At 46.8% G+C, this 239627-nt stretch overlaps 1 protein-coding gene and 1 long non-coding RNA gene across 6 annotated transcripts; one reads left to right on the forward strand and one right to left on the reverse strand.

The window, feature by feature from the left end:
* Nucleotides 1–49085: 49085 nt before the first annotated feature.
* Pax5 (paired box 5) lies at nt 49086–238572 on the forward strand. 4 transcript variants are annotated; one of them, XM_020158166.2, is made up of 10 exons: nt 49087–49412; nt 62384–62549; nt 67703–67900; nt 75914–75978; nt 79497–79625; nt 113560–113735; nt 156180–156309; nt 197404–197505; nt 226411–226497; nt 231865–238572. In XM_020158166.2, exons 1-10 carry the CDS (start codon nt 49367–49369, stop codon nt 231939–231941), a joined length of 1176 nt encoding a protein of 391 aa, XP_020013755.1. In that variant the 5' UTR covers nt 49087–49366; the 3' UTR covers nt 231942–238572. The 4 variants fall into 4 exon arrangements, with proteins under 4 accessions (XP_073907547.1, XP_020013755.1, XP_073907550.1 ...); XM_074051449.1 differs by lacking the exon at nt 49087–49412 and adding an exon at nt 56681–56808; XM_074051446.1 differs by lacking the exon at nt 231865–238572 and having other exon boundaries at nt 49086–49412; nt 226411–229521.
* On the reverse strand, nt 150124–161885 carry LOC141415403 (uncharacterized). Of its 2 annotated transcripts, XR_012440381.1 has the most exons (5): nt 161544–161885; nt 151968–152180; nt 151341–151414; nt 150425–150624; nt 150124–150194 (listed from the first exon to the last, which is right to left on the reverse strand). It is a non-coding gene; the product is annotated as an uncharacterized lncRNA (long non-coding RNA). The 2 variants fall into 2 exon arrangements; XR_012440380.1 differs by lacking the exon at nt 150124–150194 and having other exon boundaries at nt 150220–150624; nt 161544–161884.
* Nucleotides 238573–239627: the final 1055 nt, after the last annotated feature.

Here is a 239627-nt window from a genome sequence, read left to right on the forward strand (position 1 = left end):
TGCCACTACCTGACTCGTCTCCCTCTTTGTAGGAAATACCTCCACCCAGCCCGAAAAGATATCTATGAACACTAGCAAATATTTGTACCCAAACTTTCCTGGTTTTACTTTGGTAAAATCCACTTCCCAGCTTCTTCCCGGGGCCCTCCCCCGTTCCCAAATACCTGTGTGGTGCCCCTCCCTTCGTCCTGGTTTCATAGCTGTACAGCTAGCACAATCCTCCACAATTTGACGGACGGCCGCGGTCTGGTTCGGAAATTGGAGTTGTGCAGATGTCAGCAAGTCTAGCAACTTTCTCTGTCCCAAGTGGGTGGACTTATGTAAGTTAGCTAACAGGAATCGGCCGAGTTTCTCGGGCAGGATTAGTTTGCCTTCCAAGTCACTTCTCCATTCATCCTCCCTTTTTCTAGTGATGGAGTGGGCTCTCATCCAAGTGAAATCCTCCAAGGAGTACTCTGGTCGGGGGGGTAGCGAAGGGAGCTCGGGGACAGGCACATCTATAGCCGCGACCATGGAGGGACTCACCATTGCTGCTCTCCTAGCTTCTTGATCCGCCCTGTTGTTACCGACAGCTTCCAGAGTCTTGGCAGACTGATGGCCTGGGACATACATCACTGCCACTGCCTTCGGTTTTTCCACTGCTATTACTAGACGCTGGACTTCGGCCAGGTTTTTTAAGCCTTTCCCTTCTGCTGTGCGAAATCCCCTTTCGCGATAGATGGCTCCGTGGACGTGGATGGTACCGAAAGCATAGCGGCTATTGGTGTAGATATTGACTCATTTTCCTTTTGCCCTTTCCAGGGCCTCGGCCAAGGCAATTAATTCTGCCTTTTGGGCTGAGGTTCCCGGTGGGAGGGCGCTGCTCCATACCGTGTTTCCTTCTTGGTCGACCACTGCTGCCCCTGCCCTTCGGACTCCATTTTGGACAAAACTGCTTTCATCAGTGTACCAGTTTAATTTACAGCCGGACAGTGGGGTGTCCTTTAGGTCAACCCATACCTGGGTAACTTTGGAGAGGAACTCCTTGCAGTCATGGACAGGTGTCTGTAGTTCCGGGTTGGGCAACAGGGTGGCAGGGTTCAGAGTTACGGGATCTGTGAAGGTGATCCGAGGGGAATCCAGCAAGAGCCCCTGGTAGTGGGTGAGCCTGGCATTCGTCATCCATTTCCCAGGGGGTTGTTTAAGGACTCCCTCCACTGGGTGAGGGGCCGTGACCCGGAGGGCCTGTCCAAAGGTTAATTTGTCTGCTTCTCTCACTAACATGGCAACGGTCGCTATGATGCAGAGGCAGGGGGGCCATCCTGATGCTACTGCATCTAATTTCTTGGAAAGATATGCCACGGGTCTCTTCCAGGGACCTAACTGTTGGGCCAGGACTCCTTTGGCTACCCCCTTTTTTTCATCCACAAACAGAGTGAACGATTTTGTGGGGTCTGGTAGGGTCAAGGCAGGGGCCTGGAGAAGGGCGGCCTTTAGCTGGTCAAAGGCCCGCTGTTGTTCCTCTCCCCACCTCCAATCCGGAGCCTCTTTGGTAGCCTCATATAGGGGTCTGGCTATCTCCGCAAATCCCGGAATCCAGAGTCTACAGAACCCTGCGGAGCCCAGGAACTCTCTCACTCCCCTAGTGGATGTGGGGGGTGGAATAGTCAAAATAGTCTGTTTCATGGCATCAGTCAGCCATCTTGCCCCATCTGCGATCTGATAACCCAGATATGTCACTGACCTTTCACAGATGTGGGTCTTCTTGGCACTCGCCCGATATCCCAGCTCACCTAACTCTGTTAGCAGGTGTTCAGTAGCCTCGCTGCACTCCTCTCGGGTTTCTGCCGCTAACAGTAAGTCATCAACATACTGTAGTAGAGTGACTCGCGGGTGACTCTGGTGAAAGGGCTCCAGGTCCTGGCTCAGGGCCTCGTTAAACAGGGTGGGAGAATTTTTAAATCCTTGTGGCAGTCTGGTCCAAGTGAGCTGTCTGGTCCGGCCCCCATCCTCTTGCCATTTGAATGCAAATAGCGGCTGGCTGATTTCTGACAATGGAATGCTGAAGAAAGCATCTTTCAAATCAAGGGTTGTATACCATACTTGTGAGGGCGGTAGGTGACTGAGCAAGGTATAGGGATTCGGTACAGTGGGATGAATGTCCTCCACCCGCTCATTTACCTTTTGCAGGTCTTGCACAGGCCTATAGTCCCCGCTTCCCGGCTTTTGGACTGGGAGCAGAGGAGTATTCCAGGCGGACCGACAAGGCCGCAGTACTCCTTCCTTTATTAGCCTGCGGATATGAGGGGCTATGCCTCTTCGAGCCTCTTTGGGCATAGGATACTGTTTTACCCGAATGGGAAGAGCGGAAGCCTTCAATTGTATAACTATGGGAGGGAGGTGTTTGGCGAGGCCAATTCCCGCAGCCTCTGCCCAGGCTGTGGGAAATCTTTTTAGCCATTGGGCTATGTCCCCTCCTGGCTCCTGTCGGCTCTCAAACAGTTGATATTCATCAGCCAATGATAGGGACAGGACGTGTATTGGGCTCCCCTCCCGATCAGTCACAATTATTTCATCTGGTTCAAAATAGATACGGGCCCCTACTTTGGTGAGCAGGTCTCGTCCGAGCAAGGGAGCGGGGCTCTCAGGGACAACCAGGAAGGAGTGTGTGACCTGGTGTTTTTCTACGTCTACCTTTCTTTTGGTAGTCCATGAGCATAACTGTGTACCCGTGGCCCCCTGAACAACACTTGTTCGTTCCTTGTTCAAAGGTCCACATACCTTGTTTAAGACCGAATACTGGGCTCCGGTATCCACCATGAACCCCATCGGCTTCCCCTCCACACATACAGTTACCCAAGACTTGGGGAGGGGGTCTGAGCCCCGTCTCCCTCAGTCCTCTTCTCTGGCTAGAAGGACTCTGGCCTGCTCCACTGCTCGTTCCCTTTCCCTGTTACCTCCCGGTCTCCTGCCAAACCCTCTTCTTCCCTTTAACTTAGGGCACTCTCTCTTCCAATGCCCAGTCTCCTTACAGTAAAAACAGTGTTCCTTATCCGGGGTCCTGGCGTGGCCCCCTTCCCTGGGTTGGTCCCGGACACCCGCTAGGAAAATACGGGCCATTTCTCTTTGTTGCTTTCGGTTCTCCTTAGCCTGGAACTCCCTGTCCTCCTTTCTCAATTTCTCCTGGGCCTCCCTGTCTTCCTTTCTCCACCTTTCCTCCCTTTCTTCTGGAGTTTCCCTTGCAGTAAAGACCTTCTCTGCTATCTGTAACATTTCCCTAATGGTTATCTCCCCTAAGTTTTCCTGCTTATTGAGTTTTCTCCTAATGTCTGGAGCTGCCTGATTAATGAATGAGAATACCACAGCAGACCGGTGGATCTCCGCCTCGGGGTCAATAGGGGTGTACTGATGGTATGCCTCATAGAGGCGCTCTAAGAAACCGGCCGGGCTTTCATTTTCCCCTTGGACAACTGCCTTTACCTTTGCAAAGTTGGTGGGCCTCCTAGCGGCTGCTCGGAGACCTGCCATAAGAGTCTGGCGGTAGATTTGGAGATGCTCCCTACCTTCTGTGGTCCCAAAATCCCAATCAGGGCGGCGTAGGGGGAAGGCCTCGTCTATGGCTGGTTGGAGGGTTGTGGGTCTCCCGTTGTCCCCCAAGACGTTCTTTCTAGCTTTGTGGAGGATGCACTCCCGCTCCTCCGTCGTAAAAAGAGTATTGAGCAGCTGGTGACAGTCGTCCCATGTGGGGCTGTGTGCATGCATGACGGACTCCAGGAGATCTATGAGACACTTAGGGTCTTCTGAAAAGGGTGGGTTCTGCGTCCTCCAGTTATATAGATCACTGGAGGAGAAGGGCCAGTACTGAAACTGTTGCCCCCCTCCCGGTCCTCCTTGGCCTACCGTCCGGACTGGAAATGTGGGGACAGTTTCCTCCCCATGTGTTGATGAGGAGGGCCCATCTTTTTCCTCCCTTTCCTGTACCCCTCGGGGGTGGAGTCTTCGACCCACTCCTCCTCCGGCCATCAGTCCTGTTGAGGAGGATGAGGAAATTTCCTCCTCCGGAGCACTGGCCTGACCAGGGGGAGTCACGTATGGGGGCGGCCGATCCTCCTCTACCCCCGCGAGGGATGGGTAAAAGGGGGAACTCTCCGGTAAGACCGGGGGTGGTAAAGAGGGTGTCCTATTTTGAGGACTTGTCAGGGAGGGAAGGGAAGGTTTCTCTTCCTCTTTTATGACCAAGGCAGGCGTGACTGGGGTTTTAGCCCTGGGAGCCGAACTGGAGGGGTGAGTCAGAAAAGCTGTTAACCAAGGGGGGGGGTTCCCCACTAAATCTTCCCAAACCAAAATGTAGGGGGCCTGATCTGGGTGGCCTTGATTGCCTGGTCAGAAAACGACAGCCTTGACCTTAGTGATCAGGTTTAGGGAGAGGGAACCTTGAATGGGCCATCCTACTCTGAAGGTGGGACATTCTGCAGAACAAAGGGTGTCGAACTTACCTTACTTAATGACCAGACCCACATTTAATGCCCTTTTTTTGACTTCTGGAAAGTGAGAGAGAATCAAAGACTTTGGGGTTGCTTGTCCTTGTCCCATTGTGGGATGAGAAGCAACCACCAGGAGAGATAGAACAAAAAGGGTGAAAGCAACAATAACTCCACACACACAGAACACTCTCCACCACTCGCTTGGACCGGTCCTTCTCTCACGCTGGTGCGCACCCCATTCAATCTCCTCACCGTCCAATTTGGATATCAGGCCGAAAGGCGTCCACTTGATGGGTGGTCGGTCAACTAGTTCAATTAGTTCTTCACCTGGCGCCAGGATTCCTGAAATGCTCGAGCCCAAATGAGAGGAAAGCCTCTCCCAGAAGGACCTCGTGGTCCCCTTAACGAGATTCCCAGAATGATTCTCCCCGGGGATTGGCCAAATCCCGCCGTGGCCCAAACGGGAACAATCATCTACCAATTAGTTCCCTCCAAATGAGAATCTCAAACTCTCCCAATGCCTAGGACTTGGAATCACCTCTGCTTTCTCGTGGATGGTCTGCCTTCTCGAAAAAGGGTATCTCGGTGGGACCTCCAAATGTTAGGGTCCGAGAATCCTATTCCTCCGAGAGACAGAGAGTCACGTGTGAATGCAATCAACAAAGCAGAGTTTATTGAGCTGGCAAGCCAGGGTCAAGCTCCCACACAGACACACAGGTCCTATTGGGCAGACAAGACCCCGAGCCTCTTTAGGGAAGATCTTATATAGGCCCCTACCGGCCGTTACAGCAAAAGCCCTCACAGTACATAGCCAATGAGTTTGTAACACCACATACATTTCCAGCCTATCCATTTAAGAGTACATTACTTCTTAGCCTATAGATTCAAGGGCCAGTATTCACGCACACGGTTACATTTAGCAAGCAGGCAGGGCACATCTTGACGTACTTCTAGTCGTCTTTCGCAATCTGCTCACATTCCTCACATTCCTCACATTCCACCTGCCCCCATCCTGTTTATCTTATCCTGCACAGGGCATCCTGTGCTGGCTTTACTGGTTTCTGCTATGGGGATCTGCTGGGGCAAAGGGCACATCCTTTCACACTTCAAGCTATCTGGTTCCTACTTCTTAAAATCATGAGTAGCATCATGTACAAGTATTCTTGAAGACTCTCTTACAGAGACTATTCTAAAGAGGCCATTTATTTAAGGAAGGAAGCACCTGTTTTCCCCCAGGGTAGTGGTGGCCTTACATCAGCAAACAGCTGAGTTGGGATAAGGGGCCAGGACAAAACAGAAACCTGCTGCAGCTGACAGGCAAGATGGCAGGCAGGATATGGGTGAGTGACACATATTACTCATCCATATCCTTCCCAGTGCAAAGAAAGGAGTTACATCTTCTCTGTCCCACCCCATTCTGCCCCCTGGTTTGGTAGTTGGCCCTGGAAGTAATCATTTTGACCTAATAAGGTCAAAGGCAACTATTAAGTTGTCTTTCAATTACTACTCATTTACTGAGCGTCTCTGTAGCAGGCTCTTGCTATCCACCTCACTCAGCTTCGAAATAATATCCCTCTCTTCGAAGAGAGACATTGACCTCATTTCCTTAGTATGGAAATCAAGATTTGAAGAGGTCAAGTAATTTGTTGTAAGTAACACAGCTGGAGCCAGGCATCCGTGGCTCACGCCTGTAATCCTAATTAATCAGGAGACAAAGATTAGGAGGATCAACTAGAAGCCAGCCTGGGCAAATAGTTCTTGAGATGGGGTGGGGGAACCATCACAAAAAAGAGGCTGGTGGAGTGACTCACACAGCTGGAAAGCAGTGGATCTGGGATTCAAATCTAAATCTTGTCTGAATCCAAAACTTAAGCTCTTTTCTATGCCCGAAAATACATTATAAAACTAAACTGAGATTATAATCTCCTATATATCCACCCAGCACCTAGTCTAAAGCTAGGCACATAATGGGTTCACAGTGGATATGTGGAATTTGTGAATCCAGTATAGAATGGTTGGTAAATGAAGGCTGGTGTAGTGTGAACAGTTTTGTGGGACTACAGAGGAGAGCACAGCTGCTTACAGGAAATGGAGACGCCTTCACAGAGGAGGACAAATAACTGGTCAGTCAGAAAAAGACCAACAATCCAGCATCCAACACCAACTAGCAGGTCACAAATTGCAAAAGTGTTTTAGAAAAGCTGTTTGATAATATCTCTCAAAATTATAAGTGAGCTATGTTCTTATATGTATATTTGTATCACAAAAGATTATTTGATAGAAGATGGAAGATAAGCATTCATGAATAAGGAACAACATAGAAAAGGATGTATCTATACTTTAAAAAAAAACTATGCTGGTTTTACAAGAATGAGGTAAATCTTCACTATAAATCATGGAAAGACCTCCAAGACATATAGTTAAGTGAAATTAGGCAAGTTGCAGATGAGTAAGAGTATTATGTACTCATTTTTGAGATTTTTTAAAGGATTCATGTATGTTTCTGAATATAGGTATGTGTGTGTCTAAATGCATAGAGAAAATGTTGAAATGGATACCAATGAACAACAGTGTTTATTTACCTCTTAGGAGGAGAGCAGGGGTGATGAGAGTCACAGACATTCATTCTGCAATATTCCTACCCAAAGTATATAATCTGAATATAACCATGTGAAGACCGTCAGACAAACACAAATTGAAGGACAACCTACAAAATAATCTGATTTATCTCTTTGAAAGTGTCAATGTTATAAGCAAAAACTTAGGAGCCATGTCATGTTAAAGCAAACTGAAAAGACCTGACATAAAATAAATGCAATTCATGATCCAGGATTTTCTTTTGCCATAAAGATCCTGGAACAGTTAGCAAAATTCAAATCTAGATAAAATGACAATACTTTATCAATGTTATTTTCTTGGTTTTTTTGTATTTATATTATGGTTGTATGAGAAATGTCTTTGCTGTTTTGATTTGTTGTTGGTTTTGATAAACACTGAAATACCTGGAGTAAAGGGGCATCATATCTGAAACTGATTCTCAAGTGGTTCAGAAAAGAGATTGTGTGGCTTAATGGGAGGAGGGCGGTGGTGGGGGGAAGATGAAGGATAATAAGGTAAAAAGTTAATATTTGGGGAATCTGGGTAAAAGGTATGCAATAATTCTTAGTACTAATTTTGCATTTTTTTCTCTAAGTCTGAAATTATATAAAAATTAAAAGGATAAATACAAAGAATGAGTAAGAGTTTGTCAGATAGAGAAGGCAAGAAAATCTTCGGACAACAGACCAATCAAGCATAGAAAATTGACAAGAGCAAGAGTCTTAAGTGTTGAGAAATGGCTCACATAGCATGGTGTCGGGAGAAGAAGAGGGATGTTGAGCAAGCCCACCCAAGGTGGATGCATTTCCTGCTACCCTGATTTTGGAAATTAAGATTTTATGCCTTCTTTATACCTAGTCTCAAGCACTACACAAAATAACTTGAGTTTTTATGGTGACTTAGTTATTTTATTGGCAATTTGATCCAGTGACTCTATAGAGCAATAGAGTCTATAGAAGCCTTAGGATCATGACTGAAAGGGACACCTGGTCCAACTCCCTAATTTTGCAAAAAGGAGAACTAAGACTCAACATGTGGGAGGAATCTGCAAGGTCCCAACTAGAGTTAGCATTAATAACTTTCCAGTTCATAATTCATCATTCTTTCCACATGCATCAAAATCTGAAGGATAAGGCAGAAAGAAAAAGCTAGCTAATGAATGACTGAATGTTATCATTTGAAGTTTGGGTGTTTTTCATTTGCTCAAAATACAGACTTAATGTTTGAACAATTTAAAAAGTAAATATAGGTGATAATGTGGTCATAGAAATAGTTATCCATGAAAGCCAACACACTGCAAATGGTAAGTGATATTCAATTTAGGCTCCCAGGTCAGAAGCAGCAATCAAGGTGATTCTCAGGAATTCTCAATGACACTGGTACCCATCTGGATTTGCTGAAAAGTTTAACGTCCTCTTTTATTATTCATGATTTTGCACTTCTTCAAATTGCAAGGTGATTGAGAGAGCACACAATTTTCAAACAGACTATGAAATCATTCTTGAAAATTCAGACATTCATATGGATGGCTTTTAATTTTTCTTGGAGACTGCCTTTCCTTATAAAATCATAAGTGTAAAAAATACATATACCATAAATTAAACTATATATATGATAATATTCTCATTACAATAAAATTCTAAGAGTAAGGAACTAGTGTATTTTAAGGATTACATTCCTATTTGTTATTATTCCTGTCTGAAATTGAATTCCTTAAAATTAGGATCTAAATGACAATATAATGACCATTGACTAGTAAAACTATTGACATTCTAGATTTCGTAAAAATCATTAGGGTAGGAGATATAGCTCAGTGGTGGAATGTATTTGTCTAGCATGCCCAAGGGCCTAGGTTCAATCCCCATCATCCCTCCCCACAAAAAACAAGAATCATCAGATTTCATGCAAGGTATCTTGAAGCATTTCATCAGTGATGTTTTGAGAAGTTGCATGCTCCAAAAGGCATGCCTTATTTGTTTTCCATTAATTTTTTATTAGGATATGTTTATTGTATAGGGGGGACTCATTATGACAATTCCATATAGGCATATATTGTACATTGGTTAGATCACCCTAACCATGTCTCCCCCTCGACCCCCTTCCTGCCCCACTTAAAACTATTGCAAGAGGTTTCTTTGTTCTATTTCATATAAGTATATGAAGTCCCTCAACCATATCCCCTCACCTTAATCTCCACCTCCCATAAGTACCCCCCCCACACTGTACCTATTTTATAGTCCTGTCTTTCATTATTAATATCTAAGTCCATGTTCAAAGGGGATTCTCAATGTATTGCAGCTGTGAGTATACTTTACTTTGGTTCATTCAACCCCTTCCATTATACTCTTTTACTCCTTTATATCCCCCCACCCCCACCATTTTCCAACAGCTTTCAATACACATCCTTATTTCCTCTACCTTCACAGATGTCATGTTTTACAATATTGTTGATGCTCTATCGTTCTCTTTTCCTTTCCCTCCTTCCCCGAGTTCCATAGAGTAGTTCCACTATTACAAACATGTTCTACATCTGAGTTTGTATATGATCATGTTTGTTTTAGTATTTGTGTTTAGCTTTTGGATCTGTCTTCCATGTATAAGAGAAAACATGTGGCGTTTGTCTTTCTGAACCTAGCTTACTTCACTTAACATGATGTCCTCCAACTGCATTCATTTATCTTCAAACTACTTGTCATTACTCCTTATGGATGAGTAAAACTCCACTGTTCCACATTCTCTTAATCCATTCATCAATTATAGGGCATCTGGGATGTTTCCATAGCTTGGCTATTGTGAATAGTGCTACAATGAACATTGTTGTATAGGTGTCTCCATTGTATCCTGACTTACGTTCCTTTGGGTATATGTCCAAGCGTGGTATCACTGGATCACATGGCAGTTCTTACTTTAGCTTTTTGAGGAATCTCCACACGGCTTTCCATAATGGTTGTACTATTTGTATTCTCACCAACAGTGTATAAGGGTTCCTGCTTCACCAAGCACTCTTGCCAGTATTTGTTGTTGTTTTGCCCTTGAATATGGCCCTTCTCAACTGGGGTCAGTTGAAATCTTAGTGTAGTTTGATTTGCATCTCTTTTATAGCCAGAGAGGTTGAACACTTCTTCATGTATTTATTGGCCATTTGTATTTGCTTTGAGAATTCTCGATTTAGTTCATGTGCTAATTTCTTCATTGAGATGTTGATTCTTTGGGGGTTGAGGTTTTTTGAGTTCCCTGTAGATTCTGGATATTAGTTCCTTATCAGATGAATACCTGGCAAAGATTTTCTTCCATTCTCTGGGCAGTCTCTTGATTCTAGTGACTGTTTCTTTTGCTATGGCATGCCTTATTTTAAATGGGTCATTAAATTGCAATCCATGAAGAGACAGGTACTCAAACAGGAACAGACCTTGTTTAGGTCTCATTCTGTGAGACACAGCTTCATCAGCTGCCCATCCTAGCCCATGGAATCATGCTTACAATTTCCAGTCCAAACACATCTTTGTGACAATGCTAGCATAACTTATTTTTCTCAGGATTTTAGATTAACAACAACAAAAAATGAGAATAATTAAAATCACACTACCAAATGAGCTATGTGCAGCTTAATGCAGTCAATTTAAGCGTAAAAGATTATGTGGAATAAACTATAGATTTCATACTTTGTGTTTCAACCATTACTATGCATTGTTTCTTCTAACTTGGAGAAACCATTAGCAATACGGGACTTAAAGAGGATTGTCTCTATTCTGATAGTTTATATCCTCTTCCTCTGTCCCCATTCTGAATCCAGTATTCTTCTCTGACTGATACCAGCCTATAGTCCTGCCTTATCCTTGGGGAATATGTTCCATAGCCCCCAAATGATACTTAAAATTGCAGACGATACCCAACTGTGTGTGTGTGTGTGTGTGTGTGTGTGTGTACATATACATATATAGGTCTTTTCCTACATACATATATGCCTTTTCCTATATATCCCTACATAAAATTTTATTTGTAAATTCTACACAGTAAAAATTACCAACTGATAATAAAATAGAACAATTATTGTGATATTCTGTGATAACAATTATTTAAAACTTAAGAATTGAGGCTGAGGCTGGAGGATCAGGAGTTAGAGATGAGGCTGGACTACATAGTGAGTTCCAAGCCAGCCTGGGCTACATAGCAAGAACCCATCTCAAAAAAAAAAAAAAAAAAACCAACAACAACAACAAAACTTATGAATTGTTTGTTTCTGCAGTTTTCCATTTAATATTTTCAGACTGAGGTTGACTGCACCTAACTGAAACTGTGGAAAGAGAAATTGCAGATAAGGGGGGACTACTGTAATCCTTCCATCAGACTATTAATTCCCAAAGACTCTCTCTCCCTGTCTAAGGTACCTCAAACTTCACAATTCCTGTACAGTTTTCAACAACAGGATATGTATGGCTCTAGCAAACTTCATTTTTGCTTTTCTACTGGTCAGATCTAATAAAATCTTGGAACTACCAGCATTCTCTTCAGAATGTTCAACACTTTTTTCTCAAGAATGACTTCATTCTTTGTGTTGTGCTGTTACTCTCAGAACTTACTCTCTAACTTTCTCTCTTTTGGGCCCATGCTTAGCTTTTGTCTACCTTAGTTTTTTTTTTTTTTTTTTTGACACAGACAGGGAGTCTACCTAACTGAATGAATATTACCCAAGGAAAGCTCTAGGTTGCATGCACTATCAAAAACTTCAATTTCAGCTGTTCAAAGACCATTTGAACAAAGCTTTACCGGGTGGAACAGGGTATAATTTTGTAAAGTGGTCCAGAAAAGCAGTAGGCAGGCATCACTAAGAGATACACTGGGAAGTGAAAGGGTAAATGGCATGAATAGAGTCAAAAAAGATCTCCTGTGGTACCAGAGCAGGAATAAATACATAGATCAAGGGTAAAGAACTAATGGTCAAAATAATAGCTTCATGTATTTGGTGTGTGATAAGACACTATTTTAAGTCAGGAGAGATAAATGGAATATTTAATAAATGGTGCTGAAAGAACTATCAAAATAAAGTTAGAACCTACCTCATACCATTCAAAAATTAAATTACTGATAAATGAAATCATAAATGTATTAGAAAAATATCAAATGTGGGACTGCACACATGCTAAGCAAGTCCTCTCCACTGAGCTACATCCCTGTGCTACATCACTCAGCTTCTACACTAAGTGAGCACATACAATGCCCTGGGTTTGATACCCAGAACTGAAAAAAAAAAGGTTAAAAGACAAATCACATAGTGGGAGAAAAATATTTCCCCCACATATAATTAAAGATATCAGCCTTACTATGTAAAGAGCTACCACAAATCAATTAGAAAATTAAAAACCACCTACAAAAAAAGGCAAGAATTTGTACAGGTAGTTATAGACAGAGATCTAAAAATGACCAATTAACATGAGACAATCAATTTTCCTAATAGATAAATGGAAATTAAAATATAATACAATTTTTACAAAAGAAATTGATAAATGTTAAAAGATTAGTAATAACCTTCATTGTTTCATTCAGATAAATATTTATGGAGTATCAACTATGTATCATGCATGTAAAAATAATGAGAAGAGATTTATTCCCTCCATTTATGGAGGTCATGATATAGCTAGATATTAAGTAATCATACTTAAAACTAAAGCAAAGTTGGATCTTAGATAAATGCTCTGGAGAAGAGACTTTGTGGGAGACAATAGTAGGGATATTGACTTAGTCAGGAAGGTTAGGAAAGGATTCTACAAAGGAGATGAGATCTGAAGGGTTAGTAGGAACCAACTAAAAGAAGCACAGAGAGTAAAAATATTCCAAGCAGATGGAACAATAGGTGCAAAGGTACTGGCACAGGTCAATGAAAACTGAAAGAAGGTAAGTATGCCTAGAGAATAGAATGAGGATAGTTGGAGCATGGTTGCGGCTGGTGGTGTAGGGCCAGATTGCTGGCCTTCAAATGCCATTTTAAGATCTCTATCCAAGGAGCAATGGAAAAACAGTGTTAGACAAGAAAATGTGTTATAGGAAGAGGAAGTGGTGAAGTCTTCTGGAAAAGTAATTTGTCTATACTTTATCAAAATAAAATAATAACCTTCAACATAGCAGATCCACCATAGCAGTTCCATTCTAGGAATTTATCATGCATATGTACATACATATACATACATACACAAATAAATTCATGTGGCAGTTGTAGAAAAATCAGGAACAAATTAAATGTCCACCAATGAGGAACAATTAAACAATACATGGTACAACCATAATGGTAAACGTATATGTTTCTCAAATTAATTAGGATAATCTTTACTAGTTAATTTTGAAGCTGCCATTAAATGCATACATTTACATTGATGGATCTCTATTATTATGAATTGTCCTTCCTTATCTTTTAATACTGTTATCTGTTATTAATATAGTCACTCCAACCTTTTTACTATTTAAATCTTTTTTATTCTTTTACTTTCAACCTGTCTTTTTTACAAAGAACATTTCTTATAAATGGAATATAATTCTGTATTTCTTTTTAAAAAAACTTTTGAGAGGAAATTCACATACATTACATACTGATCATTTAAAGTGTATAATTCAGCAGCATTTAGTACATTCACAATGTTGTAAACGACTACCACTCTCTAGTTTCCAAACTTTTTCATGACCCTTAGACCATTCCATATTTCACTTAACATTATGATCTCCAGTTCACCATGTTGTTGAAAAATAACAAAATTTTGTTCTTTTTTATGGCTGACTAGTATTCCATTGTGTATTTATACACCATATTTTATTTATTCACTGGAAGGAGCCAATTTGACATGACTATCGCTGTCTTGGTTGTAGCTATCATCTTGTCCACCAGAGAACACATTCTGGTATACATTCTAACCCCTATAGGATAAACAAAGTCATTAACATAGTTGAGTATTTTGTACTGGCACTGACACCTGGATTGTCCTGCTTAACATGTTAATAGTTTTAGAAGAAAGCCCAGGTACATTCTGTTTGCCCCACCCACCTTTGTCTAACAGTATATAAACCCTTTCCTCCCGGACATAGGGCAAGATGGTAAAGTAGAAGCTTTTTCCGTTTGACTCCATGAATGAGTTGAGTTGGGGTAACAAAGGAGAGACTATATTCAGAAGAGAGAAAAAAGAGAAAGAGGATCAGGAACTTAGAAAGAGGAACAGGACAGCTGAAGAGCATGGAGAAACAGAAAGATGACAGAGTAAATTAGGAAACAGCAGCTCCATCCCCAAATCCCCAATATGGCCCCAGGCAGCGGGGGTGGGGGGGGGGACTGAAGTCTTCACCACAAGGTAAGATAGGCAGTCTTGGCAACATACTGGCAGACCTAGGTGCAAGATAAGTCCACACCTCCTGCAAGCCTTAAAACCAGTGGAATGGTGGGACAATGACTTTCCCTGCATGACATGATTGCATCAGAGAAGAAAGACATTTTTCACTCCTCATCTCTCAATAGCAGAGTGCCTGAGTCCCTCAGTTCTCCACCAGCAGTGCAGAATTCAGTGTTCTGTTTGCTCCCTTATCCCCCACTATCTGAAATATTCACGGGACACTGCTAAGCTTGGACACTGGATGCCCCTCGAGGGTATAAACTAGGGTCTAATGCAACAAGTGGTAACCTGCCTGGTCCACAGACTATGAAGCTCCTTGCAGCTTCCAGGACAAAAAGAAGGGAGTTTCTAAGGTGAAAGCAGCATAGAAGTGGAAAACTGACCCTTGGCTGGCTCTGACTTCAGCTCACATACAGCATCAACCTGGCAACTCACATGTAGCAACAACCTGTACACTAGAAACAAAAGAGAGTCCAGTTAGTTTTACTCAAGTGGTGCTAAGGATCAGGACTGATGTGTTGAGCACATGGGCAAATGTTTAGGTGCTCAATAACCAATGAATGGCTAAAGAAAATATGGCATGTGTACACATGGTTTTTAGCCATAGAGAAGAATGAAATTATATCATTTGCAGGAAAATGGTTGAAACTGAAGATCATCATGTAGCGTGGAATAAGCCAAGCTCAGAAAGACAAATATTGCATGCTTTCTCTTACATGCAGAATACAAACCTTAAAAAAATAACATAAAGAAGCCCATTTAAAAAGCTGTAAAAAGAGGGGAGAGGTAGAGAAAACAAAAAAGACTAATAGAGTATATTATATGCATATATAGAAAAAGCACAGTGAAATCCCTTTGTACAATTAATTTATACTAATAAAAATAAAAAAATAAAGCCCTTCCTCTCACCTTGGGTTGCAAGGATTCTCCTGTCTTGCTGCCACCTGTCTTTGGCTTCTGTCCATGACTCACTAATAATTTGCATTTTCTGCAATACTGAATTTGTCTACTTTTTTCTTCAGGCTCTTAGCACTTTCCACCTTTGGCAGCTGGTTCTCTGGACCAGATTTTTCTGTCGATGGATACCTCAGTTGATCTATTTGACTAAATATGAGTGTGCAGGTGTCTCTTTGACGTACTGAGTTCATTTCCTTTGGATATGTACTCAGTAGTGAGATTGCTGGATCATATGATCTTTCTGTTTCTTACTTACCTTGAAAGGTCTGAGACAGGATGGGCTACATAGCAAGACCTTATTTAAAAAAAAAAGTAAATATAAGATCTTGGCATTTAAAAAAAATTTTTTTTGGCAATACTAGTGTTTGAACTCAAGGCCTTGTGCTAGCTAGACAGGTACTCTACCACTTAAGCCATACCCCAAACCACAAATATAAGATCATATCATCTGCAAATAGGAATATTTTGACTTCTACCTTCCTTATTTCTATCCCTTTTTACTTCTTTCTCTTGCCTTATGGCTCTTGATTTCAAGCACTATATTGAATAAGAGTAGTGATTCTCCATTCAGTGCAATGTGAGCTATATAGGTATATTGTATAAAAGCTTTATTATTTTAAGGTATGTTCCTTCTATTCCTAGTTTTCTTTTTCTAGGCTTTTATTATGAAGGGATGTTGACTTTTGTCAGAGGCTCTTTTTTTTTTTTTTTTGGCAGTACTGGGGTTTGAACTCAGGGCCTTGCACCTGGTAAGCAGGTGCTGTACCACTTCAGCCATGCCCCCAGCCCCATCAGAGGCTTATTATGCATCTCTTAAGATGATCATGTATTTTTTTGTCCTTGATTTAATTTATGTGCTGTATTACATTTATCTATTTGTATATTCTGAACCTCCTTGCATTCCTGGAATGAAACTAACTTGATTATAAAAACCTTGAGGTACATTGTTTATTTGAGATCTTTCTGATTTTCTTTTTCTTTCTTTCTTTTTTTTTTTTTTTTTGGGAGGGGTTGCTACTGGAGTTTCAACTCCAGCCTTAGTTTTTGTTAGGCAAGTGCTCTACCATTTGAGCCATGCCTCCAGCCCTTTTTGGTTTCATTATGTTTTGGATAGAGTCTTGTATTTTTGCATGGGCTGGACTGGACTGCCATCTTCCTACTTATGCCTCCCAGGTGACTGAGATTATTAACAAACATCACCATTCTCAGCTTATTGTTTTAAGTGGATTCTTGCTAACTTTTTGCTAGGGCTGGCCTCAAACCGTGTACTACCTCCCAAGTAGCTGAGATTACAGGGATGAGCCACTGTACCTGGCTCAAATTTTTTAATGTAGGCATTTATAACTATAAACTTCCTTCTTAGAAGCACTTTCACTGTATCCCATAAGTTTTGTGATGTTGTGTTTTCATTTTCATTTGATTCTAGGAATTTTTTAATTTCCCCTGATTTCTTCAATAATCTACTGATTGTTCAAGTGTATTTTTTAATCTCCGTATGTTTGTATATTTTCTGTGGTTTCTCTTGCTGTTGATTTCCAGTTTTATTTCATGATACCTTATGGCCTTTTGTCTATATGATTCATCAATTAATGAGAGTGGCTTATTAGATAGGGTTCTCCAGAGAAACCACCAATAGGAGACATAGTCATATACAGATATAGAGAGCTATTTACCATAAGAAATTGCTTCACACAATTCTGGAGGCGGAGAAGTCCCAAGATCTACAAAGGGCAAACAGGAGACCTCAAAGTGTTAATGGTGCAGCTCTAGTCCAAAAGCCAGCAAGTCCAAGGCCCAAGAAGAACCAGTCTTTCATTTAGAGTCCTAAAGCAGGAAAAGATGCATATCCCATTCCAAGCAGCGAAATGGGAGTGTCAGTGTTTTTTGTTCTATTCATGCCTCCACTTGGTTGGATGAAGGCCATCCACATAACAGAGTGCAATCAGATTTACTTGGTCTACAAATTCAAATGTGAATTTCATCCAAAAACACCGTAGCAGACATACCCAAAATAATGCTTAATCAAATATCTGGACACCCCATAGCTTCGTTAAGTTGGCTTATAAAATTAACCATTACAGTGGGGGTACTGAAGAACTATTGTTGCACAACTTCTTTTTAACCTGTCAGTGTTTGCTTCAAACATTGTGGGTCTCTGTCATATAATACATACATAATTATTATATCTCCTTGATCAATGGACCCTTTTAATAATATATAAAGTCCTTACTTATCTCTGCAATGACTTTAATTTAAAAATCAATTTCTTTCTGATATTAGTATAGCCACCCCACCTCTTTTTTTCTTGGTTGTTATTTGCATGCAATATATACTTGCAACATTTTGCTTTTAACCTATTTGCATCTGTGAGTCAAAAATTAGTCTATTGTAAGCAGTATGTTTTTTCTTCATTATTCTAACATTTCTTTTAATTCATGAATTTAGTTTACTTATGTGTAAAGTGATTACTGATAATACAGGACTTTCTTCTGCTGTTTTGCTGCTTGTTTTCTATATTCTGATGTCTTTCTCATTTCTTCATTCCTCCAGCAGTGACTGCTTTTTTTTTTCCATCTAGTATACCATTTGATTCCATCTTCATTCCCTGTTCTGTATATTCTTTAGTTATTTGTGATTATCAGGAAGTTTATAATTAACATGCTAAATGTATACTAATCTGGTTTGAATTGGCATCAACTTAGCTTCCACGGTATTCCTTAATTCTGCTCCCATCCAACTCTGTTCTCCCACTCCCATTTAGGTTGTTATTGTTGTAAGTTTGATCTTTATTTATTGCTTGACCTTTAAATATTATTGTAATTACTATTTTATGCACTTACCTATTACATTATAAAGGAAACGAAAAGTTACAAACCAAGACTAAAATAATGCTAGCTTTAATATTTAATTATTTAGTTACCTTTACCAGAAATCTTTACTTCTTCATTTGGCTTTGAGTTACCATCTGGTCCTTTTAGACCAGCCTGAAGAATTTTCTTCAGTATTTCTTAAGAGGCAGTTCTACTAGGGACAAAGTTTCTGAGGTTTTGTTTTTCTAGGAATGTCTTAATTTCTCCATGTTTTTTGAAGGATATTTTTTCTGGGTATAGAATTCTTTTTTTTCTTTTTTTGGGTACTGAGACTTGAACTCAGGGCCTTCACCTTGAGCCACTCTACCAGCCCTTTTTTGTGATGGGTATTTTCAAGATAGGGTCTTGTGAGCTATTTGCCCAGGCTGGCTTTGAACTTCAATCCTTCTGATCTCTGCCTCCTGAGTAGCAAGGATTACAGGTGTGAGCCACCAGTACCCTGTTTCTTCTTTTTTTTTTTTTTTTTTTGGCAATACTGGGGTTTGAACTCAGGGCCTCACACTTACTAGGCAGGTACTATACTACTTGAGCCACTCCGCCAGTCCACTGGGTATGGAATTCTTGATGAATAGTTTTTTTGTTAATTTCAGCATATTAAACATATCATCTCACTTTAAGTATGTAATCCATTTTAGGCCATGATTTCTGATGAGTAAGTGGCTATTAATCAAAATGAAGACTCCTTGTATGCAACAAATTGCTTCTCTCTTGTTGCTTTCGAGATTCTCTTTGTCTTTTGACAATTTCATTATAATTTGCTTTAGTGTGAATCTCTTTGAATTTATCCTATTTAGCTTCTTGGATATGTATGTTCATGTCTTTCATCAAATCTAGGATGATTTTTGGCCATTTTTTCTGTAAATATTCTTTCTTCCCTCCTCTCTCATCCTCTGAGATTCCCATAATGTGTACATTCACATGCTTGATGGTGTTCCAAATGTCCCAGTGTCTTTACTAACTTTTCTCGATCTTTTTTTCTTTCTGTTCTTCAAACTAGGTAATTTCAATCAACATATCTTCAAGTTCACTGATTCTTTCTTCTACCTGTTAACATCTGCTGTTGGGCCCCTCTAAGGAATTTTTTACTTCAACTGTTGTATTTTTTCAATTCCAGATTTTTTATTGGTTTTTTTTTCATTATTTTTACCTTTTTATTGGTATCCCCTACTCGTTCCTGTGTTGGTCCCTCAGTTGCCCTTAATATGTCATGCTGCCTTCCTTTAGCATTTTGTGCATATTTAACATGGTTAATTTAAAGTCTTGGGATTTATTTATTTTTTTTTTGTCATTACTGGGAATTGAACTCATGGCCTTGTGCTTGCTTGCTGGCTTATCCCAATCCTTTTGCTTTTTGTTTGTTTTTCAGATAGGCTCTCACATTTTTGCCCAGGCCAGCCTCAGACTATCTGTACCTCACAAGTAGCTGGAACCACAATTGTGTACAAGCACATGTGGCTTGTTTTTGAGACAGGGTCTTGCTAACTTTTGCCTGGGCTGACCCCAAACTGTGATCCTACTATCTCCTAAGTAACTGGGATTACAGACATGTACCACAAGGTCTGGCCTAATTAAAATCTTTAATGTTATGTGTTGATTTATATCCCCCTAAAATTCAAGCGTTGAAGTCCTAATTCTCAGTACTTCAGAATGGGACTTTATTAGGAAATAGGGTTTGGGGAAATGTAATTAATTAAGATGAATTCCTTAGGATGTGTCATAATCTACTATGAGTAGCACACTTATAAAAAGAGGAAATTTCCCTGGGTGGGCCTCTTTGGGCTGCATCAAAAACTCCCTTGTCTTCTGACTTTTGGTTGAAGTTGGACAATGGAAAGCATGAACTAGATTTAGGAAGTTAGGAGGGGAGTGAGGTCAGTTTCTTAGTCCATTGATTCCTCTCTGCTGAGTTTCAATGAGTTGACTGTGTTTTTATTCACCACGGCTTTGTTTAGGTGGCCTCCATATGGCTGGCCACTCCTTCCCTTCTTTGCCCCCTTTAGATCTAGGGCTGGTAAATTATTCCTGCTAGCCTTAGCCCTATGCCCTATATACCTCTTGTCCCTTTATTAAACTTTCCAAGACTATTTAGAACACACCATCTCTTTCCTATTGGCAGTCTAATCCAAAGACCTAGCACATAATAAGTGAATATATCTCTCTGGCCTGAAGTCAGCCTGCAACAATCCAGTAAGACTCCAAGGCAAGGGAACTTTTAATAATCACCTTGCAGTTTTTTCTGGGTTTTAGACATAGAAGGGTTCTTGACTGAGTGTAGGGGTTGGGGGAATTTTGTGATAGCAAGGAAGAGAGCTTGCTGCTTTCTAATACACCTTTGAGAGCCTGAAGTTGTTCAAACCATAAGGTTCTGTATCCCAATCATAGTTGCTGAATTGAAGATTTGGGACTACAGCTTCTTCAAATAGGAAGAAAAATATCCTTCCAACCTCTGCTTCTGATTATGTGTGTCATTCGTTGCCAACATCCTGGTGTATTAGTCAGTTTTTTTTACTACTGTAATGAAATACCTGAGGCAGGTTGCTTATGAAGTTTATTTAGCTCACAGTTCTGGATGCTCATGGGCCTCCAGATGTTCTTGCTGGCAGTGTTCTTGCTGGCAGGGTCTTGAGGCAGCATATAGCATCATCTCTTGAGAGACAAAGAGCTTACATTTGTTTGTGTGCCTGTTGGGTCTCCTTCTTACAAAACTGCTAGGATTCAGTTAGAGGTGAGGGCCTCCATCTTAGTGACTTTATCTAATCCTAATCACTTTGAAAAGTCAACACCTCTAAACACCATAATTGGATTAAGTTTCCACTCTCTTAATCTATTAGCATATGGCTTTGGGGATTAAATTTCTAACACATGAACTCTGAAGGACACACCTAAACTATGGTACCCAGGCTATTCCCTGACATTGGCATGCTCTTAGATGCCTGAATTTTGGGGGCTTAAGGCTACCAAGGATTTGAGCCAGCTCAACTCTTGGTCTGCAACTTGCAACTATCTCCATTCCAAAAGGTCTATGTGAACCCTACTTCTCTTGGCCCAGGGAAATATATGTACTGTAACATTTTTGTGTTTGTTTTGTAGGGATACTGTAACAAATTACAGAAAAAAAAATTAGTTTAAAACTATAGGAATTTGTTTTCTCATAGCTGTGGAGGCTAACTGTCCAGGATCAAGATGGTGGCAGGTTCACACTCTAGGAAAGAATCCTTCCTTGCCTCCTCCTAGTTTCTGGGGGTTCTTAGTAATCATTGCATTCCTTGCCTTGCAGATGCATCTCTCTGGTCTCTGCCTCTGTTAGCTCATGGCTATCTTCTCCCTATATGTCTCTTTCCTTCTCTCTCTCTCTCTCTCTCTCTCTCTCCTCTTTGGTGGACTGGGGTTTGAACTCAAGGCTTCACGGTTGCAAAGCAGGCACTGGTCTCTAACTGCAATCCTCCCTATTTTAGCCTCCCAAGTAGCTAGGATTATAGGAATGAATCCCTAGCTCCTTCTCTTATAAGGCTATTATATTAGATTAAGGATCCATCACATTGTAAATGCAATGACCCTATTTCCAAATAAGATCACATTCTCAGATATTTGGATAGGATTTCATGATCTTTTTAAGGGACACAATTCAACCCATAACAATATATATTCATCATTTTCAAGAACATCTCTCCCTCCCTCATTCTTTGCAGTCCAGGAAGGGAAAAAAAATCCTACCTATAAAAAGACTTTAAAGCATTTTATCTAAGAAATCAATAGGTGAGTAGAAAATAAGGAGGCTTGAACCAGAAGTCAAAGGACAGGATTGCAGTGCAAGATATAGCATGATGTTTCTGTGTGAATTTGTAGGGCGATTTGTCTCTGTGCACTTCCATTGCCTTATGTATAAAATGAGGGTCCAGACTTAATAATTGCCAAAGAATGTACCACTGAGCATATCCAAGGCTAATAAACCTTTTGCAAGTTATCACATGGTTTAAACTGTTTCCTCATATTGCCTATGTTCAAGGTCTCTCTAGGTTCATTTCCAGCTACTCTCCTGTTTGTGAGATAGTTTGGTTTATTTGAAAACATCAGGAGGATTCACTAGCCTAAATTCGAAGTGTCGAGTGTAAAGAGTTCATTTAAAGCTCCATAATTAAAACTAAACTTGCCCAAAATTAATGAACCAATAAAGAAATGGGCAAGTGAACTAAACAGAACTTTCTCAAAAGAAGAAATTCAAATGGCAAAAAAACACATGAAAAAATGCTCACCATCTCTAACCATAAAGGAAATGAAAATAAAAACCTCATTAAGATTCCACCTTACCCCTGTTAGAATAGCCATCATTAGAAACACCACCAACAGGTGTTGGCGAGGATGTAGGGAAAAAGGAACCCTACATCCTCGTACACTGCTGGTGGGAATGCAAACTAGTACAACCACTCTGGAAAAAAATTTGGAGGCTTTTTAAAAATCTAAACATAGATCTGCCATATGACCCAGCCATACCACTCTTGGGGATATACCCAAAGGAATGCGACACAGGTTACTCCAAAGGCACTTGCACACCCATGTTTATTGCAACACTATTCACAATAGCCAAGTTACGGAAACAGCCAAAATGCCCCACTATCGATGAATGGATTAAGAAAATGTGGTATCTGTACACAATGGAATACTACTCAGCTATGAAGAAGAATGAAATCTTGTCATTTGCAGGTAAATGGATGGAACTGGAGAACATCATTCTGAACAAGGTTAGCCAGGCTCAGAAGACCAAAAATCATATGTTCTCCCTCATATGCAGATTTTAGATCAAGGGCAAACACAACAAGGGGATTGGATTTTGATCACATGATGAGGCGAGAGAACACAAGGGAGGTATGAGGATAGGCAAGAACCACCCCCCCCAAAAAAAAACCAAGATAGCATTTGATGTCCTCAATGCACAGGAACTAATGCAGAAACTTCAAAGCAACAGAAGCCAATAGGAGAAGGGGACCAGGAACTAGAGAAAAGGTTAGTTTGAGAAGAATTAATTTAGAATGGAACACATATGTACAGGAAAGCAATGTGAGTAAACTCCCTGTATAGATATCCTTATCTCAACTAGCAAAAACCCTTGTTCCTTCCTATTATTGCTTATACTCTCTCTTCAACAAAATTAGAGATAAGGGCAAAATAGTTTCTGCCTGGTAGTGAGTGGGGAGGGGGAGAGGGGAGATGGGGGATAGAGAGGGGGCCAGGGGAAGGGGGGAGAAATGACTCAAAGATTGTATGCACATATGAATAAAAGAATTTTTTTAAAAAGCTCCATAATTAGAACCAGATGTTTTTCCTAATGCTATTAAGTCTTCTTACCTATCCTTGATTCAAGGAATATTGCAGGTTTCTTCTCAGGAAGATTTAGAAGCATGTCACAGTGTCCAGGGGCAGAAGGAGCAGACTGGGAGGACTGAGCATCACTGATTTATAGCAGTGCTCCAGGGCAGGCACTCTGTCACATTCACCTCTGGGTGCACAAACACAGTGCATTTTCCCCTCCAACAAGACCTGGGCCAGAGCAAGTGTTGGAGGGAGGAAGAGGGTCAGGGAGACAGATCAGTAATGAGACACAGTTCATCAATTTTGAATTCCCATGCCACCATTCTCTTCTGACCCCTCATCTCAAGTCTAGGAATCAACTCTCCTTCTTAAAATTGTTGTAAAAGATACATAACATAAAAATTACCATTTTAAGTAAATGTATGCATTACATACATTTACATTGTTGTGCAACAATCCCTACCATCCATCTCCAGAACGTTTTCATCTTCCCTAAGTTAAAATTTGGTCCCTATTCAATCTAAATCCCCATTCTTCTGTCCTCCAACCCCTGGAAATCCCCATTTTATTTTCCACCTCTGAGTCTGTTAGTATCTCGTATAAATGGAATTGATATATGTGGTCTTTTGTGTCTGGTATATTTCATTTGGATAATGTCTTCAAGGTTTGTTCATATTGTGGCATATGTCAGAATAAGAAATTGACTCTTACTGAGACTGCAGAACTTTCAGATTCCCTTCCAGTGCTGAGGTCCTCTACCTCTGTAGGAAGAAATGTCTTCTCTGGATAATCAAGAGAAGGGACAGGACTGCTCCATCCTCCCAGTCCTCGCCACACTGTCTTTGCTACCAGGCCCTCGGGACTTCAGCTTTAGAGCTTCCTTGGCTCTCATTCATTTATTCATTTAATAGATACTTAGTTGAGCTCTTGCTCTGCCCCAGTCCTTATGAGACGTTTATAATCTGATAGAAAGAAACAGATCTAAGTGTGAAATAAAGTACTCACAGCTTCTAAGATAGAAGTATTGTGGAGTTCATGGGGACACAAGAGTGAGGAGTTCATATATAATCAAGAGAATGAGGAAAGTGCCAGAAGAGGTCACTCTTTCAATCTTGATGAAAAATAAGTGTTCTCTGTGGTAGAACCTGGATCAGGTAAGGAGCATACCAGGCAGGAGGCTCTGCCAGAGCAGCTGCATAGACATGTGATTCAGCCTTGCGGTGTTGTGACATTGCAAATGAGCTGATCTAATTGGAGCACAGTGCATTGTGGGGTGGAGGGAGAGATGAAAAGCATCATGAAGCAATAGGCTCTGATGCTGTAGAGGAAGCCATGGGTCAGGTCACAAAGACAATATTTGCTACATAGGGAACTTGGTTTTATCCTCAGGACAATCAAGATCCATGGAAGGGTAACATAGTCAAATGGATGTTTTAGACAATCATTCTGGCAGCTAGCATGAGGAGTGAGGTAAGAAGTGTTAGAAACACAGTTAAGAGTAGGATGAGGGCAGTAATATGCTTGAGCTGACAACTGATTTTCAAATTTTCAGGAAGTTTGCAAGCTGGTTGTTAAATGCAATCATTATTTAAAATTGAACTACATACACTTACATTAAATAAATTACATTTTCAGCTAATTGTGGTAGTGCACACCAGCCTTTGGATAGCCAAGTTGTAAAGCCTAATAGGCAATTAGATGGTAAGAGGTACTCACAAGAAGGAGCCCTGCAGATACATGGATTGAATAATTGGGAGCCTTTAGCTGAGAGATAATCATTGAAATCCTGGACAGAAATGAGGTGGTTGAGGGACATTGTGAGAAAGACTCAAGAACAGAACCCTGAGGATCAGATCCCAAGGTCTCAGACACAGACCAAGGAGCTAGCAGCAAAGGACTGAGGAGAAGGATCTTCCATAGTACTGAAAGAGAAGTGGGAGAAAACTGGAAGGGAGTAGTGACTTTGGAAAAAGAGTTTGGGAGACAGAATCCATTTAAACATCAGGTAACATCAAGAGGAAAAATCAAACAACTGAAGAGTACACTGGATGCATGGGCAGCAGGAGGCCCTGAGAGCCCATCTTCAGGAGCAGTCTGAGGGAAAGGATGAGAGCAAAACCCAGGGTGCTCTGATTTAAGGAGACAGTGAGAGATGAGGTGATGGAGAAATGTGGAAAGCCTTTTTTTGAGGGCCATAGTAGAGAGAGACTCAAGTCAATGGAGTTTAGAGGGGGTTTTGTGCTATTTTAAGACAGAAGAGACTTGTGTGTGTTTGTGGAAGTGGGAAAGATAGGAAGATTAGGAATTATCAATTAAGTGACCAGCAGAGGTAGACAAAAAGGGATTGGGACTGGCAGAGTTTCTCAAACTTTTAATGTACACCTGAATCACCAGGATTCTGTTAAAACTCAGATTCTGATTCAGTAGGTCTGGGGTGGGGGCCAATATCTTCCATTCTAATAAGCCCCCCGGGCAGTACTGGTGCTGCTGGCCTGTGAGCCACACTTTGGCAAGCAAGGCACTAGAGCTCTAAACTGCAATTGTCTGTTCATTTCTCTATCTCCATCGCTGGCCCATGAAGCAAGATCCTTCCTGACAATCCCTACTGTCTAACATAGTACCAAATGCATTGAGTGTATTAAGATGCTTACTAGGTATTATTATCTGTAACTATAAAAAAGTGGGATATAGAGTTCTGCTTGTTCTCTAATCAAAAAAAAAAAAAAAGTGAGGCGGGACCCTACAAGTACAGTAACACAAGAAGGGCTAAATAAATTATGGTACAAATATACCTTGGAGTATTTTAAGTAAGTAAAATGATCATTATGAATTCCATGCGATACTAGGGGGACATCCCTATGATAAAATCTTAGAAAGCATGTGAATTTTTGCTCGTGTTTTGATAACCACTGTATGAAATTGCACATTTAGACAAGAACCAGTATGGAACAGGAAGATTAAGCTAGTTTGGTTTATTGGAGCAATAGGATCATGGCTGAGTTTTTACACTTAGATTTCTGTTGATGTTATAAAAATTCAGACAAAAAATAGCACTGTTACACGTATGAAACAAAAGAAATTAAACATGGAAGGTCCAACTGCGGGGGAAAAAAAACAGGTAAATAACGCCTATGCATGGTGTCTTAGACTTGGGATTTTATGTATTGTTTCAAAATATATTCATTCACTTTTCTTCACATAGACACTCTTTCATTTTGATTTGACAGCTTCTCCCATCTTTCATCCCTTCTTTCTTTCCGTGTGCCTTCCATCTTCCCTCCATCTTTTAAGACATCTCTCCCATAAGGAATTCCCATTCCCAGTGATCTCTCATCAAAGGAAAACATGAATAGCTGGCATTTTGTAATGCTTTGACATTTGGCATTCCCAAGGCATTACCCCACCCCTGATGCAGAATAAGTTGTCAGAGCATGAAATTGGTATTTTTACATATTCTTAATGTACAGATGTCAGTCTGAAAACCATTCACTAGTATTATGATTACATTCTTTGTCTCATTTTCTATCTAAGCCAAGATTTGTTCTTGTGATTTCTTTTCTTTTGGGAGTTTCAAAGAGGGAAGACAAAACTTTAATGATCCAGTTTACTGATTCTGCCAAAATGTAAAAGTAAACTTTTAAGACTCTGACCATGTTTGGCAATGACCCTTCTGGCTCAGGAGCAAAGATATAACAAGAAGGACCAGATGCAAGCTGGAAATACAATCAGTGGCCCATTGGATGGTGTCAGATTCCTCAGCGTGTTCCAAATCAAATATGCTTGCAGTTTACAGGTTTGTTATTCTTTACTAATCACATAAGTGACTAGCCTAGGCTATGGGAAGAACAGCATGTCTAAAAACAAAAGACAGTGTAAAAATCCACAAGGTAAAACAGGAAGGGATTAGAGACTCTAGTCCATCCCCAATGTACTCGGCATTGCCTCTATAGGAGTCCCAGTGGATGGGCATCCATCCTGAACGCCTTCAGGGATGGACATCTGGCTGCCACAGGAAGAAACCTGTTCATATTCAGACAGTTGACAAATACAGCCCAGGATCCTTCTCCCTTCAAATAACAGCACCTACTCCTATGGGAGAACTGCTGCTTCATTCCGTGTAGTTCTTCATTCCAGGACAGGACAGCCAGTCACAGAAGTATTCAGCCTCCTTGGCCAGAGGGCAGCATGTCGCTCCTTGACCTGTTTGTTCTCATATCCATTATTAGCCTTTCCCTTGCCTGTCTCTGTGCTGCAGAGGCTGGGGGGCGGGGAGCTGACCCTCTCAGGCCTAAGTCCCAGGCTCTCTGTTGGCTGGATTTGGGTGGATGTGACTTATTAGAGGCATTAGCAGAATGCAAAGAATTGGGGTTTGAACTCAGGGCCTCACCTTTGCTAGGCAGGTACCCTAACACTTGAGCCACACTTCCAATCCTTTTGCTGTAGTTATTTTTAAGATAGGGTCATGTATTGTTGTGTGGGGCCAGCCTCAGACTGCAATCCTCCTCCTACCTATGCCTTCCACGTAGCAGGCATTACTAGTGATTACATCACCACACCCAGTTTATTGGCTGAGAAAGGGGTCTTGCTAACTTTTTTTTCATCTAAGTTAGCCTTGAACCACAATCCTTTGGATCTCCGTCTCCCAATTAGTTGAGATTCTTCCCAAACACAGCTGACTGTAGCTGTGTTTCTTCCATATGGCTTTAGGTTCCACTGGACAGATCCACTGTGTTTCCAACTTCCACTGGGCGATCCAGAAATAGCACCCCTCCCTTATTATTCCAACCTAGGGTCAGCAGGGTATTCTAGTGGTTGGTAATAACTGGGCGGCCGCACTATGCCAGTAGGGATCATAGCATTGGAAGCTCTCTGTCACTCATGTTTACAGGTAAATTTCCTCTTCAATATTTTCTCAGAGTGGTTTCTAGTTCCTGGGTCACATGATACAGTTCAGCATGTGACCCAGACTTGACAATCATAGTTCCTATTTCTGCCACAGTAATTGGCTCAGCTGAACTGAGCTGGACCTATCAGTCTTTCTCTGGAGCTATCTACACTCTTTCTTGTGGGGATCAGTGAGCTTGGGGTGAGATGGGAGTCTGCAGTCATGTTTACAATGTCCATCTGCACAGTGAGAGAGTGAAGCCAGCACAGAGAAAACTTGCAAGGGGACAGGGAGGTACCCAATGACATCCTTCAGGTTCTCAAAGTTCTTGAAGGTCTACGCTGAGCCAGCCATGTACAGGAACCAATATACTGTAGTCCTTTTGCCCATAAGCAACCTTGATTTGGGTTTCTGTCACTAGAAACCCAAGAATACACTTGACTAACACAGTCAGATTTAGCTAGTAGGAAAAGTTCCTTTGAGGAAGCCCAAAATCTGCTTCTCTGTAACCTCTCCCTCATTAGCCATTAGCCTGGTTCTCAACTCTGGGCCCCACAGCATTCTTGGTCCTCTCCCTACTCTCTGCAGCCTTGCCACCTCCAGCAGAGATCCAGGACACCCTCTCTGCCTTTCTCTCTAAAACATGATCATTTAATTGTTTGTTTATTTATTTATTATTTGTTTATGTATTTCTTTATTTTTTGCAGTACTGGGGTTTGAACTCAGAGTTTTGCATTTATCAGGTAGGTACTCTACTACTTGAGCTACACCTCAAGCGTGGCGTTTTGATTTTTAATCTTCATAACGCGCCCTACCCATTTTTCACTTGGAGAAACTGAGGTGTGGAGAAGTTACACAACTTGCTCCAGGTCCCACAGTCAGTGAGGGGTGGAGCTGATACCTCAACAAATCTGGGAGGACCATTCTTTACCTCTCTCACTTCTCTACTACTGCCTACGTTGTAAGGAACCAAAGAGAAAGAGCACTTCCTTCCTGCCACAGAAGCCCTGATGTGTCCTGGTTGTAGAGATACCAGAGGTTCAATGTAGGGTGACTGAGGTGTTCAAATAGATGTGGGTATCAGACTTCTTAACCACAGCAAAAATAGGAGGACCTAGACAAAAGCATGAGGCACTCTCTGAAAACCACACTAAAAACAAAAGGACTGGGGCATGACTCAACTGGTATACATTTGCCTAACGTGAATCTCTGGGTTTAAACCCCAATACCGCCTAAAAAGAATTCTCATCTTGTAAAATCAAAATCCATGGCCCACATGATTTTGACTTTGATTTCCATGGCACACCTTCCTCAGAGTTTTGGTTTTTTTTTTTTTTCTGTACTGGAGCTTGAACTCAGGGACTTCACCTTGAGCTACTCTACCAGCCCTATTTTTCTGAAGGGTTTTTTGAGATAAGGTCTCACAGAACTATTTGCCCGGGCTGGCTTCATACTAAAATCCTCCTGATCTCTGCCTCCTGAGTAGCTAGGATTATAGGCATGAGCCACCAGCACCCAGCAAGCATTTTGAATCCTTCCAATCAAATTCCAGAGGAGGAAAATGTTTACCTCACACCACACAACAAGATAGAGGCTCAGTCAAGAATTTACCCAGGGCTTTTCACTGCTGACGGGAAGCTATGTTCTTTGAGCTGATAGAGAGGGACTGAGTTCTAAACAGCACCAGCCACTTCAACCTATGTCAGTTTTAGATGTTTCAGATGCAGATGTGACATTTCCAGCCTCCATGAGCATGTATACATACATACACTTAAGTTTCCCTTTCAGGAATCTATGTCTAAACAAGGGGCATCCAAAGACACCTTCATCACCCAGAGGTGTTAGAATTGGAATACCCATTGATATTGGTGTTGATGTCCCACCCCAAGGGATCTTGTCACCCATCCTGGAATCTGACTGTAGGTCACTTGTGGCAATTTCCTAGGTCTATCTCCAGTGCGGGCAGCTCAGAGGAAACTTGTGAAAGATGGCGGCAAGGAAGGAAATGAGGGCTCATTGCAGATCAATTTGGGGTCTGAGCTGAAGCTCAGAAGTATGGTAGACTCAACTCAGTGACAGGTGGTCAGGGTCCAGGCCATCTTAAGTGGCAAGTCATGGGCCATAGAAGTGATAGAAACTGGCTAGAAAAGGCAGACTTCCACAAAGAGCAATGTAACCTGGTATTGTAAAGTTTCAAGACCTCAGGGTTACTCGAGACCCACTCTGCCTCCTATCTGCCTTTAACTTCTTCACTCACTCATTTAATTATCAATTAATTTTTTCATCTGTCATTCAGTCATTCATTTAACAAATGTTTACCCTCTGTTGCCCATATGGCAGTTCCTGTGCCAGGCAGTCCAAATACAAAAACAAGTAAGAAGTGGCCCTACACTAGATGAATTCACAGTCTAGTGGGGTTGGAGAAGAGCTGGAGATTCAGTCCTTCTGGGAAGAGTAAAGAGGGAAGAGCAATTTGGACAAAGGGAACAGTAAATCTACAATGATTCAAGGGAACCTGACACAGTTGGTTAAATACAACACTTGCTCAAAGACTCAGAAAACCTGAGTAGGGAGGTGTGTGAGTATAAAGCACTGTGGGGTAAGCCAAAACCCAAAAGCATTACCCTTCCCACCTTGGTTGCAAGGCAACTGTAACGCCATCCATGCCAAAGTGTATCGTACACAGACCTGCAGATTAGGAGATGGGGTTCCAAGCTGCACTCTGCCACTGATGCAGTAGGTGACCTTGGGCATGTCCCTTCTGCTCTTTGGACTTCAGTTTGACCCTCTGTAAAATGTCAGGGGGGGATTATGATGATATCTTAGGGGCTCCCTTCCAGCTCTATCATTCTGTGATTCTAAATCCCCTTATAACAAACTCTAGGAGAGGAGCTTTGCTCTTGCAAATGGAGTGTAAAGTTAATCCTGCCTGTGCTGAGGCTAACTAATGTGTGTGTGGGTTTATCCTACTTCATTAAACTCTGACTCCCCACAGAGCAATACATAAGGCAGCCCAGGCAGGTAATATTGAAGTGTTGCTGAACTGGGTCTTCTAAGGGAAAATGACTCCCCTACCCCTGACTCTTTCTCATGTTTATCAACGCAAAGCCTGTACTCTCCATTACTTACACTGTTACTGGGCTGTAGGTGCAGATTCAGTCCCAAGCAGAGAGATATCACAAGATGAGTCCTGACACCTGATTTATGGGTCCATCCTGTCCCCACTATGCTGCAGGCTATGACATCATGAAGCTCAAACCTCTTAGATCACTCCATAGAGGAAGCACAGCCTCGTGTGCTGCCATGAGGGTGACGCTGATGTTGACTGAATGCTCACTCATTAAGGGGTGGACAAAAGGAAAGGTGAGGGGAAGGCACCGAGGCAAGTGTCAGACTTCCCTTTTTGTAAAAATTCTTGCTAATTCCCAAGTTACTTTTTCTAAGACTGAAAGTGAGCACCATCCTAGGTTGTCTCTTGAAGACACAATGAACAGTAACTGTCTTGGACTCCCTTAGTTTTTCTTCTTTTATTGGGTGGTATAGAGCAGATACTGAAAAATGCATACAGCACACATATATAGTTGAATGAATAATTAAAAGCAAACACTGGTCAAGAAATAGAATAAATGTTGGGTAAAAGAAGCAAGACACAGAATACTTCTGGTATGATCCCATTCTTCAGAAGTTAGAAAGACTGATGAGCTCAATGTTTGGGCAAAGTGGTGAAGCTTTTGCTTGTTCCTGTGCAGTGTGTAAACTGGCAGGCCTTCTTCCTTTTCTGTCTTACTGAGTATGGGACCTACTGATGACCAAGAGTCACAGAGACAGAATGGTAGAGCTGAAAGCAACCTCATGTGACTTTCATCACTCATTCATTCATCCATTTCTCAGACATTTTGGGGCCTTTCTATATAGGCAGCCTACAGGCTGAGAATGTGGGGAGGAGGGAATGAAATGGAATTATGTTGTACTGATCCTGAAGAAACAAGAACAGGAGGAGTGAGTAGAGTCCTAAATGGGGGGAAGGAGGCTTTGGAAGTGCCTGGCTGTCTGCCAGAACACACCCTCAATCCTCTGAAAAAGAGCCAGCTGGAATGGGTGGGACCCATAGTAAGAAGCAGAACAGAAGAGACTCCTGGGCCTCAGGAAGAATGGGTAGGCTACTGCAGATGGACACCACCAGCCTTCATGACCAGGCTGTGTTCTAGAACATCATCTGGAGGGTAGTTTATGTGCAAGTGGATGAATCCCAAAGGGATTAAATTCCAGAATGTGAGAGAGGACAGTAACTCTGACTTTGACTGGTCCAAGGTCCTCTTTGTGTGTGAATGGAGAGATGAAGGTCCAGAGCAAAGTGATTTTTCCAAGATCATCTGGATATCTTGAGGGGAAGCTAAGACTAGAATCCAGGTTTCTTCCTCCCTAAACAGTTCTTTTCCTCCACCCAGAGGTGCATAATACTATTTTTCGGGGCGAAAGTTTAGAATCATGAGTTTTACAGCCATGAACAAAGAGAACGTGAGAGGTGGACAAAGATCTATCTTGGGGGTAGGGTGAGCATAAATAGGGTTTGAATTAAGGACAAGTGCTCTACTGCTTGAGCCATGCCCCAGTCCTTTTTGCTTTAGTTATTATTATTTTTTTTTTTAGATAGGGTCTTTAGTTTTTGTCTGGTCCAGTCTCAAACTGCGATCCTTCTATCTCTCTGGGATTATAGGTGTACACTAAGCCAAGCTGAGCTGGCAAAAATCTTAATGGTAATAGTGAACCCCGAACCTGATTGGTCTCAAATCACCTATTGAACTGGACCACAAATCTAGTAAGACTAGCTTTTCTACTAGAATCTAGTAGGACTGGCTTTTCATAGCTTGGTCATGTGTATTTTTTTTTGGTGGAACTGGGATTTGTACTCAGGGCTTCATGTTTTCGAAGCAGGTGCTATACCATTTGAGCCAACAGTTCATTTTGCTCTGGTTATTTTGGAGATGGGGGTCTCACAAATGACTTTTATAGATTGACCTCACACCATGATCCTTCCAATCTCAGCCTTCTAAGTAGCTCAGATTACAGGCATGAGCCACCAGTGCCCTGTGGTCATGTGTATTTTTAAAGCCTCCCACTTTCCACCCTCCACTTCCAGATGATGTGGATGGTCAGCAGACAGGACATTCACAGCCCCAGACAATCCTGTTCTGTTAACACAGGAAAAAACAGGCCTCATTTAAAGAAGGTAGAGTGGTTGGACAGGGTCACGGTCCAACCGTGAGGTCACATCTCATTCCACTACAAACTCTTCAGTTGTCCAGAACTACATATCTAAGAGCCTTGATATATTAATAGTGTCTTTCCCCAATATTGTTTTTGTGGCTAACATGGTTCTTTTTTTTTTTGAAGCAGCTTAAAAGATTCCCAGCCACGCTGCAAGGCACTCAGATTTGTGCAGTGTTTACAATGACATTGTTGTTCATTAAGCAAATTTACCCAGACTAACCCAAAATGAAAGAAATCATCTTGTTTACAATGAGATCCTGACAAAACTACGTGTATCTAAGACAGACAAACACACACAAACCTGGATTGCCGAGTGGGACATGATTTGCTGCTGCTTCCAATTTTTCTCATTAGAACTTGTTTTATTTGAACATGACTCAGTACCCCGTGTAAATGCGAGGTTGTTAATCTTATTACTATATGGAAAACAAATTAATTAGTATGCATGCTACTGGAGATGAGTTGTTAGGTTGGTGTTGGAAAGATTAGGAAAATATACTCATTACTCCAAATGATATCTGATATACACATCTGACTTCCACTCTAAGATTGGTTCCATTATGTGGGCAACAAATATAGCTAATAAAATATCAAGCTTTTGTGCTCAGCATGTAAATGTTGGTGTTGGCCAAAGTCTCATATGCTGACTTTCTTTGTTTTAAAACAAAGGTCAGTGTGATGAGTAAGTGCTTGTCACCATTTATCACCTGTGGTGGAAGCCTTCTCGGTTTCAGCTCCCAGCCAACACCCAACCCTGGCTGACAATGACCTCTTACCTCTGCTTGATCACTATGCTTGATAAGCCCCACTCCAAGCACTTCCTACCATCTTTTACCTACCATGGACATGCCTCATTTTTCGAAGGGCCTATCTGCTCTTTAAAGTAAACGTTACATCCCAATTGGAGAGTCAAATGTATATTGATCAGAATACCATGGTGTAGAAAGAAAGCAACAGGAACAGTGAAGAAACACTTTCTCTACCACTGTGGAACAATCACCAAGATAAATTTTTAAGTGTACACATGTGGACTGTATCTGCAAGTGTAATGGTAGCACTGATTGCCAAGGTTACACTGGGTAGTTGAGGGACAGGTATAGGAAGAGGATTTCCTTTAGGTTCTTTTGTCCCTTTTGAATTTGAGCCATATATTTGTACTGCTTAGTTTTTTTTTTTAATTTTTAAGGAAGACATAGAACAAATACTAAATTTAGAAGTAAAATCCAGTAAAGAGGGGGTTGACGGTCTGGCTTAAGTGGTAGAGTGCTTGCCTAGGTGAGGCCCTGAGTTCAAACCCCAGGGCCACAAAAAAAAAAAAAAAATCCAGTAAAGAGGAAATACTTGGCCAAAGTAAAACAAACAAATAAATACCAAATGTCATTGGGGTATTGGATTTTGGGAAGCCCTTTAATAAATAGACCTGTTCACTTTAACTTGATGTTGCCCATGGATGTTTCACCCGGGAGCTCCAAAAGAAACATCAGGTATCTGGTGTTTCTTAAATGGTTTTGATCCTGATATTCTTTTTAAAACATTCACTAGCCAGGTATGGTGGTTCATGCTTGTAATCTCTGCACTTGGGGCTGAGGCAGGAAGATTGAGAGTTTGAAGCCAGCTTGGGCTAGATAGTAAGACTCGTCTCAAAGCAAACAAACAAACAAATAATTCACTTAACATCTCATGAAACAAAAGTGACCCTTTCAAGGTCCTAGGCAACATTTCAAACCTAGGTAGGTACTGAATCAGCTGCCAGAAAAATGAATGAGCCTGAGCAAGTCCTTTCTCTTCTCTGGGCCTTATGGTCTCCATCTCCAAAGTAAGCCAATCATAAAAGATTATCTCTGATGTTCCTTTGAAAAGTCAGGGATTCTCCAGCAAGAATATATCAAAGAGTTCTTCCAAAGTAAGCCCATGCTTCGGGTATAAATTTGAGGCAAGGAGGTCTACTATGTTTGCAAAAAGAAGTTACAAGTGATTTGATGTGAACATATTTTCCCAGCTTCTCCAAAAATCCAGGAATGGCAGGGATCCAGAAGAGCTGAGGATATAGCTCAGTAGTAGAGCAGTGCTTAGCAAGTGCAAGGCCCTGGGTTCGATTCCTAGCAATAAAAATATTTTTTAAAAAATACCTAAGGAATATTCCAGCAGGTTGTAAGAAGCCAATGTAATCACCTTTGGCTCACAATGGCTACTGGTGATATTGCCAGAGTCTCAGCACTTCCATTTATTCACTGGGCAACCTTGGCAAAACCTGAGTTGAGACCCAGAGCTATAAAAATGGATGTAATAATTTTTACTGCTTCCACAAATTCTTAGTATATGCATTTAATTTATGAGAGAAACTGATGCTTATCAAGTTTTATTTCATTTGTTGATAGATTTTCCTGGGTTGTGACAAAGGTGTGGTATGAAGCAAGGGTGCTGATCCATCATTGGAGGCAAACTACATTTATATAAGCCGTTCACAAAGTGATTTGACCATACATATTAAGAATCATGCAGAAACTCAGGGCCTTTGACCCAGCAAATCTATATCTGGGGATTTTAAGGAAATGACAAAAATAGGAGACAGTGATAAGTATGAAGACATGCACTTTGGGGTTATCTGTAATAGTGCAAAAATTGGAGTCTTTCTAAATATGCAATACTAGGGAACGATATAGCACTAAGAGGGTATTAAGCAGCCATTATAATAACTTTTAAAACATTTATTTTTTAAATGATAATTATGAAGACCAGGTGGCCCTTTAATGACACACGTACTCTGAAAAACTAAATACAAAGCTGTAACTACACTAAGGACTCACCTCTGTAAATTTTGACTGCCTTTGAGAAAGGACAGAAGAGGAACACTGAGCAGTTCTTTTTTAGGATGGTAGGATTATGGATAATTTTCAGTCCTTTTAATTTCTCTATTGTTAAAACATTATAAACTAAATAAAAATCTAGAAAAATGCAACGAAGGCAATAGACAGGTACATTCTGTTGTATTCTTTGTAAATCCCTTCACTGAGGAAAGGGATTAAATGTGGCTTACCATAGCAAATCATAAAATAAGTCCCACATACTGCATTTCCTCTAGACCCTCCTACCCTTCTGAGAATAAATTAAAATATAAACACCAGAGTTGAGTCTTTAAAATCCAGGATTATCTCATTATTCCATTTCAAACATATAAAGAAAAAGAATGCACTCTTTTTTTCTTTTGGATCAACAGTTTCTCCAGCCAAGTTCCACATGTCTGTTCTTCCCTGTGGACAGGACTTGGGTCACCATTTCTATGCATGCCTTTCTCAACCTATTGGAGATGGTGGTAAAGAAGTTCCCATCAGACCCAAGGAGCCCCAGCAGCCCCTGCTTTGTGAAATGAACATGCTAATTTCTGTCAGCTGTACCTGGGCCTGATGTCAGGATCCCTTAAGATAATGTGAGGGAAGACACAGAAGTGCTTTTGAATTGTCTAAAACTGTGTCCAGTTGGATCTTTTCTCTTTATGGACTAGTGTAGCTAAGGGTGTAGCTCAGCGATAGAGTACTTGCCTAGCATAGGCAAGGCCCTGGGCTCCATCTGCCACAATTGAGGAGTGGGAAAGTCAGTGTGACATAATGGAGGACACACAGGGGGTAGAAATAGGGTGAAGGTGGAGTTGAGAGGGGTACTGAGTTTTAGGGAATGGTATAATGGTAATGGTTTAAAGATCTAATTGTGAAATCAAAACCGGCTTTCAAATTCCCTCTGCCATGTCCTAACTGTGTGATCTGGGCAACTCTTGGTGTCTCTTTCACAATTGAGGTTTCATCTGTGAAACAGGGACATTAATAAAACCTGACGCACACATTTGTTTTGAGAATAATGTGTGTGGAACATGTACCCAATGAGTGTTAGAAATGTTAGCTGAGAGAGAGAGAGAGAGAGAGAGAGAGAGAGAGAGAGAGAACGGTAGCTCATACCTTTAGTCCTGCTTCTGGGGAGGCTGGGGCCCTCAGATCATGACTTTGAGGCTGGTCTGGGTTACATAGTGATACCCCATCTAAATTAAAGAAAAGAGAGTCTTTACTCCCATTTCCTGTGTGAACAGGAATGGTTTCTTTCTTTTTTTCTCTGTCCCTCCTCCATACTTTATCCTGTTATACTAAAATAAATCCTTGTTAGAACTTCAAAAGTTAAAAAAAAGAAGGAAAGAGAAGAAAACTTAAAAATAAGAAAAAAAATTAAAAAGAAATATGTTACTCTCCTTAGTCCTGCCTTTCCTCTAATTTACTATGGAAACTCTGGCGTTCTACTTCCTTCCTTGGGTTTCTTATGTCTTCACCTGTAAAAGAAGTGAGAAGAGGGTGGAGTTAGTGGTCTTCCAGGGTTGTCTCAGCATAGACAGGCTAAAAGGCCATGGATTCACAGTGTAGAGTAATTTTTTTTTTTGGAGGGTGCTGGAGATTAAACCTAGGGTTTTGTATATGCTACACACATGCTCTACCAATGAGCTGCCCCCTCCCCACCCCAGTCCTTTTCAAAGGACCAGTGGTCCTTTGAAAGATGTTATTTTGTGGGGGGATCTGTAGCCCATGAGGACACAGATATGGGAATGGGGTTCCAGAAATTTTCTGTAGATTAGGTTCTTACTCCATAATCTTACCCCTGCTTTACTCCTTAATATGCTTCTTCCAGTTGATATTCCGAGACCACCCACCACTCATTTGTTTTGGGATTATTCATCCAAAGACCTAGGGGAGATATTAGAACTTTCCTCACACTGGCTGAGCAGCTATTTTCTCTGGAACATTCACTGTTCCACCTTGTTTGTTCTTTCCTGAGGAGAATGATTTCCAGAGGGCAGAACTAGACCCAGTGGACAGAAGGGTTATGGATGCTGGCACGTGATCGATGAGGGAAAGGACTTGCTGGCAGGCATCCCACAGTGTGACTGAGCTCACTGTCCCTGGAGTATTCAGGTTCTGAGGTCTAACCTTGAGCTTTACTGGTATGGGGTAGAGAAGCCAGCCTAGACGCAGTTCACTCAACTTAATAAGGACCACTGCCCCCAAGTCCCTGTGCTACTTACTAATGAACTGTTTATCAATTTATTATTACCTAATTAGCAGTCCATTAATTGATAAGCTACTGTTTGTACCATCTTGGAGGCTCTGGCTTACTCTAGTTTCTCTCTAAAGAAAATGCCTATTGGAAAATCCCAGCAGGTAGAGTTTGGTGGGAGAATCAGACAGAACACTCATCTTTCCAACCTTCCTTTCCACAGTGTGAAAATCTTCCCTCAGTTTATAGGATGCGTGTGTGTGGATATAGATGTATATACACAATAGTGGTCCCCTCATTAATGCACCATTGACTGCCATTATGTCTTTTCATTTTCCCTTCAGGATCTGAGGCCCTTCCCAGCTGTGTTTTAGCCTGGGAGGTCTATATCCAACATTTGTCTTTTCAGAATTGCAGCAGCAGTATAACGACAGCTGTTACCCTTACGGCCCTCAGATGTACTTGAGATGAATTTCTTTGCTTTCTCTCTTTCAGTGCTAGAAAAAAAGACACCTTAAAAAGAAACAAGTTTTCAGCACATGAGCTCTGTTGGCTTCTTCCTACACAAACCTTCACTCATAACTCCTGTCAAATGCTGGACCATGGTAATTTTGGCATTATTACTCCAAAAAAGGAGTAATAATATTTGCTCAACCAAAAAAAGATTTTCTTTAAACAGCATTGAGGAATTTAAACCCATCCTAAGAATACTTTGTGAAACAAGTAGCCAGCTGTTATATCATTTGGTCCTCACAGCAGCCCTGAGAGGTAGAGTGAATGGGCAGCAATTATTCTCCCCATTATACAGGCTATAGCAAACTAAACTGAAATGCAAAGAGCTGATGTCATATTTATAGCAAGAGCTAGAGAGGCCTAAAGAGGACTAAAGGGACCCATTCCAGGGAGAATTCTCTTCACAACATTTGTTAACTCATACCACAATCGCTTAAGCATCTTTTTTGTTTCTTTGAGGCAGAGTCTCACTATGTAGGTGGCCTCAAACTTGTGATCCTCCCTCCTTGGCCTCCTGAGTATTGGGATTAAAGTGTGCACCAACACACCCAGCTTGTAAGCATTTTATGTGCAAGTCCAATTTCTGGGATTGCAGAATTAGCTTGCACACTGTGAAGGCAAGAGGAGGAAAGGAACTATGACAGTGTGACAAAGGTACTAGCAGAAGTGTGGACTCCATTTAAGAGCCCAATATACTCTCTCATAGAGTGAACCCAGGCACTGCCTACTAAAGCAGGTGGCAGTGACTTCTGCTTGTCCAGAGGGCTCAGCCAGAAAGACAGTCTTGAGAAGCTCCAAAGGGAGTCCAGATGGTCTCATGGGTGCCACCTGGGACTGGTGGGTAAGTGGACCAGATCTTAAGATTGCTTTAATGCAGTTCTTACTATATCTCCTTGGGGACTCTCTTTCTTCAGCTGGTCCCAGTTTCATCACCAATTCCTAAATAGATCAATCATTTTCTTCCTCCAGGCCATTGCTTATACTGAACTCTTGGTCTGTAGTATCCTTTTCCTCATCTTTTCCAACTCGGTCTTCCATACACAGATCAAATGCTGCCTCCTTTAATAAATCTTCATCACTTTCCACTAGCAGGAAGGAAGGAGTTTTCTCCTTTTTCTTATTGTATTTCATTAAAAACCTGTTCAAGTTCTACCTTATAGTATGGAAGATTTCTGCAATCTGACTTTGAAAAACTTGAGGCCAGCAGGCTTTCATTTCTTCCAGACCTAAGCACTCAGCTCTCTTTGCTGAACAGAGTCACATTAAGACATGGGAAGAGTGGGCACACCCATCTCCAAAGTTAGATGCTTTTTTGTTCCTTTTGAAGGAAATTGGAAATGGTTTGCAAATCTGGCTCCTGTTACTTTGGGAATGTAGATGTTGCAATCCTGGCAAGTTTTAAGTTCTTGATGTCTAGACAGTTGCAGACCTGGTAAGGGAGGCAGGGTTCAGTGACTCACAATCGTTTAGACTTTGTCTTGGAAAAACCTTCTCTTCTTTTCTCTTCTCTTATTTTTTCCTTTTTCTCCTCCTCCTCTTCCTTCTTCCTTTCTCTCTGTCTTTCTTGCTCTACCCCCTCTCTCTCCCCTTTTTCTCCCTCTCGCCTTTCTATTCTTTCTTTCATTTTTGAGGTGGGATCTCACTACATAATCCAGGCTGGCCTCCAATTTGTGATCCTTTTGCCTCAGCCTCCCATGTGCTGGGATTACAGCCGTGCACCATTATGCCCATCATTACCCTGGGAATGTATCTAAGTCAACATCTCTCAGTGGATGATCAGGTATTTCTTGCATCTGCTTCACCTGGGGAAGTTATTAAACATTCAGGTTCCAAAGTTTTTTTTTTTTTTGTTTGTTTGTTTGTTTGTTTTGCAGTATTGGGGATTTGAACTCAGGGCCTACACCTTGAGCCACTCCTCCAGCTCTTTTTTGTGATGGATTTTTTCAAGGTAGGATCTCATGAACCACTAGCCTCCTGATCTCTGCCTCCTAAGTAGCTAGGATTACAGGTGTGAGCTACTGGTGCCTGGCTAAATTCCAAGCCTTGTCCTTTAGTACTAAATCAAGCTCTCTGGGACTGGGGCCCAGGATCTGCATGTAATTCCTCTCACACTTATATTTAGATTCTCCTAATCAGAATGACTTTACAGGCAGGAAAGCTGGCACTCCTGGGGGAGGAGCCTGCCCAGAGGGAGCTCTCAGAGGAGGAATGATGAGGACAGGTCACAAATACTTCATCTCCAACCCCCAAGATTAACAGGAAAGAGAGCTCAGGTCAGCCTGGCCTGAGCAGGGAGAAGCCACCAGGTGTGGCTCTGGGAATATCCCTTACAGCCCAGGATTTAGTAAAGTACATTGGGAAAATTCCAGGCTGAGGTTTGTTTGTTCCTAGGCTGAGGTTTTTGAAGAACTTCGGGAACTTCCCCAGGAAGAAGGTAAAAACGTAGAAGTTAAGCTTCTTTGTGTATCTCTTCTTGGTACTAGAGGCACTTCCTGATCTCCATTTTACTCCATTTTTGCTGGTAAAAAGAGCATATAGCTTCAAGGCGTGGCAGGGGACTGCCCACCTGATCCATTCTCTTTCCTTTGCCCTTCTCCCTAGACCACTGTGAATTCCTTCCCTCAGAAACACTTGCCATTCCTACCACTCCCTATGCCCTTGGTCAGCTTTTTCCATTGCATTTTGCCTGTATGTTGATACCAAGTAGCCTCGCCTGCAAAATGGTATATTAATTATGCTGTCTGTATACTTATTTATCTAGCAAAGTCCTACTCACCCTTCAACACTCATTGTGGCTCGCCACCCCCTCCCACCCAGGGAGGTCCATTTCACAGCCCCCTTCCCTAGCCTAGCTTGCAAACCTTATTCTGCCCTCCCAGAGCCTCCTCTTGTTTACACCATCCTTACACTCTTCTGATCTGAGTAGTGAGTGGTCTGTCTCCCCCTCTAGACAGGGTATGGGGGTTAAGCAACATTATACCCTGACTTCTGACACAGCACTGTGCACCTCTTCCCAGGATGGCTGTGCGGATGAAAGGATGCTATGTGGCCCTCTCTGAGGGCTGCTCAGCAAAGGTTCTAGCTCTCTATCCCGGCTTTCATGACAGTGGAGTACACCAGGATGGCCCATTAGGCCAAGGAGCAGGAAACCCAGTACCTTGGGCTTTTTGACTAGGTCTGGAGAAAGGAGAGAGCTATCCACTTGGGGTATATGGTCCTTTAGGACCGGGAAGCAAGCTGACACCCTTCCCTACCCATGCCATCTGATAATACGACATAGTTCTGGGTGGCCAGAAGAGCCTTAGGGCAGAGTTTTCCTCTGCATCTTGGAAGCTGCCCTGACTAGTGTGAGCCAGGCACCCAGCCTACACAGGGTCTCAGAGGAATGGAGGAACCAAATACTAGCTCCCTAAATGGGCTTTGGTGAAAAGAGCAAGGACAAAACCCAACCCTGTGCTTAATTAAAAAGCGTGTTTCATCCCTCCCCTAACAAATACAGATCGCCCACAAAGAACAGGGACCCCAGTGGCCAGGAAGACCCGCAGCACTTTGGGCTGTGCAGGGCAGCTCCGCTATGATCTGATACAATGACTATTGTCAAGGAGGGCTGTTTTTCCATGTTTTTGTATCCTTTTCTTCACATTTTCTTTTGCTACCTAATTTCATGCATCAGAGGTCAAAAGACAAAAGGTCAGGCCTGGTTTAGAGGCAGCAAACTCCTCACCATCGGGAATGGGAACGTGTGTCCAAGGGAGTGCTTTGAGGCACCGCCTGCAGACACCGACAGGTTTTCATCCCCGCCTAATTCTCTTTTGTTACTTCATGGGGTACATGAGTCTACATGCAAATTGCATGAGAAATGAGACACCAACTGGTGTACCAAACTAGGAAAAATTGTCCCCCTTCCAGTTTACCAAAATGTTTCCAATGAGTATCTTATAAGAATCTGTGCCTAACAAGAAGAAATCATTGGTGAGTTCTCAGTCTGCCAGTGGAGAAAACTTAACATACGTATATTGTAGATATAAAATCTGACTACCCATCCTTAATGTTTTTCTGCAGGAATTGATAAAGCTGTCTCCAGAAAATTACCAACACTGCTTCTAAAAATTGTTTTAATTGAAACTGTAACATCATTTTAATATGAATAATTTGGTATGATTAGTTTAATATGAATTTAGTATGAATATCTTATCTTCAAAGCTTTTAACCTCAAATCTTTTCAATGTCCCATTTTGGGCTCTTTTAGCAATAGTGGGTTGTGGGGTTTTCTTATGTGATAGATTCTACGTGTCTATAAAGACAACTACTGTTATGATTTCCCATTACACATATTTTTATGATTTAGAGGGGAAAGGACTTTCTTGTTCTAAGTTCATAAGCTTCTCATACCAACTTAATACTCCAAATGGCTTTCATCTGACTGAAAATACATTTGAAGACATCTTTAATTTTTCTCCTACAATTTTTAAGACTTGAATTCAATTTCAGAAGCTCTGGTCCTTGCCTCCAGTACAAAGTAAAGAAGTTAAACACTTTGGGACGTGTCTCTTGTGAGTGGTAGACCGGAGCTGGCTTCCCGGCTCATCTCAAAGGACTTTTGGACCTCTGCTTAGCTCCTCTTTTCCATCTTACTCGGGGCGTAGAGTTCTGGAAGATGCTACAGCAAATAGCTGGTGAAGTTGCCAAAAATGGGCGATCAATGGCAAATCTGAAAGATCTTTAGAGCAGTTTTATTTCAGTCATATCCTCAAATTCAGACTTTATGCATTGCAGTCTACTGACCACCCTATAAGACTGACTCCTCAAAAGAAAAAGAAAAATCAGTCCAGCACCTGCCATGAAACTGTGGTATTCACTTTTGATTCACAGGTTCACACTGCAGGCTCCAGGCGAAGCGTCCCAGTCCTGCTGTGATCCTCTGACACAGTTTGGAAGTTATTACAGAAAAAATGGAGAAGTAAGCAAGCGCATTAAAGGGCCTACTTAGAAGCGCCCTTCATTTCCGTTTAGCATTCTGATCTGCGTCAAAAACGAAAAGAAACGTTTAGGTGGGGCATTCACCCTCACTCCAAATCGCCTGCGAAGTGAGTGGGCTCCTTTAAAAATGTTCCAATACTTCATGAAATCAAATTATATTACATTAAAATGTTATTAGTTTAAAATACATTAAATGAATGTAAGTCTGTGTAGGCGCATGAATATTTAAAGCTCACATTACATGGTGAAATACAAGAAAAAAAAGACTGGGAAGAGCTAAGAGTTCATTGGATAAATACTGACAGAAAAGTGCTTTCTTTAGAAAAATATGATTTTATTACTTACAAATTCTGGTATTGTTAGAGTTAAAAGGAAATGTAAAAAGAAACAAACTGATTTACACTTGTTTTCAATCAGAATGCTTGCAAATCTTTTCAATGCCTCGTTTTGGATTCTTAGGTAATAGTGAATTGTTGGGACGTGCTGGCAAGTTCTAAATACAACTGAATGCCTGTTTTCCATATTCATATATTGCGATTGTAACTCCAGGAGAGTAAATTTTATCTCGGAATTCTCTGAGTTGCCTTCAAAGCGCGTCTCTGCGAATCTGTATATCGTATACACTTGACGTCTGCCATGTATACCTGTGCACTGGAAACCAGCAGTGGAACTGAATTGAATTACTGGATTCGAGTTTAAATGAACCCATCTAAACGACTCAGGTCTGCACTCTTTGAGGTTTCTCTCAATAATACTTTTAATTAAAGCAAGAAAAGCAGTAAAATAAAACAACAATAGCAGTAACCCACCAAGAGTACCAGGTTCCCCGAACACACAGCCCCATCGTGTATTCCAGCACTACCCTAGTATTTCCGGGCGACGAATCGCTGGGACACCATGTGCACCATGGGACAGCAGCCAGAGCTCGAAGCTCTCGAAGCAGAGAACCTCATTAGCAGCAGAAACGGGTGTTTTGACCCAAAACAGTCCTCAGCCCTTTCGGCCGCAGGCACCGCCTGAAACCCCCGCGACAGCAACTGACTGGCGGTGCGCACTTCTTGCGCCCAGCGCGCGGAGTTGAAGGTGGAGAGACAACCCCATCCATCCCGGCACCACCCCTAAGCAAGCCCCAAGTTTACATCGCAAGGGACCAGCTTGCCGCGACTCGGCGTCCACCCGCACTGATGACACGGTCCAGGCCTGGCAGACCAAGCAGGGCGGGGCTGGGCATTAGGGGCGGCCGCCCGCCGAGGTGCGGTACCACGTGCGCACTGCGGGGACCGGAATCCTGAGAGTCCAGCTCGGGCCACCAGCTCTGCTCCCGCAGAACCAGGCCCCCGGCTTTAGGGCGGGGCCTCTTCGTCGCCTGCTGTCTGAATGTCTGCTCCCACCCACACTCCGCGCGGGCTCCTGCGGGGAGCCCTAGGGCCGGAGTCGTACCCCCACCTCCCTCCAGGGCTCGCTCAGAAGGAGGCCCAGCGGCAATCTGTGCTAGAATCCGGGCTAGAGGTCTGGGGAGGGGGATCGCCGCGTCGGAACCGAGTCCAGTCTCCATCTCACAAGTCCTGCAGTCCCCCGGGTGTCTCCTGGCCAAGTGGAGAAGCCCGACGTTGGCCCCTAGCCTCGCGAGGTCGGCTTCCCCCTCCCTTGACTGCGGCGTCTTATCTGGAGGGAAGCTCGTAGGGTGCCTAGGCCAACCCCATCTGCGTCTCTTTTCTTTTCCTGTCACTCTCTGTTCTCGGTTTCTGCTTTCTCCTCTCACAGATGCCAGGGCGCGCAGGGGCCGGGAGGAAACCTCGGCACCAGCCCCTTTCCTGGGCCTCCAATCTGCCTTTGCCCATAGTCTCGTCTCGGCTGTTCCATATTTCTTTATCTATAGATTCTCCTTGTAGTTCCAGGCCGGCTTAGCCAGCATGTTTCTCTGCCTCTGAATTTGTCTGTCCTTTTTCCCTGGTGTAGCATTAAACAAACTGATGTGTGTTGAGATTGGTGTGTTGTCCCGGCAACGTGAACAGAAAGAATGCCTTATTCGGTCCTCGGAACATTTCCGGTCACTACAGTTTGGTTTCCCCCTTGAGGCTGTGCCAGAGCTGGTTCCCGCCTTGCAGGCCGCTGCTACCAAGGCGCTGGCTCGCTCTAGCTCGCTCTCTGGCTGTGTGTGCTTGTGCTCGGGTGAGAACGCTTGCATCTATGACTGCAAATCAGAGCGGGCCGAGCAGAGTTGGGTTTCCCTTGCTGCAGGCAAGGGAAATGGGAATTTTCAAGAATCTAGACGCCTATCTGAGCCTAGACCCCACGCGTCCTGGCTCCTTGCCTCGTATCTCTAGGGCCGCAGTATCAATTCCGTGTCCTCCGAAATGATTTGGTTTGTCACCTGCGCCTTGGCGGAGAGCCGCCCCTCGTCCCAGTGCTGCTGGAGTCGGAGAATTTAGAAGCACGCTGACAGGGGAAAGCACACACCAATCTACCGCTGACAAGGGTGGGCGTAGAGAACGCCATTAGGCCTGGGTACCGCGGTAACGGGACTCTGAATTCTGACCCAAGTACCAGCACCGAAGGACCCGCAGAGTTGGGGCCAGAAGCGGGCGTCCCCTCGGGAACGCACGTTTGTTTCGCCCAAGTCAGGGCGCGCCGCGGCCCGGGGGTCGGGTATTCAGCAGCATGGCAAACCCACCATTCATGATGCGCGCCCTAACCCTCGCTCTTCCTAGGTACCGAAAAGAACGAAGTAGCGGCCGGTGCCCCCTCCCATAATCCCAGAATCCTCACAAAGCCAAACATACACGTAAAACTCACCAAAGCAGCTCACAAACACAAAAACAAACTAAGGTCAACATATAACCCGAAATCATCATCCAAAAATCACAGCTCATTTTTTAAGAAATCAAAATCGAAGAAAACAAAAGAAACTGAAAAATCACCAATACAACACATACACACGCGAGACCCATAACAGGAAATCAAAACATATCAAGACACTGCGCAGAAGGAAAACCCTTCCAAAGGGTTACAAAAAGACAGTCTATAAGAACAAAGTGCCCCAAACACAATAAATAAAACCACACAAGACAGACAATAAAACCCTCCCCCAAAAACCGAGACTCACAGACCTAAACCCTCTAAAATCAATTGCACGAAAAAAAAAATACCCGAAACAAAAGACTCTCTCATAGATAATGAAAAGAAAACTCACACGCAAAAAACAAACAAACAAAAATCAAAACCCCTAAATAGAAAGAAAGAAAGAAAGAAAGAAAGAAAAAAAAAAAAAGCCAATAACTCCCGCCCCCAGCCCGGGGTGAAATGTCAATTCCGGGCTTTTGATCTCCAGGCGCGGACAGGCCGCTCCTCCCCGGCATTGCTCCCGCGCTGGCAAGGCGGGAGGGCGGGAAGCCCGAGCTGGGACCGGGCTGCGGAGAGAGAGGCCAACCGAGATGGCCAAAATCAAACCGTGGAGTAGGGACCCAGACCCACGGGCTGCAGAAAGGGGGCGGCGCAGGGGGACTGCGCAGACCTCTTGGTGGGGGGGCCGCTGGGGAATCCACAGCCACGTTTCCGATCGTGGTGAAATCTACTCAGTGGATACACGATGTCCGGTTCCCACTGCCCCCCACCCCCTTTGCTCGAACTCTAGGCTCTTCCCCCTATGTTGCGGCCCATCCTCGTGACCACCCCCTCCAAAAAACAAACACTCGCTGAAGGACGAGTCACCCTCCGAAACTGCCATTGTCCGGCGGGCCAAGAGTCCTCCTACGGAGCGCTCCCCCGCCCTGGAGATCCTTTCCCCAGCGACCACCCCGCAGCAGGGCCCCACAGGCTTCCACTGGCCAAGCCCAGCAGCTGGACTCGGACTGGGAGGAGAGAGAGGAGGGGACCCTTGATCCTGGGCAGAAGGGAGCGGGTTGGACATGCCACACCTCTGCCCGATCTCTCGCGATCTGATTTCCCCTCTGGAATCAAGTCCAGGGGTTCCGGGACGCCGCAACTTGCCCGGGCCTGAGGGCAGTGGGATTCCATGTATGGGCGGGGGTAAGGTGTCCAGAACTGCCCATCTCCAGCACCTACTGAGATGGTTCTGCTTTGCCCAGAAGCTCCAAAGCGGAGGCCCGGATTTTATCAACAGCTTTTCACAGCGTAACCTCTCTGCTCCGGGGCAGAAGGGGACTTGCTGTGGGGAGGAGTTCCTGGACCTGGAGGCTGAGTGGAACTTGGGGAGTTTATGGATCTGGAGCTGCCCTAGGGTCAGGGGCCCAGCAATAGTTTTGACGCTTCATATCCGGGCGGGGGTGGGATGGTTGGGAACCCTGGAGGCGGGCGCCGCCCTAGGGGTGAATCTGAGGATGTTGGAACTTCCCTGAACCTGGCAACAGCGCTAGCCTCTGCACACCCTCCAAAACCACCTGGTTGGCAGAATGGTTAATTTCTGTAAGACCAAAACCTGGCCTGCTCTCACCAACGCAGCGGGTTTTGCACGTGGAGGGGGGGGGTCACCAATCCTGAGCACAGCGCAGAGGGCCACAACCCCCTGACGCAGGTTTAGTAGAGGGTGCGACCGGAGGCCGTGGCTCGGGGTTAGTCTTCAGTCTGCCCCTTCCCCGTAGGCGCGCGGACTAGCGCCGGGCGCTGTTTGAAGCCTTCCTTCCCTCCCCCCAACCCCATATAAAAGTCCGGAGCGGCGCGGCGGCTGCACTGGGCTCTCCTGGCCTTTCGCACTGCTCCGGCCTGGCCCAACCCGGTCCGCACCGTCTGGCAAGCTGGGCAGGCCCGGCCGCGCAGCGTGGACACCCTTTCCCAGCTCCCGGCCGACAGTTCGGGGCGGCGCGCTGGGGGCGCGGCGTGTCTGGGGACATCTTGTGATGTTGGCGAGAACAGGACATGATCTCACATGGCGAGAAGCTCTTTAGTTCCTTAATCATTTCACGGTGCCTTCGGACGCTTTTTTTCCACCTAAAACGTTTAGTTTCAGCTCAGTGATCAGCTACCCCGGCTCGGCGGGGAAGCGGAAGGCTTGAATTATTCCGACCTGTGAGCGGCCCCTGGCACCAAATAAAAAAAAAAAAAGGCACAAAAAAGTGGAAACTTTTTTTCCCTGTCCATTCCATCAAGTCCTGAAATATCAAAATGGATTTAGAGAAAAATTACCCGACTCCTCGGACCGGCAGGACAGGTAGGTCCGCGATACCGGCTTTAGACGCGCTAACTCTGGGACCCAATCTTGTGCTGCTGCCCACGCAGGGCGACCATGGAGGAGGGGGTGTGCGGTGTTTTCTTGGGGATGACTGTGTGTCTATCTGCAGTTTGTTTGTATGTCTTTTCACATGTCTCTGCATCAGTTCAAGTGTCTTCAAGTTTGCCTGATTTTTTTTTTCTGTTTCTGAATGTGTTGATGTCTACCTGAAAGTATATAAGCTTGGGTCTGTTTACATAAGGAGCTCAGTGCGTGCATGAGTGACCATGAGTTTGTGTGTCCCTATATATGTATTTTCAAAATATCTGAGATTGCATCCAAGAGTTTGTGTGCCTGTGTGTGTATCTCTATACCCCTGAATGTATTAGTGTATTTATGAGTTGGTGTTTGTGTGTTTTTTTAGATATCCAAAATCTGTATTTGTGAGTGTTGTGATATAATTTTGATAAGTGTTTCAGTGTATACCTTCTGCTTTGAGGATATGTTCACCTGTCATATCCAAAGTAATTTTGGAACTGAGAGAGAAGTGACTGTGACCCCTCCCTTTTTGAAAGTCAACAGCTGTCAATATGTCCATCAATGTGTACATGCCAGTACATACAAAAGTGCCTGTCTCTGGGCGCTGACATTGTTGGGTCAGGGGCCTATCAGGGTCTACTGTGCTAAGCATTGCATTCAGGCCCAGGTCCATTTTGTTGTTGCAGATGGAAACAGGTGTGGAGGTTTGAATTCAGGGCAAGTAGACCCTCAGTATACAGCATGGACTGCTTTACTCTTTGGGTACTGTTGAAACGAGCATTTGTACACCTGAGTCTCCTGTGGCAGGCACAACTTTGGCAGGTGAGAGCGAGCCTGTGGGCTACTACTGATGACATTTCTAGGGCCCCCAGCCTGTCTTTGCTTTCACCTAGACTAGTCTCTGACATTGGGGTGCGTGTGTGTGTGTGTGTGTGTGTGTATGTACATGCATACACTGTGTGCTTAGGTTTTATCCTGTGCGTGCTGCTCCAATGGAGGAGAGCAAGTAGTGGATGTATGTGCCTAACCTGGGCATTTAGCTGGGATGACTGAATGCACACAGGCCTTGTTGGCACAGTGTCTCTCAGGGGCCCAGACATGGGGTAGCAGAGTGTGTTTATGTTTTGAGAGAAGGAGACAGGAGCAATAAGCCTCTGTCTGCCCTAAGGCCTAAGCTGCTATATGGGCCTCTTTAGGCCATCATTCCAATCTCCACACAAACAAGATCCCATCCCTGGCAAGAAGCTTCCTTCCTCCTAATTCTTGGACCATCTGTGATCCCTTACCTCTACTCCAGCCCAAATAAAGGGCAAAGAACCTAGACCTCAAATCCCAGGACAACTCCCTGGGCACAGATGTGTATCCATAGAATGTTACTTAAGAGAAGCGAGGGCAGGAACCAGAGAGCGTTGCCTGAGTGAGAGTACAGAAAAAGGAACCTGGAAACCCCCTCTTCTCCATCAATTCCCAGACAGCCTTCCTTTCCCCAGGTGATGGGCCCCTTAGTAGTTGGGACACCTAGAGCTGGCTGCCTCTTGGACTAGAGGTTGTGTATATGTTGGAAATAATTTGAAGGTGTGTGAGGGTCAGGAGAGGGTCTGTGTGGCCTAATGCTGCCTCTCCTGAGAAGCTGTCTACGAAGAGTGTAATTCATGGCGGTCGATGGGCTCTTTGATTAGTTCAATCGCCTGAATAATCATTTAATCAATAAAGCATTTCATTCTTCTGTGCTGCTGGACTGGGTGGGGTTTGTGTGGCGGGAAGTATGGGGGGTTGGAGCTTAAATTCTGAGAGCCACGCCCCTTCCTCACCAATGGGTTGGGGTAAGAGCTTCCTTCTCTGAAAGGGGATAACTCAGGTGATACTACACTTCTGCACAGGCCTGGGACACCACTTTGGGGTGGTGTTCAAAGGTGTGTCCAGACCCAATTTCTGCAAGTGCCTCTCCCCTTTCCCAACTTCTGGTCTTTTGTGGACCACTAAAATTCCCTTTCTTTCCTTCAGCACTGTATTACATTCCTTTCTCCATCCTCAGTTTCCCCATCTGTACAATGTTGAGAAAATAAATCCTTCTAGCTCTAAGCTCTAGTTTAAGCAAAGTCAACACTGAGCAGGCAGCTACTTAGGATCCTTCCTCCTGGGGCTCTTCCTTGTAGTATGGAAAGGGGAAGGAGAGATCCAGAGAAGGCAAGAACTTATGGAGCTCATAAAGCAGGAGTTATGACAGGAATAGGTCTGGAAGATGACCTCTCTACTCTTGGACCTCTTATTCCTGCTGGGAGAGGAGACAGATTCCGTCCTCCCTTCATGGACCCCACTGGAGAAAAACTACTGTTGGGTGAGCTATCTATGGTGAGAGCCCTTAATTTCTAGGCCAGGGAGACCTAAATAGAATAAATGCTTTCCTACTAGGCACTGGCATTAGGTCTCAGAGCTCTGGAATGAGCCCAGGAGAGAACCATAATAATGTTCCCCATTTCTGGAATTTCATCCCACAAAGCCTTGGAAAGTGGCATTTTAGAGATTGTCCTTTGCATTAGAGGCACAGACAGCTGAGGCCTTAGGAGAAAAGACTGCCTAGTCTTAAATATTTGGGAGATCATTTGTCCTAGTATTTCTGGTCTGCTAGGGCAAGCTGATAATAATAATAAACCCCAACACAGGTGATTTACACCACTCTTTTAAAAAACCTGTTTAATCCCCCCTCCTTCAACAACTCCTAAAGTGGACCTGGGTCTACTGGGGCAGACTTCTGATCCAAGTGCAGGAATCATAGAAACCTCTGTGCCTCCCTTGCTGTGTAATCACAGGTCAGTTGCTTTCCCTTTTTTATACTTTCTTTTTGTGGTGATACTGGGGTTGGAACTCAGGGCCTCATGCGTGCTAGACAGTGCTTTACTGCTTGAGTCAGTGTTGGGTATTTTTAAGGTAGGGTTCTCTTGAACTATTTCCCTGGGCTGACTTACTCCTGATCTCTGTCTCCTGAGTAGCTAGGATTACAGGTGTGAGTCACCAGTGCGCGCTCTTTGATATTTTTTAAATGAAGCTTAGAGAGAATCCAGTAATGTCAGAGGTATCTCTGGTCTTTCCCAAAGTGAGCAACCAGGCTGGACCCTGTAAGGCCTTGCTTTGTAGGAGGAAAGAGCAGGGAAATGGGCTGGATGTAGGCTGCAGGATTCTATCTCAAGCTTATCCAGCACTATAGCAGCCCCTGGCATTCGGATGCTAAGGTTACACTGTGCGCTGTAGGGAGTGGCGGGGAGCGGAGAAAGGGGAAACCAGGAGGAGGGTGTGACCCGGATTAGATGAGGTCTCTCCCTGAGACCCAGGTGGATGCTATCAAAAGATGCTCTGGCTGCTTAACAGAATTCCCAAAGCAGGCTTTCTTTCTATTGCAAAACTTTCAAAAGCAATTCTATGTACATAAATTAAATGGTTTCCCTTCCTGGTCTCTACCCTCAGCACCTAAGCCCTGCTGCTGGGAGAGAGAAGCCAAGAGACTGTTGCACACACAAGTCTAGAATGCATTCAGCACAGTGGCAAGACTAGCTGTCTGCTAGTCTTTCCCGAACCCAGACTGCAGCAGATGAGCGGGGGCTGAGACAAGGAAGCCTTCTAGGGAATACTGTGCAATTTCCATCTAGTCACATAACCTCTCTGGGCTGCCATTTGGAGGCCTGTAAGGCCAGTCTAGGTAGCCTTGATATTAGACCTGGCTGCTCCTTTTGGGATTCCGGGAGGCTGACCCGCTCCAGGGTGACGAGCAACCCTCACTTACAAAGAAATTTCCTCTGCTCCAAGCACCACTAGGTGTGGGTGGAAGCTACTTTCTGTGCACAGGTTAGGCTGACCTTGTGGGGCCACGCAGCAGAACACCTTGCAAACATCTACTGTGTGAACAGGTCTGTCTGCAGCTCCATCCCATTCTTGAAGTATCCCAGCCTTATAGGACAACCTCTCGGAGGATTCTTTGTTTGGGCAGCACCCTTCCATTCCTAGAGTAGTCTGGAAAGGTGCTTCTGAGAAAAGTTTCTGCCCACAGACTTTCTTCTACCCTGGACTTGTGTGTGTGTGAACTTGGATAAGTCAAATCCTGCCTCTGGGCCTCAGGTTCCTCTGCATCTCTAAAATGGGAAAAGTACAGCCTGAGAATTCTTTTAGACTTTAGATTTGGGTTTGTAGAGGCCTGAGCAGGGGTAGGGGTGCCATTGGCTGCTTCTCTTGGGGCATCCCTATACTTCCACCTCTCCAGAGGAAATACAAAGCCAGGCATTCAGTGTGGTCTGAGACTCTGAATTCTAGTGATAACTGATCTATTGGGCACTACCAGATGAAGTCAGTGGGACCCCATTTCCATCCCAGTCTCTTTTCCATTTCAACCTCCTTGCTCCAAGGCGGGAGTGGGGAGTGGGGTGTGGGGAAAAGATATGGATAGGCAGGGGTTCCACACAATGGAGAGACAACACCACCACTCCACCACCACAATCCACCCACTCCCCCCACCACCCCAGCACACTGCAGTCTTCTGGGTCCCTAGAGGCTGACCTTAGCCGTTTTCCACAGCTGTGCCCCGGCGGGGGTGGGGACGTGTGTCAGAAGCCGGAAACTTGCCTACCCGTCAGGGGCAGCTGGGGCTGGGACAACCACAGGGGGTGGGCCCAAGGACTGACTCAGTATGGAGTTGCAAGAAGTGGAGCAAGGATAGACACAGGGGTGAGGAGGGAAAACTTATGCAGAGAATTAAGCAAGAGGATGACCTGAGGTTCCTCTCTGTCCTCCTTAAAAACCCATGCCTGGAGCAGATATCTCAGAACCTCTGTTTTGGTGGATTTATGTTTAATATTAGAGGACCATTATTTATGAATTCCAAGTGGTGAGTATTGAGACCACTCCCAGAGCTACTGGGGCAGAGGAATGCTCAGTGCCTTTGCCAGGGCGGGGTCCCGGCACCCTACAGGGCTCACAGGACCATACCCTCCTAGGTGAAGAATGGCTAACACGCTTCCTTTTTAAAGGTTAAACTCCTTTGATCATGGTCCCAGAGCCTTACACTCATAAAGAACTGGGACTCTCTGTTCAGAGACCTCTTTGGTTCGGGAGAATTCTCTTAGAAATTCATCCATTTTTGTCACAAGGAACTTCTGGAGGGAGCGAAGGTCAGGCTTTTCGCGACAGCTGGAAACTGTAGCATTTGTAGCAGGGTGGTGCCACTTTGATAGATCCTTGTGAATTGAGGCAACTACGAAGCCGCCAGTGTCAGGGACTTTCGTTTAGCCCTGGATGTCCCTGGGCGCATTCATTTTTCCAAGAGGCCTTGTGCCAGATTTGGATTGCTCTTGTGGACAGAAGCCTTGAATTGCATGCATCACCAGGATGATGGTCTGAGGCTGGAAAGAGGGCCTATCTAGTGTTTGGCTACCTCATCTCAAGCCTGAGCCTCTTCATCCAGGAGCACCCTGGTTACTGACCTTAAAGGAGCATGAAATACTCTCCTCAATTCTCTGCCTTTGGTTAATGCAGAACTAGAAGGCCTGGGAATAGAGGAAGAAAAGGTGGGACGAAGAGGAGGCAACTATGACGTAGAAGGTGCTTGATAAGATTAGGAAATGTTTCTGCTGGAAGGAGCCTGCATTAAAGAAAGACCAACTGCCCATTTTGCAGATGAGGAAAATGAGGTAATAGCCGGCCGGTGTGCGTACACTGCAAGTCCATTATCTAGATTGAAAGAAGGATCTCTGTTACGCTTCATGTCTTTTCCCAACACCCGTGGACGTGCTTTTTTTTTTAAATTTTCCTTTCTGGAGACTATTCTCCTAACCTCACCCTTCGTCTCCGTTTAGGCTGCCCCTTATTCCTCAGGGCGTCCCAGAATCCCAATGCCGCAGCAGGAAGGTCGCCCCTAGCCGGACCAGCAACAGGGCTCTTCAGGCATTGCGTGGGCGCTCTTCCCCCACCCTCTCCTCCATCCGCGATCCACTAGGCCTAGGCTCCACGCGTTTGTCAATGAACGTGGCGCCGCCGCCTGGGCCCCGCCCCCCATTCTCTCCCATTGCCCAGGTATCGGCTAATCAGGCGGAGCCCGTGGGTTGCTTAGCCAATGGGGCGGTGGTTCGGGCCAGGGCCGGCTACCGCCGTTCTGATTGGCTTGATGAAGCGTGATTGGCAAGTTAACCCCCGCCCCGCCCCCGCCCGGAGGGAGGCTGAGCCCCGGGCGGCGCTGTCCACACGCAGCGGGTCCTGAAAGCGGCTCCGGGGCGGCGCGGTGGCGCACTGTGCGCGCGGAGCAGGCGGAGGGCTAGCGCCGGCGGCAGCAGCGGGTAGTCGAAGCCGGCAGTGGCCTCTTCCCAGCACCGACAGTCCCGGCGGCCTTGGTGGCGGTTACCCTTCGCTCTCTTCTCTGTCCCTCGCTCCGTGCCTGGGGCAGGCGCGGCGGCTGTCCCGGAAGAGGCAGCTGGAACACGGTCCAACCAGACCACCCCCCCCCCAAGAAAGGGCAGCGGGGTTCGAAGAGTTGGTAGGCGTGAAGCAGATAGCCAGGCGAGAAGGAGCCGGTCTCAGTTGTCCCCATTCCTGGTCCCAGCGATGGGGGACCAGCGGGGGCCGCAGGAACTTTGAAGGCAGCGGGTCCCGGGGTTTGAGGGTTGCAAGCTCTGTGCTCTCCGGATTCTCTCAGCCCCAGCATCAGTGACGGAAGCATCTTCGAACCCGCGGCGGCCCTTGTGCGGCCGGAGAGGAAGTTGTTTGCAACTTCGTCCGAGACGTCCGAGACGTCGGAGACTCGGAGAAGCAGAGAGAGAAAGGATCTGGCGGAGTCCGAGGGGTCGAGGAGGGACCCTAGAGGCAGCGAGGCCGCGGAATCAGCCTGGCAGTCCGCCGGCCTCGCTGCTCCCTGAGTGAAACTAAGGGCCGTGTGTTCTGGCGGCCTTCTCAGAGCTGCTCTTTCCGGGGGCCGGGGACTCCTAGGCGGTCCCGGAGGTGGGCCCCCACGCTATGTCCCCGAAGCCGCGTGCGCCTTGGCCGCAGCTCCTCCGGTGTGGGCCGGGAGCTGCCGCTTGAGCCAGCCAGGGAGCGAAGCCGGCCAGAGCCGGGCGCCGGCTCCCAGACGGACCGCGTTAGTGTTGTTTCCCGCCTCTCCACGCAGCTCTCGGCGATCTTCGGCAGGGAGACGCTGAGAGACCCCAAGGCTCCAACAGTGTTTTCTGAGCCCAGATCGCACGGTTCCCGGCCTGGTGGCGCGGCTCCCTAGCCGCCCTGGGCAGCCCTTTGGCGCCGGGAGGCGGCGGCGTGGGCCGGCCTGCAGTCTGGAGCGCCCCGATGGAAATACACTGTAAGCACGACCCGTTTGCATCCATGCATAGTAAGTAGGCGGCGAGCTCGCTTCTCTCACTCTCCGGCCGGGACCGGGTTGGGGGTACCGGACCGCGGGGCAGGTACTAAGGCCGGGAAGTCTCCGGACCTCTGTAGCTACAGTAGACAACTTTGCAAAGTGCAGGGCTTCCAGTCTGAGTACGTAGAACAACGTGCTTGGCAGCCCAGGCTGGAGCACCTAGTCGGTGAATCCCGCCTCCAGCAACGCGTAGTGTAGGCAGCGAGCTGCAGCCCTTCCTGGGCGCCAGCAGCGACATCTGGGAGCATTTTGAGAACACTGGCTCGGACTCTTAGAGGGCACGAGGCTGGGCCAGTTGGAGGGCACGAAGTTGTAGTAGAGGTCAATCTGAGTCTCAGGCAGCGCCCCACACCCCAATCCGATGGCGCCTTTTTCAGCCAAGGGACTTGAGCAAGACTGGAGCTCGGAGGGAAAGTGGGGCCTTGGTGAGTCCCTGTATATGTGATGGAAGAGGTTGAGAGCGAAGAGGGGACACCGGGTCCAAGGTTCTAAAGGCGTCCTGGAGTGAGGAGGGGGATTTGAAAAATCAACGAAGTCACGGTCCCTAAGCTTAGCTTTTGCTTAGGAGACCCTTAAAGACCTCATTGGGTCCTTCTCCGCAGGATGCCTGCCTCGTGATGGCTTCTCCCCTAGAAAGAAAGGAAGGAAGAGAAGAAAGAAAGAAAGGAAGGAAGAGAAGAAAGAAAGAAAAGAAAAGAAAAGAAAGAAAGAAAGAAAGAAAGAAAGAAAGAAAGAAAGAAAGAAAGAAAGAAAGAAAGAAAGAAAGAAAAGCTATATAATCACCATACAGGCGCCCCCGCCTTCTGAAAGCCTCTGCTTGTGTAGGAGACGGGAAGGGTCATTTCGGTGAGGGGCAAGGCCCGCTTGGCTGCTTGACCCGCCGGGATCCTGTCAGTTCGCCCATTAGCACAGACTCCTGTGAGATGAGCGCTCCTCTCATGGTGAGTTAACGCCGGATTAGATTCGGAGATTTCAAGGAAATTCCAAGTGAAACGAATAGCGTTTCCCTTCAGTTGACTTTAGAGCCGGCCAGGGGAAGGCGCCAGGCTTTGGCAGTCTCTCTAGGGTACCGGGCTTGGGTCTCTGTGGGCTGCAAGTCAGGGAGTTGCTCCGCGTCTAGAAGCCCTTACCAAGCTCCGTTCCCTTCAGGCAACCGGGATTCAGCTTCTCTGGCGTGGCTCCCCTATTTAACAAAGGCAGCAGAGACCCGGCTGGAGAGAAGGCTAGCTTAGTGATGAGAATGTCTGTGTCTGCTACGGAGGGCCCAGTGGTCTGGCAGTAGGGGAAGGATTGTCTAGGCAGCCGGGGCTGGCTGCAGGCAGGTCAGTTTCTCTTTGTGTCAATATCCCATTTGAAGGAGGTAATTTTCCAAAGCCGTGGGGAGATAAGTGGCTCACTCTGGTCCAAGCCCAAACGATTCCTCCCCGTTTTGGACCTGTGCTCAAATGGTTTCCAGTCCAGGGTGACCCCGGTGCCCTCTGAAGCCTTTTCCTGCACAGACTTGAGTCTGGCTCCGCAGAGGCTCCGATCTTAAAGAGTGAGCCTGACAACAAATGAGTTGGGGGCAATACTCTCAGTGGTGGGCAAGCCTTTGGCTCAGCCAAGAAGCAACTGGGGAGCAAGATGTGGAGGGCTGGCCCCTGTCCTTCTCTTGTGCTGGCAGAAATCCACAGATCCTCACTGCCCCCTTCTACCCAGAGCTCTGCTGCCCAGAGGTCATGCTCCAGCTCTTGGGAAGATAGCGTCAGAGTGGAGAAGGCAGCTCTTCTAGGTGCGGGTTAGCCAACCACTACTGACTGTGACTCCCGGCCCCTGCCTTCAATCTGCCCCATCCTGGGGAATTGTTCCCTCCTCCCAATTTCAATCTCCCTGGCAGCACAGTGGGGGGCTGGGCCCTAGCCAACCCAGCTTCCAGAGCTGGTGCAAACCTCTTTGGAAGAACCTTTAGTTCTGGTGCCCAAAGCTGTTTGCTTACACAATATGGGTGGGCTCTGGGCCCCAACTTGCTGACAATAGGGGTGGGGGAGCAAATAGATCCAGAGAAGTGACTGGGACAAAGTCCCACCCCTTTATCTTCTTTCCTGGCCCTGGTCAGTTTTTCTCTGACACTGGTTCCTCTTTCCCTTCCTTCCCCAACCCCACCCCACTTCTGAGCAGGACAGCTTTTGTGGGCAGGAGCAGGCACTGCCAGGAAATGGGATTCTGAGTTCAGAGTTCTGAGTTTACCCCCATTCCAGGCCCAGGATCCACACCATCCTCACAGATGTCTCTTTTCCCTAAGCATCTTTACTAGGTAGATATAAAGCACTTTCATAGCCGGTGTCCTACCTGAGCGTCACCTAAGCCTTTGGTTACACCCATTTTACAGAATATGATACCGAGGTCAGAGAGACAAAAGGACGGACAGCAGTTTATGTGGGCAAAGCTAGAGCAGGTCCTTCGGTTTCCCTAACAGAGGAATAATCATGAGACTTTGGAGGATTCATAGAAGGGGACAGGGTGGACTTAGATTCCAGAGAGAGGGCAGCGAACTGGCTGAGTATACTTGTGCAACACTCTTGCTCTGTTCATGTGTGTCAGCACATGTCTACCCACCGGGGAGTCCTTTGGGGATCTTTCATCCCTATGTCTGTGTGTCCCTCATTCTTCCTTTCTGGTGCATCTAGGGGGACTCTTAATGACTGGGGATATTGTACTTCAGTCTGCAGCTGAGTCAGAAGAGACGCTCTCCCTAAGACCCTGTGCCCAACCATGGTCTTTGGGCTATAGACAGGGTCTCCTGGTGGGTAGCATGTCCTTATAAGGGTCTGAGGAGCATCTGTGGAAACCAGCCTCAAAGGTCCCGGGGGCATCTACAATTCAACCCTTCTTCCCCCATCCGCTTCTAAACCCTTCTCAATCTGCCCTGTGGAGGCTGGCCTGTATTTCCCTTGACTCTGTGTGTCTGTGTCCTGATTTTCACCTGATTTGTTTGCATTTGTCTCTATGTCAATCTCTCTGTAAATTCTACTCTCCCTGAAAAGTATAGCTGAGTTCACATCTTGGCCTTGCATCCTTCCAGGGGATGAACCCTCACTTAGCTGGAGTCCATAGGAAGTAGAGGTGGGGACTTGGGTTCTATAAGGAGAAGCAGGGCTGGAGTTGGAGCCCTAGAATAAAAGAACCCCCTCTATGGAAGTCCTCTGTCTTCCAGATGCCCCTTCTATTTCTTGTCCTGTTCTGGCTTCTCCATTTCCTTTTTCTTCTCCTCTGCCTGCCTAATCTGCTGCTTCCTATCCAGGTTCTCCTTGCTGTCTGCCTCATTTAGTTCCTACTCTTCACACTCTTTGAACATACCTGTCTTTTCCTTTCCCCTTTCCCTATCTAATCTCTACTCTCTCAGACTTTGGCCTTCCCTTCTTTCCAATCCCATGATAAGTAAGTGGTTTTCCTCAGGCCACAATTGTAAATCTTCTCACCACCATCCTTAAAGAGTTCTGTTGGGTAAGACTGTGACTAAAGCAAGAGAGCCAAGTGGATTTCGGGATATGCTGTGACCTAGGGAGGGCGGACTCTAGGACACCCTTGGAATTTTGTTCCCCATGATGTTAAACAGTGCCCATCCCCTTGCAAAAACAAAACCTCTAAAAAAAACTCACAAATTTTCTGCAGGACTGCTCTTGGCATTGAAGTCCTCTGAAGGTTGCTACTGTGTTTTAGGCAGAAAGTGTTAATTATCAGAGGTACAGCAAACAGCCACCACAGATGGGCCCTGATACATGGACTCACAGGTCATATCAAAAGTGTGCTAGGTCTTTTTGCTTCCTTTTCCTGCCCTTTGTCCTTCTAGATGAGCTCATACCCTTTTAAATTTACTTTCTTTTTCTTAAATCCAGCCTGCTCTGGAAAGATCTGTTCAATTGTTTTTTATTAGATGCTCCCAGCCCCAGAACAAAGCCTTCCTAATGCTCTTGACCAGGGTAGCTGAAGTCTTTCGTTTTGGGTATACTATGCCATTGTGTTCCTAACTGCAAAATCCTGTCCAGGATGGTTTTCCTATTTGCCTATGTCTGGAATGTTTTAAAACAATCAAAACTAATAAAGCTCATTTTGAAAACCAGAGAAAAATTTAGCATAGAACTGGAACAAAGTAATGCATTTATCTACAAGATTGTTTTTCTTTGAAATAAGTCTGACCTTGGAGAATTTGAGAAATAGTCATGGGAAACTTTAGTGGTGTTGCTTGGATAGTTTTAAGGATATAGGCTCTTTTATAAGGGTTTTATCCCTCAATGTCAAATGTTCATGAATCTGAATAGTGAATGAATCCTGGGGGGAAATAGCTGACATGAGTGGCTATTTCATGTTTTAGGTTTGGAGGTGTATGTGTGTGTGACCTTGGAGGTGCCTTGGCCACCCTTCTAGAGTCCAGTGTCAGCCCAGTCAGTTTTAGGTGAGGAGGAGTTTCCTCCTCCTTGGCCTCTGAGCCACTGGCAGCATCAGTACATGCTTGGACTTGGCTTTTGGCTTGAGTCCTCAGCAGTGTCAGTTAGTGGCTGATTAACAGTTACAAGGTCAATAGTGTTGGTACAGTGGATCACTCTGTGTTTACTGGTTTGGCTCTTTAATTTACTGGGGGTCCCTGTTTCTCTCCAGAAGGGAGCATATGAGTGGAAGCAGTACTTTCCCCAACTCCTTTTTACTTAAAATTCATCCCAGAGCCCTGGTAAAATCTGGGACCCAGAAGCTTGCTTTGGCTTCCACATCTCTCCTCCTCAAAACCATCTCAAAGCTGCTTGTCAATTGCAAAACACTTTAAAAATTCCAGGGAAACGCCTTTATAACAAATCTTGATGCAGTGAAGTGGAATATGCACAGATCTTATGACCCATTTCTTTTGTGTGTTCAGAGAGGGTGCAGTGGTCGAGTCAGCACATCAGGCTCACCTTCTTAAAGGAAGGTGGGTTTAAAAACCATTTTTTAAAAAATTGAGACAGTGGTTGGGTTTTGTCTCAGTGTGCTGCAGATGCTGTTAATTTTTTTAAGTCTTTAGCTCTTGGATTAGATGGCTTATTTAAAAACATTTTCCCTCAAGATGTAGTATTTGAGTAGTCCTTTTCACTTTTAAAGATGTTTGTTAAAAGGAAGGGTTTCATGTTTTTATCTTTCCATTTTCAGTATTTTAAAACATAATTTTCTTCCCAGGATCTTCCTTAGATTCAGCATCGTGTAGTAAGTTGTGCCTGTTTAGTATAGATTGGGGTCTTTACACTTTCCATTGTTCAAAAAAATACCAGGAAACTGCTAGCATCTAAAGGAAACATAGTATGGCAATTCTTGCTATGGATAGCTTGAAGGGCTGGCTGCAGATGGATGGAAGCTAGGATTAATATTAAAAAACAATTTAGGGTTCTCATGTAGTCTGCACAATTGGACTCCAGGCATAAGGCATTCAGCCTGCTGGCCATTTGTGATCAGAGGGGCTCTGGGTGCTCACAAGGTGCTTCTACTATGTGACTGGTTCTAACCACCCTTCCCCTTGCCTTTTGTTTCTGATCTGTTTCAGGACATGGAGGAGTGAATCAGCTTGGGGGGGTTTTTGTGAATGGACGGCCACTCCCGGATGTAGTCCGCCAAAGGATAGTGGAACTTGCTCATCAAGGTGTCAGGCCCTGCGACATCTCCAGGCAGCTTCGGGTCAGCCATGGTTGTGTCAGCAAAATTCTTGGCAGGTAAAAGCAGGAGCTCCAGGCTTTCTTTGATCTCTCAAATAAAGACCTAAAAGATGGCCCAGCAGCCATCCAATGTGCCAGTGTCATAGTGAGGACTGTGGCAGCATTTTGCTTCATATGCAGGTACTTCAGAGTTTGTAAAGCCTTCAACCATCTAATTCAAAGTAGCCCTTGGAAACCCCTGTTTCAAGTAAACATGGAATAGTCAGGAGGGAAAACATGTTTTCTGAAAGTCTAGTGAATTACTCTCAAGAACCAAAGAGTAGGAAATTCTTGAGAATTTCCCCTAAACATTTTAAGTGCTCAGAGACTTGAGCAAGGCTGGGTGGGAAATCCATAAATTATAGTATCACATAACCAGAGTTTAATTTTTTTCCTTCCTTCCTTCCTTCCTCCTTTCCTCCCTTCTTCATTCCTTCCCTCTCTTCCTTCCTCAATCCTTCCTTCCCTCTCTCTTTGTCCCCTCCCTTCCTCTCTCTCTCACACTTTCTTTATAGTGTAAGAAATTGAACCCAGGGCTTTGTGTAAGTACTTGCTCTGCCACTGAGCTATATCCCCAGCCCTCAAGGTTTCATTTTAATGTTTTCAAAAAACACTTTCTACTTTTAAAAGTCAGCTATCATTTCCAGTTTTGGGTTATCATCAACCTTATCAAGTTGGGCTGCATGCATTATTTTCCTTCTATGTGTTTTGTTTCCTTGGTAGTGACAGGCATTCTAAGTATATATTAAATCAGAGAGGAGGAAAATAGCAACAACAAACACTAACTCTCAAATCTGACATTTGAAAGTTGCCACTTGACCCTGTGATTTGCTGCGAGCAAAATACTAACAATGACGATTTTCCCAGAGGGCTGTATGGTCTTTTAAGCGTTAGCATTTATTTTCTCAGTAGCCTCAGCATGATCCAGGGAAGCTTGTGTTAAGATGAGGAAACAAACCTACCTAGGCAAAGTGACGACCCAGGTATATCCAGCCAGTCAGCCCTTGGGTTGGGATGAAGCCTAAAGGACTCCTGGATCATCCAGGTCTCCCCACAACTCCAAAACATAGCCATGGGTACGGCACATGGTGTTGTACTAGCTTTGCTCTGGAAGCAGGAGCATTCTTGGATTTAGCTATTTAGGGCTTTCTCACTATTTTTCCCTGGGTCAGAAAACAATATTTTTGTAGTTTAGAAGAGATGCCTGAATAAAAAAAAATGAATATTTTGAAGTATGTCAGTGTTATCATGATTTTCTGTTTGCTCTTTTCCTTTCATCTGCTGGAATTCAAGATATTCTCTCAGATAGAGGGAGTTACGGAGCTGAATAACCTTGTAGGGTCTTGCTTGAGACCAAAGGGAGAAGTTCCAGGGCCAGGTGTCAGGCAGCTCCTTTAGGGGTCTCTGTCCCTGTGTTTACTCCTCATCTTCCTGCCCCACGAGAGTCACCTCAGGCCTGGAAGCTGTGGACTCCACTCCTGTTGTGCACTGAGCAAGCAAATTAACCCCGGCCAGCAGAGTTCAGGGAGGAAACCAGGAAATCAGCCTCGTGGTGTTGGGTTAGGCAGGAAGATGAGAATGGGAGTGGCAGTAAGGGAGATAGAGGAAAGAGAAAGAGAAAGAGAAAACAAAGGGAAAGAATGATTTTAAAAGAGAGCTAGACAGAGGTAGAGAAATGAAGGCAAGAGAGAAGTAGGGAGAAAAAGAGAGAACAGAATTATTTTAGACTATCTCAGCGTCAGACTTCTGTTGCTGAATGGGTCTCAGATATCTTCTTGGAAGCTTCTTTGTACTGAGGAGAGGGAAGAGAGGAAGAAGGCCCTTCCTTTGTTTTTGCTGAGACGTGTCTCTGCTGAGCCGACATTTTGCTTGCTCTTTGAAATCTTCAAGATACTGAGCCTTTCTCAGAGGGAACACCCAAATGATGAGTCCTCATGTTCTGGTGCCCTGGAGCCCTCCAAATATCCCAGGCAGACTGAGAGGGACAGGGATCCTCCTAAGCCCAGCCGGCAACCTCCCTCAGCTCAGAATAGATTTGTCACTAGGTAGAGTGGCACTCGGAAGTTAAGCGCCGCTCCGGTGCCTGGCCGTTTAAGTTGTCAACAATAAATTGGAATTTCATAGCTCATTATTTTCATAACTAAGAACCACAGTGGACAAAATGTCACTCTAATTAGAACTGCCTTTTAAGAAACAAGTTCAGCCCTAAAACAGTATGACTGGGAATTTCTGAACTGGGGCTGTTGATCCACAGATTTTTTTTTTTTTTTTTTTTTTGTCATTGAAGAATTTGATGGGCACTCACGAGGTGTCAGATTATAGAGAGCATGTGTTGTGTGGTGGCTGTGGTTTTCAGAGGCTGTGTGGCAAAGCAGGCAAAGTCTCCTCAGGAAGGTGGGCAGTCTGCCAGGAGGGTGAGCATTCAGTTTAGAGCATAAGGCTGAGGAGGGGTTGGAGCTTGGTGGCATGTGAAGTTGAGTTATCTCTACCTAGAGCCCAGCTGTTGTCTTCTCTCACTGGAGCTTGGTGGGAGGTTCAAGTCATTTGGAATGGGTGGTCTGTGACACAGAAAAAAATAAAACATTTTAGTGGGGTTTTTAACCCTTAACTCATGTACTTTTATGCAAATACCCCCCCTTTTTTTTCCTACAAAGCTTTTTCACGTGCATTCTGAATTTCTGTCTTCACAACAGCCCTGGAAATCAAGAAGGGCAAACATTCTTCATCCATTACATAAATGGGACAACCAAAGCCTAGAGAGGCTAAGTGCATTGGCTAAGATCACACAGCCAGTTAGTGGCAGAACCACTGACAAGCACCTAGTCGTTTTGACTCCAAAGCTGATGCTCTTCACGTTGGTGGCTGCCATTCGTCTTTTGTCTGTAAGCCAAAGGGCTGCACGGCTGTTTTGCAGAGATGAAAGGATGGTTATTAAGTCTGAATTCTTACTGGACACAGTTGCGAGTTGGGGTTTCCGGAGTGTAAGTGTTGCCTTCTAAGTGCCTGGCTCATGTGTCAGTCAAAAAGAAGACGGAGACCTCTGGTGTCAAGACTACACTCCCACAGTTGGCACAGCTCAGGTGGGACAGGTGGGGAACCCTGATATTGCCACACACCATCCCTATGAGAGGGACTCCATCCTGCTATCCTCTGATTTGTGTGAATATTATAGTCCCATTTGACTGCATACGTTGAGTATGTTATTGATTCAGTGAGCGAATGAAAAATGCATGTAGAAATGCCTGGTAAACAGCAAAGCAAGAATCAAAGTTGCTAATGCTTAAAATTTTATAACCGAAGAGCACTGGAGTCAGAGTCCAAGTTGAAAGCTGGGCTGCCTCTAGCTGCCAGGAGTTGGATGAGTTACTTAGTCTTTTGATAATTAATTTTTCCTTCTATAAAATCCTATTAGTCTCTAAGGGTTGGTATGAGGGTGAAGATAAAATGAAGAAAAGTTCTGTAAACTTTAGAGTGCTGTGCCTAAATTATGAGTTGGTATGTTGTAGTAACAATTGATTTCCTTTTATAAAATCAATGGAACAATTGGAATCTTCAGGGATTGCTGTGTGCCTGGATTTAGGCACATTTTAGCTTTCTAGCAAAAAAAAAAAAAAAACACTTTCTTGGATATTTTAAAAAACATGTTGTGAGTAATAATTTTTCAGCAAATTACAGAAAATTGCTTTCAATAATTTTTCATAAAGAGGGAGGAAAGATTGAGTTTTACCTTATGGTCAAAATTTGTAAATGACTCACTCTTCTCAATGAAAAATAGAATTTTCACTTCCACATCACTGCTTCCAAATTATTTCTTCTCTTCTAGAATATTCACTCATTTGGCTCTAACCAGACTTACCCAGGCTGAGAATTTTAGCATCTCTATAAATGTTTCCAGTCATTATTCCATCCGTCCAGAATCACCTCATTAAAGACAAGTTAGGTTTAAAAATTACAAGTCATTTCTAAAATGTCTTTTGATTAAAAAAATTCAACTGCAAGAAAATCTCCTTTGGAAGAGGAAATCAAGAATTTCCCTGTAAATATTGAGAGTGACATCCAGTGACGGCTCAGATTCAGAGAAAGAATCAAGTCATTTTTCCCGCCTGAAATGATCTTTCATGCCACTCTCCTCCCTGGTCTCGGTTTTGTTGTAGAACCCTGACATCCTATTTGCGTTAACGAGGAAAAGCTGATAGCATGGAAATGTCCTTAGAAACGGCCATTTACCTCCGGGGAGGCCCCTGGAAGGGCTGCCGAGACTTGTGGTTGGCTGTTTTCATTGCTTGGGTTTTGACTTCCAACACATACTTTTCATTAATTCTGGAATCCAACACTCCTTTTAATTTGACCCCATGGTTATTGTCTTTCTCTTCTGGAAAAATAAGTTGCATTATAGGAGACAGTTGCACAGAATGGAGATTCTGCTAGGATATGGGAGAGCTGGCAAATCAAAGGTCAAAGTCACCTTCTTGGAAATTTTAGTTCCAGAGGCTTGGCCACAGACCTGTCTTGGCCTCTTGATCTTGTGTGACCTTGAAGAAACCATTTAACTTCTATAAATTTCTATTTTATTCCATATAGGGATAATCATTTATTTGTTCATCCACTCAAAGCAATTTTTTTGTGCTTTTGAACTGTTGAAGATCAAATGGAAAAACTGGCTTAAAGTGTTCTGCAAACTATAAAATGGTGGATGAATGTGAAAGAATTTTATTAATATTTAACATCCTACTAGTGCTGTCCAATAGAAACATAATGACAGCCATGTATGCAATTTTAAATTTTCTAGTAGCGTATTAAGAAAAGTAAAAAGAAGGCAGGTGTGGCAGTGCACACCTGTAATCCCAACACTAGGGAGGAGGAGGCAGGAAGACTGTGAATTTGAAGGAAGTCTGGGAAACATAGCAAGACCCATCTCAAAAACAAACAAACAAACAAAAAGAAATAGGCATAATTATATATTTTGTTTAATTCACTATATAAAAAATAACGTTTCAGCATGTAACCAATATAGAAATTGTTAGTGAGATATTTTACATTTTTGTACTGTTTTAAGAATCTGACTTGTAGTTTACATTTATAGCACCTCTTGATTCAGAATAGCCACATTTCATATGTTCATCTACTTTGCTGGTTCCTCATGACTGAGCTCCTTTCTCCTTGGGTCCTAGGTATTATGAAACAGGAAGCATCAAGCCTGGAGTAATTGGAGGATCCAAACCAAAGGTTGCCACGCCCAAAGTGGTAGAAAAAATCGCTGAGTATAAACGCCAAAATCCTACCATGTTTGCCTGGGAGATCAGGGACCGGCTGCTGGCGGAGCGAGTCTGTGACAATGACACGGTGCCCAGCGTCAGTTCCATCAACAGGTGAGGGGCCAGTGGTTGTCAGGGGCTGGGGACCTGGGTTGGCATGGGGGTCCTGCAGGTTCTGTATGTGCTTCCCAGATATGGTCTCTCTCTTTCTGCCAAGGCCCTCTAGAGGTTAATGGACAAGAGGGATGATAACAGGGCTTGCTGGCTCTCTGCTATCTTTCTCCTTTTCTCTCCAAAGTAGGCAGGAGTCTTGGTCCAGGGAGAGGAAACCAGGCCAATACCCTGGCTGCCTGAGAATTTTCCAAGGCCCGAGTGATTTTCATCGTTTCCTTCACCGTCTACCTTAATGAATTGTCCTGACTAGAATCTTTGTAAATGTCTCTGTCCCTATTCGCCAAGTCTTAGTACTAGCTCATCTCAGATGTTCCCAGGAAGAAAATCCTGCCTTCAGTTTAGGTGGAGGTTGAATCAGTGAGTGCAGGGAACAAAGCCATTACTTGGAGTTGGGAGATTTGGCTCCTAGTTCCAATGCCATCAGCAAGAGTCAACATACTCTTGCTCTCTCTAAGAGCCCCAGGGTGGGGAGGACCTGAATGAATGACCATAGGACAACAGAGATACTTTGAGCTGGGGGCTATGCTGGCAGCGGTCCTGTTGCTGGAGGCTAGGGCTCTGAACTAGGTCTTCATCTCCAAAGGTAGGGTCAAGAAGCTAAGGTGCTCTGGAGTGAGGGCACTGCCCTTTCCCAAACTCCCCCAAATCTCACCCATGGAGAGAGAAGAAAACAGATGCTAGGCATGGTCTCTTCTTGGGAGCCTCCATGGCCTCTTCCTGGAAGCCACCATGGCTTCCTCTCCTCTCTTGGCTGATCTAAGATATATCTTAGATTTGTGCAAAGGGTGCAGGCAGAGCTCTAAAAATTAATTTCTGGCTCGGTGTGATTCAGCAGTGCAAGTTTATAATCTCGGCATTTGGGAGGCTGAGAGAATGATGCGTTTGAGGCCAGCTTGAGCTACATGGAAAGACGCTGTCTCAAAAACAACAAAAAAGAATAAATAAGCGTAAAAGTAAATTTCTGGAAAAAAGCATACATTGTAGATGGTGCAATCTCAATTCCCCCGGAAGTCACAGTCGGGTGAAGCTGCGAGACGAGCATGAACAATTGTTCTGTAAACTCCACAAAGAAAAGAGAAGCCAGCAGACTGAACAGTTTTTGAACCGTTCCTGTTTTTCCAACGTTCACACCCTACCATGGTCAGTGCCCAGCTTATCTGGGCATAGGGGACTCCTCGTCCCCGGCAGAAGGAGGTGGTCAGATTGGATTGTCTTTGAGGTCCCATAGTCGCTTTTTCTGGGACAACACAAATAAGCAGAATCACTGTGATTGATGTGCTGATGTTTGGGAGTCTTGCGAGTTCATAAACCCTTAGTCTGTTTTCTTTCCCTTGCAAACCTTTACTGCAAGGTTTTACAGCAAGCTGCTGAAGAGGCAGAGGAGAATGGGGTGCACAGCTCCTCAGTCTGTCCTAGAGGACTTCTGAGTCAGGCTGGGATTTTAACACGCATTAGAATCTGGACAGAACTGCCACAGGAGAGGGAATGACTGTAGTGGGTTTAGGAGTAGGGGAATCACACCTTTGGATTCGGAAGGTCTCTGATCTGTTTTGAGATTCCTGTCCTTCTGGCCTATTGCAGGATTTCCATGACACAAAAAGCCATATGACTTTTTTTCTGGGCCTCCAAAATCATGGATGTGGAGGCCCTGATATCTGAGGCAATGTGGAGAGGTCTGGCTGTTCTACAGCGCATCCTTGGCCAAACCCCTGGTCAGGCTTTGGGAGCCTACAGGGTACATACCCGATTAGGTGGTTCAAAGGTAATTTTAGGTGGACCATGGGGGTCACAAACTCTACTACCTTACATGGAGCCAGGCAGATACCCTAATGAAGGAAACCAGTCAGGCAGAAGAATACAGGGCATGGTATGATCTTTGGTAAGCCAAACAGCACAAGCCATATTAAGTAGCTTCTCAGTTCCAGTTGAAGGCTACTAGAAGTGTAGGCCCACTATTTGCCAGAATTTTCCATTCTTCAAGAAAAGCCGGAAACTAAGGATCTGTGTGTGTGTGTGTGTGTGTGTGTGTGTGTGTGTGTGTATGTGTGTGTATGTGAAATAGCTGTATTTTTAAGTGGTGGTAACTAATTTCAAACAGAGCTCCAGTTTTTATTCTCTATAATGCAAGGATGGAAACTGAACTTGTGATGAATTTGTTTTCATGTAATTTAGAAAAATATAGGTGGCACACCAAACCAGTGAGTCTGTGAACATTGTGAATTTCCCCTACTCACTTATGGTAGGGAACTACAATTGCCTTAAAAGATGCATTTATTTAAGTCAAAAAGTAAGTTATTTGAAAAAAAAAAACCAACATGGAATAAAGAGAGCAGAAGTTCCAGATGTGGCAAAGGCTGTGAAGGGGACATCAGGGAACAGCAGATGCTTTGTGCTGGCTGCTGTGCTGGTGGAGGTCCTGATGCTGGTTGTTGGGGTCATGGCTAGTCTCAGGGGCCTCCTGGGTGTCTTAGCCAGCGGTAGCTGGCTGCTTGTGCTTCTAAGCCCATGCCTTCACATCTGTAGCCTGACTCTGGCCTGTGGCAGGTGTAGAAACTGAGGCCCTGGTAGGAAGCACAGAGGAAAGATGTAAGAGAAGACCTGGTCTCCATCCACCACTGTCCTGTAGGTCTCTGCAAGCGACAGAAATGTGGATCTCTGAGAAGAGAGGCAAGGAAGAGCCTTGCCCACTGCACTTTAGAGCCTTGAAGCTGGCATGGTTTGCTGTCTGTCAGCCCTTTCCAGTTTTCCTCTCTGAGGACTCGTCTCTCACCTGGCTCCTCACTGCATTCTTCAGTGAGAGTTCTCTGAGCACGGATGATCTCTCACCAGTGCACCCTTCTCCTCCAGCTGCAGTATCAGTCTTATTGTCCACAGGAAGGCAATGCTCCCGTTGCACTAAAATGGATGCAGCTTCCAAATACCTACCTTGCAAATGTCACCAAATAGAAGCTCTCTCCCCGCCCTGCCTCTCTTATTTCAAACAGATAGGGAGGCGTGGTGGCTGCATTTATAGCTATTCTGGTGGCCACAGGGGACTCTCCACTGTCCACCCCTACAAATGTGGGCCTTCCTGCTATCTTTGACTAATGTGGGAAACCATGGTGACATGGGATTAAGCAACACCGAACAGTTCTGCTAGGAAATTTCCTGGGTCACAAACTACCTTGTTCATTTGGCCTGTTTTTGTTTTTTTTTTACTGGAGTTTGAACTCAGGGTCTACATCTTGAGACACTCCACCACCTCTTTTTTGTGGTGGGTATTTTTGAGATAGGGTCTCATGAACTATTTGCCCAGGCTGGCTTTGAACCTCGATCCTCCTGATCAGCTAGGATTACAGGTGCAAGCCACTGGCGCCCAGCTTATTTGACTTCTTAAGGAACAGTTTGTGCTGGGATGCTCTAGAACCTGCAAGAGGGATTTTTGGAATGCAGCCTGCATGTCAGTTGGAGGTGGTTGTCCCAGAACTGACCCAAATTGTGGGTGAAATGAGGTCTCTCTTCTGCTGTTCCAGTCCCATGGCTCTGAATCAGGGACCAAGCAGTAGGGACAAGTGGCCTTCCTGGCTTGGAGGGGCAGCTTTGTTGAGTACCCACTGGTTGATGTCCATGTCAGTATGTGGGACCAACATTGCTGGGTGTTCTGATTTTTCAAAAGAAGCTAGAAATCATGTCTTCATGGAAAAACTTACAACTTATACATATTAGCATCTAATTCAAGAAAAGAAATATACTGTGCAGGGGTTGGAGGCAGCCAGACAACATTTTGTTAATTTTGCCTTTGATCCTAACTTTGGCAGCAAGTCTTCTGAGATGACTTATCCACTCCCTTTGTTTCCTCCATGTCAGCTGCAGGCCTGAGGGGCCTCCAGAGTCCCTTCCAAGCTTGGTCCAGCTGGACCCAGGTTTTTGGATTCTCAGCACAGCTGATCACCCATGCTTCTCTTCGTGCTGACAACAGTTTCATCAGGGTCATGGGCTTAGGGGCCCTATCTCCCCCTTTTCAAGGCACCATGATTTTCTTTTTTTAGTGGAATTTTGTAAGGAATAGTGGGGTATGGTGGCAAGAAGACCTGGCTTTTCAAAGGAATGGATGGAGTGATGACAAAACAGGATCCTTAAGTGCCTTTTTAAAAAGTGTATCATAATTTGTTTATATTTTTGTAGTACATGGGATTTGAACTCAAGGCCTTGCATTTGCTAGGCAGGTGCTTTACCACTTTAGCCATCCTGCCAGCCCCCTTAAAAGCTTTTAATCTGTAAAATCTATTGGAGTTTTAACTCTCCAATTCTACATGGATTTTGAATCCAGATAGGCTTTATGCCTCATATAGAACATATTTAGCAGAGGGATCACATCCTTTGAGTGTGGCTCAAAGAAAAGTGGGAGCTAGGAATCTGAGCCGACTTGCTGTGTGATCCTGGGCAAGTGACTCGAGCACTCTGGGCTTTAGTTTCTTCACCTGTAGGAAAAGGTTGATTGCTAACTCCCCTTCTCTGTTGAACCAGAGGATGTTTATATGACATTCAGGTCATGCTTATGGTCAGCAAGGTAAGAGTATGCCAGTGTGAGTGTGTGTGTGTGTGTGTGTGTGTGTGTTGCTGGTAGTTGAACTCAGGGCTTTGTGCATACTACACAAGCCTCTACCACTGAGCCACATCCCAGTCCAAGGACATGCCTTTTAATGTTGACTGCCAGTTAGTCCCAACAGTTTGTGGCTTAGAAAAGGATTTGAGGATGTTCTTACTGGGATGGAGTTGTTTTCCTCTCACTGCCATTTCTTCTCAATGGAAGATTTTTACTTGGCAGCTGCTGTGAGCACATGGGCGAAATCTCTCACCCCCGGAGGCAGCTTTGGAGGGTTCCCTATACTTGTAGGATCCCCCATAAAGCACCATTGCATTCTGTCTGTATCCTTAAGATACAAAAAGAGGATGGCTGCTTCTCCTCCCCAGTCCCAAGGGAGCTAACCCCGTGTGCTTTTGTCTGTTTTTGTAGCCCAGACTGGCCTCAAACTCTCGATCTTCCTGTCTTTACTTCTCAAGTGCTGGGATTATAGGCACACTCCACCATGCCTGGCCCCATGTGATTTCTAAGGCAAATGTGAACTACCTGAGTATTTGAAGGTTAAGGCTTGTCATTAATCTTTATGATGACACCATTGAGAATAACAGCATGTAACACTTGTTATTTATATGTAGCAGTCACTTCTAAGTAGTTAATTGATTTAATTCTAATAATAATTCTATGAGGTAAGAATGATTCTTAGTCCCATTTTGCAGATGAAGAAAATGAGGCATAGGGAGGTTAAGTAATTTACTGAAGGTAGTGTACCTGGGAAATTGCAAAATTGGGTTTCAAATTCTAGTTGTTTGATTCTGGAACTTAAATATTTAATACTGCTCCAGATGTCTGTCAGTGATTTATGACAATTGATAATTCCTTGCCAGTGATTTATAAATTTTTTTTGGTGCTGAGACTTGAATGCAGGACCTACACCTTGAGCCACTCCACCAGCTCTTTTGTGTGTTTTGTGGTTTCAAGATAGGGTCTTATGAACTATTTGCCCAGGCTGGCTTTGAACCACAATCCTCCTGTTCTCTGCTTCGTAGTAGCTAGGATTACAGGCTTGAGCTACTGGTGCCTGGCGATTTGTAAATATTTTAAAAGAAAAATGAAGCTTGGCATAGTGGCCCACACCTGTAATCCTAGTTATTTGGGAGGCGGAGGTAGGAAGATTGTGGTCTGAAGCTGCCCAGGCAAAAGCATGAGATCCTATATGAAAAACAAACTAAAAGCAAAAGGATTAGGGCATGACTCAAGTGATAGAGCACATACCTAGAAAGCACAGACTCTGCGTTCAACCTCCAGCATAAAAAAGAAAAGTGAAGAAAATATAGTTTGCTTCTTAAAAACTAACTTATTTTATTAGAATCTATTAAATTGTACATAATGAGTAGTTTCATTAAACTACAGGTTTAATAAGAAGTTAGAACTTTATGTTGGAATGTTATCATGCATTTATTATATGGGCAGACTATTATTATATCTGGCATATCCTTATATTTACTTATCTCACTGCACCTCTGTAGACATACACTGAGAATGTGACATATACAAAGTACAAAGAATAGATGTCAACTTAATTCCAGGTGGTAAAAAGATGGCCTCACTCCCAGGTCTTTGTCCAGTATGTTCTGTGTGTGCTTATTTAAAACAAGCAAACACAGACACTCAGAATGTATCTGAGGTAGCACTTCAGCTGACACATCAGAGAAGGACAGAGGGCTGCTGGTAAGTGGCCAGGACTCAGAACGGGCCCATTAGGTGATCTCAGCTGGTGATGCCGAATGCCCTGGGTGTCCAATGCCAAACTGTAAAGTCACAGAGCCAGCTGCCCAGTGAGTTTAAGGGGTTCTTCCCATTCACTTGCACAAGTTGGAGACCCAGTGCAGCCTTGAAGTGAACTTCCAGAAATAATGGTCTGCCATGTAGAAAAGCTTCTCATGGAATGTTGTGAGCTGATACACAACTGTGTACGTGACTTACTCCTCAGTTCGTTAAGAGAAAACAGGTATTTCTAAATATGCACAGAATGTTGGTATAATAATATACCAAAAAGTGACTTTAGCTATCTTCTCTGTACTTCTCTGTGTTGTCCAAATAGTCTACAATGAGCACTTTCATAATGAAAAAAAAAAAAACTCAATCATTTGAGGCTGGACTATAACTTTTCCAAAGAAGCTGAACATTCTATTATGACTTCTCCCAAACACCAGGGAAGGAACTTTCTTGTAGAACACAAAGGGACTTTTGACTGGGCTCTGATCTGTTATCATAGATGTGCTGGGCTTGTGGTCTCCTGAGGGCCCCATGTGTGGTGCCAGCTGGATGTTTATAATGGAGACTCCCCAGAGCCCAAGTTTCTGCAGAACATCAGAGCTGCCAGTAGCAAAGGGGAGTCAGTACCACTTTTTTTTTGTCTTTTTTTGTTTTTTTGCTGTACTAGGGTTTGAACTCAGGGCCTACACCTTGAGCCATTCCATCAGCCCTTTTTTGTGAAGGGTTTTTCAAGATAGGGTCTCACAAATTATTTGCCTGGGCTGGCTTTGAACCACAATCCTCCTGATTTCTGCTTCCTGAGTAGCTAGGATTACAGGCATGAACCACCAGCACCTGGCCACAGTACCACTTTTATCTCTTACACGTTGGGCTTTTCTGTACAAATTTTATTTTTTTATGAGAAGGATTTGATTAATTAAAATGAGCAAGAATGTTCTGTTCCACAAGGCTCACAGTGGAATGGACTTGCTCAAGGTCATCATCAAGTATGTGTTAAAACTGGAGCAAAGTGTCTGGAAAGATAGGCCAGGGTTCCCCTAGCCCCCAGGCATGTGGGCTCTTTCCATGAGGTTTTGTACAAGGTGGGCTTTCTCTTGGCAAAGCCAAGCCGAGGGTTATCTCTTGGCAGCACTTTAACCCTCTCTAGTTTAGGAGCGACACATATACCCCCTCCCTTGGTAAGTTCGCTCCTGGTAGGGATATTCCTCTTCCACATGGTGGACTCTCTAGGGCAGAGGAACCAGCACGTGAGAGTTACCAGGAGTCACTTGGTTCAGTTCCTTCATTCCATAGATAGGAGGCTGAGCTCCAGGGAAGAGAAGAAACTCCCTGGGAGTCCCTCATGGAGCTGTAGTATTATCACGTGATTCCTTTTCTTCAGAAGAAGCACTCAGGGCCCAGAGAGGGGGTGCAAGTTATCCGAAGGCACCCAGGGAGATAATTCCTCTGACCTCCTAATTCTCAACCTGGGTTCATAGTGTCCTCCTCCTCCTCCCGCCTCTGTCCCTATGCCTCAGATTGAATATAGGTTTTCTGGTCCTTGGTGCCTAGTTGGTTGAGGTCCTTTTCCTTCGTGATGGTAAATAGCCATTTTTTTCCCCCACTATCCACAGGATCATCCGGACGAAAGTACAGCAGCCCCCTAACCAGCCGGTCCCAGCTTCCAGTCACAGCATAGGTAAGAAGAACTTTTAAAAAAAATTTGAAAATCTAATGGGCTCCAAATATTCTAAAGAACTTTTAATCATTCTTATGGACAGATAATTCTGCATAAAACACTTCGGCACACGTACTAATGCGCCTTCTTTGTCATTCTCCAAGGGCTGAACCTGGTAAATGAATTTTATAAATACTGCTAAAAGGTTTTGAATTTTACTGATTATTATGATAAATAGCTTTCACCATGAGACAGAAAATTGAAATCTAAGCCAAAAAAAATCCACTAATGGGGGTCTATAGAATGTCAGATAATTAAAGTAATAAATCAAGAAAGGGATACTTATTCATAACATTTTCTGCATCATTAGTCAGTAAGTAGTTTTGAATGTGTTTTTTTCTTCTATCAACCAGCCCTTCTACAATTCTTTGTGCACTTGCAGTCTTGAGTGAAGATGTGGCAAAACTTCCCAAACTTTCTTTCTCTCTTTCTCTTGCTTCTGTATCATGTACTCTGTGAACTGTCAATGGCTGCCAGTGTGGTTTCTGATGCTTTCAGGTGAAGTTTGAGTGGCCATGACTTGTAAAGGTGGTGTCCTATTTCTCACTATTGAAGAGTTCAGACTTTTCCTTTTCCTTTTCTTTAAATTGAGTTGAAAATGATGTGTCTCTCTAAGACCCACCATTTCTCCATTTGGGACAGAGGAAACATCTCTGGCTAGCTGGGTGGAAAATGACTGTACTGTAAGAAAGTGGGCAACCATTCAGCAACTCTCCAACAGCTGGGGTTGCCCAGGTGCCCATGAATTCTGAATAATCACACCTCAGATTGTGCATCCGTTTCCCCTTCTTCATCACCGTCACTCTTTCTTTAACTGTGCACTTGAACTTTCCATGGTGATGGGGAACTGTCAGAGGCCTGGCTTATAGTTCCAATTTTGTTATTAGCTCACTGGATGAGTGAACTGTGAAAGTCCCTCACTTCTCTGAGCTTCAGTTTCCTCACTGGAGGATGGACAGACACAAGCCAGGTCTCTGATCCTCCAGGTTTGCCTCTTTGGATAGGGTAAGACAGAACACCCTGCCATGAGATATTTCTTCACTTAGTAATGCATTCAGAAAGAGTTTGCTAAGCCCCTGCTACGCAGACCATGGTGTTGGAGACCAATGCTACCAATGAGATAGGACAAAGTCCCTATTCTCAAGGGTGTCTTAGTCCAACAGGGGAAAGTAATAAAGAGAAGTTTCAAAATGTTGAAATGAAGCCCAAAAAGAAGGGATGGGCGGTGGGGGAGGGAGCAGCACTTCTGTTGGGCTGTGGGGAGAGAACTAAGGAGGGCTTCCTGGAGCAGGGGGAATGCTTCTGGCTGAGATTTCACCTGTGGCTTTAACTGTTTCAGGACATATAGCATGAAAATTAAACTAATAGTACCTAATATTCTTTCAATAGGTTTAGAGGAATAATTCTACCAGAGGTCAGCAGAATGTTTTGCTTTGTCCCAGAAATTTTTATTAAAACTATATCTCATAGCTATATGGCCATTTATAGCTTATAAACTTATTGAGCAGTGAGGAAACTGAAACTCATAGATTAAATAACTAGCCCAAGGACATGTTGCCCAGAAGTGGTGGAGTCAGAACTGGAACCTGGATCTTTCGAGTGTAGTGCCATCACAAAATACCTAACCAAGTGTCATCAGCTCTGCTGGTGACTTGGTGAGCCTGGCTTATATGTGGTTGTTGTTTAAAGTATCAAGTGGCCTGTGATCCTCTTTCTTCTTCTGTTCTTTGTATCTTAATACACAGAAAAAGTCGTGAAATTTGCATAAATCTATTTTGAGGTGCTTTTTCTGGTGAAGGAAAAGAGAAGTTAACGATTTCTGCTTCTGTGTCTGTCTCTGAAGGAAGATCTAAAATCAAACTCAAATATGAGAAGAAAGGAACTGTGCCCTCTAGGTCTGTAGGAGGGAGGAGCTAGATCCACTCCCAGGAAAGTAACAGCTTCTCACAGGATCACCACCACTTCTAGTGATTTCCTACACTTCAGAGTCAAAGGCAGCTCCACCTGCCTCCAGCTACTTATGGCCCAAGGAGATGTGTGAGATTGGCTGTAGGTTTTAATGAACCAAAAAAGTACTCCCATACAGCCTCTGTCACCACTTCTGGGCAGGGAAGTCTAGAATTTAAGTGAGCAGACCTGGGGCTCAGTTGTACTTAGTTGTTTTGGCTTATCAGCTGTGTCACCTTAAATCACTTCACTTTGTGGAGCCTCTATTTCCTCATCTGATAAATAGAAATAAATAATACCACTCTGGGCTGTTGAAATAGTCAAATAAAAACACTGTGTTAATGCAAAGCATATTGTTGTTCTTCAGTACTAGTTAGTGAGGAGCAGATTATTATAGCTTTAGCTGGGCACTAGTGGCTCACCCCTATAATCCTAGCTAGTTGGGAGACAGAGATTAGGAGGATTGTAGTCTGAGGCCAGCCTGGGCAAAAAAAGAAAAAAAGCAAGACCCTTTTTCAAAAATACCCAACATAAAAGGGGCTAGTGGAGTGGCTCAAATAGTACAACACCTAGCTAGCAAACATGAGGCACTGAGTTCAAACCCTAGTACCACAAAAAAAAAAAATAAAAAAGACTTTAGTCTCTGGGTTCCAATCACCGCTCTGCCTCTTATTTGCTGTGTGACTGTGGGTGAGTCACTTATCTTCTCTGAGCATTGGTTCCCTTACCTTTGCACTGGGGAATACCATTACCCCACATTAGCTTATAAAATTGTTCTCAGAATAAAATGAGGTCATGCCTCAATGGCTGGCACAGATTAAGTTTTCAGAAAACATTAATAATTATTGTTATAAGTAATATTAAAAATAAATTCCAGGTAAAAATGGGAGAAGAGATAGTGAGGAGCTATAAGAAGCAGAGAGAACTTGCTGGCTGTTTGCTTGGCTGTATGTATGACTATGTGTGAGCAGGTATTTATGTCTATGTGCTTGAGTGGGTGTGTAAACCAGGAGTGAACAGGCTTCACTACGTGTAGGGACCAGGAATGGTGGCACACACCTGTAATCCCAGTTACTTATGAGTTGAGGTAGGAGATTGAAGTCTGAGACTGGCCCAGGGAAAAGTGTGAGACCCTACTAGAAAAACAAACTAAAAGCAAAAGGGCTGGGGGTCATGTCTTAAGTGACTTGCTAGGCAAACAGTTGGCCCTAAGTCCAATCCCTAGTAACTGCCAAACAACAACTACAAAGTCTATCTAGAGCTCTTCCTAGCAGTGGTGGGTGGTGGGTGGTGGGCCCCAGCTGCCCTCTTTCTCTTCTCCATCCCCCCGCTTCCTGCATCCTTGGACTGGCAGAATTTCAGTGTTTCCTTTCTACTCTGTGCCTATGTTCCTGAGTGTCCTCAGGCTGGTCCCCTCCCACCACAACTGCACCCAGTCCAGTGTATGGGAGCACATTTGTGACAGGCCAGCACAGGTGCCCTACGCCCCTCAGCCTCCTGCTGGCCCTGACTGCCCCTCTTCCTCTGTACAGTGTCCACGGGCTCCGCCACGCAGGTGTCATCGGTGAGCACAGACTCAGCGGGTTCATCGTACTCCATCAGCGGTATCCTGGGTATTGCGTCCCCCAGCGCCGACACCAACAAGCGCAAGAGAGATGAAGGTATGAGTGGCAGCCAGCCCTTGCAGGGATGGCCAGACGGTGTCTGTGGGATGCTCGAGGAGGGTAGAAATAAGTGTCTACTCAGCACTCCCTCACCTGCAGAGGGCTGAAATTCTAGGGCCCTGTCCTTTCCTAGAGGACAAGGAGGGCAGACAGGTACCTAGCTGGGATTGGTTCTTTCTGAGCTCCTCCCATCTTCACTCCTTGAGTGGAAAAAAATGGGCCAAGTAGATTCCTTGTGAACTGAGCTTTGTGTAGACACGACACCCAAGGAACCCTGTGTGTGGAGGGTCTGAGCACAGCACCAAGATCCCCTTTGTGGGGAGCCTTGGAGAAGGAGAGAGGGGCTGAGCAAAGCAGCTGCTGCCTGCCCTGCAGTGAAAGGGCACAAGTGGAGTGGAGGGAGCAGGGGCAGGTTTACTGAGGGGTGGGCGCTCTTCTCAGTCTAGAAGGTCTTCAGCCCAGGGGATGGTGGGGTGGAAGAAATTAATAATTCTCTCATCTTTGCCCTTCGGCCTGGAAGGAAGACATGCAAGGGCCCCCTGGGGATTACAAAGATGACAGTCCTCCCAATTGGTTTTTCTCAACCCCTCACCACTCCGTGTGCTATGTTTCGCCCAGGCTGTTAGAGCTGGCTATCTTTGTGCTGGACACAGGCCCCTCCGCTGGTTAGGCTGCCCTGTGCTGGCTGACATTAATCGGTTTGAGAGGAGAGATGACCCCCTGGGAGTCTGTAAAACCTTAGTCAGGAAGGGGAAAAAAAAAAAAATGGCTGTGGCGTAGGGCCTGAGAGCAGCGTGACAGAAATCTTGATTCAATTACTCTGTTCCTTAGCACAATTCCCTTTCTTAGCTCCGTGTAAGGGATGTATGTTCTTGTGAGCACATGCCTAAGTACTTAAGATCTGTAACTAGAAAATTGAGTTGGCCTAGCAGTGAATTGTCCTGTGGGCTGCATGTTCCAGGCCGCGCAGAAGCTGGGCCTGTGGCCTCTGGCTGCAGCTGTGGGGCTTCTGGAATGAGTCATGGCTTGTGGAACCTGCTTCCCCTCTCCCCCTGCTCCTGACTCCGGAGCAGATGTCAGAAGTCTTTAACCCAGTGGGTTGCTGTGCCAGCTTTCTGCGGGAGGTAGTGTGCCTGCCATCTCTGTTGGTTTATGGGGTTGATGGTGTCATCTTTTCTCCCATTGTCACCTGGCCTCGAAGCAGATGCTTCAAGCTGGAGCCCGGCTGTGTTGGATCACCATGGAGGGATGGGTTGGATGAGGCTCCCTTGGAGTTGAAGAATCAGACAGAGATTTTTGGAAAAATTAAAAAATAAAATCTAGTTTTCTGTTTAGCAATAGACAAGTCCTGACTTGGGGGCATTGCATTACAGTGTTGGAGTGCTGTATTAGCTCACAGTCTCTGATTGGTGGTGGCTGTTTGGCCTCTGGAGCTGCTTGAAAGGTGTGTAGTGGTTAGTTTTGATACTCTGCGCTTCTCAGTTCATTCTCTGACAACTGTGGGTGGTTTGGGATATTGATCTTTAAGAGGGACAGTGACAACTTGGGTTGTATTTAGTTGAGTATAACCTGAGCAGAGAAGGATCCAGATACCTGAGGACACCGACAGGCTTAGGGATATTTGACCTAAAGAAAAACAGAATAAGCAGGACTGGATATTATCTTCAAATTTTTGGAAGGAGAAAGGATTGAGGCTTTGTTGTGTGGGCTTACAGATCAGTGTGTGGCAGATGTAGAGGCAATTTTAAGTCAGGGTAAGATAGAACTTTGTACATATGAAAGTGGTCTAGGGATGGATAACGGATCCCTTGGGAGATAGTGAGTGCCCCATCTCAAAAAGTATGGAAGAAGATTAAGTCTGAGCTGCCATACAGAAGTCTCAAGAATCAGATGTGGGACTGGGGATGTGTCTCAAGTGGTAGAGTACGTGCCTAGCATTGGTGAGACTCTGGGTTCTATTCCCAGCACAGACAAAAACAAAACAAACAAACAAAAGCCAAACCAAAATGAAACAAAAGCTGTCACAAAACCAAATGTAGGATTGGATGATTTTTGCTATCCTTTTAGTTCTGATACTCCACAAAGACAGGGGAGGAGGTTCAGCCTGTGTTCTGTGCACTAAGGAGGAATGGCTTGGTGTTCCAGAAGCTTAAGGGACTGGGAAGAATGGGAGGCCCCCAGGGGCAACCAGCACCTCCTCCTCACTCATGCTGGCCAAGCATGTTGAGCATGTTGGTGGATGAGCAGAGTGGTGTGCAGAAATGCCCCGGCTCCTATCAGGAAGTGTCTGGGGGAGTACTGCACTGTGCCCTCTCTGGTCCTTCCACATCCTCCTTGCATTGGCTCCAGGGGCAGGTGCAGAGGCAGACATCAACACCACCATTTTATCAGGGAGGTAACCAAGCTAGCCAGCTGGGTGTAAACTGGGAAGTCAGGAGGAGCTGGAGGACTCTGAAGCCTCCACTTCCTGGTATCGTCTGGCTACTGCTGCCCCCCAGCAGGGGGTGCCCAGGGAGGCTGTACAGCATGATGTGTGAGGATGCTGGCTTCCAGGATGGTACCATTTTTCTCAGGAGCCTTCCGCAGCCTGCAGGGAAAGTCGTGGAGTGAGAGGGGCATTAGAAGACCAAGAGGAAGGTAACTGAGAGTCTCGCCCCATGTCTCAGATGAGGTAACTGAGGCTTTACAATGTGGAATCTCCAGTTTGGACTTGAGTTTTGCCTTTTCGGCATTTCCTGGGGCCACTGTCCTGCCCAGACCTCAGGGCACTGACAGGCTAGTCAAGACTGCAAATTCAAAGTCCCCGGATGGGCAGTGTGGGATGTTACAGCAGAGCGGGCAGGCAAGGCAGGGAGGGGCCGGTTTTGATCAAAAGGGTCTGAGAAGATTCCTCCTAGGGGATGGCATTGGTGTGCTTGGTAGGGGGAGGAGAAAGGATTCCAATCAAAGACAAGGAAGAGTGTGTTGACTCTGGGACTCCAGTGAGCATGCGCAGAGAGAGGACTGGCCCATGGCTGGAATTTGAAAGGGAGAGAAATAGCAAGAGAGGCTGGGGTGGCTCAGATATTGACTGTAGTAGCCCTGGGACTTCGGATCTGGAAGCAGTGGGGAGATGTTTTGATGGTTTTAGAGACTCAAGATGCACAAAGTTTGCTGAATGTTTCTCATGTTAGGGTGAATGTGAAAGTGATTAACCCAGTACAGTTCAATAGAAATGGAATACACATTAAAATGAAATGGAATCATATTAAAAACAGTAAAAAGAAGCCGGGTGTGGTGGCGCATATCTGTAATCCCAGTAATCAGAGACTGAGACTGGAGGATCAGGAGTATGAGGCCAGATTGGGCTACATAGTAAGGTCCTGTCTCAAAAAACCAAATCCAAACCAAAAAAAAAAAAAAGAAACAGGTGGAATTAATTTTAATAATATATTTTCCTTAGCCAAATATTGTCATTTCAACATGTAATCAATATAAAAATGTGATGATGTGTTTTCCTTTTTTTTTTGAACTAAGTCTTTGAAATAAGTTATGTATTTTACACTTACAGCACATCTCAATTTGTATTGCTAAACATTTGAAAGCTAACATCAAAGGTAGTGAGTCCTTCAAAACAATGAAATTGTGTTTAGTGGAAAAAATGTTTTACATGGCTTCTGTTTTTAAGTTTAGATGAGTTTAAAAATTAAGTAAAATTGAAAATTCAGTTCTCAGTTGTGCTAGCCATATTTTAAGGGCTCACTAATCACATAAGGCTGATGGCTTGTATTGGACCATGTTAAGCACACAGTAAGGGCTCAATAAATGCTTGTTGGTGGAATGGGTCAGTCACACAGTTTTGGAGGGTTCACACTTAGTGAGGAGGGTAAATGGGGGTTTCTGGTCTCCCTACCACAGGGCTTCTGTTTGGTATTTAGGGTTTCCACAGAAAGCCCTTTTTGAGTTTGTAGCCAAAATAAACAAGTTAGAACATTGTGAGACCAACAGATTGACAAGGGTCCTTTTTACCTAGAAATTCTAGATTTCCTTCCAGGACGCATCCAAGACCAGACTTGGAATGTGGAACCTGTGTCCAAGTCGCAGATGAACTGTTCTGTGGCTATGGCAATATTAAATCCCTGTGGCCGAGGTGGGGCTGGTTAAAAGAAGCTACTGGGATCCATGCAGATGGTAGCTGACAGCAGCGTTTGGCTTCCTGATAACAGCTTGGCTGGGCTAAGGATGGCAAGGTAGTGAGTTCCCCATCACTGGAGGTGTGAGCAGGCACAGGGCAAATAAGGAGCAGAAGGCATTCTGGTTTGGAAGCTGTGGGTCTTGGGGCCTGTGACAGTCTAGGAAGCTAGTGCTTCTATGACACACTGTGTCTGGTGTTCTTCCAATTTGTCTTTCCCTCCTGCGCCTGGATCTGAGTCTGTCATTCACATGGATGTGATCAGATAGGGGCCCCATCAGGGGCATTTTTGACCTGTCCCAGCCTTTGGCATAGGCTGCCTCACAGAGATGTGCAGAAGGCTTGTGGGAGGCTGTGAGAGTCTGGCTGGAGTTGGGCCAGTGGAGAGAGGCAGCCTGGTTGGTCTGACTTAAGAGCTTTCATGGAGGAAGTTATGGCAGTGGCCCCAGAATTCCTGCTGGGCTGGGGGTTCAGAGCCTGAGGAGGGCTGTCCCTCTCTGGAAGGCCTAGAGGAACTGGTGCTGAGGCTGGACTTGGCAGAGGAGGCAGGGCTGTGAATAGCAGCAGCCATGGGTGAAAGGGCAGCCCCAGACCCTCTGCTGCTTCCTGAGTCTTTGATCTCTGGTGAGGCCTCCTTCCGCTGTCTCAAGGACCCCCATTCAGGTCCCCTCGACCTCCCCTCTCCTCCTCCCCCAAAGTTTGAAAGGCCCTGAACACATGAGGTCAGTGGAGTGAGAATCCCTTTCACCAGCTCAGGCCAGTACCAGTGTAGACTGTGGGGGCCCGCAGCTCCTGTTGGGGCAGTGGGAGTACACCATAAGTGAACTTTCCAGCCTTCTGATTCCTGGACTGTCCTCTACCTCAGGAGGGCACAGGAAAGGCAGCCAGGACCCAGAGGTATCAGTCCATTAAAAAGGTACCAAGTAAGTCCTGTGAGACCCTCATGGCAAGGTTTGGGGGCTCCTCTAATGGCTCTATCCACCCTTCTTTCTAGGGGTGCTGTCTCCTCTGTTTTCTTCCCATGTCTTTTGTTTGGGGATACATCTCATTCTAGGTTATCTGGCTCTTTGTGTGCTGTTTATCAAACCTCTCCCTCTCTTGTACACACACACTCACTTTCCTCTCTGTTTTCATTCTTGCTCTCTTTCTTACCAACTTCCTTCTCCCCTCTCTGTTGTTCAGGTTGGGCACCTCGCTCTGCTTTTCCCAGCAGATCCCCATGGGGGCCTGGGTGTGGAGGGACAGGATTACAGGTGTTCATTCTGACCCTGGATGGGCCCTGGTCTTTCTCTCCTAGGACGCTTTTCCTTTCCTGGGTAGAAGGCTAAAGCAGAGGGTAGGAAACCCTTCCAGATTTCCCAGAGGGAAAGGGTATGGGGCAAAGCTGGGGGTTCCAGAGTCGTTACACAGATAGCCCTGGTGGCGCTATGATTCCACAGCTCTCTGATCTCTACAGAGCCTCCACAGGGTGTGAGGCAAGGTCATGGGCTAAGGGCCAAGATGTTTTGAGGACTTCTGTGGTAAAATCTGTGGCAAGTTACAGGATCTCTCTGGCCCTCCATTTTGTGATCTGGAAAACAGAGCCTTGTAGATTACAGAGATTTCACTGCAGGGCTTGGTCATAGTAAATGCTTAATAAATGATCGCTGGAAACTTGAGGATGAGAGACCAGTCACAGGCTGAGGACAGCAGGCTCCAGCCACGGTTCTGTTTGGCAGCCGAAACCACCACTGACTTCCTGTTTTTAACAGCCTACATCATGGGCACTGAAGGTGCCCAGTGAGGAAGCCGGGGAGCCCATGGGCATCTAGGCTGAACAACAGTGCCCCCAGGTGTCGGCTGCAAAACCAAGGGCCACTGGCTTTCCTTTTCTTCCTTTTCCTTCAAGATTGGAGTCTTCCAGCCTCTTCATGGAAGAATGAAAGTGTGAAGCCTGGGTTTTCCATGAAAAGAGGCCTGAGTAGCACAAAGAGGAGGCAGCCTCTTGGGTAGGGGGAAAAAGGGGAGCATCTGAGCCAGAGAGGGCTGGGTATCTCAGGGGTCCTTGGGGGTCACCAGCTTGGACCGCAGAGAGCACCTAGGACATTACCTTGCAGTCATTATGCTGATGGGAAAAGAAGCTCGAGGAGGAAGAGGAGAGGTCTCAGGATAACAGTAAAACACAGAAAACCTGGAGAAGACAACTGGGTCTTCAGAAAATCCTTGGTATCCCCTGCCTTTGGATGTGACAAATCTCAGCTCTCCCGCCTTTTGCCCATTCTCATAGGGCCATCTGTCATCCTCACTGTTGAAAGCCATCATGATTTTACCCAGCAGCCTATCACCCCACGGGAGGCTGACCCTCTGATTGCCCAGGCTCTTGGCTGCAAGCTCTGACCTTCCCACTGTGGCCTCCCTCTACTCCTCAGCCATGCTGTGATTCCAGACCACATACACTCTCAAGAGTTCTCCTATCTGTGGCATTACCCACACAATGCACTCCTTCTGGCTTGCTGTCCTGTGGGGAGTCTGCTGGCCTGGCTTGCTGGTCCAGAGCCAGCCCACTCCCCAAGGAGGATGGGATGTTCATTGTTTGGCCACACATCCTTCTCAGATGGCTAAGCCTGTGGAGTCACTAAAGGCCAGCACGGAGCAGGGGAGATCAGCAGGCTCTGCTGGAGGACAGGTATCCGCTTCCTCACAGTGGCTTTTGGGGCTAGGAAGAAGGTTACCACCACTTTGTCTTGGTCCCTGTTGGGGCCTCCTCAGGGTAGGTCCCTGCCCTGGCCCTGTGTGAGGTATCTCTAGATGTATCATACCCTGGGGGACCCTTCTCTGAATTTTCTTGTTGTCTAGATGGTGGCCATGGTCAAGGTCATCCCTGGCAGGGCACCACTTGGAACGAGGTGGCAATGGTCGTGTGGTTGCCAAACTTTCCTTGGCTTGCCCTGGATTTACGATGTTCAATTCCTTACCAACATCTCAAAATCAGGGGGTTTCATATGTAGATGTCTGGTTTTTGGTTTTTTTTTTGGTGTGGGGGAATCACTTCTGGTAACACTGGGTGGCAACCTCCTTCTGGGGCTGCTGGGTGGGCTGCTCTCAGGCTACTCCACCCACCTTGGCTCACAACACTTGGGCTGTTTTCTCTGTCCCATGGTGTTTAAGTGTCTGAAATCCTAGCAAAGACACTGAAAAAACAAGTTTGATTCCTTCCTGTCTGGGGCAGCTGAAACCCATGGAATGTGAGTCCTGGAATTGGCCTGGTGTGTGCGCATGCGTGTGTGTGTGTGTGCATGTGTGTGCGTGTGTGTGCAGTCATGCATGAATGTGGTCAGGGGAGTGGGCAGTCGGTCTCACAGACCAGAGGCAGGTGGGTTGGGGAGGTAGGTACTGAAGCAGCCCAGGACTGTGGGATCGAGGTCATTTGCTTTGTACCCCCAAATTAGGGTAGTTCAGACACCCAAAGGTATGCAGTGGGGTTAGTAGCAGACAGGCTCAGGACCTGAGTTTGCTGTCTCCAGCCTGGCTGGCCACTCTGCCTTGTCCTGCTCTTATAGCCATGGGCACCTCAGTGGAGACCCAGGCAGACAAATTATCAGAGGCCTCCTGGATGAAGAAGCCAGGTGGTCAATTGAGGGGCCTTTCCCTCTTGCCCCCGGGGCCTGTCCCATGGGTGGGGGGCCAGGTTTCAGTTCCTCCCAGCTCCTTGTCCCCAAGTTTCACTTTGATTCAGTGAGCAAGGGCCCTTGTGAGAGCCAAGGCCACTGAGCTCCCCCAACCCCTGCCTGTTTACACACCTGCTTTGCTCAGGCCCCTCACCCTTCCCGATTCGTATGGGACCAGCAGTTCTCAAGCTTTTGGTCCTGGAATCCCTTTGAACTCTTAAAAATGATTGAGGATTCCAAGGGACTTTCGTTTGTGTGGGTTAATGAACACGGGTAGAAATTTTAAATATTAATTTATTAACATAGCAGTAATAAATGCATAACATAAATCATATTTTTGAACTAAGAACTATATTTCCCAAACTAAAAACTAAAAACTCAGTAAGGGTGACATTGGTCTACAGTGTGCGTCTCTTTCACCTCTGGCTTAACAGAAGACAGCTAGATTCTCGTAACTGCTTCTGATTCACTTTGTTGCAGTTTCACTCATTCTGGACGGGAAAACTCACTGCATACTTATGAAGTGATGAGAGTGAAAGCAAATAACATTGTGGCATTTTATGAAAGTAGGTTTGACTTCACAGACCCCTAAAGGATCTTGGGGACCTCCCCTAAGGGACCCTGGACTACACTTTGGGGTATTCTGCTCCTGGCTGCTGCAAGCTCTGAATTTGTTTGCTCATCATATAAAGAGGGAGAGAGTTTAAATGGTTTGGGTGCTGTCAGTTTCTCCCGCTCTTAGCTCTTGAAGGCAGTGGGAGCCATGGCAGGTCTTGGAGCTGTGGAAGGAGAAGCAAGACACACTGGACTTTGGAAATCCTCCTGTAGCAGAGTGGGATCTGTAGTGTTTCTTGCTCCTGTCCAAGGCTTGAACTCCCACAGAGAGGCACAGCCACAGAGAGCCCTTGCAGTTCCAACAGGATGCCGTAGGTCTCATCTCCTTCCAGTATACTCCAGTCTGTGCCAATCTCAGTTACCTCTGGCTCACTCAGAGCCCTGCCTCTCCACCCAGCTCAGCTCTGCATTAGCCTGCAAGACCCCACCCTGGACATTTTTTTGGTGGGAAAAAATATCCCAGCCATGATATTGTTTGGGAAATAAAGAAATGAGCTTGGTACTTATTCTAACACCCAGCACTTGAGGACAGGCAAGTATAAAAGACAATGGGAGACTTTTGTTCTGATTTCATAGAGCTTCTGGGTATTTCTGGATGGCCATTTGTGGGTGACTCATGCTTGTGTGAGTGTGGAGTGTGTGTGAATGTGTACACATATGTGTATACCCAGTTTCACTTTGAAATTTCTAGTCTCCATCTTCTTTGATATTGGTTATCATTTCCATCAGTCTTTCCTTGGGTAATTTTATTCCATGGATGAAGAAAAATTTATTTTTTATTCCATTCAAGAAATAAAATGGGGGGACAGAGAAAAAGAGAATGTCCTGAGGTAAGTTGAGAAGAATTGACAGGAAGAGAATGAAAGAAGGATAAAGAAGATGGAGTGTATAAAAGAGAATGCTTGTGGTGAAACTACAGCTATGAGCAAGCACAGAGAAAGGTGTGGCCCCTTGAGTGACCAGAAAGGATTGAAAGCAAGGAGTGGTCTTCCCGGCACCAGCCACCAGGTGGCACCATTGACCCAGGACAGCTTAGTTGTTGCCCAGAATTAGGGAGGAGAGGGGTAACATGACAGTGTGTACTGGTCGTTTGTGAGCTTGGTATGCTTGCACCTGGATCGGGGTGTTATGCCCAGGTGGGTTGACCATTTGCCTGAGTCTCGCTTCTCTGCCACCATTCATGTGGGAAGGGGAGGCTGGACCACTGCTGCTGGGATTAATCCTTTTTCACCTCCATGGTCCAGATGTCTTGACACAAACTTTTCTGGAGTTCTTGGTTCTACTTTGAACCTTTACTTGCTCTGTGACCTTGGGCAAGTCACTTCTCCCTGAGTCTTGTTTTTCTTGTGTTAAAACATGGAGATTCAAGCAGTTGGAATTTTAAGGATCTTTTGGGCTCTGACATTGTATGGTGTACCAGAGAGAGCACTGGAGTTGGAGTCAGAGTCTGGATCCTTCTCTGTTAGCTGTGTGACCTTGGGCAGGTCATTTCCTATCTGAGTGGGTTTTAGTAATGTTTCCTTAGGCTTTTATATAAAATAGCAGGTTGGAAAATGCTTTTGAAATCTTTTTGGTGCCACAGGAGAGGAAAGGGTTGCCATTTTAAATTTTTCTCTGGAAATTAAGTTAGTCAGAAGCAGGGGTCCTGCCAGCCTCACTGTTTAGAAGGTTTGTGTCTCTGCCTGACCAAAGAAAAAGTGCCTTTTGACAGGTTTCTGCTCGAGGTCACTGAATCTCTATGCTAAATACCTTTGAATCTACTTGTTTCTGTCTGTCTGCATGGCTACTGCATTGATCCAAGCACTCTCTTCTCTCTTTTGGACTTTGGTTGCAGCCTCCTCACTGGCTCCTGCCTCCAAAGAGTCTGCTTTCCACACAGTATCGTCAAGTGTCTCTTCTGATATATAGTTCTGACCAGTGACTCAACTGGAGGGTTTTAACCCTCACATCTGCTGTTGTCCTCAGAAACCATCCAAACTTAACAAGGCTGCACGGCTTTCCATGGTCAGGTGCCTGCTGCTTCATGAGCCCCAGCCCCTCCATGTGCCTTTCATGTACAGTCCAGTCAAGTCAAAGCTCCTTCCAGCCCTTCAGCCTAAGAGTCACACATAAGGGTCACTGAGTCAGAAAACCAGGGTTCTGATGCTGACTCCAGCAATCACTCCTCCTATGCTTTGGACAAGTTATTTTACCTTGGAGCCTCAGTTTCCCTATATGTAAACAAAAGCACTAATTGTGCCTGCAATTGAGTTGTGTGAATGAAATGAACAAGTGTGTATAAAAAGTGCTCAGGACGACTTCTGAGGCATAAGTGCCCAATAAATGTTGCCTTTTCTTTCTTTCTTTCTTTCTTTCTTTCTTTCTTTTTCTTTCTTTCTTTCTTTCTTTCTTTCTTTCTTTCTTTTTCTTTCTTTCTTTCTTTCTTTCTTTCTTTCTTTCTTTCTTTCTTTCTTTCTTTCTCTCTCTCTCTCTCTCTCTCTCTCTCTCTCTCTCTCTCTCTCTCTCTCTCTCTCTCTCTCTCTCTCTCCTTTTCTTTTTGAGGGGGGCTATATAGCCCAGGCTGGCCTTGAACTTGCCATCCTCCTACCTCTGACTCCTAAGTGCTGGGATTATGGTAGGAGTGTCTACCATGCCTGGTTTATGTAACCTTTTACTACAGGGCTACTTCCACTGCCTGGAAGACTGTCCCCTGCCCCTTCCCCATGTGTGCCCAGTTGACATTCCAAAATCTCAGTGTCACCTCTGACGTGACACTAGTGTTCCCTCCTAACCATTAGCTCCCTGTGCACCCCTCCCATCCAGCACATGGAGCCTATTAATAAAAACGTCCCATTTGCCACTCTTCTGTTTCTGCCATGACACTGTGAGGAGAAGGGTCCTGAGGGCAGGACCCATGTCTAGAAGTCACCATTGTATGTGACAGCAAATATGTACTTGCATGGGGACTCTGGGTGTCACAGAAGCCACAAGCCTATCAGGTCAGTAGAGCCCAGAGCCTCACACAGCATGCACGTTCCTATTCCTGTCTGACCCCAGCCTCCATCATCTAGTCATGCATAGAAAGGACCTGGTGACAGTCATTCTGGACGGTGCTAGAGCTCTCCCATGGGCTAATGTACACAAGCCCGCATATACACTGGACATGCGCAGACCGTATGCTGGTTCTTGTGCTCCTTCTCCTGCTGGCCTCAACTGAGCATATGCTCCAGGTTCGTATTCACGGCCACACCGTGGTACAACCATAGTGAAAAGCACTTATCAAGTGCTGGCTGTATGTATTTAGATTATTACTGCAGTTAATGTCCACAAGCACTGCACCAAATGGATACTTTCATTGTCCCCTTTCGGAGATTCTGACACATCCAGAACATTACCCAAGGACACATGGCTCAGCCCAGAGTTCAGGAGTGGCAGTGTTAGGACTTTGCATAAATTGTGGGCTTCAGAGTAGCTTTACCTGCCACCTTGGTTTGCCTGTCACTGAGAGTGTCACAATGGGATGGTGTCAGTGTGAGGCTGAGTGCTACATCGAATGTCCTCAGCTCTCCAATTTCACTTTTTTCTGCCCTAGTAGAATTTTATTACTTGGGTACCCCACTTCTGAAGCCACCCCAACACTGCTACACACACTTCTCTGCCATACCTTGGAGATGGTTAGCTCCAGGTGCGATTGGCTGATGGCAGTGGGTGGCACAGAGGGCGGCGGGGTTCAAGCCCAGCCCTTCCTTCTACCAGACACGTGTGCTTTGACAGCCAAGGGCCTGGCTTCTTTGCCCTTCAGCTTCCTTGTCTGTCAAAAGGGAATTAATAACTCTTGCCTTTCCTGCTAACTAAAAAGTGTCACCTATAGTGTTTTGATTAGCACTGGCCTACAGCACATTTCAAGAAATATTGGTAATTATTTTTTTGATGATCAGAGCAAAGTGTTTCTACCCCAAATGTGGCTTCCTCAGGAAGACCTCGTAGAGAAACTTGGAAATCCCCAGCTCTTTGGTTTTATCTTTTTCTCTCTTTTTTAAAAATGATCATTTTGAGCCAGTGCCGGTGGTTCATGCCTATAATCCTAGCTACTCAGAAGGCAGAGATCAGGAGCCTCGAGGTTCAAAGCCAGCTGGGGCAAATAGTTCATAAGGCCCTATCTCGAAAAAACCCTTAAAAAAAAAAGCGCTAGTGGAGTGGCTCAAGGTGAAGGCCCTGAATTCAAACCCCAAACCACACACACACACACGAGATCATTTTATTTATATTGCAAAGCCTAATGATAGGATTGTTCAGGCTAGGGTCAGAAGAAAAGGAAAGAAGTACGAACCAGAATTTATTCTGGAAGAATTTTAGCCCCATTTCAGAAACTCAAATAATTAAGTTGTCTGAGGTAGGCGAGCTGGAGGGGCCTAAGATCCTCGTCCAGGTTCAGCCACTGTGCTGACGAGTGACCACAATGTGCCCTTCCTGCACACAGAGCCTGGACAGCCCTTCCAGCTCCTGATCCCCTCTCCTCCCTCCTCCCAGCTGCCCCCTTCCTCCTCCTCCACCTCCTCTCTCTTCATTTCCTTTCTGTGTGAGACACAAATGCCATCCAACACTTCTGAATGGTACTTTTGTTCAATGAACATCTTTTTTCTGAAAAGGATGATTGGCCAGGTTTGTATCTTTTAAACACTAGCATGTTTTATCAGTTAAGAACCAAGTACCTCTCTCAGGAGGCAACCTTAGGGAGGCAGACAGAGAAGCAGAGGGGAAGGTGTATGGGAGACAATGGATGAAAAACAAAACCTTTTTAGGTCAAATGCCTTCATTCCCCGGGGCTCTCTTCCTGCTCTTCCATGGCTCTGAGCATCTTCCAGCTTTACTTCAGTTATGACTTGTGTCTCTCTGCAGAAGGGGGAAAGAGAAGACCCTGTGCTTGAGTTGTTCAAGGTCCCTTTGAGGTGGGGCTTGGGGCATTGTACGTGGATCATGGGGATTTCAAACCCCGCTCTGCGTTCTTTTGCTGGTGTCTTTAGGCAACTCATTCTGGGCGATTTCCTTTTCTGTTTTTTGTGTGTGTGTGTGTGTGTTGGGGGACAGGGTCTTGCTATGTTTCCCAGGCTGACCTGGCACTCCAGATCCTCCTGTCTCAGCCTTCTGAGTGCTGGGATTACAGGCAAACACCACCATGCCTGGTTTCAATTTTCTTACTGGTCTTCCTCAAAGTTTTGTAAAAATTCAGTGAGACTGGATGCAGGAGAAAGTGCCTGGTACACTGTAAGACTTTATGTATCTGTGAGCGTATCCTTGTAGCTCATCTCATGTACCTGTTCTGTGACCTTGGACAAATTCCTTCACTTCTCCAAGGATCGGTTTTCCAATTCGTCAAGTGGGGACGACAATATTTCAGTTTAACAATTCCCGTGTAAATTCCAAATCAGATGTAACACACTTGGTGCAGTTCTTGCCAGTGGCAGGTGTCCAGGTCTGGGTTGGAGCTCTTCCTTCCCCCCTATTTTTCACAATGCCTCACCTGTTAGTCCAACACAAAATATTTAAGCCAAGGCTTCTGAAGAACTGGCCTTCCCAATCTGAGACCCAGTTGGCCGCTTGTCATTGGCAGCTCTTGGGCAATGTCCCTAGCCTGTGCTCAAGGCTCTCCCCCATAAGGGAGGAGTATTGCTAGTGTCTGCCTCTGCAGATTGTGGAGACTTGGCACCAGTGGGCACCGGGAGGATGTTAAAGGTTCTGCCAGCCTTTCTCCCAGTACACCCAGACTTAGGCTGGGGGCAGAGCCCCTCCTGAGCAGCCTGGGAGAAGGGATCGGGAAGAGACTTTTGAAGGTCAGGCGGAGAGTCACACCCCCAGGCCTTTGAGGAGTGCCCAAGGGTGCTGCAGTGCCACCTTGCACAAACCTCATTGAGGCCAGACCCTCCTCCTCCTGGCTGGGCCCTCGCGCTGGGGCCGGGCCAGGGCGCCCCCTCGGCCGGGCGGGGACGGAAGGAATCTGCATGTCCCCCCACCCCGCCATGTGGAAGGAGAAATCGATTCCACCGCCCGCGGATCGGGGCGCAGGAGAAGGCGGCGTGGCGCCCTCGGGAAGGAGGCCGCCCGCCCGCACCGGGCCTCCGCCAAGCATTTGCAATTTAATTGACATTTGGCGGCAGGAAGCCAATCAGTATAAGTCAATTGACGTTCCGAGATAAAACTAATCGGCGGCCGGGCGCTGCTCCTGCCGGCGCGGCCGCGGCTGGGCCTCGGGGCGCAGCGTGGCGGCCGCGGCGCCGCAGGTCGGCCCCGGCAGGTAATGGCGCTGGCGCGTGTCTCGGCCCGCGAGGGGGCAGCCCGCGGCCCACTGATTGCCGCGCAGCCCACGGCGGCCGGGAGAGGCCCGTAATGAATGACTTTATTTGCCGGGGCCCTGCTGAGAACAATTGAGTTTGTTATGGTAGCAACGGATGCCAGCTTTCCGGGGCCCCGGGGGGCGCGGGCGCGGCGGCAGCAGGAGCTGGGCAGCCGAGCAGATGATGCGCCGAGGAGCGGAGCGCCGGCTGGGGCGGGGGATGGGGGGTCCGGGGCTGGGAACAGGGTAAGTGGCAGACCCGAGCCTGTCTGCTCAGGAGAGGACCGAGGCGCTGGGCTGGGTGGTGGACCACACATGCAGATTGGGATGGGGACGCCTTAAATTCCTTGCTTGCTTGGTTGCCTGCTTGTGGCTGTGACCTCTTGCTCCTTCTTCCCTTGAGCCTGTGCTGGGGTCTGCTCTTGCCGAGTGATGTCCGGACATCAACTTTTTGCATCCTGGAAAATGAGCAAAAGGCACAAAGGCTTGGGGAGGCGGAGACTGGGTTGTAGCCTCATTGATAAGTGTCCCTGCGTCTGCGAGAGATGGCCGTTCTGCCACCTCCGTCTCCGTTCTGCACCCCATGCTCTGTTGCATGGCACCTACCACGGGAAGGCCTCCTTGCCCCCACCCACAGAAGTGCTGCTTTCTGGGGATGGCTGCCTCTGAGCCCCTATGGCCTCCTCTGTCAGACTGAGTTCTAAGCACAGGGGCTACCTCAGATATATCATAGGAGCCCCCAGGGTGCAGTATGGGGACAGAAGTGGAATGAGCGAGGATGGAAGTGAACTTTCTTCTTAGCAATTTTCCTTTAGCTCTGGTTACAGGCACAGAGTTTTCCTTTCCTGTTTTTCCCTTTCTATTTCTGTTTTCAGGCTTGCTGTCACTTACTTACTCAGCAAACGTCAGTGGAGAACCAACCATGTATCAGGTCTGGTAAAACAGGCCTGTGCCCTTGGCGAACCTCCTAGCCAATGAGAGATGATAGGGTGGTGCGGTATGATGAATGTCAGGCATCATTATGTGCTGAGTATTGCTCAAATTCCTTGAGTTGGCAAAGACTTAGTAAGCACTGAGGGCTTTTCACTTTGTCATAGCACTCAGTGATCCCTGGTGCGATCCTGTGACAATCACCTCCATTCATAGATGTACAAAGCAACGAACAGTGTGTTTGAGGAACAAAGATGCTTTGGAAGGACTCAAGTCTGGGAATCCAATGCAAGTTTGTTGTGTGAACCTTGTCCATTTTCTCCCCCCTCAGGGCCTCAGTATCCCGGTCCATACAACAAGGGGCTGGCATTGATGGCCTAAAGGTCAGTTGAGTGTGAGTGGTCAACAGGGAAGATGGAGCAGGACACAGGTCTCTGCTCCCAGTTCTGTGCCTTCTGGTTTCCAGTGTGACCACTGGGGGGGGAAAATCCGCTGTCCTCCTTCAGCTTCCTGAGGCTGACAGCGAGAGGCAGCCACTTTCAGAACCGTAGGTACCATTACTGTTTCCCTTTTGCTCACGAGCACTTAAATAATTGTCCAGGGTCACAGAGCCAATAAATGGAGGACTGGGATTCCAACCTTAGCAGCCTGGTTTCAGAGCTTGCGCACTGAAACACTCTGTTGGTTGGCAGAGGTCACCTCTAAACCCCCATGGACCCCATCTCTGCTGTTGCTCCTCACCCCATCTTAATCTCACCCGAGGGTGCCTGTGTGCAGGGGAGCAGGTGTGCTGCCTTTCAGGGTGTCTTTTCTTCCCCGGCCTTTCCCTCTTCATCTTGGCAGCCGCTGCAGAGACCAGGTCCCTGCTTGGCTTAGTCCGAGCTGGGTTCTTGAATTTGAGCAGCAGTTTTCTAAAGAGGTCGTGGGAATCCAGGTTTTGTCTTTTACCAACAAGCTCTCACTATTCATGGTCAAGAGATAGGGATTATTTTCAAAATGTCATTCTGTCCCTAAAAGGGTGAACTCTTTCTGTTCCCAGAGATAGCCCTTTTCAGCCAGACAGGTTAGGAAGAGGACCTAAATAGGGGACAGTTCTAAATGGTAGAACTGGAAAGGCCACGGCAATCATGAATGGTCACTTTTAAATCCTGTCAATCCAATATCTCCTCTTTAAAATAACTATTTTGGCTTTAATTTGTTTTGGCGGTACTGGGGTTTGAACTCAGCGCCTCATGCGTGCTGAGCAATTGCTCTGTTACTCGAGGCACACCCTGAGCCCTTTTCTCTGCAGTTTGTTTTTCAGTAGTGACTCAAGTTTTTGCTCTGGTGGTCTTTGGACCCCAGTTCTCCTCCCTCCACCTCCTGCATGGGTTGGATGACAGGCATGTGAACACACCCAGCTCGTCTGTTGAGATACGGTTTCGCTAATTTTTTTTGCCTTGGCTGGCCTTGAACTGCAGTCAATCCTCCTGTCTCTCTCCCTCACAGCTGTGACTACAGGTGAGCATCATGGCTCCTGGTCTTAAACCAAGTATTTTGTAGTGCTTTCTCTGCTATACTAAAAATGAAATTTAGAGAAAAGATAACCTACCTACACACATTATTTAAAAATCAATAGAATGCCTGAACTGTAACAAAAAGGGGAAAGAAATAAAATAGTAAGGAAATGATGTATTTCGACTTGTAAATACTCAGGTGTGACCACTTCAGAGGACATAATAAAGCAGTCAGTCGCTTGCATTTGTAATAGAACTGCTATGAATTCAGCAGCTACAACTGTGGAAGCTGTGAGCTTTGGCGATATAAATACCTCGGGTGACGTTGCCATTAACAAACTAATTCCTTGAAATGGTGAACAGGTCCTGATGAAATCTCAGCCAAAGCAAAGTATAATTTCCCCTCAGCTCACTGGTTGCGATCCTGGGAATGCTGGAGTAAAGTAAACACCAAGTTTTTGTGTACATAAGTAAAATAGAGGTAGGTTTATATCTCAAATATCTGTAGAGTTTCTTTCGACACGAGTGTATGATGGGACATCCCAAAGATGCGTGAGGTGTAGGGTAATTCTTCCTGGGGCTGCCAGCATCCCTGGTCCCTCCCACTAACTGCCCAGGGCCTCCCCAATAACACTAATGCACATAGATTTCTCAAATCTCTTCTGACCTGATCACCCTTGCCAAAGAGTGATCAAAATGGGTTTCTCTGTAGGGTACTTCCTTTGGAAAGTTGTGCCAGTCCGTTAAAAAGCAAAATCTGCATAGATGTGCACCTGCTGTGTGTGTAAGACCCGCACTAGGGAGACACAGAAGTCTGGCCTGATTTATATGTGGGCTATGAAAATGATACAACCCTATTCCACAGGTGCTGTGCTTGAGCAGGGAACCTTGGTCCGTGAGAACAGCCCACCTACATCTCATCACTGTCTGGGATCCCTCTGCCTGGTTTCAGTGTTACTGGCTTCCTCCAGGCAGCCCTCCCTACTTATTACTCCCACCAACCAGGTTCTCTCGGGTCTGGGCTCCCACTGCCTGCTCTTGGGCTCTCTGAGTGTGCTTTTCATGCTTGGGCTTTCTCTCCGTCTTCAGGCCTTATGGGACTGGGCAGCATGAGGGCTGAGGCCAGATTTCCTCCCAGGGCTATGCTGGGAGTCGAGCACCTGTCATAGAAAAATGTGTGCTTGAACCAAAGGACTCGACTTAGCCAGCGTTCTTCTCTGTGTCCATCCTGTCCTTTATAATTAAGTCCTGGATTTCCTTTTCCCCATCCTCATGACTGATGGGAGATACTAGGTGTGCAGGGTCACCGGCTCTGAGCAGTGCTGTGGGCCTGGCATGATTTATGGACCCCACTGCACAGATGAGGTGAGGGAAATATAAGGCCACAAGCTGGCAAGCTGCAGAACTCGAACCCTGTGCTTGCCCCATCACCTTTGTCATAAATACTTCCAAAGCTGAGCCCCTTCTCTGGGGAGTCCTTCACCCATACTGATTTCTGACTTGGTGTTGGCCATGTGACCGCAGTAGTGAGCACGGACTGGCAAGCCCCTTTGTTTTTCCTTAGGAAGTTCTGTCTTTGGATGCCCAACCCAGGCGTAGGAGTGGAGCAGCTGATGCCCACAGGAGTGTGACCTATGACCTGCTTCCAGTTTTGTGTGTGTGTGTGTGTGTGTGTGTGTGTTTTTATGGTACTTGGGTTTGAACTCTGTGCTTTTGTGCTTGCTGGGCAGGTGCTTGACTGCTTGAGCCACTCCGTCAGCCTTGAATGTCTTCTTTGTACCTGTTGTTGATTTTTCTTTTTCCAGTTTCAATGAAAGTTCTAATTTTACCCATTCCTTCTCTGAGTATTTATCATGTGTTGCTCTGGACCAGGCATCACTCTAGGGGCTGGGGACACGGCAATGAACTAGACAGACAAAAATGTTTGTCCACCTGACTGCCATTCTATGAGGGAAGAGAGAATAAATAAATAAAAAAGGAAAAGGAAGGGCATGTTGTTTACTGCTGTTATTAAGGAGGTTAACAAAGCGAAGAAGGAGACAGGAACGCAGTGGGGGGAGGGTAGGGATTTGCTGTCTTGTGCAGGGCCATCATAATGATATGACTTTTGAATGGAGGCCCTAAGGTGGAGAGGAGTGAGTTGAACAGGTATCTGGGGGTGAGGGTGGGGGTTCCAGAGAGAGGGAGCAGCAAATGCAAAGGCCCTGTGGCAGGGTGTGCTTGGCATGATTTAGGAGCAATGGGGAGTCTGGCACAGTGACAACAGGAAGACAGTGGGAGGAAGTAGACTCAGAAAGGTGGGGCTGCAGTGGGAGCATCAAGACCCAGAAAGGCCTTGTAAGTCGTGAGAGACTGTGAATTTTGCTGAGTGAGTCAGGAATCAGCGGATGGCAGCCTCAGAGGTGCGTCTGTCTCTTACCCCCAGAGTGCCAGCACCTGTCCCTTCTAGTAGCCATTCCTGCCATGAGCTTGCTCCTGGGTGAGGGGTCTCCACCAGCCTGGCCTCTGTCTCATCTCCCTGCAGTGGGTCTTCACACTGTGGCCACATCAGACCATGAGGGCTCCCTCCCTTCCCCATGTCTGGAATGATTGTGAACATATCAGTATGGCTGACTATTTGGAATAGAGGCTGGGGAATCTGGCCTGTGTGGATAAGGAACTGCTGAAAGGTGGGCTGTCCTTCTGTGGGGGAAAGGATGCAGTGGGTGAACCAAAGCCTCTGGCTCCTCCCTAATCCCCAGCCCTGAGTGGGCTTCAGCAAGGGCATCCCCCAGAGGCACCTGCTCTGTTTATGGCTTCTCCCCAGCTCTCAGTGGACAGCGACAAAATCTCTTAGCACGTTCCCCATTTACAGACTCTGAGCAGCCCTGAGCAGATGTGAACTGTCATTGCCTTAGCCTCCTCCAGAGATGCCTCATGCTGGGCTCAGCCTTGTGCCTCCATGAGCTGCCTCCCCCAGGCAGCCAGCCAGGGCGAGCCGCTTTCCTCTGATTTCCCAAAGTGCAGTCTTGGCTTTGAGTTGGGAAAATTAAATTAAATGCCACAAAGGGACCACAGCAATGTATTGGGCCAGTGGAGAATGAAGTTCTCTCTGTTGATAGGCGCTCATTGGGTTGGCATAAATTAGAAAAGCTTTGAGAGAATGCAGGGGTGGGGTAGGGTGGGGAGTGGAGGTGGGGGAGGATGTCCTGAGCTGAGGGGCTAAGATCCTGGTGTGAGACTTTGTTAGGCTGCAAGTGTCTTTGGGCAGTGGTTTACTGCCCTCTGAGCCTTGTGCAGTTTCCAAGCTGTACAAGAAGTTACAGATGATCTTGGAGTCTAAGCTCTAAAATTATCTGAGTTGAACTTCGATGATGTTTCCTGCATTCAAGTCGTCAGGGACACAATGGCTTGCCTAAGCACAGCTCAGCCGTTCTGAAATTGCCTAAAGGTCGACCTCATTGGGGTAAGAGGCTCTAAGGAGTTGACACACCAGGATAGTCAGTCCTACCCAGCCTGATAACTGCTCTGTGTGACATTGGGCAAGCTACCTCCATCTCTCTGAGCCCATTTTCTCACCTGAGAAAATGAACTATTAATCTCTTGCTCGTCTCCTGAGGTTATTGTGAGAATCAGGAAAACAGATAAATGTCGTCTGATTTGGCATGAATACGTACATTTGAAGGGTGTGAATTGTTACTATTCTTGTTATCATTTTCAGATATGCCCTTCTCTGTCTAGGAGTGTACACTTGCCTGTATAATACAAGACTTTGTCCCCAACTTAACCAACTGGGCTTCCATGCAGACAGGAGAGCCCCTCTTGTCATTTGTGCCTGCCGGATTTCTCGACATCATATATCGACCCCTCATGTTCATGTGTTTGGTGGAAAAAACACACTGTAGATATACACAAAAGCCTCTTGAGTTCTTTTCAGCTGGGACAGATGACACACGTTGGCAGGCAGAGGCTGATCTCTGTGTATCCAAGAGGAGTCGAGCCAGTCCAAGTATATCTAACAGGTCAAGCTCTGAAATGAAGAAGCACTAAGCCAGTGAGTGGTCCTATCAGCAAAACATGATTGATCAATTGAATTCTATCAGAGACAGTGGACAGGGAGATTAACTCAGGCCTGATGGGTTCAATGAGTTAAAGCATGATGTTCATTTCAGCTTCATTTCACCAGTCTTTGCTTGTGAAATTGGTCAATCAATAGAGGTTGAAGATCATATATATATATATGTATCGGGGACCATCTTATGGGGAATATAATCTCTGCAGTTGGCTCCAGGCTGGGGCTGCCTGTGGCAGGTAATGGAGACAGAGCAGGGATTCCATCAGCCCCACTGAAATGGCCTGATATCTTCTCCAAATGAAAAGTATTTTTGGATCTCTGATGATTTATCTTTTTTTCCTCTCTCTCACTTTGATCTATGACAAAACCCATACTCATCTTGGAGAAATATAGTGATTTCTTCTGAAAACATTTGTGCAATGATCAGATAGATACATTTCAAAATACGAACCTTCTTTTTTAGTTATAGCATCCTTGGGAAAAAAAATAAAGACAGTAATTTAAAGACTCGAATGGGACTAATGCAAAGTTATCAGAGTAAATATGATTTAAAACCTTTATTTATTTATTTCTGTTCAATGGGGGATGGGAGGCTGCTGTGTGCAAGAAATCTAAAAAGAGATGCATGCAAAAGTCTTCTAGGTACAATTAAAATAAAGCTTTCGGCATTCTTTGTTCTCATTTAAAAGCACAATTCCCAGAAACAAATCGCCCTTTTGCTTCTGGTAATATTTCATTTGCTTTGGAATATCTTCACCATGGTGGTTTTAACATCCCTTCTAATTAGTGTGTGTATCTTTCTGGAAAGTGGAGTAATGAGGTAGTCCAGGACAGCGTAATGGACTTGGACAGTATGTATTAGAGGGAACAGACTTGTCCTGTGACAGCGCACAGGAAGTTCCTTCCTTGCTGCCTATCCTCTGAGATCATCTCAATATATTCATGCACAATATCCCATCTCTGCCCACCAACCAGTTTCAAGATGGTATTTGCACTGTCTCTGCATCAGAAGTTCTGGATAATGGGTAACGGCGCTGAGAAGCTAGACCTGACCCACTTTGAGGTCCTCCCAGTCTCTCCCCCAGCTCCTGCATTCCAGCCACACTGAGTTACAGTGGTTGCAGAGGGCCACATGGCCCCTACTCCGGGGTTTGCATATGCTGTTCCCTCTGGTTGGAATGCAGTGCCTCTTCTTTGGCCCTTTCTTTGACTAACTCCATCCTGCTTATGCTTAAGACTTAGGTTATATCTTCTCTATGGGGCCTTTCTGGACCCCTCCCCAACCCCCCCACACCCCCCCAGCTCCAGTTTGGGTTAAGCACAGTGCTTTTTGTTTTATTTTTGGCAGGACTGGGGTTTGAACTCAGGCCTTTGTTCTTGCAAAGCAGGCACTCTACTTTTGAGCCACACCTAGAGTCCATTTTGGAGATGGGGAGGCAGGTTCTGTCTAACTATTTGCTGGGGAGAACAGGCTAGGTAGTTACTGATATCAGGCAGGCGTAGTTAGGGACAAGGGGCCCTAGGAAACTTCCATTAAAACTTGAGCTGCCACCAAATGGGAGAACTGACACCATCCCCCTTAACAACCCACTTCCCCAGCAAAACCCCCACCCCACCCCTCCACCCACCACCACCCAGAACTCAGGTGGGTGGGAAAGGGGGAAGGTGGGAAGGACCTAAATGGGAACAGATCATGGTCTGATTAGGTTGCAGGCCTGGCCAACCAGAATGCTGCTTTCTGCACACCTAATTATCATAGAAAATGGGCTACACCCAAAATTCACTGGCACTCTGCTTGGGATCCCTCCCTACCTCACGTGGGAGCTTTATTCTTTCTCTTTTGTTTTTCCCTTTATTGTTGTGATTGGTGGGGGGTACATTGTTTTCCTTTCTCTTAATAAATTTCTTGTCTGTATCCTCACCCTCCGTTGTCAGTGAGGTCATTCATTGCACCCATGAGACAAAGAACTCTGTGTGTATCAGAAACTCTCTGCCACTGAGCTAACAGAACTGTGACCCTAGCCAGCTTCATAAGAACATGCTAGTTTCAGAACCACGATCCTTCCAATCTCAGCTGCCCAAGTAGCTAGGATTACAGGCGTGAGCCACTGGTGTCCAGTAAGTGGAATGTTTTAGTGTAGGGTTAAGAGCATACCCTGAATTGGGTGCTGGTAGCTTATACCTGTAATCCTAGCTCAGGATGTAGAGATCAAGGGGATTATGGTTCAAAGCCAGCCTGGGCAAATAGTTCTCAAGACCCTATCTCAAAAAACCCTTCACAAAAATAGGGGTGGAAGAATGGCTCAAGTGGGAGAGCGCCTGCTTAGCAACTGTGAGGCCCTGAGTTCAAACCCCAGTACCGTCAAAAAAAAAAAAAAAAAAAAAAAAAAAAAGAGGGAGCACACCTTGTAATCACACAGCTTGTGTTTGGATCCTGGCTCCTCCACTTCTTAACTGTGGGTCCTGGGCTAAGTTATTTAACTTCTATGTGCCTCAGTTTTCTCATCTGTGAAGTGGGAGGGAGCAGCAATAGACCTTGACATAAGGGTTTTTCGTAGGGCTTCTGTAGGTCAGTGCTCCGGGGTATCTCCGCTTGCTCAGGCACCAGCACTCACTCCCAGCACTGACTTATCATTTCACTGTCTGCGTCCTCTACCTCACTTAACCCCAGGGCAGGAGAGGACTTGAGCTCTGTACATTCTGGTGTAAGGGCAGGGCCAGATGCCCAGCACTGTGCTCATTAAGGGATGGACTGTGAGGCTTGGGGCAGTCTTTGGAGCCTAATTAACCTAGGCCCAACTCATCTTGGATCCCTCTGCCATGTGGCCTCACCACTGCCATGCCCCAGTGCGGGCTCTTCAGTCCCTTGAGACCTTTCCCTCACCAACAGCATACAACTCATTGGGTAACACATGGCACAATCAGATTCACTCGAGTCAAACCTGAACGCAGTTGGCAATTTTACAATTTCGCTTTTTCCTTCCCTGAGAAGAAAGATTGAGTGAAACTAATGGCTGAATCATGGTGGTTCCAGTGGAATTTTCCTCTGTGCCACTTTAATTTTTCTCAGTCTGCCACCCTAGTTTAGGATGGGATTTAGAAAATCACCTGAAACATTGATTTTTGGTTTTGGGTTGCCATGGGCATTTCTAGCCCTGCTACCCTGGTCCCCAGAAAGAGGCCTGACCCACTGTAGATGCCCGAGAAATGTCAGCCAACAGGGTCTTGTTGACTGTGCTTGGAATCCAACATCCTTGCCTCACTGGGCACCTCCTCCCTGTTCCCCTAACCAGACTCAGAGGGCCCCTCCTCCAGGTACCTTGCTGTTGTTAGTCACTGGCAGGTCACTCCAAGCATCCAAAACAGGACCACATAGAGAACAGAAGCTCCAAATCAGTTGGAGAAGAGTGAATGGCCTTTTTATTGTTGTTAGGCTGAGCAATATATGACTGGCTGCCTTGCCTTTCCATGTGAGCTCCAGCAAGCCCAGAGCTCAGCTGAGTTTGGGTAATTTATTTTCCTCTCTGCTTCAGTATTTTATGAACTGCTTCAAATCTTAGAAATAGTATAACATAAACCCTTACTTGTTTTACTCTGTCTTCCTCCAGGCCATTCTCCACTCTCAGAAGGTTTCCTTCTTTCCTTCCTCCTCTCTCTCTCTCATTCTTTCTGCTTTCCCTTCCCTCTCCCCTTCTCCTCCTCTTCCCTCCCTTTTGCTTCCCTTCCTCTCTTCTTCCTTCCCTTCTTCCCTTTTCTGTCTTTCCTTTCCTTACTATATCGCCTATGCTGGTCTCAAGCTCACTATGTAGTCCAGGCTGGCCTTGAATTTGAGATCCTTCTGCCTGCACCTCCTGAGCAGGCATGGAGACCACAGACATACACTGAAATCCCCATGCCTGGTTGCTCCCAGTCTTCTCCACTATGGAGTTCCTCACAAACATTGATCCCCATCCTCAATGCTTAGGGTGAAGCTCATGTGGGTTTCAGCCCTCAAACAGCTATACTCTTAGCAGGGAAAGAAACAAAGATCCTAGAAACAGCTCATGTTTTTGAGCACTTACTGTGTGCCAGGTGTTATGCTGTTTTTAAATTTATTCTCTCTCACTCAAGCCTTTCTTCAACCCCAGATGTCATTACTATCCCATTTTCTAGATGAGAAAAATTGAGAATTAGGTTTAAAAAGTTGCTCAAATATCATGGGTTTGTAAGAGACAGAGGGGGGATTTGAACATGGGCCAGAGACAAAAGGGTCCAGGCTTCCCCAGCATGCTGAACCATATGTCACAATACTCATAGCTTCGTTCTCATGCATGGTAAGAGGCCTGGGAGTGCTCTGCTGAGTATTTGCTGTGTGACCTTGAACAAGTTACTTAATCACTCTGTGTCATTTTCCTCAGCTATAAAGTGGGGGATCCTCAGAGCACCAAGTTCACGGGAGAGGTAGTAACTTCCGGATATAGTGGGGAGACCAACAGAGAAGGTGATTTCTTTGAACTTGGAGGCAGGCTTCTGAAAGGAGGAAGCTTTTAGGCTGAGTTTTGCTGGGCAGAGGTGAAGTAGAGGGTGCCAGTAGGGGGATCAAAATGAACAGGGGCACTGAGAAGCAATGGTGAAGAATGACTAAGATTTGACAAGTAGTCTGCTGGGATGGCCTTGAGGGGGAATGGTGGGGTGACCCTGACTGGTGGGGAGGTCATGGAGACTTGTGTACCTTGGACTTTGTTCCAGGAAGGCTTGGACAGGCTTCCAAGTGACACTGATGATGACAGTGATTGTGTCAGGCACCGTGACAAGCATGTCGGGGAGATGATCTTACCTACTCCTTGTAGAAGCCCCATGGGTTATCCTGAAACCACTGCTCCCAGTCAACAGAAGAGGAGACTGAGAGCTTTAGTCTTAGCAACCGTCATGAATTATAAAGTGGAGTGCAGTGACCACTGCAGACAAGAGACCTAGGTACAAATCCCAGCTTGTGAGCTGAGTGACTTCAGTGAGTCAACCCCGCTGAGCCTCAGTTTCCTCATCTATGAAATGGGATAAGAATATATACTTCACACCCTACTCTGAGGATCAGAGAAATGAAAGGATGAGGAAATAACTTAGCTCAGTGCCTAGAACTGAACAGCACTCTGTCTGGGGTGCAATGGGGGGCTTGGACAACCTTGTGTCCCCACTATCCCTGCTAGTCCTCCTTCATTCTTTGCTAGGGACAGATGACACAGGGAATTTGCTAATGCAGCCACAGAACAAATGCTCCAACACTGTCCCCTTTTGTAACCCATGGTCATACTTAGCTCCTCCTATGAAGAAATTCCTCAGCTGCTGTTGCCTTCTGCATGCTGCCTAAAAATTGAGGCAAAGATCAGAAGGATCGAGGTTCAAAGCCAGTCCAGACAAATAATTTGTGAGACCCTATCTTGAAAATACTCAACACAAAAAAGGGCTGGTGGAGTGGCTTAAGTGGTAGAGCACCTGCCTAGCAAGCATGAAGCCTTGAGTTCAAACCCCAGTTCTACAAAAAAAAAAAAAAAAATATTGCAACTAAAACAATTTCTGGGTTGCCAATCATTGGGGTCTGGTTTTGTTGGCCTCTGCTTTCTATCAGTTGGTTTTAGAATTAGCTGTTGCAGCTACCTGGGAAACCAACTCTAACTTGCTGGAAACACCCCAGGTCACATCAGCACAATCTACCCATCACCCTGGCTCTGGGCTGGTGGGGAAGATGACAAGCCAGGATCTGGCTCTCTCCCCCGTCCTCACTGGGGTGGCAGGTCTGGGAGCACAGTGGGTGCCAGAGTTGTGGTAGGAAGTGACAAACTGTCCTGACCTGGGGAGGACCTTGGAGCAAGAGCAGGGATGGGGTGTTGCAGCACACGCACCAGCAACGGGACCTGTGAGTTATCATAACAGTTTCAGAAACCTTCAGGGTGAACATATGCCAGTGACAAAAAGAGATTTCAGGCTGGGCATGTAGCTTCCATAGCATGCATGAGTGCATAAGGCCCTGGGTGCATCCCTAGCTACACACACACTGAGGGCGAGAGAGAGAGAGAGAGAGAGAGAGAGAGAGAGAGAGAGAGAGAAAGAGATTTCTTCCTGTATTCAACAGGTCATGCAAGTCCATTCCTAAACCAGTATAGGCAAAGAACATGGGATTCCAGGTTGGCTGGCTTAGGCAATCATTTAGGGGAGGAATGGATGATCACCTGTGAAGACAGCACAAACTGGGAAATGAATTTATGCTCAGTTAATATTGTGTAGCAGACAAAGTCCAGAAGGAGAAAAGATTGGTTGGAAATGACTCATACACTTTTCCCTCTGGGTTGTGACACTGCTTGCCATGCTGAGGAGAAGCTGAGAGGTTGAAGGAGGCTCTATAAGGGCTCTGTAGAGAAATGGGACTTTGAGAAAAGCAGGAGGCTGACCTATGGCTCTAGCCTCCTTTCCTGGGCACCTCAGCTTCCAGCTGAGTTGAAGCTCAAAGGCCATGGTGCCAGAGGGATTTGAGAGATTCCTATTTGTTTTTCTCTTTTTCCTCCCAGTGACCATCTTTAGACATAAAGCACATGATGATTTTTAAAGAAACAAACCAGTACCTCCAAGAAAAAAATGCAAACCCCTGAATATTCTGTGCTCTGAGGAAAATGCAATGGGCTTATGATCTTTTAAGACACACAGAGACAGCTTTCTCCTGACAGATGGGAATCTGAGGCCATTTTGCTTCCTCCCTCTTTGCGTGACCAGACCCAATTGTGTAAAGCTTTTAGCTTCAAAGCCAGGTTGTGAATAACATTGGTTTAACCTGAAATTTAAAGCCAGCATTTCTTTGCTCCCCGAGACGGGGCTTCCTGCCCCTTGCTCCCCTGAAGCTAGCTTCCAGAATGTTAATTCTACGAGCCATGGTTGACTAAGCCCAGCACTGGGTCTATTACATATTATTTGATTTGGAGTAGGAAAAAAAAAAGATTTAAAGATACCGTGCCCCCCGTATACCTTTGTATTTTTGTTCATGTCTACCCATATACTTAAGCCTACCATTCACATTGTGCATCTGGATTTTTCTCCCTGGTATCAAATGGGTCTGAGCATTTTTGTAGCCTGCCTCCAAGACCACAGTCTGCAATTAAGTCAGACAGTATCTTGTCATGCAGCAGAGAAACGCTGTGGAAGCTTACACCGCAGGCCGGGAGGTTCAGAACTGCCCCCATGCAGGGCGTGCGTGATTTCTGGTCTCCATTTCTGTAGCTGCTTCAGAGCACATCTTTTTGTGTGGCTCCTCCTGTGCACTCACTATGTGCAGCAGCCAGAAGCAGGCCAGCCTGTCCCTGTCCTCTCAGAACCCGGCCTCTTTTTGTTAGAGTGCTTATCTTGGTTGATGCTTGCACCTGTACTGGTCTTATTATTTTTCAATTAACGTTTGCCTCCTCCACTGGATGTAATTCCAGAGACAAAGGGCTGTGTCAACTTTTGCTGGCGGCTATGTCCCTTGTGCCACCACTCTCAAAGCTTGGTTGAGGGAAGAATGAATGAGGGAGGGCAAGTGAGGGGATCCTGATGTGTGCAGACCAGATGTGCAGAAGGAAGATGGGTGCCACAGGTATCACTGATTAGTTTTGTTTATCCCACAGATATTCCCTGTGGAAGAAACAAAGACAAATCACCTGCATTCTTTTCCCCCAAAGGCACCCAATATCCCAATGCAGGTGCAAATGCCCAGGGGATTTGGCTCCTAAGCTAAGAGAGAAAGTGCTCAGAGCCCTAAGAGCAGAGATGGAGAAGTGGCTGGCGCAGGAGGGAGGGCATCCTGCAAGAGGAAACATGCACGCTCCCAGGCTGTGTCTGTTCTGGAAAATGGCACACATCAATAAAGAGTGACTTATGTTCCTTATGAGTACATCAGATGACCTGACAGGCTGACTCCAATGCCAAATAAATGCAAAACCCCTAGTCTCTACCAAAAGATGAAGCTTGGGTGCAGAGTTTGGAAAGTGAGGCTTGACCTAAATGAATGGTTGTCTCAGGCCTTGGGACTGAGAACCATGCAGAGGGTGATTGTTTCTCCAGTCCTCTCCATGGCGTCCCTCAACAGGGCTCAGCTCCTCTGTGGCCACCTGCTAGCTTCTCCATCCAGATTCTCTGGGAGGGGGTGTGTAGAGGAGCTTCCCTCCCTCCCTCTGTTCCTTTCTTCTTTTTTCTCTTCTTTTCCCTTCATTCTCCCCTCCATTCCTCCTCCTTCCCTCCCTCCCTCCCTTCTTTCTTTCCTTTTCTTTCTTTCTTTTCAGTATTAGGGCTTGAAGACAGGGCCTTGAGCTTGCTAGGCAAGCATTCTACCACTTGAGCCACATCCCAGCCCTCTCTGTTCCTTTCCTGTCTTTCCTATCCCAGGGCCTAGAGGGCACTCTCTGCTGCCCTCCACTCCCCCCACCTGTACCGTCCTCCTTGCCTGGTGACTCCCCTACTTTTGGTTTAAGCATGGCATCCCCTTGGAGCCTTCCCTGATCCCCCCCACCCCACTGGTGGTGTGTGCATTTCTATGCACTTTTTCTACTTACCATCAATCACAGTGTGCAATAATTTGTTTATCTGTGTGATTATTTGGCTGTAGGGGGCTGCCCTCCCTGGATTGCAAGGAGGGGTCTAAGCTGCTCATCACTCTCTCCCCTGTTTTATTTCCTTTTTACATTTTATTTTGTAATATTACCTGCACAGAATAAACACTTTATCAATATTTGTTAAATTGATGAATACATGATTGTGTGTTTAGGTGTGTCCCAAGCTGTCTTAGGAAATGACAGATTTGAGTCTGTCATCTGTACAGAGACAGAATAGACATCACTTGCCTCCCTGTCACTTCCCTCCCCACAATAAAGCAGGCGCTTGGAGATGGAGGTGCTGACTGCAGGTCGAGCAGGAGTGAGAGTGATCTCTGACCTTGGTAAGGGTCAATGCCTGTAGAGCGGGCTTCTCCCAGCTCACAGCCCCCACGACCTGGCAGTGGCTGGGCCACTGAGGCAGCCTGGGTATTGGTTCTTATGGGTCCAGCTCATGGAACCGTGATTGATTTTTAAAAAGCCACAGCAGGACACTGACTGTTGTATTCCTGGAAGACCCTGTGGTGGTGGGCACAGGTCCCAGCCAGGCTGCTTGTGCCCAGAATATGTGCAGTGTCCTCAGGGGACGTTCTCCAAAGACCTGTGCATACGCTTGAGTCCGCCTTTGCCGTGAGCCTTTGTTCTGTGCTGGACTCTACTGAATGATGAGACAGTGACCTTGCTGGCAGGGACCCTCGCTGAGCTTCCTCAGTGGAGGAGAAACTCTCTCCTTCCACAGCTCAGAGCTGTGGAAAGAGCCTAAGCTGTGAACCCCATGGAAGAGGGGGTGGAACCTACGGACATCTCTGAAAGGATCTTGCTGGCTGGAGGGGCAGGGTTGGGCACATCTCATGGAGCAGTCTGAGAGGAGAGAAAGTGGGGGGCTTGGCCCACCTAGGAGCCATGAGGCCTTGGTGGGAGTGGGTGAGCTGGATGACAGGAAGGAGCTTTCAGAAGGAGTTGTTGGCTTGGTGGGCGGAAGGCAGGCTGGGGAATTTGACTGAAATACGTGGATAGGAAGAAGTCTTTTAAAAGTAGATGTGATCTCTGTGGCAGTGAGAAACTTGGTGGGAGCTCTGGAAACTGAGGTCAAGTCAAAATTTGGCAGAAATGACTGGGACTGGATGATGGGGCGGAGCAATAGCTGAGTAGGAACAAGTTGAACTGTCTTCCTGAGTATGAGTGTGTGTGCGTGCATGTGTGTTCATGTAGGTACACAAGACCTTTGAGAATAAGGTCATTTGGTGGATACTAGCCAACGAAGGACACTGCTAGGCAGACAAACTAGACTGTGAGCTCCTGCATTCTTCTAGTCTTGGTGGAACACCTTGTGGGAATGGTCCCCATGAAGACAGTCCATGATGGAAGAAGGGGTTCTAGGGATGATGTCCCGTGGGCAGGAGCAGGCACCTGTCCTGGTAGGCTGGTGTTACAGGCTACCAGAGGAGAGACATGGGTTTTATGTTGGGGATACTGATCAGCGAGACCAGTTTCCACCTTGGCCCATGTGCTGGGGTGTCTGGTCATTTAAGCTGTGGCCCAGCCTATGGTACCCTCTTGGGTCAAACTGATATGGGATCCATTTTTTTTCTATAAGGCTCATGGGCCCTCCATGAACGTGTTGGGTGCTCTGAGCCTGCTAGCTTCCATGGGAATCTGAAAGGCCAGCACTCATATGAACAACCAAAACTGGTATCTTTGTTCAAATGTCAGGCCCTGCATTGTGGTTGCCCCTGAGTAGGGCAGTTTAAGAAGCAGTCTCAGTGACAGGACATCCCGCTGCTGCCTGCTTCTTGGCTTGGCCTCACAAGGATGGGGGTTTGACTTGTGGATGATGTATAGGGCTGCTGTGTGCTTGGGGGGTGGTGGCTGGGCAGGGCCTGGTTCTAGGGCTGCTTTCGGTATAAGAGCTGAGCCATGCTGGTGCCCCTGGGGCTTCCCAACAGCATCGGCCTCTGGGCCTGGGTCCTACCTGCCTCTGGTCAGTCCTGCAGGGACAACTCATCCTAGAGAGTCCTGGGGAATGGTGGACCCCTAGAGGCCACTGTCTTGCAGGGCCCTCCATACTTGATTTCATTTTGAGTAGGTTGAGCCGAGAACTCACAAAAGATGTTTCATCCCATTTTTTAAATTGACAAGTCATATATTTTCTTTGAAATGTATCATGACCAGAGTCTTATAGTGTGAAAAGCTAATACTACAGAATACACAGAGAATTTGAACTTATGTTTCTGTTTTTTTTTTTTTTTTGGACAGGCTCTCCCTTGATTCTCCTGGCTCAGCCTCCCAAGTGCTGGGGGATTATAGTGTGTGCCACTATGCCTGGCTGTTTTTTTGGTGATCGTGCTGGGATTTAAACTAAAGACTTCATGCTTGCTAGATAGGTGCTCTACTGCTTGAGCTCCACCTCTGATCCTTTTTGTTCTGGTTATTTTAGAGATAGGGTCTTGCTTTTTTGCCCAGGTCAGCCTGGACCACATTCTTCCTATTTTAAGCATCCCACTGTTGCTGAGGTGACAAGCATGTCCAGCTTTTTTCCGTTAAGATGGCATCTCACAAACATGTTTGCCTGAGCTGGTCTGGAACTGCAGTCCTTCCGGTCTCAGCCTGCCAAGTAGCTAGGATTACAGGCGTGAGCCACTGGCGCCATCTTAATTTATGTTTCTGAATAGGCAATACATTTTCTTTTCTTTTTTTTTTCCTTTCTTTTTCTTTTTTTGGTGGGGCCAGAGTTTGAACTCAGGGCTTTATGCTTGCAAAACAGGCTCTCTACAGTTTGAGCCACACCTCTAGTTCATTTTGCTTGGGTTATTTTGGAGATGGGGTCTCAAGAACTATTTGCTCAGGCTGGACTTAAGCCATGATCTTTCCCATCTCAGCCTCCCAAGTAGCTAGGATTATAGGCATGAGCCACTGCCACCTGGCTTTTCTGTGGGGGTTTGAACTCAGGGCTTTGCACTTGCAAAGCAGGCATTGTACCTCTTGAGCCACACCTCCAGTTCTAGGCAATATATTTAAAGTTCTGAAACAAAACAGAGCTAAACAGATAAAGCATGCTATAAAAAGTCTCTTCTCACTTCCATCCTCTCAGTTCCCACCTCCCTGAATGAATATCCTCTGTAAGTGCCTTTCACATGTCATCTGATCTCTACATAATGTTTTCTATGACATCTTACGTAATAGATGTAATAGAATCTATTACATAGATCCACTACGTAAGATGTCATAGAAAATAGACTTTATGTAGTATAAATATATCTGAATCTATATAGATATCTATAACAGACAGTTTTATTTTCTTCCTTTTCTACACAAAGCATTGTGCATTGCATGTGCCGTGCTGTCCCTTGTTTGTTCCTCACAACCATGTGCCTTGATGATCTTGCTGGTGACTCACAGAGCGAGGCCTCAGTCTTCGCTGGTGCACCATTTTCCATTGTGCAAGAGTGCCATAGCTTATTTAACCAATCCCCTACACACAAACATGGGCGGCTTCTAGTCTTTTGCTCCAAGAACCTTGTACATGTGTCAGTTTCTGTATGTGTGAGTCTAGCGTGTAAAGAATCTCCAGCAGGGAACGTGCACTCGGGACTTTGATCGATGTTGTTGAATTTTCTAGCACAGGTGTGTGACCACTCCTACCAGCATTACAACCTTCCCAGAACAGTGTTTTATTGACTGGTGATATGATGTGGCAGCAAATGTGCAGGGGGAGGATAACAGCTCTGGGGAAGACTGCACCTCCAAGGAAGGTTTAACTACAGCAGAGATACTGGTATCTGTGACAGTCTCTGAGTCATCCTGAGCTCTGGTCCTCAGGCAAAGCCTTTAGTCTCTCTAGGTCTCAATTTTCTCATTTGCCAAATGGGGAAAAATAACATCCTGTATTAGTCTATTTTTTTGTTACTATAATTAAATACCCCAGGGCAGGTAACTTTATAAACTAAAGAGGTTATTTAGCTCCAGTTCTGGTAAAGACCTTATGGTGGATGGCATAACAATGGCAGGAGGGGGCTGGGCTTGAGGGTCTCTCAAGCCATCGTCTCAGGGTCTGACCTCTCTTGCTTTGGCAGTGTGTATAACCTCCATTCACCCTTCTCTCTCATGCTCATCAAAGGTATTCAGGAGTCTCCAGTGCCGAATGGCCACTCACTTCCAGGCAGAGATTTCCTCCGGAAGCAGATGCGGGGAGACCTGTTCACGCAGCAGCAGCTAGAGGTGCTGGACCGTGTGTTTGAGAGGCAGCACTACTCAGATATCTTCTCCACCGCGGAGCCCATCAAGCCAGAGCAGGTACGCTCAACCATGCATGTCCCCCACCCCTGCCACCACCTCACAGGCCCGCTCACTCTCCTGGAGGCAGAGGCATCTGGCAGGGTGGGGGCGAGAGCCTACCAGGTTTTACTCAGGGGGGCTTCTCTTGATGTCTGCCAAACTTGGCCAGTCACAACACCCCACCCCTTAGCAGGACTTGTGTGGGCTCTGAGGTGTCTGGTGCTTCTGTCTTTGGCCAGCCAGGGGGCATGTGACTTGGCTGGCGGTTCTGCCTGGGAACCATTCCCTGGCAGAATGGTGTCTGTTCCCAGGGCTGTCTGAACAGGGATGTGTAGTGGTCTTCTGGATCATTTGTGGTGGTCTTGTGTCATTCTCCCATCAGTCAGGGTGATGGTCAGACTATATAGCTCCATTTGGCCTGGGAACTCATAGCCCTAAACAGTGTTATGATGGTAGCAGCGTGGACCCTAGTGTATAAGCCATCTTGTGAGGTCACCTGTTACACTATTAGAGACTGAACCCACGGGACTGGAGATGAAGACACGTCTCACTGGACAAACCCCCACTGGGGATTGGAAGAGAGGGAAGGAAGCAGGAGGACCACCCAGGCTGCACAACTGGCCTGCAGTCCCTGGGCAGAGGGACAGTCACTGCCTGTAGACATGGAACCAGAAGGACCTCCAGTAAGAGGCTCTCAGGGCCTGAACAGGGTCTAAAGTACCCGGTTCAGTATGGGACAGTATTTCCATGCCCTGCCTGTGCCAGACCTTTGAGTGTCTACTTTATAGGCATGGGCAATCCAGACATGGTTCCAGCCGTTGAGAGCTCCCATCTGGGGGTGAGTCAGACAGCCTGGGAGTAATAACTGTCCCTAGCACTTTCCCAGCCATTACCCCTCAATGCCAATCAGGTGGCACTCCCGGAGTTTCCCCAAGGAGCCCTTCAAAACAATGCAGCTCATGCGTGCAAACTCCCATGGAGAGGAAGGTCTGGAGACCTTGAATCCTGAGCAGAGAGCAAGACCTCCAAGGTTACCATCTTATGACACTTGGCTCTCTCTGAGCAGTTCCTATGAGGGCTTTTACAGAGTGTTTAGTCACTTTGGTTTTAGGTGGGGAAACTGAGGCCCAGAGAAGCTGAGCAACTTGCCTAAAGTTACCTAGCAAGTCACATAACCACTTAACAAACATTGATGTTTACAAGGCACAGAACCAGGCCCTAAGGTCCTGTCAGTGAGTAAGTCAGACTTGGATCTGCCTTCAGAGAGCCTACAAACTGTGGAAGGATCATAAAGGTCTCAGACTACAGGTGGGCTTAGTGGTATGGAAAAAGTACTTATGTTGAGTCCTGAGGAGATTGGACAGAACAAGGAGTAGGGAGTGGGTGTAGAGGGAAATTTCCTGGCAGAGCAACCAGCAAGTGCAAAGACCTTGAAGTTAGAGGAAACAAGCAGGAGTGGGGGATGGAAGGGGCTAGTGTGGCTGGGATTTGGGGAGCAGGTGAAAGACTGTTGGTGAGATGGGCCTAAGTTTTATAGACTGCAGAAGGATGTTGGTCTTCCTCCTACAAGTTGAGTGACACCTCCCCTGGGAGTGATGTGGTCATGTGTGCTGGGCACAGCAGATGCCACCCTCTAGGCCTGGGTGTTAGGGAGAAGAGCTCACTTCCATCACAAACAGCTTGTTTCCACTACTCCAAGCCCTTCTGAGACATGGCGGAGCTACATTTCATCTGACACAGGAGTTGAGAGATAAGGGACTTACAGTAAATCTTCCTGGATGACATCCATCTTCCCTTCAGAATCCAGGAGAAAATTGATCTGTTGACTTGATCAATTGATCACATGATTTTCAGGGGAGCAGGGATGACAGAGGCAAGCTTTCTACTCCCTCATTTTTTAGAGGCTCAGAGACAGGGCAATGCTGGGAGGTTGTCCAGCAAGTGTGGAGTGAAGGGCAAGGGACCAGGGCTCTGCACTCAGCCTGGCCTTCCTGCACAAGGCTACCTGTGCCTCCATTATGCCAGGGTTTACTAAGCACAGATGTTCTGTGTCACAGGGTCCCTCTGCGTTTCATGTGACTCATGGAAATCCTGAATCTTAGTCTTACTTCGTTTACCTTAGGATGCCTGAAAAGACTGGGCAGAGACTGTGGCTTTCATAATGGGGGAGAGACCTGAAGCCATCCTTGGGTTCATTCACTCAGATGCTCGTGTATCCAACCTGTGCCTTACATGTAGACTGTAGGCCTGGTGCAGTGTCAGGCACAAGGGGGACAGAGAATGAATCAGACTTCAGCTCTGCCCACAGTCTCACAGGCGCAGTGTGACATGATCTCAGGAGCCATGGACAAAAGAGAAGGGTCTGTGTGTGCTAATGAAGTGTTAACTGAGAGAGGGATTGGAGGGAACATTGAGGGCAATGGTACCAAGAATGGAACGTTGTATGGGGCCCCGAAAGGCCAGGGATCAGGTAGAGATGGGTCTGGTGGGGAAGAGACCTGCTTTACAAGCTCAATGAGGACTTGTTTCTAGTGGTGTCCTTCAGAATGCCACGGGCACATCTCGGGCCGGTCTCTGTGCACTGTGAGACAGGGCCTATGGGATAATGACTGAGTCTGTTTTCTGGTTAATCTGCTTCACCTCCCTGTAGCAGGCGGTAATGAGGAGAAATGGAAGGTGAGGCTGCGGGGCCGCCCTGCTCACACACAGGCACTGGACTATGAATGACATACCCTCGCGCCCCATTCCCAATCACTCCGGACAAACGACGGCTTGAACAAGGAGCCGCAGACAGGGAAAGGATGTATGTCAAGGGTACAGATTCCTTGAGCCCACTCCTGCTTGCTCTTGGTTAGGTGCATGCTCCATTGGCTCTGCCTTGTGAGCCCCAGTGTGACATGATGGTGGCACAGGAAGAGGACCCTGGGCTGCTGGCTGTAGAGGCTGGTCACTTCTCCCATTTGCCAGCTCACCAAGCTGCCCAAGTCTGTGTCTCTGTGGTCTGGAGGCCTAGGTGGGGCTTGCTGTTACTTTCATTCAACAACCTGGAAGAAAGAGTATCACTTGGCCTGGAGCTAGAAGAGCTTGATTTAGTCCTGGCTCTGCCCTGTTGAGCAAGGCACTTTTTTCTTTTTTGGACCTCAGTTTCCCTCTTTGTAGTCCTAGTAATCATGATTGACGGTGACAGCAGCAGCTACAGCTTAACAGTAACCACAGTGATCATCCCCGCCTATGCACTGTAGCATTCAGTTTTCAGTTTTCACTCTCTCATTGGATCTTCAATGTAAATATCTGCTAAGCAGCCTGGGCAAGAGCCCCGTTATATGGATTAGAACTTTTGTTCCAGACCATTCATCCCATTTTCAGGCCCAGGGTTGTTGAGGTCACAAAGCTGGAATGTGTCCTCAGGATCTTTTGTCCTCATGTTGTGCAAGATGGTGCCTTGGGCCCCTGGAGGGCTCTAGGAGCAGCCCTGGGGCTGGTTGGTGTGTGATAGCCTTCCACAGCCAGAGCCTCTGGGTCGTTCCAGGATCCTCAGAGTTCTGCAATAGATTAGAGAGATTCATACCCTGCCAAATCACCCACTCCACCCCCTGGGAAGAGCATTCCTGTTCAGGGCCAGGCTCAGAACCCCCACCCCCATCTTGCTGCTTTCCTTATCAAGTTCTGCCCTTGGTGAGTGGCCCTGGTTCCGGCCAACACAGGGAAACTTGGTAAACCCTTCCCCCTGGTGGAAGGGGTTAATAAAGAGCCACTCCTGGGACCATGAAACACTTTCTTTTCAAAATGGTTATTGAAAAAGCAATTCTGTATTCCCTACATGTGGAATGAGTAAAAATAACCTTGGAGGAGCAGAAGAGGAGAGAGAAAAAAAAGAAAAGGAAAGAAAGAAAGAAAGAAAGAAAGAAAGAAAACTGCTGGAGGTATGTGTGTATGTGTGTGTGTGTATCCAGCAGTGGAGTCTGTTTCAGTAAAACTCTGGTTGACGCTGGCTGTCGTGGGCGCTGGCTCTGGCAGAGTGGTCCCTCCTCCGGCCACCGCAGGAAGGCCGCTGAGCGCAGCCTGCTGTATTTACCCTCGGCAGACTATTAACCAACACCAGGCTATTAATCTGGCTTTTGAGCCTTCACTAAAGCCCATAAAAGCTCACAGTTGTCAAATGGAGTTCATTTTAATTTCCTTTCAATCACAGTAAATTATTCAGGTGATAAATCAGCTGGAGCAGCCTCCTGGCTGTAATAGAAACCCTAATTCCTGGCTAATTATCCAGCCCATCGCTGCCAACAGATCAATACGGGTGCAAAATGGAACGGGCCAGAGACAGAGAGACAGCTGGGGAAGGGGGCGTGCTGCTGACCTCCTGGGAAGTTCAAAGGTCACAGGGGGTTAAACTGGGAGAAGGCCTGTCCCTTGTCTGAAGGAGAAAGCCACCAGAAATGTCTCCTGCTCTCCTGAGCTGCTTTGCCCTCTAAATGGTGGCATTTCTCTAGGCTGGTTCTAGTGTTGCCCACTTCTATGGGCCTCCCTTTCCTGGGAAGGGGCTGGTTTGCCAGCATGACTGAGCTTGGTCAGCAGAGAGGGCCTCAACAGCTACCATGAGTCAGAAAAAGAGCCAGGAACTGGAGGGAGAGATGTGAGGCTTCTGTCTTCAGGTGGCTTACTGTCCTCCCCAGAGGGTCTGTGTCCCACCAAGGAGGAGGAAGGGGAAAGATGTGTGACCAGCTGGAAAAGGGGAAGGCTTCCTGGAGGAGGTGCTCTTAGTGCTATGTCTTGAGTGCGGGGCAGAATCCGGTTTGTGGAGGTGATAGAGTCAGCTGGAGAGGAAGATCTAGGCCAAAAGAACAGCATGGTAAGGCCTGGAGTGATGCCCTTGTGAGAAGAAACTGTGAGTGGGTGTAGGTGGCTGGAATAAGTACTGAGTGACAGCAAGTCAGGGACGATAGGACTGGAGAAGAGGAGGGGACCCAAACTCTAGAGGGCTAGAATGTGAAGGTGAGCAGTTTTGACATTGCTTGGGGGCAGGGTGCCCTGTAGAGCTCTGGAACTATGGCCTGGACCATCCTGCCCACCTTGGAAGACCCTTCACTGGATCCTCTTGCTCCTTGCCCTACTGCTAGTGGTGGATCTCTTTCTTCCTGCAGCCCATCCCCTCACAGGAACCCCTCACAGATCTCCTATTCCTCACAACCCTTCACACTGTCTGGGTCCCTTTGCTTGCCCACAAGAATCTCTGACTTTGGTCAAGTCTAACCCTCACTGCCACACAGGCAGAGCTGCTCATGTGTCCGAGGGGGCTGCTGACCATAGCTCCACATCTCCCAGGGTTGGTGGCCTCCACTTCAGCTATACCCCCAGTACCTTTACTTTTGGTTTGTTTTTCAGAAGAGTCTCATGCTAACTTTTCCATGGCTGGCCTTGAGCTGTGATCTTCCTGTCTCTACCTCCTGAATAACTGGGATTACAGACATGCACCACCCTGCCCAGAAGTTACTATTACTTTCTTAATGTTGTTCACACTCTAACATGCTGCTCACTGTTTTCCTGCATAGAACATTCCTTCAGCCTGTGTCTTCGATCCCACTCTGTCCAGGCCCAGCAGGAGTCCTGCCCGTCCTGTGAGGTCTCACGGACCCACTTCTGTCTGCTCTGCCTATCTCTTGTCTAAGCTCATAAATGTACTTAGTTTTAGTTGAGGTTATAGTGAGTGTCATAGCCACAGTGCATTCACTGCTTACCATGTGCCTGGCTCTTTTCTGTGGAGAACTTTATTGGCCTCATCTTACCAGGTCAAAAGAACTCTTTTTATTCCCCTTTGGGCAGCCAGGACAGCGGAGACTAGTGAGATGGTGCAATGACTTAGCCCAGGGATCACAGGAAGCACATGGAGCCAAGGGTGGAAGCCAGGTATCTGACACCAGAGCCCAGGCCAGTAGCCACTGTTAGCCCAGTTGCAGCATTGCTAGGCTGTCCACTGATCCTCAGAGGGGGCAGTTTCCTGAGAATACAATCTGGGGGTTCAACTTACTCATCCTGGGAGCTGAGCCTGATTAAGAAGGTCCAGGGCTGCTCCTCGAGCCAGCATGGTCTCTGGAGGGATGGACAGAACTCTAGAGCAGTGCCTGTCCTGTTCCACTTTGAGCTCATTCTGTTCCTTTCACCTTACCCTCCTTTCCCAGGTCTGTGCTCAGGGCCCCACTCCCCCTTAGACAAAGCAGAGTTTGTTCAGAAGAGGCAATTGAAAATTTTTTCCTAGGAGGGACAATTGAATTAAGAAATTGGGGCTATTTGATTGGAATACATAAGGAAGACTTAGAGATGTGAGCAGGGAAGAAGACAGGCTAAAAGAACTAAAGCCCATCTTTTCACTCCTTGTGAGGTAGTGAGCTTCCTGTCACTGGAGGCATGCAAGTAGAATCCAATCTTTTTCACAATGCCATATTAGAAGTTTAAGAACCCACTGCAGCCTTGATTATCTAAATGTCAAGGCACTCTGGCCCAAAGGGATGATTCTAATATAGGAAGAGTGGGAAGGTCTTATGGGAAGAGGGGAAGAGGAAGAGGAGGCAGTTGGAGAAGATGTTTTACATTGAGGCAGCCTCACCCTATCCCAGGAGCTCTCACTAGGGTGGGCAGAGAGCATTAGCCAGAGCCACAGGGGCCTTGACCCAGAGCACAAGGCTGGAGGTCACAAGGGCTTGGGAGGTCACTGGATAACTCCACCTCCTCCAGCAGATGGAGTAGGCTGGGGTTTCTGGTGAAGATGCCAGGGCCAGAGGTCTGAATATTGGCTGCTGTCAGTGTTGCTGCTCACAGACAATACCCAGCATTCTCTGTGTGGGAATTCAGTGCCAGGTCCACTTGGGAGAGTAAACAGATACGCATCTCGCCAACAGGTGTTACAGCTTGGGGTGTGGGGTTGGGTCTGGCAGAGTGGGATGAATATCTAATGAACCCCAAGAGCCTCTTACACAGCACCCTAACTCACAGTAGCCCTGTGGTGCTTAGTGTGCCTGAATTATGATCATTACACACAGATGGGGAAACTGAAGCAGGGAGGGGGTGAAGAACAAGCCCCAAGTGATGTGGTCAGTGAGCGTGTGCCCCGTTCTCCACCCCTGCTGTCTGTGGGTGCAGACACCCCTCTGCAGTCAGCTTCGTGCTCTCAGCAGTTGTGGACATCTCCTGGTTCGTAGATTGATTGATTGACTTCAGCAGATTTTATTGAGCACCTCATCTGTGTCAGGTGCTGTGCTATGTTCTGGGGACAGTGGCAGCAATAAGGACAAAAATGGTTCTCAGAATTTGTTTTATAGTGACGGGGACAGAAGTTAACAGAATAATTGTACTAGCAAAAATGGGTGTTATTATTGATGATTTTAGAGAGTGATGGTGTTATGGGGAGAAACCCAGGATGTGATGAGATGGGAGAGGGGGAACATCTCTCTGAGGATGGCACTGTCGGTTAACTAATGGTAGGAACAGTATTACAGGTAGAGGGAACAGCCTGTGCAAAGTCCCAAGACTGGAAAAGACCTCAATCCAATAACCAAAAGATGTCCTGTGGGGCTGGTAAGTATGGGAGACAAGGAGTGGTGTGTGATGCGGTGAGTGAGATGGTGAGGGTCTGATGTGAAGGGACTTGGAGGGGTCAGGGTCAGGGCCTGAGGTTTTATCTTGAGAGTGAGAAGCTTCTGTAAGATTATAAACCAGGAAATAGAAAGATCCAATCCAACAGAGATTGGAAGATTATTCTGGCTGCTGTAAGGTGACTTGGATAGTTAAGGGGACCAGGAGGATATTGCTAAGGTACAGGCAATGTCCCTGTATCTTGGAGATGGTTGCCTGCCCTGGCGGGGGCTGGCTTTCTCTCTAGTCCATAGCCTTGCCCAGGAATTGTGGTCCCATGATGCAATACTTCTCTCCTCTCCCTTTGCTCCCCACCCAAGCCCCCAGGTCCCCAGTCAGGACCCCTAGTTCCTGGGGTTGAGTTTGAATTTGATTCTGAGCTTCCTGATGGTCAAAGCAAGATGGGAAATATGATAATCTGTGTGCTACCTATAGTCCACCAGGGGAAAACAGGCCAGTGCTTCAAAGGAAGCCCCCTTTTTTTCCTGACACTTAGCATGGAAGGGGAATTTCCACACGGTTTTTGTTGGGGGTCTGCAGGGCAGTGGCCATGGTCCTCCACAGTGCACTCAGCTGCAAGTTTTACAGGACTCAGTCTCAGACATGAACCAGCATGTGCTAACCAGTGCATTTCTGCAGGGTTGGGGTTGCAGCAACCTGGGGCTCAGGGATGCAGCCCTTCTGAGACCACTTAAACTAGGAAAACCCCAGGTGCCCAGGCAGCTCTTCCTGGATTCTCCCAATTGATGCTCCTGGGGACTTTGAGTCCTCTGCCATCCAAATATATCCTGGAAAAATGTACCTGTCCCTAGTTGGAGAAGGTTCTATCTGTGGGAAGGCATCTCGTCTCTACTCTTGAAAATGAGAACTTCATAGTTTGCCAGTGGCTCCTTTGATGAGGAATGGTGTGTGGGAACTTGGGGGGTGTTGACTTGAGGGAGAAGTCACATGTTTCAGAGATTAAAGAAGCAGATGACGGGCTGGACATGCTTTTGTTCAGACTTCCCAATCTTTGCCAGGCCGCAGTGTGCATGGAAGAGGCCAAAATTTATATGACACATCAAGGTAAACAGAGGTTGCTTGTGGCTGGAGGCAACTGGCCCACAGGCTTTGGTTACCAAGACCTCTCCTGGCCACCCAAAAGCTGAGAGGATTCAATACCTTGGCACATGACTTGGGAGGCTCAGCTTTTATGGACAGGAAGAGGTGGGGATTGGATGGGGCTTTGAATCTTTGAGTCTCTGCCAGCTTTCAAGCAAATAGCCATGGCAGCACTGATGTGGGCATCTGAGCAAGTATACTTCTTACTTGGTTCCGAGATTCTCTGAAATCTGAGCGGGACAGCACCATGTAAGCCAGAGACCCAAGTGAAGCTTCTGGCTTGCTATTTCTGGCACTGCAGTCGCTATTCCCCCTTCCTTCCTTCCTTCCTTCCTTCCTTCCTTCCTTCCTTCCTTCCTTCCTTCCTTCCTTCCTTCCTTCCTTCCTTCCTTCCTTCCTTCCTTCCTTCCTTCCTCCCTCCCTCCCTCCCTCCCTCCGTCCCTTCCTTCCTTCCTTCCTTCCTTCCTTTTCTGTCTCTCTCTTTTCTTTCTTTCCAGTACTGGAGTTCGAACTCAGGGCCTTATATCTGCTAGGCAGACACTCTACCTCTTGAACCACTCCACCAGCATTTTTTGTGATTTTTTTTTTTTTTTTTGAGATAGGGTCTCTTAAGCTATTTGCCTGGGCTGGCTTCGAACCACAATCTTCCTGATTTCTGCCTCCTGAGTAGCTGGGATTAAGGCGTGAGCCACAGCACTATTACTTTCTGTCCATACTCTAAGCTGCTGCTCGCTGATTCCCTGCATGGAACAATCCTTCAGCCTGTGTCAGAGTCCTGCCATGTCCAAGTGCAGCAGAAGTCTTGCCTACCCTATGAAGCCTGTGCTGACCCACTCACTTGTCTCTTGTCTGAGCTCATAAATGCACTGAGTTTTAATGTTACTGTAGTGTTGTAGCTACTGTGTGTCCACAACGTGCCATGCACCTGGAGCTAGTCTGCAAAGAACCTTGCCCTGTCTCCTTACAGGTCACAACTCCTGTGATCCTCCCAGTACAGCCCAGTGAGATGGGTGTAGTGACTTAGCAAGGATGCACAATAAGCACAGAGCCAAGATCAGAAGTGACTTTCCCATGGCAGGGAACTGCAAGAGGGTGGAGGGAATAGCCCCCATGGCAGGAGGGGACAGGCACAAGTTCTTGCTCAAGTTCTTCCCATCTTGAGGAGTGGGTGTAATACCTTCCCGTACAGTAAGATTGAGATGCTAAACCAACTCTTAACTTGCATGTCATCTAGTTTTAGAAATGAGGTGATGACATAGATTATTCTGGAATTCTTGTTTTCTAGATCTCTAGGAGTACCAAGTACCTAAGTATACTCTCTCTTATCCTTCTGTCATCATCTCACAGTGGCACAGGGTGAAAATTACATGGGGTTTTTTTTGCATCCTCAGCCTTCTTGGCTTTCTAATTTTTATTTGAACCCAAGGCCTTGTTAGCATTCTACAACTTGAGCCATGCCCTGAGCTTTTGTGCTTGTATTTTGTTTTTGAGATGTGGTCTCACTGGCTTTGCCTCAGCTGCCCTCAAACTCATGATCATGCTATCTTCTTCTCCTGAGTAGAATATCTGGGATTACAGGCATATACCACCATGCTCAGCAAACCCTTCTTCTAGACTTACTTGAGGATGCCTATTCGTTTCCTAAGCAGCTTTGAAAATACTTTCTAAACAACTGATTAGTCTTTTGTCTTCTTCTGGATCAATCACAGATACTTCCCCCCAAATCATTGTGCCCATGTCATAAGATTGGGAAATGTTTGGGGGACCACTGATCAAGGTGTCATAGCATAAAACCATGGGACCCTCAGGCTCCAGTGATGGCTCTTGGACTAGTCTCTCTGGGTCGTGGTTTCTGTGTTTGGGGGGTTGAGTTGAACCAAGTCATCCTGGAGATCCATTCCAGTGTGCACATTCTGTGATGGATAAAACCAATTGGAAGTCCATCCTTTACTTTTGTTTTGACGTGTTTACAATTTTTGCTCCTGTCTGTTCTACTCTTTTTGATGACAGGCAAATTCTGTGTATGTGGGGTTTAAAGATTACAAGTGAATTGTCAAAGAGCTGCCTGCATCTTGCTTGGATGTTCTTTCATTCATTTATTCATTCATTCATCCAAGAAATTTTTACAGATATGCCATGTCAGTGACATTGACCACCTGTGCTGTGCTGTGTGCATAAAGTAATAACAATTGATGCAGCCAGAGGCACTGTGTGAGAATCAACTTTGGATAAGATGTTTTCCCTCAAACAAGGTGAGCCCATGTTTGCAATTAAAAAACAATGAAAGAAGGAACAGATAATTCAGCCCAACAGCTTGTTTGGTTTTGAGGGTGGAAGTTTTACCTAAGAAATTTGGCTATTTACAAAGCTCTTAAAAATAAACCTTTATTGGTTTATAAATGATTCTTTTTAAAAAGAACAGAGATTTCTTATTCTATTAACACAGTCTGTTCTACTTTGGGTTCCCCTTCCATTTCAAATGATAAAAATGCTGGATTAAGTATAGCAATAAAATATTTTGATATATATCAGAGGTTGAAAGCATGAGAGGGAACTCCTCAGGGGCTGGGAATTAAGAGGGAGCTCACAGCCTGTATGTTCAGTGCATAAGCTGATGTCCTGGTGGCTGAGTATTGGTCCTGGATACAGTTCTAGTGACAGGGGTTGTTTGGGCTTTGCTACTGTTGTTGAGACTGAAGATGTGGCCTTAGACCTGTGTGATATGGGAGCTGGAACTGAAAACTCTTGCAAATAACTTGACACCCGGAAGACCTGCACTGTCTATGGGTTGAGGGAAGCAGTAAGGAAATTGATTATACATGGGACTCAGAGTAGAATCAGAATGTCCCATGAGAAGTTGAAATCCCAGGCCTGGGCCACACACAGTGTGGCATCTCACTTTATATTATGCATAAGAAACCCAAGAATAGAAATTAATATAAGACTGAACTTCTGTCAGTGAAATCCTTGAGATGCCTCATGGAAGCATAGGGAAAGCTCTTATCTTGGTCCTTCCACAATCCAGTATGTAAACCATGTCTACAGAATGATAACTACCAAGGAGGGGCTCACAACTAAACTATGCCCACCACACAAGGAAATGGGGGTGAGTCAGGAGACAACCAGAGGATCAGTACCCCAGGAACCTAAGATGACAATCTGAAAGAGACTATAAAATGATCAAAGAAATGAAAGAGGACTAGATCCACTACAAAAGAATAATACCACCAAGGCAGAAGAAGCATATTAGAAAAAGGACCAAATAAATTCTCTAGAAATAAAATTTATAGATATCAGAATTAAAAATTCGAGTGACGTAGGAGGTAAGAAACAGCTGAATAGAAAGTTAGTGATTTGGGGCTGAGTGCCGGTGGCTCACACCTGTAACCCTAGTTACTCAGGAGGCAGAGATCAGGAGGATCATGGTTTGAAGCTAGCCCAGGGAAATAGCTTGTGAGACCCTATCTTGAAAAAAACCCACCACAAAAACAGGGCTAGTGGAATGGCTTAGGTTTGATTTGGAAGGCAGAGTGGAGGAAATTGTCAAGAACACAACATAGAAATCTGAAGAATTGGGAACAAAATATCATGAGGCAGTCAAACATATGTCTAATAGTTGACCTGGAAAAATTAAATAGAAAAAAAGAGGGGACAGGCAATATTTGAAGGAATAATGGCAAGGGACTTTATAGATGTTCAATTCCAAGCAAGTTAAATAAAAATAAACATCCAGGCAAATTGTAGTGAAATTGAAGAACATCAAAGACAAAGAGAAAATGGTACCGAGCAACCAGAGAGAAAGTACATTGTTTAGAATGGCAAGACACCCTTTTCACCATCATTTGAAGTCAGAAGACCATCAAAACTGTCTTCAATCATGAAGAGATAGTAACAGCCAACTTTTGGTTAGATAAATGAGCATTTAATAGTGAAGGCAAATAAGGACATTTTAAAGATAGGGAGAGTTTACTGCTCAGACTTTAACTGCTAAATAGTGTACTTCAGTATGAGAGACTTCTGGTTTCAGCTTTGACAAGTAAGGAGTTTAGAAGTTGTCATTCCTGTCCTCACAAGAAATAAAGCTGAACAAATGGAAAATCCGTAAGTTTCCTTGACCCATCAGAGAATTGAGATCACAGGGCAAAGAAGTGCTTCAAGATCTGGAGACGTGCGAGAATGCAGAGTTACAGCTAGGATCTGCCAGATCACGCAGAGCCTCACACTTAAGCCTGATCACTTCATTCATTTCCTACACTCGGCCTATCGTGCAACCTTCAACAGAAAACTAGGTGTGAAAAAACAAGAGACCAAGTAAGTGTCTGAACCAGACCAAGGTATGACGCAGATTTTGGAATTATTAGAGAGGAAGTACAAAGTAAATTGAATTAATATGTTAATAGCTACAGGGGAAAATGTAGCATGGGAGAAGAGATGCACAGATGGAAACTTGGGGAAAGAATCAAAAGGAAATGCCCAAAAGTAAAATACAGTAGCAGAAATAAAGAATGTCTTTGATGAGCTTGTCAGTAGACTGACACAACCACATAAAGAATAAATGAAGACATGTCAATAGAAGATTTCCGAACTGAAATTCAAAGACAAAAACAATGAAAAAGCAAAACAAGAAAAGAACATTAAAAAAAAACTGGAATAATTTTAAGAGGAATAACATGAATAGTTTAAATGAAAGAAGAAGACAGAATGCAGATGTATCCAACATAGTAATGGCCGAGAATTTTCCAAATTAATGACGGAAACTAAACTGCAGATGTAGCAAACTCAGAGACCACCAAACAGGATACATACCAAAATATCTAATGTCATATTCAAATGTCAGAAAATCAAAACAAAGAAAAAGTCCTAAAAGAAGCCAGCGCGAAAAAAGAAATCTACCTTATTTATAGAGGAACAAGGATAAAAATTACAGTGATTTCTTGTCAAAAACCATGCAAGCGAGAAGAGAGTGAAGTGAAATATTTAGTGTTAAAAGCAAACCCCACTAATCTAGAATTCTCTGTCTTGGGAAATTATGCTTCAAAAGTGAAGGAAAAATGACTTTCTCAAGTAAAAATTGAGAGAATTCATCACCAGCAGATCTGGCCTGCGAGAAATGTTAAAAGTTCTTCAGGGAAAAGGAAAATGATAGATCAGAAATGCAGAAGCTATAAGTTAAGGTAGAATAAAGCAATGATCTTTTCCTTTTTCTTGGCATTACTGGGGTTTGAACTCAGAGCTTTGAACTTCCTAGGCAGGTGTTCTACCTCTTGAGCCATGCTGCAGCCCTTACTTTTTTTGTTCTCCATCTAAAAGGCAACTGTATAAAGTAATAATACTAACATTGTAATGGGGTGATGATGACAGATGGATAAGTGAAAAGAATTTCAAGTGTTAGAAGGGATGGAAAGGGGGAATGGATTGTTAGAAGGGACCTCTACTACAATTGAAGAGGGGTAATGTCAGCCGAAAGTAGACTTAGATTAATTACAAATTATAAATGTATATTGCAAACTCCAGGAAGTACTTAAACTTTTTTTTTTTTTAAGAAATATACCTGGGGGGAGGATGAAGGAAGGAGATTAAGATGAGGGTATATGGTTGATGGACTTCATATACCTATTTGAAATAGAACAAAGAAACCTCTTGCAATTACTTTAAGTGGAATAGGGAGGGGATTGAGGGGGGGAGACGATGGGGGTGATGCAACTAATGTACAATATGAGCCTAATCAGAATTGTCACTATGAAATCTCCCTGTATAATGAATATACCCTAATAAAAAATTATTTAAAAGCATACCTGAAATGCTAAAGAAGGAATGTATGATCATGTGACTTGCTCATTTAAAACCAGAAAGGAAGAAGAGGAAAGAAAAAAAAAGAAGTTTAACAAATAGAAAAGTTACAAGCATAGTAGATATTAATCTGTCTATCTGTGATCACTTTGATTGTTAATGTTCTGAACACACGAATTAAAAGGCAGAGATTGTCAGAGTGCATGAAAAAACCCTGAGCCTGAGCTGTGTGTTCTCTGCAAGTAGGGCATGGCATACAGAAGGAATGGGTTTTGAATAGCAATGGTAGCCATGCACATTGATAAATGAAGGATAATGTAAATGGAATTATTCAATAAAGAATATCAATTGTCAAAAAATAATGACTACTTTTGGGGATTTCAAACGATGTGGAGGCTGGGCATGGTGGCTTATGCTTATAATCCTAGCTAATTGAGACAGGGAGGAACACAGTTCCAGGCTAGCCCAAGCAAAAGATTTGCAAGACTCCATCTCAGCCAATAACTGGGTGCAGTGGCACATGCCTGTTATCCCAGATAGGCAGGAAGCATAAATAGGAGGATTGCATTCCCGGCTGGCCCAGGTGAAAACGTGAGACCCTATCCCCAAAATAACTAAATCTCAAGTGATGGAGCCTACCTAGTAAGTGCAAGACCCTGAATTCAACCCCCAGTACCACCAAACTAAACCAAACAAAAAGAAAAACTCTAAGTAGAGTCTAGGTGTGGCAGTACATGCCTGTAATATCAGTATGTGGGAGGTGAGGCAGGCATCTAAGTTAAAACATTCTAAGATTCTCATATTGCTCAGGAGCAGGTCATATAGACAGACAAATTTTTGATCAGTATAGGTCAAAGATACAGGTGAGAAAATTAAGAATACCTATTCATTTCCATTACTATCCATAATAGTAGAGTGCATGGCTGTCAAACTGAGAGGCAAAAAGAAAACTAGACTCCTCAGTAGCAAGCAGGGGAGAAGAAAGCAGTAAGGAAAAAGCATGGTAAACTAACAATAAAAATTATGGATGGGTCTGGTGGAGTGGCTTATGTGGTAGAGTACCTGCCTGGCAAGTGCAAGTCTCTGAGCTCAAACCCCAGTGCCACCAAAAAATATTACAAGGAAGCTAAAGTGGTACTTGGAGGAAAATTCATAACCTTAAATGCACGTTTTTAAAAAAGATAAATGGTTAATAGTTAAGCATTTAACTCAAGAAGTTAAAAAAAGGGTAACAGTAAATCGGAATAAGGCAAAACAGAAGTGACTCAACGTGTGGCAAAAAATTCAAACAATAGATAAATACTAATTTAAAACAAAAGACCCTTTTCTTGACCCTTGCCTAATCTGTCTTCTTACAGTGCCAGGGTTAACTATCAAAGAAAAATTTCTAGACTTGCAAATTTTAAAAATAGAAGTTATGCTAGATCTAGCTGTGACAGTAAATGGATAGACCAAGATATAGGAGTAGATTGGTGGTTTCACAAATAACAATGACTTCATAGTTAAGAGTGATAGTTCAGAAGACTAAAGCAAAAGACATGAAGAGTAACAGAAGCACTGGCAGGCGTGTTAGCTGTCTGCACCTCAAATCACGTAGATACTAGTGAAAGGTAGCACCACATTTGTGGCGTGGACTCTAGGTAGCTGCCTTTCCTTAAGAAGGATGTTGACTAATTAGAGTATGACCAGAGGATGTGATGGGTTGGGGAGAGAACTAGACAAATAGTTCATGTTTATTAAGCACATAGTACCCGCCAGATACTGGACTGAGCCCTTTCTGTGCTCCTACCTCACTTCCTCTGTGCTCTATGGGGTAGTGTTGCAAACTTATTCCCATTTTACGAATGAGAAAAGTGAGAGGAGAGAGGACAACAGCTTGCCAAGGACACAGGAGGAAGCCAGATTTGAAGACAGGCAGAGTCCAGGCCCTGTACCGTGGTCCCCATTTATCCTGCCCACCATTTACACCATCCACTTCCCCACCTCCAACCTGTCTTGTGAGGAGCTGGAGGTATCTGATCTGGAGAAAAGAAAACTCAGTGGATGTCAAGAATGTGACCTAATCTCAGATGGCTTCCAGTGGAAGCAAGACAGAAGCAGGCATCTTAGTGGTCCACTGGGCAGACCCAGGAACGTAGGTGGAAATTAGAGAGAGGCAGCTTTCCTTTCTTCTATTTCGGAGAAAAGTTGCATTTGCTGATCCTCTCTTGATGTCTTGCCCATGAAACAAAACAGAGTGAATTCACTGAAGACCATGACCAAGTACAGCTCGGTGTTTGTGTATTTAAGAGGATACAGAGGGTTCTGAGGCCTAGGGACTGGTGATGCTGTCATTTTAGGGTCACTAAGAGGGCAGACAGCTCTATCCATCTGCTGGTTACAACAGTCCTGAGGGTCCTGGGAAAAGCTGGTTCTTCAGAATGAATGTGAAGGGGAAGGGAAGGAGGCAGGACTTTCAGAAAGCAGCACTCAGGTTTGAGATCTTAGAGGAAGATCAGTTAAATGGCAGGATGATGGCCTACCTGTGGTGATCCATGGGGCTGGAGCTGGAGCACGGGGCTCAAGAACAGTGGACGTAAAGAGGCGCAGCTCAGTGAGGTCAGGGGCAGGAGAAGTGTTGGTGGGAGGTTTAGGGGAAAGAGGAATGTGGGCATTTCGCTAACATGGGAGGAATGTGCTTGGGCAGATGCATAGAGATCTGAGGCAGGGCTGCAGCAGAGAGAGATGTGTGGTGGCAACGGCCTGGAGTTGGTACTGGGGAACGGTGAGTCCACAGATCCCTGCCTCATCCAGACAGTTCCAGGGACAGGAGGGAGTCACGCTTCCCAGTGGAGACCCATGTCTGGAGGGCTCCTGGAGGCAGTGTGGTGTCACGGTTAAGAGCACCAGCTGGTGACTTTGCAACCTGTCATGTTGGTTTTGCACCTCCTGGGAGATTATGGTAATCAGAGCGATTGCAGTCTTACCTCCAGGCCGTGTGATTCATCCTCTGTTCCTGGGTTGGAGCATGCTGGTCATCATCACCTCCCGACAAGCATTAGCATTTTCTCCTTTGTATACATAATTATTATTTTAAACTACTTGGCATTACCAATGCTTTAATCTCAATTTTCTCCATGTAAAGTAGGGACAATGACAGTGCTTGTGTTGTAGGTGCTGCACCGGTTAAATGAGATGGGTCTAGCAGGGGGTCCTGTCCACAAGAGGCACTCAATGAATATTACTCTTATTATTATTGTTATCAAGGAACATTTCACCACATCGATGCTTCCAGGGCAGAGAGATAGGTCTTAGTGGGGAAGGGCTCAGGGAAGCCCTGACAGGCAGGGCCAGGTGGGGCAGGAAAGGAGTTGGAGAGGAGGCAGAATGTCAGGGACCTGGGCTGGGGAGGAGAGCCAGACCAGAGGCCCGGTCTGCCTGCAGTGGAGCCCCTGTGCCATGGAGTTCCTGGAACTTTCTCCTCCTTGCCTTTCTCTGATTTTACTGTTTGCTTGACTACAGATTACACAGGCACATGAGCTCAGGCTTCAAGGGGAAAATCCCATTAAAGCAATCAAAATAACCATTTGCATCACTTTTAGAACTTCTGCCAGAGGAGCTAAGAAATCTTTGTAATAAATTATTAATTCTGGTTGTACTATAAGAAATTCCCCCTACAAACAAGCACAAAAAAAATTATGTTTTCTTTTTGATGCAATGGAGGACAAGATAGGAGTTCTTTGGCCTCTGAGATATGCCTCAAAGGGAGGGAGGAGATATTAAAACCCAGATTCTGATATATGTGTGAGGGACTAGCACAGAAGAGCTTGGGACATCCCTCCTGGAGGAAAGGATGAGACCATGTTCTCAGGGACACTCACCGCTGTCACTCATGCTCAGTCCATGCTGTGTCACCTGCATGGCAAGGCCATAAGAGCAAAGGCATTGAAGTCAGCATGGTCCTGGAATCTAATACCTACCCATGGGAAACCCTGGGGATGTTGTTTGTTATTACTGTTTATATACTTAGAGAATGACTGAGTGATACAGACAGGGCTCCTGCCCCCACAGAGCTTGGGGGGCTGCTTATAAGTGGGTGGGGAGGAGGATGAGCTAGCTGTTGCCAGATGAAGAGGAAGAAGAAAGAGTGAAAGTCCAGGGATGTGCTTATGTGTGTTCTGTCTGGCAAAGGGGGTAGGTGTGTGGGATGACTCTGGAAAGCCTTTTTTATATGTGTATGTATATGTGCATGAGTATGCATATATATATATGCATATGTATGCCAAATATATACATTTGGCAGTACTGGAGTTTGAATCAGGAATTCCTGCTGTTGAGGCAGGCTCTCTACTGTTTGACCTACTCTATTAGCCCTTTTTGGTCTGGTTATTTTGGAGCTAGGGTCTCGTGTTTTGTCCACACGTGCTTGGGTCTTGATCTTCCTATTTTAAGCTTCCTGCCATGGCAGGTGCATGTCACCTTGCCAGCTATTGGTTGAGATGGAGTCTGGAGAACTCCCTGCCTTTGGTAATGTTGAACCGTGATCCTCCCAATCTCAGTTTCCCAAATTAGGATTATAGGTGTGAGCCACTGGCGCCCAGTTTACTGTAAGTCTTGTTTTCTCTCTCTCTCTCTCTCTGTCTTTTTGTGGCACTACTGGGGTTTGAACTTAGGGCTTTGTACTTGCTAGGCAGGCTTTCTACCAACTTGAGCAACTTCTCTAGCCCTCTCTCTATATGTGCATATACTCACATGCATATATAATATAATATTAATAATAATGAAATGTAACATAACATATATATAAAATCTGAACAGTGCATATAGTCAAATACTTTGTATCATTTCATTTAGTCCTCATAACAAACCCTTTCAGGTAAGTACTTATTTTCCTTATCTAAAAATATGAAGAGGGCTGGGTGTGGTGGCCCATACCTGTAATTCCAGCTACTCAGAAGGATCATTGTCTGAGACCTAATCAGGCAAAAACACAAGACCTTACTTGAAAAACAAACTAAAAGCAAAAGGTTTGGGAGCGTGGCTCAGATGATAGAGCACCTGCCTAGCAAGCATGAGGCCTTCAGTTCAGTCCCCAGTACCACCACCACCAACATGAACTAGAAAAAAGAAAAAAAGAAAGAATAAAGAAGAATTCTGGGCATGATCATATATGCTTGCAACCTCAACTCTTGAGGCAAGAGGATAAAGCTAACATGTCTCAAAAACCGAAAGAAGAAGAAAAAAAAAGCAACTGAGGGACTGACACTTGATACACAGCAGAGTTTAAAATGTGTGTATTATGTTTGCCAGGCAAGGCACATATGGTAGGCTTGGTTGCACAGTGTAACCCTTATTCTGTTAAACTTCAGAACTCATTACTTCTGGATGTTTGAATGTGAGGATGGGTGGCCTCACGAAGCCACATCTGGAGCTGCTGGGAAGGAGAGAATTGCTTCCAATGGGACACCTTTTAGGAACAGGTGCATTTAACTTATACTAATTCATTTTCTTTGGTGGGACTGGGGTTTGAATTCAGGGCTCTACCACTTGAACCACACTTCTAGTCCATTTTGCTCTGGTTATTTATGAAATGGGAGTCTCAAGAACTATTTGCCAGACTGGCCTTGAACTGTGATCCTCCTGATCTCAGCCTCCCTAATAGCTGGGATCACAGGAATGAGCCACCAGCACAAGGCTATACAAATTCATTTATGAATGGAATATGAGAGCCAAATTACAGACTTAGGGAATAAGTCTGGAGAAATCTCACAGTGCCGTGGTCCAGGGCAGTACTGTTAATTCTCTTGCTAGCATCCTTGTTCTGGACTTCTGATCCTTTTTAGGATGGATATTTGGAACTGGGGGTGTAGCTCAGTGTAGGGCACATGGTCAGTATGATCAAGGCCCTGGGTCTGAACCTCAGCAGCAGCAGCAACACGAAAAAAGGAAAACAAAGAAAAAGTCCAGCTGCAGAGGCTCACGCCTATAATCCTAGCAACTCGGGAGGTAAAGATCAGGAGCTAACCTCTAACCTGGGCTCTAACTGAGGCTAACCTGGGCAAAAAGCTTGCGAGATCCTATCTCAACCAATAAAAGCTGAGTGTGGTGATGAGTACCTGTCATTCCCACTATGAGGGAAGCATAAATAGGAGGATTGTGGTCCAGGCCCTCTGGGGAATAAGCACAAGGCTATTGGAAAAATACCTAAAGTAAAAAGGGCTAGGATTGTGGCTGAAGTGGTAGAGCACCTGCCTAGCAGGTGTGAGGCCCTGAGTTCAAACCCCAGTACTGCCAAAAAAAAACCAAAGAAAGGGAGGGAGAGAGAGAGAAAGAGAGAGAGAGAGAGAGAGAGAGAGAGAGAGAGAGAGAGAGAGAGAGAGAAAGAACGAAAGAAAAAAGAAAGGAAGAGAGTGGGGTATTTGAGATTTAGAAGCAACCATAACCCCGGCATGGCTGACTCATGATATATATTGTGTTTCCTAGAGGTCAGTTGCTAAGTCACACAGCAGGCCATTTGCTTTCAAAGTCTGTTTCAGACCTGCCTATTGGTAAAGAGGTTGCTTCAAGTGTCTCCTGGGAGGGACATGTCCCCAGCTACCAGTGAGTTCCAAATAACCTGAAATGTTCTTAACCCCAAAGGATCCCTGTGACCACTTCTTGGCTTTCTCTTCCATTCCTTGGTAGACAGATTCTCGTGATTTTGAAAGATGATCCCGTCATTGTCCTGAGAAGTTTAGCTACAGAGCACCTGACATTGGTCATTAGATCCCCTGATGGGGCAGATTTGGGGTCATAATTCACAGAGGTTTCAGCCTGGCTAGTGTGGCGTAGGTTCTAGCTGGTTCCAGAGAAGCTTATTTTCCCAGAGCTACAGACTGAGGTCAGTTGCATGGATTTCTGATTGGTTATCAGTAACAGTTTCCTGGCTTAAAAATTCAAGCTGTCCATCTGTGCCCCAGGGGACACACATAGGGATGCTGCCAGTGCTGAGTTCCTGAAGCCTGGGGAAGCTGGCCATGGCATCTGTGAGTCTCGAGCTGAGTTGGAGGGAATCACTTCCTGATGGAGCAAAGTTTCTTACGTGCTCTTCTTTTAGGATGCAGAATGGTCTCTGTCCTCATTGCTTTGTAATAACAGAGTGCTTACTACATGTCAAGCATTGATCTAACCACTTCACATGTATTCACTCATTTAATACCTCAGCAGCCCTCTGAGGGGGGGACTTTTATTATCTTAATTTCCTAGAAAAGGAAACTGAAGGACATATCAGCTAAGTAACTTTCCCAAGGCCTCAAAGCTGGGAGGTGAGGTGCTGGGATTTGGAGACGTTGAAACAGCAGTGGCCAAGATTGTTGGACCAGCTGCTCCAATTTGCCAGGAAGAATAACTGTGAATCAAGTATTGTAAAATAAAAGTTAGTGTTTTTAGGACATGTTTCCTGTGTTTGAACAGATTTATAAATAACAATCCCTCTTGACAGTCTACTTGATTTGTTTATCTTGACATAGGTTTCATGTTGGAAGGTACTGGAAATAGCATGGATCAAAGCTGACTGTCCAAAGAGAGTTTTATTTCCTTTGTTTTTTTACAACACAGTTGGGAGTGTTTCTATACCTGTGACTGTGGTCAACAGAGAAATCTGGGGTCTCATCACCTATAGCTCTGAGTGTTGGGGTGACTATCAATCTGGTAAGGGAATTCTCATCCCTGTCAATCAGTAGTTACTTAGCTTGCTCTGCAAGGCTCCAGCCTGGGTCACTGTCAGGCCACTTGGCTTTCACAAGAGGATGTCAGTGCCACTCTCAGTGGGCATGCATCTAATTTTTCAACACAAAGTAGCTTCCCTCCTGTCGCTGTTGAGAATCACAATGCTTCCTATTGCTGTTGTTAGTTTGGCTCAGAGATGCCATATTTGAGAATTGCTTGGCTGACATATAATCTATGTCTTCCACTTATTCTAAAATTACTCTCAGATCAAACCATTCATTTGGGTCCCTGGACCACTTGGGTGGTCTAGGGTTACTTTCACTGAATTTTCCTTTGAGGTAGTACCTGAACCTGTATAAGGGATACCCTAAAAAACACCTATGAAAGGAACCCGTGTATTGGGAGCACACTTAGTGGTGAGCTGAGGCTTGTTTTATAGGATGGCCTGTAGAGAAATCTTGCCTGGACTGAGTCAGTCAGAGAACCTAAGTATTGGACTGTTTGCCTGTCATGGGGTCTGTGAAGTCACTTGCTCAGTTTCTCCTCTCCAGTTGGCAGCTAGGAGGACCAAGTGTGGCCCCTCCTGTAGCAAGACCATAAGCCTCTAGCCTTGATTTTGGCTTTGGTGGCTGAGAGTGTGGGTTCTGGAGCCATACTGCCAACTCCATCACCTGCCAGCATGGTGGTCATGGGTACATTACCTGGTCTCCCTAAGTCTCAGGTTCCTTGTCTCCATCAGGAGTACTGAGTGCTTGCCATATAGGGCTATTGGAGGTGCACTGGGGAGCCTGTGCCCAGCATGTGGTACGTGTTCATTGTTGGCTACAGTTGACTATTACTAGTCCCATTTTATGTCTCCTTTTTGCTTTCCTTTCTTCCCTCTATGCCTCCATCTATTTTTCTTGCATCATTGTGAGCTGCCTTCAATCCTCCTGGAAAATAGTGAGCTATGAAAGAGTGAGTCAGGGAATGAACTTAACAGTGGTTAATAGGCTCAAAAGAGTTCAAGGACTCATTGGTTCTACTCAAAGTCTTCCCTGAATGCTTTCTGGTTTTATTATGAAAATTCTCTTGCAACATATTTTTACCCTGAGTCCTTATACATGGATCTTTAGGCCTTCTTTCCTAGTACTAAGTAGTTTGCAAAGAAGTAGCGTTTAAGTGTAAAGATGTAGTTTGTGTGTGTGCACATGTGAACATTGAACTCATCCACAATGAAGCGGGATCAGTTTCTTGTACCATGAAGTTCTGGTTTTCCAAAGCATTGCTGGGTGTGTAAAACTCCAGGTTCATGTCCTGGAGGCCCAGTGAGGCCATTTGAAGTGAGAGATGGGAAAGGGTAAAAAATGGATTAGAGCTAGGAGCCATGTAGGCAGGCTCTGGGGAGCATCTGGGGACCACAGACTCCCCTGATTGCTTGGGCCCTTCCTTGGCCTGCACCCACCTCGAGACCATGTCTTTGGAGATGCACACTTGGTCAGCAGACAGACCAGAGACCCACAAGGCAAGATGACCCTGGTCATGTGACAGGGAATAGGGAGAAAAACATGAGAAGCAGTTGAGGTGGGGGCAGGTAGGGCTAAGCTGGAGAAGAACAAATGGAATTGGCAGAGCTGGGAGCCTGATCTGGAAGAGGATCAGTGCAAGGACAGGAGGCTCTGGGTGTGGACACTGAGGGCTAGGTGCAGAGGAGGTCTGGGAAGCAAGGGCTGCTGGGTCTTCTTTGTTCCCTAGGAAGTGACTAAGGTCCTTGAAGTCCCCTAGAGCCAGCTGTGCTAAGGCAGCCATCTGGCCATTGGGTCCTGGCTGGTTGGCCATGGTTTTCATGGCAACTGGTCCTTTCCACGTTAGGGGAAAAGCCGGGCTTTCCTGTGTCCAGCACCTTCTTTACTAAATGCTGTGCCTCCATTGGCATTGTAACCACACGATCTAGGTTAAAATTGTATGAATTGTGAGATCAAGGGAAACTCACCCTGTCTCTCTGGGCTGTTTCTGCATGTGGAATAGGGGAGGAAGAATAGCGCCTGTCTGACTGAGTTGGCGCAAAGCCTAGCATAGAAGCTGTGGAATCAGCTGAGCACAGCTCTTGCAATGGAGCAGGATCTTATCTGCCCCACCCTGGGTCTTTCTCAAGCTCTACCTTGCTGAAAAGAGCTATGAAGTTCCCTATTGACCCATTCAATTAAAAAAAATTCATTAATTTTTTTTTTATCCTTATTGACCCATTTGTGATATGAGGGAATTAGTTCTGTGTTGCTGATGAAACAAGTGAGAACCAAAGAGATACAGAGCCATCCCTTTGCTCCTCCCAACAGCAAATGTTCTGATTTGGGGCCACCTATAATTCTACAGTGTCCCTTTGAGCAAGTCTTTTCCCCTCAGCTTCTGTCTGAAAAATGGGGAAATGGGAATGGGGGTACACCAATGCCCTTTCAGTTCAGACACTGCCTGGTGAGACTGAGGAGGGCTTGGGCTGGATGGTGGGCAGGTTCCTAGACACATAGTGGGTACATGGACTCACATGTCCACCACCTGCTGCTGAGCACAGTGCCTGGAGACTCATGCCAGACATTCTGGATTGTGCAGAGCACCCCTCAAGACAGACAGGGTCCTGAGGGACCCATGGACACAGCCACAGCCCTGTGGGCTCTACCTACTCAGTCACTTACCTGAACAATACTTATTTTTTCATTAAAAAATTTTAATAAGTGCTATGTGCAAAATGGCAAAAATTTCAGACTACCAAATGTATGCAGTGAAAAGGAAAGTCTCCTCCTCCTCCCACCACCCAGGAGACAGCGCTATTACCAGTTGCTTCTGCATTTTTTAGAGATTTAAAACAATTATTTTTCTTAGTATGTATTAATTGTACAAAGTAAGGGATTTCATTGTGATACTTCGTACATATTTACAAAGTGCTCTGATCATATGCACCCTCTATTACTCTTTCTTATCTTCCCTTTTTAACTTTCTTACAAAAATTCTTAAATGGGTTTCATTATGTCCTTTTCACACTGTATATACAACATACTTCAGTCACCTTTCCCCTTCTCTTCCACCCCCACCTCCCACTGGTTCCCCCAATATATATATATATATATATATATATATATATAGTCCCCCTTTTATGCCCAAGGTCATTAGTTTAGATCTAGGTTCTTCACATGAGAGAAAACATGCAGTACTTGTCATTCTGAGCCTGGCTTATTTTTTTTAACTTAACATGATATGTTTTTCTGGGCCTACAAGTATATATGGATACAGATGGCCCCCAACTTTCAATGGCTCAACATATAATTTTTGAGTATACAATGGTGTGAAAGTGCACCTGCACAACCATTCTGCTTTTCACTTTCAGTTCAGTATTGTATGTGAGATATTCAGTACTTTATTGTAAAATAGACTCTCGGTCAGATGAGCCAAGCAAGTGTTTGAGCACATTCAAGGTAGGCTAGGCTAAGCTATGATGTTTGGTAGGTTAAATGCATTAAATGTACTTTTCTTTCTCTTTTTTTTGGTGGTAGCAGGGTTTGAACTCAGGGCCTCACACTTGCTAGACAGGTGTTCTACCTCTTGAACCACTCTGCCAGTCCTTTTTTGTGTTGGGTATTTTTGAGATAGGGTCTTGCCTTTTGCCCAGGCTGGCCTTGAACTGCAATCCTCCTGATCTCTGCCTCCTGAGTAACTAGGATTACAAATGTGAGCTAGTGGAGCCTGACTTAAATGCCCTTTTGACTTTTGTTCTTTTTCAATTTACAATGGGCTTATTGAGACATAATCCCATCATAAGTGAAAGTGAGGGGCAAGGTATATGTGTAAATATATATATTTAAATATAAATCTATGCCCCCTTTTGAACGCAAATGGTAGCATACTATAAACATTATTCTATTTTTGCTATTTTCCATTAACAAGCATTTCTTGAAGATTGTTCCCTATCAATAGTGCAGCTTTATTCTTTTTAACAACCACAGTAGCATTCTGCTAAGTGAGGCACACGATTTATTAAATAAGTCCCTTATTACTTATTAGTTGTTTCCAATATTTTTCTTTTGCAAATTGAATCTGCCACGAGCATTCTTGTCTACACGTGAAACTATGCTTGAAGGATAAATTCTCAGAAGAGGAATGGCTGACTTGGTATATATGCCTTATGAATTTTTAAATACAGAGTCAAATTGCTCTCAAAGAGGTTCATACCCCTAAATGACAGGACCCGTCTCCCTATAGTTTGTCATGGAGTATATAGTATGAACCCTTTGAATCTGATCAATGAAAAATGATACATTGTACTTTTAATTTACGCTCTCTCACTATGAGTGAAATCTGGTATTTTTTTTCCTTTTCTGTTTCATATACTTTTTATTTTGGAATCATTGAAAATTTACAGAAAACTTCCCATAAACCTCTAAATGTTGATGTCTTACCTAACCATAGCCATTTGTCAAAACTAATAAACAAATATTGGTACAATGTTAAGAACTAAACTACAGGCTTATTTGGCTTTTTAAAAATTCTTTTGCAGCACTGGGGTTTGAACTCAGGGTCTCACACTGGCTAGGCAGGTGTTCTACCACTTGAGCTACTCCACCAACCCTTTTTTTTTTTCCCCCAAGATAGGGTCTCACAAACTATTTGCCAGGACTGGCTGCGAAAACTCCATCCTCCTGATCTCTGCCTCCTGAGTAGCTAGGATTACAGGTGTGAGTGCTGGGCACTTATTTGGCTTTTGAGAAAAGTTTCTACAATTCGGCTAGGATAAGATGCATATGTAAAGTTGAAGGTGGGGGTCACAAGTGCCAGAGCCCCCCCCACTTCCCAAGGTCCTGGGTGCTGCACCTTAAAGATTTGCACCATACCCAACAGTCTGTGCTCAAGCTTCCCCAGGTCAGAAAGGCTGGGCTCTAGGGTGCAATGATTGCTGTTTCTCTGTCTTCCTTTAGGGGATGAATGCAGCTTTAGTTGTTCGATCACTGGATTGGCCCTTTGCTCTTGTGCCACCAGCATTGTGACATGATGCTTCTGGCATCCAGCAGAGGAAACAGCATGTGTCAAGGCAAAGAAATAGGGGCTTCATCAGCTTTCAAACCCAGCCACACAAGTTGTCCTACACAATAGTGCTTCTCCTCTTGCCACCTTAGCACAGCATGGATAGACTAATGACTTCAGTCTGTTCCTCCCTCCCAGAGGCAGCACTGTGGTTGGTTTGATGTGCATCCTGCCAGAACTTTTTCTGAAAAGCATGAATTTCTAAGGGTGCTGCTCAAGGCTAGGAGTGGCTGGAGAGGACATTGGACAGGAGTGGGAAGCTCTGCTTTCCTCACACTCATGTGAACATTCATGTTCATCCCTCACATGCAGACAGCCTTTAAACTAACAAAACCTCATGCAGAACCTCGGTTGTCTCACAGAAGCTGGGGGAGGTGGGTTGTGCTGACATCCTGCACTCTTCTTAGATGGAGGAAGCCGAGGGGTATCTTGTGTACAAGCTAGAAAGAGGCAGTTTGTCTTTGAACTTGCTTCTGCTACTCGGTGGGGAACAGGTCACTTTGTACACAGTCTCTTGTTTCCTGCTCAGAACAAGTCTGTGATCAAGCACTGCTGTTAGGCTTGCTCCACAGAGGGGGAAGTTGAGGCACAGATTGGTGAGGCAGTGGTTCTAACAGGGAGAGCTCAGATTCCCACCCAAGGTATCTGCCTACTGAGCCCATAGGCTGAGCTGCTTTGCTGGCTCCCCCATCTCTCTATCTCTGTCTCTCTCTGGTAGTACTGCAGTTTGAACTCAGGACCTTTCACTTGCTAGGCAATGGCTGTATTACTTGAGCCATGCCCCAGCCTTTTTTGGCTTTAGTTATTTTTTTGATCGGGTCTTGTGCTTTTGCTCAAGGCTAGCCTTGGACCCCAATCCTCCTACCTATGCCTCCAGAATAGTTGGATTACAGACATGTACCTCCATGCATGGCTTGCTTATTGAGGTGGGGTCTAGCTCACTTTTTGCCTAGGCTGGCCTCAAACCATGATCCTCCCAATTTTTACCATCTGAGTAGCTGGGATTTTTGGCATGAACCAACATGTTCTGCTCCTGGTGTGCTTTTTCTTACCCCACAGCTGCCTCCAATATGCTGAGAGTTTCCTGGGCATTTTCAGTTCCATGCTCACTGGATCAGCAGCCCCAGTGCTCCTATGCCACTTCCTGTCTTGGCGGAGTGCCTCTCTCTGTCCATGCCCCCTTAGCCCAGCTTCAGGGCTCTTCTTATCTTCTCATCACCCAGGCCTAGGATCTTCTCTCATTGTGCGTCTTTAGGATAGTTCCAGAACAATGCTGGTACCAGAAGCTGTGGTAGGTACTGGGGAGACAGCTGGGGAACAAAGGAGACAGAAGTCATGGCCCCTGTGGAGCTTCCATTCTTTGGGAGAAAAGATGGGTTCTGACTCCCAGGCCCCATCTGATTCTCCTGCCTGCTGGGCTCTGAGTGCTTTTCCCTCTCTTGCCTGCTGTTTACTGAGACAGTGGCACATCCTAGTGGCTGTTCTAGAGGGCCCAGATGTTTCCCCTGAAGGCCTGTCCTCCTTCTCCAGCTGCCCGGGAGAAGTCGCGTGGGCTCAGGGAAGGGCCCCCAGTCTGCTCCTGGGGCTTATGTGCGCATGCACGTGATTTACCGCGCCTCACATGTCTTTAAAATTACAGTGCCCATTTCCTGCTGAAATGATTTCCACAAAGAGTGGCTCCTATTACCGCAAGAGGCGTGCAGACGTCATGATTTATTATTATTTATGGTCCCAAGGCCTTGTTTATGCAAGACGAGTTAGGTGCATGCGATAGAAATGCCATTATGCAAATGACATTGAATGTCCTTACTGCGCCTAAATAATTTTTGTGTTGGACGATTAAACCTCATCTGTTATTGATATGGGCTGCAGTCGGGCTATTACAGAGTCCCAACAGTACTTACTCCCAGTAATGGGAAAATTGAGAGAGAGAGACCAACACAATTGCCTCAAGTGGGCGTGCTGGTCTGGAAGGAGGCCCGGGCGGAGGCAGCCGCAGACCCAGGAAGGCTGCGCCTGGCAATAAATTAAGCCTGGGTTCGAGTGGGTGCCTTGGAGGATTTGCGGCCTTCCAGTCTTGTGATTTAGCTTTTTGATTTAGCCAGGGGACTAGGGCTGAGGGAGCTGCCATCGTGGAGGGGAGGGGACAGAGGATGAGGGTGACCACGATGACGCTGGGCATCCAATCTGCGGCACCCACGACTCCAGCTCCTGCGCGCCCTCGTCTGTGCACGTTCTTGCTCACTTGCTTGCTTTCGCTCTCTCTTTTTTTTTTTTTTTTGACACAGCTGTGAAGTCCCATTTTGATCAGTGTTGATAGCTTATGAATTCCAAAATTGACAAAATTTACAGAAAAATGAGGATAATCCATCTTCCTTAGCAGCCTGTCAGGAGCTGGCCATACTTCATAATCTCCAATTACAGATGCTATTTTCCGACATTTACATGCAGAGATTAGGGCCAAATGAAAATGAGAAACAAAGAGAGAATGGAAATGCAGCTATTTATATGTAGAAAAGACAAACAGGTACATTTGAGACATTTAGATTGGATTTGGGGTCTCTTTAGGAGGCTGGAAAGAGACAGCCTAGAGCACAAGGGGTTTGAGGACAAATTGGTAAGACATGTGGCCTCACCAGGTCTGCTGGTGGTCTGGCAGTTTGGGTTAAAAATGGATGAAGCCCACCAATCAACTGAGCCTGCTTGCCTGGGAGTGCAGGGGTATAGGTAGGGTATCCTCCAGGTCTTTAAGGGTCCCCTGGGGATCACCCATAGCTCATTCTGAGCTATCTGGTCCACATAGACTTCACAAAAGGGTGAATTCAGAATCATCCACAGTCACGTATTTTAAAAAAGTTGTGCTGGAAACTGCTATTGGAGTTAGCTTTTTCTCCAAGGCAAATTTCAAAAAGTTGGCACCTTTCTGGTGACAAATGCATAAATCGCCTGGCAAGGGGACTCAGGAAGGTACCAGTGCTTCATGTCAGGAGGGCTCTGGCCAGGTACACAGGGAGTTGCACCAATACACCTTTAAAATGGGATATAAATAACAAAATTAATGGGGAGCGAAGGAGTTCTGATAGATGGATCATCGCACTTCCTTCTCCAGGCTAATCTGGCTGAGAGAGGAGGGCCTGGGAGGAGGCTTTGTAATGAAAATGTTCTTCCCATAAAATTGAAGGGAGAACAGCCTTGTTGCCCTCGCAGCTGTATGTGGCACTGGCTTCTGGAAAGCAGGGGATATTAATTAGCACTGCTTGGATTAAACTCTCCCAACCATGTCGATGGTATGATTTTTTCTCTTTGTGAGCTTGACACAGGATGGCAAGGAAGAGCCTGCCTGGGTTTTCCCAGCCTCCTGTTCTACTGAACTTGTCTTTTATTTGGAGATCAAAGCTCTCCCACTCCTGGAAATGAAAATGAGCTATATGGGGTTTTCCAGGTTTCTTGGGCAGAGCAGTGGCTACTTTGCTGGGGAGCACGGGGGATGAGGGATGAGGGATGGAGAGGTGAACATCTCAGTTGTCTTCAGCTTCATAGCTTCGCTTTGTTTGTGTGAGGCCTGTTTCTAGCCAACGCTTTTATATTATCTGAGGTTTGATTTGTGAGAGAGAGGTGAAGGAAATAAAATCAGGAAGCTAAATTAATGCATGTGTGCATAGGAGTGAGAAAAAGGCATTGTTAAAAAATCAAACTCAAACCAAGCCTTCCAGAGAACTGTGCTGTTTCCATGTACAGACTCAAGGCAAACGGCTTGCTTGTTTAAGGAAATTATAGGTATTAGCACAAAAATGATTATTATGATTTGTTTCCTGGTCTAAAATGCAAGCTTCATGGAATTAGCCCAAAACTGCAAAGTACGAACCTGTTCTCATCATGAAAGGCAGAGGCTCCTAAATAAAGTTAACCTTGATCGAAAGGCTCATAAGCAGATGCATCATTGCTACTGGGCTGAGGTTTTTTTCCTGTTGTTAACATCAGCCACAATTGGGGCTTCTCCAGAATAGTGAAGTCTATCGTCTCCTTCCTGTGGTCCTCATCTTTCTAAAACCCAGAGTGTCATCTTCAGTGAAGAACAGAGAGGGCTTGAGCTTAGCAAATGGGCAGGGGCCTGGCTTCTCCTTACTGGTGATGACAATGCTACGTGCTAGCCTTTGTTTCCTTATTGTTTCTCAGAGATTAAATGCTAATGTTGACTCAGTTTACCTATAGGGGCTCCCAGTCTAAGTGGGAAAAGTAAATGATAAAGTTAATGACATGGGAGAAGGGACAATTGGGGAACTTTCTAGAAGAGGTCATTGTTGAGCAAGTATCTGAAGGGTAGATAGATAGGATTGGAGGAGAGCAAGGGAGCTGGCACTCAGGTTAGAGGTCTGGAGTCAGGGATAGGTAGAGCATCTGAAGTCACCATAGGCCGTGTGCCTGGCCTGCAGTTGGTGTCCTCCTTTGGGCTCCAGTGCTTTGTTGTGAGGCAAAGAACACAGACCTTAGCATCAGAGGGAACCTGAGTTTGACCCCCTGCTCTGCGGTTTACTCCATGTTTCTCCACCTCAGCGTTCTCATTGTAACACGATGGGGCCAATCATAGTGCCTAAGAGGTGGCATGCACCGTGATCACGATCGAGGACTTTGGAGTCACACTGCTGGGAGCGGGGATTTGAACATATTTGCATGATTTGGGCAACTTGTGCCTCATTTTCATCATCTGTAAAGGGGGATTAGTCCTATTACCCTGTTGGGTTGCAGTGAGGACTACATGAATGAGTGTATTTCATACTTGGAGCCCCCCATGTGTAGGAAGCAAGCAGCACGTGAGAGGTATTTAGACGGTTATTAGGACATGGGGGTGGTTATTGAGAGTACTCTCAATTGCACACCAAGGAGTCAAGTTCACCATGGAAGCCTGGCCCTCTCAGCTTCTTTTAGTGGAGGTTCCCTCACACAGTTTCAGTTTGGCCCTAGGAGCCTTTGGTGAAATGAAGGGATTCCCTCCCAAGGCTGCCTGAGTTTGCTTCTGCAGAGCACTTGTTAAAAAGATCTTTCTGACAGGGATTGGAGGGGCAGAGAGGAGGCCTTTGGGCCTAGGAATGTGTGTGTATGTGTGTGGGGCGTGGGTTGTGTGTTCTGTGCAGCAGTAGGGCCAGAGCTGGCAGTTATGGGTAGGGGCATCCAGGTTCACCTCTGCTCTCATTTTGCCCCTGCCTGAGTGATGTGGCAGCACAAAGAAAGTGTTGTGTCCCCTTCTCATTGCTTTATGGTCCCAGGATAAGCCTTCTGTTCTTCCAACAGCTAAGGAAGAAAATAAACTGTGGGCATCTTGGGATGTTCCCTTCCCTTCCATACCAGGCACTTGAGGATGGGGGTCCTCCTTTTGCACCTCCTCATTCAAGCCCCTCAGCAGCTAAGAGTCCTGCATTCCCTTAGGAGTAATGGGTCTCCTGCCCATTACTAGCCCTGTGGGATGTGACAGCCAGGACCCAGATGGCCTAGGAAAAGCCTGTGGGGTATGGCTACCTGAAGATTGAGCTTTATTTCTGGAACTTTCCTTCCCCTTTCTCCACATTGTTGGGACTTGGAACTGATCATCACCCAGCAGGCAGAGCTAGAGGAGGTCTGGGACTCAGCTGAGCGGAATCTTACCCTTCAGGAGGCGTCAGCTGCTGGCTCCCAGTTCTCCTGCAGAACAGGGGTGTTGTGCTATAAGCCTTGGCAGGACAGCAAGGTGTTCTTAAGATTGCCTTCCTGTCCTTGTATTTGGAAAGACTTGTGAGCTTGTAAATTGCATGCAGGCTGTGGGGGAGGAGGAAATGAATGCTTATTTATTTACTCTTATATACATAATCACTTTCCCTTTCTAATGAACTGGGAGTGAGCTCAGTGCTGACTGTGAAAACAGCATGAGTCAGCCAGGTGATGAGGTCACCAGCAACGCAGACACAAGCGTCCTATGCCCCAGTCAGAGGGGGTCCAGAAGGAAGAAGCAGGGAGGGTCCTGGGGCCTGCACTGGATCAGGCTGGGAGGCACCAGGGCTGGTGACTCCAAGGGACCTTTGTTGGAACTGGAGCCTAGGAGTGCACCCCCAAGATCACTGTGAAGGACAGCAAGAGCACTTCCTCACAGCCAGTTCTGTATGGCAGTGCAGTTGCCACCTCCGGAAATGGTGAGATACCTGTCATGGAGATACCCACCTGGTGGGTTTCAAGCATTAGATGAAGGTCAAATTCCACAGTCCCTGAGCAGCTTTGGGCACTGAAGTTTGGGGCTCACCAAAATTTGGTAAGAGGACAGGAGGAAAGTGGCCACAACAGAAGCTGTGCTTTCTGGCTTCCCTGTGCGCTTGGGGGCTTCCCCTGCTGATCGGCCCCACCTGCAAGTCTTTGGGAGGGGGGGTGGGGAGTGAGGGAGTAGGCCTTAGGCGGAACAGGGGGAGATGAGTCATTAAGCCTTGCAAACTTCTTCTTGAAAGCCCCTTGGTTCCGCTGCAAACGTTTTGCCACAGGCACCATCGCAGATCTGGAAAACCCAGTGAAAGCACCTTGATGTCATTTATCCCCTCAGTGGCCCCAGGAAGCACCTCCGCTGACTTTGGCAGAGCCAGGTTGTGTACCTGCTCCAGTTCATTTGGTTCCACAGGCATTTGTGTCACCAATGTGGGTGGTGGGCCAGGAGCCAAGGGAGACACAACCCTTATGATGCTTACACTCCAATTGGGGGATGAGGCCCTAAGCAGTTAAGTGTGCAACACAGAGTGATGAGTGCCTGGTAGAGGTCTGCACACTCAAGTGTCTTGGGAATACGGGGGAAATCAGGGAGGGCTTCCTGGAAAAGGGAGGACTTTCAGAATCCTTGGCAGTTCTTTCCTCTGGTACTAACAGTTGGATTTAGTAGATGATGGAGTGCTTTTGCAAAGTGGCATTCATAGTCTGTTTATCCAGAAAACTTTTTTTTTCAAGTTTGATTGATTCATTTTTATTTGGTTAGTAGAGACAGAACGCAAAAACCTCATTGCTTTTGGTTTGTTACCTTAAAAGAAATTTAACCCTTTGCTGAGCATGGTGGTGCATGCCTGTAATCCCAGCACTCAGAAGGCTGAGGTAGGAGGATCCTAAGTTAGAAGCAAGTCTGGGCTAAGTAAAACTCAAAACACCAACAGCACCAAACCCCCCACAGTGCAGTAGTATATTGGGGCACTGACATTCACAGACGGGATGCAAAAGCTCCATCATCACAGGTCCGTCCTGTTGGCCTTTCAGAAGACATTTCTTTAAAGTGGTTTTTTTTTTTTACATGTCTGGCCCTGGGAACTCAGCAAATGAATAGAAAGAAGTCTTCCTTACAGAACCTGACATTCTTACTACACTCTCTGTGCCTTCTCAGAACCCTTTGAGATACATCATATATACCCAAGTTACAAATGAGCAGAGGAGCCAAGAACAAGAGGTGCCTGGCACACAGTATGCTCTTAGCCTAGTCAGATTTTAACTCTGTTCTCCTGGTCCCAGTCTTGGTGGGCTTCCTGACCACACTGCCTCTCCTGATGGTGGCCAGGCCTGTGGATTTGGAGGCCTAGGGTAAAATGGGTAACACCTTCAGTGACCCATACGGTGAGGCCTAGGGTTAGCGTGGCCCACGTGAAGGAGAGCCCCATTGCACAGGGCGAGAGCAAAGACTCTGCCTTGATAGGGCACAGACATTGGTGAGGCCTCAGAGTCAAGAGGACCTGAAGGCTCTGGTCCACCTCCTGAGGCCTGGTGAGGGGAGGGTCTTCCCCCAGTTGCATGGGAGTCAGAGGTGAAAACAGATCTCCAGGCTCCCTGCCAGTCAGTGTAAACCATGGTGGCCAAGAAAGAATGACTCCTTAATATGTGCTTTGGTGTGTGGAGATTTTGTGTCCTCAGGTCTAAAACTGTGGATTGTGTCTCCCTCTGGCCTGCAGGTACAGGCCTCTCTCCCCAGCAGGAAAACAGTTGAGTCTGTGGTCAGGGCACTGCATGGAGGAAGACATCTGAACTTTTCCCCAAGGGCTGGCAGTGAAGGCTTCTCAGATTCTAAATCTGCCCCCGGGACTGGGGATTGACATTGAGCTGGCATTGGCACACCTGGGCTCCCCTCTGGAGCTCTTTTTCTGCATCTGCTCACACCCCAGGATTCCAAGGACATAATGGGCCTGCAAGGACATCGCAAACTGGAAAGAGCTAGGCAGATGAGAGGTCTGCTGTTTCCTATGTTTGAAACTTTGAGTCTCTGGAGGAATGGGAAGGGGGGTGTACAAGGAAGAGGAGGCAGAGAGCCTGCTCCTGCCTGTCCTCGGCCTCTTGGATGCTCACATTGTTCCACAGGTGTTTGTTGACTGCTGATGTGAGCCGACAAGCTTGGCCACAAGTTGAACACGTGCTGTCTGGGGCGTTTTTAAATTTAACTTTCTTTATGCAGACTTTCAAAGTAGGCAAAATAGTCTAATTAGCTCTTAGCACCCAGATCAAGTAAATTATAAACTCACTCTAGTTTTGTTTCACCAATACCCATTTTCTCCTCCTCCCCACCAAGTCTACTTTTTCTTTTTATCTTTTTTTTTTTTTTCCAGGAGAACTGGGGTTTGAGCTCCAGGTTTTACGCTTGCAAAGCAGGCATTCTACCACTTAAGCCACACCTCCAGTCCATTTTGCTCTGATTATTTTGGAGATGGGGTCTCACAAACTATTTGCCCAGGCTGGCCTAGAACCCTGATCCTCCCTATCTCAGCCTCCCAAATAGTTAGGATTTTAGGTGCATAGCTACTTTATCTTTTAATGGGGTTTATCGAAATATAATTTTTATACTATAAAATTCACTTACTGTAAAGCATACATTTTTAGTAAATTTAAGGAGCTGTGCAGTCATTATCACTGTCCAGTTTTAGAACACTTCCAGCTCTCCGAAATGCTGGCTTATAGTTAATCCCTGTCCTACCCTTGCTCCAGCCAACCACTGCCTCTGCTTTGTGTGTGTGTAATTTGTGACACCTGGTCATTGCATGTAAGTGGATGTCTCTTCTGTGCGGCTTCTTTCACTGAGCAGAAGGCTTTCAGGCCTCCATGTTGGGGCACCCATCAGCACTTTGACTCTTTTTATTGTTGAGCAAGACTCTAGAAATGAACGATAAACTACATTTTGTTCACTGCACTTTATTTTGAAGTAAACTCCAGACATTGTGTCACTCCATCCATAAGTATCTTGGAATGAATCTAAAAAAAAAAAAAGACAGTAGGGGACGGGGGTCTGGGGACAGACTCCTCTCCTTCCTCAATCTCAGTCCTCAAGCCAGGTCCGGGGGCTCCACTCCCTAATTCTAGCCTCCACCCTCCTATGAATAGGTGTGGAGGTGGGCAGGTCCTTCAGGATGGGAGTGGTCGTCGTGGCTCTGGCCTGGCCAAGGCCCAGCCATAAGCCTGGCAGGGAGCCTGCTCAGCCTCACCCTGTTCAAGAGCCCCCTGGTTGAAGGTCTGAGCAGCCAGCCCTGCAGCCTCGTGTGTCCCCGTGCTGCCCTCTCCTTCATTCTGCTGCCTTCCTTCTCACGTGTCTGTTTCTTCTCTCCTCCATGCTATGACAGTGGTGCCCCGTGCTGATGAGACAATACTTGGTGCAGCCCCAGGCAGTCCTTTTCCAGGTAATTTCCTAGGGACCCAAACGATGTCCTGTGCACGCTGTCCTGGGACACGAGTCTCCCAGAGTCTTTTGTGCTGAGCTTCAAAGAGCTCCCCCTTCCCTATCCTTTATGCTCTCAGGAGCCCGAGAGCAAGCAGGCAACTAGGGCCTAGAATTAAAATCCCACTTTACCCTGGGTCACCTGTGTGGCCTCTCCCGCCAGAACTGGCCTGGCTTGTCTAAGGCCACACAGGTAGCCTGAGACCAGAATCTGGTATCCTTACTCCCAGCTCAGTGTTCCTGGTAAAGGCTATAAATGACACAGAAAAAGAAACAAAACAAAACAACAACAACAAAAAAACAGCCAAGGCAGTGCATCCTCCTCCCTGTTCCTTAGTTTCTCACACTGGGAGAGGTGCCCCCTTAGTGTCTTTCTAGCTCTGACATTTGGAACAGCGATGCTTTACAATAACTGGGTATGGTATGTGTGTGAGGACATGCACACAGCTGGGGCTGGTGGTTTTGACCTTGAGGCCTCATAGAAGTCTATGGCAATAGGCAGAGGACATTTCATCACCACTGGTTACATTAGAATGGGAAGTCTAAATTTCTGACCTCAGCTCATTTTTCTTCTTGGGTCATGGTCAAGGATAGCACCAGGGGGTCCCACTGGGGAGGGAGCATAAAGAATCTGAAGAAATGTGGAACACAGCTGTGGCTGGGGTAGGTGGGAGGGAGCAACATACCCAAGGGGGTAGGTGACCAACACATGTGTGACTCTGCGTGGTACTCTACTGGTCGGCCTGGGCTTCCCAAGTAACTGTGAGAAATAGAAGTACATTGTCATCACAACCAGGAGAAAGGCACCAGAATGCCTGTTCTTCTCTTTCTCTTTCATCTTCCTTATTTCTTTTTTTCTCACCCTTCTTTCTCTCCCAGCTTCCACTTTCACAAATGTCTTGAGGTGGCCCACAAAATAAGCAATTATACCTATTTAAGTAAATCTGAAAAAAGGATCAGAAATTTTGTAGAGAAAAGGGGAAGGTGGTTGCACCAGGAGCCAGCAATGAAGTGGTTGTGGTGGTTGAGCCTGAATTTGACTGAGTTTCCTGGCAGCTAAAGCAAAAGAGGATATGCAGTGTTTTTTTTAATATTGTTGTTCAGTCAGAGGCAAATTAATGATTCATTGGGGCAAAGAAACTTCTTTTCTGGTACTGAATTACAGCAGGGATGAGCAAGGAATTTGAATATTCTAATGGGCAGTGTTTCCAGAGTTTTTAAAAAGTATCTTTTTTTTAATTGCCCTCAACAAATGCATTCACCATGTGTTTTTGCATCATACAGCAGTGAAGGCACTTCCCCAGGAGCTTTACCTAGTGTTGGACATTTTCTCCAGTCACCTGCCTTGAGAGATAGAGGTGGGAGAAGGGCAGTAGAAGTTAGCATTTCACTTGCAGCTGCTGTTCAAGCACTTTCCAGTTAATTCTCCAGAACTGTGACTTATATCATGGTGCTGTCTCATTCATTCATTCAACAAACACTTAGGAGGTGTAGGGATGTTCCATGTTCCATACTCTCAAGGCAACCTAGTGGGAGACAGACAAACAGCCATGACACATGGTAGGAAAATGCCACAAAGTTCAAAGAAGAGAGCTCTTCTCTGTAGAGCTCTAGGGCCAGGAATGGCTTCACCAAAGACGTACATTTGAGCTGGGTCTTGTGGACAAGGTAGGAGCTCTCTAGGTGACTGAGATGGGCCTGGAAGGGCAGACAGGGTGGCGCCTGTAAGATCAGAGGAGCAACCAGTGCAGCAGTGCTTTCAGGGACCCAAGAGATTGAGAAAAATGAAGTTTCCCTTAAAAAATCACAGGCAGTGATGACTTGGGGACAATTAAACACCCAAACTAAATGCCAGCACCCCCTGGCTCATGCAGAAGCGTTGTATTTGCTGTGGAATACATCAAAGAAGAGAGGCTGAGCTCTGGGTCAGCCCTGCCAGTTGGTGACAATGGAAAGCACAAGTGACAAAGGGCAGCCAAGCCCTTGTTTCTGAGTCCCACTGTCCTCAAGCCGTGGCTCTTCAGGGAGATTCACTTTGCCTTCTGGAAGATAGTGGTGGCTGAGTGGAATTTTGGACCTCCCACTACATGAGTCACAAAGGTTGAAGATTTCAAGTCTTGAAAAAATGATCCAAAGCCAACTATTGGAGTGACTGGGTGAACTTTGCTTGATACTGAAGGTATTGACTAAAACAAAATCAAGTAGCAATTTCCATTTGGAAATTAAATACGTTAAGAGGCAGGAAATACCCATTGGCCACACTTTCTGCAATTCTCTTATGCCATGTTGGCTCTTTCTGCTTGGGGGAGATGAGGCTTCCCCTGTAGACCCAGCTACCAGCTATGCAGCCATGTTGGAGAGGGTAGGTCTTGGAGGAGGTGGGGAGGACTGGGGCGCTGACTCTTGACCAGATGCTGCTGGGCCCTGGGAAGGAGCACTCATCCATTGCTCATCCATGTATTCATGGAGCCAGCCTTTCCTAGTCCAAGTCCAGCGGCTCTGCCTTTCTACCTCCATCCTTCATACTTCCACCCCTTCCAACCATGCAGCATCTGGGTCTGCCTCACTCCTGTCCCTCACTCCTGTCCCCTCACCTCTGAGCTTTCCTTTAGCTGTTCCCTCAGCCTGGGGACAGGGCTTGCTTAGTCCCAGTTAAATATGGCCTATCCCCCCAAAACCTTTCCTGACTATTCCCCACTCCATGAAAATGAACAGCAAAGGCTTTTCTCCCTCTCGATGGCAGATCTGGGGCTATGTGTCTGTCTCCTGGGGGTTTGTGGATAAGGTTCAAAGAGCATGTCTGGTCTTGGACACCATCTTACACACATCAAGGCTTAGTAAATGTGGAACAAATGCACACCCACTAGGCTCAGGCCTCCACTAGGGTATTCAGGACACAGAAGGAAGGGAAGGAACGTAAAACTCTAGAAGATGCCATGCAGGAGGACTCCTCCCATCTTGGCACATGGCAATGCCCTGAAGGAGCTGCTTCTGGTGAGTGTTACTTCCAAAGTCACTCTTAGCAAGCTAAGGGGCTAATGCCATGACCAAGTTCATTTCCAAGTATGAAGTCTAGGCAGTAACCTTTTCCCAGCAGCTTCCTGCTGCAGGCAGTGAAGACAGTGTTTTTCAAATATTGCTGCTTGTAAGTGATAGCAAGAAATACATTTCATCTCCACCTAAGTACCAGACATACCCACTGTTGTGTGAAACAAAGATTCACAATGTAAGACTTGCCTTGTCTATGGATGAGAGCCTTGGGTATTTTCTGTCCTATTCCCTTCTAATTTCATTAAAAATTATTGAGACCAGTGGAGTGGTTTCACCATTGTACTGGGTCAGGACCCACAGTGGGAAGATTATTAAGGTAATTGTTGAGACGTCAGAGTGAGATGGACCCAGGTGCAAATCCTGACTCTGGCACCTGCAAGTTGTGTGCCTTCAGGCAAATCCCTTTCCTTGCATAATGGAAGTCTCAGACTCTTCACTGGTAAAATGGGATAGCAGAGCCTATTTCATGGAGGCACTATGAGATGAGAAGGGAGAACACCAGTCAATTCTGGCACCAGGAAGTGCCTGATACATGAGAGCTTTGATGCACTTGTGAAGATTATGGTTGTTATTTCCCTGGCACCATGTGGCAGGGCCAGCAGGTGGAGTGGGACTCAGCTTCTGTCCTTACAGGGATCATGAACCCTGCACAAGCTTCTTTGGACAAAAAAGCACTCCTTTCCTTTCCCTGAAGGGCAAGCTAGTGCCCATGGATTTTTGGTTGACCATGTGAGATGCCTTTGCTCTTTGCATTTAGGTCTCTAATCCACCTGGGATTGATTTTTATGTCTGGTGCAAAGATCCAATTTCTTTCTTCCCCCTGTTTCTGAATGGATAACCAGCTACCCCTGCACTGTTTATTAAAGACTCCATCCTTTCTTGCTGATTTGTATGTCTCCTCTCCCATATATCAAGGTTCCATATATGCACAGATCAGTTTCTGGCCCCGATTCTGTTTCATTGGTCTATTTATCTGTCTCTGTGCCAATACCACACTGTCTTAATTACTGTAGCTTTGTAGTGATTCCTGGTATAGGTAGGCTTGTTTCCCCCAGCCTTGTTCTTCTCTTCTGGAAGTTCCTGGGCATGCTTTGGCCTGGGCTTTTCTCAAAAATTAGCCTCTTCTGGAAGATGATGGATGAGCCCCCAGGGCTCTGACCAAACTGTCCTAAGCAAGTAGCATCTCAGGGCACCTGGGCCTGCAGCCCCTCCTGGACTCACTGTTGCCATCAGCCGTGGCTCACATTGAAGCTGCCAGGAAGTGCTTTCTAACTGGTTTGCAGAGAAATACACCACGAAGGGAATGAGCCTAAGTCCCTCTGCCGACCATTTACCCAGTCGCTCCTTTGGTTTCCCTCAAGTAGCTCAGTCCTTAACATCCAACCCAGGGTGCCAGAAACCCCTTTCCGAAGACTGATTGCCTTCTGTCCCTGCCTGTCAAGGACATAACCCTATCCAGGCAGGGCTGTGTCCTTCATTGGCAATGCCAGGGTCCTGAGAAGCTCCCCACACCAAAGCGTGGCCCATACAGCCAAATTCTTTGGCTCAGTTGTCTGCATATGTTTTCTTTAACTGTAAGTAGTCCAGGGGGTTGGGTGGAAGAAGAGACAAGTTACTTATGCTTCTAATTTAGTCTGTCCTTGAATGAGTTAGGCTGGTATCTTCACTGCCTTCCCTGGAGACCATCCTGACAATGGCTTGGATGGCAAGGAAATGACTCATTGCAAGTTCCAATTTCATGAAATGACTTAAAGAAAGGGGCATGACTCACGGGCCAATGCACGTGGTTATTGTGGGGTTGGTAAATTAGATGTGCAAACTCCAGAGTATTCAGTACACAGGTATTTACATGCTTCTGGAATTCAAAAAACACTTGCCCTGATATGTTAGATTTAGGGTGAGAGTTTATGGTGACCCATTCCCTGGACTGTGATTCTATCTGGTCTCCCATGGACAAAGTCCTTCTACCCTCAGGTCTCAGTTTGCCCATCTCTGAAACCTGGTGATCGCCCAGGTTCCCTTTAACCCTGTTTCTGTGATTCTATCCTGGATTTGAGCGCACAGAAATCAGAACCATCCTGAACATCCTCTTGACAAGAAGACGCTCACTTCCACCTTGCTTGGTCACCAGTGTCTCCCTCCCTGCTGTGAGGAGGATGGCTGTCTGCCAGCTGGGGCTGGGCTGGGGGAACCTGCAGGCCACAGAGAGCCAGCTGTAACTTCTTGTGAGCCTGCATGGACCCCTCCTGCCCACCTCTTCACCTGGGGACAGTTGTTGATGCTGGATAGCTGTCTTGTTCTGTCCAACTGAGTCTGCCCTTTCAACAAGGGGATTCTACAGCACCCCCGACCCCTGTTGGGCCTCAGCACAGGCCTAGCCTAGGCCAGATTGGTGCTGAGTCCAGAGCATGGAGGTGCATTTGACTAGGGTGCTTCAGAGTCTGGCACTGAGATTACTCTGTTTCCTCTTTCAGACTACCGAGTATTCAGCCATGGCCTCGCTGGCTGGAGGGCTGGATGACATGAAGGCCAACCTGACCAGCCCCACCCCCGCTGACATCGGGAGCAGTGTGCCAGGCCCACAGTCCTACCCCATTGTGACAGGTGAGGACACCTGGTATGTGTGTGGGAGAGTAGGAGGGAGAGAGAGAGAGAGACAGAGAGAGAGAGAGACAGAGAGAGAGACAGAGAGAAAGAGAGAGGGGAGAGAGGAGAGAGAGGAGAGAGAAGAGAGAGAAGAGAGAAAGGAAGAGAGAATGTGTGCATGATGTGGGTGGGAAGATGGCTTGTTGATGCTTTTGGCCATAACTGGCGATTTTTTCTTTAATGAGGATATGAGGGTGTGTAACAGGTCATGTGGCAATTGCTGGGGCCACCAGTTGTGCCTGTGATGAGACATGACTATACATTGTCCTGATAAAGCCAGAAGAGAACAAATGCCAAAGGAACTGAGGGACAGGTAGAGGGACGGGGAACCTCCTGTCAAAGGTGCCCCTGGGAGTGGGGCCAAGTGTTCAGAGGTCTGGGATTTCTCCCTCTTGTGAGCAGGGTGGCCCTGGTCATATTAGTATCAAGGATTGGTGGGACTCCTCTCAGGCTGTCATCAGCATTTCAAATTTCCAGACAAAGGCTGAGTCAAGAAGGGCAGGAAGCTTAGGCCAGAAGTGCTGGGTATAAGCCAAGCAGCTGCCTTTCTGGAAGGCCTGTGACTGGCATCAGGTGTCAGTGTGAAGCATGCAGGTCCTCATCCTGGGGCACAGCTCAATAGAAGAGCACTTGCCTAGCATGCTCCAGCCCTGGGTTCCATCCCCATTGTGGCCTCCACTCACTGCTGGGTTTGAACCTACTGTTTACTAGTGTGTAATCTCTGGGAAGTCAGGTAAGAATTCCAGTCTGGGCTTTTCAGTGTACGGGACTATTGCGAGGATGAAAAATTCAGATTCACATAGACAAGATGCTTGAAATTACCTGGTACATGGTAAGCACCCAACAAATATGTCTGCTGTTACTCTTCACAGAACCCTTTCATGTTACTGGCCGCTATGGAGCTCACAGCTGCAGAGGGACCCCCCCCCCCACACACCCCAGACCCCAGAAGCCCTGGGACAGACTCAGCGGTCAGCTCTGGGAGGGTGTCCAACCTGGCAGGCAGGAGGCACTCTCCAATATTGTACATATAGACAATGGGGGACTGGTGGGTTGCACATAGGTCAGAACCTTGGGGTCCAGCCTGGGGTGACAGGATGCCTTTGCAGGCTGGTGGGCAGGACATAGTAAATAGTGACAGGGACAAGGATTCTTAGACGTGCATGTGGGCTGTGGTACCTCAGGGAATGTGAGGACTGGACTTGGGCTAGAACTTTAAGAGTAGGGATGGGTGAGACAGGTTCTCAGCCCAGGGGTCCCTTAGGCCTGAGCAGCAGGGCAGGGAGGCCCAGCTCTGAGACCTGAGTGGTCAGGTCAGCACTGGGGCTCAGGATGAAGCAGCTGGGGCCTGTTTGCAAGCCTGGGTCCTACATGGGGAGTCATGAGTGACTTGGTCCCTGTGCACCTGACATGGGCAGAACCTGTAGTATAGCTGAGCCTGCAGGTAGGGAGTGAATACTGGAGTCACAGGTGTTCCCTGAGGTCCTCTGTGCTGGTGTCACCAGGGCCCATGATGAGCAGTACCCCATTTTCCAGATGCAGAAGCAAGACTCAGAGAGAGCAGCGACCTGTCTAGTCTTCAGGGTGAGGGGACAGTTAGAACTGACTCTCTGCCTCCAAAAACTTGAGAATTGTTCTTTTCAGGGAACTACAGACAATTAGGAGGTGTGTGTGTGGGAGGGAGAATCATGATCATAGTCACTGTCACTTGACTGAGTGCTTGTTTACTGAGTACCAAGCACCTGCTATGGGAGCTCCTTCTGTCCTCAGGGGACTCTGGGAGGTGGGTCCTGTTATCATCACGTCTATTTCCCATGCAAATTGCCTAAGATCAAAGCCACTGAGTGGTGGTGCCACAATCCAACACTTGAGTCTGTGCCACAAGGATAATCTGGGGGCCCACCCCAGTACTGCTACTCCCTTGTCTGTCTTTGGACACATCCCAGAGCTTCAGTTTTTCCATCTGTGAAATGGCCCAGGCCACTCAGGCTCTTTGTGATGTCCAAATGAGATCCTGGAGGAGACTGCGTTTCAGAGGGAGGGCTTGGGGCTGGAATGTGGGGTCCTGGGAAACTTGGCTGGGGCAGAACCCAAGATGACTTTACATCCATTTTCACACATGCTTATGGGTGGCTTATAGTCCAGTGAGTGTTGAGTCTGGGGTCACCTTTCTGAGTCTCCATAGAAGTGAGAAGCAGGTAGCCAGCTCACCAAAAGGCTAATCTAGTTGAGCTCACATAGGGCTTTTAGAAATGTTGAGTCAACTCTTTAAAAAAAAAAAAAAAACTGTGTTTCTGGCTTCCCTTGACAAATCAGAAGAGCTGCCATGGGGCCATATTCCCACAAAGTCATGGAAGCTTAGTAGCAGTCACCCCTCAAGACAGGTCTCCACAGCCCCAGCTAATGAGTCCCTCATTTATCTTATACCCCTAGCCTAGAAAGGACTGTGGATTGAACACCCTGACCCAGGAGGTTGGTGCTAAGGGCCTTCTGGATAGTTTGGGCATCTTGGAGTCTATACAAGTCTTTAATAAATCCAGCAGCAAGTCTGGGCATGGAATGGGTTTTTAGGTAAACCCTTCACCAAAGATCTGTTTGAATTTTGATTTTTCCATTTTAAAGTCATATTATAGACCAGAGTCAGAATTACACTTAATTTTGAAATGTTAGAACTATTTTAATTAGCCACATAATCACTGGCTTTCTTATAAATAAACAGTTGTTAGCATAATAGAAGAAAAGAGCCCTTAAACAACAAAAATATAAATAATACCTAGGAATAAATTGAACTTTAAAACTCTGTTAAGAATAACTGGAGCAATGTTGCTTGCTTTTAGACTGAATATTGTAAAGGTGCCAACTCCCCAAGTAATCCAATAATTCAAAGCAATCCAAAGGAAAAGACCAACAGATTTTCTTGAATTTGTCAAAACAGTGCTAAGTACTAGATAAATGCTCTAAAATAGCTAGAAAACTTCTGTAATGAAAATGAATAGAAGTCTGAGCACATTTAAAACATATGATAAAACTATAATAACTAGAATTATTATTGAAACTGAAGACTGACAAATGGACCAGCACAGAGCATCCCTATCTCACTCTTGATATCAAAATAAATAGGTCATTGAAGGATGGGCATGGTAATTACCCTGACTTGATGATGACACATTGTACACGTGTCAAAGCATCACAATATACCCCATAAATATGTGTAATTATGTATCAGTTGAAAGTAAATTCTAGGTTGACCAAAACTTTAAGTGGAAAAAAAATGAAACCATAATATAACTAGAAAAAAAAAACACAAAGGAAAATAAGAAAGGTCTTTTAAAAATATGTTCCAAATACAAGTCCAGCTCTGGTGGCTCATGCCTGTAATCCTGGCTACTTGAGAGCCTAAGATTGGGAGGATCATGGTTCAAGGCCAGCCTGGGAAAATAGTTCTTAAGACCCCCATCTCCAAAATAAATAGAGCAAAATGGACCGTAGGTGTGGTTCAAGCCCTACAGTGCCTGCTTTGCAAATGTGAAGCCCTGGGTTCAAACTCCAGTCCCACCAAAAAAAAAAAGGTCCAAATACAGAAAATAAAAAATATATAAATAATATAAATCCTTTGTATATGTGTAAAAACATCCAAAAGACCAAAACTGACAAAACTGTGGTGGGAGAGGGGGAGTGAAATACAGATGACAGAATTAATTTCCTTAATTTATAAAGAGCTTTTAAAAGTGAATAAAAAATATCAATAGATAAAAGAGGCAAAGGATATGAATTGGGAAAAAATGCAGATGCCTCAATGGTATAGAAAGGATATGGACTGACTCATAACTTTAAAGCTGAGAATGAAAAGAGTCATGAGGCACTTCAAAAACAATACCATTCACTTAGTGAAGATTAACACAGTGTCAGAAAGGCACCCGAAATGGTATTTCCATATGCTATCCTATCGGGGTATGAGTTGATGCAATTTCTTTTGGAGGGAAACTTGGAAATATCTATGAAAAGTTTAAATATGCATAATCTATCTTCTGACCCAGTACTTTTATATACACTTTAAGGAATTTATTTCACATGGTATATTCACAATGATATCTATGTATGTATGATAATCATGTAATTATTTATAATGGCAAACAAATATAAACTCTACCAATAGGAGCTGGCAAATGGATTATGACTCACATAAAAAATATTATGCAACTATCAAAAATAAGTAAAACTGTGTTGATCTGAATCAATGTCTAAGATGTAAAAAGCAGGTTGTAGACTAATATTCCATTTATTTAAAAATATAATATAGCATTACGATGTAGAGAAAATACAAAATGTAATTAAATGCAAACATTTAATTAACACTCAGACACACACATGAACTGTGTAGCAGATGCTTACATGTGAAGACTCAGTAGAAAAAAATCTCTGAGCCCTGCCTCTGCATTAGGGCATGCAAGGGGTGCACTGATGTGGGGGTCTTCACCCTACCCCCACCCAGAGTCCCTTTGTGACAAAAGTATTTACAGGGCCTGTCTTCATATCTACCTTCAAATAAAATCAATGCCCTAACTATGAGGTAAAGGGGAAAAACAAGCAAAATTACTTATAATTAAATAACACGTACTTGATATGTACATACTCTGAATGTCTAAACACAATGAAGTGGTTCTGGACTTTCCCAGAACCAAAATACCATGCATGCAGCTGCCTGGAACACAAACCTATGGAGGTGAGGGTGTGGACTGCCATGAGGCTCATCCTTGGGCATGATTTTACAACAGGAGAGGAACTGAACTCTTGGCAAAGTCCCAAGTAAAACAAAGTCCCATGTTTGCTCTATTTACACAGTGGTTGCATTCCTAGAAAATTCCGAGAATATGAGACCATGGAAATTGCAAGTTCACATTTATATGTAAATGAAGCTCCGTTCTAGATTCAAATAACTGTAAACAGATTTTTCACCTGCTTGAAAGCTTTGCAGGACGCAACAATAGTGCAGAATGAAGAAAAATTCTTCATTGTATGGGACTATTCTCCTGTAAGCCAGGAATGCCCATTTTAAAAGCCTAGCAGAATTTCAAAATGCCCTCTAGGGGGCAGTTACTGGCCTTACAGAGAACTGTTTGAACCCCTAGAGGGAAGTCTCTGGAGAACAGATGGTGCCTCCATGTCACACAGGGGTTGTTCATTTAACTCACCTGTGTTAGTGACTATGCTGGCAAAGTTCTGAAGTCTTCAGGAGAAGTCAGGGTCTTCATATCCACCCCGGTCCTTAGCTCCTCTCAACAGGGTCCCAAACACAGCAGGTGCTCAGTAGGACTTACCTGGGGCCTGGGTGTGGGGCTCCCAGAGCTGGTCCATCCCCGCTGTCACACTCCAGGCGGCCCAGGGAAGATCTCATTAGAGAACAAGTCGATTGCTCTCCATCGTTTATATGCCACATTAAATATTAAGCTAAACCCCTGCTCTACCAGCCAGGGCCACGGTTCAGAAACTGCAAACTGGTGACATGCCCAGCCGGTTCCCGCACTGTCAGCAGTTTGGGCCTGTCCTGATTGGGACTAATTATCTGCAGGTGTGTCCTTGGGCCACAGGCCTGCTGATGGGGCAGCTACTGAGCCTACAATGCCAGAGAAGACAGCGGGTGGGGTGCCCCACTCCTAGCTTCTGCCCACCTCCCCACTGGCCAAGTAGCTGGCAGTCTTGCCTCCACCTGGGCCCACCTGACCTTTTGCCTGGGTGAACAAAGGGTGGGGCCAGCCTGTGTCCTTGTTGACCTCTTCCCTTAGGGACCATATCTTCATATCAGCAGAATGGAATGATGGGAGCAGACTGAGTGGTCCTGGGGTACAAGTTTGGGAGGCACTGGCTTGGTAGGTGACCCATTTAAACAATGAAGGCCATGCTGAGCCAAAACAGACAGAGTAGCTGCCAAGCCACTGAGTCCACCAGCTCCGATTTATTGCATTAACTACAGCACCATTAGTCAGCATCCCAAACTTGACAACCCTAAGACGTCTCTGAGGGCTGAGGAAGGAGCTTTGGGGCAGCAGTCAGAGGAGTGTGTTTAAGCCTGGGTGTTACCACCCACCTGCCTATCTTTGGGAAAATTCATCATTCTCTCTGAGCCTCGGTTTTTCTAGCTATGAAAGAAGTGGCAATTTCTGCCCTACCCGCTGCCTCGGCTGTTTGTTTGTTTGTTTAGTTTTTTGCTGTGCTGGGATGAATCCAGGACCTTGTGTATGTGAGGCAAGCCCTCTACTATTGAGCTGCATCTCTAGCCCTCCCTTGTTGGCTTTCAGGATAAAATGAGTTAGAGGGAGGAGACCATTCAAGGGCCACCAAAGGAGCACCTAAGTGTGTGTGGGCAGCTGTGGTAGGAGGTTGGAGGGGCTCAGGAACCCACTGTTGGTACTTCCTGGCCTTCCTTAGAGCAAATGTCCTGACTCCCCAAGGCCAGGATGGGAGGATCACAAGGTCCAACTCCTCACTTCACAGCTGGGGAGACCAAGGCCCAGAGAGGGAAGGTGACCTGCTTAAAGCCACATCCAGTGACTTACAGCTGGGACTGGGGCTCCCCTAGGGCCCTGGCCCCCACAAGCTGCTGCTGTCTGTGGTCAGATGGACTTCAAAGCATGCCATTCAAATCATGCCATTCAAATCCCGCAGGCATTGCTTTCAGCACGTACTTGATAATGTCAGCAGGAAAATCAGAGTGCCTGAACTTGAAACTGGCTTCGCCATATTCTAGCTGGGTGACTTGGGCAAGTTATTGCCCTCCAGCCCAAGTTCCCCATCTGTGAATTGCAGTCAGCACTTGAGCTCTGTCATGGATTCTTATAAGAATTACAGGAGGGGGTCCCTGCAGAGTGCTAAGCGGTGAACACTCATTGCATGGGAGCTATCAATACATTTCCAGGATCTTGTACCAACGAGTGCTTTACCTCTGTCCCAGAGGCATAAGACAAAGAGAAACTGACCCAGTGACAATTCTCCGTGTGGCATTGTAATCTCCTGGGGGACTCTCAAAGGTTCCTGACTCCACAGAAATCCACAGAAAGGGGTTATGCCCGTGGAGACCCCATCAGGACCTCTGACTGAGGTACGGGGGAGCAGAGGTCTGGATGCCAGTGAGGGACTCTTTCTCGTGTGTTTGGAGTCCTGTGTCCGTAATCAGGTGCAGTGACATCTGATGCGTGTCTTGGGGTTTTTGAGAAACACTCAAAATGAGTATGTGTTGTTGATACACCTTGGGGAGTCTTCACGCCGAGGAGGCAGCTCTGGCCATGTGGTGGGACCCTGTCTGCGCTGAGTGACTCGGGAGCTCTCCTGAGGAGGCTTCCACTCGGGTGCGCTCTGCCTCCTCACCGTGTTTCCTCTGCCAGGCGCCAGGCAGCTGTGAATGTGGTTGTTCATCTTTCCGTGGGGAGCACCTCCTTTGACCCACTTTTTATGAGCCTTTTTGAGGCTCATCAGATGCAACTAAATACCTCTTTCCTCAGAGTGAAGTCATAATGAATAATGAAAGCAAGAAGATGAGACATGCCTGTGTACCCAGACGGCCGAAGGTGTGCTGTGAAAAATTGCAGTAAAAGCTGTAATACGGGTGGTAGCCAGGACTGTGTGCTCAGTCACGAGCTTCCTGCAGAAGATGCCAGGCTATGGGAGTGGCTTTGTGCCCTGGAAAGGGTGGGTAGTGCCAGTATTACTGTCAGGCTTTCACTCAGTGCCAGGCTGGGAGTATGATGGTGATCCTGGGGACAACACTTGCCATCACTGGGCTTGCCTGCTGGGGAGAGCCAGCCAACTCACAGTATGCACAGAATGAACTTGCAGTGTAATTTTATAATGGTACGTGCTCTGGAGAAAAGAAATGAAGGGAGAGAGTAGTGAGAGGCTAGGGTTGTGTGGTGGTGGTAAATGGGGTGTGGTGGGGGCCACAGAGCCTCTCCAGAAAGGTGGAAATTGATCTGAGATCTAAATGAGAAGCTATGGGACAAGGTGGGGAAAAGGAATTCCAGCAGAAGAGATAGCCTCAGAAAATGCCCTTTAAATGCACACAGGAATGCGTGGATGAAATATGTAAAGGGTGGGTCCATTTTTCAGTTCTTTCTCTGCTGTTTGTTGGGCCCCACCAATAAATCAGACCATGGGGCTCTCAGAGTCAGTGGAAGCCTTGGAAGTCAGGTAGCCTGGTCTTCACCTGGCCCAGATTAGTACTATATCAGGACTTGGTCATCTCTGGTGATGGGGATTTCACTATCTCAAAGTCAAAGAACCTTCAAAGATTCCTTGAAGTTGTTTTCAGACAAAGGGGTTTCCTTTCAATTTTGATGCATCTATGCCATGAACTCATAGACCCAGGCACTGCCCAACATATCCCTCAGCCTGGCATGTGGGCCCCAAGGTTCAGCCCAAAGCCTGTTTGATCTGCATGTTGATTTTCTTAAACATTAAAAAAAAAATTATCCTACCTGCTTGGGAGCCTGAGATTGGGAGTATCGCCATTTGAGGCCAGCCCTGGCAAGAAAGTTTGTGAGACTCCATCTCAATGGACATAAATGTGGGCATGGAGCTGTACACCTGTCATCTTACTGACAGGGAAATGAATAAAATAGGCAGATCACAGTCCAGGCAGGACAAAAAGCAAGACTCTATCTCAAAAATAACCAGAGCAAAATGGGCTGGAGGCATGGCTCAAGCAGTAGAATTCCTGCATAGCAAGCATGAAACCCTGAGTTCAAACCCCAGTACTGCCAAAAAAAAAAAAAAGACTTTTTGGCCAGGCATGGTGGTGTACTCCTGTAATCAGGAGGATCACAGTTAGAGTTCAGTTCAGGCAAAAAGTTCATGAGATCCCCATCTTAATCGATTAAAAGCAGGGTATTTGATCTAAGATTAACATTCCTTTCTTAAAAACTTGGAGGATTTGTTTCTCTTGGGTGGACATGCCCATGTGGCTACTCAGGGAAAGTCAGAAGTAGCTACCCCTTTTAGATGCCCCAGTCAGCACCTGGCCATCCCTCTTGCTTACCTGGTTTGCTGACACTTGCAGGGATCTGAGTTTCCAACCCTGCACTCACACCTGACCCCATCCTTCCTGTCTCCTCTTACTCTCAGTCATGCCCAACAGACCCCCTCTGTGGCAAGCCAGGAAGGTCTGCCATGCTCCCTCCAGCTGGCCTTTTCTGTCCCTGCCTCCAGGCCTGTGCTCAGGCTGTTTGATTGCCCAGAGTAACTGTTTTAGGATCAGGTTAGTGCATAAACCACCCTCGGGGGCAGGAAGGGGGTGAGGCAGGGAGAAGGGCCTGGAGCACCAAAGGCAAACACACTGGGGTGTTTTGTCCCAGTGCAGTGAATCATACTTTCTCCAAACTCAGCAATAGCAGTGGACTACTTCAGGGCATCACCACCCAGATTGAGCCAGGATTGGGCTGCTACAAGAAAACTTGACTTCCAAGATTTGAACTGCCTCCTGAGATAGAGGGCTGTTCTCATTCTAGCACCATACAGGGTGAATTCCACTGGGGTTTAAAGCATTTGTTTTTACATTGTTAAAGAGAGTCACAATTATAGATTCTTAGATTCCTAGAAACTTGGAATTTTGGAGTCTTGATGTTTGTGAGGATACTCAAAGTCTCAGAGATGCCAGAGGTCTGATCATTTTAAAGCTAGAATGAACTCAACCATCTTCATAATTAAAATGCACATCAAAGAAAACTAGGATTTGCTTTCAGGCTAGCACAGTATTCCCAGGAACTATTTGTTGAATAAATGAATTAATATTTGTGTAAACTGCAGTGTCAATTAAAAAAAATAATTTCAGCAGAAAGTGCTCTACTTGTTTCTGACCTTGTACTTTGTAGGATAAAAACAAAGCCGGACGGCCCTCCTGGTGTGCACTCATAGATTCTTACACTTGTGGGCAGCTTGGAAGCCGACCTTTCCAAATAGCCCTACAGCAGGTCTCTGGGCCTCCAGTTTCCCGCCCACCTCCTGTGATCCATCGTCCTAAAATAGTGATTTCATTAGCTGGTTCTCCTGGCCAGAGATCTCCAATGCAGTCTCATTGTCTGGAGGAGAAAAGGTGCCAAATGATAGCGCGTGGGTGATTTGTAGAGCTACTGCCATGAATCATTTAATCACTCATTCATTCACTTATCTCTCCATCAAAACTGGACTCTTCCTTCAGGTTAGACTAGACCTTACCCTGAGGGTTGTACAGTCCTTGCTCTTAAACTCAGTCCAATAGGAGTGGGCAAACATAGACAAGGCAAAACAATGCAAAGCCGAAAAGGCAATGATAGTACCCGGGAGAAGCCATGTGCTTTGAGGGCATGGAGAAGGGAACAGTGACTTCTCTTTGGCCTTGAGGTTAGGGAAAGGGTTTGTGGGGGAGGCGATGTCTGAGCTGTTCCAGGATGCCGTGTGCTCTTGGTTTCCCTGCTCTAATGTTTGGTTTAATCTCTCATCATCCCTTTTCTTAAAAATAATTTCTTTTATAACCAAAAAGTAGCAAGTTCATCCTAAAATAAATTCCAGTGCTCTTTCCTTCATGCTAGGCTCAGCCTTCACCCTTCCAGAATAGCGTTTTCCCTCATCCCTCAGCCTGACAGCTCCACCCCCATCTCAGAAGCTGCCCAGTGGAACCTTCCATCCAGGCCTAACTTTTTATCTTCTTCTAACCCAGTCAGGCCCAATTCTGACTCCAAGCCATGGCTTTTTCTGGGTTCTCTGCTTCTATTGTGCCCAGAGGTGGCAGCAGCCTGCTGAGAAAGAAAGAATGGTGGGTGACTTGACATAGCATCATAAGTCTTCATCCTGGGTCTACCATAACTCCTGGGAACTTGGAGACTGCCCTTCCCTCACTGAGCCTCAGTTTTCACATCTGCCATGACAGAAGTGTAATCCTGGTTCAATCCCTCCTTGAAGGACTGTAGTAAAGAGAGATAATGTATCTAAGTGTCCAGTGTGCTGTAAGGAGCCCTTGTGAGCTCACAGAGAGCCTCCCACCCGACTGTGCCAGAGGCTCAGGGCCTTCCCCCAGCCCCCAGAAGGAATATGGATAAGAGCTGGTCCAGGGCTTTGCCTATGAAAGGCTCTGAGGACACCTGCTAAGGGACTTAGGAACACGAGGCTCCCAGTCTCTGCTCATGTGCCTTCAGCACATGTCTCCTGAGAGCAGTCCCCAGGTGCTACCTCCTGGAGGAGGCCATCCCCAATTACCCCAGTCAGAAGTTATGTCCCTTCATCTGGGCCTGGAACCAGCCCTCCATTATGCTCACAATCCCATTGTGCCTCAATTTATGATTCTTTGTGTCCTGCCTAACTTTCTGCTTAGGCTGTGAGATTCTGAATTGTCTATGCCTCCTCCAGCCCAGCCTAGTGTGGGGCTTGGAATATAGTAAGTAGGAACTCAGGAAGTGATGGATGGATGGATGGATGGATGGATAAACAATTCTGATTGGCTGTTACTAATCACCTCATACTCCACCCTCCTAGGTCATTGTCAAGGTTATTGATATAATTCACACACTCACATACTAATCTTTGGTGAGCCAAAAGGCACATATGATTTCAAGATATTATCATAATTATTATTTCTCTCCAAATGCATTAGCTTCTACTGCTCCCCTCCTCCAATGTTCACAGACAAGGAAAAACCTCTCTCTAATTTATCTCTATGAGCTTTATTTTCATTATCAGAGAGGCCATAGAAGTACTACTTTTATCCTGACAAGGTCTGTAAATGTTTGGTAAGCTGCTGTCAGCCTGAATCTTTAGGAGTACCTGCTACCTATCGGGACAAGCCTGTCCAGAGGAGGGTCTACCTTTCAGACCCACTTGTACCTTTTGCAAATTTCTGTTATCCCAAGTCCAGAAGGTGTCACCTGCCTGAATTGATATGCAGGGTGGGCTCAGATAAGGCCCCTCCCCAGAGACCTGCCAGCGGCAAGCCCAAGATAGGGTCAGTGACCCAAGTCACCAGCAGGAGCCATAGCTAATACTGGCACCCGGATTGCTCTAATCACTTTATGTTAACCCCAGAAGGGAGTTATTCTTCTTGTCCTCATCTTAATGTGTAATACTAAGACACAGACGAGCACAGAAACTTACTGAACATCACACAGCTTTTAAGTGGTGGAGCCAGGATCCAAATGCAGTCTCCAGAGGTCACTAGCTTGACCGCTGAGCCACACAGCTCTCACTAAGCCTGCTGTGCCAGTTGGCAGGCAGAAAGTCTGACAGATGAGGGCAGAGTTGCAAGCCCTAATCTGAGAAACAGCACATTCAGCGGCAGGTCTGACCTGACTTGTCTTTCTTGGGTGATAGCTAGTGTAGAAGAGCAATATGCTGGCTCACTCTCCCAAAGATGGCATCCCTGTCAGTCACCACCCACTGCGACAGGCTGCACATAATCTAACCAGGCTCCACCCTCAGCAGTCTCTGCCTGCCAGATGGGCAGGCACAGTAGGCAGAAGATATTTCTTCTTTCTTAGGAAAAGTTGATCCTGTCTATTCCAGCATGTTCCTACCTGGGCCAGGCCACCTGGAGATGCCTGGCAACCCCAGGCTCCAGCCCCTGAAGTGTACCCCGAGCCAGGCAAGCTACTCTTCACCTAGACCCAAGCTTTCTTTTGCTGTTTCGTTTTCAGGGGGGAAAAAAGCAAGAGAAAATGAATCATCACTGCTTTTCTTCAGTCAGCTTTCTGGGCAAGCCTAGGGGAAAGATCATGTCTCCTAAGCTTGGTCCTCTCCAGGAACCAGTCAGTTGCAGCCCCCAGATCTTCACCTTCCCTTCTTCCTGCCCAGGAGGCTTCCTGCTGTCTTATCCTGTATTGCCCTGCCTGCCTAAGAGGATAGAGGAAACCAAGCACTAGTCTGGGTGGTGAGGGACTGGGAACCCCAGCCAGGCGTCCTGGCAAGGAAGACGAAGAGGTGGGGCAGGAGAGAGAGCCACTCATCAGTTGGAGTCTTGGACTCCATCTCCTCCTTTCCTGGATCCTTGTCTTCTACATATGATCAAGGTGGCTAGATTTAGAGGACAGAGGGCCCAAGGGAGAGGCAAGGGTAGCCAAAGGTGCAGGGAGAGCTCTGGGTGATGACTCTATCAGCTGGATGGACTGCTCTTTTACCACCAGTAATGTCAGCCCTGGATAGTTGCTCAAAAGGTATCACCCAAAAGAGGACCACAGTTAGCACAGGTAGCCAGCTATGCCAATATGGTAGTAAGTTATGAAAAGATATCTGTGTTTCATTATTTTAAAATCTCCTTTGTGCTAATGTGGCTGATGGAGTAAGAGGCGCCTACAGTACCCCACCTGAGGCCCTGGTCCTGGTTGTGACTTCTCACTCCCTAGCATTCCAAGCTCTGGTCTTGTGACCCCATTTTGGCTGCTCCTACCCCAGGCTCTCAGTGCCTGTCCAAAGAGTGGGCTCCGAGCTGCCCAGGGTGAGTCCATCAAGTGCCCAGCTTCTCTATGGCCTGAGCAGCCCACGGCATCCTCCTGGGTGAATCCCTTTCTTGACCTTTGTAATTATTCCTGTTCACTCTCCCCTTGTGTTTTCCCCTCCCCCATTGTGAGGTGCTCAAGTCTTGCGCTCGCTCCAGTGTATTAAGGATGTGAGTGAAATTGATGACCGGGATGTCTCAGGTCTTTACAATGATGAATGACTTTCACTGCCAAAGCTTTTATTGTCTGTGATTTGGGAAGAAGGGGAACTGATATATCAAGGCTGCCTGTCACACCATTTAATACAGTTATAAATCCTGACGTCACTAACTGGTGGTCAGGAGCTGGAGAATTTCACTGGCCTCCGCTTTGCCCAGCCTTTGTGGATTTTTTTTCCCTCTCTCTCCTTTCTTTGCTTGACTGTCACAATTGTGTTTGGGGAGTGGGGTGGGAACAGCTAGGTAGTGACTTTAAATATCCCAGTCCCCACCTCCTGCCCCCAGTCTAGGGAGGAAATGGGAGCCCTACCCTCCCCCTCACTGTAAAAGAAGGAGTGGATAGACAGTCTTTGGTGGTCAGGTGAGCAAGCCTGATTTCCAGTAGGAATTCTAAAAATCTGCTAATACCTGCTTGCTTGTATACCACCTCTCACAGTTTGCCAAGTGATTTCACAGCTGAACTTTCAGATCCTCTCCCTATCCTTGGGAGGCAGCAGGGAAAGACCTGATCCTCAGTTTGCAGAAGGGGAAATTGAGGCTGAACAAGGCAAAGTGGCTTGGCCAAGGTCATGCCACACCAGGCAGATGTAGAGGGAACTCCTGGAGGTGAAGGCACAGAGCATCTCTACCAAGACTTTAGGGCGTCTGCCAGACAGTCCTGGACTCCAGGCAGTCCTCAGCCCCCCAATGTATAGTGACTCACCATGGAAGGCTACTTATAATTTCTAACCCTCAGTGTCCTCGCCTGGAAATGAGAAGTCTGTCCTCATAGGGTTGGTACTGAGGACTGAATGGGATCGTACATGTACAGCTCTTAGCAAGGCTCCTGATGCAGCACAAGGGCCCAGTAAATGCTTTTAAAAGCTAGAACTACAACAAAAAAAGGGTGTGGCAGTGTCACAGGAGCAGAAGGAGGGCCCCCCGCCACATTCCTGAGGTTGTTTGGAGGGTGTCCAGGGAGACTTCCTGCAGGAGGTGACAGGAGTGCTGAAATGCCAGGGCTGGGAGAAAGACAAGGAAGAGCTCCCAGGTGGAGAGAACAGCATGGTAAAGGTGGATGAGAAGTTCAAGCAGTAGGATACAAGCTGCTGGAGATGATGAAGGACTGCAAGCCACAGAGACTGCTAAGGACCTGGGTCAGAACCTCCAGGGGCTCAAGAGCCACCAAGGCCTTTAAGCCAGAGTGGGGGTGGATATACCAACCATGACACGTCAGCAAGAAGAACTGAGCCTGGCGCTAGTGGCTCACGCCTGTAATCCTAGCTACATGGGAAGCTGAGATCAGGAGGATCATGGTTCAAGGCCAGACCAGGCAAATAGTTCATGAGATCCCCATCTTCAAAATGAACAGAGCAAAATAGACTGGAGGTGTGGCTCAAGTGGCAGAGCTACTGCTTTGCAAGCACAAAGTCCTGAGTTCAAACCCCAGTCCCATCAAAATTAAAAAAACAAAGTAGACCTGACCCACCGAAGGGGTTGTGAATACCCAGGTGAGAAGCAGTGAGGGCCAGAACCCCTGAACCCAGGCTGTGGAGATGCAGGTGAAGGAAAAGCATTGAAGGGTAGAATTGGCAAGTCCAATGTGGGGGATAGGTGGGAGGTTGAATCAGGGTGGCTCCCTGGTTGGAGTTGGGAGACAGGGTGGATAATGGAGCCATCGGCTGAGACAAAGATAGCAGGAAGAGAGCTGGTTGGATAACTTTGACTTTGTGGTACCCTGGGACACTAGGAGGAAATGTCTAGAGGGTTGTGAGGGAGGGATTAGGGCTGGGGATATGGATGTGGAAGTCACTAGCTTAGAGGTGGTGAGAGGAGCCGGGTCACTCAGTGGAGATGTAGGAAGTTCGAGAGGAGGACCTTGGAAGGGACTCTGGCTGGAGAAAGAGGAAGTAAGTGGAAATCCACAAAGGACAAAGCAGACCACAAATGTCCTGTCTTGGAGTCTGGAGTGGACCCAGGTCTTAGTGGTCAACACCATGATTGTCTCTGGCTGGTTAAGCAGAGAAGGGATTTTCTAAGGATATAAGGACACTGTGGGTTTCCAAGAGACCCCAGAACCAGTCTTGGAGGCCTCACAGCCTGCTCTTGTGGAGATGCCATGCCCTGTGGATGCAGGCCTTCAGCTCACATGACAGTCAGTGGACACTGGCTGCCAGCACTAGGGCCCTTGCTTAGCACATGAGCTTCTGTAGTGCTTGTTTCTTTGTGTCACTAGCTTCCAAATTAAAGATTTGTGTGTCTTCTTGGTGGAGCCAGAAATGTGCTATGGCCTACCTGCAAGGCAGACTGGGAAATCACATTTCTGACTTTTGTCTCCTGAATTACGGTTTATCTATTTTGAGATATGCTCTTACTATGTGGGCTAAGCTGGCCTGGCCTTGAGCTTATGATCTTTTTTTTTTTTTTTTTTGAGACATGGTCTCCCTATGTAACCCAGGCTGGCCTGGCCAGAGACTTGCAATCCTCCTGCCTCAGCCTCTCAGGTGCTGAGATTATAGGTGTGTACCACCTTGCCCATTAGGAAGCCTGAATTTGTGTGTGTGTATGTGGTACTAGGTACTGAGCCAAGTCTCCAGCCCTTTTGCTTTAGTTATTTTTTGAGTAAGAGCTCACATTTTCGCCTAAACCACCATCTTCCTATTTACACCTCTCATATAGCTGGGATGACAGGTCTAACTTTTTGCTATGCTGGTCTCAAATGGAGATCCTCCTGATCTCTTAAGTAGCTGAGATTACATGTATGAACCACTGTACCTCATCAAAAAACCTGAAATTTTTTTTTTTTTTTGGTGGTGGTACTGGAGTTTGAACTCAGGGCCTCATGTTTGCTAAGCAGTCACTCTACCACTTGAGCCACGCTGACAGCCCTTTTTTGTGCTGGGTATTTTTGAGATAGAATCTCTTGAACTATTTGCCCTGGCTGGCTTTGAACCGTGATCCTCCTGATTTCTGCCTCCTGAGTAGCTAGGGTTACAGGTGTGAGCCCCTGGTGCCCAGAAAATAGCCTAAACACTTAAAGGAAAAAAGTTCCCCAAACAAAAGAAAAGCATTCAATGGTGTGAGGTGGACAAAAGTGTTTGAAGAATTAGAGAGTAAGCAAAGAGATCCAAGCTAACGAGGGCGTTGACTTCAGCAGGTAGGAGGCCTTTGTTCTTTGAGTCATTTATCTACTATAGTCCACCCCTTGCTGCAGGGTTTGAGGAGGCATTAAATTAAAACTGAAGGGCATCTGTACTTAGGCCAGAACCACCCGAGGAAAAGGGAGATGATTGCATTGGATTCTGGGATGCACTAGAGATGTGACAGCTGAACCCTAAAGTCCAAGGAAGGACCTACTGAGGAGAGGCACCTGGACCAGGAGCCTGTGGGATTGGGGCTGTCTTCAGGCTCTGAGTGAGTTGTAGTGAGTACTTGGACTATGGGAAGAGTAAGAGAGAGGGAAGAAGCAAGAGCCCAGTGGCCCTGAGTCACTGGGGTCATGAGGGTGGCTTGGGGGCATTTCTCCTTGGCTAGAGCTTGAGTAGCTTCTGAGCTGTGGCTTGTGGCTTTTCTTCAGTGAGGTAGGGGAGGATGAAAGGCAAGGCCTGTTGGACTCAAAGAAAAAGCTTCCTGTCCTTGTGGGCATTAAATTCCCAGTGCTCAACACAAGCTGAGAAACCGTTTTTGGACTGTTGAGCCTTTGGCCTCAACTCTGTGCTGAGAATCCCGTGGGCACCACAAGGAAACTGAGGTGAATAGGACAGACTCTCAGCACTGAAAGTAGTTAGGCTAGTGTCTTAGAGGGGACAGGGACAGCTGTCTTAGGCAGTCTAACAAGCGCTAGGAAGCAGAAGTATATGCAGGGGCTCCCAGAGCCCTAAGGAGGGGAAGTCAGTCTGTGAGGGAGTGGGGCTGGAGAATCTGGGGAGGTGATGATGTTGCAGTGGGCCAGGTGCCTGTCAGGGGCAGCAGCAGCAGCAGCAGCAGCAGCAGCAATAGCTTTTGCTAAGGTGGGGGGGGGTAGGGGACCAGTGAAAGGGGAATAAGCTGTTTAGAGCAGAGTAGAGGTGGAGAGTTGGTGTAAAATGGTTGATAAAGGGCAGTAAGAGTGGGGACCTGATCCGGAGCAGTGGGGAGCCGAGGAGCGCAGAGTCCAATTGGAGAAGGCTGGAGCCAGGCAGGGGGACAGTTTGGGGTGGTGGCAATGGAAATCCACCCAATGGTTGGGGTTTCCTATGAATGACGCCCCTTAATCACTGACCAAGGGTGATGGTGGAGAGGTGGGGCCGTGGGTGCCAGGATGTCCAGGCGGGACCTTCATGCCCAGGGGTGTCCTGGATCCTGCCGGTGCCCTCATTATGCCTCTCACGTGGCCGGGAGAGGCAGGAGCAGCAATCGAGATGCCGGTGCCTCCTGCTGGTGTGCGGAGCGCCGGGCGAACCACATGAGATCCCATCTCGCGTATAATGTGCATCCGAGGACAAAATTAGATTGAGAAGTAAATGGAGCCGAAAATTTCCAAAGCATTTCCCGTCAAGAAGCTGTTTGATTGCATGTTTTAATTCTCGGAGTCCTCCTGTCTGGCGAAGTTCATTTTGGTGGGGGTGGCTGGAGCAGAAGGGGCTTGGGATGGGAGAAGACTGCTGGAGACCTGGGGCCTGGAGGCCAGAGGGGAGAACAGAGGCATCTCTGAACCCACACGGCTCCTTCGCCTGGCTGATGTGGCTCAGACCTCCAACAAAGCTGTGAAGAAGGCGCTATTCACCCCACTTTGGAGAAAAGGAAACTGAAGGCAGAAATTAAGTGACCTGCCTGAGTCTATGTAACCAGTGTCCAGGTGGCCAGCGTCCCTAGCACTGGCCTGTTGAGCTTTGAAACTCAAGCTGATATAGCTGACTGTAATGATAGACCTTATACTTGTGAAGAATTTAGCCCTTTACTCTCACAGAAAGTTCCAGGAATTTTGGTTTTTATGACTTGTATTCAAAAGTCTTTCCCTGTGCTCTCCATAATTTGAGGGTTAAGAATTCAAGATTGAAGTTGGTTGCAGTGGAATGCACCTGCAGTCCCATCTACTTTGGATACAGAAGCAGGAGGCTCATGAGTTCAAGTCCAGCCTGGACTACATACTAGAATTCACAGTGGAAGAACTGCCCAGGTAGACATTGTTATTCTGAAAACTGGAAGGACTTGGACTGTGGCAGCTCACCCTTTGAAAGGCAGCTGGGTGGATAAGCCAGGATAGAAGATTAAACCATCAATTTTAATACATTTTTGTAAACAACAACAACAAAAACCTCAAGTTGAGAGCCAGATGCCACAGGGCACACCTGTAACCCCAGCACTTGGGAAGCTGAGTTGGGAGGATAGTGAGTTCAAGGCCAGCCTGGGCCACATAGCAACACCCTTCTTTAAAAAAAAAAAAAAAATTCTCCAAACCAAACCAATACAGAACTCAAGCCGATGGCACAGTGGGTTGAACATGTGAATGTTTCCATGTTTTTACCAAAGGCTCTGTGTTCTTCCTCCTCATTTTCTTTCCCTCCCTTTCTCCTTCCTCCATTTTCAAAGCCCAGGAAACCCAGGAACTCCTTGCAGAGCAAGGAATATTGTTCCCATGTGGCAGATGTGTAAGGTGAAGGGGAGTCAATTGTTGCCCAGAAGGAGGTCAGGGGCAGATTTTGTGATACCTGATTTCTCTGTGTGTCTCCCACCCTGGCTCTGACCAGTGGGTTCAAGAAGGCTCCAGTCTTGAGCCTGTGGAGCCTGAGAAGATGCCTGCTCACAAACGCAAGCATTCTGGTTCACTTCGTCAGGGGCTCCTGGAAGAAAATCCTGAGAGTTGGTCTTGAGCTTGTGAAGAGAGAGGAAGGAGGCAGGAAAGGAATAGAGAAACAAGGGAAAGGATATTTGGAGCAGGGCGCATGTGGTGTTAGATGTGGGCCTGGCTGTGTACAGCTCTCTGGGCTGGGACTTCTCCACTACCTGCAGAATAGGCAAGTCATCACTTCTAAAAGTTTTAACAATCTTTAAAGCCTTTTAAAAACTTTTTGGTAGGTTGTTTGTTTGTTTGTTTGTTGTTTGAGACAAGGTCTCACTGTGTTGCCCAGGCTGGTCTTGAATTCCTGACTTAAGGAATTCTCCCACCTTAGCCTCCTGAGAAATTGGGACTATTGGCATGAGTCACACACCTGGCTTTCTTTTCTTTTCCTTTTCTTTCCTTTTACTTTTCTCTCCTCTTCTCTTTTTTGCCAAGACAACTTTTGTTCAACTAGAACCTTCTGGGAAGCTCTGTACAAAGTAGCTAGAAGCAAGGTTTCCTTGTTGAGAGCAGGGTCCAGAGGCCCTGGGGTTCCTTGGAATCTCAAAGGAGAAGACAGGACCCCCTGTACTGCTTGACCTTCAGGGTCCTTTGGGTTCTGGTTCCCCTGATTCTGCAGAGATTTTCGAGCCAGTGTGAAGGTGGCTCACAGGACAAGTGTGTCTGTTGCTCAGCCCAGCTCAGTTCCCTCCGCTGGGTTCATCCTTCGCACTTTCCACCCAGCCATACACCCCACCTCCAAACTCTGCCTGGGTCTGAGGAAGCTCAGTCTCTGTCTTGAGCACCTCTGTCCCTCAGAGTTCCTCCACTAAGTGAAGGGAAGCAGTAGATTAGATACCTCCTGGAGGCACACCCACCCCACTTAGCCCAGGACCTTCCCTGGCTGCTCCTGAAGGAGCCCTGCCACTGAGGCCTCAATTTCCCCTGCTATGGACACTTATATGGTGAATAACTGGCAACATGAGCCCAGGTCTGCCTGACTCAAGTACTTGTCCCCTTATGATGCACCCCATTCGGTCAGGCCCCCACCCCTGCATAAAACGAAGAACTTTCATGTCTGTGATCCCATTTGGGGTTCCTGGTGGCCCATGAGGGAGGCAGGGTGGGGTGATTAGCTGTGTTTTACAAGGGAACTCAAGACCCAGAACTGGCTGTGGCTTGCAAACAAGAGCCTGAGCCAGCTGGGGCGCTGGGAAGTAGACAGCAATGCTGTGGGTAGCTGAGCCCTGGTACTTGAGCCAACTTCTCTGACAGGGGAGGGCGCTGTGGCAGCCCACAGCACTAGCCCAGCAGCTTGATGTAATGCGAATTCTTGGCAGCACGTCCATTTGCCACGCACCCTGGGAGGTGCCTCTGCAGGGTGGGCTTGGTTTTCTCTGGTAAGCTGTGCACCTTCCCAGCCCCAGTCTCTCACGAGGCCTCCTCAGTGATTGGTTACCAATAGTGACCTGGCTATTTGCTTTGGGGAAATAACTGAGGGGTGGGAGCTGGTGTACCAGTGTTGTCTGGCTGGGCTTTCTTGGTTCCAGCCCTGGCTCTGTGACAGCTACATCTGCTCCCCTGACACGAAGTGGACCAGCCATAGTATCAGTTTAACTGGATCAGAAGTGGATCAACTCCAACTTTGGTTTAGGACTGTGACAGGCCTGAGTCTTTTTAGAAGAGATCAGAAGCCTATCAGAGGCCTAGACATTTACAGATTGGCTTTTTCTTAAAACAGATGGGCTGTCAGACCTCCTGCCTCTATAGCATTGTTTGATCTCCCAGGTGGGTGGCCTTGGGCTCCAAGTTTTGAGATGTTCAGGGAGAGGCGGAGGTTCCTGAACTACATTAAAGAAGTAAAGGATGCAGGTTTGTACATGATCCTCTGCTCTGGCCCCGCCCCTTAGCTTAAAAGGCACAGCAGGCCCCTCCAACCACTCTTGTCCATCCTAGATTTTACCCCCATTAAGGGCCTTCATCAGTAGAACCTGGAGGCAAGGAGCACAGGCTGCTGTGATTTCTGTGAACAGCCCCTGACCTGTTCACTTCCTGCCTGTGCAACCTTGAGCAAGTTTCTTCACCTCTCAGTTGCCTCCTCTGTAAAAGCAGGCATAACTAGCATTTTAGAGCATTTGCATGAGCAGACGCCTTTTGACGTGCTCTCCATGTGCTAAATCTTCAGTCCTTTCAACCAGCCTCAGGAAGAGGCACTGTCAGTCCCATTTCATAGATGAGGGAACTGAGACTTGTCCAAGGTTATAAAACAACTAATAATTTTAATTCAAGCAGTCAGCTGCCAGAGTGTGTCCTCTTAACCACTGGGCTCAGCTCCAGATAGCAAGAACACTAATGACTTCTACTTCACCAGGCTGCATTGATGCCTGGATGGGACGATGCACTTGAGCACTTGAGAGAGCACCTGACAGATGCCACTGCTGCCCTCACCACTGTGCAGGTGCTCAGCGGAGACTGCAGCACACACAGGGCTGGGGACCAGCACCCAAAGTGCTCCATGCTGGCCAAGGCACTGCTTTCTTCTGCACTTGTTGGTGCTCACAGTGCCGTCTTTACAGGATGTATGTGGTCCCAAGCTGGCAGACACGTGGCACAAATGAAGGCACACAGCTGGGAAGGACCAGGAGTGTGGGAGGCGCGGGCAGTGAGGGAGGCTCCCGGCCAGGCGCTGTCCAACATTGGCTCCCTCAAGCCTCCTAATCTCCCCATCAGAGAGGCTCTGTTGGGATCCCTCCTTCCTCAGACAGATGAGGAAAGCGAGATGCAGTCAACTTGCCCAAGCTCACACAGCTGGTAAGTGGCAGAGCTGGGGTTTGGGTCCCCGCAGGCAGACTCTACACCCCACACTCTTAGCTAAGTATACACTTTGCTGTCCAAAGAGGAGTCATTGAAGATCTTTGATGGCAGCTGTGAACAGAGCTGTGCTTTCAAAACCCATCTGGCTGTGCTCTTGGGGAGGACTTAGGGTGTCTTTGAAGCTAGAGAGCCACAGTTAATGACAGTGGCATTGCTGAGTGCACACACTGAGCTAGGTCCAGTGCTACAGGCTTTGTGTGCATTTGTTAATTTAATCCAGGCAACAACACTGTGAGGCAGAGAAGAACACCCTCATTTCACAGATTTGAAAACTGAGACACAGAAAGGCTAAGAAGCTTGCTCAGGACTGCACAGCTAGTAAATGTAGAGCCAGGATCTGAATGGAGACCTCTAGCCCTGTGACCCTTGCCCCTAATTACCATGCCACACTGCCCCTTTTTATAAGATAGAAAGTCCCCAGGTCCAGAAGGCCCCTTCAGGAGAGTTTTGCTTTCTGTGTATTCATTTACTCATTCCAGTCTTCATTTCACAATTTTGTGTTTTGTATAGACTCCATATATCAGGAAGACAGACTTTTCTAGCCATTAGATTTGGGGAGTATGTTCTGTTTTTGTTTTTTGATGGCACTGGGATTTGAATTCAGGGCCTCACGCTTGCTAAGCAGGCCCTTGAGTCAAACACTTGGCCCAGGAAATCTGTTCTGCCTTAGCAGCCGCTACCAGGAGTGGGCAAGAGATTGCAGAGGAAGGTTGTTAGCCCAGGGCAGGGAGGCTCTGGGTGACCTAAAGCTTCAGACCAGCTCTGGGACTCCATGATTCTGAAACATTAGGAGGCAAAAACATGTCTTTTGATGTTCTCTAGCCGGCTTGGATTAGAGGTGGCTTGGTCTGGACAGGTACGGTAACCAGGAGTGGGAGTGAGGTCTCTATCAGCAATCCTGTCTCCTAGAGGGCTTTTCTGTTGCCATGATCTACACAAGAGCTCTCCAGGGACCCATGGACCAAGATAGAGAATTGGTTCTTTCTCTACCTGTTAATTACAAGTACATGGGTTTATCGGTGGTTTGTCATATCAGTCTCTTGGATAAGAGATGCACATAATTGAACTGGAGGGACATCTGTCACTTTCCTGTGATGACTGCCCCCAGGCTCATCTTTGTGAGAGGTGTGACTGACTCCTGCTATAGCAGTGAGGCCTTGGGAGGTCTGTGAGCAGCACCCTGCCTGCTGGAGTTTGACACTTGTGCCTGCTTATATCGTTTTCCTCTTTCTGTCCTCCCTGCTCACCTGTCTCCCCTAATATCAGTTTGCCTGGTGCTACAAGTTTCTCTCCCCTTCTTATTTTGCTCATGGTAATGCACAGGGGCAGGGAGAGTCAAGCCACTGATCTTGTTGGAACTGTGTGCCAATGAGGATTAGGTTTGCCAGAGGTGGTGCTGAAAGGGCCTCTGGGACAGGTTTGGTGCCTTCCTTTTGACTTCTCACAGCCAGATTGAAGGGGGCTGAGCTTGTTGGATAGTGCATTTCAGACAGGTGCAGCAGGCCATCACTGGGGCTCAGGTGCTGACTTGGGGGGGACCATGAGCTTTGAATATGTGACTTAGCCAAGGTGCTCCTGGTGTCATGGTGCTGTCCTGGCAAGCAAGAAGTTTCTCCCATGACAGCTAGGGCAAGAGCAGGGGACAGAGAGGAGCTCTGTATTTGATGAGTCTCGGATTCATTATTTCTCCCCTTCTAGACTGTGAGTGGGTCCTCAGGGCACAGACCGTGTCTGCTTCTTAAGAAAAAGTTAATTTAAAATCAAAATGTTAATTTTGAATAGAAGATAATACATGCATGTGGTTAAATATTCCAACCGTACAGAAAAAATATGAAATGGAAAATAAGTTTTCCTCAGCTTCACCCCTCCCATCCACGGTTCTTCTCCTAAAGTTGACAATCCCGTGTGCACTTTCAGTGACATTGTATTCATCTCTTACAATATAGGTTTTATCTCACATTTACTAGGGCAAATGGAATCACACACAATGTTCTTCACCCTGCTTTATTTATTTAATAATATACCTTGGAGATCTTTCCATAGTCCACATTCAAATCTACCTTGTTGCTTTTCAAAACTATGTACTATTTTGTCATACAGAAGTGTTGTTATTTATTTATTCTAGTCATTATGATGGTTGGATTTTTCCCTTCTTCCCTTTTTCTTTCCTCCCTCCCTCCCTCCCTCCCTTTCTCCCTCCCTTCCTCCATCCCTCCCTTCATGCTCATTAAATGTAAATGTAATTACATTTAATCATATTAAATGTAAATGTAATTACATTCAATCATATTAAATGTAACTTTTGGTGTAGTTTTCTGAGTATTTCCACAGATAAAGTCCTAGAAAGGAAGTGCATTTTGGTCTTTTGTAATCTATCGAAACAGAAAACTTGGGGTACATGGTGGGGGTGGTGAGTACAGGCTCTGAAATCAGAACTTCAGTTGGCACCCCCCCCTTACTAGCTGGTTGCCTGATTTGCAAGTTGGAGATTGTAAAGCCACAAAGAGTGGCTGTGACACTTAGATATATGTAAAAAGCACTTAGAAGAACAGTGCTTGACATATGGTAAGAGCTACATGTATAGTAGCTGTTATTATATTTCTTGTGGGACAGTTTGAACTTAGGGCTTCATGCTTGCGAAGCAGGTGCTCTACTACTTGAGCTACACCTCTAGTCTGTTTTGCTTTGTTTATTTTTGAGATGGGGTCTCTTGAACTATTTTCGTGGGCTGGCCTTGAACCTCAATCCTCCCAATCTCAGCCTCCCAAATAGCTAGGATTATAGACATGAGCCTGTAATTATTGTGGTTAATATTATTACTATTATTATCATCTCTGGAGCACTCTAGATGGTGGTTAGAATCTCGTAGGTGTCAGATAACACATGAATGAGTGAATGAAGACTCCAACTGGCTCACAGTTGCCCTGGGGATCCTCTTGTCCCTGGACCAGGGCCTGTCTTGTCAGGGACGCCTGGAGCCATCAGCGCTGTAGAGCTGCCCCAGTCTTACTAATTACAACCCCGCCTTTGTCATTTTATTGCCTCTGATCAGCAGTTGCAAGTTCAAGGAAGATCATGCCACAAATGTACGTGGAAATATTAACTGAGCCCCAGTGTCTTCTCTAAGATGTCAGGCAGATGAAATCCAAACTCTGAAACTGAAGCTGAGGACTGGAGTAGACAAGGTCTGTTTCAAATGAAGGAATGGAGAGGGTTGATGATCCCCAAGTAAACAGCATCCCAATGACGAGTTCTCGGACTTGTCTTTCTGGCTCTACCAATCCTCAGGACATCGTGACATCATCAGACAGGACAACAAGAGGAAAGCCAGTCAGAATTAGTTACATGATAAGTAAGATGAGGAAGAGAAACGTAGGGTCTGGTTTGTAGGTAAATAACAGCACCTAAACTACAGGCTAACGAGCCTGTGGTTAGGAGCTCACGGGATCCTTTAGATGTCTGGATGCAGCTTATCCACGATCAGCGCCTCAATCATCTACAGGCGGGGTTAGCCGTTACAGCAGGACACCTGGCCCTCATGAACTATCCCCCTTAACAGCTCCCGCGATTTGCCCACCTTTCCTAGAGGAGGATCTGAACAACACGGGACTTCCAAGCAGTCCCCGTTTGAACTGTCACACATGTCAAATGTCAGCTGGAATGGTGAGCCTGGTGCTGTAGGCACTACATGTGCACATACATTGAGTCTATGTAGCAGGATTGATTCCCGTCCAAATCCCTACCATTGTGCCTCTTCTCCTCCCCCAAGGTGGGAGTTGTCCCTCTGCTCTGTTGCTTATTGAAAATCTTCAGTTTATGTCATTGCCCCAGGCATGGTTCCTTTTGCAGGTGTCAAAATATACTTTTAAAAAAGTTAAAATGGGCGCCAGTGGCTCTCACCTGTAACCCTAACTACTTGGGAGGCTGAGGTCAGGAGGATTGTGGTTTCAGGCTAGCCTGGGCAAAAAAATTTGTGAGACTCCATCTCAACATAAAACAAGCTGGGTGTGATGGTGCATGCCTGACATACCAGCAGTGGTGGAAGCATAAAATAGGAGAATTGCAGTCCAGGCTGGTCTGGACAAAAACTGAGACCCTATCTCCAAAATAACCAAAGCAAGAAAAAAAAGGGCTGGAGGTGTGACTCAAGCAGTAAAACACCTGCCTCACAATTGCAAACCCAGTACTGCCAAAAAATAAAAAGTTAAAAATGTGTACTAGTCAGATTTCTGTTACTATAGCAACATACCTGAAACAATTAAAACACACCTGAAACAGTTCTGGAGGGTCCAATCCAAGATTGGATAGACCCATTGCTTTGGGGCCATGGTGGGGGTGGAGAATAGCAATGGAGGGGAGTGAGTGGCAAAGCAAACTGCTCACCTCAAAGGAAAGAGTTGAAAGGGAGAGGCCAGGGTCCCACAATCCCCTTCAAGGGCACCCCCCCAGCCACCTAAAGATCTTCTACCAGGCTGTACCTTCTAAAGGTTCCCCCACCTCCCGATAATGCCAACCTGGGAACCAAGCCTTTAACATAGGAACCTTTGGAGGACCCTATCCAAACCATAGCATAATTCTTGTACAAATATAAAATGAACAATATATAAAGTGAAGATTTAGGTCTATTTGTTAATTAACGTGGGACTCTCTGAAAAGGTAAAACTGGTTCCAAGAACATTTGAGAGACGGTTTTTATCCTCCATCAGGAATATGTGTGTGATGCTGGGATCAAACCCAGGGTCTTGTACATGCTAGACAAGTGTCCACCCCTGAGCTACATCTCCAGCCCTTCAGGAAAAGCATTTAAAAATTTTGGGATAATATTATTCGATTAGAAACAAAATTGGTTAATGTTCTAGACAGCATGACAGCCCAGACCTTCAGGGTTATTTTTCTACCTGATAGAAATCTGCACACGAACACATAACTTCACAGTGTCTGAGTGCTACTCCAATAGCCCAGCGCTCATTAAACACATGTGTGCTCTCCCAGAGGCACAACCCTGGCCACCTGCTGAGCAGTGCCCCATGACATTGAAAGGCTCTGCATGCTACCCACCTTTCTAACCTCTTGTTAAAGTTGTAAATACTGTTTCTTAACTTGCAGAAAGGTTTCTTTTGGCTCTGATTGTGAGAAAGGGCCTGCTGGAAATATGTCACACACGTGCCAGGGTGAGTAGTGGCTGAAGTTCTGGTGCAATGACTGAGTGGAGACAGTCAGATGTGTTGCTTTGGAGCCTTCACTGAGGCCACAGTGTGACATAGGGCAGGTCAGTGCCATGGAAGAGGGGCCACTGAGGGGAAGAGAGTCAGGAGGGGCTTGAGGACTGACTAGACACGAGGAAGGATGGATGCTTTGAAGCCAGCATAACCAGGAGGCTGTAGCTGTCACCCATAGGGATGAGGAAGTTGGCAGGAAGTTTGGGGTGACTCCAGGGAGCTGGGTGGGCTCATGTTCCTGTTTTCTGGAAGCCATCTTTCTCAATGCTTGCCTGCATGGTGGTTACCTCCTTGGCCGTGCCTGAACACCATGCTGCTGATGGCAGGGTGGTTTGGATGGGGACACCAGGGCTTTGAGAATGGGTTAAGGTACAAATTGGCAGTCTGAGGGCTAAATGTGGCTTTGGACGCATTTTCTTTGGCTCTCAGCGTGTGTGTGTGTGTGTGTGTGTGTGTGTTCTTTTGGAGGGACTGGGGTTTGAACTCAGGGCTTCACCATTGCAAAGCAGGTGCTCTACCACTTGACCCACACCTACAGTACATTTTACTCTGGCTATTTTGGATATGGGTGGTCTTGTGAACCATTTGCCTGGGCTAGCCTCCAACCATGATCCTGCCAATCTCAGCCTCCCAAGTAGCTAGGGTTGCAGGCACCTGGCATCCTCAGTGTATATTTTAAAAACTGGATTAGTTGTTAGCATTCTCATAGTCAAGAGTCCCAAATGAAATGAAACAAAGTAAAAATCAGGGCTCCAACTTCTTTTAAAAACTCCCAGAGTTAGGGCTAGACATGGTGGTGTGTGGTGTGTACCTGCAATCCCAGCTACCCAGAAGGTGGAGGTAGGAGGATCTTAGTCCAAGGCCATCCCAGGCAAAAGTTTGAGACCTTACCTGAGAACAAACTGAAAGCAAAAGGATTGGGGGCATGACTCAAATGGTAGAGCACTTGCTTAGCCAGCTGCAGGCTGTAATTCAATCCCAGTACTAGGGAAAAAAAAAAAAAAGAAAAAGAATAGAGATGTTCTCGAGCACTGGTGGCTCACACCTATAATACTAGCTACTCAGGAGGTAGAGATCAGGAGGATTGTGGTTCAAAGCCAGCCAGGGCAAATAGTTCTGCAAGACCCTATCTCAGAAAAAAAACCTTTTTTTTTTCATTTTCCCTTACTTTTTTTTTTTTCTTTTATTATTCATATGTGCATACAAGGCTTGGGTCATTTCTCCCCCCTGCCCCCACCCCCTCCCTTACCACCCACTCCACTCCCTCCCTCTCCACCCCACCCCCTCAATACCCAGCAGAAACTATTTTGCCCTTATTTCTAATTTTGTTGTAGAGAGATTATAAGCAATAATAGGAAGGGACAAGGGTTTTTGCTGGTTGAGATCAGGATAGCTATACAGGGAGTTGACTCACATTGATTTCCTGTGCGTGTGTGTTACCTTCTAGGTTAATTCTTTTTGATCTAACCTTTTCTCTAGTTCCTGGTCCCCTTTTCCTATTGGCCTCAGTTGCTTTAAGGTATCTGCTTTAGTTTCTCTGCGTTAAGGGCAACAAATGCTAGCTAATTTTTTAGGTGTCTTACCTATCCTAGCAGACCCAGTCACCAGCCAGCTACACTCCACAGTAGGCCATACTCTGGGCAGAACCTCCTGCCCACCCCGAGCTGTCAAGACCAAGGTTACCAGCTCTCACTGGCTGCAGAGCCTGCCCTGGCCCACCCCATTCACAACAGCTAACACTGGCCTCTGAGTGGCTGACCTTCTCCTCTCACCCACACTCTGTCAGGTGGGCAGAGGCACAGTTGGGCTGGTGCCCTGTCAGGGTAATGAATTCTGCCAGGATTTGAAGCGAGGGCTAGAGGATCTCCGTGTCATGTGTCTAGGAGTGACAACCCCCAGTGGTTAATTACTGCCACACCATGAGAACTGGGCTGGGAGCAAAATGAGATAAAGTCATTATGAGCTAAATTTGAAGTTAATTGGATTCACGGCCCCCCATTAGTGCTCCTACCTAGAAATGGGCTGCAGGAGAAAGACGAAGTTGCATCAGTGCAGAAGCTGACAGACGAGGCCTCGTTGTTTGTGGTGTCCGTGGCGGACCAACAGCTTCCTGAGACGTTGGCGAGAGGGACTCAGAGCCTTCAGATGAGTGGGACCAGTGTCATTCCATCCGTGTCATCGTGGTAGACATTTTCTGAGCAACTGCTACTTGCATTTTGGCCCAGGGCAGGGGAGGGAGGGTGGAAAGCCAGTCTGGATCTCTGGGGACCCCCAGTCCAAAGGCAGGAGGAAGACGAGTGCCCCATGTGGCGGGATCCAGAATGCCTGGGTGTGGATGTGGCTCCTTTTCTTGCTCACTGTGCTAACAGAGATCCCCACAGCTCTTTGCGTTTTCATTTGCACATCTGTAAAATGGAGACAGTGGCAGAATTTTTGAGGGTGAAATGAGTCATACCTATAGAGCCAGTGAATGGGATTTAGAGCATGGCCTAGTGTTACAACTGTGCCTCGCCTTGAATAAACGCACAAAAATGTTAGCCGTCACTATTGTTATCAGCTGTGCAACCTGGGGTGCATCAACTTCTTGGAACCTCATCTGTAAAATGGGCACAATAGCAACACCTATCTATGGGATTACTGTGCATATGGCAGGAGAGAAGCCATGGAAAGTGCCTGACCCAGGAACCTCCAAGGTTACCCAGAGTCAAGGTGAGCAAAATCTTCCACATAGTCCCCTTCCTTGTATGAAAAAAGTAACAAAGAACTCGGAGACATGTCTGAATACTGTCACAGAGAGTGCCGTTGTTTCCTTTCCTGGAAATACCTTCTTTGTCCAATTATAATCACAGGTTCAGATGATTTTATTGTTCTCCAAAAGTCACACAGCTAGTAAGTGGTAGAGGTAAGATTTGAAACCAAGCCCCGGTGACTCTAAACTCCACCTCTCCCTGCCAGATTGTGGGGTCTAGATTTGGCTCTCAAAGTTAGGAGGGAGCCTGTGTGAAAGGAAAAGTGGATGTGGTGACTTCCTGCCTCTTCACAGATTGTCTCAGAGCTGGCTCCAGCGTCTCCTCCCTGGAGACAAGTCTGCCCTCTGGTGGCCATGTCCTCCCTTGTCCACCATGGCTGTCCTTTGGCCCCCTCTGCCCTCTCCCCGAGATATACAGGGAGGTTACACCTTCCTGGTATTTGTTCATTCCCACCCCTCCAGGTCCCAGTAAGCTGCTTTTGTCTCTTTCCTACCATTGCCCTTTCAAGACTCTGTGAGTCATTTGGAATCTGACTTTGCACCTCTCTAAGCTCTCTGACCTGGGATTGTGTGGAGGATGGCAACCTACTGTGGGGAATTAGGAAGGCCAGCAGTTAGCTCCTGGGCTTCAAGCTGCCCCAGGCCCAGGCTCACCAACTCCTCATCTTTTTGTACAGCTACGTAGTACTCCGTGGTATTGTAGGTACCACAGTTCATGCAACCAGTGGCCTATATTTTGACATTTAGACAGCTTCTGGTACTCTTGTCATAGCTGCTGCATGTGCATTTTTGCACTGTTGAAGGTGTACGTACCCTCAGGATAAAGCTGTAGAGTGGGATGGCTTGCTGTAAAGCTAAACGCTTGTGCAGTTCTGGTAGGTAATACCAAATTTCCCTTCACATGGGATCACGCTACTTCATATTAAATTTTAACTTCCAGAATATGAATGAAATGGAATCTTTTCAAGTCATTTAAAGACACACATATGTGTATTTTTGGTGAGCTTCACGTTCATGTATTTTGCCCATTCTTCTGGAAGATTTTGCTCTTCTCTTCAAGCTTTACAAGCTCTCGATACCTTTTCTCTGTGGTATATGCAGCTAACATTTTCTCCCAGTTTTTCATTTATCACTTTGACTTTGTTCTTACCAGCCAAGAGTTTTCATTTAAGTAATTCAATTTGCCAATCTTTTAGTGTATCCTTTTCCCATAAAATAAGTTTATTTGGCTGTAAAAAGTTTAATATTAAGTCAACATTTTGTGTCAAATTACCACTTCTTTTTTTCAAGATGATGATAGTAGATAGCAATTTAAAAAATAGCATTTTTGAGATATAATTTCCATACCCTACAATTTGTCCTCGCCAGTGTACAAACAGTGGGTTTTAGTGTAACCACAGCCTTGTGCAATCATCACCACAGTCAACTCTACAACACGTGTGATACACATGCTAAGGGGTCCCCATACCCAATGGCAATGACTTTCTTTTCCCCAACTCTACACCTGCCTCTTGTTTGTCTCTGTGATTTCCTGTTCTGGACATTTCATATGGCCATTCCTAAACAATGTGTTTTCTTTTGTGGCTGGCTTCTTTCACTTAGCATAATGATTTTTTTTGGCTTGTATTTGTATTTGTGTTTCCTTCCTTTATTGCCCAATATACCATTGTATGTATATGCCACACTTTTTTTTTTGATGGTATTAGGGCTTGAACTCAAGGTCTCATGCTTGCTAGGCCACTTGAGCCACTCCAACAGTTTCGACACTTTTTTTTTAAGCTGTTTATTCTGTGGCAGTATGAAAGGTTATAGGGGTGAGGGGAAGTCCTAGTTAATTCTCTCATGCTCCTCTTCAGCAATGGCTTCTTTTCATTTACCATTCTGTAATGAAACATTTGGTCACTGTCACCAGTAGTTGCTAGGAAGTGCATATGCAAATATCTCATATTTTGAAGCACATCAGTATGCCACAATTTCTTTCTTTGAACATTCATTAGTTGGTGAATATTTGATTGTCTCCACTCTTTGGCTCTCATGGGTAATGCTGCTATGAACATCCATGTACAAGTTTTTGTGTGGACATTTGCTGTTGTTTCTTTTGGGTATATGACTAGCAGTGGCAATGGCTGGTCATTTAGTAACTCTATGTCTAACCCTCTGAGGAGCCACAAGACTTTTCCAACGTGACTGCAACCATTTTACATTCCCACCTGCAGGGTCTAAGTCTTCCATTTTTCCTCACCTTTGCCAAAAATTGTTACACTCATCTTTTTGATAAACCCATATCCCAGTGGGTGTGAAGTGGTGTTCCCTATGGTTTTGGTTTCCTTGTGGTTAATGGCTACTGATGTTGAACCTCTTCTCATTTGTTTATTGGCCATTCCCCTTGTTCTTCTGTAGACAAATGCCTCTTCAGAACCTTTGCTCATTAATTGGTTTATTTGTCTCTGTTATTAAGCTCTAATTCTTTATATGTTTAGATACAAGTCCTTTATCAGATACATGATTTGTAAATATTTTTTCCCATTCTGGATATCATCTTTTTATTTTCTTAGTGGTATCCTTTGAAGACCAAAAGTTTTTATTTCTGATGTTCAGTTTACCTAATTTTTCTTTCATTGTTTGTGTCATATCTAAGAAACCATTATCAAACTCAAAATCATGAATATTTATATGCTTATTATCTTCTAAGACTTTTATAGTCTTAAGGCTTACATTTACATCCGTTTTGTTTATTTTTGCATGTACTGTGTGCATCTGGTTTGGAGTCATAGTTAGAAAGCTTTTTGTACATCTGTGTTTTCTTTTAGTTCTTTTTAGTTCTCATATGGATTTTGGGGAATACATTTTAATGGGTTTCATAGTGACATTTTCAAACATGTATATAATGTTCTTGATGATTACCCTGTCTCATTTTCTCAGATACATGTGGAGTTCATTCTTGTGTGTGGTGTGAAAAATCCACACTTATAAAGAGTACATATTTGCCCCAGAAGTTTGAGGCCCTGACCTCACCATAAGCTGGACTGTCATACACACTTGCATCTATTTCTGGACTCTATTTCTATTCCATTGGTTTCCTATTCATATGCAGGTGTCACACTTGTAATTATAAAGACTTTGTGGAATGTCTTAACATCTGTTCCCTGGAGAGAGACATTATGAATAATCCTTCAAGAATAGCATCTAACAGACATCCTGACACCTGAGGTGAAGCCCCTGTTCTGCCAGTTATTCTCTGATTGGGGGCCAGTCAAAGCTCATCTTGGGCCTCAGTTTCCTCCGCCATCAAACAGGGACAGGTAGCAATTCTTTCCCTTCCTCTCAGGATTGAAAAGAATGAGTTAGTTTTTAAACCGAATGTTATTGTCTTGAGTTCCAAGGTCCTCTGGACTCCTTGCTAATTGTAAACAAGACCAGGTATTGATTATTCTCTCTAGATAGAGAGTGTCACAGCTGGGTGTGTGACTCACACCTATAACTCATCTTGCTACTTGGGTGGCTAAGATCATGAGAATTGTGGTCCAGGCCAACTCTGGCAAAAACCAAGACGTCATCTCAAAAATAACCAAAGTGAAAAGGGCTGGAGGCATGGCTCACGTGGTAGAGTGACTGCCTAGCAAGTGCAAAGCCCTGAGTTCAAACCAGAGAGGGAGAGAGACATGAGTTGGGATGAGATGTGCCATGATGGGAGGAACTATATTTGAAACCCAAATCAATTCATTTGTTTAGTTATTTGCACATTAGCTGCATTGCAGATGGCAGAAATAATTTCTTCCTATACATGTATGCTTGATGCCATGATGTTTAGAAGCATTGACTCAGGTTAGCATGCCAGTCCAGAGGCCCAAATCAGCTGGAGGGGGAGGAGGGACCGAAGCGTCTCCCCAACTGCCTGTTTACTGGGCCTCAGGTACCAGAAGGACCAAGAAGATGAAGGTGCCCATATGCTCTGAGGCCTCAGATTCCTCAGTGCAGTGCCAGGTCAGTGCTTATAGACCACTGTAGCAAATTCAAGGCTTGAATTCCCTCTGTAGGTCTTCTGCCAGGGGCTGTCCAGCTTCTGCTCAGATGTCCTTAGAAGGCCTCAGAAAGTGTGTTGGTCAGTAGAGAATAATAATAAAAACAGGAACAGGTAATATTTATCAAATCTTGTACCAATCTACTGCTCAGAAAACCATACTAGAACATGGGGCCACAACAGCAACCATTTATCTTGCTCCTGCCTCTGGCTGGAGAGTGGCTCACAGAGGCTGGACCTGACCCAGGGAGAGCTTGGGTCCAGCTCTGCTGCTGGTGTCTCCCTCCTCCTTGGATGAGAGACCAGGCAGAACCTGTTCTCATGGTAACAGAGAAGAGCAAAAGGGCACGCTCAGGCGCACACTTGAGCATCAGGTTTCTGCTGCCCTGTGTCACTTACACCCTGTTGGCCTGATCAAGGCATGTGGCCTGCAGGAGCAGAGTCATCACTCTGTTATAGTGAGGGGGAGGAGGGAGCTGCCAAAGGTCCCTTTCACTTTTTCCTAAAATAATGAGTTTGGCTTAAAATATGGTTTCATGTTATGTCCTTCCTGCATTTTTTATGTCAAATTACCATTTCTTTTTTCAAGATGATGGTGACAAGGAGAGGTGAAGGACTGTGCCACACATTTCAGGGGCATCTTCCCTCTGACTCTACGTCACAGGCCCCCCAGACAGGTTGCTATTGCTAGAATGGGAGAGGTGGAGAGGGCAGGCTTGCAAGCCAAGCTGACTGGGTGACCATGAGCAAGCCGCTTAACTTTTCCTTGCCTCAGTTTCCCTATCTGTAAAACTGGGATAATTGCAGTTCTCTAACAGGGTTGTGAGGAATGAGTCAGTGTGCACCTGGCTCATAGTTTATAAGTGTTGGCTATTAGCACCCCCATTTCGTAGATGAGAAAACTAAGGCTCAGAATGGTTGAGGGGTTCTCTCAAGGTCGCACAGCAAGGTTCTGAGCCTGGTCAGACTTGAAGCTCTTAATTACTGGGCTCTGCTGCCTTCCCTTCACTGCTGAGCTGCAGTCAACTCCCTGCATCCTCCCCACACAGAATTTTGTCAGCTGTGAGGATAAAATGGAGAATGTCCAACCACAACTTCCCCCCATGACTGAAACCCAGGAGCCATTCAGAGAGTTGAGACAACACAGAGAACTGCAAGCCTCTTGCTTCCTGGCTCACCACAGTGACAACTAGGGCCCTGTGTTCCACAGCTAGTTTGTGGAAAGTAAATCCAATCATGGGACAGAGCCTCTGGTTCTAGGGACATTCTTCAGATAAAATGAAGCTGTAATCTCAGCTACTCAGGAGTTAGAGATTGAGAGAATTGTGGTTGGAGGCTGGTCTAGGCACAAAGTTAGCAGGACCCTATTTCAATTCAAGAACAAGCTGGATGTGGTGATTCACACCTATAATCCAAACTATGTGGGAGATGATGATAGGAAGATCGAGGACTGAGGCTGGCCCATGCAAAAAGTGTAAGGCCTATCTGAAAAATAAGTAAAAGCAAAAAGATCTGGGGATATGACTCAAGAGGCAGAGCACTTGTCTAGCAAGTACAAGACCCTGAGTTACAAGACCCTGAGTTCAAACCCCAGAACAGAAAAAAGAAAGAAATGGAGTCCAAAGGAGCTGAGGCCCTGGGTTCTGGGGAACTCAGAGGCAGAGGTATCTGTGGAATACATGTGGTTGTCTGTTACCTGCTCACAATACACTGTGTCGGGCGGAAGGTCTGGAAAGGGATGACAGCATGATGACAAGTCCCAGGCAAGGCCTGGACTGACCCAAAGCCCCACTGAGGCTGGACACAGGGACAACTGGAAGCCAGAGTCCCAGGGAGGACCAGCACACCCACAGGGACGAGTGGGTCCAAGGAGGGTTAGGGCTGCAGGCACCTGGACCTCACCTGACAGTGAACTTGCTCTTTGTGTATATGCTCTCAGGCCAGCAGAAGCTTTGGGGCTCTGGGAGATGGTTGAACTGAGAGCTCTTTTTAAACTGGGAGAATGAGGTCGGGGGAGGGAGACTGGGACTTGCCCCGAGACTCATGGAGGTTCAGAAGCAAAAATGGGACTGGAATTAGTCACAGGGCCCCAGGTGGCCTTCTTATCCTGCTCCTACAGATAGCTGTTGAGCACTTGCTATGTGCAGCTCTGCCCTGGTAGAACTCAGCGTGAGCCAGACTGGTGGTGTGAGTTTCATCCTGAATGAGCATGACTTCCAGCAGCCTTGACCCCACCTCTGTCCTACTTCAACCCGCAGCCCTCCCTGCTGCTCCCTGATTGACCTGTCTTCCCGATTCTCCACCCTCTTCTTCACTTGGCCTCACCAGTGATGCTTCCTTACACAGGTTATTTGACCTTCATTCCTCAGTTTCCTCCTATTCTTTTTTTTTTTTTTGGCAGTATTGGCGTTAGAACTCAGGGTCTTGCACTGGTTAGGCAGGCACTCTTCCACTTGAGCCATGCCACCAGCTAGGTCTTTATCTTGTCTTATTGCATTGGCTAGAACCTTCAGCACAATTTTCAGCAATCATGTTGATAATAGGTTTCCTTGTCATGCTCTTGACTTCACTAGGAATTCTCCAGGTGTTTCAACAACTAAGTATAACATTGACTTTACATTTAAAATTGATATAAGATCAAAGAAGTGCATTTCAATTCTTATTTACTAAGATATATTGTAAGGAATTAGTATTGAACTTTAGCCAATACCTTTCCAAATCTTTGATATAATCATATGGTTTTCCTTCTTTGGTGCATGAACATGATATCCTGACCAGTATTTTAATATTGAACAATCCATGCATACTTGGAATGAATGTCACTTGATCATGGCATATACTGCCATGTATAGTATAGTATCTCTCCTGTTCAATTAGTATTATAGTTATTATAGAACTGCTTCTCTCCTGTTCAATTAGTGTTTTAGTACTATTAGTGAATTAACAAATTAACAGTAGCAATAAGAATGAAGACAATAGGGCTGACAGAGTGGCTCAAGTGGTAGAGCGCCCTCCTAAGGATGAAGACATTAAGTAATTTGTTACTATATTAATATAAATCATGAGACTAGCCTTTAATATTTTTTTTGCACTGCTTTTGGTAAATTTTTAAGTCCAGATTATGCTGGCTTGGTGGAATAAATTCAGCAGAGTTTCTTGGTTTAATATATCTTGGAACAGTTTAATAACAGGAGAATGTATCTATTGAAGATTTAAAAGAACTTGCCCCAAATAAAAACAAATAAACACTTATGCAAGAAGCTAAGTGGATAAGGCACTTATTTTTGAAAGAGACTTTTTTTTCTATTTTTTCCAAGGTTAGTGGGCCACTGGTATTTTCTACCTATTCTTGAGTTAACTTTCGTAGTTTATTAAAAAATTTTATTATCAAATTTTAGGTATAAAAGATTTTAACATTATAATTTTTATTATAAATTTATTAAAATTTCATTAAAAGCTAAATTTGATAATTTAGAAAATTGAATCTCTTATCTAGATTTCCATATTTATTAATGAGGAGTATATTTTCATTTATATCATTTCTGTATCTCTCTAGTTTTATCTTCTCCTCATTCCTTACCTTGATAATTGAAGGTTTGTTTTTAAAATCTTGATCCAGGTTTGTTTATTTTGTGATCTTTTCAAATACCAGTTCTTGGTTGTATTTACTGTTGTGTCTGCTTTTCTGTTCCCTAATTCATTATTTTCCGCTTTTTCTTTATCGATTCCTTCCTCCTCTTTTCCCTAGGTTGCTTTTATTGCTTTTTTATCTGGCTTTCTGAGTTGAGTGCTTCAGTAAGGCTCTGATTTTCTGAACCTTTGCTTGAGGAATCAAGGTTTTAAGCATGTGCACCAGCAGCAGAAAACTGTTGGCCAAACATGAGCAAAAGGACAGTCCCCTATTGAGGGAAGACCCCCATCCCAGGAAGCAGGAGCACTGGACTCCAGGCCCAACCTTGGTCAGATCTTCTGAGTGTCCTTGGACAAGTCCCTCCCCCTTCAGGCAGCTGGAAGGGTGTGAGCAGCTGCACCAGGCAGGCTCCTGTCAAGACAGCACCCTCCACCTTTCAGGACACAGGTTTGGTATCCCCCTCTTATGTCCTGGCCTTCTCCCCCACAAACTCGGCTTAAAAACCATGCAGTTGAGCTTCCTTCTAGAAGATGCAGCTATCAGGCAATGGTGGCAGTGCCCCAGTTGAGAAACAGTGGTGCCATTGGACTCAGCCCAAAGCACAGACTGGTCCATTGCAAGGCAGTGCAGTGGAGTGGTTAACTACATGGACTTTGACATTGGATTGTTTGGCTTCAAGTCCTGGCTGTGACTGGGCAGCATGACACAAGTCTCATTTTCCTGTGAGATGGGAGATAGTGTCACCACCTTTCCCCATAGGGAAAGGGTTAAAGTTAACCATTTAAAATACTAGGACAGAGTCTCATGTTTTTAATTTCTATGTCAGTGTTTGTAGGGTGTGAGTCTGGTGGCGGGGCCTCCCTGATTGGTGGGAACCAGGTCATCACAGCAGCCCCTGCCATCAGCTGCCTTCTCTGCCTGCCCCACCTGTCTTACCATCTGGCCACTGGCATTTCAATCATGTACTGAGTAGTGTGACTTACTTACACTCTGCTTTCTCAGACACCTGTTCAGCTGCACCTGGACACCCGGTAACAGTGGCAGAGAAGACTGAGCCTTAGTGTGTCCACCCACCCAGGGTGGAAGAGAGCCTTGAACTGATGTTAGAAAAAGGGCTGAGGTACCTGCTTTGCCACCTGTCCTGTGGGTGCCAAGTCAGTTGCTCCACCACCCCACCTTAGGTCTCAGTCTTTCTGTCTGCAAAATGGCAGCAGGGGTTGGTCAAGAAGAGCTCCCAGAGTCCTTCTTGCATTGATTCCTGAGCATGAATGAAGGGAACTGTTGTGGACTCCTGAGATCCCTGCTTCTCTAGCAAGGCCATGTCTTTCATTCACTCAGCAAATACTTTAGGCCTGTGCTATTCTGACCTCAGAGTACAAAGATCTGATTCCTAGAGAGTCCACTCTGCACAGAGAGTTGCTGCCACTGAGGATGAGGGAAGCACAGGAGGGCTAGTCAGGGCAAATCTCCTTAAGTCACCTCACTAGTACTGTCAGACCTGTTTAATCGGCTCCCATGGAGAACATAAATAGCTCTGATGGGTATAGTTCATGTGGGGGCTGATGGGCCCCCCTCTAGCAATGCCTCATGTGAAGAGACACAAGGGAGATGTCCAGTCCAAGGTAGGGAGGGAGTGAGCAGAGGCAGGAAGGAGTCTTTTGTCTGCTGCTGTGGTGTTCTGGAAAGTCTTTCAGTGATGGATCTAGAAGGGCTGTTGGTTCCAGGGAACATTCACAGGCTCAGACCATGTACTGGCTTGGATCCTCTGGGGGAGCATTAGTCAGAGGTAGCCCTTCTCCTGTGGCTACCAGTTAGTGCAGCTGGGCTCCCAGTCATCTACCAGTGTGCCGCTGGGTGTTCCGGAGACTCAGGCTGGCTCTGGTAGCCAGTGATCACTCACCCACACCCCTGGGCCTCTTCTGACACATCTACCCCCTGCCTGTCCTCAGAGTCCACACCCAAAGGAGGCTGAGGTTCCTTCCCCTCCACCCAGTCCATACCTAGCCCCAAGACCACCTCATTCCCACCACTTCCCAGTATGGCTGACAGTGGCAGTATCTCTTTCCTTCCACAGGGGTGGGGTCTTCCCCTCATTGCCCAACAGCAATCACAGAACAGTGTGATCCCTCCCTCAGGGTGCAGGGGACAGTCTTACTCATGATGACCTTGGTACATAGAAGTGGCAAGAGGGTTCTGAGGTGCTGCGGACCCCTCCCCCCCCCAAGAGATAGACACACTACAGTGGTGTCTCCCTTACACGGATCCACTACCTGGGGATTTCTTTCCACATGGTCTGGAAACAAGTGCCTTTGAATGGTTGATTGGCTTCTGAATTTATTCATCAAGAACCTACTGTGTGCCATGCCATGTGGTGAGACAGGCTTTCTGGGTGATGGATACGAGGTCATCCCTGCCTCAAGGAACTGGGAGCCTGCAAAATACCAGACTCTTGCCACTGGAGTGGCCACCTGTGGAGGGCCAGGGCCTTCACCGCCATGTGTCAGTGCCAGGGCCGCTGGCACTGGACCACTGAGAGGAGCTTCCTGTATCTTCACCAAAGGACAACACTGGTTAGGAGGGAGAGAATCCCAAGCCAGATCTGGAGCCAGAGGGTCTGAGGTGGGAATGTCCCCTCCCATCCGTCATGGGCTGTCAGGGGATAGGACAGAGGCTTGGTGGTAGGAGGCTGCATACTAAGGACCCAGCAGAAGCAATGGGCAGAAGTGGGGCAGTCCAAGTCGTATTCCAGGAAAAGACAGCCCAGCATGTAGCACCTCTTCATCTCACCTCCCTGAGAAGTTCTGGTTTCCCAGGGATAAGCCACAGTCCTGACTTGGTTCTTGCTGAGTACAGCCAAGGCATGTGGGGTGTAATTGCATACATATGTGTGTGTGTGTGTGTGTGTGTGTGTGTGTGTGTGTGTGTGTGTGTGTATGTGTGTGTGTGTGTGTGTGTGCGTGTGTGTGTGAGTGTGTATGGGCAATGAGGGGTACTGGGGGGAATGCTGGTGTTCAGTGAGCAGACGTGACAAAGGTGCAGATGTTTCCGGGAAGCTGTGGATGAGCAACACTGCTGAGATGCTCACCCAGTGATTTGTTGCTTTGATTCCTCAGGCCGAGACTTGGCGAGCACGACCCTTCCTGGATACCCTCCACACGTCCCCCCCGCTGGACAGGGTAGCTACTCAGCGCCGACACTGACAGGGATGGTGCCTGGTGAGTTTACACTATCAGCATCCTCACAGCAGGCCTCGGATGGGGTTTCAGTAGGTGGGGGGGCATTACCCCAAACAGCCTGGGTGACCTCCATGTATCTGAGAAGCAGATCTGACTAAATCAGCAGAAGTCAGCTCAGCCTTTTCCTGCAGCTGGGTCTGCAGTGGGACTGGGACAACAGTGGCCACTCTGGGGAGAACATCAGAGAGAAGGTCCCCTGTCTGTCACTTAAGCAGCCCTTTTTTGGCCACATGGGATGTCAGAACACAGAGGGGTGCTGGACTAGCCAGTTGGAGGGGCTTCCCTAACCTTCCCTCCATCTCCCCATCCCCAGTGTTGTGTGTGACACAAACCAGAGGGAAGGCCCTGAGGTGCTTTTGGTGGTGGCCTTACTCTTGGAAGTTGAAGACAATATGATCAAGACAAACAGGTTGTTGGCTTATCACTTGATTCTAAAAGAACACCATTGAAACTTGATCCCCCAGCTAGTGATGTGTCAGTTTCAAGAAATTTGAAAAGTAGGTCACCATGTCAGTCTCCTTGCATTGTGGAGGCACAACAACACATCCTCAAGGTGCTGGCTGGTTGTATATTAAGAGAATTAGCGTAGCAGAGATACCCAAGTATCCTTTGTGAAAGATACTTTTTAAAAACTGGGAAAAATAGGGCCACTGTCGGATGTTATTACACTTTCTTCATGGGGTGGCATAGTCACTTGTTTCACAGGGACCACACCACTCTTTTCCACACCTGGGGGCTCTGAGGGCTCATCCTCTTCTGACCCACGCCATCGACCCTCTGGGCATTTTACAAAGCACTCCCAATCCCCACCCACTTTCTCTTTGGAGCCCCACAACCAGTCTTAGAAGTAGAAGGAGTCATTCATCCGACCTTATTGGCAAGGCAATAAAGAAAGAGGCTGGGATGAGCCTGAGTTACCCAGCAAGTGGGAGGCAGGGCCACCACTAGACACCAGTAAGAACCACCCTTATAACAAGGTAAGAGAGACCCCCGCTCTAGAAGCTGCTCTTAGAAGGTACACTCTGGCCCTTCTGGGGCAGTGCCCTGCTCCCTTGATGTACCAAAGTGATTCCCAGGGCCAAGGGGACATGTCCATGCTCTTCCTTACAGCTCACCTGGAGACCTACCCAAGTAGAACCCAGCCCCTTCCAGCCTCTTCCCCAGGCTGTTCTTCTGAAGGTACCCATATCACTGGTCTGTATGCCTCTGAATGGGCTCTTTGTGGATGCCATCAAGAGCTTGGATGTGAGGCCTGGGTGTCCCACAGGTGTGTGTGAACCCCCACACAGTGATGAGTGGAACCAAGGGCCAGGAGAGTGGCAAGTCAGGTCATGGTCATGTGGGCTTTGCCCTGGCACAGAATGCCAAGAGTCCCAGAATTCTAAATTCCATCTCTGCCTTTCAGGTTGTGCAGAAGATGTATTTAATAAGGTAGGAGGATGGAGCATATTTCATTTAACGGTTTGTTAGTTTGATTTATGCCTTTTAAATATGAGACATATGGGCTCTGGCCTCTGTGTGTACTCTTGGCCTGGGTCTTGCCAATGCTGGGGAGACTTGCCAGGTTCCGCAGCAAACCTTTCCCTTTTCTGATGCAAAGATGGGCCCATGGCAGATCCCAGGGAAATAGTGTGTGTCAGGCCCTGAGGAGGTAGGACATATACCATCCTCATCCACCCAGGCTCCTTGTTTCCCATCCTTTAGCGGGTTAAAATGGATCCCAAGCCATAAATGAATGGCCCTGCTCATTTCTGTAGCACTTTATAGGATGCAGAGTTTTCCCTAGAGCCCTTTGACACAATGACTCTGAGGTAGGGCTAGCTCAAGAGTTTAGTGCCCATTTCTAGAGAAGTGAGGGAGCAGCTCGAGGCTGCACAGCTTACACGTGGGGATCTTGGCTTTGGTGAGGTGCTCCTTCCCCTGTGCTGTGCTGCCCATGTGCTTTCTGAATTGGTTGACTCTGGCTTCTCAGTGTGGGCAAAAGGGGAGATAGTGACAGATCCAGGCCTTGTCCCATGGGCATGTTAGCAGGTGAAGCTAAGGCTACCCACCTGGCCCTTCCAGCTCTCCTCTATAAACCCCCAAGAGGCCAAGCTCAGAGAAGCAGCTGAACTTTCTCAAGTTTATCCAAACAAAGCCTGCCCTCTGGCCCCATGACTCCTGCAACCCTAATTACTAGGCCTTGGGCTTGGCAGAGCCCCCAGTGGGAACAGATAATGTCTCCTTGTCCATTAATGGTGGCAGCAGGAGTCACAGGACTGAGCAAGGGCACAGCTTAACTAGGTCTGCTGGCATCAGCTAAACAGGGGTGGCTATTGGTCCCCTGGGACTCAGCCCTCTGGCACAGAGGGAAGGTACACAGTGTGGAGAGAGAAAAAACAAGAATTTTGGCAGCCAAGCCTGCTGTCCAGGAGTCTCTGCTTTCTTCCTTCTCTCTGCCTGTGACCCTTCCTTCTCTTCATTCTTCTCCTCTCCTCCCCCTTCTTGCCTGGCTCACTGGTTTTTCTTCTCCTGCACCCCAGCACTTAGTGCCAGGCCTAGCATCAGGGCTGGGATCCCAGCTTAGTAATTATAGCCCTTAGTTCCTGATTCCCAGGGTCCCAACCAGTATCACATCTTTGGGACTCTTGTTTCCAAAATTCTGTTTCTTGGGTGACCTGTAGCACTACAACAAAATTACCACAAACTTGATGCTTAAAACAGTAGAAACTTCTTTTACAGTTCTTCAGCCCAAGAGTCTAAAATCAGTATTGCTGGGCCAAAGTCTTGGTGCTGGCAGGGTGGGGCTCCCTAAGAAGACTGAGCTCCACGTGACCCTTGTCATTCCTTGCTGAGGTTGCATTCTGTTGAGGCCAAGATCTTTAGATCTCTCCCTGCTCCATCTTCTTCTCACCTTCCACTCTGTATGTGCCAGTTCTCCCTCTTCTTCTCTCTCCTAGGGTACGTGCGCATTTAGGACCCACTAGGATAATCTCCCCCATCTCAAGATCTTAGCTTCATCCCATCTGCCTAGACTCCTGCTACAAATAAGGAACTGTCACATATCATCAGGTCCTAGCAGTCAGGGCCTGGATATACCGCAACCTGTTTGAGGATTTCAACTTGGTATTTGTTCAGATTTCTGATTCTTAACCTCTTGGGCTTCTGAGCCTGTGAGGTATTTACTTGATTGGACCCATTTCATAGATCCTGAGGGCCTGGTGTGTTTGGAGAAAAGAGCTGGCAAGACTCCGGGATAGCTGTTGGCCCTGTTTGCCTGGCTGTGGGGCAGCTGCACTGCCATTGGTTGCAGTAATGGTTAGTGGTTTGTGGTTGGCTGCAGTGTGGACATAGACTTTGGGAAGCACTTGGCTGGCACTGTTTCCATTTGTAAGTAAAGCCTCCCTTTATAATGTTTGCTTTCAGGACACACAGAGGAAGGACTACCTCCAAGGTACCCTTGGACAGTTGAATTTTGGGGCCTGAAAAAACAGATGTAATGTTGTGTATTAAACATCAGCTTGTTGGCTTGAACTCACACTTGCTTTGAATCCTGCCTGCCCCTCCAGCTCCAGGGCTCCCCAAGTCTGCCAAGCACAGCTTCTTGTGCTTCTGAAGTGTTTATAGACTCTGTTTCTGCAGCTCTGCAAACTCTGCACAGCCTTTGCTGATCAGTTACATTGAAGAAAGCAAATCCAGCGTATTATACCAGCTTAGACTGGAGACAGTTTTCAGATTTTATTTTCTTTGAGTCAGCAAATGCCAAAAGTTTTGCACCAGAGATTCCCTAGTGTCTTGATGGGTATAACTGCTTGATTCCTGCCTAAAGGTATTTGTGTAACCTCATAGATATTGACATGGCATTTGAAACTCTTAAAAATTCCAGGCTAGAGAGAGAAGAAAGGGGAGCCCATTGCCCTTTGGCTTCAGGGAGTCTAAAAGCAAGGTAAGCGCCTTTGAGAACCAGTCAAGGGATCATGTGCCCCTCTGCCAGTCCCTTACCTGACTCTTGTTTTGGGGTTTTAGGCCAGAATGCCATCAAGTCCTGATAGTGTCATTGTCTTTCTTCCCTGGGCCACTGAAGATGCAGAAGCTGGTGGAGGGGAGGCTAGTCACAGTAATGTATATGAAGGAACGTGACCAGGTCCCTATGGTCTTAGGCGCTGTACTTTGCCATGGGTTGGTGAACATCATTTCTAGATGTCTTGCAATGAGGTTACTCTCTGAACTGATGCCTTTTGTTTTCTTGAAGAAGTGGGAAGTAAGGAGGAGGGATGGAGTGGGAGCTTGAGACCAGAGAGGATGTCTGGACCTGCTGCAAGGGTGGGGCAGGCATGGGGCCCACTGCACTCTGGTAGGAGGAATGAGGTACTTGCTCCTTCTTGCCTCAACTTCTGTGGCTTCCTTTGCTTGAAGGCCTAACCCTTCTCTGCCCAGCCTGCCTGGTTTCCTAATGCCCTTTTGTTATTTTCCCTGCTCAGAGAGGCCTTCCCTAATGACCCGAATGTGTTTGTTCTCTATCACTGCTATAACAAATTACCACAAACTAGTGACTTAGAACAATAGAAATTTGTTCTCTTCCAATTTTGGAAGTCAGAAAACAGGTCTCACTGGCTAAGGTCAAAGTATCCATGGGAACGCCATTCCTTTCAGAGGCTTCGGGAGAGAATTGTTTTCTTTCTTTCACTGCTTGCATTCCTTGGCTTGTGGCCCCATTGCTTCATCTTCAAAGCTAGCACTGTCAGACCGAGTTGTATCATGCTGCTATCTTTCTTTCCCCTGCCTCCTTCATGTAGAAAGACTTCTGTGATTACATTGGGCTCACCTGATAATCCAGGATAATTCCTGATCTTCATTACAGCCAATAGCAACCTTAATTCTTTCTACAAACTTAATTTCACTTTGCCATGGAACTTCACATATAAACAGGTCCAGAAATGAGGATGTTAGACATTTTTGGTGGGGGATTATTATTCTGCCTGCTACATACTGTTTAAACCAGGACTTCCACCATTCTCTTAGGCATCCTGTTCCTTTCACTCATATACTAAGCACACTTGGGGTAATATAATGAGTGGTTTACCTGTTGTCCTGGCTTCTGTTCAAGTCTGCATGGTACATGGCTGTATACCAATCAAGGCTGTGTGTGCTCTGCTTACTACTATATCTTTGCTTGCTGGCAGATCACCTACCGCTTAGTAGCACTCAGAAAACAGCGATTGAAATAAAAATGGGGAACTTCAGGCAGGGCTACCAGTGAGAGCTCAGCCCAATCTGGTGTGTCCCCAAGGAGTCTAGGGCTGGAGCAGTGCAGCTAGGGATGCTGGGGCTGACCAGGGGCTGGGCACAGCAGGACTGCTGGATCGGCAGCCACGTGGTATAGCAGAGGCAGCCTGGGTTATGAGCACAGACTCTGTAGCTACACTGCCTAGTTCTGAAACAGACCTGCTTCTCAGTAGTGGGGTGACTTGGGCAAGTTATGTAACTTCTCTGGGCCCTAGTTTCCTCCTCATCTGAAAGGGAGGTGGTAACAATAAATGTGAGTGTTAAATAATGGTATATATGTAAAACGGCTCTGAACTTTGCCTGGCGCATATTAAGAGCCATATGAGTTTCATTATTATTACTCTGATGACTCCCACAGGGGTCTGAGCTGGGTGTGCTGGTAAAGAGAGAGACCTAGCACAGGCTCAGCTAAATCTCTCCTGAACTGTAAGCATCAAATCAAGACTCATATATATATATCGTTCCTACTCTTTAGGTCTGGCTTGGTATTTTACTAGAGGTTAAAAAAAAACGATTCCACACAGGTCCACAGGCATGGTTGGGACCAGTGAATGGGAGTCACCCTTGTATAAGGAGCCTTCCACAGAATTAGAACAGAAGCTGTTGGAATAGGCAGAAGCCAGTGAGGACTTAGTGGAGGGGGTATTAGATGGGAGATGTGATCAGTGCCTTCCCGGTACTTCCCAAGCTTGAACCTCAGGTTCCAGGGTACTTGCTCAGAGAATAAATGACCTTTGTTCTTAGCACTGCTTCTCATTACCTCTGACTTTCTTCCTAATCCCTCACTGTGGTCCTGGTGGCTATCTGGCCTGGGCACTTCCCAAGGCCCTGGCTCACCTTTGCCAATCTCCTCCTGGGCTCCCAAGTGCACACCTGTTGCTGTTCTAAACTCTTTGCTGCCCTCTAGTGGCTTCCACTCACTCAGTCATGCCTGGAGTATAGAACGGATAGCCAAGCTGAAACTGCTTGGCCATTCATTTGTTCATTCATTAACTCTTCAACGTTTTCTGAGAGACAGTGGGTGTCAATTCTGGGCTACGTGTGCGTTGCAGACACACATTCTGCCCTCAGGGAGCTCACAGTCTACACATAAAAAAAAAAATCATCCCTACTTGTTATTCTCAGAGCTAAAACCCAGGTACAAAGTACCCAGAAAGTCAGGGGAGGGGCTGCTGGGCCAGCAGTGTGTGGGGGAGTGGGGAACGGGGCAGGGAAGACTTCCAGAGGAGGTCATTTGAGCTGGAACTTGAAAGGTTGATTTGTGAGTCCAAGAAGTCACTGTTGGGTAAGGGACCTGTGTGTGAGAAGCCCTGGAGGGACCAGAGAGCGCAGGCATCAGGCAGGCGCTGGGAGTGACTGAAGCATTGGAGGGGTTGGAAGAGAAGAGCCAGAAGAGCAGACTGGGCCTCTGCCTGCACCAGTCATGCTCCCTGAAACCCTGTGCCCAGAACAGTACATCTGCCAGTCGCATCAGGCTCTGCACAGGGAGATCTGCACAAGAATCTGAGACATGAGTTCGCCTGTGCATTCACAGGGTGAGGGACCAGGACAAGGATCTGCAGTGGCCTAATCTGTAAAGTCCCAAGGTACCTTGAAGTGATGCTGGGATGGGAGAGAGGACCAACACCCATCCTGGCTTTCTGAGCTCTTGGCTACACTTGGGGAGAAAAAAAATTGCAAAAATAAAGCCTCAGAGATAGAAAGGATGTTGGGTTCTGATTTTAGCTGCCAGACACTCAGTGTGAGCTTAGGACATGATCTTAGGACTTCCTGTGCTCGTTCTTTCTCTCTCTCTCTCTCTCTCTCTCTTTTTTCCTCCCCTTCTCCTCGCCTTGGCAGTACTGGGGTTTTGAACTCAGAACCTCACTTTTGTTAGTCAGGTGCTCGATCACATGAACCACACCCCAAGCCCAGTTATTTTTCCAGATAGGCCTCCAGTTTTTGCCCAGGGCTGGCCTACATCTCCCTTATAGCTGGGATTACAGGTGTGTACCACCATACCTGGTTTACTTTCTGCTCTCTCTTAAAACACAGGGTAGGGAGTGGGGACACTGGACTGGATGCTCCCTAAGCCCTAAGGGGCTTCCTGGTCTTGCCACTCAAGGGCTGCTAAAGCAGTAACATCCATGCCTGCTAATGTCACTTCCTGGCTAAAGTGTAGGGCTCCCTGCACCCTGTCACTTTTGTTCTAAGTGGGCTATAAATGCTTCCAGTTCCCTTCTGGTTCGGGACTGTGCTCTCATGTGTGATTCAGTTAGAGCTTCAAGGAAAGAACCTGAAGGTGTACTGGTCCTATACACTTGTCACCATGCCTGTATCTCAAAAGCCCCCAAACTGCCTTGTAGGCCAGAATTGGCTTTCAGGGCCTCTGCATCTGGGCTGGGCAATCAGACTTGGGAATCTGGAACCTTAGGGCCAGAGAGGTAGCAAAGATCACCAGGATTTGTTCCGTGGTCATAAGCAAAGTGTCTCTCTGGGGAGCATAGAGGTGGGAAGGAGGCACATCCCCGGCTCTGTCAGATGCTGAGAAATACTGTTTTTCACACACATCAGACAAAAGCAGGATCCTAGGTGATAAAGAGTGCTCTGCCCAAAACCAATGTCCCTGGCTTGCCCAGGAAGTGTTCAGTACTGCTGCACCTCAGAGCTGGTGGTAGAGGATACCTTCATCTTTGGAGCTGCTTTGGGTCAAGGTCACATTCTTCCTGAGTCTCCAGCGCCTTCTGATGGTGACTGGCAGGACGCAGACCCAATGCCCCGTCCCAGTTGTGAGGATGTGAGGCTATATGGACTCCTGCTTCCTTTTGTCGCCCCTGTTCTGATATGTCTCTTAAAAACAAAAGCATTGGATAGTGATGGAGATCAAGGTTACGTGGTCAGGATTTATGTTAGAGGAAGTCAGAGTATCTGTGGCCAACCATTCAGCACCCTGCCCCTGAGGGTGGGATGTCTGGCCGTGCAGAGAGCACGGCGTCCTATGGAGCATGGATGGCACCGTTGGTCTCGGGCCTTGTCTTCCTAAGTCCTGATGGCCGAGTCAGCTTCTGACCAGAGGTACAGTGGACGTGAGTCCAGGAGCTAAACCCTAAGGTTGGAGAAGGACTGCAGCCCAGGGGTGCCATTCCCAGCACCTGGCCCCATGGAAGTGGTGGAGCTCTTGGCTCCAACCCTGAGATTTAAGGCACTCAGCTATGAATGCCTCTTGGCACCATTTCTTGCCAAAGGCCAGCCATGAAGGCCCATGGAAATTCTCTGGTTATATGGTTGAACTTTGGTTGGAGGCAAACAGGGAAAAACTGTTATGGGGCTTGGATTACCTGGGAGTGGGGTGAGATGGGAGAGGCTGGAACTCTGGGAGGAGCCAAGTCAAGTAGAACCGCACACCAGGGCTCTCCATGCAGGAGTGTCCAGGGCTCAGACCAACCTCTCTAACCACTGGACAGCAGCAGTCTGCCCACTTGAGGCATAGGGCCCAGCTCACTCCTGTTCATCTTCCTGCTTGTTCTCCATTATCTGTGAGTGCATCTTAGCCCTGCCAGACCTGAGCCCCTGTAGGAGGAGGCTGGTGTCCTACCTGGGACTAGCTAGGGAACCATGAACAGGGGTGCAGGGACCCAGAGAGGTCCTAGGCTAAAGGTATAAAAGCTTTTCAGAAATTTTCAACAGTCCAAGGCCTGAACAAAACTCCATTTGCTTCTATTCTAAAATGGAAACTGGAAAGCTGGCATTAATAAATGTTATATGAAATATCTACATGTTGTAACATTAACTTCATTAACTATTAAATTGAGAGCTCATAAAAATTTCATTGCATTTGAAAACAATTTTTAGATTAGATTTTCTAACTTTGCAAGAGTTTCTAAGTCTGTATCTTGATTGCTAAGAAATTGTCATGTTCTGGGGCCAATTAATTTCAAGAGCAAAATGATCAAAATAAGCTTTTGCATTTTACAGCAGAAATTATTACTGTGGTGTATTTGGTGTGCTGCAAGGTGGAGTGGAGGGGGGCCTCCTTAGGATGGTAACTGGGTATCTAAGAAGGAGGGACTTGGGAGAGACCTTGACTTCCTATTGAATTCTGTTGACCATAATAAATAATGGTCAATATTGATGATAATCTATAAGGGCTTTGAGCTGATCAGGTGTCAGTAGCCATCTCTCCTCCCTCCCCCTCTCCCTCCTTTCTTCAGACATTAATTGAGCATCTATGTGTGCCAAGCATAAGCCTAAGGATTCTTTGTTAGGCAGTCAGTAAGGGCTGGGAAAAGAGGGATCCAGCCTAGATGCAGGTTGTCAGGGGTAGAGGGCACCAGAACTTCTATACAGAGGGTGGGAGGGGCCCTGTCTGCAGGTGCTTTACAGAGAGTGTGCTAAGATTGAGAAAGCGTCACTGTCTACATCCAAGAATAGGGGATGTCAGGGACACCCTAAGGTCTTCCAAGTCATCCATGCTGCTGGCCTTGGTGGGGGGAGGGGATCTAGGAAGGGACAATTATCAGGATTGTTATTGAAGGGGGAGGAGGGAAAATGAGCTGTTTGGTGGTTGTGGAACAGTGCATCCAAAGTGGGTTCTGAGATCCACTTTGCTCCTGTAGACACCAGAGTCCTTCCAGACCCAACTGTAGTCTACTAGGGCTGTCTACATTTTACTCCCTCTGACTTGCTAGAATTTGCACCCCCCTGTCTCCAAGACCTCGTCAGCTGCCACCCCTCAGCTGGACCAGCCACTGCTTCTAATCCTGAAAGGCATTCCATCTGGGTTATTTCTATCCAGAGTCTAAAACTATCAGGGACAGTGAAAGCCAGTGAGGGCTCCAACTTTCAAAGGGAGCGTGCCCTTAAATGAGGCTAAATCACCCACGCACATAAGCTAATTCTACCAACAAGTCCTCTTGGCCTATTCCCCCAGTCTTAGGGGGCACATACCCATTATCCCCAGTTACCATTTGAAAGCACCTGTGAGGTTGAAATGTTTCTCCCTGATTTTCTGTTTGTTTGTTTTTTTGGGGGGTGGGGGTTGGCAAAACTGGGACTTGAACTCAGTGCTTTGTGTTTGCTAGGTGGGTGCTCTCCTGATGTGTTTCCAGGGCATACCTGGGGCTTGGAACTGTGTCTTAAGTTCACCCAGCCATTGTGCCCATGGAGTCTGAGGGAATGGAGCCTATCTGCTGGGCTCTGGGACAGGGAAAGAGCTTGGCTTCTCTGGTGCTCCTTTGGGGCTGCAGATGGCCTTCCTGACCCAGAGTCCCTTCATGGCTCAGGGAAAGCCCTTCCCACTGGGACCCCAGGGAACTCACCCTTCAGATTCTGGTACATTCCCTTCTCCCTTCCCGTCTCCACCTGTCCATGTTGGACCTGCCCTCCTGGGCGCAAACCAAGTATCCTCTCTTTCAGGAACTCCCCCGCCTCCCTGCACCAGGGTCCTCCGCTCCCCTTGACTGCCTCAGTCAGTTTGGTCAGCATTCTGGTGACCAAGTGGTCCCCTCTCCTGGTGGCTTCTGAGGTCAGGACCTGCCTTCACCCGCTCTCCAAATCCTCTACCCGCCCAGTTCCTGCACACAGTTGGTGTTCAATGCAGACGGGTGGAATTTCTTTGAATACGGCTCACACCCCTCCTCCTCTCGTAAGGGCTTAGGATCCAGCATGTAATTAAACAGGGCTTGAGCTCCACTTAGGCACGTGCCTCCTCCTTCCAGCATTTGCTCTGTCTTCGCGCTGGAGGACGCTGAGACAATGGCCCTTGTTACCCTCGGTTTGAGCTATTTATTTTTTTTCACTTTTCCCTCCTTCCACTCTCAGGGGACTCGCCTCTCACCCTCATCCCTCATGTTTTCCCTTTCACTTGACTGTCACTCTCATTGTCCTCCCGGGGGCCAGGAACGCGGGGTGACAGGCAAGGGGAGCCCAACCGGGCCGGGGAGGCTGGAAATATAGTCATTAATGGGACCCGCGAAGCCCAGATGTCCTCCCTGAATGCGGGTAATTTGTTTTTAATGAAAAACCACGCGGTGACCCTGAACAAATGAATTTTCTTTATAAGGAGTCTATGTGCAGAGGCTCAAATAAAGGACCTGCGACATGAGACTTACATCCAGGGTTGAAAGAAAGAGAGGAAGAACGAGAGAAGGAGCAAGAGAGATAAAGAAGGAAGCAAGAAAATTTAAAGTGACAACTTCGTTGTCATGTCCTTTTGTCTAAAATCCAGGTCAGAAATGCCTTACACATTGTCCTGCCAGGGCAGGACACAGGATACTTGTGACCATTTTGAGGTTTTGTTCATGGCTAAGGCTAAGAGCCCCCATCTGCACAGAATCTTGCAATTTCCAAGTTTCTGTGTCATCTCAGTGGGTCCTCATGGTAGTCTGAGGCCAGCATTGGGTGTTAGCCCCATTTTATGGAGACGAAAACTGAGCCTTAGGGCAAAGGGTTGGTTTCAGGTCACACGGCTAGCTAGTGGTTGAGTCTAGATGACATGTGACTCTTAGACACGCTGTGTTCAGGTCTAGAAATGGCCTTTCCCATGTGGCACCAGAAAAGGCCATGGCCCAAGCAGGTCTAACAAAAGGTGAGGCACCCTGTCTGTAGCAAGGGGTCCTGGATTGAAGCCAATCCCCAGAGGCCCTAGAATTATGCATAGAGACTTGGGGACTGTCCAGCTTTTCTAAGAGCCCTTTGGGCAGAGGATTCCTTCAGAGAGAATGCCCAGAAGGAACCCATTGGAAAAATAAAAGCAAAGAAATCGAGATCAACCATATACCACTCACAACCTCCCAGGGTCTTTTATGGGGGTGTAGAACAGGTAGGGTACAGACAGCTGCAGACAATAACTCAACAAGGCCCTAGCTGAAGCTGTCCTTGGCTTGGGTGAGGCTGCCCTGTAGGAGAAGTGTGGCTAGTAGAGATCCCAGGCATGGATTGGGATGTCTGGGGGCTGTGGGAGAATCTGTTGTAACACACACTGACGAGGAGCTAGAGCTGTACTTTTGGGGCACTTCACCCTCCATAGTGATGTTCAGGTTGGAGCTGTGCTGCTGAGGACCAGGAGATGACTTGTACAGGCAGGGTCACTGGGCAAGTCAAAGGAAGAGCCAGCCTGGCCCTATTGCCTCTCAGTCCTTCTCAGAGGCACAAAAAGACAGCATTCATGTCTCACGAAGACTTGGTATTAATAGGATAGCCTCATGCATCCCTCTCCTCCAGCTTCTAAACAACTCAACTCAGACCCCTGCCCCACCCCACCCTTCATTATGCTCCTCCTGAGCCCACATGCTGCCCCAGACCCTGAGACCTGGCCCCTCTTATGGACTTGCACTGCTCAGGGCAGTGGTTGCAGACAGTGACCTTCCCCAGGTGGGCAGAGGATGGGACCTAGGACCCATGTTGTAGTCAGGTGTCAGTTCCCTCTCTTTTTCTGCTTTCCACCCAGAGTCAGGTCAAAAAGAAATGATTATTTTCTTTTCCAGGGTCCAGTTTCTCTCTGGAAGTTATGACCCAATTAAAAAATCAGACAAATAGAAAACTCTGACCATGACCCTGGCAGAGGTCACCAAGTCTCAGCTTCTATTTAGGCCTTTGCCTTCCAGGCACTCAGCCACCAGGAGCAGACCTCCCTCGCCACTGCCTTCTGTAATTGATGGTTTATTTCCCATTGACTTCCAAAATGGATTTGAGGCAGCTTCTTGACCTTTCAGTAACATCAGCCCGACCTGAAATTCCTGTTATGAAATAGCAGGGCTACGGGTGTTCCACATGGGGACCTGGGAGTAGACACATGCCCAGCCCATCTCCTGCAAGCAGACTCACTGGCTTCTGACAGTGTGACCTCATGGGGTGTCCTTTGTGCCCAGCCCCGCACCTGGAGCATCCCTCCTGGGAACTGGGCACACACTTGGAAACAGTTCTCCTCTGGATGCATTCCAGAGCCTGCTTCCAAAAACACACTTTCCATCAGAAAGAAGATCACCAGGAAAACTGGGACAAATTGCGATTTCCACAGTGGACAATTATCAACACTGGAGCAGTTGCCAGTTGGTAGATAAACTCCTCTGGTGATGTTTTGGATTAATTACTCTGCCAGTGAACTGACTGGGTGGGATCTCTCTCCTGATTGTCCTCATTTGTGGTATATGTTCTGGTCTTCCTCCTCTCTCTCTCACATTCATCTCCCTCCTCTTCCTTCTTTTTTCTCTCCCCCCCCCCTTCTTTCCTTCACTCACGCTCTTATTTGTATTGGGTCCTTCGTTCATTCATCAGACAATCTCTGAGCTCTTCATTGATTCCCAGCCCATAGCGTGGACACAGAAATGACCGAATTTCTTGAGACCTAGGCCCACAGTGAGGAGAATTGCCCCTGTTACCTGTAAGCTCAGAATGGGGGGAAATCAGCTTACCAGACTGTAGGCTCAAGATCAGGCAGAGTCCCCGGGGAGGACAAAAAAAGAGGGTGAGATTTGCTGGACACAGCAGCTGGGCTCAGCTGCCCTCAGGGATGGATGGCCTGGCTGGTGGCCCAGCTCACCCTGGGGCCTTCCTGGGAGGGCTTTGAGGGAGGCCTGGCCCCCTGGAAATCTGCCTGCAGCGGGTGCCAAGCCCATGTGTACAAACAGGAGACTCAGTATTTAGGAGCAGGGAGGAGCAGGGAGCTGCCCTGAATGGCTGCCTGCTTTGGAAATTTCTATGCATTTGTAATAACAAAATTACCATAATTTGCTCGTTAACGCAGCTAGATCAGTCAAGCATTGTTCCATCGCAGGCGGGCGGGAGGCGCGCCTCTCTGCACACTCCACACACCCCAGCCAGCCTGCCAGCCCGTTAGAGCACTGGAAATTAGCATGCAAATGGTCCTAATTCGGTGGGCGAGCTGTCAGGCAGCGCCTCTCCGGCCTCATCTCCATGAAGCCCTGACAGCCCAGCTCTGCACCGGCCCACCCTCCTCGCTCCAGCCAGGAGGGGCTCTGAGGGGCACCTCTAGACTGACAGCTTGGCGGCCTCCCTCCCTCGTCAGCACCATCAGGCCTGGCGGCAGACTCCCCAGGGAGAAGGCTGGGCCTGCCACCATGCTGGCCGGCCAGAGGAGACGGGCAGGCGGGTGGGCTGTGGGGGAGGCTGGCCCAGCTTGGGTCTACTAGCCTTAGCTGGCTTGGGACGATGGGGGCCAGTGAGGGTGGAGAGGTAGCCTCTGGCTCAGGACCCACTGCAGCACAGGAACCCTTTTATCTGGTGGCTTCTGATTGGATTCGTGAGGTACATTCTAGGGGCACCTTCACATCCTCAAGGAGCAAGTTCAAGTCCTGCCCCACTCTCCTTCTTTGTCTCTCAGCCCTGACTTCACATGTCCCTACTCCCTGTCCACATGCCTGCTCTGTCCAGGACCAAGCATGGACTTCCTCAGGCCAAGTGCAGAACAGGGGAGGCTGGGCTGCCCTAGGTCAGGACTCAGCATCACCCTGCTTAACTGCCATCCTGCCTCCAGGTTTATCAGGCTTTGAGAGAGGTCAGCTTCCACTTAACAGCAGCAGTCTACACCTTTGTGTTGGCGCCATCTTTCTGGTGTTTTTTGTATTAGTAGCAATATTTGCTGAGAATTTCCCTGTGCCGTCCTTGTGGTGACGTCTCCAGGCAGGGCTGTGATCCCATTTCACAGAGTAGAAGACGTGCTCCCTCTTTCTAACTTGCAGCACCAGGATAGAGTTCAGTTGTCTCACTCGGCCCCTTTTTTGAGATAAGGTCTCACTATGTAGCCCAGGTTGGGCTTGAATTCCTGAAAACTTGTTTCAAAATTTTTTTTTCCAGTGCTAGCAATGGAAACTGAGGCCTTGCACATAGTAGGCAAGCATGCTACACTGAGCTGCAATCCCAGCCCTCAGAGTCCTCTGAACAGGAGAGCAAAGGAGACGGAGAGCCAGATCACACCTGTGTGAGCCACAGCACCTTCTGGAGCTGTGCTGCCCTCAGTTGCCTCCTCTGTGAAAGGCAAGGTGATTTGTGCCCCTCGCAGGTCCTTGGTGCCAAATAAATGCAGGTTGAAAGAAGGAAGCCAGGGTGTGCAGGAATGTCTTTCTTGGGGGATCTACTGTACCCATCCTTATGTTCCCCTCCCTACCTGTGACAGCAGAGTGAAGAAGATACTGTGTGTGGGAGGGAGAGTTGACACCACTGAGGCTTATCTTGAAGTTTCCCCTGGTCTGTCCCAGATGGCTGGTTGACCATTTCTCAGGACCTTATTCTTTCCTTCTCACGAACAGGTGCAGCCTTGTGCCAGGATTCAGAGTTCAGTGAGTGAAGAGTAGGCTAGGTCGCAGTCCCCATATGCCCAATCAGCTGGCCACTCTTGTATAGTGAACAACCTAATCATCTGTACATGGCTGCCATGCCCCTTTTGTCTTTTTAAAGGGCATCTTATTAGGCCTTTTTAACCTTCAGATAATTGGAGAGGTAAGAGAAATCTTGAGAAATTCAAAACTCTAGCTGCTCCTGGCTGTCTGGGGCAGAAGGGGGCTCATGAGCCTGAATTTCTACTGCATCACAGGGGCACTCACCACTCAGCACAGAGCCTGGCATGGGACAGATGCCCAGAGTCCTGTGGACCAAGGTGTGACGCACAAACATGCAGCTGTGAGCCAAAAGCCACCAGACTGCCCACTTCAGACCTTTTAACACCTTGGGCCAGGAGTGGCTCTTCCCTCCCACGTGGCCTTTCTTCCCTGTCTACTCTTTGCTTTGTCGAATTGGGGTTGAAGGAAGGGAATGATGGACTCTGTGCACCAGCCTCTCAAATATCTACTGGCAGGCCATTCCGAATGTCTTCTGTAAAGAAAAGGTCCTGCCAGCCATAGGAACCCTGGCACTATGGTGCATCTCGGGGCACATCTTCTCCCACCCAAAGGCTGCTCTGAGGACTTCTGAGATTCCCCAGATGAGGGTGGTAGGGACTGGAACTTGGAAACTTAATTTCTGCTCCATGAAGAATTGGCAGGCTCCCCCTAGTGGAGATGTAGGAACCTCCACCTGTGTGTGTGGCCTGATAGGCCTCCTTCACGCAAACCTGCCTCAGTTTCCCCATCTCTATTCTTCCAGAATCTTCACCACAATTCCACAGGTACCCTTTGCACTGCTTTTGTTATAGGCTCATGGAGAAGGCCATGCAGAGCCAGGACTAGAATGGTAAGGCACTTCCTTTCTATCCAATATCCCCCATTTGGCCCTGCCCAAGAGTGTCCTTGGCTTTGGCCAGCTGACCATGTGCTTGTGCAACCAAATGGCCTGGCCCTTCCCAGTCTTGTGGCACCAAACCCCAAAAGGCCAGAGGTTTCTACTCTGTGGCTAGGTCAGTCTTTCAATAAACATTTGCAGTGGCCTCCTTTGGTCTCCTCCCATCACCCTTGCACCCTCTGCCCATTCTTGGCATAGCAGCCTGAGTAAAAATGAGTCAGGTCAGGTCCCTCCTTTGCAGGGTCCTTCTGTGACCTCTGCCCACTTCCCTCTCTGACCTCATCTCCTCCTTCCATTCCTCTCACTTCTCTTCTCTAGTCACACAGGCTCCCTTGCTGTTCTGCCAACACACATCATCCACATCCACATCCCTGCCTCAGGGCCTCTGCACTTGCTGTTGCCCCTGCGTGGAGTGTTCTTCCCCCCAAATTCACATGACTAACTCTAACTTTGATCTTTTATTGAACAGTCACCTTTTCTTTTTTTTTTCTTTTATTATTCATATGTGCATACAAGGCTTGGGTCATTTCACCCCCCTGCCCCCACCCCCTCCCTTACCCTCACTCAGCCCCTCCCTCTCCCCCCCACCCCCTCAATACCCAGCAGAAACTATTTTGCCCTTATTTCTAATTTTGTTGTAGAGAGAGTATAAGCAATAATAGGAAGGAACAAGGGTTTTTGCTGGTTGAGATAAGGATAGCTATACAGGGCATTGACTCACATTGATTTCCTGTGCGTGTGTGTTACCTTCTAGGTTAATTCTTTTTGATCTAACCTTTTCTCTAGTTCCTGGTCCCCTTTTCCTATTGGCCTCAGTTGCTTTTAAGGTATCTGCTTTAGTTTCTCTGACTTAAGGGCAACAAATGCTAGCTAATTTTTTAGGTGTCTTACCTATCCTCACCCCTCCCTTGTGTGCTCTCCCTTTTATCATGTACTCAAAGTCCAATCCCATTGTTGTGTTTGCCCTTGATCTAATGTCCACATATGAGGGAGAACATACGATTTTTGGTCTTTTGGGCCAAGCTAACCTCACTCAGAATGATGTTCTCCAATTCCATCCATTTACCAGCGAATGATAACATTTCGTCCTTCTTCATGGCTGCATAAAATTCCATTGTGTATAGATACCACATTTTCTTAATCCATTCATCAGTGGTGGGGCATCTTGACTGTTTCCATAACTTGGCTATTGTGAATAGTGCCGCAATAAACATGGGTGTTCAGGTGCCTCTGGAGTAACCTGTGTCACAGTCTTTTGGGTATATCCCCAAGAGTGGTATTGCTGGATCAAATGGTAGATCAATGTTTAGCTTTTTAAGTAGCCTCCAAATTTTTTTCCAGAGTGGTTGTACTAGTTTACATTCCCACCAACAGTGTAAGAGGGTTCCTTTTTCCCCGCATAACAGTCACCTTTTCAATGAAGCCATCCCTACCTACTCCGTCTAAAATTTCACTTCTTCTCCAATGTGTCTCATTCCATCTCCTGCTTTGTGTTTTCTCCTTAACCCAGCACCATCTAGTACACTGTGTACCTTGTTTTTACTTATTTTACTTTGTTCTCTGATTGTAACACTAGAGCATAAGTCAACCTATTGTGGGAGGTTGCTAGCTGAGATACGGAACATGCCCTTGTGGACTCTCACCAGGCCACCATGGCACACCTGTGGGGCTCCCTACATGCTCTACATTAGTTCCCTCAGGAAGCTTCTCCACACTTCCTCCTTGACTCCCAGAGATGTCTCCTTTCCTCCCCCAGCTTCCTCCCATTAGAGCTGCCTCTCAGCCAGGTCTTTGGGCTTTCATGGAAGATGCGTGGGAAAGTGTCAGGGGCATTATAGGAAAGAAGAGATCTCCATCCACACAGCAAACTCACTGTATTCTTGGGGAAACTGAGGCCTGAACTGGGTAAGGGCCTGGCTCCCATGAGTTTGTGGGGGAGACAAAACCTCACACAGCTCCTGCCTCTGGCCAGCCCTGGAAGTTGTGGGAACTGTCCTAAGGGACGGTCAGGCACTCCTTGCTCCCACACAAACCAGCCCTTTTTGGCACTTAGCCTAAGGGGAAGCCTTCTTCGAGCTTCTTAGAGACCCATTTCAGAGGCCTAGACCCCAGTGTGTCTCTGAGGACACTGGGAAACTCTTCAGAATGGATCAGTGCTCCTCAGACTCCATTGCACAGTCTCAGGGATCATCTCCCAGGGCTGATTATGGTTTGGAAAGTCTCTGTAGGGCCCAGAATGCTGTGTATCTGACAGCTGCTGTATGAGGCCAACACCGCACACATGAGGACTAGTCTCTGCCTTCTGGATCTCAGACTCGCTGCATATTGGCATCACTTCTGCAGACTGGACAAATACCCACATCTGCCCCCACTCCAGGATGTCCAGATGAGCTAGTCTGGGATGTGTCCCGAAGTGTGACATTTTAAACAGGCAGCAAGTGACCCCCTGGATCACCGTGCATTGCTCCTGCCCTGCCCCCACAGCTCTGCAGTGGGAAGGGATAGTGGAACAGAGGTGATTTGCTGGCATGGAGAGGAAGGAAGGGTAAGCCCCAAGGTGGGGCACCATCCCGCTTGCAGCTTGGGAGAGGGAACCTCAAAGCATTGAGTAGAGGTGCAGGCACTGAAGGAGAGGGGGCTGCTGAGTCCCTAAGGCCAGTAGGGAGAGGCAGAGAAGAGGGGGTGTGCTTCTAAGGTAGAGGAGTGACCAGAAGAGCCAAAGCAGCTGAGCCCCAAGAGTGGCCCCAAGAGGCTTCAATCTTTGGCTTCCTTCTTGACTCTGACTCTGAAGGGAAAAAAATAGCTCTCCCCTCCCCCACTTGAGCCCCAGCCCGCCTGTAGTACCTGTCTCAGCATGCTGGTCCCCAGCCACCCAGGATGCAGGTAATTTATGTGTGTGTGTCCCCCTCCTGCAGACTGCGGGCTCTCCGTGGGCAGGGACCGTGTCTGATTCATCTCCGCCTCCCAGCCCTAGGTCCTGCCTGCCGGGGGCAGGAACGATGTAGAGAATTGAGTGCGCTCCTCGCTCCTCGGGGCGCAGTGGGGCTCAGGGCTCCGCGCGCTGAGTTCCCAGCACACAGCGAAGTCGCACATTGTGGTAGTAATTGTGGAGGTAAATCTTGTCTGGTCTTCTCGCAAACACTTGGTGAGGCATTCCATAAATATGTCAGCAGCAGCATTAAAATTTGATGGCAGGCGGTGCAGGTCGGGACGAGCACTGTGACTTCTCAGCAAGGTATGACACCTTCACCTCCATCTCATTAGTCAGAGGTGGTGGATGCTCGGCCCAGACAAACCAGGGAGGGGATTTCTTCTGAGGAGGCCCCCTGGCTGCTCTGGGGAACAGGCCAGGTCAAGGCCACAGAAAAGTAAGCCAGCTTTAGGCTGGCACTGGGCTGATGGAAGTCCCTACAGGTCCTGGGCATATGCTGGATTTTAGACAGTCCCTTGGGACCAGGGCCTTTTTTTTTTTTTTTTGGTCTGGGAGCTGGTAATAGAGGCTAGTGACTTGTTTCAACTTCACAGTCAGTCTGGTGGAAATTGTCTATTTGCCCACAAAAAAAGGCTTCATAGAGCACTTTTAAAAGGTGGCGGGGGGATGGGGTTGGACTCATTATTTAAGCAAGCAAAGAGTCACTAGGCAGGAGTTGGGGGGCCGGGGAGTATTCCTCAGCAGCAGAAATACCAGACACCAATCTCTACCATGTCCATTTAGGGAAACTGAGGCTAAGTGAACCTGGAAAGGGACATACCCAAAGCCACACTGTGGTAGAGACAGGCGATCAGAGGCTCTGACTCCAAGTGTGAGGCTATTCTTATGGTCATGAATTTTAGACACTTGTTGAAAGATGAGGAAAAATATCTAGAAATATGTTTGTTTAATTAAAAAAACAAACATGTCCATTTTTTCAACAGCCATAAAAGCACGTGTCCTGTGCCAAGGACTGAGTTAAACACCAAATAGTCTCTCACATTTGTGTGACGCTTTAATTCACAAAGGACTTTGAAATGCACTGATATTATTTAGTTCTGTGAGTGTTGCAGTGACAACACTGAAGGTGAGAAGCTCAGGTTCAGAGCTAAAGTGACTTTTCCAAGGCCACTCAGCTAGGTGCCAAAGGCTTTGACCAGGACTGACTGGTTCTGGAGCCCAGGAGATTCCACAGCCTCCTAGTTATCAACATGGTGACAGCTGTGCTCTTAGGGCCTGTGCAGAAAGTCAGACTCACCTTTTTATAATTAGCCACGATGTGGCACAGAGCTGTCAGCATTTCTGGCTTCATCAGCCAGTGTCCTAGATGAGCAGCTGTCTTGTGAATTGAAAGGAATTGGGTCTCTGGGGCCATTCCACACTACTGAGTTATGATAGGCTGCTTAGGAAGAAAAGAAAAGTTTATTTGAGCTCACAGCTCTGGAGGTTCAAGTCCAAGATTGGACAGCCCGTTGTTTTGGGCCTTTGGTGAGGGTGAAACATCTCTGAATTACAGTGAGTAGCCATGTCACATCACAAGCCAGAAGCAGAGCGGACAAGACAAGTTTCCACAATCTTTCTTGAGGGCATGCTCCCAATGACCTGAAGTCCTCCCACTAGGCCTCACCTCTCAAAGGTCCATAGCACCTCCCAATAGTGCCATCCTGTGTACCAGTCCTTTAACACATGGACTTGTAGGGAGGGACATTCCACACCTAAATGAACCGGACTCTTGGTTGAGAGGAGCTAGACTTCCCTCTACACATGTGGACTCTTCAGACTGCAGCAGGGGGACAAGGACAGATTTTGAAACCCACTAAATGAAGAAGTCTGAATGTTCTTGGAGACCCATATTACATCTGATACATACAAAAAGCCTTTCTGGCTCTCTTTGCCAGAGGAATTCAACTTCCACTCTGCTTCTAAATCCACTTCACCCTTTCCTGGCACCCAAATGTCTCTGGATCCAAGAACCATATTTGATATAGGGAGTTCCTAGAGGTTTGGGCTCATCCTACTGAGCGCACCCCCCCTGGTCCTAGCACAGAGCTCTGAATGAAGTGGGGCCACTGTGGATAACAAACAGAATGGATTCAGCAAAATAAAACCCACCACCAATGTGTGAAGCTAACAGTAAAAAGGTCGTCCCCAATCAGAGATGCAATGTAAGTTTCCCCCAAACTCGGCATGTGAGGGATCTTAGAATCTTGGGGGCGGTGTTATTTTCCTCCACATGCCACCATTTTAATCATTCATTCCAACTCTGAAGCTGCTGTGAGTAGCACCAAGAAAAGTGTCAGAGTGTATAAATCCAGCTTGGGCTGAACGCACAAGAATCTTGTAAGTTTCTTAGACATCAATCATGGATATGTTAGTTGGATTTGGGGGAAGAAATTGCTGTAGTTTGGATTTGGATGTTGTCTCTCCACCCCACCACACACAAAAGCCCATGTGTGAAAGGCCCACGTGCAAATAGCCTGGGGCACCTTGGAAGGTATGGGAACCTTTAAGAGGTGGGGCCTATTGCAAGGTCTTTAAGTCATCAGAAGCATGCCCTTGAAAGGGATTATAGAACAGAGGTCCCTTCTTTCTTTCACCTCCTGGTCATGACATGAGCGGCTTTGTTCCACAATGTGCTTCCACCATGATGTGTTGCTTTGCCACAAGTCCAAATGATCATGGACTGGAACCTCCAAAACTGTGAGCCAAGATAAACCTTTCCTGCTTTTAAGTTGATTGTCTCAGATACTTGTTATAGTGACTGAAAGCTAGCTAACCCAAGATTGTAACTTAGTGCTGTACCAACTCAACTGTGGAACCTGGGGCCTGGAGGATTAGGCTATGGGATAGGGGCTTCTAGCAACATTCTAGTCACTCAAAGAAAATCTTCAGGTTTTCAGATTGAGCATCTTTCAATGGTCAAATGGGTGAAGAGAAAAGTCGTGAAGAAAAACCTAGCACCTTCCCATCTTCCCAGCCCAGCTTTCATCATGTCCTGTGCTTTTCTGAGCTGTAATTACAAGTAATTTTTGCTCCTTCCTTTTAATTTTTTTTTTTTTTGGAGTAAGCCAAACTTAGTGTGACCATTATGTGGCAGGATAGGCCTCTCATAGTTTGAGGTGAAGGCCACTAAACAACTCAGGAGAGCACCCATCGAGAGCCCACTGCACCCAGGGGACCCGCAATGACCTAGGCCACTTCTCTTTGCCTTGTGTTTTACTCCCTTCCTCTGCCTCTGTCTCCTGATTCCACCTGGGATCTAAGACCGGTGTTTCACTGGTTCTTCTAGCATGAACTTCATGACCTGTTTGTTTTGGTTCTGAGCAGGGCTGTCTCAAGAACCATGTATTAGGCACACCTATTTTTCATTCAGTCAACACATGGACTGTGAGCATCACCTTGGACTAAGCCAGCAGGGCTGCAGGGGTCTGTATGACACCAAAGGTTAGTCTTACGTCCTTCTGTTGAGGAGGAACCACTGACTGCACAGCAGGGAAGCAGGATAGGATCACAAATGGCCCTGAGCCCCGCCAGAAAGTTTATGTGGCCCTACAGCCTGTTCTTGCTTCTGATGGACTTTTGGCTAGTGGAATTGGGGTGTGCCCCGTGGCATGAAGTAGAATTGCTGTAATGCATTAGTGAGTCTCTGAGGATCCTTGCATTTGGGTTTATGTAGGTGTAGACACAGGAAGTGGGCACAGCAGCCTCTTCTTTACAGAGTACAAAACTGAGGCCCTCAAAAGTCACTTGATTGCCTTCCAGCTGGCCAGTGGCAGAGTCAGGCTCAGGTATGGCTTCCACCCAGTGTCCCTGTCATTGACATTCAGCCACAAAGTCTGAGAAACAGGAAGAAGACACATTCTGCATTCTATCCCTCACCCTTGCCCTCTCTCTCGGTTTTTCTCTTCACTCTGTTTTTCTGAAGGCCTTCGTGGCTAGCCTGAGCTGGTGGGAGAAGAGGTTTTTCCCAGCAGTGGATCGATGCGTGGTGTGCTAGGCTGTCTGGGTTGACAGGCTGACCTTTACTGAGCTTGGGTTTTCATCTCCCTGTTGGGAGCCTGGGAAGGTCTTGATGTGGAAGAGGGAGGGTGAGCAGCCTGGGCCTGCGGGGGAGCAGCTAGGGGCAGGTGCAAAGAAGACAGGAAAGGTAAGCCTCTTGGAGGTCATTTCCATACACACCACTTTCACAGATGAGAAAACTGAGACTTGACGAGAAGAGAGTTGCTCATCTGGAGAGGCTTTGACAGAACCCCTGAAGTGTGTGTGTGTGCATATATACACGTAGAAGTCTCCACACACACATGTGTATATACATATATGTCACACAGATTATGTGTATATATGTGTATGCATGTATATGTAGGTCCTTCCTATGTGTATATTTGTATAAATGTATATGAATGTATGTGTAAAAGACTGACTGTGCATGTGTGTGGTGCCATGGTTTTGATCACTTTCCATGGTTAGTTTGTGCAGCAACGCCCCAGGTACCCTGAGCTACTGCACAGTCATGCAGTTTTACAAAGCCTGTGCCCTGGAGGAGCTGAAGAAATCCCATGGCCCACTCCTCCCCTCTGCGAAGATTTTCTCTCAAAGCTCAGTTGGACTCCTTCAGAAATAGAACTTGGCTGCGAAGTCACTTTGAAAAACTTTCTGTATGTTAATTTTGGCGGCCAAGGTCTTGAGCAGAGGCGGGAGCCCGCCATCTGCAGATGGGGTCGGCCCCCAGCGTGCTCGCAAATCCCCATCATCTGGCAGGTGTCGTTTTGGGTTAATTAAGAGCTACGCTGAGCCCGTTCGCCTGTCACTTGTGAGAATTTTAGGAAACTTTGACTTTCTTGCCATCTCTGAGCTTTAAGTGAAGGGAAACTGAAATACTTCAGCTTCGGTGATGTTCCTGCCCCTGAAATCTCCAGGGCAGCTGCATTGAGCACATTTTATCCCAGCCCCCTTAGAAACTTTCCATTTTGGCTAGTGTTTTCTAGTGATTTCATTGGTTTTTAAAGTCAGCTCTTGGAAGACAGTGCTGTTCCAGGAAACCCCACATTTATCTTAGGTTCTGAAGCCTCTGCTTTCTTTCGGAGTCTTTGAGGAAGAACATTCCCCTAGGTTCATGGCTTTGCAGGATCTTCAATTCACTGGTCTTCTAGCCATCAAGGTCTGGCTCGTCAGGCTAACCTTCGAGTTCTGCGATCAGGGGAGGTTAGAGCACACATAACTGGGAGATTAGTTCACAGGTGGCCAACTGGCCCACTTCTTTGTCTCTCTGGGGTGATGCTAATAGTCTGTAAGTTGGTAGGGGGTTAGGTTACACGGGTATACACATTTGTCAAAGCTCAGCAATAGTCTGTTTAGTTTTGTGTATTTCATTATGTGTAAATTGTATATCTAAAGAAAAAATTTTCTCATTAAACAAATAATGAACTTTAGTAAATGATATGCACATGAAATACGTAGGAGAAAGTGTACTAATATTTGCAATTTGCTTCAAAAAATAACTAGATAAATGAAGGTTAGAGGGATAGAGAGACATACGACAGGCAAGCATAAGATAAACACGGGGGTAGAACGGGGAGGCCGGCACACAGGTGTTCCCTCTACAGTTCTATCAGTTTTGTTGGGAAGGCAATGTGGGGAGGCCTCCCTCTTCCCCTTCTGAGTGATTTCTCTACCATCAAGGAAGAGAAGGTTCAAGTCCTCCCATATACCATTTGCAAAGAAAAGCCGTAACTACCAAGTCACTTGATGTTCTCCACAAGTTCAAGAAGTAGGGGGAAACTGAGGCTCAAGGGGTCAATCCACACACTCAAGGACACACAGCCTACAAGAGGCAGAGCTTGGCCCAGACCCTGGGTCTGTGTGACTCCAAAGGCCATTTTCTGTCCTCTCCTCCAGGATGGGCAGCTCTGGGAGTGAGGGCTAGAGCACACCCAAGGTGTGACCCTGGGCACAAACCTCTGCTCTTAGTCCTATTGACAGTAACCAAGGAGGGCACTAGTCCCCTGTGCCCTGGATCCCATCATGGGCCATATGCTGGTCCCTCCTCCTGCCTTTGCTTGTGCTCCTTTCCGTCATTCAAATAATACCAGCGGGGCTGGGGACATGGCTCCAGTGATAGAGTGTCTGCCTAGCAAGCACAAGGCCCTGAGTTTAAACCCCAGTACAACCAAATAATAATAATAATGATACCACCAACAGCTGGTTGCCTTCCCCTAGTGCCTTCAACTCATGGGGTAAGATCCACTCAAACCCTTATTTGCCACCTAGTGGAAAACTGACACCCTTTCTCAGACTGTGTGCCAAACTAATGGCACAGAGGCCCATGTAGTACAGATACAGCACATGGTCTTGAACCTGGGATTTCTACTGCTTCCCAGCCTGTTTTAGGGCCTGGCTAGGTCAGGTCTCGAGACAGGCAGATTCTTCGGTGGTTGAGAACATAGCCTCCCAATATCTCATGGGTGGGGACTCCCTATGCTCAGTCAACTTCCTACATGGCACTTCCGATAACCAGGCACCAACACAGAATCCCCACCAGGTGGCTAGATCAGCCCTTAGGTCAGCCTCATGACCCAGAGATGGTCAGGCTCCCCTTCCCCAGAGTGCACCACTCTCCCAGGGCCTCTCATATAGGACAGAAGCCCTGGTCTAAGGGGGCCCAACCACACTACAACTCTGAACACACCAGGCAGGGGGCTGTCTTGTTGGCTCAGTTCCTCCACCAAGGGGCAGGATGGATGGTGTGATGGGCCATGAGTTGGAGAAATTGATTCAACTCCTGGCACATAGCACATGCTTGATACATGCCTGGCTGTGGGATCTAATAAGGGAAATAGTGGTGGCTATCTTCTGAATTAGAGAGGTCTGCTATGGTAACGCGTCTCTGGCTGACCTAGGAGTTCCCATCATTCATTCATTCATCAGCTACTTATCTGTGCCTGCTGGATGCCAGCCAGGCCTTGTGCTGGATGTTGGGATTGAAGCAGGAACAGACAAAACTCTCTACCGCCATGCAGCTTACAGCCTAGTGAAAGAGGCAGATAGTTTAACCAGATGAGCATGGTAGACTAGATGAATTGACATATGATGCGTCCTTTGGAGAAAAATCCACCAGGAAGTAGGGATTGGTCAGGGAAGGCCCCACAGGGAAGGCCTCCCCAAACAAAGCGTAGAAGGGAAGGGGAGTAGGAGAGAGCCACAGGAATATCTGTGTCACCGGGGGAACCACAGGAGCTGCATATGAGCTACTGAGCTTCCACTGCCTTCTGGAGACAGGGCACTACTCTGGGAGCAGGAGTAGCATACAGGTGCAGAGAGGGGTTGAGGGGAACTGCAAGGCCAGACACTCCCATGCCACAGGGCACTCCCCTTTAGAGCAGGGTAAATCCAGTACTAGGGGCAATGCAGGAGATTGGGTGTACCTGAGAAAGGGTGAGAGAGGGGGTTTCCCAGAGGAAAAGGCATCTTTACCTCAATATTGTAAGACCAGGCAGGTAAGGACAGGGTGGAGGAGGGTAGTGATATCGACTTCAGCACATTCTCTAGAGGAGCTGGGAGCTGCTTATGGTCCTCTGTGGCCTATAGAATCAGTGCTAATGTGGGGATGGATAACATGAGCACAGCCAATTCACTCCAGCTCAGTGGACCTGAGATTTGGGGCTGGGGGGTCGGCGCTGAAGACCAGGGAGTCTTCCTGGAAGAGGTGGCCTTGGAGCTGGGCCTGGCAGCAGACATCATGATGTTAAAACAGAGATGACCTTTGCCAGGGTATCCTGATGGCCCCAGCCCGGGCATAGTACTGTCAGGAAGTGCCTTTGATGGGGCAACTCCAGGGGTGCCCAGAGCCCAGGAAGGGAGGGCCCTGCCCCCCTCTCCTGGCTGCCCTGTCTCCTGCTTTCCCCACCCTGCCCTGAGGAGGAGGAAGTGCCACGGTGCTGATGGATATGCCAAGGCTGGCTGTGCGGCCGGGCACTGTCACCATGCTCTCCCTCCATACGCCGGAACCTGACACCCTGACCACTGAGGCATAAAAAACAGAGAATTGGAAAGCTCAGCCTGTCAGGCTGGGAGTGGCCCCCAGAGAGGCCTGAGCAGGAGCCTGCATGTGTGTGTGTGTGTGTGTGTGTGTGTGTGTGTGTGTGTGTGTGGACACGCTCTGCCTGTGGTTGCCTGTGGAGGTGGGAGGAGGCTGACTAAGGCAGCTGGACCTCAGTCCTGCCTCAGTATTCAGGCCCTGCCTGGACAAGCTCCTGGGATCCCACACATGGGCTTAGGCCATGGTGGGAGAGAGCATTGCTCTTGGTTCTGGGTCCTGGCTGGTTCCTTCTGGAGGCTCTTGTCCTTTGGACTTTATAGGCCTTCTTTGGGAGATGGTGAAGTGAGGCTTGGGCCACAGGTAGCCTCCTGAGGCTGTGTAACTCCTATCATCTCCAGAGAGGAAGGGTTCACAAATTCTGTACCCAGGAGCTTGAGAAAACCACTGGACATCTGACTTTCTATATCCCGCTCCAGGGCCTCTGCTAGACACACCCTCTATCGGGTACTGGGGAACCCAGCAAGGACTCAGGGCCCAAGCCTGCCCTCTGGAGGCCTCCAGCCTCTGTGGAGACAGGCAGGCCTTGCCTGGGTGTGGAGGCCAGGATCTGAGGCTTCCCCCAGACCTAGCAGGCAATAAAGAGACTCTCCTGGGGCTGCCACATGCCCAGGGAAGGGCCAGAGATAAGCTTACTGCTCCTCCAGCCTCTGGGTCAGAGCAAGGTGTCCCCACTCTGAAATGCCTCACAGGTCCTGCCTGAGCATGCCCAGATCTGCCAACAGTTGCCCGTTCCCCAGGGCAGAGAGATTCCAATCCACCCCCTCTTCTGTGTTTCCCAGCCCTTCGGATTGTCCTGTGCCACCTTTATCCTTCAGGCATAGGACTTAACTCTGTGTTTTATTTTCCAACTAGATTGAGGCCTTAGGTATGGCTGCTCCTGGATTTATAGTGCAGGGAGCCAGGCTAGTGTTGAGATCATGGGGCATGGAAATGAATCCACACTAGAGTTTTGGAAGGGCCCCCGCCAGAGTGGAGAGCCTTGCAGTCTGGGGCTTTGGACTTGGGCTTGTGTACCAAGGCCATTTTGTAAGACCCTGTGCATCAGCCTCCTCACCTGTAAAATGGACCAGTGGCCCCTGGGAACACCTGTGGTGGCTCTGTGGCACCCACATGAGAGGTTGGTTTTCATCCCACTGATGCAAATGGTTTTAGGAGGAAAGAGACAGTGCCAATACAGCTGTCCACTTACTAAGGATATTCCCCAATGTGCCCTTATTGGTTATGAAAAGTATCTACAGTTCATGTAGGAGAGAAATGCCACCACAAAAGCTGGCTGGGACCGAGGGCCTTTTCTGAATTGATTTGACATGTGATTCCTCTTTCTTTCTCCATCCACCTGCAGGGAGTGAGTTTTCTGGGAGTCCCTACAGCCACCCTCAGTATTCCTCATACAACGACTCGTGGAGGTTTCCCAACCCAGGGCTGCTTGGTGAGTACTGGCAGAGGCCTTTGTGGGCCCCTGGGCCATCGACTGCCCCATCTGGGCCTCCTCATTGGGTCAGGTCCTTCAACATTCTTGAGGTTCATTCACTGAGATGGAGTGGGTAGCGTGCCTCCCATACATGGAATACAGGGGTTGTTATGGGGCCTTAGGTCAGTAAACACCACTTCAGCACTTCTTGTGCCCTCATCCCTCCTCCCAGATGTTTTGGTGGATTAGGGAAAATGTTATGGAAGGGGAACAGAGGAAAAAGGGGCACTGAGGGAGAAAGAAGAAGGTAGGAAAAGTGCTTGCCATGAGTGATTTGTGTTTCTTAAGACCAATTAAACATGGAGAGAACTCTAAATAAAAGGCAGTAAAGACATCAACCTGGATTCACTGGTGGTGGATGCCTGGAGAGCCATCTTGCTAAGGGATCTAAGGCCCAGTGATTGTTTAGTGATGTCTGCCATGGACAGCACCAGTGCCAGCTCTAGTGGAAACTGGCTGCCCTGTGGCTAAAGGTCTGCCAAGTATGCCATGCAGGGCTCACCTGGTGCCCCAACCTCTGCCCAATTCAAAGCCTCCAATTAGCAGGTTGTCCATAGCTGGTGCCAGCTTGAGCTAACATCATCAATGTATTTGGCCCCCCCAAAGACCGAATAGGACTAAAGCAGTTCACACAAGTCCACGAAGAGTCTTTTGTTTTGTTGACATAAACTTACATGAAACCAGTTGGTAAATGCCAGCTGGAGCTAAAAGATCTTGCAACAGAGATCCCCCAAGTTACAGATGTCACTCACCACCTGAGGGTGGAGCCAGCCAATCAGTCTTCAGTCAACAACGCTGATTCCTCCCCTAACATCAGCTGAGAATTTTGTACTTGGAGCAGTGAAAAGTCAGACATGAAAGGGCCCTCTGAGACCACTCTGGTTTGTCTGTCCACCTTAACAAGGTCTCCTGAAGTTAGAGTCTATTAATTCCCCAGATCCTTAATTATTTTAGGACTGAGAAGCATAGACTTCATCAGACAAGCAGCAACCTGAGGTCTTCAAACTCAAGTTGCCAAACCATAGGTTGTGAAAGACGTCCTGAAGTCTCCTCCTTGACCCCTTCCCAATCCTGCTTTGATGATTAGGACAGACTCATGGTATAAACACCAAATCTCTCTTACTATCCCCATTCCTTGAACCTGAAGCCTTGGGCTGCCCAGAGGATTTTGGTGTGCTATGTATAACTGTCTATGAAATAAGAAACATTGCCAATTAGTGCCCCAGTTCCCCAGGTGAGGGAGATTTCCAGCCTTACAGAAGACAAATAGGCTTTCATTAGCTACAGTTTCCCAGGGGGCCTGAATCTGTGAATGGGTCTCTTTTCATACTTCTTTTTTGTGTGGAATCACTTCTGAGTGTTGAACCGGGGTCTCCACTTAACCCGATGACTTTCCTTAAATAGACTCTCAAGTTGACCCGGCTGCCTGTCTCAGGAATCAGGAGGTATGGACTGGCTGAGGTCTCCTAGATCCAGTGTCTTCCAGGGAGGGGAGAGTCAGGGGATGGGGCTTAAGGCCCAAGCCCAGGAGTCCCTTCAACGCAGCTCTGGTCCCAGTGCTGCTGGGAGTCCCGCAGGGATGTGCCTCAAAGGAGGCCTGGGCATCAGCCTGTGGGAGCAGTTCCTTCTGATGGGGATATGATTCCAAGGGGCCACTTTGGTGCAGGGCTTCCCTGTATGACTGCACTGTGTAGGGGTGACAGAGAGCCGAAATCTAGTCCATGCATGGTCCAAAGCCCTGTCCAAAAGGGACACCTTTTTCTGAATTTCACAAGGCATCCCATAGGTTGGCAGTGGCCTTCATTTCTTTGTCTGAGAGAGAATTCAAGAGATGGAGAAGTAATGACGATACTGCTTAGTGTAGGAGGTAGGGTGGTCTGTGGAGCGTGCACAAATGGGAGACCTTGAATGCGAGACTGAGAAGTTTGGTTGTGTGGACAGCTATGTGGCCAAGTGCATGGGGTGGGAGTTCTGCACTGCATCCAAGGTTTTGCTGATCAAGTTAAAGGTTTTGCTGATGTGGGGAAAACACAGACTATGCCCACTTACTGCCCATGGAGTAAGTCAGGAGCGCACCTAGTCGTCACACTACAGGCCTACTCTATTACAAACATTCCCTTGCTGACAGCTGGCACCCCCACGGCTACTTGCTCTCTGCAGCAGCTTTTCCCAGGGTGCTCAAGACTAGGCATCAGAAAGTCTGCCCTGCCACCACCCAGACATAGGAGCCTTTGCCGCCCACTCCCAACAGATGGAGTCCACAGATTACTTCCTCAAGTTGCTCCCTTCCTGATCAAAGCCATCTACCATGTAACACATCCAAGCCCCAGCCCCAAGGAAAGCAGGAATGAGTTCACAGGCCTCATGCCACAGAGAACTGTCAGCACAGAAAGAGTGTAAGTGACACAGGGCAGGTACGAGCGTAAGGAATGGCTCAGAGCTACCCAAGTTCATAACCCGGAAATCCTAGTCAGACCGAGCCAGGGCTCAGTTGGCTCTGGTGGGAAATGAAGATGGTCCTTGTGGCAGCCTAGTGGGTGCTGAAACATGATGTGCTTGAGGTGCGCCCTGAATCCACACTCATCCTGCTTGCTTGAGGATGCGGAGAGCCTGGCTCACCCGACCGTAGCCTTGCAAACAGCTCCAGACCCATTCGCATCTACCAGGCTGTGCTTCCCCCACGGGGTTCAGCTGAGTGAATTCCAGGGGGTTCGGTCCAGGGAGGCCTAGCCTGGTGATATCCACAGTCTGGGGATGGTGTATGAGGGTTTGAGGGCCTGTCCCGTGGTCCCTAGTGCTTCTGCTGGCTTAGTGGGGTCTGTGGGTACAGGTGAGCCCCTGTAGACAAGCTCCCTCAGCACTCACATACATCATGGCTTAGGTCATGCTGCTAGTACACCTCTACCAGCCTGGTCCAGGCCTCCTTCACAAACACCGCCAGGGTGAGGACCAGCAATGTCATCCAATGAAGAAGAAAGACACAGTGCCTACTGGCTTCTTGGGAAAACTTCCCTCCCCACATGTGTGCCCAGCCAGGGTGGCTGTGACTCAGCAGCCTGTCCTGCAGGGTCCCCCATGCTGGTGAAAGGACAGCAGAGGCAGGGGGGCAGGCAGGGCTGGCGGAGAGACAGGCAGCTGCAGACAATTAGGATTAGAATGGGACAACCATGGCTGCTATAAAGGGATTAGACAGGGAGCCAGCCCCGAATGACTGTGTCAAGAAGTAAATTGATGATAATGTGAATTAGAGAGGAAAAATGACAGAAGAAAGAACAAGTTTATTCTATATGAAGGTCTAATGGGCACCAGGAAGACAGCGCTTTGTGAGGTGATGTTTTCATTTTTCACACGAAATACAAACTCTCAGCAGAGGCTGCTGGCTGGTCTGACCAAGACCAGGTGCTCGGAAGGGGCGAAAGGTAGTGGAGGTGGGGGGTACAGATTTGGAGGGCCTGCCAGGGAGCTTCTGGGAGTGCCTTGCACCACCTTTTGTGGGCCTTGTGCAGTCCCGCAGGGATGGCCCCCTCACATATGCTTCTCTCCCCGAAGTCTGTTCTCACACAACACAGAACTGGGAGCTGCAGCTAGTCTGTGAGCAATGTTCCGATGCTGTCTTTTCCCACAGAGGGAAGTGCAGAGGATGACAGGCGTCTGAGTCAGGGTTCTGGCCACGAGATGACCATGAAGGCAGCAGGAACCTGAGTCTCTGGGAATGCTTATGCATGGGATTGGGGTCATGGCTTCCAGAACAGAACAGTGAGGCATTGCTGACTCTACCACCATAGCTGCTACCTGGGTCCACACTGCCTTCCAGGGTGGTGGGGGTGGGGGTAGAATAGGAAGGACAAGAGTCCATCGCTGATGGGGCTGAGTTAGAGGCGAGGCAGCACATGCTGTAGTACCCCTCAACCTGCCCTATTCCATGTTAGCTGTATGGCTTAGGGGAAGTTACTTAACCTCTCTGTGTCCCATTTTCCTCATCCATAAAATGGAGATACTAATTGTTCCTACCTGATAGGATTGTCGCGGAAATTAAGAGCTCATGAATATAAGGTTCTTACAAAAGTAGCCATTGTCACAGAATGTGCACATCTTTATTACATGGTGCCCTGTCAATAACTCCACTGTAACCCCTTTTACAGATGTAAAAACTGAGACTGGGGGAGCAAAGTCACTTGTTCAAGCCTGACTGGCAACCCTCCCCAGTCTCAGCCTCTATCAGGATTGGTTTGGATGTGGGTAAGATTTCAGAACAAATAGGAGTTTGCTCACCTGGTGATGAAGCTTGCTAGTCCCATCACTGCAGACAGGCGGTGTATGACTGGCTGACAAGGCTCCAGACACTGCCTGCTGAAGCTCTGGTATCAGCTTGACCTGCACTGTGGAAAGAGCCCTGAGCTGGAAACCTGAAATCCAGGCCAGACTCCAGCATTGAGGCTCTATGGCTTTGGGCACCTGATTTTGGCTTGTCAAACCTTGGTTTCCTCACCTATAAAAGACTGGCAGCTCTAACCTGTGTGGTTTTGAGAATCTATCTGGTCCCCCTGGATATGCCAACTCCTCATCCACAACTATGGAGGCCACAAGCCAAGGGCGTCACCTAAAAAAACAGCCAGAGGCAGTGAGAGGGAGTTTGAAGGCCCTCCCAATGCTCTGTCCCAGGGGCACAGGAAGGGGCTGCACCTGCCCTTCTGCCACATACCCACATCCCCCGCTACCCCATGTCCTCCAAACCCAGCCTAACCCTGCTTCCTCCAGGAAGCTGACTTGCCAGGACAGGCTCTGTTTCCCAGAGCTGTTTTCTCAGAGCTCCGATCCCCTTCCTGACTCTGAACATCGGCCTGTGTCCAGCTGATAGCTACCCATTATTGCCAGCCCTACACCCAACAGAGTGGCGAAATGAGCAGTGAATGAACTAGTGAATGGATGGATGGATGGATGAGCAGGGTGGCTGAGGGGGTCTCCATTCTTGTTCACTCACTGGTGCTATTGCTCATTTGCACCAAAACATCAGCTGAGCAGGGCCAGGCTCCAGGCTGGGAACTGGGGACAGACTCCAAGAAGAGCAAAGTCCAGTCCCTGCCATTACAGGACTATCTAGGGATGGGGAAGTACAGAAAGACAGATAAACGTGGCATGGCACATGGCCCAGCCTGTTGGAGAGTGCAAGCAGGCAGGGCAGGAACCCTCCTGGAGGAGGACAGAGTTTTTGGTGAGAGGGGACAGTAGACTGAGCTGGGTTGGGGGCAGAAGGGACAGAGGTGGGGACACTGGTGGACAGGGGACCCCAGGTCCAGCCTCAATGGCTTCTCTCATCTTTTCCAGGCTCCCCCTATTATTACAGCGCTGCTGCCCGAGGAGCCGCCCCACCTGCCACTGCCACTGCCTATGACCGCCACTGACCCTCGGAGCCAGGCAGGCGCCAAGCACTTATGACACATATCACTGATGGAGATAACCTCCCAGAACCCTCCTCCCCTGACAGCCAGAAGGGCCCAATATGACCATTCCCCAACCCCCATCCCCGCTCACCTGGAACTCCCTCCCTCTCCTTTTCCTGCCAGGGACTCAGGTTCTTTGGTAGGGCTGTTGGATTTGTGAACCCCTGTTCCTTGCAAGAGTCAATCAGTGAGCTTCTCTGAGTGGTCATGGGGTCTCTGCAAACCAACAGACTCTTCTGCAGCCCACTGCAACCCAACCCATCCTAACCTGCCAGTCCCTCAGCCACTGCAAGCCTGGAAAAGAGAGCTAACTTCTTTTACTTCAACAGCACCTATGTAAATACTTCTTGCTTTTCTGTGGGCCCAAGGGTCCTCCCGAGCAGACCCCACCCCACAATGCATCCTGCACTTACTGTGCATCACAGGACATCTTTAACCTGTGCACAGGTGCCACCTTTGCCCTGTGTGCCCCTATCAAGTGGGCTTGTAGCTGTCCTAAGGATGCTCACGTTGGGACCCTAGCCTCCTGTTCAGCCCTACTTCTCTAATGTCTACGAGGCTCATTGGGTTGCAATCTCCTTCTGACCCCCCCACCCCAGTGGAATACAACTTGAGGAGACTCCCAGGCTGCCTGCCTCCATTTTCCCGGGTCCACTGCAGTGTGAGCAGCTCTTTTCCAGATTGAAGGACTCAGAGAACCATCTGAGAGATTGCTCGGCTGCTGTTCTCAAGTGAGAGGTCATCCAAGAGCTGATGGCGTCATGGACTTTGACTGTTAGGGCTGGGCAGGATCAAGAGATCATCTGGTCCAAGCCAGGGAGGAGTCTGAAGCTCTCTTGACCCACTTGGTCCCCAGAACTGCTGAACTGAATTGGAATATGGTTTCTGAGACATGTCTTGGCCTGACTCACTTTGGACAACCACCATGAACATTTCACCCACCCTCCAGGACCCCAGCAAATGGATTCTGAGAAGCCTATCCCAATGATACAGACAGTGATTATCAAACAGGACTTTCCTCTGTACCAAGGACCACAGCATCCTTCAGGCATCAGCTAGAACTTCTGAGCTTCTTCTTGGGTAGCCTTCCTGGTCTTTGTGGAATGTGTAGCTGGTCACAAAGGTGCTAGAGTAGAGGGCAGATGCCTAACTTCACATTGCGCAGACCTACCTGTTGGTACAAGGGGCTGGGATGGTCAAGGCTAGGCCAAAGGCCACAGGAACTCATGGTGGGTGGCTGGCCAGAGGAAGCTAGCTGGGAAGACATAGAGATAGGGAAGGCCTCTGGGGGGAGCAGTGAGGATCTGGTGTGTGAGCTGGGAGTGGCTTTGAGATGGGGGCATCAGGTGCCACCATCTCTTTACCTGGGATCTCAATTCTTTGTGCAATCTCTCTTGCTAACTCAGAACAGCCAGGTGGAGCCCCATCAAAACCTGGGCTGAATTACAACAATGACAGTGGGCTTGGTCATTTCCAGTGACAGTGTCCCTGGTGTCTGTACGTCACCAGGTTAAAAGATAATTATGGCAGAGAGAGCCTGGATTGGGGATCATTGGGTCTGGCAGGACTTGTTTTGGCCACATGTCTGCTTTACTGTGGGACTCTTGACCTCTCTTAGCCTCAGCTGTCTTGGTACTGCAGGGTCACCTGACCATTTTCTCCTTCTCTTCCTCCTTCCCAAGGAGCTGGGGCTATAGAAGGGTGGCCTGGGATAGTCACTCTACTTCTAAGCAAGTATATAGGGGTAGGCACCTGAGTTCTGCTAATGTTCAGATTAAGTGGGAAATGAAAATACCCTGGGGTAGGAACCAGAAGAGCCTTCAAAAAGACTCAGGCCAGCTCCCCTAGGGAAACTGAGGCCTGACTTGGGGAAGCCCAGGACCATGCAGGCAGATAGAGCAAACCTCCTCTGGCCACCCCCAAGTGTTTTGTCCCCAACACCCCGATAGAGTTCTAGGACAGATGAGGAAACTGAGGCTTAGCAAAATGACTGGCAGAGGTAAGACTAAGACTTGGACCCTGACCTCTAACACATGGTGATCCTGGTCACTCCCATCTGTCCATCTTCTGTCCCTGGAAGAGAAGTTGACAATGAGGGCAGCAGGAGATGGTTCTGGGCCCAGTGCTCCAGACTGAGTGCCTGAGCTGTTAGAACCGCTGAGGAATCAGTCACCAGGCCAATGGTGGGGCCCAGTGAACTCACGTAGGCACACCACCCCCAGGGGATCTGCTGGGCAACGAAGAGTGATAGCTGGGGCCAGAGCCCACCTCCAGGAGCCAAGCTGAACTGGCTCCAGCCTCCACCTGCCAGGCAAGGTAGGAGAAGGTATATCGTCTGACTCCTTCCTTCCTCTTCCCTCCTTCCTCCCTCTCACAGGAAGTGGCAGGCATAGAGGTTCTTCAGCACAGACCTCTTGGGCCCTGCCCCTGCCACGCCTCTCTTGGATCCTGGTCCTCCTGTGATTTCAGGTTTTGGGAGAAGTTCAGCCATCCCTGCACCAGCTGCTGATGGCACACACTGTCTTTCCTCAGCAAAGCCCATCTGGTCTCACAGTGACCCCCTCCCCATCCTGTCCCCATTAAGTCCCTTAATGAGCTCCCTCCATGACTTTCCTCTTTCACCGAGGCTTTGATGGAACTCAGATTGGATTTGTATTTATTAGACAGCCACATGGTTCCTGGGCTGCCAGGCAGAAGCACAAGAATACATAGATGCCATGGGTGTTCTTACAAACGCACACTTGCTCTCACCGACTCAGAGCTCCCACGCTGCCCAGCAGAGCTGCCCGGTGGCCTGTGAGGACAGTTCTAAAGGACGCAGCCATTGACTAGATTCCAGAGAATTCTTGAACAGGAAACACAGGTCTGTGTTTCTGGGCTTCACCAGCATTGTGGCAGGTGGCCCGGAGCATTCCTCCATGGGCCTTCAGCCCCACAGTCCAGCTCAGATCTTTGAAGAGGGTATTTCATACCATTTACCTGGCTCCAATCTGGAAATTTTCGATGCTATATCAAACCCACCATCCCTTTCCTGAGATGCCCTGGTTAAAGTTAGTGCTTTCATACCTGACATTGTGCAGTGCTTTGCAATCCTTGACCATCCTGTGGGTGAAGATGATGCCTATTTCACAGATGGGAACATCCACATTTTGGGCTTACCAGGTAAGCTAGAGATGAGGTGAAAGCACAGATCAGACTCCATTCTCTCTCCACACAGCTGCACAGAGACACCCACTCCTCATTCCTTCAGGAAACCCCCAATCCCACAATGAGGAAAGAAAGAATAGAGCCCAGAAACTGCCCTGATGAAAGGGCCTGGAAGGTGGTGGTTCCAACTGATCCCCATTAAAACTGAAACTTGCAGTCTTTGCCAAATTCACAACACCACTTCTGAGCCTTCCTCCGGAGTCCTTCTCTGTCATATCCTGAGGCTCAGAGGGAGCAGAGCCTGTCCAAGAACATACCACAGTTCCTGCCAGGGCCTGGATATGTGCCAGCTATGACTCCCAAGCTGCAGGGCTCTGGTGTTATGAGCTGTCTCCTTTCTCCTGCTTTCTCTGCCCTTTCTGTTTTGGAACTGACTGTGAAAATATGCAGGATTGCCTGAGCTAGGGCCTCTGGCACACACAGGCCCAGAAAGCACATATTGCAATCTTAAGGGCCCCAAACAAACTGCTTTCCTGGCTAGGCAGGTGGTGTGATTCTACCCCTGGGCAGGACACAAAGCAGCATGGCACAGTGGGGCCTGGGATGCCCAGAAGCATGCTTGCTTTGCTGAGCGACATTCAAGATTGAAAACACTATCAGCCAAAAGAAAACAGATGTCTAGGTGCCAAATCTGACCCACCAGCCAATCTTGTGACTTCCCCCCGCCTCCACCGCCAGTCTTTGTGGAATGCCCCCTATCTGCCTCACCTCCTTGACTTTCGTTGCACATTTGAAGGAAATGAGAACCCAGAGAGGAGGGATGATCTTCAGGTTGTCTAGAAGGTCAGTGGCAGAAATAGGCAGACCCAGGCCTTGCCCTCCTCCGGTGCCTCATCCTGGGCTCTTACAAAGTCTGTGGGCTTTAGAGGTGGATGAGCATTTGTGGGGATGGGGAGCGCGATTGGCTCTTCCGGGGAAGTAAATGGTGCTGGGGCCTTTCCTGTGTACAGGGAAGGACCCCAGATGTGGCCACAGGGCACTGAGGGGTGAAATCCTTTTATGAGGAGTCACGCCCCAGAGTGACTGCCCTGGCTTTGATAGCCTTGGCTCCAGCCACCTCCTTGTGGATGACATTTCAGGTAGACTTTAGCTCCAAGCCATGGGGAGCAAATCTTAAAAACAAACCAAGCACCTCCAGCAAATACCTGGGAACAAGCTATGTCTCAGATACAGCTTCTCAGGAGGGCAGAGAAAAGTCCAGGCTCCAGGATCGGCTGACTCCATAGGACTCTGGGCTAGACCAGCATTACAGTGGCCCTGGCCTTGTCACCCATCCAGAGCCTGCCTCTGATGGGTTTGAGGCATGCACACTGGTACTCCTGGTGAATTTATTCCCTTAGTTCTTTTGGCCTCAGAGAGGTCCAAGGCAAGTGCATTTCTTAAAAGGTAACAAAATACATGATTGGAAAGTTGGACAGTCAGGCCATGACTTCTAGCCTGCAGTCTGCCCCACCTCCCAGTGGCCCCTTCAGCCCCTTGTCCCCTGTTGTCCCTGGACCTCAGAATCCCCTCTTGCATATTCATGGGAGAGCCACAGTGTTGATCCACACTTCCCTGCTGTCAGCTCAGGCTGTGACTCCAGTGGAGGCCAGGTCCCCAGGGGGCCCAGCTGCGGAGGACATGGTGAATCCCTTGCACGTGCTTCTGGCTCCTGCCAGGGCTGCAGCTTTTCTGAAGTGGGTCACTTGCTGAGAACCCGACAAGCACCTGTCTTCCTTTCATTCTCGGGAAATTCCTCAGCACTGAGGCCCAGCTCCGGGATGCCTCCAAGATCAAAAGGGACCTCAGGATCATGTCACTGCCATTCAAGAGTTTTGATCCAGGGGTTCTGTTAGCTCATTTCCAAGTGGTGGATAAACATAGCCACCCCTTCCCACATCTCAGACTCTGAAGCAGCACAAGGAGGAAATGCCATCAGTTCTGTCCTTACTGAAGGAATCTCAGTGGATTTCCTGGTGGATTCAGGTTCAGTTAGTGCACTTGGCCTGTGGCAGGAGAGACAGAAGGCAGGCACCTGCCCTTCAGCCCTGGGCAGCTCTGAGTGTGGGACAGGGAGGGAAGCAGATGAGAGAGTAAGGGGTGGGAGGACTTGGCAGTTCTGTGCCACCTCCCTGATTCTAGGGGAGGCCATGCTGCAGCCTTGCCCACCCCAACCTGGGTCAACAGCCCTGTGACTGTGCTGCTGAGCTGCTCTTGTCCCCCAAATCACCATGCTTGTGCCCACGTCCTTCATCTTCTCCAAAAGCACCATTAAAAACAAGTGATTTTGGATAATAGATTTTTGACTTACAAATGGTGCATTTCCCTTGGAGTAGAACAGAAAGGAAGTGATTTAATGGCTCCCTTATTTTCAAGCATGAATACATTTTAATGAAACTATTTTATTGTATTTGAGGAAATGGAGAGTTGAACATTCCAACCAATCAATAGCCAATTAATTGCTATAAAGCTAAAAAGAAAATAAATAAATCCCGAGTCTTTATTTCAAACACCTTGCAAAGCTCAGAGCCTCAGTCTGGCCTTCTCCTCCATGTCATCGCATAGGAACGTGTGCTCAGCTATGTGCACACACACACACACATGCCCCTAATACTAGGACATTCTTGAAACTCAGAAGAGCGCTGACAGTCTCCTTGTGCCAATTCTTGCCTGCTTTCCTTGCCTTTGGTCACACCGGGTGAGCAGACCATCAGCAGCCTGACCTGGGGCTCAGAAAGAGGCAGACCTGGCCCTGGCTCCAAGCCACCAGCACAGTGTGGGGTATCGGGCAGTGAGGCCCTGCATAGCCAGGCCAGGGCCTCACTTCTCAACCCCACCTGCAGGGCCTCCCACGTTGGGCTGAGGATGGAATTTTGACTCTAGTTTGGCCCTGACTCCTGCTGGAAGATGCTGCCCTGGTTTTTCAACCTCTAGTAGTCTTTAGACACCAAGTGTGCATAGAAATGCAGATTACACTGGAAATGGAAATCTCTGCCAGGAAGACACATGGATTTTGCTTTTTGTTCTTTGAGACAGTTGACTTTTAGGAACCGACCTTCCAGCATCAAAGAAATACCTATCTACTGTATCCGCCAAAGTTTGTGATGCCTGCATAGACGCTTACTTGTAAAATAAATAAATAAATAAATAATACAAAAACCAACAAAAACAAAAACCCACAATTGAATTGCCTTTGAAAGTGAGAGATGGTCTATCTCCAACAGATTGAAAAAAATGCTTCTTAAAAAATGTGTATGTTTTGTATTCTTTTTTTTCTAGTAGAAGATAATTGACTGCAATATTGGTGGTTTTTTCTTAGTGACGTGTGTTGCCTTTGTGTGTAATAATATTTGAATGTAATTACAGCAGTGCAAATTTGCCAAAGATGTTGGACATATTTTTCTTTTGTTGGGAGGAGGGCGGAGTTGGGGGTGGGACTTGGGAGGACACTGGGGTGGGAAATTGGTTCAATTTTTTTTTAAACCTTTTTTTCTTGTCAAACCTGCAATTTGTGGTTTTATTTTAAGTTAAATGGATCACTGCAACACCTTTCTTTTAGATTAGTTGGAGAAACATGCAATAAGATTGGCGTAGTTTCAATATCTGTGTGTCTTTTCATGAGTGACTGTTACTTGTGAAGAATTGATTTTATGTAACTTTTATGTGGGATAATTATTTGTAAATATTTGCCATAATTTTATTGGTTCCTAAAATAAAAGTAATTTTTTAAGTTCAGGAAGACTTTGACCCACTTGTCTTTACTAATTCATAGATGGTTTTTGACAACTCTGACTGAACCGCATGGAACTATGGGAACTTGATAGTTCCCGATTAGATTAGGGTCAAAGCCATATGTGGGCATCTAGTACACTGGCAGGAGGGGCAGAGTTTGCCCTTGAGAGGTCTCCAGGGTAAGCTGCCAACTGGTTTGGTGGGATGGGTAATGGGTGAGTCACGCCCCCCCCACATGCACACACACATACACACGCACACACACGCACACACTTCACACTTGACTCCTTGCTGTGATGCTCATTTGCTGTGGAAACTTGACCACATTCTTTAACCTCAATTTCTTGAGCTCTAAAGTGGTCATAATACCTCATTCATTCATTCAACAAATTGAGCATCTACTCTGGCCCCAGCTCTGGAAATAACAGCAATGAAGGATAGTCAGGGACTCTGCTAATGCTAGGCTCACAGTCTAGTGGCTTCTTGTGAGGACTGAGGTAACACAGGTGAGGTGCTCAGTAAGTTGCATGTGCCTATGTCCAGGCCAAGCCTCCCACAACCTAAAGTGTGTGGGTACAGCCGAGTTCAGAAGTCACTCACGCCAGGAGACCTGCCCTGACGATCCAACGTGCGGGTGCTATCTGACCTGGCTCAGAGCCTCAAGATCCATGGTGCCTTTCTGTGGAAGATGCTCTGTTCCTAGGCCTTCAGAGTTGAGCATCTTGGCCA

This window comes from Castor canadensis, chromosome 13, assembly GCF_047511655.1.
Source record: "Castor canadensis chromosome 13, mCasCan1.hap1v2, whole genome shotgun sequence".
Classification (NCBI taxonomy): domain Eukaryota; kingdom Metazoa; phylum Chordata; class Mammalia; order Rodentia; family Castoridae; genus Castor; species Castor canadensis.

Excerpts from the sequence above, each read along its gene's own strand:
- Pax5 (XM_074051446.1), top strand. The coding sequence starts at position 49,367 with ATGGATTTAGAGAAAAATTACCCGACTCCTCGGACCGGCAGGACAG. Across the intron at positions 62,550-67,702 it reads GTCAGCAAAATTCTTGGCAG|GTATTATGAAACAGGAAGCA; the intron begins GTAAAAGCAGGA and ends CTTGGGTCCTAG. Across the intron at positions 156,310-197,403 it reads GTCCTACCCCATTGTGACAG|GCCGAGACTTGGCGAGCACG; the intron begins GTGAGGACACCT and ends TTGATTCCTCAG.